The 235850-nt window shown below is 38.4% G+C and overlaps 3 protein-coding genes and 2 long non-coding RNA genes across 24 annotated transcripts; 3 read left to right on the top strand and 2 right to left on the bottom strand.

Annotated features, from left to right (window-relative positions):
• The first annotated feature begins 493 nt into the window (after positions 1-493).
• On the top strand, positions 494-13821 carry AKTIP (AKT interacting protein). 5 transcript variants are annotated; one of them, XM_030512868.1, is made up of 10 exons: positions 494-635; positions 4891-5006; positions 6315-6520; positions 7609-7673; positions 7755-7855; positions 9167-9255; positions 9329-9427; positions 9664-9771; positions 10175-10235; positions 12888-13821. In XM_030512868.1, the coding sequence occupies exons 1-10, from the start codon at positions 494-496 to the stop codon at positions 12993-12995; spliced, it is 1095 nt and encodes a 364-aa protein (XP_030368728.1). In that variant the 3' UTR covers positions 12996-13821. The 5 variants fall into 5 exon arrangements, with proteins under 5 accessions (XP_030368728.1, XP_030368727.1, XP_030368729.1 ...); XM_030512867.1 differs by having other exon boundaries at positions 12885-13821; XM_030512869.1 differs by lacking the exon at positions 494-635 and adding an exon at positions 891-4520 and having other exon boundaries at positions 12885-13821.
• A 6834-nt stretch (positions 13822-20655) lies between these two features.
• On the bottom strand, positions 20656-44857 carry RBL2 (RB transcriptional corepressor like 2). 4 transcript variants are annotated; one of them, XM_030512866.1, is made up of 23 exons: positions 44572-44857; positions 42835-42965; positions 41439-41639; positions 39730-39794; positions 35506-35634; positions 34448-34623; positions 34289-34353; positions 33405-33591; positions 31408-31574; positions 30601-30710; positions 29821-29924; positions 29325-29462; positions 28702-28866; positions 28195-28306; positions 27314-27586; positions 26737-26780; positions 26506-26649; positions 25741-25917; positions 25481-25552; positions 24976-25093; positions 23792-23994; positions 23217-23381; positions 20656-22304 (listed from the first exon to the last, which is right to left on the bottom strand). In XM_030512866.1, the coding sequence occupies exons 1-23, from the start codon at positions 44758-44760 to the stop codon at positions 22134-22136; spliced, it is 3306 nt and encodes a 1101-aa protein (XP_030368726.1). In that variant the 5' UTR covers positions 44761-44857; the 3' UTR covers positions 20656-22133. The 4 variants fall into 4 exon arrangements, with proteins under 4 accessions (XP_030368726.1, XP_030368723.1, XP_030368724.1 ...); XM_030512863.1 differs by having other exon boundaries at positions 26506-26780; XM_030512864.1 differs by having other exon boundaries at positions 26506-26780; positions 34448-34608.
• Positions 44858-44916: 59 nt separating this feature from the next.
• Positions 44917-54578, top strand: LOC115619897. The gene is made up of 3 exons (XR_003995158.1): positions 44917-45066; positions 48583-48771; positions 54372-54578. It is a non-coding gene; the product is annotated as an uncharacterized LOC115619897 (long non-coding RNA).
• On the bottom strand, positions 48658-148510 carry CHD9 (chromodomain helicase DNA binding protein 9). 13 transcript variants are annotated; one of them, XM_030512856.1, is made up of 41 exons: positions 148029-148118; positions 138438-138526; positions 128361-129963; positions 103448-103785; positions 93424-93535; positions 89951-90097; positions 88612-88680; positions 88468-88523; positions 86928-87045; positions 86315-86401; positions 85100-85237; positions 82823-82944; positions 81340-81583; positions 80034-80210; positions 79267-79410; positions 78494-78749; positions 77416-77626; positions 74507-74702; positions 73575-73742; positions 72824-73003; positions 71202-71312; positions 70266-70462; positions 69299-69498; positions 68652-68811; positions 67644-67733; positions 66732-66835; positions 66498-66615; positions 65747-65804; positions 65381-65423; positions 65000-65219; positions 64665-64867; positions 63504-64412; positions 61221-61384; positions 60151-60423; positions 59081-59249; positions 57588-57727; positions 56856-57077; positions 55896-56024; positions 54343-54447; positions 52529-52616; positions 48658-48742 (listed from the first exon to the last, which is right to left on the bottom strand). In XM_030512856.1, the coding sequence occupies exons 3-41, from the start codon at positions 129795-129797 to the stop codon at positions 48723-48725; spliced, it is 7923 nt and encodes a 2640-aa protein (XP_030368716.1). In that variant the 5' UTR covers positions 129798-129963; positions 138438-138526; positions 148029-148118; the 3' UTR covers positions 48658-48722. The 13 variants fall into 13 exon arrangements, with proteins under 13 accessions (XP_030368716.1, XP_030368715.1, XP_030368711.1 ...); XM_030512855.1 differs by lacking the exon at positions 48658-48742 and having other exon boundaries at positions 50230-52616; positions 60151-60239; positions 60372-60423; XM_030512851.1 differs by lacking the exons at positions 48658-48742; positions 148029-148118 and adding an exon at positions 148310-148510 and having other exon boundaries at positions 50230-52616.
• On the top strand, positions 104557-114003 carry LOC115619898. Its single transcript, XR_003995159.1, has 3 exons — positions 104557-104700; positions 105737-105854; positions 113593-114003. It is a non-coding gene; the product is annotated as an uncharacterized LOC115619898 (long non-coding RNA).
• Positions 148511-235850: the final 87340 nt, after the last annotated feature.

The following is a 235850-nucleotide window of genomic DNA, read 5'->3' as shown; positions in this document are numbered from 1 at the left end:
TCTCGGACACTGTCGGACAGACGACCACGACCACGACCACGACTGGACCCCCTCCCCCGCTCTCCCCCTCACGCCTCCCCTCGGCCCGGTTCCGCGCCCCTCCGCACCGCCGCCAGATCATGGCCGCCGGCAGCCGCGGCCTCGGCCCGCCAGCCAATGGCATGCCCCCCCGCTGTCCCCGCCTGCCAATGAGAGGTGTTTGTTTCTCTACGCTCCACCCCAGCGCGTTCTTCCTGCTGAGTGACCGGTGCGTCACCACCGCCCCATTGGCGCTGCCGCCCCCAGACAGAGAGGCGCTCGGGCCAATCCCCGCTCCGGGGGCGGAGCCCTCAGCGCTGCCCCGCCCCACGCAGGGGCAGGAGAGGCGTCAGCCCAGCAGCGCCCCGGAGGGGGCGGGGGCTCTGATTGGCCGGCTGTGCCTATGCCGCCCCGCCCCGCGGAGCCCTCCCGGAAGAGCCGGGCGGCGATTGGCCTAGGGGAAGGCCGGGTCCGGATGTGCGGTGCGGAGGGGGCGGGCTTTAAATGGGGCAGCGGCGGGGGTAGGGGACAGCGGCAGCGGCTGGCGGGGCAGGGCAGGGCCGGGCCAGGCCAGGCCGCGCCGCGCGTGCAGCGGAGCGGCGGGAGCCTTGGCGCGGGTGAGCCTCTGCTCTCACCGCCCTGCGGGTCGGGCCCGACTCGACTGGCCCCGAGAGCAGCTGCCGCCGCCGCCGCGCGGTGCCTTTGCCGGCCCGGCCCGCTCTGTGCCTCAGGGGCAGCCGGCCCGGTCCTGCCGCCCAGCTCGCGGGGCGCCCGCGGCACCTCTCCTCAGGGGACCGCGCGGCCGGGCGGGCGGCGGCGCTCGGGGCGCCCTGCGGGCGGTGCGCGGCCACCGCCGGGGCTGGCGGGGGAGCTCCGCTCGGGGCGCCGCGGAACCGTGGGTTTAGCCCTCCATCTGACAGCCCCTGGAGAGCCAGGTGTCCGGTGGGAGCCGGCAGGGCACCCCTCGCGTGTCCTGCAGTGCTGGCTGTTGTAGAAGAGGCGGCTTCGCTGGCGCAGGTTATGGTTTCCTGTAGAGGTGTGTTAGAGGATTGAAGTCGCAGCGGCAGATGTGGGCCTGGAAGGTGTAATCCAGCTGCAGAGGAGGAAGAGTCGGCAAACAGGCTTGACTGGCCAGCGCTTCTGCCAGCGTGCCTGCCTGCCTTCCGCGGCCCCCGCCTGCCCCTTGCGCCCGGGGTGGGCTGGCGAAGCCCCTGGGCCCGAAGGAGACCAGGGGTGGGTGTGCCGAGGAGAAGTCGGTTCTGGTGCAAACGCGCAGTTGCAGTTGCTGGACGAGTGTGTAGCAGCGTTGTTCTCTGGTGCTCTGACTTGTCAGCTCTGTCTGTGCTCAGGTGTAGGAGTGGTTCCCTTCTCTTTTGGGGAATAAAGTGCATGAAAACGTACGTGGAAGCGTTATATTGTATGTTTGGCTGTACTCTGCTTGTTTTCTTCTTAAGGAATTGTTTATGTTTCCAGAAAATATTTATAAAGTGCTGTGTTCTGGACAGATGAAGTTTTGGCAAATTGATTTAGTGTTGTATTTAATGACTCCCCTGATGACAGGGGAAAAATATGACACATGATATGGAAGTAGGTGTAAACAGAAGCGATCTCTAATGAGAATACCTAGTGGAGAGGAAGAAAGTGTGCAGAAGCACAGTGCTTAAAATGTTTGTTTTCATTAGTGATAATTTTGTTTATTGAAGTATTTCAGAGGGATGATGAGCACTGCATGAGTTTCTGACTGCTGTCTTGTCCTGTGTACCTAGTGCTGGTGAGGGTCAAGATAAGGCTGTTCTTGATGGCAAGTGGCTTTCCTGTTCTGGTGTGGCAGGACCTGAGCAGTGCAGTGCTGGGTACAAGCTCAAAGACCTTCCCAAGGAGCAGTGTTTGAAATCCACAAGTTTGTCTTGTCTTTTTTAATTGCTGTTGTACTAGAAGTAAAACACTAGAGAAAAAGATATCCATAAAAAGCCCATGGGAGGAGGGTTGCTTAGGAGGATTGCTGTTACTTTCTATTCTTGAACTAGCAGGAATTAGTAGAACACATAACTGAGCGGCACACTGTTAAGCCTCCTCTTAGTTGAGGCGGTGTCACCAATGACTGCAAGGAGGCAGGTGGTGATTTTGAATGTATTTACTCCCTTTTCATAAAATGGGGGGAGCATATTGGATTCTGTTGGGAAGCTGGTGGATTCAGTAGTTACAGTACAGTAAGATGCTGTACTGATAGGAACCTCATAGTAGATGTTGTAGCCCTGTGTAAGATTGAATGGCTACACTGCCTGGAAATTTGACTTAACCATATTGGGACTTCTCTCTCCTTGTCCATTGCAGACCTTCACCATTGTGAAAAGTAGGATAAACAATCTAACTTAAATGTGCTGTTACTTGTATATTTTTTTAATATATATCTTTATTTATTCTTGTGATTAATGTGGGGTAGTAAATTGGGAAGTGAAGGCACTAGAGGAAATAATTGGTTGCAGGTAAGTTTCCTGTACTGATGTTATTCTCCACTTCCATGTAGCATAGCTGGAAGGAGTGAGTGTGATTAGAAATAAACAAGCTTTAAAACACCTTGAAAGGCTTTTTAAATTACCTTCCTCTGGGAAGCTGGTACTCTGAGGTTATTAGTTCTCCATCATAAATAGTATTTTAACAGGCAAATGAAACAGGACACAGTTTAACAATAAGTTTAGGATAACACCAAGGGAGGACTTATTACTGGCAAGCGACTGCATAAAAGATCTGTGAGCAGGCGAATCTCTGGAAGTTATTCTGTAGTTGAACTAGAGCTAAATTAATGTTTTATTTGGAGATGTAAACTGCTCTTAATAGCCTGTAAGTACGCATCTCTATAACGAAAAGGTTCTTGACAATGCTGGACGTGCTGAGATGCAGAGCTGCTTTCTGCAAGGTGGAGTCAGTGACTGAATTCCATCTAGCACCAGATATCAAGCTTCTAAATCAGTTCCCTGTTTCACTGCTGTGAGGCTGGGCTTTTTTTTATGTACATACTTCACTCTTTGTCCTGCTCAAACTCCGGTATCTCGTATCTCTGATTCTGGAGTAATACAATTTATATTACTTAGTCTTAAAAAAAAAAAAAAACAAACACAAACCACCAGCCCAGAACAAACAAACAAATCCTACCCAAACCCCATAATCAGTCCAGATTCCAGTTGATTGTCTTCCAACGTGTACCTCAGCTTCCAGCACTTTTCTCTCTTCTCAGAGCCACAGCACTTTGTGCTCTCTTTGTGCGTCAGTTCCTCCACCCTCTGGTTATGCTGGAGTTTCCCAAGGAAGTGTCTTGTACCTTCCTTGCCCAGCGTCTCTGTCTTACTTAGTCTGGCAGGGTTTCATGGAAGAGGAAAGGCCCAGGGCATAGTCCTCTGGCGTGGCTCTGTTTCCCAGACAGGCGATGGGGAAAAGTGAAAACAGCTCCCTGCTGTCACAGGCCATGCCCCATCAGCAGCCATGCTGTGACTGTTTTCAGTGGCTTGGAATGATGTGAGACTGGCTGCTGAACAGGAAAAATATCTGGAGGAATAATGTACTGGAATGTTTGAGATGATTTTGGAGTGGGAAAATGAGTTATTTTTCATCACTTTTCTGAATGGTGCTTTCATTTTTTGGATGCTTGGCTGCTTTATGGTCTAGAAGGATACCTATGATTTCTTTTAAAAAAACTTTACCATTGCTAGGTTTTCTTTGGATAAATTGTCTGTCTTAAATTGCCATCTGTTTCTCTTTTAGGAAGATCTTTGGTTGTAATGTTACCATTTTTTCTAAAACTAATTAAAGCAGTGGGTGAACAGGTGATGTCTTGATTACAATAGAAAACCTTAGAAGCCTGTGCCACTCTCCCCATTTCTCTCATCCTATAAATTGCATTGGTCAGTGTTGTACAACTTCCTATTAAAGAAATTGAGTAAATTGAATTGCCTCAAAACCTTAATGTAGCCAGAAATGGGAGGTTAGAAAGGGGAAGGGAAACCAGGAGAACTGGAGGGGGTGAGGGGGTGAAGAGAGAAAAGAGTGGAGGAAATAGGCTGTGCCAGGCAAGACGTGCTGTAGACAAGAGTTCTTGCACAAACAGTAGCAAGACTTTAAGGGGAAAAAAGAAAGAGAGCAAACTAAGGCCATATACAGTACTCTAAGTACTGCTGGTCCTTGTTATTGAACTACTGAGAGCAGTTCAATAAAAAGCATTAAGCCTTTGTGCTTATAATGAAACCATTAAATAAGCTGCAGAAAAACTTCTGTGTTCCATGGCTTTGTCTATTCCTGATGGTGTTCCAGTGCAGATGAAAACAGAATGACACATACATGATGCAAACTCAATGGGAGGATCATCTCTTTCACTGGGAATGGCAGAGGTGTTCTCAAACTGGAGTGCTTCAGAAGCACGCAAAGTCAGCAGCATGCGTGAGGGACAGCACTTAATCTGCGCAGCAAGAATAAGCCATTGTAGTACTGTCTGGGGCTGGACTCCAATGGTGAAGTGGTAACTTCTTAATATTTGTGTGTGTAGGGGATTTTTACTTGACTGTGCTGAGCCAACAGATGGTCTTTTTTCCAGTTGGCAAGACAAAACATGGGATGCAGAATCTGAGTGTCTTTATAGCAGAAAGAAGGCAGGGATTCATGTGCAAAAATGATTTCATAGACAAGTATATTATTGTTCTGGAGTCTAATATGTAATAGAGCTTTGGCAGTTTTAACTATTGTCAATCTTAAGTGTACAAGAAATCATCTTCTGAAATTACAGAAATATAAAGCTGGCTGCAGAATTAGATCCGAATCCTATGTATATACCAAGTCCTGTTTATCTGTTAGAATGCATATTCATTCTGTGGGTTTTTTTAGGGTATAAACCAAAGGAGCCTGAGGACACTCTGAAGACACTGAAAAGTTGTGGTTCTTTATTTGGAATACACGTTATGAACCCTTTCTGGAGCATGTCTGCAAGTTCTGTGCGCAAGGTATTTAATGAATGGATGGCATGAGGTGTTAACATGCATTGAGGGGTGACAGCAGTTCTGAAAAAGACCATCAGACAATCTGCGAATACAGTTGGAGTGTGTCTTTTATCCCAAGGAGTGTGACCATCTTCGATGAAAGTGTAAGCTAGCTTTGAGCAACATTAACTGGAATGTGCCTGTGGATGGAGTCTGCTTCAGAATTTGTTGACTGTTCTTGTCTGAAGTATCTTGACATAAGAAAGATGAGACAAACTTGTTCAAATGTCCTTGTTTCTTAGGACATTTGCTTACTGTTTTCTATAGAGCTTAGCCAGGTATTGCATGTGCAGTGAGCATTGACAGAACTGTGCCTCCATAATGCTATTGTACCTTAGATTGTAGCAATGGTAAAAGCATGATAGTTCCAGGGTTGATCACATCTCAGGCATTCAGTGCTAGGGCAAATTCTGTGACTTTGATGGTGCTTGTGACATAGGTATTGTTACTAGTCTAAATCTAAAGTGCTTCAAAACACTATAGCTTAAATCATGCCTTTAGTCACCACAGCCAGCCTAATTGTGAGTCTGTAGGCTGCAGGTTTGTCTTAGCAATCTACAGAATGTTTTTGAGGTCTGTACATAGTACAGTGTTGTCTAGCAGTGTAGCACTGACTGAGTAGAAATGTTTTTTGGTTTTTTTTTTTTTTTTTAATAAAAGACAGCATAGACATAAAAAGATTCCTATATTCTAACCTGTATTAGGAAAGTATTTAAACTTCATACTGCTTTCAAATGGTGATTCTCTCTCAGTGGGAATGGGCTGTATGATCATTTCCAGGCGGGATGTTGGGTCTTAAGCACAGGCAAGAAGAAAAATACATGAATTTTTCCTATAGAAAGTTCTTATTTCATCTCAGCATTACTAGCCTACTTTTAAAGACTAGAATGCAAGGAATTGTGTCAGTAGAAATGATTTATCTTGATTCACTGTGTGCTAGAAATAGATTGACTTCTAAGCTGTTATATGCTGTCTGTTTCCAATTTCTAGACAAATGTAAGCCTCCTTAAGCATTTGTCCTAATCTGCAGATTTCCTGCCCAGCATTGATTATTTTTGTACTTGTAGCATAGGTTTGATTGAGTAGTCTATTTAAAACCAAAATGCAAAAAGACACAGCCCCAAGCAATAGAACACTGAAACCCTGGATATGTTTCATTGGCTAAACTTGTAATTAGCCAGGTTGGGTTTAAATTTATATTAAAATATGTTCAAATATTAAATGTTTATTAAATATGGCCTGTAATCTTCTGGTTCTCTTTTAATCTAACAGAGACCTGATGCTGAAGAGAAAACTTTGAGTGGAGAGCTGCGAACCAGTCCTCTGCGAGTCTCTACAAAGAAACAGCTGCCTTCTATTCCAAAGAATGCTGTGCCAATAACCAAGCCTGCTTCACCTGCCATGTCATCCCAATCAACAAATGGAACACACGCTTCTTACGGGCCGTTTTATTTGGAGTATTCACTACTTGCAGAATTGTAGGTTTTCACTTTTTTGTCTCTTTTGGGTCACTGGGCTTACGCTTCAATGGGGGGAAAAAAGCCATGCAGGGATCTAGTTCTTGCATCTTGTCTCTGCCATAGTCCTCGAAGAGGGCAGTAAATCTTAAATTCCACAGAACTGGTCTTCTGGAGCGGCAGCCTCAATCTCTTGAGATAGAAGGTGAGCAGAAAGATGACATTTTAAGGGATGTGTTTAGGTGTCATTCTCTGAATTATTATATTTCTCAATCTTGAAGTAAATACATTCTGGGTTTAGGCATCCTGACCAGTTATCGTGATAGCTTTTTAGTCAGAAATACTGAAATTTTGAAACAAGTATTAGACTAGAAGCAAGCAGCTGTCTAGTGGGAAGATGGTTATGAATATATGGCTAGTGGAGCTGGGATGTGGGAACTTCCTTCAGTTGTTACATGGAACACTTGAATGCTGTCTGATAGGAAGAGTGTATTATTTCTTGTCTTTCAGTGATGCTTAACATCAAATTTATGAGGGATTTAAGTAGCTTTCTTTGGATCAGCTGCGTTTGATCCAATCTAGTGTTTTCTAGACTGCTGTGAGAGCATACAAATCTATTTGTCTGCAAAACTTTCTAGTTCTGTAAAGTTACATAAACTGTTCTGCGCTACAAGGCTAAAGGGACTTCCTCTGTAATAGACACACTGGATTCTCAACTATGTAGTGCCTTTTGGAATGAAATCCCTGGAGTCCTTATGCAACACTTAAGTCTCATTTCTTGCATTTAACCATTACATTGAAAGTGAGAACTCTCCAAACACTAATCTCTTTTTTTTCAGGGAACTGACCCTGACTTCTTAATTCAAGAAAGATGTTTTCCTTCTGCATTGAAGGGGTAGGAAAAGTGAGAGGGGAAGAACATGGTTTTAGTAGTTTTCTGCCAGCTCCTCCTGTGAGCAGTCTCCCCTTGGAAACTAAGTGTACATTTCTGGACGAAGTCCCCTGCGTTAAGCTGTTGGTAGTACTCTCTGGGTTTACTGTTGTGTTTACTGCTTGCTGTGGATTTAGTGTAGTTGTGGAACTGTTCTAAATACTGATTCTAATTGCAGTACCTTGGTTGTAAAGCAGAAATTGCCAGGTGTCTACGTGCAGCCATCTTACCGATCAGCATTAAGTAAGTTTAAACTTGAGTTTTAAAAATTCATTTATATATATATTAAAATTCTTTCACTCAAGCAAACTTTCTCACTTGCAGTGTGGTTTGGTGTAATATTCATAAGACATGGGCTCTACCAGGATGGTGTGTTTAAATTCACTGTCTATATTCCTGATAATTACCCAGATGGAGACTGCCCGGTAAGTGGTTGTGTGTGTCTTGAGTTTTTCTTGTTTCCTTGTGTTTTAAGTATGACTTTTGTTAAAGCTAATAGACCAGTTAGCTTCTCATTTCCTTGAACTAGTTTTTTTTTTTTCAGTTGGATGTGCTCATTTGCAACATCTTGTACATATTTCCTAACATCTGTAGAGGGATCATGTTTCTCTGATTACTGAGGCTGGTGCAGAGTGGACTTCCTGAGGTTACATGCAATTGGAGTATTAAGTAATCAACCTGTTTTTTACCTCAGCTCTTGATCTGCTGCTTCTTCAGCAAGGCACTTAACATTGAAACACTGAAAGAAGTATCCAAATTCTGAGTAGCAACACAATGGAACATAAAATCCAGGCACCTGTGCTGTGCTTGCTGTAGTACTGCAGAATTTCTTGCATGTCTCACTTCTAAATTACATTAAAACAAAGAACTAAAAGAACTTGAGGAGAACATTGGGGAAACGAAGAGAGGAGAAGATGAATAGTGTGGTGTTATCTTCTTCTCTGGTTTCTCTTTTTCCCTTGAGGAAAAGGTATCCAAATTACTACATCAGTTAAAAAATTTTGTGGCAATCTGACTCTCCAGAGCAGAGCAGCACGCCCTTTTGGCTGAATTTCTTTAAGAGGAACATTGGGTGTGTGTAGCTGCTGTAGCTGAGAACAAGTTGCTATGTCAGGAAGTTGTGTGTTTGGTGTCAAGTTCTTTGTAAAGCTATCATTAAAAGGACATAAGAAGTAGGAAACAGTTTCTTTCAAAGATTAGACTTCAGTGTGTCTCATGCAGCCATCATTCTTTTGCTGGCATTGGGCTTCCAAACCTTCCTGCTGAAACTAAGTTTTCTTTTGGAGGAATGCATAAACACTGGAGGAAACTAGCTGTACAGAACTGAAGGTACTGTGGTGTCACTGCACAGCTTACTTAAAAATGTGTAGGATAGAAAAAGAATTGATTGTAGCTCAAGTATGTGAAAAGCTTTCAGTCACAAATAGCTAAACCAGAGAAACTCCTTTAATCTGATCATCTGCTATTATTACCTGTGTTGGCACTAGTGCCTGTGCAGTTAGCTGGATTAGTTTCCTGATTTGGTGATAAGCATATGAGAGAGGACAAGACCCTGCATGTAATGTGGGTGTGTTAGATTACAGTTTCACAGCTGATGAAAATCACTTCAAGTTGTTTTCTTTTAGAACAGTAACAATTAATTAGTATATGGAAGCAATATCTAACTGACCTTCACCCAGTGGTTTTAGCATTAGGATTGAAGTTGTCATAATGAATTTCTTTTTTTTCCAATGCAGCGCTTGGTTTTTGATCTGCCTGTCTTCCATCCGCTAGTAGATCCTCTGTCTGGTGAACTGGATGTGAAAAGAGCATTTGCAAAATGGAGGTGAGTGGTAACATATTGATGTACTATTTGAAAGTAGCCTGTTCCTTTCTTCATTGTGTTTTGTTCTTTCCAGGCGAAATCATAATCACATATGGCAAGTATTAATGTATGCTCGCAGAGTCTTCTACAAGATTGATACAACTACTCCTCTGAATCCTGAGGCTGCAGTGCTGTAAGTATCTTCCATGCATATAGACATGGTCTCTTAAGAGGTTTTTTTCTGTAGACTTGCAGAAGCAAGAGGTTTGTGTTTGGTTTCATTTCTGGAAATTATCAGTTCACAGTGTTTACCTCCAGAGCTGGTTGCACAAAGAACTAAAGTTGAGGCTGTACCAAGTGTTCTATAGCTTCTAGAGCAAACATGTGCTGCCCTGCAACTACTTAACCTTATTTACTGCCCTCTTGCAGGTATGAAAAAGATATTCAGCTGTTCAAAAGTAAAGTGGTGGACAGTGTCAAACTGTGCAGCAGTCATTTATTTGATCAGCCCAAAATAGAGGATCCCTATGCAATCATGTAAGTACCGTAAGCAAATTCACAGTGTCCTAATGTTTCAAGAATAAGTTTTGATATGGGTGTTGGTTTGAAGCCTTTCTCTGCCAGGTTGATTGACCTGGGAGAGGTCAGTACTTATGACTGTATGGATGATGGGGCAGTCAGTTCCAAGGTGAATATGAGTAGTATTTGATGTAGTACCTGCTGAATTGCTAGTTCTCATTGCAAACAAAATGAAAGCCTAAATACTTCTTGTTGAAAAGATCCATGATAATGTGAATTTAGTTCTTAACTGTATGTTTTAACACTGAAAACTCAGACTTGTAATTTACTTGAAAGTGAACAAACTAAATCAAGGAAAATGGCTCTGTCAATTCTGTAGTTTGCAAAAATGCAAAGTAAGAGATAACTGTTCTTTCTCCAGTTTTTCTCCATGGAATCCAGCTATACACGATGAAGCTAGAGAGAAGATGTTGTCTCAGAAGGTATGCGCACAAAGTCCAAATTCTCACAACAGGAAGAGTTTATTGCCTGATAAGGGAAGACAGGTTGTTTTTCTCTATGCTGAACATGTACTAGTCAGACCTTATTCCACCCCTCTTTTGGATCAGTAGGCATGCTGGAACTGATTTGGTCTCCTAACTAAGTAGTTATGTCACTGTTCTAACTTCAGTGTGTTAAGCAATTAATCATTTAGCCAGCTAGAAAGCTTTGTTAGTACAATTGTTGGCACACTTGGCAGATACTATTTTTTTGTTTTGTTTAGGGATAAAAGGGAGGGAAGAATGGGAAAGAATAGATTTGCTGACTGCCTGTTAGCTTGTCCTGCACTTTTTGCGGCCGTTACTACTTCTGCATAACCTGACAGTCCCCAATTTTTTTGTTCTCTTCTGTTGAGAGATCTTTCATTACTGAAGCAAAGCTTTGAGGCTTTCTTCTCATTCCAGACTTTCTGAAGCAGAGTACCTTGCTCACATCTCTAACACTACTGATTTCTAAAAAGATAACATGAGGGAATCGAAGGGTGCTTAGAGTGACTTCTGTCACAAAACACTTATACTGATATGGCAAGAATGTGTTGGTTCAAATAGCTCTCATCTGAGTAACACCTTTGCTTTGGGAGGAGGGGAGTGTTTGGTGGTTTAGGTTTTTTTTGTTGTGCTTGACAAAAGCTGGCATACCGCAATCATCTGAGTGGCATGACAAGTCAATCCACTTGCAGAGCCTAGGGACTCTGAAATGGTGGCTGGTATCTTCGCTGGACTGGCAAGGAAATGCACACTTAATGTTTTAGTTTCTGACTTGGGCATTAGAACTGTGTGGTTGTTTGCTGCATTTTTTGTATTTAAATAAAATTTTTTTTCATTAGTCCAAGCTCAGCCTTCCTCACTGCTTTAACTCAAGTACTTGCATGTTTCCTGGCATGAATGAGATGTTTTACATTGATCTTAATACAAAACACTGCCAGTGAGCTCAGCGTAGCCATGTTCCCAACTGCAAGAGTCACATCAGGGCTTGAAGTGAGGTGGCCTTTCTCCAGCCTTAGAACACACAGGAAAATATTTTGATCGGATTCTGACTTTTTGGTGTTCTTAAAAAGAAACTTAAGAAGTACTTTTGACTTCCCCTTTCTCCTTCATTCTCTACCTCCTTCATTCTTGCCCTTTGAATCAAAAACCTACAGATAAGGAACAGGTTGAGGTGCTTGAAATGGAAGGGATATGATATTGTCTGAGACTGATAGCAAATGATGACTTTTGTCCTTTTTCTTTAGACATGCATGTTAATTCCTTTTAAAGTGAAAATAAACATCTTCAGCTATTGCATGTGTGGTACAAGTAGTTTGCTGATAGCAGGAATGGCCCAACTTCTGTGGCTTAGGAGTTTTGTTCCAAAATGTCAGTGTAGCTGAGAACTAGAACTTTAGCCCAGGGCAGGCTGTGATGTCCCAGATCCCTGCTGAGCACAGGGCTTTTGCTAGATGATGTCCTTTGTGCAGCATGTGATAGGCAGGTGCTACTCTGCCAGGCTCAAGTTTAACTGATCCCTCTCACTTGCTGCCGTCTGACGTATTATGGCAATTCTGTCATGCATTGTCACCTTTTACAGAAGACACTGGGAGGGACAGAAGTGCAGGATCAGTTTTCTTTCTGTCTTGATTTACTTTGTCAGGCTTTCCATACTATGACAAAGTGTACTCGCAGAATTACTGCTTTCTAGAACTCGATGCATCATTCCAGGTTTGATGTAGTTGGCATACAGATGATCTGATGAGCCTCTAGCAGTGTGGAGGCAGGGCTGGTTCCTGATATACAAAAAAACCAGCAAGCTATTCTGTTTCTCTCACTTGCTAGATAAGGTATCTAATTTACTCATCTTCTTCAAACATCTGTAGATTTGAAGTAGTTAAAGTTGCATTTTTCTCCCTCAACTTGAAGCCTTTTCTTTTTCTTTCTTTTTTTTTTTTCTTCTGAATTGCAGCAAATCAATGCAGTAAATGTTCAGTGCATTGTGTTGGGTAGAAATAGTTACTGTTCAAGCATTTAACCATGATCTGTGCTCAGGGAAGGGAAGGACCATCTTCAGAAATCATTCAGAAACTCCATGGTATATAGCAAAGGTGTCTGTTGCCCCTTTGCCATGTGAATTCGTGTTTAGAAGCCTTCAATGGGGTGGAGTACTGCACAGCGTGCCAGCACACTGGGCATACCCAGCATAGCAAGGTAGTACGCTGCGGTTATATTGTCAGGTTAATGATAGAAATACTTTAATTTGAATTGACACTCCTTTCTGTAGAACCAAGAAACTTGGCAAACAGCAGTGCAGTGGCACTGGGTCATGATGTTCAAGCAGAGGGCACTATCCAAAGCATGTCTTTTAGTCTTTATGGTGTGATAGGGTAGCAGTACATGAACTAAGTCACTGAAACTCTCCTGTAATGTCAGTGTGGTTCTACAGATGCCACACACATTCCCAGAAATGAAACCGATAGCTATTTTACTGTCCCTCTTTGAGGAGAAGAAACAATGTTAGCCTCTGCTATGGTTGTATTTGACAAAGGATGGGGAGGGACTTACAAGGGATCTTACTTATTAGGTATCTGATAATTCTGACTTGAACTTTCTTCTGCCTAGAAGAAGCCAGAAGATCAGCACTGCAAAAGCATGCATGTTTCTGGCCTCTCCTGGGTAAAGCCTGGCACAGTTCAGCCTTTCAGCAAAGAGGAGAAGACGATGCCTACTTAGCTCTTCTGGACGATGGTGCACAAAACACTTTCTGTGGGTGGAGGGAATGTAACGGAAGGAGAAACGGCAAAGCAGCAGTTTCCTTCTTAACTACGGATTAGTAAAAACTGAATGGTAGCAGTGACTCCAGTAAACCTCTTCATTGGATTACTGACTCTTAAGGTTTTACATATGCATTAGGTTTTAAAGGCTTGCCTGGAGTTTGGAAGTCTCTCTTGAACACTGACTGCAGTGCTTCTACTTGAAGACTGTCTATGGTGGGTAGTTCCTCAGGGCTCTGAAATGCCTGGAGGCTTTGGGTTGGTTTTTATGCTTTTATTTTTTTTTTTTCCCTCCAGGAATAGCAGTTTTTTAAAAAATCTTAAATTACTGGCAGAAATATTAGTATTGGAAATATGATGCCAGAGGTGAGCTGTGTTCATGTAAACTAATATAGCAGAGTTAAACACTATATTTAATGGTTTTAAATACTTTTGGTTTCTATTGTAAATATATTAGGATTTGAAATTGTAAATAGACGGTTCATTGACTTCATTTAGCACTTTCCAGAGATAAAGCTGGGGATGATGTATGATGTATTATTGATATGTAAATGGATACTGTCACTAAAGCGCACATTAGTTTGATAGGGTGAAAGCAGAATGTTAGGCTTGTTGCTTTTATTACATAAACACTAAATCAAAGCTTGTAATGGTGGTCTCTTAAGCTAATAAAATCATAGAGGATTTTAGATTCCCTAGCTGTCTAGGGGAAGGGGATTACTTAGGATATATTGACTAATGTGTGTTAATAGTGACATCTTAAAATAAAAAGAACTTGTGATCTAGCTTTTGTCCCTTTCTTTGTCTATATTGTAGACTTTTAGCAAAGATGAACTGGAATGGAGGCACTTGGCTACATATGCACTGACCTGCATATGTGTTTAGGATGTTATTGGAATAATGGGATGTTACGTACAAAAGAGATTGGATAATAGTTTTGATCCACATACAGGGAAACCTTTCTAAAGCATGTGTGAGCTCAGGACAGAATCTTTCACTTTTCACAAGAGTCTTCCTAATGCCATAGCCTAGCATAATGCCTCATTCTTGCCTAATGGGATATTCCTATCAAAACCTGTAATGTTATCCCTTTGCAGCTGGGCTGCCTTTCTGTGGCTCCTCATAGCTGTGCTGATGGTGTTAATGCAAACCCTGCTGTCTAGTAACAACTAGCAGTGACTTCATGTATAAACATGATGAGGTGTTTGGGGAATGTGGGGGGTGGTGTGCTGTGTGTTTTGGGGGGTGGTGGGTGTTGTCTTTTGTTTTTAACTGACAAGCTAAATCCACTTGTTCTAAAGGGAAAAATTTAGCTCTTAAGGAAATACGGATGTCACAAGTAATTTGCTGTCATACATCAAATGAGTAATTTCATGTACTGTTAAGGATGACTTGAGTAATTTCTATGTCACACTTAACACTGTATAAATGAACTACTTACTCTGTTTTAGGTAGTGTTAAAATTTATTGCATGATGTTGCGCTAAACCTTTTAGAGCTTCTGCCTTTGAGGTGCATTGGTTTCCTGGGGCTGCCTGGAGAGTGTCTCCTACTGCTGGAATTCCTCTTGAGACACAAGAATTCAGAGGGTGTGTGGAGAGCAAGGATCCTCTTTAAGGCGGAGAAGGAAGTGCATCCAGAGGTGCGTCTCTTGTGGTTACTCTTTCCTCTTTATAAGATGAGGGGAGTTAAAGTGTCTGTTACAGGAACAAGGTTCTTGACTGAATGCTAAAATGTTCTTTCCAAACCTTCATACAGGTTCAGGCCATGTGGATTAGTACATCAGATTTAAACATAATTTAAATGCACTGGGGTATTTATTGTAAGCTGTACTGATGGTGGTAGTTGAGTGCGGATTTTCCAAAAGGCCATTTTTGCCTAGTTTGAATCAAATGGCTCGATGTCCAGTTGGAAACCTGTAACGAGTGGTGTCCCTCAGGGATCGGTGTTGGGACCGGTCCTGTTCAACATCTTTGTCGGCGCCATGGATAGTGGGATTGAGTGTGCGCCCTCAGCAAGTTTGCTGATGACACTAAGCCATGTGGTTCGGTTGATACGCTGGAGGGAAGGGATGCCATCCAGAGGGACCTGGACGCACTTGAGAGGTGAGCTGATGCCAACCTCATGAAGTTTAACCAAGCCAAGTGTAAGGTCCTGCACCTGGGTCGGGGCAATCCCAGGCACTGCTACAGGTTGGGCAGAGAAGAGATTCAGAGCAGCCCTGCAGAGAAGGACTTGGGGGTGTTGGTTGACGAGAAGCTTAACATGAGCCGGCAGTGTGCGCTTGCAGCCCAGAAAGCCAACCGTATCCTGGGCTGCATCAAAAGAAGCGTGACCAGCAGGTCAAAGGAGGTGATCCTGCCCCTCTACTCTGCTCTTGTGAGACCTCACCTGGAGTACTGCGTACAGTTCTGGTGTCCTCAATGTCAAAAGGACATGGAGCTGTTGGAGCAAGTCCAGAGGAGGGCCATGAGGGTGATAAGAGGGCTGGAGCACCTCCCGTATGAAGACAGGCTGAGAGAGTTGGGGCTGTTCAGCCTGGAGAAGAGAAGCCGCGTGGAGACCTCATAGCAGCCTTCCAGTATCTGAAGGGGGTCTATAAGGATGCTGGGGAGGGACTCTTCCTTAGGGACTGTAGTGGTAGGACAAGGGGTAATGGGTTCAAACTTAAACAGGGAAAGTTTAGATTAGATATAAGGAAGAAGTTCTTTACAGTGAGGGTGGTGAAGCACTGGAATGGGTTGCCCAGGGAGGTTGTGGATGCTCCATCCCTGGCGGTGTTCAAGGCCAGGTTGGACAGAGCCTTGGGCCACATGGTTTAGTGTGAGGTGTCCCTGCCCATGGCAGGGGGGTTGGAACTAGATGATCTTAAGGTCCTTTGCAACCCAAACCATTCTATGATTCTAAACCCTGGGTAAGATGTCTGTGACTTGGCATGGTTTTGTAGGGGAATTAACTGAGAGTAAGCTCAGTTTCTACTATCTTCAACACAAATCTGTCTCCTCTAGCTTGGAGCTTAATCCAACTTTGTTATGAGGCTGAGAAGATGTGTTAAGGCAGTGGCATTTCAAAATGGGTACAGCAAAGCCAGCAGACTTGGTGTAGAATGGTGTGCTGTTTGAGTCTTGAAACAGTGGCTGCTGTTAGGAGGAGCACTGTGATTTGTTTGTACAGCAGTGCTAGAAACCAGCGCCAGCTAGATAACATCGAACTAAATGTTCCTTTCTTGCTGGTGGGGATGACTTGTTGGAACACAATGTTCAACTCCAAACCTTGAAATAAGCCAGTGGAAATCATGGATTTGAGATTTTTCCCAGTGGTTTCTTTCTTCTCTCATTCCTACCCCTTTGGAAGGAAGGAGTGGGAGAAGGCTTCGGACTTGCAAGAACTTCGCTCTGACGTGGTTTTTTGAGGGGTAAGGGGGAGGGACCCCACACCAAAATAAAACAAAAAAACACACACAAAAACCAAACAAATGAACAACAGAAAAACCAAAACAAAAAAACAAACCCACAACATAAATAAGCGTTTGAATCCTCTTTCAGATCTAAGCTTTGAGGAGAGTGCAGAATTCTGAACTGGTGCTTTGGTTTGTGTTCTCTTTCCTGCAGTGGGAAATTTCTACCCCTATATTTAAAGATGTTTTTTTCTAACAGTGTTTTTGTGTTCTTTATCTTGCATGCTCAAGGTAGTTATTTTGTGAGAACAGGCTGGGATGGCAGCTGTAACTCTTTCCCAGTTGCTTACATGTATCTGAACACAAAAGGAAAACCCTGTGGATCTGGGAAGGAGGCAAGTGATCCTTTGCTGTTCTTGTTGATAGTTCTGTGGTGACATGTGCAGAAGGACTTTCTGTCCTTCCATCTCTTCCTTGCCCACTGTGGGAAAGCAAAAGGAAGCACAGAACTTCTGGAGCAGTTGCTCAGTGCCACAGGTGTATCTTGAAAAGCTGGTAACAGTGCTGGGAGTGTGTGCGCTCACACAAATGGCTTTCCTCCTTGCCTGAGCGAGGGGACGCATAGCTGATTGCAGCACGTCCCTGGTGCAGTGGTCTCTGGGAACTGGGGCAGTGTAGAATAGAGCTTTGAAACCTAGTTTTTCAATCGCCTGTCACAAACAATGTCACTTGTGCTGTGTTGCCCCCACCAGCAGCTGCCTGGCCCAGCCGTGGCCACAGGGCTGAGTGCCTGCTCTCAGGCACGTGTTTGCTGCCTGAGGTGCTGGTGTGCTGGTAGCACCTGTGGCATCTCCTGTGCAGCATGGTCCTGGGCAGCACTGCAGAGAGTTCCTGCACAGATCGGGTCGCTTGTCCCTGGGACCTTTGCTGAAGAGATGGAAGATCATGTCCAGCCCTCCTGGAAAGGGTGAGCTCGCTCGCTGCTACCTGCTTCTTTGGGATGGAGGGAGAGCGGGAGGCGGTGCGCAAAGAGCTGGTGTCTTGCTTGGACTCCCTCCTGTTCCGGAAGAAAAGCTCAAGGGTGGTGCAGGACCAGGCTGTAACTGTGGCTGCCCCACGGGACCTCAGCTCTTTCCTGCCTCGAGTGCTTGGTGGAAGCAAAGGCTTTGAGTGTGTGTGGGGCAGGGCTGGAGACAGGAACTGTCCAAAGACTCCTCTGTTCCTGGGACAGTGCTGCAGCTCCTTGTGCACTGCTGGCTTTGCCACTGGCAGTTCTGCAGCCCTGAGCACAGCGCACATGGGAACGCACAGCTCAGGCGGGAGTTCACCTCTTCCTTCTCTCTGGTTTTGGTCCCTCCCATGCTTTTAGATACCTTTCTTGCTATCTCTTGTTTGACATGGTGCCTTAGGAAGGGTATGTGTGGGAAGTGGCCCCCATCCAGCTTGCATCTTCACCAGCACTTCATGCCACGGGAAGGGGGTAGATAGTGGCACAACACATACAGGAACATTTGCAGCAGCCGATGTCTCATGCTTAAATAAAACTATTTGTGGGAGCACAGGGTGGCTGACAACCTCTTAACAACTAGCTTAGTATTTGGAAAATGTTTCTTTTACTTTTGTCTTCATTCTTGTGCAGCTGATTTGCTACTTAAAATCCTTTGTAGTGTTTCTAGCTTTGGTTATTTGCATTCTGGAGAACAGATTTCTGATAATCCTAAATACATTTGTTCAGTTTCAGTCCATCCATGTTGTGTGCCACTAGTTGTGAACCTTTCAAACAAAGCAGTTTGCTTCCAGTAGTGCTTTCTGCTGGGGAGGTCTCTAGACCGGGGCACAGCACAGCTGAGATGGGATTAAACACTGTGTTGGATTTGTGAAACTTGGCATAGCAGCAGCCAGCTTCCCTGCAGCCCCATGCAGAGGGAACATGCTGGCTCAGTTGCTGGCCTGCGGCAGCTTTCTCTCACGTGCAGCATTGAGGGCCCATTAGCCGGTGTGTTTCGGAAACCTGCCAGGATATGAGGAATTGCAGGTGCCTGGAATTGTCAAGTGGGCAATAGAAAAGAGAAATGGAGGAGCTGGTCTGAACGCTGAGCTTGTGTTGCCTGGGACGTGGTGCCATGGGTTTTCAAGGAAAACATAAGGGATAAGTTTTTTGAGGACTTGTGTACGGGCCCAAGTGTGGCCACTAAACCGCTGTGAACATTAATTCTGCTGCTGCTGTCATTCCTCTTACACTTTTCTCGGGAAGGTTGAAATTGGAATTCAAATGTATTGGATTGAGCGTTGGAAAAGTTTAGTTAAAGGCCTGTTCGTGTGAAGCAGCAAATGTGGCTGGTGCAGTGACTGAGCAGGATGCACCGGCTGGGCAGGGAGGCAGAGCTGGAGTGGGGCAGCTCCTCCTGATTTATTTGTATGATTATTCAGAAGCCTTTGTAATAAATCACTGACTTGCAAATCTCTAAGCCACTTAGCAAAGGGCTCACGTAGAAGTTTAGTCCCTTCTGGTCTTGGGCTGCTCTTTCACTCAGCTGCAGCAGGGCAGACACAGGGCGGACCCCACTGCCCCCAGTGCAGTAGCAAGACAGTGCCCCCACACCCCCGGGGGAGCCCCAGGTACAGAGGAGCCCTGGGGAGCGTTACCTTGGGGCTGCTCAGAGATGTGTCTGGGGCTTAGAGAACAGCACAGTAAGAACAGTGACAAAGAGTGATGGAATGACGCAATGGAAGTGATGGTTATCTGAGTGGGGTTTGTTTATCTTTGAGCTTTTTGGTCCCTCTGTAGGGCTGGAGAATAGGCTGGGTTCCTATAAGCTACATCCATACTGGGAGCAGTTTGCTGAAGAGAAAATAATTTTATTTATTTAAAGAATGGGGAATGTTGTTTAGTTTGGAATGAATAATCTGATTTTTGTTGTTGTTACTAGATTGAGAAAGGGGAGAGAACACGGACTGTGTCTTCCTGTGTGTTAAAAGCAGCTATTCCAAGAACAAGGTGGGCAAGTGAGAACAGATACCGTTGAAATCAAATCCTTCTCTCAGAGGGTAGCGCTTATCTTTCCTGGTACAGGTAAATCACTAAATTAAAAACTAAATCCAAGTCCTTGCCAACACTGAGATGAGGGGGTGTCTTTGAGTTTCAGCTTTCCAGCTCTAAGCACTGTAGAGCAGGAGAACTGCAGGTGACCTGGGCAGCCTTCAACAGTTAATCTGCAGCTGGATTGGATGGTGGCTGTAGAATCACAGGCTCGTTCAGGTTGGAAAGGACCTTAAAGCTCATCCAGTTCCACCCCCCTGCCATGGGCAGGGACACCTTCCACTGGACCAGGTTGCTCTAAGCCCTGTCCAGCCTGGCCTTGAACACTGCTGGGGATGGGGCATCCCTGGTTGTAGCCTCCTTTTAACCGAGCTATTCTGTCCTAAGTTTTTAAAGAATATTTTAAAGCTATCGCAGACTTCTGGAGTTTTGGTATTTTTCCCCTTTGGAGCACCTCTGTGACAGGAGCTCTTTTAGCATTTGTTTAAAGCACAAGTACAGGCTGTACCTCTGTTACTGCCTACAGCTGTGGGTGACTATGCACTTTGGGTTCAGAAAGACATGGAAACAACAGCAGCTGCTGAAACAGTGCCAGGGCCACCAAGGCAGGAACAGCAGCATGTGCTCGGCTGTGGGAATACAGCACCTGCTGCCAGCAGCCAAACCGGTTCTTAGCACCTGAATTAAGAATTCCTGGAACTTTCCCCGAGTTAGCTCAAATGTGAGCACGGAGGTAGCCAGTGAACAGGCAAAGGGGTCTGCTGGCACAGAGTTAAAGCACAAGACGCCCAGCAGTGGCAGTCCAGGACCTGTCCCTCCCTCGGCACTGAGTTCCAAAACAGCAATGCGAGGAAGCATGTTCAGAAGAAACAGGATGACTGAACAGGGGCAGAGAAAATCCCCCGTTGTGGGACTGAAGTGTATTTTATTAATATTTATTTTATTCATTTATTTTAGAGTTTGGTGTTTTTTTTTAATTGCTGCTATTTCATTTAGTTTAGTTTTAACCCATCGGTTCAAGTGTTTGACTGGAGTTCCTGCAAGCTCCAGTGTATCACATGCGTTACGGAGCCCAGATACAGGGTTGTTTTGGTACTTAGGTTTTGCACTAACTGGTGCTTGAGAGCCACAGCCTGTTTCTAGCTGTGTATGTATGCTGCTTTTTCACACAAGAACATAGAAGTGGGAGTTTATAAATTCTTTATTGAAAAATAACTTGCAATATTTTCATACAAAGTAATGTAAATGGTAACAAGAATTGTCTGACCACTTCATAAATATTTTTACAGAAACATCTACACAATTTCTTAACTTCAGCCTTTTTATTATGCAGGCAAGAACGAAATATGCTTTTATTTAACTGAATTTACAGTGGAATTAAGTCCTAAATTTTCCCATAATTCAGAGGAGCAGGAATGACTGATAACTCGGAGCTTTTAATTTCTGCTTCGTTACAAAACCTGGTAGGCTCTGGGGGGGGTTGCATGGTGCACTTAACAGCACCCCTGTGCCTCGTACACCAATGGTAAGGAGTCAGTGGGTGAATGGTGCTGGTTGCTGGTGTGTTCAATGCATCTTGGACCTATTAAATGAAACTGACCAGGAGGTCCAGTAGATGCACTGCTTCCTTATCCTGCTGGAGCAGAGATATTTCTCCCTGTCAGCCTGATTTAGCAATTTAAAAACCCAACCCCACCCCCCCAAGCCCTGCCCTTTAGAAACAAGCAAACAGCCCAGTGGAGGTTTCCAGAGTGGGACACCACTGCCCTCCTGCCACACAAGCACAGGGGCAGCTCCCGACTCCCTGGGGAAACAATCTATCTTGGAATAACATTGCAAACATATAAAATTCCTTGACAAAAGCCAGCGGACTGAGTGTGCTGCAGTGATTCTCAGCGCCCTTCTCTGCCACAGGAGCTGCAGGCTGCCCATTGGAAATAAATACAACAGTCAGCTCGCCTCTCTGCAGAGAGCGCTGCGGTCAGCCTCGGAACAACTATTGATATGGAGGAGAAAGTGCCATTGCCAATGTACAGCCAAACAGATCTGCCTCAAGTGTGACACTGATGCTTGCAGCCCTGCCCCGAGTGCTGCCTGCTGCACACAGCTCACTCCAGAGCATCGTCTGGCCCAGCCAGCGCCTGACACAGCAACAGCAGGGTGGCTTTCAGAGGCACACAGAACATCCTAACTATGGAAACAATCCACTTGGAGCTTCCTTTGGGGCTCCAAAAGGCTATTCCCCATCTTTCTTCTCCAAGCTGAACTGGACTTTCCTATGGAATATCACTTGTAAGTCATTGGTTTTGTGGAGGTCTTTATTTAGAAACCAAGCCACTGCTGAGCGTGGTGATCTGGGTGCACTGCTCCTGGGTCCGACACATGGTAACTTCCCAGCCCAACGGTGAAGTGCTGGTGAAAACAGCGTGAGGGGACAGGTTAGAGCAAATGGAGGTAAATACCTGCCCCAGGGTAAAGAGCAGAATTAGGGCTGTGTTCTCCAAGCAAGAAAAAGCTCTTCACTGCTTTCTGCAGTCAAGGCCTGGTGCTGGGCCGCTTGCCTGGCTGAGGACACGTGCCATGGCCTGGTGACCCCATGTGTTGGGTGACAGCAAGGAAGGAAGGAATGAAGGAATGAATACCTGTGCTGGAACACTGGGCTCAGTGAGAGCCTCGGTCATTTGCTACATCTTGTAGCCGCCTTAGCAGAGCAGTGTGATTCTCTTGGCAGATGCGCTTAGCTGGTGCTTCAGTTCCATCTTCCAAGAGAATGCCTCTTTTCTTTGTTGGAGTTTCTCCAGTTCTAACCATGCTGTTAATTTCCTTTAGCCTCTGGAGGGGAGGAGGGGGGAAAAAATTAGAATTAATCTCTCATTATTGTGACTACCTGAATATAAGGTGAACTTGTTAACTGCATTATAGTGGGGTCACATATGCTTTGTTTCTGGAGATCTACACTGCTTCCTGTGACAGACCAACCTTAATCACTGTGCTGCTCTCTCCATTAACAGAGTATGCTGCTGTCTTACTCAAATTCAAGCAAGTTTGTTGTTTCAACACATAGAATCATAGAATGGTTTGGGCTGGAAAGGACCTTAAGATCATCTAGTTCCAACCCCCTGCCATGGGCAGGGATGCCTCCCTCTAGACCATGTCATCCAAGGCTCTGTCCAACCTGGCCTTGAACACTGCCACGGATGGAGTGCTGACAGGCCTTCCACCCATAGTTATGACTGTTATCTTATACCATAAGTACATGATTTCTATGAAGACTTAACATGCTTCCCAGGGAAGATTTCTGCTTTGCTTTTGGTGTCCAGGGATAATGGGATGCTTATTACACACTCCTCTGGGAAGTCCTCTCATGGTAAGAGCTGGGGGACCTTTTCCCCACTAGGCAGGTAAGAGCATGGGACTGTACTTGGTGTTCTCTTTGGACAGTCTCCACACCAAGGAACCCATCTGTCACCTGAAAGCAAAGGCTACCGTCGCTGGCCTCCTGAGTCTTTCTTGTGCTGCAGTACGAAGAGTGACATTAAAAACTACACAGTACTCTTGGGCACCTGATTGCTTTACAACTTCTTAGATACCTGAACAGGCATTTGGAAGAGGGTCAGGTGAGAAAGCATGTGTTAGACCATGTGAACAGAACGGTGTGTGGCACAACCTTCTCCAGTTTCACTACCACAAAGAAAAGTTCAAATTGAGGATTTACAGAAGCAAACTAAGACCCTTCCGTCTCACCTTAGATGGGCTGCTGCTGAAGTAATAGAAGATTTTCTCTCGAGGAGAGAGCGCAGACTCGTTTTTGTGTGGTGAGATGTACACGGGGTGTTTGTGGGACAGCTGCACGCGGCGAGGGGACCCCAACCGCATGAACGGGTAGGGCGAAAGCGGCGGGGAGTCTGTCTGCAGAGAGAAGGAGAATCACACTGCACGGCACAGCTTCTGTGAGCTGCTCACCTCCAACTTGGCTCAGTTTTTCCCACTGCTGTCACACCATGCATGTTTAGAACAGATGTGTCATGTTATTTGGCCAGATTGTTTTTTGGGGTTTTATTTTTCATTTACTTTCCTAATGCTGTCTGAGGCTGGCAGCTGACACTGCTCAGTGTTGTCTATTGCATACAGGAGGAAACAGCCAATAGGGGCTGACAGTCCTTGGTGTGTTAGCAGCAGAGTGTGTCCTTGAGGTGAATTGATGTCATAAAGATATAATCCCTGGAGTTTGTTTGTAGTGGAGTTAACTAAGAGCGCTTCACTGCAGCTACAGTAAAAAAAAGATCTCTTAACAAATGAAAAGCACAGAATTTACTTACTGCATTTGAGGTATACTTCAGGGCAAATTCTTTGATCTGCTCGATATAGATATTGTTATAGAACTGTATGAGGTCCCCTCGTTCCTCCTCCTCGGTGTCGCTGTTGGCCCCGGTCAGTCGAGTTGGGGTTGGGGGGGCACTGCTGGGGTGTGGGACAGGCAGGGTGCTGCTGGATCGCATCACGGGGCTGGAGTCTCTGCTGCCTGCAACAAGGAGCAGCTCCTGAGCTCAGCCACAGCTGCTTCACCCACTCTGGTCGCCTCTGCCCACTGTTCGGCCCTGTACAGCCACTGCCTTCCCCACCCTTAAATCATAGCACAGCAACCCTGAACCCAGTCTTGTCAGCATAAGCAATGCTGATGTGGTTCCCTTAGCAGCTTCCCTTACAGAAAAGCAGTATCAGCCTTGTAACAAACCAGTGTGGTGCTGAGGACATGTACAGAAACACGTTTGATTTCTAACTTCTTACTGCATAAACCACAAGTGGCTCTTCTGTATAAGCTCAGTTTCATCACAATATAAGCAGAGCTAAAACTCCGCTTTTCAGGCATTTGTGATGCACTTTTAATGGTAGCTCTTTCTTGTTGCAAACTGGTACCACTTCACGTTAGGAACGCTAGGCTTTTTTTAGCTCACAGTACCTTGAAAACTGGTGGTAGGAATATACAGCATCACTTAATTTGATTTCTTTTATAAAGGTTAACTCAAGGAAAATGCGTGGGTTTGAATGTCAAGGAAAGCCTCTGCAGAGCTGTCAGATGTCCTGTGGATGCTTGGTTTGTCCTTGTCTCTGGAGACAGCCAGCTGCTGCAAAAGAAACTACTGCAACTCCATGACTGTGGTAAGTAAAGGAGTACCTGTGAGCACAGGCTAGCATGGATTGCGTTCCTTTCTACAAAGAGGTGTTCTCTGTACAGACTGAGCTCCAAGACCTCAGGCCAGCCACCGTGGTAAACTCTGCAGGGAAGGGCATGTGGTGATGGATTCCAAACTGTCAAAGTGGTGTAACACTAACCCTGAGTTACAGCAACTCTTACCTGGTATCAATATATTCTCAATTGTGTCCAAGTTCAGCAAAGAAGGAACTGTTTGGGATGGGGTGACACAAAATCCAACTCTTACTTTATACACACAGTTTTGGAAATGGAATTAAACCCAAACTTCTAGACTTGGGAATCACTCACTTCTTTCCTTATTCCTCTCTTTACTTCTGTCTGTAGGTGAGTTCTGCTGGCTGCTGCTGTCACTGCTGCCAGAGCGGCGTCGGCACCTCCTGCCTTTTATCAGGACACTCCGATACACCTGCAGGGAGACAGAGAAGCACAGCAAAGGGAGGATGGTCAAGCAGGCAGCTAGTACTCAGGGAACAATAGTCTGCATGATACATTAGCTTTTTAGAAACTTCATTGTGGTATCAAATTGCCGCTTACAGGGGAAAAGACAACCTCCTGAGAGGAGTGTATCCAACAGGCACTGCCTCTGCATGTTTTAAGTGAAGCTATTGTCTATTTTAGGTTTAGTCTAGCATTAAAAGCTTTCAGTAGCGCGTGATTTTGTACCAAATGCTGTCTGGTGAGAATGGCTCACAGTCTGCAGTCATTGAATGCTGTTACTTTAGAAAGAGACCCATTCCTAAAATAGACCCAAGGCATTTAATTAACCATGTTGTCAAACATGAACTGTACTTACATGACTCTTGGCTTGTGGTTGTGTCCGATAGCAGCGCATAATGTTCTGAAAAGATCTGTCCTCCTTGGTCACCTAAGAGGAGATGGACAGAAAAGATTAATGGTTTTTCTGTGAGTCTTTTTAGTAGTTTGGGGGTGGTTCTCTGTGGTGTTTGGTTGGTTTAGGGTTTTGGAGGTTTTTTTTGAGGAACTGTAATCTTTGGAACATTAAGTCTTACACAAGTATTCTGCTGGTTTGTTTTTGTTTTATTCACACCTTACCTTAGCCATTACGTAGATGGCACACATCAGCAGCTGATCCAGGTGTCTGTCCATCATGATTTCAGGGCAGCGTACCAAGGAATACTCAAAACATGTCCATATCTTTTTCCTCAGCTCATCAGATACATCGAGTTTGACACAAAGATCTCTCAGGCGAACACTAGCTAAATGGTACACCTGTGGAAAGGGAGACTGCTCAGGGCCCAGCAATACAGCTTTTCTCACCCAGCTCAAGAGCAGCTCAGACCTGCACACACCCTGTAAAACTTGTATGAATGATAAGCCAAGAAAACCCAATTTTTTTTTTTTTTTCCTTATAAGAAACAGATGTTCTCAGTTCTGGAATTGAGTCTAAGAAAATATTTGTTTGAAGCTTAAATTCTGAGTTGTCCTGAGCAGAGGAGGAGCACTGCACAGCCTACAGCAACTGCTGTGTATTGGATAAACCATAATGTCTCAAAGGCAAATTTCTTTCTTTTGCAGAGTCTTAAAGAAAACGGACACCTTCAAGTACCTGCTGGATGAGTACACGATCTACCTTACAACCTGTGGTCTGAGAGTCCCCTCCTTTGCTAGTGAGAAGTTGCCTGTGTAAGAAAGAAAACTACTTTCCAGGTATGTGTATGGATAAACAAAAGGTATACATTACCGTTGAAATGGAATATTCTCTTAGTAGCAGTTGTAGTAATAATTACATGTTTTAAAAATCACTGAAGAGTTGCCAAAATACTTACTAAGTAAAGCATAAATCAGACAGAAAATTACCTTTCTAAAGAAGAGTGAAAGCGAGCCCATCTTCCGTGGCCTGATGGACGTGGTGGTGGCAAAGGGCTGGGTTTGCCTTTGCTCTCCAGGAGAAATCTGCTGCACAGTCACCTGGCCAGGTAACTGCAGTGTAGCCCCTGTCACTTGGGTGTTCAGGGTACCTGTGAGCGCCTGGGCACTGAGGGGCTGAATGGGGCCAGGGACAGCCTGAGCCTGGGTACCCACATTTACCTGGACTGGGAAGAAAGTTATTCCTCCGCTTTCATTGGCGATACCTATAATTTAAGGAAAAGAGTCTGAAATAAGAGCAAGTTGTGGGTGGGTAGGTGTTGCTGGTGGTTGTGGGTTTGTTTGTATTTTGTGGGGTGGGTTTTTTTTATTTGTTTGTTTTGTTTGTTTTTTAAGAATTCAGTATTTTATAAGCAATTAATTTTATTACTTGCTTATAACTATATATTTAGTAAATTATATATGAAATTGTTTCATCAAAATACTTTGGACTTTTCACCATAAGAAGACTAAAAGATCATGAAATTGAACCAAGTTTTTTATACTAATGCAACCTCCATCCTGTGCCAGTTCAGGAAGGCAGGCTGGCTGAAATAACTCAGTTCTATAAGGCGGATGTTGGCAGTCAGAACATCCTTGTATACATGTTCCGTCTCTGAGTTCTGCTCATCTATTCAAACAATTTTTCCCCAACTAGGAATCCTTCTCCACTGGTGTACTGTTTCCCCCTCCTCGTTACTGTGTCCTAATACTCTGATGGAAGCAAGCCCCAGTAATGTTACAGTAGCTTTTCTCTCACCTTGTACTGGTATTGTCACAGTTTGCCCGTTGTTGGCAGTTACAGTAGCAGTTGCCACTGTAACCAGTGTCTGGCCAGGCACTGGGGTTACTGACATCGCTTCAGGATTCATGTTCTGCACAGGCACTGTATTCACCACAGGCTGTTGGGAAACTCTTACTGGAGTGCTGCTGTCAGAGGTATTATCGTTATCAGCAAACAGCCTTCTCCTTGTAGGATTGGCTGTAGGAGAGCTGTATCTGTCATACAGGGTGGCTGAAGGGGATGAAAGGCCTGTGCATTAAGAAACAACACACACACACACACATATATATATTTAACTCTTGTTGTATAATCCCATATTATACAAACACATAAGAGAAATCTAAGGAGTACCAACACATGTCATGCCCAGCAATTCATGTCTACATTTGTACCTTACAGATTGCTTTTAGAGATGACTTCATCTCAAATAATAGTTTCATGTTTTCCTAAGCTAATGCATTATGGGTTTTGCTTTTTTTTTCAGAGAACAAGTTTGAAACTTCACATAACTAAATATGTAAGTGGAGTTTTGATTGTGGTGTAACAGTAAAGCAAAACTGTTCAAGTGCTACTGATAAGAACATAAGTATTATTTAATATATACATATGTATACAGACATACATGCTGTTCATATACATAGCTTCCTGAAAACAGCATTTTGTTCATGCTGAAATTCATGTATGCACCACATATCTGACTTAGCTATGTGAGTTGAAATAGAAATGCTATGTACAATGTGTTTGCAATTAACTGTACCTTGACATTAAAGCAGATTCCTTGCTGTACACCACTTTAGATGAAAAATTAAAGCCACGGTTTAAGAAGTGTAAGTATGCTACACTTTTAAAAGTCTTACCTTTCCCTAGTCCTCCAGTTTCAGCACGGACCTCATTTAGTCGTCTGGGTGTCAAAGGAGAACCCACAACACTATTCCCAGCAGATCTCTCAAAATACTGAGGTGGCATTACCTAATTATTAAGAAGATACAGTAGTGTAACAATCTTTCTGTGACTAAGATTAAAAGTCTGCTTTTTACCACATTTTGTCTTGTTTAGTAACCTTTTCAAGCACAAGCGACTGGTCCAGATCTTCCCTGCTTGGCCATTTTGTTCCCTGTTCTGCTACACTGTGCAAATACAGGGTGATAATCACCTTGGCTGCATGTCTCCAGTTTGGCCGTCTCTGCAGCGCTGTCCATGAACAGACCAAAGCACACTAGAGTTCTGTGTCCTCAGCACTGAGCACCTTGTAGGGTGAAACTAAGATTTGGGCATCTAGAGCCTCCCCTTCAGGGTATAGCATCCCATCTCTACTGTCCTGTCTGATTAGGAAAACTATATAGCACACAGAAAGAAGCGCTCACCTCTTCACAAGTGGGAACCCTGTTTTCGTTATCTCTGATTCTGTCCCACAATATAGATTCTTGTTTCCAGGCCATGCTTTCCAAGATCTGCTCCTCAATATGATTAAGGTGTTTTACTACTTCCCGACAAAGGCCATCCTCTGCTCTGATGAAAACCTCAATTACCTGCAAGGTGGATAATTATTATCAATGTAATATACTTGTTTCATGCATTTCTTCTTGCAGAAATATCTAACTCCTGATTTTCAAGGAAGAGGAGATTGTTTAAGGCTGCATCACTATGACTCAATGACATGCTACCTTGCACTTTTATCAGAAGCCAGGTAGTTGTATCCTTCTAAACAAACACTTCAAGCACTACTGCAGAATAGCTGCAACAGTAGCTTATGATACAATGATAATCCAGCAGTTACTATATGGATACATGGATATTGCTCCTGTGTTAAACTGTTAACACTATGATAATTGTTAAATGTACAGAACTCCAGACTGCCTCTGGAGTGCCAGACACTTGTGTAATATTTTTTCAATATGGGACAGGGCAAAGCTGAGCATCAAGGGTTAGTGTGTACATTAACATGACTTATGACTGGATAAGCATTTCTAGCTATCAAACACTTTACCTTATAAAAATGATAAACTGGAATGTCAAATATTTCAGGGATGAATGGGAAGTTTCCAGGTGGCTTGTACGTGAAGGTAATGATCTCAAGGCAACATGCCAGCAGCGATCTATGAAACACATCCTGCTCCAGTATTGCCTGCAAGAGGGTTGCAAATTTTAATGCTTGATTTACAGTGTAACTATAAAATAATAAAATACTTTCTATTCTTCCTCAACAGTGAGATTATCAAGCTTCTTGAAAGAGATGTTACTTGATAAGAGACAGAACAGACTCCACAATAAGCCATCTTCACTCATTAAAAATCTCACGTATCTTTGTCTTTACACACACAAATGATTGTCTGTACACTTTTTTTCCATTCAGTGTACCTACAGACTCTGTTTCAGAGATTTACCCTCATTTTACAGAGCTGTCTCTTGCACTCTACAGTTGGTTTTCTTTTCTGTAGGTCCAACTTTAGAAATGAGGTACAATTTGATTAGTTTTTCCTTACAGATAAGTCAGCATCTCCCAGTCTCTTCCTCTCTTGCTCAATGATAGACTCCAAGACCTTGTAATACAGCACCTCGGCACGACGAAAATGCTTACTAGCAACATCTGCAGGAATTTTAAATAGAAACAGTATTGAGAAATGCAATAAAAAATTACATTGTATATCTTAAGCTACAGAGATACAACTATTTAGTAGCCTAAAGTGGATTTCTGTGCTGCTGTGGCTACAATACTTTCAGGACTAAACCCGCTAACTTAAAGTTAACTTCGGAATCCCCCTCCTGTACTGGCACTGACTCCTGAATGCAGAATAACTTAGTACTGAACCCAGATTTTGACGATGACACCATCTGTAAGAACAATCCCTAACATTGCTCTAATCTACATATTTCAAGTTAAGAAATATGTTGAAAAGTATACTTAAATGGATCCAGCTTGCTGTAGGGTTTGTAAAGACTACAATTAATTCCTATCATTAAGGTCACAGAAATCCATGCCATCACAATTATTCTTATATTTGATCAAGAAGATGCTCCCCTTAGCAGCACTTTTAATTTCACTTCTGTAGAACTGAAAGTATCACCAAATTCTAGTGATTTAAGCTAAGGAAGGCTGATGATAAATTTGTATGCAGGGATGAAATCTGCCAAGTCTTAAGAATACAGGAAAAGACAAAAATAATAGAGAAGACATTTGTGCTAAAGCATAACCTGTAAGGTAGTTACAAGAGGTTAGTGTATTTACAGGCATTTTAACTCTTATCTGTATAAGTGTTTCCCACCTTTGGAAAAATTACTGAATTCTCCTTCAGCCTGCGTGCTCTGGCAGTATACTTCATGCATTTCTTTTACTCGGTTGGCAATAGATTGAGAAGGATCTCTGGAACATGATCTGAAAATAAAAACATGGTCAACATACTCTTCCTGCTAAGAAAAAAAACCAATAAACACTATCCAACCAACCAACCAACCCCAAACCTGTAACTATTTTTACAATACGATGAAAGTTTGAAACTGTAAATACCTTGCAGAACAATATGAACAGACCCACAGGTGCCCTAACTGCATTTGTACTGTAAAATGGCCACAGCATATTAATATTATTGCATACACTGTGGTAAATATACACATCTTTTCTTGATCAGGGACAAATATTTAAACAACATTTTCCACATGATATCAGAGTTGATTTTAAATATATTGTACCTGAAGCAACAGTTTATCTACATGAAAAATAAATTTTATGTTGCATCTCCTACAGAGGGGAGCTTGCTAGGTGGTGAGATTTGCTAAGTAGGAAGAAGGAAAGTCTTGACATTTTGTATTAGCATTTGTTGTTAGAGATGCTTGGAACTGATGGGTTTTGAATGTGGTATGTTCTTACAGCCATCAGTCCCTTAAGGACAAGTGTATCTAAATAAAGAGAACAATGTCCTTGATATTTAAGTATCTCTCTAGGTCCTATTTTACACCAGAACCTTTCAAGACTGACTCACATTTCAAATCCCACTGTTCAGCATTAACATTTGCTATTAAAACTAAACTATTTTAAAGAGTAGGACTATTTGGTAGCGAAACATCAAACTTACCTGAGAATTTGCTCCAGATTTTCACTGGGGGCATTCTTCAGTCCTGCCAGCATCGTGTGAAGGCGGCTCAAGCTGTATGTTGCCATGGAAACAGGTGTCACATATGGGTTGCTCTCTTTAATATACTTGCGGCCAGTAAGTGGGGTTGTAATCCTGAGTGATTTGGACTAAAAAGACAAAAAATAAGCATGTAACTGTACACTACTATAAAACTGAGACACAAGCCATAACCACAGAAGTGTCAAACTGCAGAATTCTTACCCTGTGTTAGGATATATGCCTGGGAAAAATGGTTGAGACTCAAACAGCCCAAACTAGTGATGTCTCCGAAAACAGCCCCCAGTGACAGATGTGTCTGTATGGAACAGTACTATATAAACATGTGAACAGGGAGGATGTGACCTCACACTGAAATCCAAGTACTGTGAGGGAACTGTGAAACACGCACACCAATCAAAAAACCCCAAACACCCAGCAGTCCCCTCCTACCCTGAGTACCAAAAGTAGGTGTAGCTCATACAAAAAGTGTACTGAGCCAGGGTTTTCTTTCAGCAGGTTTAATGCTTAACATGAAAAAAGTCCTCCTGATTAGCATTTTAATTCATTTGCATCAGATCAAGCCATCACATCAAAACTACCTAACATCAAGGATGTTCCTTCAGTGCAAACCCAATGCATCTTCTAATTATCTAACCACACAACCACTTAACCAAGAGATATTTTCCTTACTTTAATGAATGCACTACATTTTGCAGTCTTTTTACCACAAAGTCTAGCTCCCAATGCTCCTCCTGTTTTTCTTCCACATTCCCAAGTGTGGTTTATTTCTGTGTCCACACCCTGCCAGAAACATGGTTCCCCCAGCCCCACCTTGGACACCTGCAGCACGCAACAGCCCAAGCGCTGCAGCCACAAGCTGCTGTCTCTTATAGGCCACACTGTGTCAGCCAGACAGACACCTACACAAGTTTGGCACTCAGCACAACTTGGCAGTTGATTATTTCTTATAACAGATCAGCAGTGAAGAATTAGGTATTTGCATTAATTTTGCCGATATGGTTACTCTGATCTTTTCTCTCCAGAATATTGAAAGCCATCAACCAGCTCTCTCTCCGGAAAAAGATAACATACCTATTCAATGATCTAAGCTGTTTCACGCTTTTGCTCTCTCTAATTGTGCTATTACAGCTTACACCCTTCTTTATGTGCCTATCTTGTCTCCTTCCTCCTTTAAGAGATTTTTTCCACCTTTCAGAACATTCTGATATTGTTTCCATAGGTATACATGTCTGCATTCTGCACTCAAGGCCAACGCCCGGTTTTCAGAAGCTGCTCTAGTCACATGAAGGCTCTGATAACTTTATAGGTCTTCTTCACTTTACTGTTCCGAAATACATAGTGTTCTTTATCCTCCCAAAGTCCATATTCTGTGCTACTTTATTACTCATATATAAAGATGTATCTGTTATTGTGCTTGTAGGCAAGCGAGCTGAAAACCACTCCCTAATGCTTTATCTCAGGCTGTGAACAGATGTAACAGCAACACCTGAAGGACATTCGTCAAAAGAAAACACGGCTTTGCATGCATTAAACAAGCAGCTCTGCATATAGGATAGAGATGTGAGAGAAGGGGAAGCTGCATGGACAAGTACAGAGAGCTCCAACAGCTGCAGGACAATTCAGTACTGCCAAACAGCTGTGGAGAATTGCCCCTCCTATTGTGCTTTAAAATCTTCACCTAAAGGTCTACCTAAAGATACCGCTTTAGATAATTACCTAAATATTCTCTATAGTGGATTTTACCAAAGCAAGCCCAAATGCATGGAGAAATTCAGTCCAAACCCCCCAAAAGTAAACACTACTTCTAATCAATTACAAAATCTAACTCGCCTTGAACAATAGATGGTAATTTTTAGTAGCTGCTTCTTGTGATGAGACAGAGACTAACTCATCTTATTCTCCATATAAAGCCAGCAGCACAGACATGTGATACTCACCCTGTCAAAGTGCTGCTGCAAATTATGCTTCACTTGTACTCTTTCAGCTGTTTCTGTTCCCGAAGCTGTATTTAAGCACCTTGTGAGAGTTCCAATTTCTTCATCTGCATCCTCCCCAAGAAATATTCGCTCATCGAGATTTCCTACTGACAAAACATACTCCTCGTAGGCCTTGTTGATGGCTTTGCTATAGCAGAAAGGAAAAGACAGATACAAACCCCTTTTTATTTAGACAGCATTTGGCCACCTGCTTACTGATCAAACACAGTTCTGGCCTCTTGAAGTCTCCTTCAGGACTTCTTTTAACCCTGACTTAAGCACTGGAGCTCCTTTAAAGTCTACAATATCTTCAACATGACAGTGACAAAGACATTATTTTCCCATTTGATCTGATGGCTTCCCAGTCAGCACAGCTCCAGGCGGAACATAATAAAATACTGAGAACTTATATTTGTCCCAAAACTCCTCAAAACTTACACAGCATCACATCATCACAAACTATGCTTAGTATTTTCATACCATTTAAAAGAAAGTAAGTCTTACTCACAAGCATCTCTAGGTTTACAAAGAAAAAAATACCACCAAACCCATTTTTTCCCTCCCACTTCCCACTCATTCTCTGTGCCCCCACATCTTTTTCATTGAGTTAGACACAAAAAAATTAAGGAAACATAGAAAATGAAGAACAAAAGAAGATAGCAAGTAAAACCATCCTGAAGAACCATTCCTCTTCCAAACAGGCCTGCAATGATGTATAAATATTCATACATATGCAAGTCAAGTAGTAGTTACTACTACTGTTGAGACACAGATCATCCTGCAAGTGCAATGTGCTATTGCAGAGGGAAACTGATGCAAGCCAAACCACAAATCCAAGGACTCACAAGCTATCTCCGAAGTTCCCAGGATCAAGAAATCCAGTCAGATTTTCATCTTTTCCTTTCAAAAGCTGTAAGACAATAAAGAAAAGGATGGACATTTCAGTTCCTAAAAATGTTTTGAATAATCTGAAATTTTTCTACATCACAAATTTATTGCCCAACCTTTTTGTCAAAAAGTTTCCGAATATATGGCTTCCAAAAATGTTCCTTTATGCCTTTTGCTTCTAAAACTAATCCATAATGTAATGAACACAGTTTTTCAATGATGCAGGGAGGATCAGATGATACTTTATAATCCTTACTGTGAAAGTCTTCAGGTAGACCTACAATTAAGAATACTATATTATTTAATTCTGCAGATCCATAGCCTGTTTCCTTATTAAACTTAAATTCTACACTGTGTAGTCTAGATAGTGTGAAATTAAAATTATAAGCTAATTCATTCCCTTGAAAGAATTATTATTGTATAACGCCCATTCAATTTGCTAATGTTGTCAAAAATCAATTTTGAGTCAGAGATTTAAAAAAATTAGATACTGATAAAAATTAAACATGTCAGTTCTAATAGACTGTTGATCGAACACCTGTGAACTGTAATATTTAGTCAAATAAATCTGAGATAATGGTCCCAGTTCACATTCAAACCACTACAAAGTAAATGCAAATACTGTACAGCACTGAAACTGAACTCTGCGTCTGGAAAGGATTACGTCAGAAATTCAGTAGGAACTTCTCATCAGTTATTTGCAGTCACGATTATCAAGCCAACCTACATTTCCTTTCTCTTCAGAACAAGAACAGCAGCAATCCAGAAATGAGAAACAGTCACACTGTCACTCTCATCTTTGAGCACTGGGTCTTCCCCAACTGCTGCCTCACAGGAACTCTCCGGTCTGACTGTCCCCAGCAATGCTGTGCCATTACGCGCTCTTTCACTGACACCAAAATGTCATTAACCGGCATTTTTTACTATGGAACTCCCTTCAATGGTATTGCCATAATAAATTAAATTCTTGACTTACTGTATTATTGACAGAATTCAGCAGTCTGTTATGCTACAGGAATAGAAATCTGTATAGCCAGATGCAGAAAAATCTTAATTCCCACATATTTCAAATCAATATTGTTCAACTTCCTCTCTACCACATAGATTCATACTCATCTCAGTAGCCTTCAAAGTTGTTGCAGACTTTGGATAAAGACTGTTTTTTTCAGCATACCTTTAAAATTAGGATTCAGAAGTTCTTTACGGTTTGGACACTGGAGAGCATTTCCATATACTAGATCCAAAGCACATAATAAGAGGTGGTAGGAATTGACCAAGTCGTCACTGATCATAGGAAAATTACCTTCAATATTAGAAAGACATAAACCATTAATTAAAATTAGCATAGATTCTTTTCGCATAAAATTCTTTTAACCAAGAAGTTGTTGATATTTGTATTATAATCAATAATAAGAGTATTGGAAACACAGACTTTAGTGACTGTAAATATCTGGATAGAAACGCAGGCAGTAAAGCAGACACACACTTAATAAAATACAGCAAATACAATAGGGAAATACTTTTGTTTTCAGGAACAGCAGCATTGTGTAAGAACTCAAATACGTTGTTTTGAAAACAAACCTCCCCAAAATGTTAATAAATGTGATATTGCAGACTCCCTCGTTCACAGTAATCTGACTAATCAGTGCATAAATAACTTGAAGCAGCATGAATTGTATCGTGCAACTGCCTCAAGGAAAAAAAAGTTCTTACCCCAACAAGCCCAACAGTCTGGCAGTGCTACGTCCTTCAGCAGATTCTTACTCCATCTGCCTAAAGCAGAATCTTGCTCTAAAGGTATATGAAGGGGAAGAATGGGCTACGACTGAGACCTGCCTTCTCCCCAACTTTTCACTGCTGTAAAGTGCTGCAAAGAACTTCAGCTTCTGGCAAGCTAGACCCTCATGTCCAGATATGCTAGAAAAAGCAAATGCTGCCCCTCCTTCAATTCCTCCCATTCGCCAGCATGAATCTCTATTTGACTCAAAGTCAGGGGATTATTTTTCTTTACCAACCTGTTTTCTTTGTAGAAATTTTGTTGGGGGCATGCTCATCATAAACAGTAATAAATTTAACTTTATTTCTCTTGTGCTTTACGAAAGTTAAAATGTATATCTCTGATCTGGTTTACAATGTAGCTTCATTTCATATACCTCTAAAGTGTTTTTTATTTATTATCTTCCTGTAGAAAAGAATCCTGTAACGTCCTCACTCTCTTACCACCTTTCAGAAAGATGATTATATTCAGATTAATTACTCTCTACTGAACTCATTTAGGTTTATAATATTCCTTTAGAGCAATGGCCATAGCTAAAAACAGTACTGTAAAACAAACTGTACCATTAACTAATATCATAAATCACAATCCCATGAACTTATATGCACAGCATGATTTTTTATCACTCTTTTAATACTATTAACTCTTCTATTCTTTCTGCCCTCCATCCAGGTATGCTCCAAACCACTTATCTGAGCCCACTATGAACAGGTTTAAATCCTTGAAGAAATCTATCATATAGTAATAAACTCATTTAGAACACATTAAAATGTATGTATGATTAAAGAATTTTTCTAAATTACAGTTACTTTTCTACCAGTAACATAGCAGTTTGTTCAAATTTATATTCAATTTTCCAATTCTATGCTTGTTAAAAAAAATAAAATAGTAATTTCAATGCAGATAATTGGGACTATTTAAAATAATGAAGTCTACATGAAATTTGAATCAACTGTACACATTTATCAGTTATTTCCAAGTCATGAAAAGTTCAAAACAAAACAATGAAAGTCCTAAATACAATAGCAAAATTTAATCAATAAAAATCTTAACGTAATTCCCATAACACAGGTTCATTTTCATAACCATTAAGTCTAGCATAGCAACCATCACTGTCAGTACAAAATCTAATTTTACAGTACCAATAGTCTCATATAAATGATTTGTCAATGACATTTCAAACAATAGCTTACTACTACTCCCCTCCACAACCTAGTACCAAATAATAAAACAGTTACCTCAAAGTACTGCTAACCAAAGCCACTATCTTACTTTGCAGTGTACACCAGAGGTACGAACGAGACCTGCACTTTCTGCATCTGAGAAAGAAAGCGCAATGATCTTCAGGCTTGCAGCAATATCACAGAGACAAGCCTGAACTTGCCACTGATGTGCGGTTGCCATGATAAGGATTACTGCCAACCATCAAAACACAGTAAACAAAACAGGAATACTTAATGCTTTAAATGGTTGACATTTGGTTTCAATTTTTGTGCTGCCACATTTTAATAAATTTATCAGTAGTCACTAATTTTAAAGTCTGTAATTACTATAAGTTTTCCTTCTTCTTGCAAAATTTAGTTGGATATGTTATCAAGATGGCATTCTCTACAAAGTTAATTTGTATGCCTCAAACTGCTCACTAATTAACATGTAGTTAGTTAGTTGGTTATGTAGTTACTCAAACATATCAGCCAATAATTTAGCAACAAGGAGACTCCTGAAGATCCTTTGCACCTTGTCAACTCTCCAATCAACCCACAGAAGTGGGGATTTTATAGAACGAAAAAGCAAAATCTGTGAGTGTTCAGACTGACCTACTTACTCTCTCAGCTGCCTAACTGGGCTGAAGAAGTGAAGTCCTGACTGACTGGAAATAAAGTACAGTACTAACTCTCCTCTGGACTCGGTGGATATGAATGGGTATTTCATACTACTTGAGAGAGCCACTCTGGACTGAAAAGGAAAAAAAAAGAAAAAAAGATGAAAATCATGCTGTGTTTCACGGTTTCAAGCAACACACTTTAGGAAAAATTCCTCTTCCCCAATAAAATAGAACTTGTAGCCTATTGGAAAAAGACATGTTCTATGTAAGATACAGTGTTTAGTACAGCACTCGTGCAATAGCACACCCTTCTTCATCTCTGTACAAAGACGTGATGGTGGGGTCTGGTAGTATTGCCAGTAACTTTTCTACAAGGGAGCTGCTGGCAACCCTCTGTAATGTGGCACAGCATAGAAAGAAAAGTTAATCTGTGTTGAACAAATAATATTATTTGCAGATAACTCAATATTGTGGCAGCCTGCTCTGTCCTATCCTCAAAATCAGCCAATTAAGGAAATCACAGCACACTGCAGGAATCTTAACACTGATTCCCTTTTAAACTGGAAAAAAGCAACACCACCACACACCTCAAACCCAAACTCAAATTCCTTTTATCCTTTTCCTTGTAGAAATTAAGCTATCAGTTTTCTTCTACTAGTTGTCTTATAAAAAAATACAAAAAGTATCTGGAAATTTATCAATGGACCTGAATCTACAAAGACTTTCTTTCAGTGAGGAATACAGATCTTGTCTTTGTTTCCCTCAAAACACTATCTATCTTACACAGAATTGCCAGTGAACACTCATCCATGGAGTATGTGAATAAAGCCCCACGAATGCAGAAACTCTTTTTAAGATGCATGTTCGATGAGGAAAGACTTCATACTATATGTGATATGACTAAACAACTTAAGCCTAAAATAGAATTTAATCCTGTTTCTTCCCGAGGCTTTTTCTCCCACCAGTCATTACCGAGGAAAAACTGCTAAAATCCTCTACTATTCTTATTAGCTTTAAGACTGCTTTTACAATAAAGGTTATATATACATTGCAATATATTGCTTGTTCATCACATTATTTCTACAAAATATCTAGAAGCACACTAACAGAGGATTCCCTTATGTGTCCCAAAGGAATCTGAGTCCTCAAGACAGTCAGCCATTTATATGTATACTGCTATGTCCAAAATGCAAGAGAAAACCACCCTTGCCAGACAGGCATATGCAGACCTATTTAGTAATGCATATGCTTATTTGATACAGTTGCTGCATGCTCATTTTTTAAAAAGGCAGGGGGACAACAAGGCTATTAAAAGAATTAGAATGCTCTCTGTGATCCTAGCATGAAGTATTCACACCTAGAATTGTATGATAAATTTTTACTAAGTAAGTTGTAGGAAAAAAAAGAATTAAGTATGTTCAGTGTCCCAGCAAACATAAATATACACCTTATGTTAATTACAACACCACTCACATATGAATTAACTAAAATTCTAAGTTAACTTTTTCCCTTGGAATTATAGCATAAATCTCCACTGGAACACTAGAAACTTTGTAAAATACTCTGCATAAAAGCTACCAAACTATTTGGACATACAGCTCATTTGTAGTGTGGTAAAATACACAGCCGGGGAAATTAAGACAGACTATATTCTGTCTTCAGGCTGTTCTATGAAGGCCCTTTCTCCCTTTCTGAATTCAGAAATGGTAGCATCTAATTCAGTGTTTGAGGACTGATACAAGGCAACAACTAACAAAACCAGGTTTGGTGTATTTAATCCCTTTCAAATCTCTTACCTTTTGCATGAACAAACAGCACCCAACAAAACTGGAAAACTTCTGTCACGGTACATGGTTGTCGTCTTTTAGGGAAAAATACAGCAAGAAGACACTCAATAAACTCAACAAATTAAGGCAGATAAAACATCACACAACATTCAATCATTCTAAAAGAAAATTAAGCTTTACTACAGTGTGGCCAAAATCTTACACCCTTCCCACAAAAACTTGACTAAAGGTAATAAAGTAAGCTGCACATTGGTTTAGTACAGACACAAGTGGAACCCCAGTCTCAGTCTGCATGTAATGACCCAAATGTCACTACAACAGACCAACACAGCAGATTCCACTAAAACCAGGCTGAGACCTGAGCAGAAAATCATTATAAATTTAATGTTACACATGGCTGGCCTAAATGTTTTCTTTCAAGGCAAAATTGTGATCTTATTTCCAAAGAACAGACAAATATCCTAATTTAAAAACAACAGAAAATGTTTTTTTCTGCTTTTCCACATAACAAATGGTACATAGAGTCAACTGAAATATTCTGAGAGTCAGAGCTGAAATTCTTTCTTCAGAAGCATTCTGAACAATATAAGCAAGTATACATTCTTGGAGGAACACATTACACAGCGTGTTGATGTTAACACACTCAGTACAAGCAAAACTTTCAGAACTGTGTGTTTACAAGAGTGTCATCTCTGTACTAACATAAAGCATTTTGTAAAGGGTTTTATATAATATTCAGAATTTTGAAATATATTAAATTACTATCAGATTATCAAGTTCCCCTGCTGGTCTTTGTTTAAGATGCTTTCAAATAAAATATAACTAATTCATAAGACTCCTTCATAAATCAAGTTTTGCAGCTCTTGAAGATTTGTTATTTCTTAATACTGCCACATACACTATACTAGACCTCCTATTTCACATTTATGGCTAGCAAGTTTGCTTTGTGTTCCTGGTAACATAAAAAACTTGACAAAGTAATCAACTCATCCAAATTTTTTTATTCCACACCCCCCACCCCAATTGGAAACTATGCTCAAGTATTTACTATGTGGATTTAAAATCAAACAAAAACCCCTCCCCTAGCACCGATTTTTATAACTCCACAGCATTCCTCGTTTCCATATAACAGATCACTGAAAGTGCTATTTCATATACTGCAGCTCATCCCAAGGACAGCAGAGCAGCAAAGGTGGCATTAGAGACATGTTGTGTCTAATATTATCATATTGCTTTTAAAAGGTAGTTGTCTAATGTAGATTGTGAAACAGGCATGTGAGCCTCAAAACCAAGTAGTCTTTATCATGTTTTCTCTGTAAGACTGTATTTACTATTAAATTATTTCTTTCAGGCAAAATCAATTCATGGTGAGGCTATATTCTTTTCAATTTCTCCAGTGGTTTGTTCAGCCTTAATCTTTTATTTTTCTTATTTAGTTACTCCATCAGGTTATGTAAAGAATGGTTTAAATGTCAAAATTAACATACAGTTCACCCAAAAATTAGTAAGCACCATCTTCCAACTTAATTTTCAAAATTACTTCATGCCTTACCATCCAAGCTAGCCATTAGAGGGGTTTACTCTTCCAATTACAGAACAGTATAAGCACTATATTTTAATGAAAATGCACTCAAAATACAACTAAAAACCCCAGGCAACTTCATCACATTTTTGCTCTATTCTGCTCTAAAATCAGCCTGTAAATAACAGGAACATACCTCTGTTTTCTCCCTCTCTGTTGACGAGGTTGATCTTCTTGAGGATATCTGAAAATGTCCTGAAAAATGGGCTCATATTTCTTAAAAATGACAGCAGAAACAGTGAAGTTTCTCTCTAATCTCTCGGTTCGTTCTCTGAATTGAGCAGGGAGATTTGCCATGTCTTCCCACTTTTTCATCTTGTTAAAAAACTCGATCAAGCTGAAAATACCAAACAGATTAAATCTGAAAGTTTTGGGGGTATTTTTTCAGAAATATACTATACGTTTTCTAACAAAACTGCAATTTCTACTTCCTAAACTGCTTTTAAAATGGCAGTACTGCAATCATGATAACATACTCAGAGCCAGTCCTTCACCCATAAACATGGGTGAGCTCAGACAGCTCGCAAAATATTTTTAGATCCTCGGCTGATGACTATGTTAAGTATGTTTCACAGTTCTGGCTTTTCCTCACAAAGACACAATCAGCTCCAATAGTCAGATTATTCTAAAAGCAGATTTCCCTCATTTTTCTGAATAATTTATTAACTTAAATAGAAAAAACTCTGAGTTCTACAATGCTGAGAAGATTCTATAAAGTATGAAACCCCTTGAGCTTCAGTACCTTTCAATTCATAAATTTGGCTTTAATTTTCACTCTTTTATCTATCCCACTTTTTCAGAGTTATTAATCTTTGATAGCCCTCATCATAGAAATAATTTATCCACATTAAATTCCTGAATTTCTGTTTTTTTTCTGAAAAAAATTTACACTTTTGTATTTGTAAAACAATAGCAAAACTCCAACATTAAAGGAGATGGGGAGCAAGACTGCATAAGAAGATTCTTTTTTAATTTTTTCCAATCTGCTAAATTGTTACAAGAGAATGAGACTGCTAATAAATAAAGTAAATTGTTTCAGGAACATTTTATTCAGTGCTTTATGGACACAGACATTTGATACAAATTTTGTTTATCAGATTCTGACATCACTTTGGCTTCATTAAGCAAGAACATGTAAAAAGTGAAGTCTTCTTCCAAGAAAAAAAAAAAAAAAAAAAAAAAGAGTATTTTCACAGCCAATTACAGATGGTTTCTCATGTGAGAAGTTCACACTTTGCACACTCTTCCAAAACAGACTATTCTTCAAAGAAAGGTTTATTTCTCATTTAAGAAAGGGAAGTCAATCTCTGATTTTGAAAATCAGTGTTTTTACAACATAGTAATGACCAAATGGAACTGTTCTACTTCCATGGCAATGATCTTATAACACAAAGATTCCAGCGATACAAATTCTATCTTTAAAAGCAGGAAACAAGACAGATGTTTAGCATTTGTTCTCAGTGTCTAGATTTCACAAACTGATAAGCAGTCTTTGAGATCTTGTAAGTGTTTAAAAATGAGCAAAAAGTTACCTTTGTTCTGAACAGCGCAAAATTCTGGTTAAAGATACGTAATTGCCCTCAGCTGTCCCCTTGCTCACAGTGGGAACTGCTTTTCTGCAAGCCACGTACAAGGCACACGCCAGCCAGTGCAGATCATTTCCCTGTGAATTAAAACATCAAGCATCTAAAGGACTTCATTGAAAAGAAAAACATCCTCTTCAGCTATGCACCCAACATTAGCAAAAAGGACAGGACCGTGTCCTAAATGAATGAAGTTCAAGCAGTGACAACGTTGATCTGCTGTTTTAAAGTTCTCTTGAGCTACTCTATGATTTCAACTACGACAAAACCAGGCGCTAAACTGATACTTAACATTGAACTGTGTCAAACCTAAAACGGCAGTTACTAGTTACCTGTATAAATGTCACTCTTGATCCAAAGTTAACAAAATCTTTTTACTGTTGCTCTTCTCCTATCATAACATTTTGTACTGCCTTGGTGTTAAAAAATATATATACAAAAGCTACAGTTCCTTACAATCAGAACATTCTGCCCTGAACAGACAGTGGGAACAGAAAAACATAGTTTCCATTTTTTTTTCTGTATTGCACAATAGAACTGTTACTCAATCTGTACTTCGAGACAGAAATTAATTCCAGCGAAAACCGTTTAAATCTTATGCTCTCTCTTCGATTAAAAACCAATGTTTTAACGAGAGAAGGTCAGTGAAAAGAGGGGGTGGGGGCACAGAACACTGAATTCGATGCTGTGGGTTTCCTGGACTACGTGGTATCCCGGGGCCAGATGAGCACACACTTTAGAGATAAACACAAATGCTCTTTCTGAGCTTCCCAGCCCGTTTCCGATGGTTGCAGGCCGCGTGTGACAGAGGCTCTTCCAGACTGCAACACTTCACTTCCTTCTTCCACAGAGCTCCAGGTACCGCGGGCTCACCACCCACCCTCCGCCCGCGCGGAGCCTCCTTCAGCTGTGCGCAGACAGCTGCCTGCGCACGGGAAGGAAAGCCCTAAAGCACTCCAGATGACTCCAGAATTTTATCGTAAGAGCCGCCTTGATTTTTAAAAAGCCACCCGGTAAAAGGCATCTCCCGATCACGGCGGCTGCGCCACTTTGTGTTACCGTCTTAAGGAAGGATGTTACAAAACCTGCACGGGGCTCTGTCACGTTCACAGAACCAAATTTACTGTAACAGCGCCGAAAGCATCTACGTGGGCAACTAAACAGCAACTAAGCGTTCACCGAGACAACCAAAGTGCGCTTGTCAGCGGAGCAGCCGCAAGCAGGACCCCAGCGATACGATCTTTTATGTTAACACCTTTCCACTGCTGTGACTCGGGATCACGGCACCTTCCCACTTGCGGAGCTGGAGATCGCCGCCTCGCGGCCCCCCCGCGACTCCTGGCAGCGGCCGCCCCTGCGCGTCACGGCGGAGGCCGGGACCGGGGGCAGCTCCGCTCCCCGGCGGGCCCGCACCGCGATTGCGGGACGGGACGTCCATCAGCGACGCCTCCGGCGGCTGAGGCGCGACCCCCTGCGGCCCCCGGGCTCGGGGCCGGGCCGAAGCCGCGCTGCCGGGCAGGGGGGCGGAACGCAGCCGACCTCGGCTGCGAGCAAATGCCCGGGCGGCGCCTCACCGCGGGCGGTGTGACGGAGAGGCCACCGCGCCTCGAGGGCCGTCCCCTTCCCTTCCCCCCGCTTAACCCCGTCCCTCCCGCCGGGCTGCCCTCCCGCCCCGTCGCGCCTCACCTCCAGGGTGTAGTTGCGCTTCATGCTCTGGTAGCTGAGCCAGGCCTCGGAGCGGGCGCGCTCGTCCATATTGAGGCTGCTGCACAGCTCATCGTAGCGCTGCCGGGTGTCCCCCTCCACGGCCGGCGGGGAGGGGGCTGCGACCCCCGCGACCCCCGGCTCGCCATCCTCCTCCTCCTCGCCCGGCATGCCGCGCCCCGGCGCTAGGGGGCAGCGCTGCCCCGCCGCACACTGCGCCTGCGCCGCCGCCCCTCGGGGTCGCGACGCGCATTCGAATCCAAACACCCCGGCTCCGGGCCCCGCCCCCGCCCTCTAACGCGGCCGCTCATTGGGCGGCGGGAGAGCGCGCGGCCCGTCACCGCCCTAGCTGTGCGCACGCGCACGGCCACAGTTCCCCCCCCCCCCCCGGGCAGCGCTCCCAGGGTGGTGGTGGGGGGAGCACGGCGTGCCGCTGACGTCACCGCGCACACGTCGCGGAGCGAGGCCGGGCCGCGCGTAAGTAGCGCTGAGGCGGAGGCGGGAGAGGCGGTGGGCACGACACGCACGGTGCGGGTTAACCGCCCCATGGGAACCGAGCACAAGGCGTGCAAGCGCTGCTGAAGGCTGATGCATCGAGCCTTCCTTCACACAGCCAAGCGTACACAGCGACAAACACAGGGGAAGAGTTACAGACAGGAAAGAAAAAAGCCAACTTTAAAACAAAGGCACAACATAATAAAGAGTCACTTGTGATATGAATCACTTGTGTCCAAGTCAAAGCTTTCAAAGGGCTGTGCCCGTAACGAAGACAACCGGTTACCAGCGGGTGAACAGCAGCACATGGGGGAGATGCAGAGAGAGCTCCTGTGGTGAAGGCACATTTAAACAGAGAGGATGCCCGAGCATAAGCCTTAAGGAGGGATTGTCATAGAGCTGGGTACACGGGAGTTAAGAGACCAGTAACACACTGTACTTTTAAAGAGATTTATTGACTGTTTCCTTTTGTTCTACATTTCGAAGGCATCAACCATGAAAAGCTGCAGGAGAAAAAAGACACGTCGCAAAAGCTGATTTGGCTAACCTGAGGTGTTCCCCAGGTCACCAGTGTGCATGTTTACGGAGCAGTGAGAGCCCCAGATGGCGTAGGGCCTGCAGTGGAGGCTGGCAGCGGGCCCCCTGGCCTGCCAGGAGAACCTGGGGGTCTGGCCCATTCCACTGCAACATTCAATACTGATGGCTAGGCTGTATGTAATGTCTTACACCTCTTTTTTTAACACGGAGGAGCTGTGAACTTTGCAGCGAGGCAGCAGCTGCTCTGAGGCATACAGCACGCCGATGGGATGCCCTGTGCCACACTGAAGTCTGTCTGTAAAGCTGCAGGGCTTTCCTGTAAAGCTGCATTTACAGTATTTGTTAAAGCAGAAAAAGGCAGTACCGTGTACTATGGTATTTTACTTAATATTGACAAACATTAATCTACTCTTTCAAAAATCCTTTGGATATTAAAAAAAAAAAAGTGTAACTAACCCTCACAGTATTAGAAGATAAACAAAGCCTAGGCTAAAAGTGAAGTTATTATGCTTGATTACACCTGCATTCATCCCTGTTTTTATGCATCCAGACTTTGTAAATAAATGGTTTGACAGCTCTTGTGCAGAAGACAAACTAAAAAAAGTTATTTTTTTCTTTTAAAAAATGCTGCAGAAAACTTTCACAAGGAACATTTCAGACAGACACATTAAACTCTTTCATCCCTGAGGACTTCACTTGTTCCTCCACTTGATCTCTCCCCCTTTTTTCCACCCCCCTTACAAAGCAGCTAGGATTTTATTCAACACCATAGCAATGCTCAGCATCAGTACTGAAATAATGAGATATCCTCATTTGGCATGCTGATTGCTTGAATTATTTCCACTACTGGATTCCGTAATTATATCTGCCAACACTTTAAGTTAACAGCCATTAATGTTACCACTAATACCACTAATAACTCCTAACGGGAATACCACAGATATCCTCAGTCTGGTCCTTGACTGCTGCTAGCCTATCGTACAATGAAATATATTTTTTACCATTTTGAAGTTTCAGAAACTTGCTTATGAACATGCTATGGACTTCTGTATGAACTGAAACATCCAAGGGCTTCAGGGCTACATATGTCTTTGCTTTGTGCTGCCTCCAGCCAGGTAATGTCACACTGGGGAAGGCAGCCATGGCAAGCTGAGCAATTCAGACAGGCAGCACTCCAGAGACACAGGTGCTGTTTACAGCTCAGAACAACTAGTGAACCGTTTCAAAGTAGGGCTGCACAAAAATAAGGCAAATTGCCTCAAATTCTATCCTTCTGACTTTGATAATAAACTGTAGTTTCCTTGCAAAATACAAGAAACAGGTAGCAAATCTTGAGGCCAAATAAATGCTGCGCAGTAATAGCACAAGCCCTGACTTCACTGCCTTCAGTGAAGATGGACTGTGACAAGAAATTTTTGAAATGGTGGCTAATATTGTCTATGTGCAGGGAGATGAAGTGGCCTTTTTTTTTTTTAAAGAAGTCAATGTTAGCTAGCTAAAGTATGAAATATTCTAAATTCATGCTAAAATATTTAAGTCAGTATTTTGGGATTGTAACTATTCTGAATAGAGATACTTACCTATATGTACTTCATTTCAAGATTTCAGTCCACCCTATTTCGTAGAAATTCTTTGTATTTATTTCCAGTGTTCCTGAAATGCTGCATTAAAAATGAAATAGAACAATCAGAATATTTTTATAATTTCCGGCAGGCTGGAACTTTAGGTAGTAATGATATAATTTACTTACACCACTAGAGGTATAATGCATTTCAACATCCTTCCTCTGTGTATATTGTCAATATTTTCAAAGACTTATCTCACATGTACTTAATTACTACAAGCTAGAAAAAAATTTCTCCAAAAAGAATAGTTTTTCTCAGGGAAATGTTAACTGAAACTTACCTTTGTCACCAGAGACTCTTAACCATCAGAAGTCCTTGCTGTATTTTTTTTTTTTTAATAGAAAAATGTCATTTTACAAATGAGTGATTATAAAATACAGTGATTGAGATTTTCTCACTGTTTAGTTCTGGAAATATAGTATTTTTCTTTCCTTTTCCTCTGACTGTTGACAAAGGAATGGTACCGCCTGCCTGTAGAACATGAGGGACATTTAGATGAGGCAGGAGAGTCATTTTGTAAATTCCCATAGCTACACTGGTATAATGAGTCTCCTCCACAGTATGTCCCAGAAATGTAGATGTAAAATTTGAAGTGCCCGTCAACTACAGCAGTGTAAATCCCCTATTACATTGATACAGCTTTCTTATGTTGAAGATAATTACAGGTGTAACAGAACTAGATCAGAAACTGTTTATACAACTATTAGTAACTTCCACATCACAAGTAGTTTAACACTATGCTGCAGATTCCTTTCTATTAACCAGGTACAGCAGTCACAGTTCATCTCACTACAGCTTGAATGCAGGCATTAAGAAGTACACATTCATTCTGATGGTGTAACAGCACTGTTAGACAGACCAAAAAACCAGAAATATATTACCAATCATGTCAGAAATAATTTTCTCGTAGACAAGATACAACAAACAACAGGAATTTACCTGGGACACCTTGTTAGTAATCTCATCTAATCATCCAGATACTGTTTCCAAAAAAATTCAAAGGAGTGCAAGAAATTGAACACTAATACTGTGCCTAGATTATCTGTTCCTTGGAAAGAGTTTCACTGAAAAATAGATCTGGTTATATTTGCATTTACAGACTAAGACGATTTGATTGTAAGAATAAAAGACATGATTTTCCTTGGTTTTTATATATTATTTTTAATTATTACTATTTTTTAATCTATGAATTTTTATGACTTTTCTAACAAACCTGCTAAAAATACATGTAAAAAGTACTATTAGGGCACCTGTGGGACTTCCAAGGAAAAAAGAAACAGGAGAATGTGAGAACAATGCTCATATGTGTATGTGCATTTATATCACCTGTGTACAGATTTGAGAAAGCAGCAGCTCAGACAGGATGATCATGATCTGAAGACAAAATTCAGACTGGAGTAAGAAGGATACCACTGAATCATGGAAGTGCAACGACAGGCTAGAATAAGGCGGCACCTGACAGCCAGGAGACAACTGTCAGGAGAAATGTCCAGGCCCTGTATAAAACAGATGAAAAATAACAATGGTAAGTGCTGTGTACATAATTAAAATATTTAGTAATGCAGAATTTTAAAAGAAAGATTCAAACATCTCACATTGAAACATCAGGTGCATCATAATTTCACATTAAGTCAACTTTTAGACCAGAACCTAGACCCATATACTCCTTTCTGACTCTTAACTACTGGAAGACTGGAACAACTGCTTACATTGCTTGTATGACAACAGGAAATTGATTCCCAGAGAAACATCCTTGGTTTGATTTTTTTAAAGTCTTAATATTCCATTTTAGAGCTTAACACTAAAACTTAGCTTTTGTTGCTGAAAGCCACAGGTTTAATCCTTACACAGACAGCATTATTTTCACATATTGAGGCCGACATCGTGGGTAGTCAAAGAATATGTTTAATAAAAAATAATTAAACTTCCATTTGCTCTATAGAACATCATAGAAAGTAATTCAATAAATTACAAATGACTTTTTAAGACGCTTGTTCAACTACAGAAAGCAAATTCAGACTACACAGAACACAACTGGCAAATATTGCAAATGTCCAAAAAAAAAAAAAAACCTGGACTAAGACTTGGATCATGAAGCCTGAAACAAGAGATAGAAATACAAGGCAATAACAGCTAAGGTTCTTTTAGTAACTACCAACACACACTTTATCATCACCTTGGATATTCTTTTAACTTCAGTATTAGTGTAATTCTACTGAGGTTTCCTTATAACCCTTAACTTTATACAACCATATTTGCATATAGTTTAGCTGATAGTGGGACATATTTTCCCCTTCTGGTTCAAACCAACTAAAAATAAATCCAATATATTATGTTCAAGTCTACACCAGCCTTCATTACTTGAAACTGTAATTGCCTTACTACATAGAAAGAATCACTAGAATGGTAACCAAACTCACTTGACCATAATTAGGAAAATACTTTCTTTCATAAATCTGATATAAATTAGGTTTTAGCCACAAGATTTAAGATTTGTTTTGAGGGGGAAGGGTGGGAAGTGATGGCATTGTTGACATACTCCATCAGCAAACTAAGTTCATAACTGTTTTAAAACTTTGGCTATTTCATAGATGCATCCTAGTTAATTAAAAGTGCTATATTACAAAGGGCAAAATATTAAGTAGTATTTTCTTTTTTTTTTTTTTTTCCCATGATGAAGAATTGCTGCCCCCTTCTCTTGGCAGTTTTTAATTTTCACTATTGCTAAGACACTGCGTGAAGGGCCAAATGTCAGAATACTATTCGGGAAAATACGTAACCAGCACAATCCAAATGGTACTTGTATAGTTGTGTAATTACATGTAATACTGCTTCTAATCATGGGGCTAGTTATTTTGCACATAAACTTATATTTCATTGGTAAAGTTCTTGATAAAAAACAACACAGTTGTTTTACTGTACAAGCAAGCAACAGAACTATATCAAAATATACAGTTTTTGTGTTTTGTGTGTTTTTTTTTTTTGTTTTTTTTTTTTTTTTAAATTTATCCCTTTGTAAAGCTTTTTCAATGAACTTCTACTAGTACCTGTATCTATTTTCTGTTAACACTTGCCTATTCTTGAACCACGAATGATGTAACCAAGGTCAACTGAAGTTTCAGTCAGTTCAGAACTTCCGTAAATGTGAATCTGGGCCTCGACTGTGTCAGAGTAATAGCAGCTTAAGAAGGAGGAGGAATCAATATCACACATCAAATCTTAGACAGATTTTATATAGTAAAGGGTTCTAAGGATTTGGACTTAGACAGATGCCTTATGCCCTGTTACTGTGGTTTCTAAGAATAATTTGTCTTCCTTACTATTCAAAGTGCTTTTTCTTCAGTGGGTAACTCAGCATAACATAGGAAGTGATATCCCAAAAATGATTTTGGGTAATATTTAATAGTCAGATTTAAATCTGCAGAGAAGTTTAAACTCAAAAGGAGTTCAAAACTATCTGTACTTTATTTACCATTATTAAAACTGGTAACTCCAGGAAGTTTTATGACATAAAACACAAATAGAAATCTACACAAACAAAGCAAACAAACAATTTTTACATGAAGTATGCAGTGTTGAAAGGTCTTTTCAGTGGCACTTTATGACAGTTTGCCTCTTCTGAGTCTTGGGGAAACTACTCCTCATTCTGGGACTTTAAATTCTGCAGAGGGAGCCCAAAACTTTGCAAGGTGTAAACTAAATAGATCTACATGGTGCCAAGTTGCATGAGATAAGACAGTTTTTGCTTTAATTTCCCCCTACTGCTGTCAAAAAAGAACAGTTGTAATAAGGGGAAAAAAACCAAACCCAACACTCTTATCTCAAATAACTCAGATTTTAACATGATATACAGGATGTCTTTAGAAAACAAAACAAAACCTGAAAACAAGTAATAGAAACCAATGTAAACTTCCTAAACTAACTCAGCTGAGGTAACAGGTAGCCAGTTTAATTGGCTGATTGGGAAAAATTTATCTTCTTTTAAACACACTTGTACCTGAATTGGAAACAGCAGTGCATCACAACACTAGAGCATTTTCATGTAATTAAAGCAATGGATGGTGATGTAGATTCTACAGCTTTCATGACATTCATTAGCTGCCCAAATTATTGCTGAGTTTTGATCTGTAAATTATAAGTGTCAAGGAGGCTGTAAAACTATATTCAAATTAAATCAATAATATGCATAAAGTATTCTGTGTTCACTGCAAATATATTAAATATACAGCTCTTACTTGAGCATTATTTTCATAAAATTAACCCCCCAACAAAATTATAATGCCTTTTGTTGTAATTTTACACCATTGTGTATTTGATAGTACATACAAGTTCAGAAACTTATGAACTTCAAGAAATATTACATGCAAAACGTCTCTGAAAGCAGTTTGCACTTCTAAACAAATACTGAAATGTTCGGTCAGCAAATCATTGATGCACTCAACACTGGGTTATTTACAATGAAATAAAGAACAAAATCAGTTTATAATTTAAGTGCAGAGTCTAGGGTCAGTCTTCATCGCTAGAATCTGAATCCTCAGATGAAGATGATGTACTATCAGATCCAGATGAAGCATCTGCTTTTTCTGAACCCTCATCTGTGCTGTTTTCATTGTGAGAGCTTGGCTCTGTTCCCCCTTTGTCTTCCTGATCTCTAACCCTAGAATTTTCCTCCTTTTTTTCTGTGGGCTTCGCTGAGCCTGTGTCATTGCTTTCACTGTTCTGTACATCAAAAATACTAGACTGAGACAAAGCTGGGATATGAAGATTAAGGCCTGGAGTGAGAAGCATCCCTGGGTAAAGTATGTTGGACAAAAGTAAAGGGTTAAGAGAGAGAGGATTGGCAGCTGCAGCAGCAGAGGATGTTGAGGGAGAACTTGAAACAGAGTTTTCACCACCAGTATCTGTATTTTGGTCTTCTGTCCTTTCTTTCTTAGTATCGGCCTCCTTTGAATCGCTTCCCTTTTTTTCCTCTGAAATAGATTCTGTAGACTTTGTGAGAAGTCCTCCCATGCCTAGCAAGTTTGGTAATCCAGCCATCCCTGATAGCAGCATGGGGAACATGGCAGCCATGTTCTTAGCTTCTCCTCCAGCAGTTAAACCAGCCGGCATTCCCATTAATCCTGCTGTCACTTGCAGCGACTGCAGATTTTGCAGGTTTTGCTGTAAGGCCTGAAGACTGGGCAGATCCACTCCGGGAAGCAATCCATTAGCTAGCAGAGGGTTAACCGATACGCCTGCGGCGGTGGCAGCTGCTGCAGCTGCTGTAGCCTTAGCAATCTCACTTTTGGGGCGCCTTCCTCGCCGGCTCACTTCTTCCCGCACAACAGGTCCAGTGAGAATACGGTCAAACATACCTTCTGGAAGAAACCCCTGCAAGAGATGCATTGGGTGTTGTTAGGATTTTGAGAGCTTAAAGATGGAAAAGCAAACAAAAAACCCAAGCATACAGTAGCATGGTCAAAGATGATGCTGGTATGTTAGCACAGCAGCTTGATCTTCAGACAGCTCACTGGAATTTGTGGTGACTTTGTGCTGTCACATCTCAAATATCTGAACACCCGTTTCCACAGTGAGGTCTACACAGGTATCTTCTCAGACTCTCTGCTAACTTATCCCTAGAGGTTTATTTGCAGATCAAGCCAAATACAGCTAGTTATAAGAGCAATCTCAATTCAACATCTAAACCAGCACTGCTCTGCAGTATTACCACACTGAAATAATTTGTCAGTTTAATTAAAAAAATTACTCAATTTAAAGTTAAATATAAATGTGTGATTGCACACAGACCAACAATCTCCGAGCCCTTTTTATTATTGCTAGTGTCTGTTTAACATCCTCGTATTTCACCTTGTCCATAAACTTAAGAACGAACACTGGAGTTCAATTAAAATAAAATTTACAGCACTTCTTTTTAGGGCTTGCACAGTATTACTTCACCTCTGTAAGCCCTCCTACCTAACAACAAAGAAAGATTTGTAATGGACACTAATATTCTCTTCGAAATGCACTGTCTTAAAAATTTGTCTTGTAAATGGCAATTGCAAGATCAACTATTACTCACATCCATACCACAATAAAGCCTTTTTTTTGCCCCAGCAAGTATCTCTAATTTAAGCTAGCCTAATGAAACTAGAGGAATTCAGAGCTCATGCTCTGTTCTTCTGTTCTGTGGATAACTACTAAATTCTCAAAGTAATTCTGCTGTTATTTATACCTCTATTCACTGCAGTCTAATCCTGTTCCTAGTTACCTATTTTTCTACCAGAAGGTCCCACAAGGGTACTGGAAAGACTGGCATTTAGAACTTCACACAAAGATTACAGGTGCTGTTGACAGTGAACTAGAAAAAAGATTTAACTTGGTAATTTCTTTGCCAGAGGCTGAAGGTGTGGCATAAATATATTTTATCGCATAAATTACTATGCTAATAGACATGTTACAGTAAGTAGGTGAGGAAACAGACTTCAGAAGAATACTGACAAAAGTATCATCACTTCTGTTAGACACATGGAATGGAAGATTAACTGGGTTACCAGAAACCATTCTTTATTATACAACACAACTTCTTAAAATTATGTTCTTATCTTCAAAACAAACGGGGAACGAACTCAGAACCATACACCATATTTGAGCCAATGACACTTAAAATGAAAGAGATACCAGCTATGTAATAGTAGTAGAAAATAGCTGTATTAATACTTTATTTAAATTTTTATTGAGGATAGTAATTTCTTAAAGGTACACAATGAAAGTTAATTAATTAAAAAGTAAAATAAATATTTAAAATTATATTAATGTTCCCAAACCTTCAAAGCTACATTTAAGAGATGAGAAAGCCACAGTATGATAGTGCTTTCACCCAAATCTCTAATTTGGGGTTGCCAGCCACTGTCCCTCCCTTCCTCCTACTCACAGCTGTGCCAACAACCCAGTTTAGGGAATTGAGCTGGCGGAAAAAAGCTAACATTGACTCACATTCCACATTTAATATAATACCAGAAAGGAAAAGCACGCCTTTTGGCATGCCTTTTTTCCTGTTTGCCATGTTTTTAAGATATATTTCATGCCATGGTTATCTTGTTCTGCAAATACTCACAGACTGTTTTACAACTTCTCCCCATTCAGGAGCCACTCCATACTCTGGATTTTCTTTCAAGAACCTGCACAAATCCTTCAGAGGGGGAGCAAAGGCACCCCCAACCTGGGAAGCAGAAGACAGAAGTCAGGAAACACTTCTTATTCGTAAGAAGAAAAGGCAACATTCACACCTGACACTGTTTCATTTTTTGCCTTTTATACAGAACAATACAAATAAAGTCTCACTTGAAATTATCAATGAGTATAGCATAGCTTTTCAGCAATGCCTCATGGTATATGTGAGATACTCTGGATTTGTTCTAAGCCTACTAAACGCAAACTCATCTATTAAACTTACACTTTGCAACTTCAATATTTCACATTCTGACTAATGTTTAGTGTCAGAGATGATTCAGACATGCAATAAACGGAAGAACAACCACATAAATAGAGAACAACAGTGGCCAAGTCTTAGCAAGAAGGTTATAACTACAGTCCGGTTAAATCTTTCCTTTATCCATGTAACAGCCATATTCTATCCTCTCAGTCAACTTCTAAAAATACTTTTCTTAACAGGCTCTGCTTCTCGTGTGAAATTATTTCTTGTATTTTTTCCATGCAAAAAAGGCCAAGTTAAGATTGCTAACAGCATGTCCTAATGAAATCACAACAGGAAAGTCATCTTTCAAATTAATCAGACTTATCATTCATATCCAGAAAGAAAGAAGAAGTGGTAAAAAAAAGAAAGGAAAAAGAATTCCAGCTTCTACTCAGCTCTCTCTATAAACTGCAATTTAAACTCACATTTTCTAGGCTACTTTTGGTCCCCTCACCACCTGCTACTAGATGTAGAACTGAACTTAAAAAAGAAAGTAAGTCAAATTGAGTTTGGTGATTCAGAGAAGTGCAGGACAGCTTATAAATGGGAAAACTGAGATTAATAAATTAACAGGAGTCTCAACTATGGTACGGAGATTTATTAGAGAAAAAAAGCCATCATGAAAACACAGACTTTTAGAGCAAGCAGGGATCAAATCTCTCACTCATTGATCATCAACTTTGAAAAGATTCCTCAGGGTATGGCCTACTGTAGAGCAGCCCAGGGGCTGTTTTTTAGGAGACTAGCACCACATAAGTTCCTCTCTAGAGCTGCTGTTGAGACAGCACTGAAGAAATGAGAGACTCTCAAAATTCTGCCTGACCCTCCTCTAGAGATGCACAAAGCTCCTGACCCTAATATAAGAGCATATAAACATTTCCCACTTTCCTCAGAACAACGTGTATTTCAATGGCCATGTCTCTGCATTAGTCAAGGGCACAAATATTGCAATATATTGTGTTCAGTTCTATCTGAACATAAACTACAGGGTAAATTTCTAGCCATATCTTACATATTTGCATAGTCTCAAAACATTTACTAGAAGATTGTGAGTGACTTTCTTGCTCTGTACCAAAACTTTAAAACAAAACCCTTTCCTTTATACACAGTATTTTAGCAAGTGTAGTATACAGAGTTCTTCATTTTAGGTAACTTTTCATTTGGGGAACATCAGAATGGAAACAGTTAAATACCTTTCTTGCGTTTCTTCTATTTATGAGCTGAACACGTTCTTCACCAGTCAAACTATTAACATCCAGTTTATTAGGGTTTCGACAACGGTGCCTTTTTTGTTTGGGCCTGCCATCATGCAGCTGCATCCTCTGTTGTAAAGGAATCAAAAAGCCCAATATCTTTCTGGTATAACTTTTAAAAATGTTAAGATACCTGTGCAATCTCTTGAGTCAGGCATTCATTTGAAGTCATCATCGATTTCAGAAATATTCTAGTAACAATACTAATCTACTAATCACAATCATGTAATATGCAGCTCAGTAAACATCACTAAACCCTCTCACTGATGCCTGTACCCATTGCTTTATTTTACTAATTTTCAGTTTTCAACAGTGCTTTAATTGTCAGAAAGATTGCTACTGTTTTGTATTTTAACATGTTTATGGAGAAATAAGGTTATTATTCCAGACGCTGTATATACTATTTCCTTACATTCTGTTCAACATTACCAAATCTCAAATTCAGAGGTTGCATGATGAGAATGTCATACCCATAGAAACATCACTACCACTGCACTACAACGTAGGTATGAGATACATCCCACAGTAAAGTCTTTAATCCCCTGGCACATCACTAAATATGCTGTTACACATTTTCAGCTCCCATCATTAGCATCAGGGTAACATGAGTTTTCTTATCTAGATTTTTTTTTTTTTTTTTTTTTTTAAATCTTGGGTGAAATTAGGCAAAGATCAAATGTCTTTGTTTAGTATTGCTTTTTTGGGCAATTACATACTTGAAGGAGAAGGAAGGCTTTTGGAGCTTAAACTATGTAAAAAGAAATGGACATTCTCCTTTTCCTCAACAAAATAGAAGAACAAAGAAGGAGTAATTTCACGTAGCATGGAACATAAACCCAAATACAACTTGTGAGAAATGTTTTACTATTTAGCTGAAGCAGAGCTGAAAGGAATACTCACAGGAATACAAGCCCCTGAATCTTCAACATATCCAGGATGTTCTTTAAGCCACCTTTCCAAATCTTTTCTTTTGGGGGCATCATCACCTGCAAGCCTTGTTCCATCTTTTAGGTTAATAACAGGAACTGGACTCTCTGCATCAAGCATGCCTTGGGACTGTGTGTGAGTGAGTGCTGGGTTTATTCCTGCAGTAACTTGACTGGAGTTAATACCTGGATTAACCTGGAGAAATTCAAGACATTTGACAAAGTTCTCCACAGAAAACAAACCATCACAATTATTTCATGTATGATACAATGAAGGTCACAGTCCTGCAGATCATTATGCACACACTGAAGGACTAAGAGAGACTACTCATACCATAAATAGTTCCCTTTAAGTCACTGTACAATCAGGTCCTGTGGCAGATGTTACAGGAAAGGATGTCAGAAGGTGTTGCTAGGTCGAATATCGAGTTTTTAATAACACTTTAATTACAGTTCATCAAAACTAGAATTAAATTTACTTTTTAAAAATAGTTACAAGTATTGTACATATCTAATATTTAGTAGAACTCTACCACTTCTCATTTGTGTAGTCATGAACTGTCAGTGAACAATGTCAGGAAAAAACCCAAACCCAACAGTTTTGAATAATAAAGTTTTTGTTGCATGTTGACAGCTGGTTATGCTCAGTTAAGGGATTAACAATAATTTGGACCTTATTTTTGGATACAAAATCAGGTTTACTTACGTGATTCAGCTGTTTATTTCGGTTTATAAAGAGGACATCAACTCCTTCCACATTCTTCCTTCTTCCTCTTCTCTTTTTGACTGGAGGCTGACTGTCAGCTATGACTCCATTGGCACTGGCTGTTAAGTGACTCGAAGTACCTAGTTAATAATGCAACAAAATAAGTTCTCACATGCTTGAATTGTTCATAACAAAGAAAGTGGCTGAATAACAAAAGGAAATAAAATTACCTGAAGTAGTGCAAGTGCATATAATTTCTACATGTAATATCTAACAGAAATTGCCTATTGTTTTATGACTGTTTAAAACACTATTAGTATCAGGCTCTGAAAAGCCATTTTACCACCTAAGTTTCCTATTACTGTCCTCCTACCCCCTCCAAATAAATCTGTACAGGGAGGAGAGCTGATAAAACGTGCTGATATCAGACACGCACAAAGGCAGACATACCTAAATACATGTTTATAACAAGTTGGGGCCTCCAAGGATGCTGGGGAGAGACTCTTCATTAGGGACTGTAGTGATAGGACAAGGGGTAATGGGTTCAAACCTAAACAGGGGAAGTTCAGGTTAGAGATAAGGAAGAAGTTCTTTACTGTGAGGGTGGTGAGGCACTGGAATGGGTTGCCTAAGGAAGTTGCGAATGCTCCATCCCTGGCAGTGTTCAAGGCCAGGTTGGATGGAGTCTTGGGTGACATGGTTTAGTGTGTGCTGTCCCTGCCCGTGGCAGGGGGTTGGAACTAGATGATCTTAAGGTCCTTTCCAACCCTAACTATTCTACGATTCTGTGTTGCAACAAACCAAGGAAGTATAAAATGCAAGTGAAGGGTAGTATGTTTGTTTAAATGAAATCTCATCCATGTATGTACACAACCTCAATGAATTGCAGTCCTTTAATCAGAAGCTGGCCTAAATCAAGCACCCAGCTCCAGTAATTCTGAGTATTTTAATCTAAATTTTAGCTGCCTACTTTAGGTTCATTTTCACTTGTCAGTGTATATCTACTAATATTTTTAAGGAAAGTAAGATATAAGCTTTGGCTATAAGCCGAAAACTGACTCCAGACTATCGTCCCCCACTGTTTCTTTGCACAAGACACATGAAAGAATATGAAGAGTGCAAACTGACATGAGCATAAACTTGGAATTCTTCATCTTTACTTAGAAGCAAGCCATAGTGAGTTCAGAGTTAAATTGGTAACTGTAAGCGTACAGTGATGCACTTCATTAATCAAATCTTCTTATGGGAGTGATTATAATATACAAATGCATCATTCTAAAAAATGAATGTTACAGTAACTGACACTGTGAGAGAGCACTCATGTGGTCCAATCTCATGCCTCAACTCAGGTGACTAGTTTCCCTAACAGAATGGAGAGGATTCTCCCAGGCTGTGGTTTAGACCAAACAACACTGCAAACACCTCTCTTCCAGAGAAGAACCCAGGAGATAAGAGTTGATACTAACCCTTATTCCCTTTGACATTTTACATACCTGATTTGGGGAGTGATTTAGGGAAGTTGACAAGGCTGGTTTCTGAGGCATTCTGGAGTTCACGTAGTCGAGCCAGGTATTGCTGCTGCCCCAATGCACCTTCCTCACTTTCAAATGGCCTTTTCTGAGACAGTCCCTGCTTCTGAAAAGTCAATTTCAAACCACCTTCCTGTTAAATAAATGCCAGGGTTAGAAGAGTCTCTTCTGAAACAGAAATGACTACTTCGTAATCAGGATTCTCACATACAAACAGTTACTCCAGAAGAACTGAGGAAGAATGAACCTTAAAACAAGCCCGGCTTCTCCTCCATGTAAAAAACAAATCTGAACAGAAATTCCATGGAATTGCTTCTGTGAATATAAATTTTAAATTATCTACTATTGTAACTGAAAAATCCAGACACTGAACAGCTGTCTACCTCAATAATCCAGTCTTAAAAGAAATGCCAAACCCAATTACAAGAGGAAATTTTCATACATTTTTATGTGCTACGAACAGGTCTCAAACTATAGATAAGAATAATGTTTGAAGCTTCTAGCCTGCATTTAGACTGGGAAACTTACATATAACCCTCTAAAAGGCCATGAAATAATAAAGTGCTTGCTGGATAGGACATGCTGAAATGTCTTAAAAAAAGCCGAACAACAGAAATAGCTTTTATTACTAACCAGACTTCTTAGAAACAGCATAAAACAGGCTCTCTGAGGAAGCACCAGAATGGCAAAATCTCAATTCAGAGAGAGATATAATGATTCCTTCCAGTGGCTCATGCAAATAAAAAAATAATAAAGCAAAAAAAACCCAACAAAAACAAACAAACAAACAAAAAAAAAAAACCCAAAAAAACCCCACAAAAAAACACCAAACCAAAAAACCACCTCCACCCACCAAAAAAAACCCCCAAAACAAACCCAAAACCCAAACACTCAATGCCCAGAAGCAGCAGACCCAAATACCCACAAACAAGTGTGTGAAGGAAGTGAGAGTGAGAGCAGGCAGCCACTTGCAGGTAAAGCATGCCGCACACCGCAATCGCAATCAGGTCCTAGGGCAATAAAAATAAACATACGTCATTGATTTTCACTGTAAACTCCTTTTCTCGTACATGCTTCTTCACCTTTGACATCTGTGGTGATTGATCATATTCTTCTTTAACACCTGCAAGAGGGGGTGTTGGTGCACTGGGCTCAATGTAATCTGCAGCAGCACCTGGGCTATCCAGAAGCTTGGTTGTGTAGAAAGAGGCCACCGTATTACTGTCATAGCTCCTTCTTGCTGAAGGCCATTTACCTTTCAACACTGTTTGACAAATACTGTCAAGTCGATTAATCATAACTCGATCCTATAAATCAGAGAAAATATTTTTTATGAGTAATGCTTACCAACACTGTACATATTACATTTATGTATTATCTTTAATTCTAAAAAGAAATGAAATTACAACATTCTTAATCACTAGACTCGGACTTGAAAGATTTCTGTTTTCAAAGTTCCTGTATTTGTACCAATCCCCTGTAAAAGTTTGTGAAAGTCACCTCTGTACTTAAATTTCACCACCTGTCAACAAGTATGCCATTGCTCTCATCACTTAGCCACTTAATGTTATGACCTTTTCAAAGTATACCTTAGAATTTCAATAATTTCACAAATTCCCACATGGAATCATATAGTTAAGTTTTAACACAGAAGTTGTTTTACACCAGTGCTTCAGCCAGCCTATACTTTAACATGACTTAGGATCTTGCAATGTAGCTGAAGGAGTCCCACTACTATTCAAGATTTTTTTTTTTTTTTTTAATATTTAGCTTAACTGATTTCTTGCTATTTCATTTTTACATTCTTTTGGGTTACACTAAACAATTCCTCTCACAGACTTAAGATCATGCATCTTAAATATGCTTCCTTTCCAGTTTTGTTTCCTATATGCACATTCTCTCTTTTACAGATACAGCTGTACAACTGATGAACAAAATGCTTTGTGAAAATTTTACTATAATTTACCATGAATGAAATTCTGGGTTTTTTTCCAAGATCTTCCTACACCTCAGTGGTATGGTTTTAACATACATAATGGGATACTAATGTCATATCTCACCTTCACCTACAACTTTGGTTTTCAAAATAGCATTATAAACTTGCCTTTGGCCAATAGGAGGCAGCCAACATGTATCCACCTTGTAGGAGATAACTGGAATTTGGTGTCCCATTGTTCATCTGGAAACTGTCTTGCGTCTCATCTTGTGTTGTACTCAGAGAGGCTACACTCTCTTCATCATATGCTTTTATATGCGGGGTTCCTTCTGCTAAATAAAAATGCTAACATCATTTGATGTCGTAAGGAAGTTAAACATTCATTGTAAGAAGTTCAGGTGAACGAAACACACACAATGTTCAGAGAAAGTCCAAACACCAGTTAAACTGAAGAACTAATCTGTTAGGTTTTTCAGCATGACTGCTGATCCTTTGCTAGGCATTTAAATTCCACTCATACTCCTATTTTTCAAGAGCTCAACATGTTGAACATTTAGCTATCTGAAAACAGACATGCTTCACAGGAATCTTATCGACAGTCCTTACTTATTTTAACATACTTCCTTTGTAAGCCAACATGCACTAAAATATAGAGTTAAATTGAAAGGAAAGATGTCTATCACCAGGACATGGCAAATCCATTGGGATGCAACTTCAAAAAAATTTTCAGGATGGAATGCTGGATGTTCCATGTCTTGGGACACATCTGTCTGTACTATTTCATTTTTTAAATTTTAGTGACAGAGGATTTCTTCTTAGTATCTTTCCAGTGTGTCCTCTGACTTTGTTATACTTCTCATTGCTATTTTACTTTTGCCTCCACCCAGACAACAATGCAAGTTTCACTATGACACAGGAAAATAGTCAGGTGCTGCCTGAATATGTAAATACTACATCAGCAGATTAAGAGTACTAGTACTGAGGGACATCTGTATAGAACTCAAATTTGTCCTTAACAGTAGCTATGTATTGAGTCATCTGATAGAATTTAGCTCTCCTAAAAAGATGTTTCAAATGTGAGAAGTATGCCAAGGGTCCATGATCACTGTACAAGATATGAAAGAGAACCTGGTCTTGAAATTAAAATGCAGATGATGTTAAGAGAGTTTTCCAGCGTTTACTAATCTTGTCAACACCAACTTACAGCAAAATAGCCACAAGAAGAAAGGCTGACTGATTTATGAGACACTGCAATCTGAGGATGGCACAATTACTTGGCTGAACAGACTGAGCTGGCAGAAAGCAAGCCTAATATTTGGACTTGTAGCACATGTTATAGTATCCACCACGTAGATCTAAATATTTATGTTGTATAAGCATCCTTTTTCTCTCTCTGTTTTAATGTTTGCATACAACTGTTTCCTCTGAAAAGGTTCTTCCACTGCTACAAGCAGCAGCATCTTAATTATTTTGTTTCAGTGGCATTTTACTTGCCCAGTAATCATTTTCCCAGTAAATTAACCCTATAGTTTCCATTTGTCATTTCCACAGATGAGAGGATCCATGTGATTAACACAATGCCTTTTCCCTGAGATGGCAGGGGGTTGGGGGGAGGTGAGGAGAGAAAGATTATTCACTTATGTGTAATACCACTGCCTAACTTTCATCCTTCTTTTTCTATTCCCATTTGTTAGCACAGTAGAGAGATCTTTCTACATTCTAAGTTTCAAGGGGCAAGAGTAGAGGAGACTTTGTAGTATCAAAATAAGGAATGTATTAAATGATTGGCCGGTTTACTAAAAATTTTACATCACTTCACTGATCAGAGGTTTTTGCTTTTTCTTTGAAGCTTTCACAAATGTTTCTGTGTTTTTTGGTCCTGTGCTCTACAGTCACCTCTGTCTTTTTTAGCCAGGTACACAGTATTTGAAAACATTCAGTGCAAGTACACTGCTTGGCCACCTCCAGTTTACAAGAAAAAGCAGCTTGCATTACTCCATAGCCTGGCCAGAAGGAATCCTGCAGATTACATGAAAGCACAATAAGTAAGCTGCAAAGAGAGGTGAGCAAGTGCAAAAAAATCAAGGAGGGAAAACCAAAAGAATCTCTGCATTTAAGAAGAAAAATAAATGGTAGTAGGGAATGCACATAGAATATATATTTCCAGAAAACATTAGCTGCTCAACTCCCTTCCCAGATGTGAACCACCTGCATGGTAAGCTTGCTTAGAGAATCAGTCAACATATCTCAAGTATCTCATCCAACGCACTGATATGAAGCAAAGAAAATGCTGTATCCCTCGAATTCTTCCAATTCATTTAAAGAATCAAGAAAATATGTTTATTTAAGTTTATTTTGTGGGATTTAATATCCTTTTTTAGACATTTTTCTATTAAGAATAAACTTGTTCAGTTTAAGAGTTATACTGCAGAAGTAAGACTACACACATACCACGTTTTTGTGCCTCCTCTTCATCACTATCACTCTCTTCAGACGATGAAGATGACGACGATGACGATGATGAGGATGACGATGATGAGGATGAAGATGCTGAAGAACAAGATGAAGATGATGAAGAGCTAGAGCCTGATCGAGAGTGTGAACAAGATGATGAAGACGAAGAGGATGAAGAAGATGACCTGGAAGAACAGGATGATCTATCTGAGTCAGAGTCTGAGTCAGAGCTAGAGTCAGATCCCCTTTTGCTGACTCTCTGTTTTTTAGAAGCTGGGTTTGGAGTTAGAGGCTCTGTCCTTGCTGCCACCATGCGCCTGTCTGTTTCAGTCTTCACACTAGGTTTGTGGTCTGTATTTTGCATTGCCGTGCCATTTCTTGGACTCAAAGGTTCAGATTTCATTACTGTTTGTGTCTCTTCTGTAGACATAGATTCCTCTTCAGAAGACTGAGGGTCCTCTTTCAGATTTTCATTTTTAGCTTTTGTGTCCTCAAAAGCATTCACTTTAGCATCTGACAACCTTGACTGAGATGTAAGAGGAGAAGCAGATAATGCCATCTGGTACTGATGGAGAAGTGGAGTAGAAGTCCTTGAGAGTACCACTTTATTTTGATTATAGTTCCTCTGGGCAGACATAAATGAGAGTTCAGGATCACGGAGAATATGATAATCTGTCCTGCTAACTCCATGTTTAGCAGCTCCAATAAGTAAATCCCTGTCATGAGTCCCACATTCCCACCAGACAGGTAAGTCTGGGTTTGGCTGGCATAGTTTTAGTCGTTCAAACAACTGTGGGTGTCTAAGGGCCTGTTCCCGCACTTTCCTTAGGAGTTCAATGCGATACAAAGTCCGAGAAGCACGCTCCTCTGTAATCGGCTGGATAAAGATGTTTGGGTCTATGAGTTCTGTATTAAAACAAACAAAAAAAAAGATAAGAATCTGGGAAAAAACCTGCACCACAAATCAGTTCTAGGAGATAGCTTTAATCGGTTAATACATGTCTCTCCATTATAAGCTTTCAATTTTACACTTGACATGTTTCCTTATTTCCTTCTCCCCCCTTTTTATATTGGAACACATGAAAGAAGAACCTTCTGGAAATCAGCCCTGGCAACAGAAATTAAAGATAAAACTAGAAGTAAAATACATAAACCCACCTTCTTTTGAGGGGAGACGACAGACTCTCCGGCACATTGACATAAATGCATACAAGTACTTCTCTAAGCTCTCATCTGTTTTCTTATGTAGTCTAGCCATTGCTCTAAATTTGGTCCAATCAAATCGCCCCCTTTCTGGATCAAACACGACTCCAAATGTGGAGACAACTCTGTAGAAGTCGGCTTCTTCTCTTCTTGTCCATCTTGATCAGCAAGAAAAAAAATTAAAGTTGCATCATTTTCTTCACTATTTCACACAGCTAACAACTATTATTTATTTGCTATTTTTAATATAAGTATATATTAAAAAATGTGTATTTGCATGCTTTACATACCTTTGCTGTCTTTCAATCTTAGCAGCCATCTTTGGGTTTAAAACAGCTTCCTCATATGGAGGCTGCATCATACTAGGTTGTATTGGGAATGCTGACGGGATCTGCTGGGCCTGCCTGTTTTTACTTGTTCGCTGATAAGCTGTTATCAGGCGGCGAAGACGTGTTGTTAAGGCAGACTGAGTGGGCCAATAGATTTTGTCTCCTTCCATCATTTGTCCATCTATATTAAAACAAAGTCACAGGAAAAATAAACATGTTAAACATTGCTGGTGCCTATGGTTCTACACTAAGCAATCTGAACACATTTTAGCTTAAAGTCAGCAGAATTAAATAATTCAAAATAGATTGAATTAGCTGAGATATGAAGTTTTATGTCTTTACCTCCATCTGCTATTACTAGATCACCTGGGGATGAAACATCATCCTGTAGGAAAACAGAAGTAAAGCAAAATTTAAAAGGTAGCCCTCTCCAGAGGTTTAGATTAAACTTACATCTTATAGCCAATTTATGAATATGACAAAGAGCAAGAGTGACAGATACTTTGGACAAATGGCTAACAATGCAAAGAACAGAATTATACAGCAATTCTCTCCCATGTCCTGCACCCACACAGCTGCAGAAACAGTTGGAATAAGTTTTACAAATTTAGATAAATATAGAAAAATGTAATAATTTGCTCAATGAAAAGGTGGAAGTATTACATTCAAAGAGTGTTAAAAGGAGCTATTAATAGGTGCCTACTGTACCTCTATGTCATCTTTAAACATTGCTGGTGCTGGTTTATATTCTGGATCTTCTACATCCCTGTTAGAATTTCAACACAAAAAAGAATCCATCTTAGTAATATTTTAGAAGTCCTCAAACTCTCTTCAATTAAGCAGAACTCATTTAAATTTAGTTAGATATACTGTACTTCATTTTCTATTTGAAATGAGGAAAATACTTCATGGCAGCTTTGGCTTGAATCTTGCTCCCTCCACTTTCCCCAGTTCACTATCTCATTTGAAGATGTTCTTTATGACCATGGCTGCTAATCTCACTGACGAAGCAGTGAAGAAAAGCAGTTTTCCCCTTCCGTAATTATTAATGATACTCAAATTGATCTACTGGGGTCACTGGTTAGCTACACAAGACTAATACGCCAAGCTGACTGACCTAAAATCAAGTTAAAAAGGTCTGTAGTACTCTGTGCCTACGAAGGCTTTTGCACTTCAGTCTAAGTAATACTTCTCATACAGCAACACAAGGTAGAGTTCTTGTTAACAACTAGTTGCTGCATTTTTCCTTTAACTGTAAAATCCCAAACTTCAGTGGTTCTGTTACAATGTTCTTAACTCTCTCGCACTGTGTGGTAGTAAAATCAAACTAGAATTCTTCACAACTTTGACATCAAACTAGTATAAAACCAGTTAAGAAGAGAAGAATGTTCAACACGCAAATTCAGTCTTGTTTACTTGAAGGCCCTGAAACATTCATGCCCAATTTAAGTGCTCCTACCCATCCATATAATCATTTGCTCTCTGTTCGGCAGCAACTGCTTTCTCATCTGGCTTGCCAACCCTTTCCAAGAAGCACAGTGCTGGGTCTGCTCTGATAGTGTTGTATTTTTCATAACCTATAAAGAAAAAATTGGCATAAGTTCAACTTCCAGAGTAAGCTATAAAAAACTAAATGTTAGGTGTTTATACTGAGGGGTGGGCAAGTACATACGTAGTCATCCATGTTACTCACCATGTTTAAAAACTCCAATTAGAAGGGATTTATCTGCATCTGCATCCCACCACTCAGCAGGAACTTCAGAGTGATCTGGCTCAGGGACCCAAACATCAATTTCACTAAGAAGAATCACGAACAGCACAACAACATCAATAATATTCAGAGGAAGAAATGAAGTTTTATTTTCACTTTGTACATTTCTACTTTATGTGGGATTTTTAAACTTCTCTAAGCATACATATACAGTAAGACCCTAAAAATAGCACTACAAAGCATCCAGACAGCTTGATATTTTCTATTTGACAGAGACCAGTAACAGGGAAAGAATATGAAAGCAGAACCAGCATACAATATTCTTCCTCTCTCAGTAAACTCTGCCAACTCCTGCAGTTTGTGCTTGCAAAACTTTGCAAACCAAGGATTATCTGCTTTTGTGTTTAACAGCACAAGATGGACTGTTCTTCCATGAATGTTTGTAACACCTTTCTGAATCAAATTAAAACTTTCTATCCTCCACAAGCTCCTGCAGCAGAGGTCAAGAATTTCCAAATGGCAATACTTCCATTAAAAAATTTTAAATAAAAAATTCATGGAATATGCAGCACTTAACCAAACGCATGCACAAAGAGGCAGAAAAACCTTGCTAATTAGAATGCGAAGTACAAAATTCTATTTTTCACTCACTTATACAGTCTATTTGACTTAAATAATTTTACTTTATATAACTAGACTCAAATAGGAATTGGGACTTCCTCATGTCTAGTGAATACAAAGTAAACAGAGTAAACAAAAGCATTTTTCTCACAGCCTAAGGATACAAATATTTGGGTTTAACATTTCTTATTTAGGTCCAGAAGGATTTCTGAGTTTTCATTTGATAGTTTACATTTAAAATAAGTAAGAAAAAAAAACCTCTCTATAGTTCACCTGGCATCAATTCCATTAAACACCTTCTGGAATTCATTACCAATGACTTCTTGTTTTAAGTAATACAGCATTCTTACACGAAGTAAGACCCTAAACGAAGAAAAAAGAAATACAAATATTAGCACTCTAAAAGCTTTCAATAGTTGTGGGTGGTTTTGTTTTGTCTGTTATAATATCACAAAGCTTTCAAGTCATTTTCCTAAAACATACGTTCTCCAGTTATAAGAGGACATAACCCTTCAATTCAGGTCACCTAACACCCTTTATTGCAATCATTTTTACAAATTGTTTCATTGCAAATTCTAGGCAAAGACCAGGCCAGCACAACACTCCTCACTTGCTTCTTAAAATACTGCTAAGAACAAACTGCTATTTCCCTTTTCCTACTTAAAAGATATCTTCAGAAAGAACTGAATGGGCTGACAGCATCTTTCACATCACCTTCTCATGCCTTCTCACTTACTATTTGATGCATGACCCTGATGGCTTCTCCATGCTGTATTTCAATTCTTGACTAGTAGTATGAAATTTTCAAGCAGAGTATGAAAAGTTCTGCTGCAGAAAAAAAGATTTATCTAAAACAAGCTCATGGCTATGAATGGGCTTTCAACAAGCTAGTAGCTCAGATTCCCAGAAGGCTAGAAAACATGCCAGGTTAAAACCGCATGTAAGACTGAGGGGCAATGACTTTAGTGCTTTCTGTTTCTTTGCTAAGCGCTCCCAAAACCTTTAGTCCTTCAGCTGCTGCAAGACTCCCCAGACATCCTTGCATCTCTTTCTCTGTACAGACACATGCATACAGAATTATTTTAAATATGAAATATTCAATTAACCTCCTAATATACTGCAACCTATTTATTCTAATCAGGCTAACATTATTAAACTTGTTTCTTTCTTCTTCTTCTTATACTTCTGCAAGTATTTTAAAGTCTAAGACAATAAGCAATTAGAGTAAAAAAGAATCTTCACACAGACATTGAAAGACATCCATGCTTCGCTACTGCTTACTTGTTGCAATGGTGTTTTATGTGCTTTTTGTATCCTTCATCTTGCAACAGATGTTCTGGATTGTATTTTCGAAGCCATTCTGCTTTGTGTATATCAAAAGTGCTAGCCTGGGTCTTCACTTTTTTTCCTTTTCTTCCTCTAGGCACAGGGGCTGATAAGCCTATGTAATTTAAAATACAATACAGCAACAGGTAGGTATAGATCCTGTGATACTTAAAGTTCCTATATCCTATGCCAGTATTGGGACCTGCAGTGCAATAAAAATACTAGTATCACAGTGTCTGGATTTGAGGGTTTTTCCTCTCGTCTCTTAGAGCATCTCTGGAGTACATTTTATCAGCTAAGGACAACGCAGGAGAGGGGGAATGAAAGCAGAGTGTGATCTCACCTACTCTGAAACAGAATACGTTCTCATGAACAGAGATGGAAAGAAAGCTTATACATAGCACACCAACCCATTTGGGTAAGCCATCAAACAAAAAGCAAATCAGAAATGACACTTCTTTTCCCATCAGCTGAATTGCGTATCCGGAATAAATTTCCTTTATTCCAAGTAGGACACAGAAAGATTTCTCAGCTGATTTTATACCAGTACCACAGACATACTATATGAAGGTATTTAACTGCAGAAACACAGAAGACCTTACCAAGGTGATTCTGTAACTCTCGTGTTTGCCCATCCTCTGTTGGGGTAATGAGATCCCATATAAAACTTTTTATTTTCTCATCCCCTCTGTAGTGAACGAGACAATAGGCTAATAGAGCTCGGCAGATTATCTCCACATCCTGTTCGTTCAGCTGTCTCTTGAAGCGGCCATGTGACAGAATTTCTCTCCATCGACCCCACCTAGTACAAAGTGAAACACAGATCAGTACTTTGAACTGAAATGCTTGGATAGCCTATACATTTCCATTCCAAAAGGGAATTTCTCTGTAAAATATCTGGCTTTCCACTTTTTTTCCTTCACCTTAAGCTACTGAGTGGAAATATGAAAGTAACATTTGTGACAAAACTCCATCTATTTAAACACACAGTTTCAACAAAAGTTGCCTGTTTACAAAAATATGGATTATTGTTTTGGGCTTCTAAAACCCCAAACTAATGGGAACTCATACTGATAAGCAAACACAAGGTAGGTGAGAGAAGACTTAGGATTTTATTTCCAAAACAACATGCCCAATTTAAGCATGTTTAAAATAACTGGTTGGAATTTCAGTTCCTATTTGCACCTCATGGGAGTGCAAGATGTTCTACAATTATAAACATCAAGTCACCTACCAAACCTTTATTTCAGATATTTGTTTACAGTTCTGAGCCTCCTTCAGCACTTACTATAATGATTTTTAGAGAGACTACTGTAGTGCCTGTGTTAAATATCATTATCTCCTTTGCAGAAGTTTTCACCTTTCTTCTTTAATGTTTCTTCCATTGCAAATTGTCAGAAAGATTTACACAGGATGCATGATAAATTCACATAAGTTTATATTCTAGATAAATTCTATATATACCAGCTTATTGCCACTATAGCTAAGTTATCCCATAAATACCATTTAGTACATAAAAAGTAGTATTTTTTAAAAACTTCCTAGAATGAAGAAGGATGTATGCAATACCCATAAACCAGCAAGTTTTTTTCCACCCGAAAGCACTCTGTTCTTCCATATCCATTGGAACGGTCACAGGGCCTGCGGAGTTTCGGTTTTTCATCACCCTCGCTCTCCACCTCAGACAACTCGGCCAGCTCATCCTTTGTAGCACTGAAGGGCCGTGTTTGTTTCCTAATTCTTGGGGTATCAATAACCAAGCTGTTCTGCAAAATTTCAAACAAATCTTACCAGAAAAAAACTTACCAACTGTTTCTAAGTAGATGGCTTCAATTCAGAAACAACAATTTCAATCTAATGTCAATAAATATTGACATTATTGTCAATATTTGACAATTGAAAAATTGGCATTAATGTCAGTAAGTATTTTGTAAAGAAATCACATTAAACACCCATAAAGCAAGTAAAACGTTTTGTGGTATTTAAGGCAACAAAAATTGAGTTTCATACCACGATGCCAGTGCATTAGCTATAAACAATACTGAATACCTCATCTGAGCTGAATATTTACACAGACCATGCTGCAGTCTCTGTAAGTAAAAAGGGGCAAAACCTTTTTAGAGCCAACTGCATAGGAATGTCTTCCAGTACAGCACACAACTTCCAGTATTATAAAACTGATAGAATTATTAGTCAGCCATTTTGCAGATTCCAGACTGGAAATTACAGACAGAAAAAGGGCAACCAGAACATTTACACACTTTCAAACCATTTCCAGTCCTTCAACAAAAATCAAAGACCCCTAAATTCTTTTGGGACAGGAGGTAGCTAGGAAATACTAAAGCTATCAGCAAGTTGATTACCCATGCACCAGCTAACCAGCACGAGAAGTCTGATTTGTTGAAACAGTAAACAAAATCACCAGAAATTCTACACCTACTATTTCAGAATTCAGCAGCAAGCACATACTTGAGAAAACATGCATTAAAAAGAGTAAGTACTTACTCTACCACTGATAGCATCTATATCTATCTCTGCTTTTTTGGCCCATTTCTGCCAGAAGTTGGGATCATCTAGTGAAATATCAGTCCTGTTTCCAGATGCAACAAAACTAGCCTGCAATAAATAAAAATAAATCTTACCAACATCATACATCAAAATTTGTCAAAGTTGAATACCTCGGTGCTGTGAAGACTGCATAACCTTATTTCATCAAAAGTCTCCCAAGCAGCTGTTAAGACTTCAGAACCTACTTACAGTGCCAAGAACTCAAAAGTTCTCCTCCCCCTTAATTTTTTAAATCAGATCCATAATATATGAGAAAAATCTAATGAACTCTTATGCACCATCAGGAGAGAAGAACATTAAGAAGCAAGATTCTTCTACTTCTAAGTCTGAATCTAAATTACTTGAATGGAAGAAAATAGAATCTTTTGAAGAGGCTTATCAGCATTTGGGGATTTCATCTCATGCAAAAGTACTCGCTTGAGGGAAATTTCAAAGGAGTGTTTAAACTACCAACAATCAAAGCTTGAGAGCATGGAACAAGCTTAATTTCAGAAGGCGTTTTAAAAACCCTAATTCACTGCTTTGGGAAAAAAAGTAGGAACATGTAAAAATTTCTAACTCTTCCGATAAAAAGATAGTGATGATGATCATCTTTAGAAGTCTGTTTCTTATTTAAGCCACAATAAGCAAGATAAGAGAATCTAAGTTATAAATATTATTTTAAATATAATAAATATACATTACATTCTTACAAGTTTTCCTTTTGCTTTGCCTTTGGGGGGAGAGGGAGAACTGTCACAACTGCATTCATGAAGTACCCACATTCCAAGCTCAGTTATACTTTTTTTATTTTTTTAATTTTCATTTACCTGAATTTGTATTTGTTCAAATTCAGATTTACAGTTACTTTGGAAATTAAGGAGTCCAAATTTACCTTTTGTTCCGTTCATTCAATTTTCCAGCCTAGGTTTTTTGGATGCTATGATATTATTTTTCTCCTCCCCACCAAAAATTATAAAGTGTCAGTCCAATTTTATTCTAGACTATTGCTTGTAAGACCTTACACTCTCAGCCCTCCCCATTCACACGTATATATATATACTCTCTACCCCCTGCTATTTCAGATGCTTTTATATTTTGCTTTTCAAACTCCCACCAGAAAGCTGAAGATTCAAACTATATTCTATGCACAGGCATTTCTAAAGTAAGCCTGACAATTTTTAATCTTACTGTCTTCTATACATTTTCCCCTAGTTAATACACTCGAATACAAACAGATCTATAGACAAAGCTGTTTTAATATTCTTAGTTAATGCAGTCCGTTGTATCTCACACAAATCCTAGCCTTTTCAAAAGCAGCACACCCCTATTACTCATCTTTGCTCAAGCATGCTCTTTGCATCTGGCATTTACACAATCAGCATGCGCAACACTGACTTTGCTATGTGCACATTAGTATAAACACACAGATAGATGTAAAAACGCAAAAAAGGTACCTAACACACGCACATCAAACACATGTAAACATAACTTTTCTTTTTTTTCCAAAGCATAAGATTTACAACACTGGTTACGTTTACAGCTCTATACTGTCAAAGAACAACTTGCTGCTTCCACACCTTGGCAAACGTGGAGCCCCTTCCTTCTGATTCAATCGTGATAGTTTTAGTACGACGCTGCAAAATTTGGTCAATGTCTTCCTCACAGAATTTAGAGCCTTCATCTTCTTCATCCATAATGGCACCATATGCACCTCTTCGAAGCAAGTCTTCTATTTCTTTTTTGGAGAGTTGTTGGATCTGAGCAAATAAAATAGGTTTTAGACAGTCCAGAAAAAAATCCCCACAGTCTTTTCTATTTCCCTTCCCCTTTCCACTGCTTCTGCAACCAAACTGTGCCTTACAATTTACAAACTTAAAATCTAGATTATTAAAAGCTAAGAGAACAATCTGGTTGGCAGCTGAAATAATTTTTTATGTGGTTACAGTTCACATTTTTACAAGTAAGTGTCTTTTTTGTTTTGGCTGTTCCAACACTGTGATGAACACAAATTTAAAAAATTACCTATTAGTACTAGATGTAAATCTCATCTTAAAGTAACACATTATGTTAATATGAGAAGATACAGGGAAACAAAGGGAAACTTTTCTCCTTGTTTTAACTTTGACATTATCTACCTTGGACTTTAAGAAGCAAGGAATAGAGAGACTTACCAGAATAAGTGACTACATTTAAAATTATGTCAATTACACTGTTAGTCTGCATAACTCAGATGCAAATGATGGAGAAATGGTAGCTTCTGTAATTTAAAATAGTTCCCACATGATTACCAAAGCAAAAGGAAAGTTATTTCAAGAAACGTCTACATACACCACCGACACTGTTTTCTCTTCCACTCATACTCTGTAAGACAGCCTTATCCAGTCCCAGTTTCAGACTCGCTCTGTCAAACATTTCTCTTTCATAGGAGTTCCGCGTTATCAATCTGTAGACCTTCACTGCTTTGTTCTGACCAATCCTGTGACAACGGGCTTGAGCCTTTTGAAGGGAGAACAGACCAGCAGCAAGAATTTAGACTTATCTAAGAATAAGACACTATTAAGAAACTGTTTCTGTTGTAACGCAGTCTGATAAACAACAACATGAATTCAAAAGGAAGTCAATTCACATAAGTAAATGGAAGCTACCAGACATTTTCTGCATTGTGAACAGTTTTCTAAAAACAGTGTGATAAGTAAAATGCACATAAATGATCTGTGCTGAATGCTACTGGATGGTATTTCTCTTGAAGTAACACTACATAAAAAGACATGCTAGCTCCTAAGTTATCTGATCTCCAAATATAAATGGTAAAGGGGTTGTGACTTGAGATTGGATTGAATTTCATCAACCAACTCCTAAACTGATTAACTAATTTTCTTAAAACATATTACTCCTATGTTTTAGCTGAACAGCTTTATTTCCATAAACTGTGTTAGTCAGTATATGCAAAATCTAACCCCCGGGTTCAAAATGTCATCAAAGTCTTAAGGGTTTTATCAACTCACTGACTTAGTTTACCTGCGTTGTGCTTTCAAAGAGTAATCAATATGAAAGAAAAGGTTAGAATCCAGCCAAACCCAGAAGATGTCTCCTATCTAAGTAGAAAGTATTCATCAAGAAACATTAAACATGGGTCTTAAAAAATCTGAATGTTCTAAAATGATGCTTGTTCAAAATGGAGACAATATTCCAAGAGACCAATTTTTGTTTCAACCAGTTTTGACTTCTTAGGCTTCACTATTACACTCAAAGGAATTTACCTGCAGATCATTTTGAGGATTCCAATCAGAATCAAAAATTATACACGTATCTGCTGCAGTCAAATTAATGCCCAAACCACCAGCTCTGGTACACAGAAGGAAGACAAAACGGTCGGAATCTGGTTTGCTGAACCGGTCAATGGCAGCTTGTCTGAGATTGCCTCGTACTCGCCCATCAATTCGCTCATACAAGTATCTGAAAATTGCCACAGATACACACACACACACAGAGGGAGGATTAGAACAGATCTCCTGCTTGTGTATTTATTCTTTACAGTGAATAAAAGTGCTATCAACTAACTTTGATTATCAGAGGGTAACATAACCAGGAATCATGACAGAACTTGCACATCTGTAGTACCAATACATATCCGCAAGTCCAAACAATGAGCATTTTAAGAACAGTTCTTCTGAACTTCCTACATTAAAGCAAGTACCCGATTATACATACCAGGAAACATGTATTACCACAGCACTTAGCTGCATTAAAACACACCTGCAGTCCCATGGGGACACTTACAAGTTTTTCACATGCTACTATGCTTAGATCCCTGCCTAGGGTCACATTAGCAGAAAAGTGAACTTTCGTACTATATACCAAGTTCCCCGCACGTGTTAGGGGGAACCAAGTAACCAGCACAAAGCAGTCCCTGGTGAGCTGTCACTGGACAAATTGCATATTGATTCTGTCAAGATTAAGAGAAATGGAACAAAAATGACATGACAGCACCTCTAACAGCCTTTATCAAGGCATCAAGGGATCCAGAGCTTCCTAAACTAAAACCAGCAAACTCAGAAGCCTGAAGTAGAACTGTCATTTTTGTTACCTTTGATAGTTACAAAGACTCCCTTGAAACTTCCGAAATAAAGCAAAACGCTTAAAAAGGGAGCAAATGCTTCTGTAAATTGTATATGGAATAAGATGCTGAATGTGTATCTACTAGTCAAAAAGCCTCAAAACCATTTTTCTTCTAATCAGCTATAAAATGGCACAGCAGCTAATCCACACGACCACAGGCATTTTGGCAATCAGCCACCTCCTACAGTCATGAATTCTGTTAAGCATGAAGCCTAATCATGTGTGCGCTCTAACATTTTTAATCAAACAGTAGTACAGAGCAAGTTTCACCTCCTCTGGATTTCAGAAGATTCTACCTGCAGATATGATGCACTAGTCTAGATGTTACTATATTACAGAATAAGTAATATTTTCCATACTGGACACTACTATAAAATTAGCCTATTAAAATCAAACATACAACCTGTTGAGCTTGCAGTTCAAACAGATTGCTTCATGAAACAAAAAATATAGAAGCATAGAAGTTACATAAATTTGTCACAAAAGGAGATTTTAATATAATTCACTAATGGTTTTCAATATACATTCCAGTATCCACTGCAGGAAGGCTTGACATTTTCACTGATTTTTATTTTTTAATGTGTGAACTCTATACTACTAGGTAGTTTACTGACAAATACACACTTCAAAGCCAAATGTACATTCCAACAACTAGACTATTAAAAACACAGAGCTACGCCTTTTAATATTTTTTTCAGGTTGATATAGCAAAAATTGATTCTAACCAAGCTCAAGGTGAGATTTTTACACTCTAAAGCTTTACACGTATTATTTAGTCATGTGCTTAAATTTAAGCTCTTGGGTTTCCCTAGAGTCAACAGTATAATCAAAGGGTGCTACTGTATGTGACAGCGAAAGCCAAGCTAAGGAGCTGCTTTATGGCTGGCAGTTCAGTTCTGAACCAAAATTCAAAGCAGTAATAATTTAGGAGAGCTGGGAAGCACAATTTTATTTTTACATTAATAAAAAGCAAACCTCCAGTTGCTTACCATTTTGTACTTAAATTCTACTAGGAGTAAGGAGCTGCGTTATCCCTGTAGGGCCAAAGTTCAACAAGATGTAAATGAAAAACACAGGCTCTGCTTTCCAGGGTTCGGATGAGCAACCCTGTGCTTGAACTTACTTGCTTTCCGACAGGCAATGTATAAACAGTACATACATATTAGAACGTTTAATAAAAAAGGCAACAAACTGAAGGTGTCACAGATTATCTTAAGTTTTACTGAATCTTTCTATGTTCTGTGTTCGTGAAATAGTTCTCTATCGGAACATCTTGATTTAAGAAGTTAGCCTTTATGTTAGCACAGGGTGCTCTGTCACTTTAAATCAGACGCTGTGTTGCTTGAAACCCCTGTTCTCTGTGATATGTTAGCCTTAGTTCTTACTCTCTAGAGCATAACCAAAGCACCCAAGGTCTACTGTATACCGGATGAGTTATGTGACAACCTGGCGAGGTAGAAATCTAGCTGGCCAACTTGGCAACGAAACTTACTTTTAAGGTGACCTGAAGTAAACTGCCTTCATTATAATACTAAAAAACACACCCACAGATCGAGAAGACCCTTGCCCAGGTGAAGACCCTTCACCTGTGCAAGCGTAGTAACAGAAGAGAATGACACTGCAGATATAATTGTATGCAAATCACTAACCAATCATTGTAACAGGGAGTGTACTACCTTGTAATTTTTGTGTATAAACTTAACAATGAAATCGGCACTGGGTGTGCCTAATTTGTGGACATTCCACCTAGCACTCAGTGCTGCAATAAAGTAGTGCCTGCTTCTTAATGCTGCATTGGTGTTAAGGAGTTTTATCCTCCCAACTTTTGGTGACAAAGGCACATAGTTTACTCAACAACCTCTTTTTAGTTCTCTCAAGGTTTTAATTTGTTGGTGAATAAATGGTAAGCCACTACAGCAAGTTACAGTGATTAGACAGAAAGAAAAAATTCCCAGCTTTGGTGTGCTGTAATCACTAATCCTGCACTAATACTCAAAGATATGCCCAGACAGAACAACATAATACAGGGATAGAATATGCAGTATCTTACCTTTTATGTATAAGGTAATCCTCCAATATATCAAGGCAGCGTACCATTTGAGAGAAGATAAGGACTTTGTGGCCTCCTGCTTTCATTTTTGGAAGAAGTTTATCAATAAGAACCAATTTACCAGCAGACTGGATCATTGCTTGCAGATGGAAGTCCGGAGCACTTGGGCTGTATGTTTCTTTAAACTCTCCAAGGATCTTCTCTTCAGCACCTATTAAAGAATTTATTTCTGTATCTATAGGTGTATCTACACAAATATCTCCATATACGTAGAAGGCTAAGTTACCTAAATCAGTGTTTGTACTCTAAATCACCCCATTAGTCACTGCTGGAGACAGAACAAAGTTCAGGATGGATCTAAAGTCTAGCAAGAACATCTGTTTCTATGCTCTTTGAAAACTTGTCTTAGTTTTTAAGCAGAGCATCACAGAAAGTACACCTAGAATGAAGTAATCTCAATTGCAAAAATGAAAATACTTGTTCTCGTGTTGTATAAAAAAAAACTAAGAACTTTTGTCTCTGTGATATTTTAAATGGGACATGAGTCTTAAGACAGTATTTTGAAGACTGTTGGATTTGATGACCTTAAAGGTCTTTTCCAATCTCGTTGATTCTATGGTTCTGTGATTTTTCTGAAGTCCCACTATAATTGAAATCACAGCAAAAACTTAAAGAGCTTAAAGTATATTTTCTTGCAAGCAGGAAAACCACCCAAATTAATTGGGAAAAGCAATGAAGACTGACACAGACTGTATCACTTGCAAGAAGCATTTAACGTTAGCTCTAGGAATCCTTCATACTGCTTTTAAAGAGATGTAACATTTTCATGAGATAATTGCTTCGAAATATTCTGTGAAATCCTACAAAACAAGTTCACATTTCAGGCCTCAAATCCGCAACTGCCTCACAACTTTGCCTTACATTTATGAAAAACATGCTTCCACGTAATCCAGTCCTTAGAAAGTATGATGAAAACATTTAAGAACTACAATAAAAGTTCTGATATATTTTAAATAAAAGTACAAAAGTAGTTAAAAATAAAAAAAAAAAAAAAAATCAGCCCTTAGCATGTATTTACCTTTGATGAGGTAAGGGTGATTACAACACTTTCTGAGTTCCATCATGGTGTTAACCAGATTGGGTACATTTGCTTGCCCTGCTCCTTTGGATAAGAAAGCAAAATTCTTCTCCAAAATGGCACGATAATATTTCTTCTGAATATTAGTTAGTTCTACTTCAATTATAGTCTCTTCTTTAGGAGCCAGCTTTTTTTCTACATCTTCCTTTAATCGTCTGAGCATCATAGGTTTCAGGATAGCTTGTAGTTTCTGAACCTAAATGAAATACAACAGTTCGTCAGAACATGAGAAGTAATAGTGTAGTTTAATGAAACATTTTTGAACTCCGTATCATTAATTTTTTTCCCCAGACTTACATAAAATATTTGCCAGATGGCATCTAGCTTTATTTTTAACCCCAAATGACTGAAAAATATTTTTTATGTACTCCAAAACAAACAAAAAAAGAGTATCTTTTTAACACTTGTCTGCAAAGGCTCTGCCTACAAAGCAGGAAACTTCAATTTTTATTATTCTCACTAGTTGCCAAATTCACAAATCTGGCCCAAAAAAGTCGAAGTAATTCTTGAATATAAAATATCATACTTCACTGATTTCTACTGCCTGCACAGTTCAGAGAAATTGCATGACAAAAGCTCTTATAAACGATACATGGGGAGTGAAAGGGAGGGTAGGGAGCAAGAAGCATTACTATCCAAAACAAAACTTTTGCCTTCAGGGAAGTCACTCTTACACACTGAAGCTCAAACTGAACTTATGCAACATGCGATACCTGTTCCTCTGTTTTAAGGTCTCCGAATTCTTGCATGAATGTAGATTCAGCAGGAAACCGCAATGGTTCAAGAAAATGAAGGAGGCTAAATAATTCTTCTACTGTGTTCTGCAGCGGGGTACCTGTTAACAGCACTTTATGCTCCTACAAAAGGAACCAAAAAACTTATATGACCACATGTGCACATATTTGCAAAAACTTTTGTGTTAAGTCTGAGTGCCAAAACCTGAAAATACCAGTTCTGCATGCCACTAAGTATACAGGTAATACAGATAAACAGATTTATCAAGAACAACAATACGTATTTTGTACTAGCTTTTCTTTAAACCCTGTCTTCCTACATCTGTAAGGAAGAAATGACTGAACACTTCAACTTTGCCTGTAATATTCATGTATGTATAATCCTCCCTATTGTGTGGAAAATATACACAGCAAGCATGTATCAGAACAAAAGTAAGACGACTACTGAGAACATTTAGCAACAAGTGTATCAAAGTAATAAAGTCAACTAAACAACGCAAAACCAGTCATTGGGCATCTTGTAGTAATGCAACAAAAGCCTCAAGATTCATGGTAGTATCTGCTTTTTAAAATATTTCACTACGTCAAATAAAACCTTAACTACAGAGCTAGACAATAATTCCCCTTTACACTCTGCTGCTTGCTTTTATTGTTAAAGAACTTGTTTAAAACTTGCACAAAACTTGTGATTTATTATCGTACTGTACTTAACTGGAATCAAACCCCAGAAGTGAAATATTACTCACAAGGTTCATTAATTTTAGTCCTTCCAAGAGTTTGCAGTTTTTGTTCTTCAGCCTGTGAGCTTCATCAATAATAACACATCGCCACTCAATTGCATTTAACTCTGGACACCCACCAAGAATCATTTCAAAAGTTGTGATAATGGCTTGGAATTTGTAGGTACCTCGAATGATACGTCCCTAGAGATTCATCAACACACAGAAGTTGTTACATTACCTCAAATGTATTCAACTTAAAGATTTTTGTTGCTGAAGTTCTACCAAGAGCCAGACATGGGATTTTACATTATAAATGGTTTTGTCATTCCATACACATGTATTTTATCTCTATAACTCTGTAATTAATACTAATGAGTAATTATCCATAGCCACAAATCCAATATTGTCTAACCAACCATAAAATTTTAAGCACTTTTAAATTACAGATACAACCATCCAATAGAACTGTTTCAAAAAGGTTTATGTAAATATCACAATTTTAACCCTGGGAAAATCTGAAAGACTAAATCACAGGAAAACTCTTACATTCAATCAATCAAAATATATGACAGCGATACATTTAGATTCATACAGTAAGTAATGAAAGTATCACCTGACAACTAAATGAACACTTTTTACCCAGCTTACTCTACTTGGTTGGTCTGACAATGAGAATATGAGAGGCCTTCAATAAGGCAGTATGCAATAAGTCACTGAAGAAATAATGTCATTTGAATATTTAGCACGACTTAAAAAAGAAGAGTTTTCAGTCTTATCAATTCTGTAAAAGTACAATGTTTCAATCATGATTTATAAAACATTTATTTATACAGAATGGGCAAAAAGCGCCCCATTTTAGAAGAATCAAATTTCAAGGGGTTTTCCATATCATTTAATGTGAAGTATTTCAGGCAGAAAAGCAAACTGTACACAGACAAAGCTAGGAAAAAGGAAATCAACAGCTACATAAAGGTAATGTAGAGCTTAATCAGCTGTACTTTTGTTCTCACTGCTCATCATATTCAGGACCCAACTGCAACCATCTGTGTACACTTTAATCTCCACACGAGTACCAGCATCACTGCTATTCAATTGCAAAATTACTCAGCGTACTGTAACGACATGTATCTTGCCGCAACCACTTCCACAAAATTTACTCAGTAAGGATATGTTAAAGATTCTGATATGTAAAAAGCTGAAGTAACACATCAAGGGATGTAAAATGACCTTCACTAAGACGTTATGTACGGATAATATAGAATATGCTTTCATTACGACTACCAGAAACAGGTTTTGGGAAAGTTACAGCATGCAAGTGTCATTAGATTACCTGTGAATCCCTGAAGTACATTTCATACTGCTGAATCATCTGCCTGCTGATCATGCTTCCATGATACACTACAACATTAAGGTCAGTCCATGTGCGAAATTCTCTTTCCCAGTTTGCTATGGTGGAAAGTGGAGCTATGATCAGAAAAGGCCCTCTTATACCAGACAGGAGGATTTCATAGAGGAATGTAATTGACTGAATGGTTTTGCCAAGACCCATTTCATCCGCTAAAATGCAATTTCGCCTGAAACCAAAATATATTTGTGATTAGCATCAGAGAAAGTACAGACACTAAAGCTGTTACTCAAATGGGCAATGTATAAAAACAAAGTCAAGGTGTCAGTCAAAATTGGGGCACTGTAAAAGATGCTTGCAAACTTCCCCTGGTTAAGTTGAAAGAATGAACTCAGCACACAAAACCACAAGCTTTCAACCATATTTAGCACTGGCAAAACCCGAGAATGCTCCATGAGGTTCTCCTAGAAAAAGATTCGAAAAGTATTCTTTTGGAGCTGTACCTGCCCTAATTAATGGAATTCAAATCAATGAGATTTCCTACCTTTAACACTAACCTTGACAAAACTGCTAGAAATTAATGAAGATTCCCTGAAAGTCACAGATGGAAAGTATTCCAGCTACACTCACGTAAAAGGAGCACATTATAGCACCATTGCCAAATTTCCCTTCTTGTTTCCAGAACTTAGACAGATGCATATAAGCAAATTACTACATGAAATACCATTAGATGCTCACCCTTAGCCATACATTCCAGCCCTTTAAGCTCTTTGCACACATGCTCACACAGCTATGTAGTGCTTGACTAAGAATTAAAACAAACAGTATGGTGAAATCATATGCTCACTGACATCATCTCTATAGAGGACAGGCAACTGATATTTAGAAATAAAGCTAGCAGGAAGACTCATGAATAGAAATCCAATTTAGATACAAAGAACATACATTGTTCTGAGGAAAAATCTTGAAAGCTATTATATTCCTGTTAATGTATCACAGCATTATTTAACAAAAGTTAACTTTAGCTTACAACATAGAAAACACAATTATTTACTAGCCTTAATTTTGAAGAGACATAACTTTATTTGGGTAATTTTGGAGATAACTTTATCAGAACTAAGTCTAGAAATTATTTTGAAATATGCAAGTGTTTCCTCATTGTTCTAAAAATTCTGAAAGCTTGTACTTCGGTGGCAGTTTTTTTTTGCTTTAAATACCTCATAGGCCTTGAAAATGTATCTTCAATTAGGCTAGTTTTATTCTTTTAAGATTTGCGTTTTGTTATTCTTGTTGATAAAAACATACTTGTACACGCAAAGGAATAGAAATTATTTTTTTCCAGTTACACCCTTTTAGCTATAAGCAGAGAGCTTAACATAAATTTAATTAAAACTGTATTCATCCCCAGTAATATTGATTCACTCCATATGGTTTAAAGTTTACATTAAAAAACATTCCGTGGATATACCTATTGTACCAGTTGAATAAGAGCCAGTTAAGTCCTTCCAGTTGATATTCCCTGAGCTGATTGCCATTTTTATATTCCCTGGAGTGTTCTATCTTCTTCCAGGAGTTTGGAGGTGGTCGGTCCTTTAAGGGAAATATTATACATGTGCAAATTGGTACATACTTTATTTTCCAAAATGTTTTAACGCATTATTTCCAAAGCGTAACAACTTAGATTTAGAATGTAATTATTCAGTCTTAAAACTGAGAAGGTATTAACTTTACTTACTAATTAAATAGCCTGTGGAAACCTGAAATTTGTATTTATTTATCAATATAAGGTAGTACTTTTAAAATTAATACTCTATTATAATAATATCAAACAACTGATTTCTAAAACTAAGAATGCAAATAGCTTGGCACGGGCAATTTGAAACACTAATTCGCTTATACAAGAAACTTAAAGAACATATGAAGTTTCACTCTGGAAGCTCTAGGAACAGCTGTCCTACAACTGAGTATTTGGGACTACCAAAATCCTCAAAGTCTGAGTAACGCTGGTTGCTGACACTATCCTTCTGAAGCAGTTTGGGCAATCTACACTGAGTTACTGTGATTTTGCCCTTTCTTTTTAGCACTTGCCCTGGTCACTGCTGATCACTCAATCTCACAGTTAGCTGATTCAGGAAGTCAACACCAGGAATACAAACAAGCAGACTTCTGAATGGTTTAGTTCCCTGAATTGATTTCACCAAGGGATCAGATGAAAGACATTATAAGCATACGCAAGATCATGATGCAAAGGACAGGATGAAACAGACTGTAACAGTATCAAGGTACATCATCATAATGTCCCTAGCAAGCTAACAGAAAGCTGAGAAGCTATATAGACACACACCCCCTAATTCCCAAGCCTGGAGACTCAACTGGCTGGCCATTAGCTTAGCAGGCAACTTAGCAGAGAAATTTTGAACTTCTTGACTGATACTAAGTAGGATTCTAGCGGAAAACACTCTCTTGGAATAGCTTCTGCTTTGTACCTTGGACAAACCCACACACTCAAGCGAAATATTTTTAGCTATGAGCTTTTATGATCAGCTGCACTCCCCCATTTCTCAGTTTTTATAAAAGCTGGCATTCACTCTAGACTCATGTGGCCTTATCGGCCAGATCTGAATTTCAGAGTTGAATTTTATATCTTTCTTGCCAATGTCAGCACCACCTGACACCCATCTCTGAGCAGTAGCTATCCCTCCCCAGCAGCCGTGGCTTCCTCCTCTCTCCCAAAGCACCCATCTGTCCACTCCCCCACACCAGGAGCAGCCACGCTCCTGCTTGCACGGCTGCTGTCAGCAAACACTTTCTGTAATTGCTGGAGCCTGGAACAGAAAATACTTGTTGCTGATGCTAAGACGACTGTCAGTTGTACAGGTACGCTTTAGTCCTCTAGTCATCTTTTTCTCTCAAAGCCAAACATGGCAACAGAGAGGTATAAAAAGCCCTTCTTCCCACATGCCAAAATGGCAGGATTTAAAATAAATACTAGAAAAATTAACTAAATATAATACGAACACGTTAATCGTGACTACTGTCATTACCCATAGATGGAAAAACTATTAAAATCAAAGCCTACAAATCAGAACACTGCGCATATTCAGTTATGTAAAATAAGTTAGAACAAGTATGGTACTACACCATACAGGACACTTGTCTCACTCTGACAGTGACATACAGGACTTCAAATAGAAGTATTTTGTTTTCTCTGTAAGTTTTTGTTTGCTCTATAAGACAGAAGATTCATAATTTAAAGATAAAACACATTTCCTTATTAGGTGCATTTTTCTTTCTTTCAGCTAGCCATTTATGACAAGAAGAAAAATAAAAGCAGGAAGTAATTACAGAATCTGTTTGACAGATCTCGTTTGCCAATTTCCTTCAGTGTCAAAGCGCAAGACTTAACACTGTTCTTTATGTAAAGGATGTTTATACTTCATTCTGCTTTCTCCTTGTCTTAATACTATTTAAATTCTGTGATAGCCAGTTTCAACATACTGCTCATCACTTGAAGAAAGTTATAGCTATATAGTCATATTTTTTTCCTAAACATTCTTTTTAACAGAGTAACAAATTAGAGTGTTTATCTATGCCTACCTGAAAATATTATTATTCCTAGGTAACAAGGCACAGAAATCCTTTACACAGAATGCCAATAAGCCTTATGTTTTAACACAGAAGCTTAAAGTTGGAAAAACCATATCCAACTTGCCAAGACAGACAAGTAAATTAGGTATAATTTTACCAATCTCCTTGAGTCAGGCCGGGAAGCTTGCAATTGTTCAAATTCTTCTATTTTTGCTTGATCTACATCTTCTTTCAGCTCCCACGTACTGTCTTCATATGGCAACGAACACCATTTTACTAAATAGTAAATAACAGGCTGCAGAAGAAAATTCTGAATGTTATCAGCTTTTAATTTAGTATACAGACTGTTAATATGCCTTAGTATTTGAGTAACTAGCTTGCATGAGAGCTGGGAACAGAAGCACATTTCTGATACTATTTAAAATACTGTGTGTATCTTTCTTGTTATCTGCTTACTTATCCTTGGTTTTTCATACTCTGTCGCTTGTTGTAGACCCCTGGAGTACTTTTTAATTCCACTTACTCACAAGTAAATCTTAGTCTTAGGAAAGATAAATTACTACATTTCCACAAACTACAGTTTACTAGACTAGAGACGTGCTACCCAGAACATTTCCACCACTATCCAGATCAGGCTACCTAAGCCTAAAACAAAGAACTTTCTTAAGTTCCAGAAACAGGGGTCTTTTCAACAAAATAGAAAGCTTTACAGGTCAGCCAGAATTTAGGAAAGTCTCAAAAGATGGAACCAATGCAGATTATCTTATTTAGATTCAGTAAATAAATGTTTAAAAATGAAATAAAATGTGAACTTCCAAGATCTTGGGCAAAGTCTTACGACAACATACATGTTTTCCCAAAAAGTGTAATAACAGCAAATTTGTTGCATACAATGAAAAATAATTTCAACTCTCAACCCTGCTTTAGGAAGATTCACACAGAAATCACTGGATAAAAATCTGTTCATTTTGCTGTCTAGAAGAACTCCAACAGACTTAATCAGCAACTGTCAGTTTTTGTTCTCTGCCTGCTTCAGACTCCAAATTTCAGCAATTATTTGCTTGATTTGCTTTTCTTTTTTCTTTAATTTTCTGATTTTATGTTTGCTCTGTAATAGCTTTCCAGAAGAATTACTTCAAGTACTGTTGTATGACCTATTAATACCAATAAAAATATAAGCCACTGGACCTCTGATTTCTATTGCAAAATACATGACTACCATAGAAAATGAGAAGATTGTCATGTATCATTAAAAATATTACAGAAGCTTAAAATCATTAAGGTGTTACTCCAAAGCCTGCTAAAAAACCCCCAGTATTATCAAAAACTACTTGGACGTGTATCTTCTTGACTTGCTTTAATATGTACTTACCTCACCAGTGTCCTTATCTTCACAAAGAGATACTTCTAATACCCGATCTACTTCAACATAGTCAGGATTAAAAGGTTCTTCTTCCATCTGCAATGCAAGAGTAGTAAGATCAGCAGAGAGACAAAAAAAAGCTGACATACGCCTGAGTCTCATCAGCGCAAAATGAATTTGGCAGTTGGAAACAACCGAGGCTTTTGCAATTGCATTTTTTAAGATATCCCCCTGCCTCATTTCTTTTTTTGGCAATGGGCGCTGAGGAGATATCTGGCATTAGAATAGAAAAATGCAGTCATTTAGGGATTAAGTGCTGTCTTGGGAAAGTCATATAGTAGAGAAAATAGCCCTACTAACAATCTCCCCCCCTTACCACTTTTAAGTAGTTACCCAACAGACCCAATTTTAAACATGCATGTCAGAAGAGTCCAGCAGTTGCAGAAGACTTTTCTCTTAAAATTACTTGAAACAAAAAAAACCCCAACCCACTGCAACCAAAATCCCAACCCCAATGGCTAACTTCTACTGATCAACATCCAGCTGTTCTACTTAACAGCAAGCCCTTACTAACAATTTTATAAGGAAAAAAAGCTTATTTAGTTATCTCTTTCATACTCACATCTGCAAAAAAGTGAGCTCTTTGTGCTTGCCTTAGTTTGAATCGTTTTATTTTCTGCTGGATTCTTTTATCCTTTAAAAGCTGTTGTTCTGTGGCCCACTCACAGTGGAGATAAGAGCTAAAATTAGAGAGATTAACATCAACGTATTAGTGAAAACACGAGCTTACTATATTTTTAATATACAGTTAAAATAATCTATTTTATAAACCAGAATTTCATTCTAAGAACATTTTATTATTTAAGACAGAATTCACTGTAAACATCAAAGATTTATTCTTCCGAATAATCGTTTAGAGCACCTAGTTAAGGAAGTGGTTCTGGGCTAGGATCCATAGAAATCTATGGATTCACAAATTTATTTCATGCACCCTAAGAAGAGAAACTAGCATATGTAAAGTGAGCTTAAATAAATCAAGTTTCAAATCTGACACCTCTATCAGAATGTAGCCAGAGATATAAAGTATTTAATATATTGGATCTTTTCCATGTACTACGTGTGAACATCTCTTCACAGGTACTGCTGCACTACATAGATGAGCCCATTAAAAGATCAGTGAGGAGCATCATGAGCGCATGGCGAAAAGGAACACGTCATCAGATTGCATTGGGAGAGAAGCACAAAGTAATAGCCAAAGGAAAGAGGGAAGCATGGGCACCAGTACCAACACATCTAACTGCATCCCAAGTGAGCGTTCCTGAAGGCAGACTGGTCTGCCTGAAGTACAGAAATCTCTCCCTCACACCCCCTTTTTAATATGTTTTCACCACTTTTTAAGCTTTCTAAAGGTATGATAGAAATAAAGAAGGGCTATTGCTGGGTATTACTTATTCTCAGATGAAAAGACAGGCTTTACCCTTTCAGAAAACAAGAGCTAAATGGTCTCCAGAAACACGTGAATCCAGTCTCACAGAAATCACATTTATCAGCAAGAATCTAATGAAATTACTCACATATACAGAACTCAAAATGTGCTTGTATTTTGAACATCGAGAACTGAGTAGTGACAGCAAGATATGTATGAAATTTAAAATAGGAAAACATGGGAAATATTCTTTTTCTTTATTCTTTTTTATTTCCTGCTTCTGACGTAAAATCATTTCTATTGCTACAGGGTTTTTTTTCTTTTTTAAAACAGTAAGACCAACTCCTACATCAACCTCTCCTAAATGTATGACACTAAATCTAATCTAGGTTCACAAAATAGCTCTGATTTAAATTCATGAAATTAAAATTAGCCTCAGGCACATAGCCCCTGCTGAATTTAATAAACTTGTCTTCTCTAAAAATTCTCTTCTGGCAGTAATGGCTGACATCTTATTGGTCAGTGTTGGTTCCACAATACTCATAATTTTAAAGTTATTACTAAGACTATAATACAGACTCTTAGCAATTTTAAGATTAAATTTGTAAAGAAAAGTATCAAAAGATGACAAAATCTAGTTATAAATTAATCTTCAACAATACAAAACTTCAGAACATGTATATGGTACTTATCATTTCAGACAATACCTCCAATGAAACAACTTTTTAGTACTTACTAGTTCTTGTATTTTACAAAAAACTCTTCTGTTTCTACTGTCATCCCAGCAGATACCTACGAAAGGAAATTCATGGTAAATGTTAAATGACAGATACAAACCCCTTTTCCAAATAAGCAGTTTTATCCCATGATAATCACTTACTTCTTTCTTTATTACCCTGGAGGATAAGATTTTGTCCACAATTGCTGCATCTTCTTCACTTGGATTTTCCTATAAATGTAGAAAAATAGTAACAGAAATTGTAGCAAATGCCCTCTCTTCAAACTGTTCATTCTTAAAACAGGAAAAAAATGACATTATAAATTGCAGTAAATGTCCTCTCTTCAGGCCGATCACGCTTAAAACCTTTAAACACAAGTGGCTTGTGTTTAAAGAAGATCAACCATAAAAGTAAATTTGACCAGGAGCGTTCTCTTTAACAGTCTGGAAGTAAAATTTAAAAGCCAGGTCTATATGCATGCTAAAGTACAATAAGTCTGGCACTTCCAAAGAGAATCAGATGCAATGGTCACCTGCCAAACATACTTAATGTACCAGCAATGGTGATTGATGGTTTCCAGACACAGACTCACTGTGAATGACCTGCTGAGCTGACCTGATGCAGTGCACATAGCTAGAATTTCATTTTACAGATATGAAAAAACAAGAACTTTGGCAGACAAAAAAAAAAAAAAAAAAAAAAAAAAAAATATTAAGCCAAAACCTGCATGTGTCAAACTCAACTTAATAGGCTTAGTCTGAGTATAGACAACAAACATGCTGCTGAATCAGGCAGACAAGGTCATGCCTGGGAATTCCACCATGGCTTACATGTGACACAGATAGGGGTTACTTGGCTCTGCCAAGACTGAACCTGGGGTTCCAGAGATAATGAGCTGATCTTTAAAGGTTGCTTCCAGTCAAGAGTCACCTTCCCTCTTGCCTGATTTCTTCCCAACCATGCTATCTTTCTCCTTCCTTACAACATTGGCACTCCTCCTAACATCTCCTGAACACTTTTTCCCGTTTCTTTCCCGCCACTTTATTCACCTACAATGGCTCAACAGTAAGTTTGATTATCGTAGGTGGAACAAGCTAGACAGTGAAGTGCAAACCCAAAGGGGGCAAAAAAGGGAGGAGTTTCCTTTTTAAAAATCTCAGTAAGCAGAGATCCCCATAGGCTCAATTAATTTGATACTTCTGAAAGTCATGACAATACTGGCATACAGCGTTTTCATACACCCACACAGCCTAACACATTGAGATACACCTAGTCTTAATCTTATCCTTAACTTCGGCTAGGTCAACAAATGCTTATAATAGAAAATTAAAAAATAGTAATAAGCAATTTCTTCCAATTTTCAAGATCTTAGCAAGATGCCACATTAAATAAACCATTGCTTAGCAGTAACATTTTCCTTCCAAGTTATGACCTTTATTCACTGAACTACTGGAGACAAATGGAAAGTTCCCACTACAGACCAAGCCAGTTTTTACTTACAACAAATAACTGTAAAGGCTGTTCAGCAGGTAAAGGGGCAGAATTCTTTTTGATTTTCACAGAAACTTTAGCTTCTTCTTCTGATTGTTTTCCTTCTCCTTCTTCAGCATATTTTTTCCTTTTAACTTGACGATTTGATCTTCTCTTCTGCATGCAGCAGGAAAAAAAAAAAAAGAGGTTTTACCAAAAACCTCCTCTAACATGAATTGCAAGTTTGGGGACATTCTAAGCAATACTTTAGATGTATCTAACACCAAACGCCAACATTTGGTAGAAAACATGAAGCATGTGAATCATAGAGGGACAGAAGTAGCCATATACTATTCGTGATAAATTAATCCCCCCCCACTCCATATAAACATTTGATGCTTATATTTTTAGAGTTCAAAAGCAAACATGGAACAATATTTTCAGAGTATGGAAACAAAGCTGATATATAACAGATCTCCCATAGCATCAGTATTTCAACAGCAATTTCATAATGCAGTGTAACAGCAGTGTGTTAACATCCAATTCAATTATTCCAGTGAATGACAAAACATGCTGAAGTGTCTCTACTAAACACCAGTGCTATTAAAAAAATCATTAACATTTTCATTAGATCATATTGATCAGATTGCTGATTTGATGGCTAATGAAGTTCGTTGCTTGTTAATGTATTTGTTTTCTCCTCCACCTTAATCAAGCTTGTTTAACAACAGTATTTGGCTTACTTTGCGGTTTCTCTCTCTAATCTTCCACTCTTATTTCTGCAAGAATCTGAGGACACCAAGTTCCAGCTGGAGAAATAATGTTCAGTCTAAGAAAGCAATTCCTCCTGACTCACTGTTTCAGTTTCAAAAACTTAGATTATTAGGATACTGCATATCCTTTCCACTCCTCAGTATCAATATATTTAACCGTAAGATTAATTTGTAAGTCTATTGAGTAAGTAATGATAGCAGAATCAAACTAGTCAGCTAACATTTAAAAACACTGCAATCTGCTTTAGAGAATTATCATTGCAAAAATAAAATCAGCAAAATAAAGCAGTCTATAAAATAAATTAATTCTATTGTGTTACACGGCAAACTGTATTTTTGTTAAAAAGCCATTGCTGGTTGCAATACACTGTAGTAATCAGCTGGGAGCAAATCAAGCTGTGAACAGAACAAAAACCAAAATACTGTGGTCATACTGGCTTCTGCAGAGCAGATATTAAGTAAGAGAAAGATTGCAGCAGAGGAACTTTCTTCCTGACTCTTAAATTCTGCCATTGGCCTGGCTATGTTTTAACAACTACATGTAGGTAGTTGTTAAAACAGTTACAGTTGTTAAAAGAGGTAGAGCAGTAACAGTACATACACAGTAAAAATCAAAACCAGGCATCACCATTCTTCTGTAGAAGCTGAGTATGTGAAACTCCCAGCTTTCCACAATAATGTAGCCAGACTAGCTGTTCTTCAATAAAAAGTGATTGTGTGTTACATTATAGTTAAATCAACAACAGTTTGCTGAGAGTAGATTTTATTTTTTTTAAATGCTAGCTAACAGGAGCAATGCAAAACAATTTATGAATTACAAAAAGAAGGATTAAGAATCAGGTTCAAGTTTTATTCATTATTTATTGAATTTTTCAAAACCTAATGAGGCATTAACAGTCATTTTCAATCCTTTTCACTGTCTTTTCTTGAAGTATGAAGTGATTAACAAATCATCAATAGATGAATGTTCTCTGACATAGTAATACAAAACCTCAGTTGTTTGAAAAAAAAAAACCCTTTGTATTTCCCTAAGCTAAGACGCGTGGTCATAAAAAAAATGCTCTAAAGCACACAAGAAATAAATCAATGTATTTAAGGAAGACACTTACTGTGAAACTAAACATATGAAATGAATTACAGGGAAAAAAAAAAAGACCTAAAATTGCCCCTCAGAGCTTAGAAGTAGACAGCTATTTGCAATAGGAAAAGAAAATAATGAAAATGTTATAAAACTAGAAGGAATGAATCGGTGAAACACAGCAACTTACAACTTTCCTGTTATGCTTCTCCCAAACTCCTTCAAAGATAGACAAGGCAGTGGTGTGATATTCTGCAGTATAATTTTTGCTATCCCATGCCACCCCTTATTATCTCTACCTGCTGTTCCCTTCACACCAGGATCACGCGATTTGATGATGTTCCCTGTCTAACCAAACTAAGAATTAAGAATTACCCTTGTCATGCTAAAAATCAAATATCCAAAATACCAAAAGCAATGAGAAAAAAAAAAAAATTATCTTCAGTCTTTTCTATTTGTTAGCCTACAGATTTATACCTCGTTACAGAGTACTACTTATAAGTTAGAGCACTTCAGAACAACCAAACCTGCTTTCAGCTCCTTCACTCTACTGAACAAACTTTCTACACCAAGACAAACTCCCTGAGAAATACATAAATTCAAGAACCGTTTCAGGTAACCTTTACCTTAGAGAAAATATCACTTAAGTTAATATAAAATCATTCTGGAAAATGGCTTCTGATCCTATTTCCTGCCAGCATTATCATCTGTGACATACTAAAGGTCAACTCAGTATCTTGTAATTATTTTCTGACATTATCATCAAATAATGCAAATAATTTTTACTCAACCTTGTTTTGAAAATTGATTTAATCTCTGTGGATGTCACAGGATAAAAAACTGTGCACTTCCAAATATAACCTTACTTTTAATGGATTTTGCCCTAAAGGAAGAAAGTTATAATTCTGTTACCAACATACACATAAATAGGAAATAATCTCTTACGAATAATTCATAGTTTTTTGCGCATTGTTTCTGTAAATATTTAGCTATGCTACTATTAACCAGAGCAATGTATAAAATAAATGCAGGAAAAAAGTTACAAGGGAGATATTCCTTAAGGGAATGACTCCACCACTTTGATTCTTCATCTGGCACTTCTTTAGAAGTATTCCACTAGCAACTAGAGCCTATCGGTATATTGATCATTGCTCCCTTCAGATCCAACACCGCAAGAAACCAATTCTTTACGTTTGTACAGAAGCAGAGCACATAAAAAATGGTAAAGTCCGAAACCAGACTTTTAAATGTTCTCCAGAGCCAGTTTCAACTGAAATATGTTCCTTCTATTAGGCAATCTCTGTATTCTCCCCCATAAAGTCAACCAAAGCAAAGATCAGGTCTAATTGCCAGCTCAACAGGTGAGTATTTACCGTTTCAAATCTATGGACTTCTGTACTGAAATGAAACAGATACAAGCAGGGCACTGATGTCCCATTATAGACAGGGGACTCTAAACTGTAGGATTTTCTGATTTTCAGGTGGGAGAAGTAGCTTATAATGTAAAGTTCTATCTGTGATAAAGAGACAGCAGTGAGAGACGAACTGTCACCGTGTCAAAAGGAGCATTAACTTTCGGGAGGGGAGCAGAGGAAAAGACCTGTAGAAGTAACAATATAGAAATTTAGAACGGAAAAATTCTGACTACTTACCTGTGAGTCTTCATCCTTCAGTGCCCGCTGTGGAGTCTGCTTAGCATCAGACAATTCATCTGAAGATTCGTTTTTTCTTTTCTGCTTCTTACCCAGTGTGATGATTAGCTTTCTGTTAGGAAAAAAGCCCGAACATCTAAGTGAATGCCACATACTAGTCTACTTGGCTTCACGATTAAAAAGTAATACCACATCCACTAGCAATTCCTTTATTCTTCTTAATATAAAACTCAGGAAGCACTACTGTCTGAAAAATGAAAAACGTCTCTCAAGAAAAAGCTACAACTTTACAGAAGGCAGTATTTTCTACTACTGTTACTGAGTTTCTCTAAAGGCAAGCAGGTAGCACTGAAAATTCTTCTATGTCATATACATTTTAAATCCATAAATGTGCAAGAGATGCCAAATCCAGCATTTAAACTAACTGACAATGGTAAATTATACAAAGTTAGCATAAACACCATCTGCAGATGATAACAGTACATCATTTATCATAAACCATTTGCCAATTGCAAAACACACCTTCTCTTACTCAAAACAATTAGCTACGGACAACAAGCTAACATTATTCAAAGCTTTCTGACATGCAGAACTTGCATATTTAAGTAAGCTATTCAATGGTAAAAACGAGGGAATTGCATGAATCTTTTAAGCCCTTAGAAAAACAAAAGTAAAAAAGAAGCTATTTTCAAAACCCTGCAGTTTTAGCTCCAAGATATGTTAGAACCTCTCAGAATAAATTAAGAAGCAACAATGTGCTGAACAGTTACATTCTAATGAAAAAGCACCAATTACCTCTTTGTTCAGATTTAAAGGTTACACTGTAAATCACAATACCAATGATTTGTTTTTAACTAAAGGGTATCAAAATATTTATTTTTTCATTTCATATGTGCCAAATACTCCTCTTGAAATATGTTTTCAGTGGCCTAATTGAAGAATGATGACAAACTATCCAATAAATTCACAGATAAAGTGCTGTCCTTAAATACATATTTTACACAGTATCTAATCATCAGATCTGTGTAACAGAAAACGTTGTAGCAAACAAACCTCTTCTGCCATTTTACGTAACAAATTGAAGTCTTTAGACTTTCTACAGACGATATAAGCTCTTTTACACCAAAGTAGCATCAAATATATTGATCACCTAAAAAATCATTGATGAGAAAGTAGTGGTTGAAACATTTGCATCCCATTTGCTTCTCTTTCCACATGTCCAAATAGAACTGTCACATGTTTACTACATCCAAGCAAACAGTTCACACAGAAAAGGAAAATCTTACATTACAGAAAACCTATGGGTACTTTAAGCAACATGGCCTACAGAAGATTATAGGCGTATTTTCAGAAGCAATTAACATTTTCACTGGTTTTTAATATTTAACCGCTAGGTACGTCCAGTGGAAAGGCTTAAAAAGAGAAAACTTTTTCCACTCCCCTATTTTTTACTTCTAGTACAAAGTGAATGGCATTGGCAAACACATGCTGAAATGAAGCTGCAGTAAGCATAATCACAGATCTGCTAGTTTACAGAGCTGCTTGTTCAGAAGTAAATTCTGATCCTCAAGTCCTTATTAGGTGTTCTCAGCTTAATTATTCCTTAGAAAATATGTTTCATAATTGCAGGAAATACAATTAACACATTGCTTTCCCTACTGTCTTCAAGAGTAGTTTGTTGTCTGCCTCCCCACCCCCCATTTTTCAATGTCTGATTAGTTTTGGATTTTTGTTTGTTTGTTTTTTTGTTGTGGGTTTTGGGGGTTTGGTGGGGTTTTTTAACTAGCTTTTTATTTTTTTGACTATTGGATTCTCAGGTGTTTGTCCAATATGACTCCGGTGATGGACTTAGATAAACCACTTTTTCAATTTTTATCTCACTTTGTTTCACGGAATTTACGTGTTACATTAGCACTTGTCACCTAACCTATTCCAAAGTGATGCAGACAAGGCACGCTATGACTGAACTTCTGAGCTTGTTAAATGGAATTGTGGATGCTAAAATTTAACATGGATTTAAAGGCAAACCTGATAAACTTGTGAGTGAGAGTTTCTTGGAAGACTGTTCATGAAATGGTACCTATCCCACAAAGTTCCTGGTTTGCATCTTTGGAATTTGGGAAAATATTAAGAAGTATCATGTATGTTTTCCCTGCCTTGAATTCTTTCCATTGCAGCTGCTTCTGGCCATTGCTGGAGAGAAGACACGGAGCCAGATAAAACTCTGGTCTCAGCTGGGTAGGCACTCCTCTAAGCCTTGTCCACATGCTAAGTGCAACAAGCTGTGCTTATCTGTACCTGTCCCTTGTTGATCTTTTAATTTAAATAACTGGGCATAGAGCATACTCAATCCACTGAAGTCACATAATTTAGTTTTTAAATTATTATTTTTTGACCAATAAATAAGGCTCCAAGTCTTCGTTTTGATTTGGAGCAAACGCATTAAAGGCCTGATGCATGTACGGCATGTGAAGATGACTGTCAATGTAATACACATTTTGATTTTTAAATGAACAACAAGACTACTAACAACATAGAAAAAGGATACCTTCATCAAATAGGTGTTGAGATGTAAGTCAAGCTGTAAGGGATCTCTGAAGGACATCTAGTCTCTACTCAAATCCATCTTCAGAATTCTTTTATGTTGTTGAATTCAGTCCAGCTCTGCTGTGTCCAAGGCTGACACCTCCCTATGCAACCTATTCCAGATTTTGATCCTCTTTTGTGTAACGGTATATTAAAATGCTTCATAAATGCATGGTGCTATGTTAAGCATTTGTATCTGTGCAACCACAGTTCATCTTCATTTCGTGCACTTCTGCCTAATACGTTAGACTCAGGTTCCTTTTGGATTCAAGAAGTACAGTATTAAGGAAGGCCATGACTATTTTTCTATGGATTGTAGTGGCATCCACTGAATAGCAGAGGATTTTAAGGACCTTCTGTTTTAAAACAGATTGTGATTAGACTGCTCTAGCTACATCTTTCTTTGCACATTTTTTCCTCTCCTTCTTTGTAGGTGTAATCCCCTCTTGTTCTGTTGTAATTCACCTCTTGCTCTGCCCCTGAAGTCTTATACATAATATTCCACTTCCCTGTCAGCTTTTGTGCCCTATCTTCATCTTGTATTCACTACCCTCCCATACTTCTCTTCACAGGCATGTCCCTGAAATTTCCTTAACATCTCTAGATGATGCAGATCAGAATGTTTCCTCCTCTATACGGATATGGTGCCAGCGAGAGGAATAAATGCAGTTTCACTTCTTTCTGATCCAGTGCCCAGAACCACAATGCTCCTTGCTATCAAAAGTTGCTGAAAAGCAGTATGGTGCTAAAGTCACGCATTTGTATTAGTAAAAATGCAATCTGCTCGTATTTTGGCCAAAAAACTCTCAAAATCTGCTATGTGAAAACAATAATTTTCAGAAGCTTGTAAACTGGATCAATTCCGTGAATTTTTTTTCCACTGAGAGAGCAAGTTCTCTTGCCAGTTTATAAATTTCTATACGAAAGCATAAAGATCTTGGCTAAAATCCCTTTTTCCTCTCTGAAACAAACTGTTCTGAACAGAAACTATCTATTCTGTTTCTATGAAAAGGAAACAGTATGCTGTAGACACAGAATAAATAGTAACACTAGACTCCATTCCAATTTCACTTTCTCTTGCCTTTTAAAATTTAAAATGCACCTTATCCCAAATTATCTAGAAATACTTTAACAATTAGACAGTGTAGATTTCTTCAACATATATTTCCTTTTTCTGTAACAACAAACTAAAAATGTTGAGAGGTTCATATCAACAGAAAAGGCTCTAAAGTCACCTCATGAGCCATTAGTGCTTTTGATCCTTAGCATAACCTTCCTAACATGGTTTAGATCACAACTGAAAGACTTAAAAGTATCAGCAAGACCACCAGGAATTGCTATGTGAAGAGCACTGCAACTGCTCTCTTTTAAATTGAGAATCAGTAATAGCAGATAGCAGAGAATGTGATGTAAGAATTGTCAGCACTTTGAACACCTTGAGAATTATAAAGAAAAATTTTCAAAGCTTTCCAAGTTAGTGAACATGAGGATGGATTAAAAAGGGATAGGGGGGGGAACCCAGCAAATATGAAATATGCATCATGCATGCAAGAAATAGAAAGTATTGCTGGCCTTCAATGCATGCCTTTAATACATCATTTTACTCCAATTTTCCCAAAACAGAGGACACCAATTAACTCTTTATTAGTGTCCAAAGCCACCTCTCAGATAGTTTAATTTGTAGTCAAAGCATTTTGTATATTACCAGCAATAAAACTCCTACGTCATCAACAGTGTAAGTATTTCTTTATCACTAAAAAGTTAGCTAAAAATCTTATCTATTAGCAAAATACAAAAGCAGGTACGCCCTTGACAAGACTGCATATCTTCTTGGAATGAGAGTTGAACTGGTGGTATAAAACCAGTTGCTCTTATCCTTTTAGCATATGTTTAATAAATAATACTAACACACTAATATTAGCCACTGTCTCCTTCTCCAGTTATATTTCAAATTAATAACTGTTGGATTGCGCACAGATTTTTAAAACACTCCTTGAGTCAAGAGCCACTTCATACTCATACAACATTGGAATAATAATGCAAGAGAACAAACAAGTGTTTGGTTCAGTAAGACCACACTATTTTGCATTCATATATTTTGCAGTAGGAACTTAAAATTATGTCACTCAAGACCTAACTTATGCATCAAAACTATAATCTGGGAGCAGAGAAAACATCACCAGGGAGTCACAGGTCAGGGCACGCAAAGATATCATAGAATGGTTTGGGCTGGAAGAGACCTTAAAACCCGTCTAGTTCCACCCCCCTGCCACAGGCAGGGGACACCTTTCACTAAACAAGGTTGCTTCAAGCCCCGTCCAACCTGGCCTTGAACACTGCCAGGGATGGGGCAGCCACAGCTTCTCTGGGCACCCTGTGCCAGTGTCTCACTGCCCTCATAGTAAAGAGCTTCTTCTCAGAAGAATAGTAAAATTTGGAATTTGTGTGCCATTTCTAATCATGACAGAAGCTGTTTATGATCTAACAGATCAAAAAGATTCAGCGAGCATCTCTCCCCTTCTAGCACAGATGTATTAGCCAACACTTGCCTAACTTACACAAAACACAAAAGACAACACACGGTGTCTTGCCTTCTATGAAATTCACTTCAAGTTCTAGTCATTTAAACTTAAATGATACAGGAGCAGCAGAATCACTTCCTTCCCCCATTCCGTCAGGGTCTTGAACCCTAAAAATGCTCTTGTAAACAGAACATGTGAGACCTAATCCAAGTCAATGAGGACAGTTACTCATTTGAATAGTAAACAGGATCATACATGACTGGCTGTATTCATTACTACATAATTTAAGGGTTAATAAAAAAAACTCAAACCCCACCATTGTTGTTCTAGCACATGAAACAATACAGCCATTTCTGACAACAGGAAATGGTTTTCAACTTCAGGACTACCACCCGGAATTGAACTGAAAATCAAATTCATAGGATTTGGGGGATTTATTTATTTAAACTATGTGGTGATAAAAAATCCCCAAAACCTAAATCTAATCTTCCGATATTGTTCTTTACATCACCAGTGCAGAGCTGCTGCTTTTCATCAGGGCCATGATATTTAATTTTATGTTTGAGTAGGTGGAAATACATTGAGAGCTATAAAACCTAAATGCCAATCTACTTTTTTGAACAACAGAACGTTCACAAATTCGTAATTCTTCTATCCGTCACATCAAGTGGCAAGAAGTAGACTTTTTAGCTTAAATATGCATCACCTTAAATGGAAGAAGTAGAATTACAATCAGCTAGAAAAAGCTTATAAATGGAAACAAGTTCTATGCAAAAACAGGGTTTAAATAGATTCCTGAACATCAATGCACCTTGGTAAATAGCCAGGATATGAAAAGTAGTTCTGCAGTCCTCAAAATAATCAATGCATAAAGCAAACTGGTTAGTTTGGTAACGCTAAATATAATATACATGCACTCTTCTAATAACTTCTGTCATATGCTTACAATGCTTTTGCTAGTAAAAGGATTTAGTCATTGATATTCACCAATGTGTATGTCACAGAAACTCTCTTGATTACTGAATCCAGTTCTAAACCATCTGACTGAAATTAACAGGCATTAATTCTTTGAGTTCAACAGGTCAGAGGATTAAAAACCTCAATGACCACCTTTAGAAAGAAAGTACAGCCTGCCTAGAAAGCAAGTGCTAGTAATTTATAACAAGCAATGATAAGCTGGAAAGAATCACGCTATAATTTTTTTCTGTACATACAGATCTCAGAAGAATCACTAAGGAAAATGTAAACAGTTAATAACAGGAAGCCCCCAAACACATACCGATCATATGCAGTGAGCAAGGAAAACAAACAAACAGCACTGTTTAAAAAGCATTCTGCCCCCCAATTTGAGATACAGTAATGAAAACTCATCTTTATGCTAGATGAGGGCTACTCAATTTCAGTAAAAGCTGTATGGTATAACATTTAAAAGCTTTCTTTTTTTTTTTTTTTTTTCCCCGTTTTAGCTGATTGCTACCAGGCAATCTCATCAAGGTCTGTTCAGCAACTAGTGTTTCAGGTCCATCAGAGCAGTGAGGCAGAGCAGATCATTTTCACAGATGGGCAACTGTGTAGCTCTGCAAATCCTCCTCAAGAGCAATACAGGACGTGCTACACAGACAGAACCCTTGTAAAATCCCAGCAAAGCTTATGATCACGATCTAGGTAAGAGTTTACTGTTTGAGTGCTGGACTACGAAAGTACAATTGTGCTAACACTGGGTAGCCTAGGTTTGATGCTAACAGAAATGCGAAAGATCAGATTAAAACCATTCTCCAAAAACTTCTCAGAAAAGTATTTGTTCATAGTTTTTGATCTTGCAGCTCCATGGTAGCCTGCAACTCACACAGGAGTCACCTGAAACATGCATCTGAGCTCAGACCTTCCAAAACACACCACCTCCTGCACTGGGCTGGCTCTTGGAATCCAAACTGAACCAGCATAATTAACAGTTACTGCAAGTTAAATGTGCTTGCTATAGAAAGCACTAAATGAAAATAATCATCTGGGATGGATATACTATAGTGAAACTCCTTCTACAAAGGGAAAGCAGATGCACCCAAACCCAATTATCCACCATTGTTAAAAACACTGTTAAAAAAGCTTACGCTTTTTTACTGTAGACCTTTCTTGCCTGTAAAGTTTCACTCATGATTTTATTGCTTGTAGAAGAACTACAGTTGATAACAGTTAAGAACAATTAGAAATTGTTCATAGATCTTTTAAATCATGAGGGGGAACTTTTCACTGACTTCAGGTTTTCCTTCCTGCTTAAATACAAGCAATGTCATATATACAACTTTGCCTTTTCTTTTTTTTTTTCCCAAGTTTTTATTTTTATTTAGTAAAAAAGAAAAATAAATAGTACTTTTTCCTCTTCCAATTTTAAACAGATCTTAAACCCCCTTATTTCCAAGATAAACCAAAACTTTTCATAGAATTGAGGTCCTCCTTTCCCCTTCTTCCCCAGTACAAGCGCTTAAAGGTATTATTTTAGCATGGTAAATTTTTTTCTCCAAGATTTTTTTTCTCAGATTCAGAGTTTGTTTTAAGATAAACGAGAAAACCAATGCAGCAATCCATGCATTTAAAACCAATCCTATTCTGACATCATAATTTCCAGGATATGCTAAGATGTGTTACGAAATATTTTCTCAGGAATGTAAAGAAGAAAAAAACCTTTACGAGAATTGTTTAGCTTTCTAAGCCCCCTATTAGTTACTGGGTTTCATTCTGTCCTTCTCTAAATAAAAGAGATTTTATTAATCGCATGATTTTTCTTAAACCACCTTTGAAAAGACAAGTACAGCCATTCTCTAGTAAACATTCTTCTCCTGTAAGATCAATAGTTACATCTGCACAAAAAAGAGTCTGCTAAGATTATTCTTTTTCAAAAAATCAAAGCCTTCTTTCAATTACTGCTCTTCAAAACCACTGTAGCATATTCTTTGCTAGATAGATAGTATTCAATGTATTTATATAAATAATATAAAATAGCACTAACACAACATAACAACAACATGAAGCTGTTTGGATAAAAAAAACGAAGTATGTGGATGCCTCAAAGCACTTGATTTAGTGCTGTGCATCAAAACACCAAGAAATTCTGTGCAATCTGTAATATGTGGCCCTAGAAGACTCCCTCCACTGCTTTTTAACAGGATCTGAGTGCCAAATCTTTGGATATGTGTCCCACGTAGTTAAAGCAAGACCTGGCAGCACGATTCAGTTAACAAAAGTGCTACTGGGGCATTAGCTGATTAAACCAGTAAATAAAGGGGAGGTGAACCTTCACAGCTCAACGCAACATTATGACAAGTTGACCATAATTAAAAGGGAGTCTCCTTACCAGCTTCAGCGTACTTGGGATCAAGCACAAATATTATGGTTTAAAACGCAGTTTGAGAAAAATATCTTTCTCAACTGATGCTGTGTCATGAAAGCTCGAAAACTGATCCTAACTCATGTGCACAGCCAAGCATTTCATGAAGACAAAAAAAGTGCTTAAGTAGAAATCAAAGGTAACAGTTAATTTCACTTTTCTCATTAAAACCAGTAAAAATACGATGGGAACTATGTCTTATATCACAAGGATATTATTTTGGCTGGTTTTGTAAATTATCTGAAAGAACGCATAGGAAACACACTAATGGCAATTCACATAAAGCTTCAGGAAACTGACACTAGCTGAACAACAGTGTAAGTTTTCTGCTTAGACAGACCCACAAAGTATCTGTTCTAGAATGTAAGTAAATTCAAACACATGAAAGTGAAATCAACCATGGAAGTACACATCCAATATCCCACTTTAAACAAGATGAAGAAAAAAAAAGAAAAAGGAAGCAGTATTCAGTGCACTAAGGAGTATCATGAGCAGCATTCATATGCCAACCCATAGTCAGAAGAGAAAGAAATTAAGGCATGAAAGTTCATGTTAAGTATCAAGTTTAGATCCTTTACACTACAGGACAACTTCTCAACGAAGTTGTTTACTTCATGTATGTAAGGAAAGCACTGACGTTTAGGAAAAAAAATGAAAATGCAGAGAAATGGGCTCATTAAAAGAGCATTCATTTCTGTTCCACATACTTGAGAATATACATATGTATATGAGACATTTAAATTTGGAGAGCTATGCCAGTTAATATTTCTGTTACTGCAAAAAGAGCATGGATTTAAGAAAATAAAAAGTCAGACTGTAGGTAAGATTTTTATTTCGAGTTCTGACTGACATACTTAACAGTGGAAATTAGACACTTCCCTTTAAAAGTATACAAGAGAACTAGGTTAGCTCTGGAGTCAGAAAATGTGCCACCTACTGAATCCCTTGGAGCATTCTAGCGCCTAATGCCTTTCAAAATCTCCTTACCCCACAATATCCACCCAGCTTGACCCAGCTGAGTCTGCAAAATTTTTAAGAGGGCAGATTAAATTGCTATGACTGAAGACAACAAAATGCTTATAACAGAAATCTTTCAATATGCACTTTACTAACAAGTTCATTTAGCTTCCAGTTCCTCCCTATGCAGCTTATCATTTCACACTTTATTGAAGATAGATGCCAAAATTGATGAAGACAGGATATATAGTATAGATAAAGATAATTTGAGGTCAGAACTGATAACAACATTACATGAAAAATACTTTGGTCTTATCTATGCTTCAAAGTAAGTATAGAATATTTTAGGATATGAATTTAAAATAATTCCATTCAGAAGGACCGTCCTAAAATTATTTTATCTGAACAGAAAACAGAGGATTCTTGTTCCTGAATGAGAGAGTCCACACATGGACTTAATCAGGAAGAATTTTGTGTAGGCAGTGGAGGAGAACAGTTTATTATCAGTAAGCATTTTTCATTGTAATCAAGGACTTACAGTGTGAAAAGAAATAAGAAGACATTTTAACCTACTTACCCAATTTTTGTTTTCTCTTTAATTTTGGATGAGGTACCAGTTTTCGGTTTTTTGCTCTCCTTCTCCTTTGGTTTGGATTTAACTTTTCTACCCTTCTTTTCCTCTTTTCCTTCAGCTGAAACACTGGGGAAATTTTCAGGACTCATTACTCGTGGGATGTTTCTCTCTCCTCTCTCTTTTGCTTTCGCAATCGCTTCAGATATTATGCGATTTGCCTTCTCTTGTTTACTTTCCATGTCTGCTTTTTTCTTCTGCTTCTTTTCTGACATTGCCTTCACCTGGGTATTCTGCAATTTAGTATATGATCCCGAACCATCAGTCTTCTTGGAGGAAGGAGGCTGTAGCAAAAGACAAAAGGAAATAAAATTACTTTATTTTAAGAATATAAACATTTCCTGAAAGTGCAAATGTTTTCGGTCTGGATATGCGTTTAAAAAAACCACATTAAACTGGCAGGGACTCACGCAGACACAAAAAAAAGAAGGAATTCTGTTGATCCCACAGAATGGCGTGGGTTTCAGAATAACTGCATCAATTGTGGGTTTTCAGCAACCAAGCCACAAACTGAAAATCAGTAAAAAATATTGTTCTAAAATTCTCTCAGCCTTCTTTCTGTAGTTAGAGAAATCGATTCTTAACCTTCCCGGCATTCCCATACATTTGACACACACCTCCAATAAATGTTGTTCTCATAAAATCTGAAAAAGCAAAGAACTCCCGAAGGTAACAGCATCAGTATTTCACCTTTCGTTAGATACCAGGACTGCAAGTACCTTAAAGCAGACGGCACATCTACAAGACTAACTCAGTGATGAACAGATGCTCGAACAGAATCAAGATTAAAAACCAAACAACAGATAAAACCAAAACTAAACTCTATACTTGTAAGAAATCAGAAAGCACTATTTCTTTCATTTAGATCAACGTACAGTCAGTGCCTTAGTTAGAAAACGTAACTTGCCTCGATTTTTGGGTTTTCAATCACCATTTCATCGACACAGTGTTGTTTACACCACGAATGCAACGTTCAGATTATCAGTCTCTCTCTAACCCCGCTAGGAGACATGTTTTTGCTTCCCTCCCCTCCCCCTTCCCCTTTGAGGAATGGGAAGAATTTCCTACTCAGACAAAACCCAGCAGATAACGGTCATGTTACGTTCTCACCCGTACACGCGCCTCTGCCTACAGCACGAAGAAGAGCCACCGGGGATTTCCAAAGCCATTTTGTGCCCAAGTCCGGAGCCCCTCGGCAGGTGAGTCTCCTGCGGGTGCTGCGGCGGGGCCTGGCGGTGGGCGCGGGTCCCCACGGGTGGACAGCAGCGCACGGCCTGCGGGTGCTGCCACCGCCGGACCCGCAGCACAGCAGCCAGCTCAAGATGGCGATGCGGCGCGGCTCCCGCAGCAGCAGCCAGTAATAAGGAAGGTTATTCAATCCCATTAGCCTTTTAGCCCAAAGAACCCCTCCTCCTCCCACTCATTCAGGCTTCCACTTACCCTTCCTCTTGGCCTCTTCACTGAAGACATGTTTGGCATCAGACAAAGGCTTGCCCTCTGCTTTTTCAGCACCCCAGGCAGTGCTCAAGAGAAAAGCATTGAGAGAAGATTGCTAAATGGCCTATTTAGTGAGCCGCAGCCAAGAGATGTACAACCCTCCACAAACACGCATTGTGATTTACCAACATATTCCTCCCTGGGTGAGCACAGGTCCACGGGTGCCAGCCGGCTGCCTCAGGTGGGGAGGGCTGCCTTCTGCCACAGCGGGGCTCGGCACCCGCCGTAACCACAGAGCCAGGTTCCAACAAAGCACGGGAAGAAATGAATGCACAAAGCATCAAAATGCATCAGCATGAATATTAGAGATGTCGTTAAAAATACTGACTCCTTCTGCGGAAGTAGGCCAGCAGATGGTGCTACCCGTTATTATTCCATTAGGCTCTGCAATTTAACCCCCAACGGGCCACTCTCTCTTACATGCGGTGTGGGCTTTAACTCCTGCTCCTCCGTCAGTGCTGCCGCCGATGCCTGCTCACTGGGATGGAAAACCCTGGGGGCTCAGTGTCCGTCTGGCTTGACTTCACTGCAACTCTGCTGCTTCACTTCCCACAGTAGAGTGAGGCTAGAGATGCCACAGGGGACACGCACCAAAATAGGAGCCTGTGGGCTCAAACCCATCTTGCTCTCTGACACTATTCTTTCCATATATATGTTTTTTTTTTTTTTTTTTAATCTCATTGCTATAAACTAGCAGTAGTGACCATACAAACTCACAGACCTGCCTGCTTCCTACAGAAAATGGTAGAACTCCTGAACTTAGCTTTACCCCTCTGCACAAAGCCCATGGACACTTTTGGTGAAGACCTGGGGACACATCTCGATGGTAAAATCCTTTCCATCGTAATGCTATTAGGTAGGTTCAAAGTGCTATTTTCAAAGATCAGTCAAGTTTTTAAATATGTATTGTCAACATATCAAATAAAACCAAAAAGCAGATATGATCAGGTTCTTGAAAGGTTATTAAAAACAAGAAGCTTTTGACAGCATCACTCCATCTAGCAACACTCTTAAGTCACAGAAGCCCATTAAAGAAAAATGAAGAAAGATCAGGATTTGATTTCTGTTTTGCTTAATATACATTTATACTTTTGTGATAAATGTGTTTTTCTATAGTAATTTTTAATTCTTGCAAGAATGTTAAGATTAGGCCTTACATGTAATCTGAATTTCACTTCCATTTAAGTTTAATTTCAAAATGAAGCTCATTGTCCATTGAAAACATTAGTGGTACCAATACATCATTTTCTTAACACCACCGCTTAAACTCAAAGATCTTTCTGTAAATGCTCCACTTCATAACAAGGACAATTATTAAATTTTAGTTTTACTTTTGAGAACTCTAGCCAAGATGCTGCTAAATCATAGTTACAGTACCTGTAACAAATTGCAGTGATTTACCTTTTAGGGTTATTATTTTGTAACTTAGTAAAACTGCTAAATCACATACTATTTTGCATCTTGAGATCAGCTAAAAAAAAAAAAAAAAAAAAAAAATTCATAACGTACTCTTCGTGCAATGTCAGCGCTAAGCAAAATGCTACTAAAGCCAGTACAGTTTCTTAAAAGAAACTGGTACATCCTTGAACATTCCTGGGCCAGAAACTAACAAACAAAACTCACCTAATAATTAAATGGTCAATACAGAAATGGTGGCTTTTTCCTAATTCTTTTTTTCAATAATCTGCCTAGTTATTTTATTCCTTCAAAGCAAACTTTCCTACGCTGCAGACCATAAAGCTGCCTCCCAAGTTGTTCCTCAACAACTTTTATTACTTTCTTACTGTGAAACTGTGAGTATGCTGGACAAGACTAATCTATGTTTTAATTTCAGGCTGAACCTCTGCTTCTTGCTTTGCACTATTGCTTCTGTTTGTAAGTGGTGTCTCCTGCATTGCACAAACAGTAAGCTATTTGTTAGGAAACCAAGAACTTTTTTTGTTGTTGTTGTTTAATTTTGCTATCACTCTTCTAACCATATGGAAATGACATTCATCAAGGCACAGGAAGGCACCAGCCAGTCATTTTAATCTAAATAAAGCTGCAATGAAACCTTCATCAAGGAAGTCACCATCGTCACAAAAAACAAAACTGGAAAGCAACACAAGTGCTTTGAGATTAAAAGAACTAGTACAGAGGACAGTATCTGCATGTACTTAGAAACCAAAGCAACACAGATCATGTAATTCAGCACAAGTCTTTCATTCTGATAATCATACTTCCAAAAAACGCATGGCTATAAAATAAAGTTAGTTATAAATCATCATGCACACCAAAAAGAATTTCAAAAGCTACACAGCATCTACAGCAAAAAGGACAAAACCTTTTGCCAAGCCAAAAATACCCCTCCCCCCTACTGAGCAGGAATCAAACATCCTAAAGGAACATATTCTTCACCAACTGCTTACAAACCTATTCCATCTACCAGCAGTAGGAAAGCAATTCTTAACTGACAAACGCATAGGAGAAAGTGGGAAGAAAACCGTGAGGCAGCCATGTATTTAAAAACTAAAGATTTGGAAAAATGTGTTTTCACTTTCCAAGGTTGCAAGGATAATCATCCAAATATAACTGAACATAAACCAATGCAATGTCTTGAATCTGCACAGAGAGAGCTCCAGGGTATTTGCTGCTGCTAATAGCTTTGCCAAGCAGCAGCCGAGTGCACTGAACAAGCCTCCCGTCAGTTTCCCGCTGCTCCCCACAACCCTGTGAGTAGCAGGAAAATTGGTAGGAATCACATCAAATTCGTGCTGCTGCTGCTGCCTGCAAAAGCCATTAACAGCAGCAGGTATCGACCGTACTGTTGTTCACATGGAAGAGCTAGCCCTAAAAAATACTAAAGGTGGAACAGATAACAGCTGTAGGCTTCCTCACATATGTCCTGATTCATGGCAGCCAGGGGAGCATCTTGTCAGCAGCATTCAAAAGAATTTGACATGCTGTCTTGCAGGAGGCAAAGGTGCACTACACATGTCTGAATGACATCTTAATTAATGTAAAAGCAATCAAGTTAACAGACAATATCAAGAGACAGAATCATGACAGCAGTGTTCCCAACAGCTCCAGTACTCTGCTGAGTAGGCTTTTCATAGAGAGGCATTTCTCCAACATTCTGTTGTGGGTTGCATAGGACATGCCTTTGAAGACCTTCACAGTACCTCCCACAGCAAAGACAAATCACTGTCCTCAATGCTTGCAGCCACTAGTTATTTTCCCTTGAAGGCCTAAACGCATTTTAATTTGCTCCACAACAACTAACAGTTTCTTCACGTCCTCTGCATATCACTATAAAGGAAGCCCAAGAAATGAAGCTCAGCACAGAAAAAGCTTCTACCTCCAAGAAAACCTTCCCAAATCCTTCCTTATCTGTTCCATAAGTAAGACATTGCTTCTACCGTAAGAATGCCTTTCTTAGAGTTGATATGGCCATTCTTGACAGAGAAGTATTACTATCAATTCTGTGTGCACACAAAATCTTTAAGACTATCTCTCCCAAGTTGCATCCATTCTTAAATATACTCTAATATAAATATACTTAAATATACTCATCCATTCTTAATATACCCTAAGGACTGGTAATGCCTTTCCCTGGAATTTTAATGAGTCACATATTTGTGATTTAATTATATAAAGCAATTTTTAAAAATACCGATGTTCACTTGTGGATCTACTCACCCAAACACTAGCTACTACTAAGAACATATTCTGACCCTTATTAGCCTAGCAACAGAAAGCTAAGGTTTACGTCTGCAATGCCTTGAATGATTCTTTACTTCTGCTGGTGGCAGCACACCTCTGCAGGAAGATGCACATACTAAGCACCATATGCCTTGGGAGCGTAACAAGTTCTTGCTTGCCTACAAGGTCCTTAGGAAAAATCAAGATGACCTTGACATCAACTGCATTGAAAGCAGCTAAAATTAGCTACCTGGAAACCTGATCTTCATGCAATACCACATCATCTTTGTCCATGTTAATTACTAAACAAGAAATACCTTCGTGCAAGTCAAATCACCAAAACAGTATATCACAACTATAATACAAATAAATGAATCACATAACTAATGATAATCAATACTTTGGGGGTTTTGTCCAAATTAGCTTCTAATTTTTTAGCATTATAATCGCATCAGAATTTGAAAACTGCAGTTGCTTTAAGCTGCTACAGTGAGAAATGTTAAAGGAATTCATTGTCTGAGTTATAAAATTGTATTTAGGAATGCAACTTTGAAAAAACAATGATGAACCCAGTGGCTTTTGAATTCTATTCTAGTACTCTGAACTTTTTTCCTGTAGAATACTCTGCATAAATAACTTTCCCAGCGATCTTTTAATGGCAGTTTTATAATGAAAAAGTGTACCTATTAAAAACAAAAAGGTGAGCTCACACCCTTGACAACGTCAACCTGTAGAAGATTCCTTACAGTATGTGTCTTGCCCCATGCAGACAGAAAGGAGACTCCTTTGCTGAATGGCAATCCCAGCAAAATAAGTGGTTTTATTTGGATTATATACTGAAAGAAGACTTCCATGGTTAACCAAGCTGTTTCTGCACAACTGATGGGATGTCACCTAAACATGCAACATTCTTTTCTCCAGAAAAGTGCCTTTTTCCCCCCCTCCTTCGGAGTTCCTTCTGAATTGCTTTTTACTTTTTTGTTCAACAGTTACCCCACACCATCTATGGGAGTTACTCTAAAAAGAGCACTGGAAAATGAAGATCCAGCAGGTTCAATCATTTCTCCATTCTCTTTGATGCATATTTGGAACTATTAAAAGAGCCAATGGAGCATTCCAAATTACAGTTCTTTCAATATGCTCATAATACTCTTCCTTCTTTGCTTATTATCAATGCTAATGAATGTTTCTGTGTTCAAGAGATAGAAAATCTCAAGACATACATATGTGAGACTTAACCCAAATTAAAACAGACATGCTACAGATAGATTAAAAAAGGAAAAAGATACGGGGGAGTGGGGTGGAATATCTGTCTTTTCCATCTTCCATATTTCTTACCTGTAATGTTGGTAAATGAATGGCTAACAACTACAGCAGCATGGACAAGCAAGAGTTTTGATCTGTGTAACAGTAACTTCAGAATGTAGATTTGGTTACTGTGATTTGTACCCACAAGGTATTTAACACCAAGCTTATGACCAAATTTCAAATTTATGTGGAAATAGAAACATTAATGTAAAGGTCAGCAACCTTAAACTAGTCATGTTTCAAAGATGAAACATGCACCTGGCTTTGCACGTCACACACTCTCTACGTAGGGTTTTGTTTCTCATCTAAATGCTACAGAACCCAGTAATATCACCACTAAGCAAGTTTCGCCACTTCTATAGCTAAGATATCATAACTGTGATTAGTAGCAGCTTCTCACCCAGTAAGCCTCTGACTAACCAGACCATTCCCTGGGAGAAGGTCAAGCCATTGTCCAGTGTAAGCAGATGCCGCTAACCTGGGCATGCTGGAAAGGCAGCACTGGATGTTACAGAACGAGTTGACAGTGCACATAGGCTTTGGTTTGGAAGATTTTTGTAGACAGCTTTTTAGGGCTCAGTGCCAAGTATAGTTCGGTTGTTTTTCTGAATATTTAGTAGTGGTATAAAAACTGTGTGCAACTAATTCTTAATGAGGCGCTATGTAACAGAGCATATTAAATTGCCAGGAAGTGAAAAAAAAATGAGAACTTCATCCTGCTTGCTCTGCCAATTTCCTGCATTGCCTGCTGGTCAGTTTTCAGTGGCCTGGTGTTCTGTGCCCATCATACTCTTATTTCCTGCTGGTTCTAAGTCTGTAATGGTGAACACAGCTATTCGGAAAGTGGCATACAATACCAACAGAACCCACTGCCTAAGCAACATTTCTCAGGTCCTGTTTTTCACACACAGAACTAGTAACACTGAGTACTTGTATTGATCTAAGCCTGATACAGTGCATACCTTTCTTCTACCCATGGGGTGGGGTCCCCACTGTAAGTACCACTATACTTGACAGGAGAAAGCTGTGAGCTCTGATACATGAAAAAAAAAAAAACCAACCCAGTAACAATCATATTCAAGTGAACTGGCACTGTGGATGCACTACGGATCTGAATTACTAGGCTCAGATCAACTTCAGTCACGCTACACGCCCCTACCTCTACTTCCTAAGTCCTTTAATCCCTATCCTAAGGGTCAAAATGTTTAAGCAAAAAGTTCCACTGCTCTGTTTCTTTCTTTCACTCTTGACCGACCTGACCTTACAATTTTCACAATTACCTGACTCCTTAAAAAACAGAGGTGACTTAACTCAATACTCTATAAAAGGAAAGGCAGGTTTCAGTTCACGGTTTGAAATAAGTCCTGTGTGAGCATCTGGAAATATATCTGTAAGATACTTCGTCCAGTACTTCTGGGCAAGAAAATCACACAGATCCTTCTGATTTAAAAAGACTAGTTGTTAGAGTTCAAAACTCCCAGATAAAGCCCTACTAATATACTGATCCACTGAAATCTCACATTATCAAAGACAGTCTTAGAAGGTACAGGTGACAGTTAGCCTCTTCTGGAACACTACCCTGGTTTTGCAATAGGAAGACTTATATTTAACAGGTAAAACCAGATACCCTCTATCACCGTGGGGAGTGGAATGCTGCAAAGCAGCAAAAGAGAACAGCTCTCCCCAACTTCTTTTTAATGATCATTTATACTCCAGAAAAATGTAACATCAACCGAAACTGCACTAATTTCTAGTCTTTCATGACTGAAAAAATGTCTGTCAGAGTAATCTCTCACCCCAGTATGTGGTGCTTCAGGAACCTGCTGAGTAACAATATCGGAGAAAATCAGAATAAGCTGTTAAACTTTGTCTTTTTCTGTAGGAAACCATGATTCCCTCACAAGATTAAATTCTGTTTATTTTTTGCGTTGTATTTTAAATCCAAAGTAGGGGAGCTCCCTGAACATGATATTAAATGTAAATAAAAAGGGCAGTGAGGGATGCTAAAAGTGTTTTTTACTGTACTTAAAGATCTGAACCTTTCTTTAGATCAAACTACTGAAACGTCTTTTTTATAATGCCTCTCTGATCTCAAAAAGGAAACAAACTTTTATTAAACTTGCCTTCTCCCTGAAAAAAAAACCCAAACAAAACAAAAAAACCCCTCCTCAAACAGTAAGAAGATACCTTTTGTCCTACCCTTAAGATTGATAAAGGGAAAACAAAACCACATCACAAAATAGAAGCAAACAACAGGAAATCCCTAAATTACGTCTGGATGGAGTAAGTTTGGGTTTTGTTCTCCCTCTCCCCAAGGTGAGTAATATTTTCAGACATTTTTCTGGGATTATATTCTGAGGCTTTGGCGAGGGGTTTTAGAAAAAAAAAAAAAGGGCAAGAGAAACAATAAACAAATATGTATTATTAAACTGCAAGAACAAGCACTGCCAAAAGAATTCACACACACAAAAAATTAATTATCTTAAAACAGAATAATTCAGTATTCCATCTTCCCAGTTTGTAAGCATCAGGTATCTTGAAAATACACAGCAACACCACGTACTAAGTATAAGCTTACTGTAGGCAAGGTTTTCTAGTCATCATACTCCTATCTGCTGAATTTTTATATGGCAGATGTAGCAGTGATACGAATAAAGTATATACGAATGCCAGTATCAGTATTGTGAACCATGTCACTGCTTTTCAGCTGTCTGCTATAGTAGCAAAAAGTTCCACCGGCACCAGAGGACTTCTTCCTAATGCTCCTCAACCTAAGCATACCTACACCAACTAAAACCTATGCCAGTCTACAAAATGCCACACATTTTGAAATTTAAAACAGCAGTGCAAAGTAGCAGCCCATTTCCCCTGCCAGCTGGATGCTTCATCACTGGACACGTAAGACATCTTACGTGCAGTTATCCTATTCAAGCTTAACCTAAGTATAACATGACATGGAGGTAAGTTTGTTCACTACAACTTCAAACCTCACTGGCTGTTCCAGGGAAACATATTATTAACAACTTCACCTGACTGGTCTTTTTCCCAAGTTATCTGATCTAAAACAAAACAGTAAGATACACTAAACCCCTTCCCTCAGCCCCTCCAGGTGACAGCACAGTTGCCCTCATAGAGCAGGGAACACTTCTGTCCCTTATTACAAAGCCAGTCTTTGATAATCATACATTCTTTGACTAAAGACTTGGAAGAAAGATTTAGCTTTAAAATATTCAGCTAACTTGTTTTTCAGCTCTCAGGTTACAGTTATCCATGTACATTAAACTGCAAGTGACAGATGTTCAATTTTTATGCAGCTTGCTTTAAAAAAAATACAAACAAGGCTATACAACCATGCCATACAAGTTGGTGCATACATGCTTCCAAGCTCCTACTGATTTCTAGGTCAAAGATAGTTAAAATAGAAGAACAGAAATCTATGAGAAGTTCCTATCTCACAGAGTGAAATGAAACATGAGCTCAATCCTTCTTGGACCTCTGCAAATCCACAACAGACGTTACCACTACAGTAACCACAAGCTGCAAAATCCAACCCTTTGACACCACATGATCTACTAATTCTTTCCTTTCTCCCTACTTACATAAAGATTTTCATCTGACAAAAGAAAACCCAAACAGAAGTTCTGCTGAAGCGATGTTTGACAGACCTTCCTGTTCCCTACCTCCTCCCTTCCCTGAAGGAATTCAAATGCCTCAAAACCAAAGACCTGTGGAAATGCTGCAGGGACCCGTATTTCTTCAGAAGAAATGATTTCTTTTCATTAAGTGGCCAAAATATCAGTTTCTTACACCTCTTGTTTTATTATTCTTGTTTTAAATTCATGCTTAGTATAGTATCTTGCCTTCTAACTGCTATTTTTTCCTTCCTACGTGTGCATCTACGTGTGCATCTCTTAAATGTGCACCTACTGACAGGACTCCTGTGGCAAACTATTACATTATATAGATTAAGAAATGGCTGAATAAATATTTCTTAAAAAGGCAAATGCTGTGGAGTGTACTTGTCCATTTATGACAATACTGAAACTGTTGTTCCTCTACTGAAGTATTGATCTGTCTACACATAATATTGCTCTCTAGTGTTAAATTATGATTGAAAAATAACTTTTCAATGCATAAATTAAAATGTATTTATTTTGGAATACACAATCTGAGAAAATGGTTTATTCCCAGAAATGCAGGATTTATCACTCTTCCCTCTTCCAAAATGTTTAATATAGGAAATTTAAATTTTAGAGTAATATATCCTGAAAAGATTCCACTTACTGGGTATCCATGCTGATTGCTCAAGCCTGTTTTCAATACTCTATGCATAATAAAAACAAAAAAGAGAAGACTGCTGTAATAGCGTATACTTCTAACCATCAATTCCAGAAACTACTGCTTACTTTACATGCTTTTATTTCTTCTGATATTTTAAAGCTCCTGTCCTGAAAGACAGACAAATTCACAAGTGTCCTGGGTTCAGCCATAGCAGTGATTTTTCTCCTTCTTAGTAGCTGGTGCAGTGCTGTGTTTTTTAACTTTCAGCCTGGGAACAACGCTGATAACACCGATGTTTTTAGTTGTTGCTAAGTAATGTTTATTCCAACCAAGGACTTTCTCAGTCTCATGCTTTGCCAGGGAGGAGGGGAAGCCGGGAGGAAACACAGACAGGACACCTGACCCAAACTGGCCAAAGGGGTATTCCATACCATGGCACGTCATGCCCAGTATATAAACCGAGGGGAGTTACGTGGAAGGCCCAGATCACTGCTCGGGTCGGGCTGGGTATCGATCGGCAGGTGGTGAGCAATTGTATCCTCTCCCCTTGTTATTTCACTAATCATTATTATTATTGGTGGTAGCAGCAGTGGTTTTGTATTATACCTTAGTTGCGGGACTGTTCTTATCTCAACCCGGGGGAGTTACATTCTTCCCATTCTCCTCCCCACCCCTCCGGGAGCAGGGGGAGGAAGAAGCAGGGGGAGTGAGTGAGCGGCTGCAGGGTTCCGAGTTACTGGCTGTGCTCAAACCACGACAGTTCTTTTTGGCGCCCAACATGGGGCATGAAAGGTTGAGATAACGACAGATCTGACCAGTGTCTAATCATATTTGTGATAAGCATTCATTGTTACTACTCATCACAATGGTGATTATTTGGCTCTCAGACTTGTTGCGCTTGATCTCAGAGTTTCAGCATGTTGTACCTTACTTACAGCCACTATTTGCTGTTTTAGTGTTTATCGGCTGGGGGGCCTGGGCTAAGGTTCTTGTTTCACTGTACTTCATGGTAATGACTTGTAATGCAATAGACTCATTGATCATGAAACTGGTCTGGTTTGTGCTTCCAGCGTAGCCATCACCTCTATACATTGGGAGGTATATAATGAAATATTTCAGCAATTGCATATCTTTTTTTTTCTCCTCGGGGGGTCAACTTACGAAGGAGGCATTCTCTTTCACCCCCCGTTCCCCCACCAGCCTATTTGCAACAGCAATTGAGAGTTCTGAAGGTTTTAGATGGCCTTTGAATACCCTTGAAACCTGCCTGCTGATTGTGCTGGGGACCAGCATGTTGGCAAACATACGGAGTGTGTTTTACCCATGGCCATCCCGCCCTGGGAACATCCTAATTCGTTTAATCTCAAAAGTTAAGCAGTATCGGGTTCAAGTCTGGTCTAGGGTTAGACGACGATATAAGAGGACCACCAAGAGATTTTCCCTGAGGCTGGACAGTCATGAGTGGCAGGGTGTGTGGGATAGTATGGCCAAGTATCTAGGCCAGTGGGCCCCTCCAGTGCTTTGGAACTTCACCACTGAACAAGTGCAACATCTGGAAAAACTAGTAAAACACTTAAACGAGGTGTGCTGTCGTCCTGGTTATACCAGAGAGGGACAAATCATGGCAACGTGCTGGGGCTTGGCCTACGCCTACAGAGCCCTGCTCAACACTATCCAGCACCTTCAAAGGGAAAAAAATGTCTCTGGATCTGATGGCAAAGCAACAGACAACGCAGCTATGCCAACTACAAGCACAGCAGCTACTCAAACCCTGACCACAACAGACAACGCAGCTACTCCAAGTACAGCAGCTACATCAACCCCAGTGACAAGCACAACAGCTACTCAAACTCTGACTACAACAGACAACGCAACTACTCCAACTTCAAATACAGCAGCTACACCAACTCCAGTGACAAGCACAGCAGCTACTCAAACCCTGACAGCAATAAACAATGGAGCTGTTGGTGTTACTCAACTCCCAAGCACAACAGCTACACCAACCCCAGCAACAGACACTGCAGCCACTCCAACCCTAGTGGCAGACACTGCAGCCACTCCAACCACAGTGACAAAACTGCAGCTAAACCAAATGGCCAGTTTGTGACAATGTCTGTTGCCCCTGTAAGTAAAAGCAAATGAGAGGCACAAAGAGCAACCCGTGAAGCGAAGAAAGATGAAGACCCAATGCCATTACTACATGGAACAGCATCTGAACAAGAGTTACTACTACGTGGATCAGAGGAAGAGGAAGAAGCAGGAGAGGTGACTTCTCGACCCCGGACCTCAACCGAGCTGCGGAATATGCAAAAAGATTTCACCCGTCTTCCAGGGGAGCACATTGTCACCTGGTTGCTCCGATGCTGGGATAGTGGGGCCGACGGTCACGAACTAGAAGGTAGGGAAGCCAAGCAGCTGGGATCACTTGCTAGGGAAGGAGGAATTGACAAAGCAGTTGCAAGAGAGAAGCAAGCCCTCAGTCTTTGGAGGCGGCTCCTGGCAGCTGTGAAGGAAAGGTTTCCCTACAAAGACGATATTACAAATCGCTCAGCCAACTGGACCACGGTAGAGAAAGGCATCCAGTCCCTGATGGAATCAGCCATTATAGAGATGATCTATCATAGGCCGGATGCCAGGAACACATCCGTAGATCCAGATGAAGTCGAATGTACATGACCCATGTGGCGGAAACTTACACGGAGTGAGCCATCATCATATGCCCACACATTGGCATCAATGACCTGGAATGACGGAATATCACCAATAAAGGTTTTACTTCAGAAGCTGCATAGAGCTTTATATTGGAAATGGCAGCTAAAATCTGAGTTTATTTTTAAGGAAAAAGGAACATTTAAGTCATGTATACATGCCACACAAACTAGAGGGCATGAAGTTAAATATGTTGAGATAGCTTTTAACCAACCTCTTCACTACACACCCAAATTTAAGTAACATATGCCTATTCAGGCGTACAGTCTTCAGTAAATTTCCATATTACTCTAAAAGCATTCAAGTTTTAGCTACTCTTTTCAAGGAGTCTTAAATTAAGTGATTTCATTTACCTTTAGACAGAAATCATGAGTTATACAAGATGACAAAATCCTTAGAAATATTGATTTTAATGTAAAACAACAACAAATTGGCTGCAAAGGTGTGCAGAAAAAAAAAAAAAAAAAACCCACAAAAAAATCCTCCTTAAAAAAGAGCTTTCCTCTTTCTGTTTCCCAAGTTGCTACCTGCCTACCACATCCTAGATGGCCACTACTTCTGTGTGCCATCAAGAGAGTGATTTTCTCATGGTTTTTATTACCAGAGAAGAATACCCAAAGCACACTCAAAACTCCACTAAAAAGAATACCACAGCAAGGCACTTTTTATTCACCTTAATCCAAACACCCGAGACCAGCTTCAGTGTGCCCTATCCCAAGCCTGCTAAAACCAGCAAGGTACATATCTCTGAGCAAGGAAAAGCACCGGGACCTTAGCGGTAGCTGGTTCTTGTCAAAACTTAATTTCAGTTCAAGTGTTCCTTCTACACCTCTCATAGGAGTGGCCTTGTAAGAAAACATTTGTATAATTAAAAATAAAAACCCTATCATCCTCATGAAGTTCACTACTGTCACTACTTCCTTACACTCTCCCCCTGGAAACCTCTGGTTTTTGTCCCAGAGTCAGATGACATTGGAGTTATGAAGAGTTGCAAACTGCAATCATGGTCTACTTTTTGTACACTTCTGCTGCTTAAAGGAGTCACTTAACCTACTGAAGTGATGAAAATGAGGGGCGAGTAGGCAAGAACTATGCAGAACTAGCAGGAACCTGCCCACCTTTTGCCTCAAGACCTTGCTTTTGCAATTACCTACAGAAAGGAGAGCAGGGCTAGGTCAGAGAAACAACCAGAGATTAAACAAAACAAAGAGACAGATTCTCTTCCACACCATGTCTTAACAGCATAATTTAACAAATTCTACTCAAATTCTGTAGTACACTGAGTGCAATCGTAACATAAAATTTACTTATTCAGAGTATGAAGGCTCCTGGAACAACATGCTGCAACCATTCACTGTCATTCTATGCCAGGACCTCCAAAACAAGGGTACTTTAGCATATATGCAAGCCTAATGAAACCACTCTTGCTGAATATAGTTTTCTCAACTAAATATTCCTGAACAAAATCCTCCTCGCAATTGAGGAGGAAAACCAGACACCTAAAACAAAAAAAACCAAAACCAACCAAACAAAAAAATTATCAAAAAATGGTGATGGTTTGAAAATAAAGGTCACAAGTCAGTGGATAGCTACTACTGGGGACCAACACAATTCAATTCCAGGCAAAGGAAAAAAAAAAAAAACCCAAAACCAAAAAACCCAAACTGCTTTTTCCCAGAAGTCTCCTAAAAAATTTCTACAGAAAGAACACGGCATCCAACAGCTTCACTGGGATAACCTTAAAAGAAAACCGAACACAAAACAGCAGGGAGCATGACCTTTTGGTAGGGATCAAACAGAAGAAGTTGCAAGACAGGTCTCTAGAAACAAAAGCATAGCAGTAATATTTTATCTCAACTATGTCTGGCTACTAGCAGCAAAGGCAGGACCCAATGTAAAGTTCAAGACAAGAGAAATTCGAATAATCTGTAATGGAGTTCAGGTCAACAGAGCCTGCTGTCAACGTACAGCAGAAGTCAGGTTACAGACCGCAGCGTGTTGCCAAGGACGCCCTCGGGCACAGCCAGAAGCAGAGCACCTTCATACCTCTGCCCCCACCATGCAGGGCTGGGTCACCATTTTCTGAACATCTCCTGAAATAGCTAAAGTCTGTAAACATTTGCAATTGAACTTACATTAAGCCAGAAAGCAAACTCCTGTGTATTATCTGGAGTTGATGAGATTTCATAATACCATGTGATTGCAGGTCAAAGAATCCTCCAGAGGATTATATAAATAGGAGCTACAACACAGACACATCAAAATAAATTTGCCTGATCTTTCGAAAAATTGTTCTTACTGAACTCAAACCCACTAATTTAGTCATAAAAACACTGATTTAGTCACTCACATGTTCCTTTAATTACTTTACCTGCCTTCCCCATGACAACCTGTGTTCTGCAACAGCTGGTGACTGCTTTTAAGACTTGCAAGAACCAAAGTTCCTGCTATAACAAAATTTACACAGCAAGCTAAGCCATATCTGGGCCTCATGAGCAGTTGCTACAAAGATTTAGCAAAGAAGAAAAACAATGCAAATGTACTGATCTTCTAGCACTCTTTCTTCTCCTGATGTATAACAAGTATAAAAACAGGTACTGTAAGCTATAGTGTGCTACAAGTCATGAAAAGCGCAATAGCTGTGTTTTTCTAGCAAATTTCTCTAAAATACTATTAAAGAACTCTCCTCCTAAATGTATAGTACTCAGTAAAAAAGAAGGTACAGTGAAAGAATTTGTTCTAGAATTACTCTTAAGATTATTCTAAAAACCTATTTATCAGAGCTCTTTCTAAAGCAACGTTTCAGACTGTAAGAAAACCAAAATGCTCAGAATCAAACCATTTGCAATGTCTTCTTGCAACTTTTCTTTCCAACATATGAACTAAAACTAAATCTTAATGTCATGAGTATCTCTTTAAAGAGGTCTTCTTATCAATGTATGAAACTAGTTCTGGTTTACAATTCAATATGCTATTGAACAGCATTATGTGCACAAATACCTAATGCTACTAACGTTAAAATTGCTTTCAAACACAGACTAACGCCTCAACAGGCAGTATGTAAAATATGGGAACAATTTCATAAGATATAAATTAAAATGCTAGCCTTCACAGTAAGACATCAAGGGAGCACAGGACAAATAACACACACAAAGGAAAACTTGCCACATTTATGAAAGAAAAATCAATCTCTACTACAAATCACACAGCTCTCAAAAACGTATGACCTGTCAACCACTTCTAGCCTAAAGCTACATTCCTAGCTTCATTTATCAAACATATTCAAATCAACGTAACAATTCTCAGTCACATCATCCTAGAAATCCACATGCTTGTATTCATCAGTTTTAAGCATTCCCAGATTCAACCCACTCAACACCTGAAGATAAACACCGCCTTAGAAATCCATGTAAGCAGGAACTTGTTCAAATGTTTCAACCTGATAATGAACAAAGAAAACAATACCACTCCACATGTAGGAGGCTATTAGGTGGACAAAGTGCTGGAAATTATGTTGACCTTTCTATATATTTAGAATTAACATTACAACTAAAAGAAATTGTAAAACCTGAGTGCACAAAGCACACAGACATCTGGACAAAAGCCACATGAATTCCAAATGTACTTTAGATTCTTTGGCTTCAAAACCATACTACTGGTTAACATCTTTCCAAGTTATGCTTCTCTTTTCAGTAACAACACTTCACTAACACTTTTTAAGTGTTGATTTTCTACAAAACATCTCAAGATGAAGCGCTGTTCTGGAAGTTTTAGAGGCAATGCTATGTTCAAAGCCACTCAAAAATTCAGACTTTAGCTAACAGTGTTAGACAAAGCAGATGAGTGGTTACTGGTGCCAAAGGCCAGCCCTGCAACAAGCCCACTTGCACTCTCTTTGCATTTGAGGCTGTGGTTCCATATACAATGATTTTGCCTCTACTGCAGTAAATGATGCTTCCCACTCCTTCCTCTCTCCCCAGTGCAGTTTCTACAGTACACAATTGTGTGCAACTAAGAGGAGAATTAAATCAGGAACTTGTATTCCTGAAAAACGCTCTCAACAAAAAACTAGAAAGCTTCTCTCACCTGAGCTTCCCAGTTCAGTTCATCGCACAAATGGCTGCATTAGCATAATACAGTGAATAAGGGCTTTTTTCCATAAACTTTTTTCCCCCTTAAACTAATTACAGCTTAGGCATAAAATGAACTACAAATCTAACAGTATGGGTTGCTGTCTTTAGAAGACAGTTTAAGATGAGGTTTGTCTTCTGTTTTCTCTGTAATTAGGTACCACTCCTTCCCACCACTAAGCTTGCAAAATTGTATCAGTACTCTCACATTACTGAATTGCTTTATAGTTCTTCAGTGTTAACAAGACATCTGCTTGCAAATAATTATTTAGATTATTCAATCACACTTGTTCTGCAATATCATTAAAAAACAATATCTATTTTACTTGTTTTTATTAACTAGTCTCACTTTGATATCCATAGAATTACTGCTGTAAGTTGACCTAGCCAGAAGCTTCCTTTCTATGCTTGCCATGTTAACTACTTTTTACAAAAACGCTGCTCTTTTGGCACATTTTAAAGACAATTATTGCAGTCATTTAATGAGTGTGCAATTATCTTAGGAAAAATTATATTCTTAAATTATAACAACCATTACAACAGCAAGTACTTCATTTTAAAGAGGAAGCATACACAAAGAATAGGACAGCCCAATTATTTGACAAATGACAAACGCTGAGAGAGACTTAAGAAAAGCATTAGTGATAGCAAAAAAGATTCAAAGAAAGAAGAATGATGAAACAATTTAACTGTATCCAGAGATGGTAACTACTTACAAATTCATAAATGCTTTAAAACAATAAAGCAGATAATCTGCTGCATTTTCCCTGTTCTTAGAAGTCCAGCAGTTTTTGTCTTTCCCTTACTATACAGATATATTTTGAAAGGAAAAACAGGCAAATAAAAAATAGTAGAGATTATAAATTGTAATAAATACTCATCAGTATTAGTGTTACATACTAATTTCACAAACATGTACTTCCCTTCCTCAATCTTCATCACTTTAAAAAGAGACAAAACGTATAAAATGCTTATATGAAACTCAGATGAAAATATAAACAAAAGGAAATTTAACTATAAATAAAACTATCAAAATATTGCTATCTTCAGTGATGAATGCATCATTGGCAAAAAGCCATAGATTAGTCATGAGAACATTATACACAGCTCTAGTTTAAAAGACTTAGTTCATTACAGGAGCTGCACTACTCGAGCTCAGAGACCGCCTCCTCCTCCTATTAACTCTGTGCATTTGACACAGCTTCACCACTTGGACTCCCCTTATCTGTGCAGGCCTTTCTGAAAATCACAGAACCATAATAGAAAGACAGCAAAAAAAGCTGCAAAATATGGCACAAAGAAAGTCAGTGGAGAGCCTACTTTCCTTACTTGTACACGCATGATAAACCTCTTAGGTGCTGGGCGATGACAACTGAATTCTGCTGCCTCACTGTGGTAGAGAATTTATTAAGCTCCTAGAAGGAAGGTGGAAACTGTTCCTCAAGCATAGATAACTAAATCCATACAAATCCTAGAAATGTTTAAAAGGAAAGCTCAAAGATTTACATTTGCTAATATGATGATGTCATCCATAAAATTAACCGCAATTAAAGGAACAATATCAATACAGTGGATATGCTTAATGGGGGCTATACCAGCACTATTAAGCATTTTAGGAACAAGAACAAAGTTTTAGCTGCTCTTTTAGTTTGGGAGTTAGATTTTTTGGGGGTATGTTTTTGTTACATTTCAAGATTTCAAGATAGGACTTTTAATGCTTCCCCCTTGCTTACTGGAACAGATGTCTAGATTTCAGTTTTCAGATGATGCAAAGTAGGGCAAATTGAGACGCACATCTTACTATGCTCAGTCGCACTAAAAACTGTCATCCATTGCTTCACAAGCAATATATAACAGCATCGTCATTTTTACAATCTTGTATTGTAACAATACTTAGGAGCCATAACCTGTAAACTTACTTTGCAAAATAGCCTGCCACTCTTACAAAGAATTTGTATGTAGTGTGATCAGTTTACTACTTCAAAATATTTCTCATTACAGGCTCACTTAAAATTAAACTATATAGAATGTAAGAAATACACTCTAACAAACACTATATCCTTGACTTTTATACATCCTCCATAACCACCTAGATCAACTAATTTGCTTGTTGTACCTCCCATAACTAGCCTAGAAAACACATCACTGCATAGCGTGTATTTCTCTCATAAAAACTTTACAGTTCAATATTTCCTCTACAAATAGAACAGCAAGCAATGGCAGAGTAAGAGGTTTAAGAGAAGAATAATCGAAGGGATACTTGTCTACAATGAATTTAGAGTTGATAAAAAGAGGCATCTGCTAAGACAGTCAGATTTGAAAGACCTGTGTCAATTCAGGGCATGCATCTCAGCTGCGCAGATGCCTGGACTTTGATGAGGTGAAACTTGGTTCCATCTCTGATGATACACTTATATATGAGATTATGCCATTCTGATCTATATAGATGTCCCAGGGTACACCACCACCAAGCAACCATCTACAATGTTCAGACTTTCTTTGCTAAGCTTTCAACAAGGGCAAGACAAATTCTCTCCAAAAATAGTCTCATCTGTTGCTATAAAACAAGTGGTGGGAAAGCTCATGCTTGCAAGTATAAAAGCACTCGTAGGTTTCAAGCCAGTTTTTACAAAACAAGCCAGATATGAGATACTGGAATTCACTGATATCCTTAAGTATCAACTTAGGTGCCAAACATGTAGTCGCAAAAGGGAAAAGAAGATTTGCCAAATTTAAGAACTAAGACTGCCATCTTGTCCTACAGCACTTACAATTATTAATGGAATATTACTTTCCAGTTTCATCTCAGTTATTCTGCTTTCATGTATGTAGCCAGAAGAGATCAAAACATTTATTACAAAATAACATACACAGTCAGAGGGTTGTAAACTTCTCTTAGGACAGTTTATACTTCACATTATCTTCCCAACTTTTTTTTTTTTTTTTTTTAAACATGCAGAACTAAATGTTGAAGCTTTTATTTTTGTCACCTTTTTTCAGTTTTATAAAAAGTGAATATATTTAGCTTTAGCAAACTTAAAGCAGTTTTAAGTGGAGTTAAAGGTCAGAAGTGTTATATTAGTCAAAGCTGAGGCTACATGAATCTTCAGTGCGCTTCTCCACTTTAGTCTCTGTTCTCAAACTAATGAAAAACGCATGACACAAAATTAAGAGACAATTTATTTACAACTATAATTACAGCAAGCATAGAAAGTGTAACAGCAGTAAAAGATATTCTAGATTGATTTTATTTCTGCAGCATTATTACACTGAACAGAATATATTCATTTTAAAATTAATTTCTATCAAAAGAGTAGCTGTATAAGTAAAAATATTTCCTTGTTTGAAAGCAAGCATAGTCATCAGAAGAGTTTGATATTCGTCCTTAATTTCAAATAACCTCAGCGTAACTGCAGTTGAAGATATTTGGTTGTCTAATGTTGGGTCTATTCACATAGTTCATTAACTATTTACTAAAATAAAAAGGTTTCCTGTCTGAAAAAAATTTTAATTGTGATCAAACTAAAACTGATGAAAATAATTTAATCCACTATTTCCACAGTGTGTACAAAAGCTGGTGTGAAACACTGCCTTGTTAAACAATTAAGATTTCACCCTAACTATTCCAAATGAAACTTATCAAAACCCCTTCCCACCTAACTCAGACAAAAGACAGATCTGAAGCGCTTCTTAACTTCAGTAATTGCCATACGTTTCTGTTACTATTCATATTAGGGGGCCTATAAGGATGCTGGGGAGGGACTCTTCCTTAGGGACTGTAGTGGTAGGACGAGGGGTAACGGGTTCAAACTTAAACAGGGGAAGTTTAGATTAGATATAAGGAAGAAGCTCTTAACTGTGAGGGTGGTGAGGCACGGGAATGGTTTGCCCAAGGAAGATGTGGATGCTCCATCCCTGGCGGTGTTCAAGGCCAGGTTGGACAGAGCCTTGGGCAACACGGTTTAGTGTGAGGTGCCCCTGCCCATGTCAGGGGGGTTGGAATTAGATGATCTTAATGTCCTTTCCAACCCAAACTATTCTATGATTCTATATTACATACACCATTGACTTGAAGAAGCCTCTACATCATCTGCTTCTGCACTCCCTCATCAATACGTTGCTCACAACAGTTTGATAGCTACCACTTCACAACCAGTTTCTGAAGAAAACATAAAACATCTGTCTGATTAGACAAACTTGAGGTCAGAATCCAATTTATTGCATGTCCCCGAAATAATAAAAAACAAACCAAGTAGTTTTTAACCATCCATTTTCTGTCTGTTTCATTTCAAAGTGCCAGGGGAAAAAATGTAAAAAAAGTTTAAATACTGTAAAGTTGCTTTGTTTTCACACCACAACAAAAACCAAACCAAACCCCAAGAACCTTAAACACTCTCCACAGGCCTCAGAACTTTCCCTCTGCTCCTAGTTACAGAACAAACTGATGTCAGCAAAATGGAAGTAAGACTTAAATAGTTCTTATTAACACAACAGAAACGTCACAGCACCAGAGAATTTTATTAGATCTACTTTTTGCCGCCTGGCTTGTATCCCAATGCTCCTCGCAACCCTGGATCCCAACCCCTGGATTTCTTGCCATCCCCACTTTTCCCGGAATATACTTCCTCTTCACCCTTCACCCAAGTATTCTCATGGGAGACCAACAGCCTCAATGCTACTGTTCACGGCTCGTGGTTCTGCTGCTCCACTTCCTGGCAGGGAACTCAGGTGCTGCTCCCTCTGCACTACTGTACACACAGTAATAAACAGCATCACATTTCACTAGCAGCTACTATAGCATGTGCCTTTAGGTTACAGAGATAACGGACAAGTAGCTACTTGGGCTGTGCCCTCTTCTTCTGCCTCCCCAGCCTAAAAAATAAGAAATGTTTATCGAAACCAGAGTGCATCTACTGCATCATTCAGTTCATCACGCTGATGTCGAATACACAGCTGTATACATCTTCCATTAACATCACACCACAGTTTTACAGGAAAAGTTTCACTGGTAGAAACCTACAATCACACACTCCATAACCATACACAGAAATAGAAATGGAGAAGCAATCTACTGAACCAAGACCAAAGATTAAATGTATTAAACCCTTATCTCTACACTAATGACATAAAATTAAAGGAGTGAAAAAGCGTTAACATTGCCTCCTTCACAGGCTTGTGTCCTGCAAACTAAGTGTCATGGTTTCAGCCCAGCTGGTAACTCAGAACCATGCAGCTGCTTGCTTGCTCTAACCTTCTTTCCCCTTTGGCCCTCCACACCTACCCTTCTGGCTCCAGGCAGGATGGGGAGAATGTAAACCCCACAGGTTGACATAAGAGCCGTCCAATAACTAAACTATAATACAAAACTACTACTATTGCTAATAATGATAAGGTAAGTAACAAGGGGAGAGAATATAAAGCTAAAAAGGAAAGAGAAAAGAACCAATAAACAGCAGTGATGCACAATACAATTGCTCATCACCCACCAACCAATATCCAGCCCGACCTGAGCAGTGATCTGGCTTTCTGGGTAACTCCCCCAGTTTACATACTGGGCATGACGTGCTGTGGTATGGAATACCCCTTTGGCTAGCTGAGGTCAGGGGTTCCATCTCTGTTCCCTCCTGGCTTCTCATGCCTCTCCTCACTGGCAGAGCAAGACAGATTGGAAAATCCTTCATCAGAGTAAGAGCTACTGAGCAAGAACTAAAACATCAGTGTGTATCAGCACTGTTCTCAGACTAAGGCCAGCACACAGCACTGCACCAGCTACGAGGAAGGAGAAAAACACCTGTTACAGCTGAACCAAGGACACTAGGTAGAAGCAAGAGCAGAAGCAATTTCTCAGTAATTTTTTTTCCCAACAAGACAACATTCTGTATTCTCAGGTAGAAAGAATACTGTCTGCAAGAGTATAGAGAAGTAATACACAGTAGTTGCAACCTTTTTAAAGCTGTCTGTAAGTTTATATTTGATGTCAGAGTTGCCTCTATTTTGAAATACACAGATTGAAAATTAGAAAACATTTCTATTCCATCTCATTTCTCAAATACAAGCTAAATTTCTACTAGAAAAAACACTAGTTTAAAATAAAGATTCCTACTTTCACTGTTCACATGTACATGGATTTCAACAGTCTCACAATTTTGGAAACCCCAGATCACGAGCAATGACAGCTGAACATGAGCATTTATGCTACAGCTATAGCTCCTTCTGCCAAACCATCTAACTGAAGAAGTTTCACTCATTCCTGTCAAATCAAATATGGGTTGGAAGCTACCAACAGAGACAAAACTATGATAAGATTAAGGTAATGCAGTCGCTGACACCACTTCTTAAGCATTAACAAAGGCAGCCACTAAACCAGTCTCCAAAACCACAGCAATAGCTTTAAAGATTGGTAAATTTTAAGAGCTGAAAGAGTAATTATTTGTGCATTTGATTAAGTCTTTTCTATGCTCAAGAAATGTTTTCTTTTGATTTAGGAACATTTTGAGCTGAAAAACCTGCAAGAATCTCACATATGCTGAGGTTTCTAGCCACTGTAATAAAAACATGATTTTTGCTGGTTACAATGTTGTGGAAAAGAAACAAATTGACTTGCCCCATTTTGTTCAGTTTTGAAAAGCTTAGCTAGTCTTGTAACAGACCAAAGCAACCCACAAGTGCCAGCCTGTATTTCAATTCATTGATGTTCACATGCTTTCTATAAAAGATGATGATACAGATGAAGGTGAAGGTCAGGAATTAAAAAAAAAAAAAAAAAAAAAAGGACTAATATTGAGTGGTCAATTAAAACTATTTGAAAATTCACTTACATTATATGTTATGAGAAAGCACTCGTAAGAAACAGGCTGAAAGATTAAAGGATTGTCTTTCAAACTCTTCAATGCTCACACCATTGTTTTTTCTCCCAGATAATCTGAAAAGTCATAAAACAACCAATTTTCTCTGCTGTACTTAGGATATACAAGCAGTGGAAGGACTGGCACCATTTTCTCTAAATAAGTATTTCAGGTCATGTACATCTTATTTTCTGCAACAGTAAGAAAACAACAGGAGACAGAAAGGTCTGCATCTACGGGTTGGTTTTTCCCCCCCTAAAGCAGCCATTACTTAAGACTTCTTCAGGGTCAAGAACAGCTCAGAGCCTTCACTAATCATGCTTTGGCACAAGCACCAGTCACTATTATTCATTTCACCAGATCAACCAAATCCAAGAGCTCAGCCTCCACCCCCAGATCCCTACATACCTGTCCTTGTAAGGTTACACGACTTCTGTCTTGCAGATGCTGATTAGGAACTGAAGAATGCCAGGGGTCGATCTGACTGTGAGACTGTGCCCGAACAAGGTCAGATGACTGTGTTACTTGCTGGGGGGTTATATGGTGTTCTAGGTCATGCTCTAAAACATGGCTTGTGCTATCCTGAACAAATGCAGAATCATCGAACTGTGGCAGAAGGTCTTCCTGAAGAAGGTCATCTGGATCAAGTCCTGTAAATGGTTCATTATGAGTGTCGACTTGATGAAGTAAGTTCTCATCTAAAGATGTAAAACCGTTGCTTTCAATTGGGTCAGTGAAATGGCTTATCTGAGATGCAGAACCAGTAGAAGCTGAAAAACTAATATTTACAGGAGAGAGTTTTGAACTACTAAAGTTGCCCTGAGGATGCGCAGAATGCAACATTTGAAAAGTATTTGAATTCAGAGGTGTATTAGGATTCAACATGTGATCGGTTGTCTCTTGCTTGGTCCCTGTTTGAGATGTAAAGGCATCGCTTCCAGTGAAGTCAGAGATAGAGTGTGTCTGCTGGCTAGTAGAAAGAGCTGTTGTAGACTGAAGAAGGCTTGTAGGGGAAATGTGGTTATTAGAGTAAGAAAAAGGAGATGAAAATTGTTGGCTATTATTGACAGAACATGGAGTTATAGTTGGAGACTGTCCACCAAAATTTCCTTCTTGATTCCCACAAAAATGTAATGAAGCACTTGCAGTTTGAGAAAACTGTTGAACAGAGAGAGGCTGCTGTGAAGTAGATGGATTAGAAATTGGAGATGGGTGGCTGACACTGACTCTGAGAGAAGTAGACACATTAACTTCCATGAAGTCTTTTGGCTGACTCAGAGCATCTTGCCCCGTGTTATTTCTGCTTTGTTGTGACCGTAGCGAGGGACACTGATGCTGTGGTTCGTTAGCCTGAAATAAGGCAAAGTCATGGTGTGCTACAAAGCTTTTGTTTTGCTGCATAGACTGAGAATGTCCTTGGTGAAAGGGGGACCCATTCTGATTTGAAACAGTTGTGGAAGTTTGATGACCCCACATAGGACTACCATCAGCCACATCTGGAAACATCCCATTAGACTGGTTCTGCGGATGAACTGGTGAACAATTGAACTGAGAGTGTGGTGACAAGACATTGTCAGCTGGGCTATTAAAAGACTGATTTACTGAGTGAAGTTTCAGTGAATCAAACTGATTCAGCTGATCAAACTCACTCATCTTTTGTTGATTTTGAGCATCTTGCACATGGTTTAATGAGTCTATGTGCAAAGGTTCAAATTCTGCACCCAAATTCAATTCATCAACAAGTGAAACAGGTCCAGGCTGAACAAAGGCATCATCTGACAAACCTTCTAACGTCTCACTAAAAAGATTGGCATCATCAAAAAAATCCATCATAGGATCAGTCATCTTGATAGGTCTGTACTGCTTTTTCTCTCAACTCCAAATGGAGTCAATTTTGGCGCTCTGCAGTGAACAGAAATGAATGATATCCAGCAGTCACCACCTTATCCAAGGCATGCCAACGTCCACTAGGGCTTCTGATGAAACGTTCTTCTCAAAGTGTTAAAGGATCCTATGGGAGAGAAAAAAAAAAGAGAAAGAAAAAAAAAAAGAGAAAAATTAGTTTCATGGCTTTCCTCATTGCTCCTTCCCCTTCGCAATACTTCTCCAGATGAGTGACATTTTTTTCTTAACATTACAGCTTAGTTAAACCACAAATCAATTAAGTTACTTTTGCTTCGACTTGATGCCTGTGTAGCATTTATCCTTTTTGTGCCTTACACAATTAAAGTAATATCTGATATTTTAAATGTAATGGTTTCATTTTTTTCATTCAGTTTGCCCTATTACCCAAGTTTTAGATTTTTTTCTTTGCCATTTTCATTAAAACTACTGAATTAGAACAGAATTGTGGTTTTAGCAGTCCAGAATTAAAGTGTTTGTAGGATAAGAAACCAGACATAGCACATACATTGTATACATAAAATGTACACATTTCTGTATGTTTAAACAAGAAACTTAACAAGATTCTAAACTACATTTAAAAACAAAACCACCTTGACTTCAGTAGGAAATGCTGAGATACTCCATTTCTTGTATTTATGTTGAATTAACGAAGTTTCTGAAAAACTGTATTTTACCTCAGAGACATAACAGAACTAAAGGCACGTCCATGGAATAATCATTTCTTTGTCCTGTCAATACATATATCCAATTACTATTTGAAAAAAAAAAAAAAGGGCAGGAAATAAAACAGTCACAGCTTTAAATTCCTGACCCTATACTAAAGCTCACCTTCATGCCTTCCTTCTTCATTTCAATTGCAACTCTTCATTAATGAATTCTCCTAAGATTAAAATGAGTATGGGATCCTTCCAGAAATGGATACCCAGAATGGAAATCTGAAAAATTCGCTGACAATGGACAAGGTTCATGTTGAACCTATTAAGTACAAAGTAGTCTTTGACAAGCTGATGAAAACCTGTTCTGCTCATACTCCTAATCTACTGATGGTGTTGGGACCATAGTCAGAATAAAGCCTAACCTAAACTAATAAACCTGATTGAATGTTTGGGCATATAACTTCTGGTCTACACAGAAAAAGGACAGATGGATCCTGTACCACACTCAAAGCCACTAGTTGGTGATATCTAGCAAGTATGGATTGGTGTAAGTGTTAATTACCATGAGCATAGAGCACAAGCATGCCATAAAAAAGGCACAGAAGCTTAGGAAGGTGACAGCTTAGCATAGCAAAACAGCCACGGTTTCCAGGTGATACATGTACAACTTATTGCTTAAAGTTAGGACTTCCTGAAGACCCAAGTTAAAGGAAGAACTAACATAAATTGGGCCCCATTATCTTCTAGCACTGATTAAGTTGTCCGCTTACGATTAAAAGCAACAGAATGACTTTCCCAGTATTGAACACCTTCCAACAGACAATCAACCGACATCAGGATCCAGGAAGATGATGTGGCATGGTTTTAGATTTTTGTAGCATTTCCAATATCATCATCTCCCATCTTAGAATATTTCCACTCAAAACATAAGTCAGGGAAGAGCTATTACAGCTAAGAGGAGACAATTAAGTCAGGGTAAATACAAAGATATAATATTGCTGACACAGAACAAATTATCTAATTAAAGAAACCCCCACAGAGGGAAAGATTAGATGGAAAGGATGGTGGCCATGTGTAAAATGTCATGTTCCAAGCTACCAAGGACTCTACTGGTAAAAACTGAAATTTGAAGCCTGTATCAATACAAGTTTGCATCGAGACTGAGTATAATTAGCTCAGCAGACTACATACAGGTCCTTGGTTACACCCAAGGATAAACTGTTATTTCACTGTGATTTGTAAGGAAGGCTACTGAATTTGTGCTACCTTGAAAAAGTAGAAAAAGCAGAGCGATTTCTTCCATCTTTAGTGATATAGATACAATAGGATGTACAATTTTTTTATTTTTTTTTTTTTTTTAACATAGAGTGACATATGGCCAGCTACTCTATGGAAATTAACCAATACACATGCTCTCTATTTTAACTACCTAGTAGTCCAGAACTATGGAATGGGGCTACAACAGTCCTGTAATGAAAAACACATACTAGACAACCTCTTCATATTTGACTGACTGTGTACCTCTACAGTAAAAAATGGGAAAAACCCCACATATAACAGCTGTTATCACTGCAGTCATGGCACTGTAACTCTGACCCTCATAGGAATTTGCTGCTTTGCTCAAAATCCAAGGAACACTTTTTGCCTTTGTTTTTCCTACTTATTTTCAGCATAAGAAAAAAAAAAGGAGGAAATAAGAGACAAATGATATAAGCCCTCTTATTAAAATGCAAAGGCTTTATAAAAACAAATAAATCTTAGTAGGTATAAAAGAGAAATAGAACCTGAAGATCTCAGCTTCACTTCAATGATCCTAGCAAGATGGATAGCATAGATGAACTTGTAAACTGAGAAATCTGAAGGCTAGACACATAAGAAACCTCCTAAGTATACCAATATGAATTTGTTAAGAAAAAAGCTTAAACAACCCAAGCCTCTTTTGGAAAGGATACCACTATAGATAGCCTGAGCACAACTGTTGCAAAGACACCTTGTTTTTTTGTCCAGAGAAGTACTTTTACCCCTAGTCTTTTACCCTAGTGTCTACAAAATCCATGACGTTTTTCAGCCCAAAGAAAAGCATAACTTGGAAATACAAGGATATTTGATTTGGAGAAACTAGCCTTTCACACAGTCATTTTCCAAATTCATTGAGCAATTATACTTTTTTCTTTCTCTCTGCTATTCTTGAATATGAAAACATTAGATGCTCAGCTTGCAAATTGTGAAGGCATACGAAGGCAAATTGTGATGCATTTCTGAACTTAATTGGCACACATGTACTATTTTCTGTCCCTTCCTTCAATAAAACACCAACACAAGAAAACCAAAAAAACCCAAACCGCAAAAAAAAAAACCCCACCACCACCCCCTCAAAAAACCAAACACAAAACCTAGAACTACCTCGTCACATCCAACTTAGTTAAGCAAAATAGTTCTGATAACAAAACTTTTTACGTGCCTTCCGTAAGTGACTCTCTTTTCCATGTCCTTACTCCTACTTATACAGAAAACAATGGCAGCTACAACCATATTTTAACACACTTTTATCCAGCCTTCTCCTTCCCCAAACAGATCTGTGGTACCAATTCAAACTTTGGACATGCTTTTACCTTCAGATGGCAGAAAAGCATTCAAGCAAATAAACATTTGGAACACTTTCATCTATTTGACTTGACAGCTACAAGTTTAACAATGCAATGGCAGCCAGTGTTTTATAGCACTAGTTCCAAAATACTTCTGATGGAAGATAAGCTCCCACTGAAGTGGCATTTTAATCAGAATGGGGAAACTGGTTTTGAATTCCTACTCAATAAAGCAAGCCACAGTAAATGAAGCACAAGGTGTTAAAAAAAAATCTAAAATTCTATTTCCCATGGTAAATACAACTTGACATTTGTGCATTCCTGCATTGAGAATCTGTGATAAAGCTAGACTTCTTGTAAAAACTAAACTAATTCTAATACTTTGCATGTCTAAATTCTCTACCATTATTATATACTGATTTAATATTAGTCTTTATCCAGCTTGAAGTTAGTGAGATCCTTCTACAGTATCAACGTCTAAAAACTGCTTGGACTGAGTCTAGGCCATAAAATGAGCACCGCAACAGAGGCACAACCTGACGAAGCAATAGGGAGACTGTGGTGGTTGTACTGGAATTTAAGGAGGTAGTGCTCCCTATCCACTAGAATTGCTTCAACAATATTCAATTACTCTAGGACATTTGGTAAATTTAGAATTTTCTGCAGTGGGTTTTGTTTTAGTTTTTACATATAACAGGACCTAGAGGCATTCAGCAATGTTTCTTACTAGTATTTAGTTTCTCTCTTTGTATTTTAAACTCTGAACTTCGTAACAGTCAAGCTGATTTTATGTGGGAAACTAAGCAACAGGAACTACTACAGGGTAACTACTGTGTAACAACTATGTAAAAATCATACATTAGACTCACTATCGTGGGGAAAAAACTCAAAATAAGACAAGAAAAACCATCATTTTTTTAAATAACATGGTTTTCTAAAATTAATTACCAGCAAACATCAACAGTATTCTCCAAATTAACCTGAAACATTTCAAGGTTTGCCATCTTCAGACACGCCAAAGCAGCAGAATTTAAAGAGCAAGTTTTTTCAGATTGCCAACTGTATCATTTGATATCTCACACAAAACAGCATTTTCTACAAGTATTAAGTTACTCTGCAAACATACTTGAATGAGAACAGAAACACCTCCCAGCTCTCAGATTTTCTTCCTCTGGTCACTCTTCATTAAACTGAACACCTGCCGTGGTTTCAGCCCAGCCGGTAACTCAGAACAGCGCAGTTGCCTGCTTATACCCCCCCCGCCCCGCTCCTGGCGGGATGGGGAGGAGACCCGAAAGAGTGTAAACCCCACGGGTTGAGATGAGAACAGTCCAGTAACTAAGGTATAATACAAAACTACTCTTACTACTACTAACAATAAGGGAAGTCACAAGGGGAGAGAATATAAAGCTAAAAAGGAAAGGGGAAAAAAAAGAACCAATAAACAGCAGTGATGCACAATACAATTGCTCACCACCCGCCGACCGATACCCAGCCTGACCTGAGCAGCGATCTGGCTTTCTGGGTAACTCCCCCCATTTATGTACTGGGCATGACGTGCTGTGGTATGGAATACCCCTTTGGCTAGTTTGGGTCAGGTGTTCCGTCTCTGTTCCCTCCTGGCTTCTCATGCCCCTCCTCACTGGCAGAGGAGGAGAGACTGAAAAGTCCTTGATCAGAGTAAGCGCTACTGAGCAACAACTAGAACATCGACGTGTTATCAGCACTGTTCTCAGACTAAAGTCAAAAACACAGCACTGCACCAGCCACTAAGAAGGAGAAAAGTAACTGTTACAGCCAAACCCAGGACAACACCTTTCTTGAATCTACTAGCTCTTAAGACATCTATTTTAAATTAAAGATTTAAAGCAAAGTGTTAGAACAGGAGAAATGACATTAAAATAAATGAGCCCAAGTGAACGAAAGAAAACCCCACCCAACCTAATTTCTGCTCAACCCACGTTTTTCATTTAAAAACAACAGAAACGTAGACTTTCTATGCTCTAAAACTGTATTTTCAACTACAAACAGAATACAAATCAATGCATTAAGATCTTTTTGAAATTTTGCTTATTCGAAACCAGTCAGACAAGATGAAACTGGCTACACTCATCCCAGTTTGACTCTTCTCCTTAAGCGTGTGTGCAACAAGAATGAACCAACACCAGAGGTAGGTTAGGAAACTGAGCTTTCAAGTTAATGCAACTCCTTGCAAAGGGGAACAAAAAAAAAAAAAAAGAAAGGGCAAGAAAAAAGGAAACTTTCTTCATTTTGGTTGTCCATCAAAGTTTAATAACAACCCTTTATTCTTGTCAAAAGGAAATACCAAGGAGAAATAGTCTGAAAGTCTCAAGAGAGATGATCTCCCTTTTATACTACATTAGCATGTGGTAGATTCTGAGTTGTAAGAAGACAAGCTGTAGCTACAGACACAAGCAAGAGCAGAAATGAAGAGAATGGCACAACATTTAAAGACCAGAGAAAAGAAAAGATTTATTTTACATAATACATCAAAAAAGAATGAACACAAGAAAATAAAATGCAACAAAATCAGCAAATTTTGCTTTCAAAAATTAAGTGGGAATAGCAGTAAAATACAAGATAATAAAAACTACTGATGTGTTTTATTTCACTAACTGCATTGTTGATTACATTTGATGAAGCGACAACAGAAAACAAGCTACTTCAGTTATAAGCAAGTAAATCGGGTAAGGTTTCAGCACATTACCATGATATCCACGGTTTTGATAGACTGAGTATCACTGCTTCACATGACTGATGTGTGTAAGGATGAGCGGAAGTCAGTGACCTTGGTGGCCATTTTGCACAAAATAAGTTGAAACAATGGCCAACTATACAAACACTAGAAACTACCTCAGAAAGAAGCCGGGGTAAGTTAGTAGACACAAGCAATTAAAACTGCAGTCATAACAGCACGACATAACAGAAATCCAGACTAAGGGTAAAGGACACAGAAGGGGTAAACACAAATACTCATAACTAAGGAAGAGTCTGCATTATATGCGAAGTGTTTGGGTTTTCTCATGTTTTATTTTTTGTTTTGTCAGGAAATCAATGCAACCATGTAACAGACTTGCTTCCAAGCAAGAGATCTCCCAAACAGACTGAAAAAATCATTATATTTGCTAAGTTCTGTGTAGCATACAACAGTATGATAGGTTTGTGGCTTTGTATGATTTGCCCATCTACTAGCAGACAGAATACTCAAGCGGTAACACTCAATACAGTGTGTTGTTAAACAGATACTCAAAAAACTGATCACTTCTGCATCATATTCGAAAATTATAGAGACATTCCTTCCCCAGCATTAAAAATGAAAGACAATTATGCTATCATTATTTGCCAGATTTAATTATAACTAAAGCTTTGGCAGAGTTCAAAAAGCTGCAGTAAATTAAATAATAGAGTTACTTCCCACTGATGTGCCAATATAAATGATATTCTATTATAAAGATCAATGTACATGTTAAATATAAAATGCACAGAGGGACAGCACAATTTCCTCAAAATCTAAGAAACATAGAAGATTGAAAAAAAGAACATCATGACATTCAGAAGAGATTAACTCTTTTATTCCCTAACAGAAAGGAGTAAGTCTATGTTCAAGAGTCCCATGGTACATATAACTAAATATGGGTTGAAAAGATGTGCTTGTTCTTGTTAGTGTCACTAACCTTAGGAGAAAACTTGTTTGGATAATCTGTTTCATTAAACAAAAAATACATATCCATTAAATACGCACTGTTATTTTAAAATTGCTTTTCACTAGTATGCACTTATAATTATTTTTGAATAATGAGCCATCCTTTTAGTAAAACCATACCTTTCACATACCATTTTTGTTTAGAATTTTATTCTGCTAGAGAGTTCACAGACATCATGCTAAACATGCAAAACTCAAGTACCTTGTATTTTGATATGAGGATTAGCAAGAGAAATATTTGAAACTGATGGTCTTAAATTCTCGGGACTAGGTTCCACTCCATGGCTACAGTTCCAGCTCTGAGTAAGAGCATAAAAACTGGAGCAAACTGGCTTGTAGGTGCTTGTCATAGTAATTCAGAGTAGTATCTTCTCATACACACCTACATTGGTTTTGCTCGCACCAAACAGCTACTCTACTCAAGTAACTGTTTCTCCCTCTATTCCCCAGATACGCACGAACTCCCTTCTACCACCTCTCCTCCTTTCTCGCGGGTACACTCTGGGAAATATATATTAAATATTTATAGAAGAGAAAAGAAAATTCTTTAAAAATCAGTAATTACCAATTGTTATGGTCATTCACAGAAGTTCAAGTCAACCAACACGACAAATGACATTGCACTTGGAAAGAAAATACATCTTCCAGTCCAACTAAAGGCTAATTTCTACCTTTCCCAAAGATATTAGGCTTCACTCTGAATGGGACAGCTTCTTTACTGAGAACAGTTTTGCTTAAGGCTGAACAGAGCAAAACCACACCAAAGAGAAAGTCTATCACAGAACTCTCTGTATAAAACAGCATGGTACCAGGAAGTCCCAGAGGATATGTTTGGGCCATTTACTATACTTCTTTCAAGAGATCTATTTTAACATTCGTTTTTAACTCAAGGTAAATTCACAAAGTCTCAAAATAATATTTCAGAAACAGTGCTTAACATATGGAAAGAACACATTACAATAAATTCCGTAATGTATGAAGTTATCTTAGCTGATTTATTTAGAGACCTACAAAAATTAAAAACACAAGTAGCATTTAGAAAAATCCCTATTTTCTAGTGAGATTTTTGTGGTTGTTTTGATTCTACTGTTTTGAAGTGGGAGTATGTAGTACCACAAAGTTGCTTCAGATGAAATGTAGTTTATATTCTTAAAAAAAAAGTGTTTAACTGCACAAAATTCACATCCTGCCCTTTTGTTGCTTTCCACAACAGAGTTTCTTCCCAAAACTCCTTGTCCAAAAGATACATGCTGAGATGCACAATTAAGCCTGGGGAACTGTTTTATGTATCAGAAAAGGAAACTCAAACCACAGACCAATTTTTAAATGATTTACCTATGTGTACAACCATGCTGAACCATGCCATTTCTTCATCTGTAATACTAAAAGCCAGACTGATTTAGTTACAGCATTGATACTTAAGATATATGAATTCCAAAGTTTAATAATAAGCTTGTGTCAAAATTAAGAGTTAGCACAAGCATCTAAAGAACCCTATACTATGAAGGTACCTGAATTAACCTACAAAACATATGTTGCTGAAATCTTCTAAGTTAAAACTGTATCACAAGATATTTAAGAAAGGGTCCAAGATATGTAAAAAAAAATATCTTACCCATGAATATAGAACACATCTCTTTAATGAAGAATTAAGAAGCTCAGAGATGTGCTTTAAATCCAGATGGATACCTCATCATCAGAGACCTGAAAAAGAAACATGGTAAACAAGTCATACAATAACCAACTTCAGGAGTATACACGCAATGCTTTAAACTCAAAAATTTGATATCATAAACAACAAGAACACCAGAATTAATACACAATCACTAGCAGTCATGACTTCATAAATGTGTGATAAATAGCCAAGTGAAGTGCTGATTTTGTAGGACCACTGAAAAACAACCCAACCTTACAAACCTCTAAGGTTGAAAGGTAGTCTGTGCCAGCATGCTAAACGTTTTAGGGCATCTTTAAGACACAATATAAAGACCAAAACCAAAGGTTTTGAGGTTTAGTTTTAAACCTGTCAATCCAAAAAGCTCTGTATATATTACCTTTTAACAGCAGTATGCTATTACATACTGACAGCTGTACTTGCCAATAGGAACTGACTGCCCTTCTAGGGAGCATACTTGCATGACGGTTTTGTCCTACTCCTTGCCTTGAGAGTAGTTAGAGGAGAAAGGCTTCAAAGCAGTATACAGTTTAAGGGAAAATGTGCATGAGGCAAAACTAAAGGCTTCTTAGGGCCTGTGTGCAAAAGCCTCAAAGCAAACAAAACCTCCCTCTAACACCAAAAGACACACATTCTATACCAGTGTGTTGTTCCAAACTGCTGCTACCCTTTCAAAAATACCATCCTTCTCTGCAAGGCACAGAGCATCCTTCAACGCCAATAAATACAGACTTCCCTCTCCCTAAATACAGTTTATTGGCGGTAAACTCTTAAACATCTTTCCAAGACTATTAATACAATTCAACCTTTAATCTTTATTAAAATATGAGATATACCCCACTGCATTAAGCAGCAGATTTTAACACAAAGGTTATTTCTTCTCCTCACATCTTTGAGACAATATTGTAACATCTGTCAAAGATATAAATTGGTTATAATAGCTATCGAAAATCTGCAATGTTCCAGTAAAAAAAATTATTTGGTACTAATTTGGTACATAAATTATTACATTTATTCTTATTTTACCATTCAAATAACTTCTAAGACTTATACCAAGATTGCTAAACCAAAATGCCTCTGCTCTGCATTAACACGGACACTGAAATAATACGCAGAGATTTCTCTCTAAAATCATAAACAATAAGCGTGTACCCAAACACATACTTAGGTGAAAATTGCTAAAATACTTCCATCTTTGTTTGCCACCTCTGTGAAGTGATATGGATTTTGTATCGGAACAGCCAGAAAACCTCCCCTACTTTTTCTTTGTCTGTACTGAACTCCTATCATGCAAATAGAGCTCCCATCATGCGAAAGTCCTCTTCACACCCAGAAACTAGAATCAACTTTGAAATTATTTAACTGTCAGGTTTTATGCAGCATTTCAATATTTTTAATTCCTAAACTTCTGTTTATTTAAAAGTTCCTTGCTGACTAAACAAAATTATAGTATACAGGTTTTTTATAATATGTATGTTTACTCAATAGAGGCATTCCAAAATTGATCCTTATTTGGGAAAAAACAAACCAAAACCAAAACTAAACTAAACAATATCTGAAAACCTGCAATCAAGTAACTTATCCTAGCTCTAAGTGTTCAACAATAAAAAAGAAACCTAGTTCATCTGTACCTACCATACAATAGAAACATTATCTGAAGTTCCTGGCTACCCAAAACACAGCTATCTTGGATCCTTCCTCAACTGTATTCTTTGTGAATCCTCAAAATAAAGAGGAAAAATGAGTTTCTTACTCTTTAAGACAGCGTACACTTGCTTCCAATATGGAGACAATTGTGGAGTACTTATAAGTTTGCAAATACCTGTTGTAAAGAAGAAAAGAAACCACCCATATATAACTATACATTCAGCAGATCAACAATGCATTATTCTAAACGTAAAATACACAAAGTACTTCAGACAGTAGAAGAATCACTGATGATTACATTAAGTGCCAAAGAGAAATCCACACAAAAGGAACTTGAAGCTTTCTTATGAAGCTAAATGGGATCTATCTCCACAGGTTCTCAAATAAGCTATATTGCATGTCATCTTTTAACTACATATACATAAAGATACATGTGTGTTTATCTGTTAAATGCAATATGTTCGAAAAATGTTCTGTAAAGTGTTCTTTTTTGGAAGAGAGTCTTAATGCTTGCTTTTAAACCTTGAATTGGTAAAGCTCACTGATACACAACAAAGCTTATACTTTATTAAATAGAACCAGAACTAAATTAGTTAGAAGCATGCCTGGACACATAATAAGCTTAGAAAAGTTTTTAAAAATTATCTTCCACAGCTCAACTAACGTAGTATCTTCTTAAAACACTTACAGAAAAATACACATTTCCCTAAATGCACATGGATTTCCTTATGTTCTTGATGGATTCTAAAGAACTTCTATCACTAATAAAAAATTCTGAACAATAGCAATCTTTCTCATTTTGGACACTAAAATGAAAACTTTTGTACTTTATAGGGTAGGTTTATATTTTTTAGTGTTAGCAGGAAACAAACTTAATTTCAATTTATTTAGAATAGCCACTTTATCCCAACTTCTATTTTTAAAAACATCATGTGATTAAAAAAGAAAAAAAAAAGTTCTGTACAAAATCCTTGTGTGCTTTTATGTCCTCAGTGTTTGCAAGTACCCTTAGAAAATTTAACAGCATCAGTTTAAGAAGTTATTATTTTCAACTATCTTCTTCACCTCTCTGCCAAAGGTTATTGCCCTCAAAGCACAGTCTGCAGAACAAGACATGTAATGTGCATTCTCAATTAAATTTTAACCCTTCCTCTTGTTTCATCAAACCAACCCATTAGCCTGTGCATTAAAATTGATGAGGTGTGTACATACATATTTTGTGAGCATTAATTACAATGAAAAGAAAATAATAATACAGAGAATGACGACATCTTAATTTGCTACAATTGATTGTGAGCTACAAAGATTACAAAGGTTTGGAAAACCTTTTTGAAAAGAACGAAGTTTATCCCCAGGTCAGTTCATTTTAGTGAAAGTAACTGTCAAGAAGTTCAGGGAGTTGGTCACAAGACTACTGAAGGAAGCTATACTTTCAAGTAGAAGTTTGTTCTGCTTTTTCAAAATTATTGCTATTTTGCTTCTCCAAAGTGTACCTCTAAAGACTTTCACAAATTTCAGGACTTCAGTCAGTTCCTGCTTATTTTTCTAATACAGGTACCAAAATTTCCCAATGTTCCTTTCCTTAGGTTTGTATACCTCTAAAACCAACTGTACAGAATACGAATGCCTCTTTTTACCCTCTTTAGTTGTCAAGAGTTATAATAACATATTCAGTGCATTTGTATTTGTAAGTTACAGTTTACTTCTGGTCACTAGAAAGACAGGTACAAAAGCTTCCTTATCATTTTAAAAAGAAAATCTTCTAAGTGCTGTTTAGATTTCTGATGTAAGCATTATAGGGTTTCCATAGTTTTGTCATAAATTTCAGTATTACACCTTAAGTTAGACTTACCAAGTATGTTTCTGAATTCTGGTATCTTCCCTGAGGAACTACACTGCCATTTTGAGATGCAGAGAAACATCTGCATTGAAAACTAGAAAAAAACCACCCCATTTTCACATGTAGCCTAAACCAAGATTTCTTTACAAAACAACTGAGACAAAAGACTTTCAATTCACAATCTGATAATACACGAACTTCCAATAATTCTCACGTTCTAGTCTGATAAGCATCTTTGTGAACTACTGCAAGTTTATAATCTGGAAGTACCAACTAGAGCAATGCAAAGGCTCATGCCTGTTTTACAGACGCCTAGGGACTATGATATAGGAGTTGAGACTAACAGTTGTGAAGACTTGACACCGAGAGATAGAAGTCGTCTCTGTGAAAAAAGGAGCACAACTTCAAGTCTCGACACAATCAGATTAGGATACCAGGATGGTACTCTACTGAACAGAGCAGGTTCAGACTTCCTACTCCATACTAGATTAGGTGGCACAAGGTATTTAATCTACAATAGAAGTCTACACCTTTCAAAGAAAGGTGCATACAATTTTTCTCTTTAAAAAAAAAAACAAACTTATTTCTGTTCTAAGGAGATTTGATACCAAAAGTTTCTCCAAAACTTTCCTACCAAGCACACGATAAGCAAGACACTCTGAGTTTGCGATTTGTTCAATACACTCTTCATAAATCAAGAAATCAAACAAAGCGGACTTTTAAAAAACTTGCCCAGCCAAACAAACAATACTCATGCCCCTCAAGGGCTATCTATGAATTAGGTATCTTGAAAACTTACCTAAAAATCTGGCTCTGAAGCTAAATTTTAGTTTAGCTTCTGAAAACAAGCAAAACCAATCAAACAGCAGAAACACACTCAAAAACTACATGCTAAAACCAGCAACGTATCATATAGCATCAGGCCCCTTGTCTTACCTAACACTGTTCTCAATGTTGGTGGAAGCCTCTAATTACAATGGCTTTACTACAGCGTAACTGAAAACAAAAATATATCCTATTTAATTCCCAGATTTCTTCTAACATACGGAATATCAGATGGGTAGATTTTCTTGCCATTATACATATGTAGTCTTTCTGAAGCTTAAAAATTTCTCCATTAGGTAGAAGTTAAATAAAATCATTTACTCTTCAAAAGCCATTTGCACAATAAATTTTCAAGGAATTTCTGAATTTTAGTGACCAACACAAAGGAGTGAACCAACCTTTTAATACTGCTCATGCAACACAAGGAAAAGCACCCAAAAATGCACTGCGGAAGGAAATAATTGAGCAACAGAGTTACATTTTCTAATACGACTCAGATAAAGAACAAAGTAAAAATTACTATTCGTCTTCAGAAAATAATGGGAATGTTTTTCCTGTGAATTTTAACTGTTGATTTATGTAATGGATGGGAACCTAGATGAGAGTTGATTCCCTCTCATGACTGAGACACATAAAGGATATTTTTTGTCAAAGTGTATTCGGTAGAGTATGCATGTTTATGTTCATCGTGACTGTTGGAGAGAGGCAGGAAAACACAGGTGTGCAGCTGTTCTATGACCTTCATACTTGGCTGCACTGGGACGCCATGCTCTCGGCATGGACAATAGCGAGATCATGAGAAACTGCAAGGCCTCATGAGTAAACAATTACAGAGCTGGCATAAAGCCGGCTGTTTTTTTAAGAATATAAAAGCAGGACCCTCTTGTGGCCAGATCCAAAGCCTCACCTATGGGTGGATACACCATGTAGGAATTTTCCTAATTACCTGAGACTCCTGGCATCGGCTGCAACTGGGCCTCCTAGCTTGAAGTGTGAGCCTGGATGATGATTCTGTGGTATGTGGTGATGTGTTTCCTCTTAATCTCTGTTCTCTCTAATGCAGTAATGATTTGATGCATTGCTAACTTTCCTTTGTACTTTACTCTCTCTACATATAGATGTCTGATTTGTTTCATCGTACTTATTTACTGTATATATAGAGATATATACCTGACTCATGCTAGTGTGCTTGTTTGCTTTGGTGTGCTTATTCGCTTTAGTGTGCTTGTTTAATAAACTATACACATTATACAGCTAGTACGTGGTCATTTTGTGGCATACCCTGCCTGTCAGCAGAACAATTTCAGATTAGAACAAACGCATGTATCTTCAGAAAGATGCATGTACACTGGTGGCCTAAAGACATCGATATTTGGTATCTCTTTGGTAAATTGTACGAATGAGGTTGAAGATCTCAACATATCTGCACGCTGACAGACGTCATATCATACCGATACATTTCTGCTGAATTCTGAGTTAAAAAAAAATAAAGCTTCCTGCCTTGTAACTTGTTTGTTGCAGCTTAGTAAGTGAACATAATGTAAAGGCAGCACTGAAAGAGGAACTCGGTTAGAAGGTGCTGCCAAAAGCAGGCTTTTATTTGATCACTAAAGCTCATTCTAAGAGGTAGCTGTGTATCCACCTGAATACTACTATATTTTGAAAATACTACTAAGATGCTAATGCTTCTAAAGTCAAGACAGCTTCACCAACCACATTGTTGAAGTGTTTGATTTAGAGTTGGTCTTCCGCAAGTTTACAACACTGCAGTTGCTCAAAAACATGGTCATTGCAAACCACATTATACTTTTTTCGTATAATACTTTAGAAAAAAAACCCCGCTGCTTAAAAAAAAAAAAAAGATCTCCTCCCTGCACTGTTGTAAATAAGAAAGTCGCATGTTCAGCCTGTTTGACTTTTGGCCAGCATGCTCTTTCATTTATGAATTGGCCAGACACATCAAATATGAGAATCCCACTCCTCCTTCAGCCAGAGGAAGAGCTGCAAACTCTTTCTGGTGGTTGTTCTATGAGCAAAAGAACTACTCAGTGTCATAGTTTCTTTTGCTGAAGGGGAAAGAGAATACTTCAGTAATATTCTAAAATATTTCCAATACTAATTATTAGTCCTTGAATGTTTGACTAAATGAACAGACGGTTTCTACATCACCCCTTTATGTGTATGTAGATACCTGGAATTCCTGAAGCACCTTTTCTATATACAGGAAGAGCACCAGAATATAGGATAAAAGTATAATATGTGAGCCTAAGTAAATATGAGATTTCTAAAGTGTTCATTAAGCTCGCAACTCCGCTGTTTGATGGAACCAAGACCATTAAAAGGACAAATATAGACAGGCCAGTGGAACAAATTAAACGCCTGGTTTAAGGCCTCTATAGTTTCTTCGTGGTTCATGTCATATATCTTTTAGATAACATCACTAAAAATACTTTTTAAAACACACACTGTGCTTTCATCAACATTTCTCCATGACTGAATTCTTGGACTAATCTTCAGGAGCATTTAACACCAACAGCTCATACGAAATGAGTAGGTGCTGAGATTCCTCAAACTTCTTGAAAAATTGCAAGACTTAAAATTCCACTTCTTTTTACAGTAAAAATGACAGCTTTACTCAGATTAAGATAAGCTAATACATCTTCATCATGAAGAGCAGCATAAATTCTTAGAAATAGCACTATTTGGTTAAACAGAAACAGGTAAGTTACCACAACAAAAAACAGCACAGAGGCTTTGTAACTACTTATGTGCTTGCCCTTATCATCTTATAAATGCTTACTCACCAATAGAGGAATAAAAAGAGAAAGCTACTTCATATTTACCTTAAGGTTAAAGAGTTCACAATGGGCAGTAACCACAGAGTTGTTGATACCTGAAGTTCACATCCTACCTCACTACCCACCAACTTCTCTGTGTGGCGTTGATTTATATATAAGGCCTGGCACATGGATCCCTGAATTGGTAACCTTCAGGAACATGTACACTAATTTTTGCTTTCCAGTTTACAACAACTGGGCACTGAAGTCCATGGCGCTTTGGAAGCCTCATCTGCCTCATCAAAAGCAGAAAAAATGAAAAAGTCATTATCGGTTGGTCGTGTGCGGAGTTGGGTGTGTGTAAAAACTTTATGAGTATGTAAAACCAAAAGATACTATCCTTTCTGTAACAGCTAACAAAGTGTAAGATGGGAATAATTATGAATTTTTAAATTAATTCATCAGCTGATATTCCACCTTGTGAAATAAACTAGCAAAAAGCTGATCGACGTACCAACTAAAACTTGGAGCCAGGCTAAAAATACAGATATTGCTCAAAGATGACCAAATGTTGATATTCTGTTTTGAAAACTATTCATATTTATAACTGCATATTTTGCACGTAAAACAAGGTGAAATAATTATTTTAGGTCACACCTGTCAACTGGGAACTTGATGGTGTCAAATGACACAGGTTTAAAAACACATGCAGATTGCTCTAAGGACTGATGGGCCTAGTTTTCCTGAAAGAGGAGGATCACTTTTTAGGGCTGCTTCTTACAAAGTCTCAAAAGACACACAAGAGAACAGCTAGGAATCTTATCCCTTTACACAGATTATTACTTTGTCCTGCACAAGCATGTACTATAACAGTTACGGGTTCAGATATCTTCTACATAAGGGACAGAGACTGAGCCGTGTTTTCTCACACTGATGAACTTAAACAACTTTCATGAACTGAAGGAAGTTTACAGTTGCTAAATATTCAAGGCACTTATGTTACAAAGTCAGTGAGCAGAGCAAACTATCTCATACGAACTGAAAGTGTGTGCATCAACCTTGAAGTCAAATGAGAGAATTCCAAACTCTCTTAGCCTGTTTTTTATCCCTGTTCACAAACATTTGGATGTGAAGAGGGAATGAAGCGGTTTTACCATTTCACTGCTTTAAGCCTCAGCAGGAAACAGCTAATTTCTCCACTTCGCTAAAATAAAGACGCATGTCACCTATCCACCCAGTGTTATACACATACAGTACCAAGCTAGTCTCAAAATCATCTCCTTGTCATCCCCAAAGAATGTCATCTTGCAGCCCCTACCTGGAAAATGCCAGTCCATAAATTCCCACCTTGCACTTTCACAGCCAAGTCCCTGTTTAAGCCTCCACCCATGCAGCAGCAATCTGCAGCCATGTGCCACCAGCTCTCCTCACCCCAAAAATCTTCCAGCCCAGAAGGACAGCAGACTGCATGCCCATCCATCTCCATCTCTCTTGGACACACCTCACCCAGTGTCAATCCTCCCCTTCTATATTCCTTTCCCGGGCTCCCACGTTTTCTGCTGTCATGGATCCATGCCAATGGGCTGCCAAACTCAGCTCCTCTTCTTCCTTCTGCTTCGCTTGCCCTGGCAAATTATTTTAATTCCTCTCTCTGCCCACTTCTACTATCTTCTGTAGCGAGAAACCAGGTCTAACATTCCCACTTTCCTGCCTGGGAGGGTGCCACCTCCCCTCCCTGCCACGCAGCCCCCTTCCTAAAAGGACACAAGGTGGCTGGGCATATTCTTGGCTCTATCTTCCTCCACCCTACCCTTTCCTCCCACTGCCACCTCCTCGCTGGGGGACAGAGAGACATGCAACCTCTTCCTCGGACTTCCCCGAGGAGACCAGCCCTCTTCTCCCTGCCATCTTACCTGAAGGAGGCCGGGGCACGACATCCAGCCTCTCCTCCTCCCCACTACCTGGGGAAGGCCCAATTCCCCTCCTCCAAACTTTGCCCCACCCGCCCCTCCGCCTGCGGGCCCCGCACCGCCACCTCAGACCCGCTGCGGAGCCGGGGGGCCGGGGACCGCATCGCCGGGAGCCCCCGCCTGATCCCATCTTGCCCCGCTGCACCCCCGCCTCCCCAGAGAAGCTCGCCTCGCCGCCGCCTCCCGCCCTCGCCCTTCCTCCTCCCACCTCCGCCGGAGAGGTGCGAGGGGCCGGCGAGCAGCCCCGCGCCCGCCGGCTCCACCGCCGGTGTCGGCGAGGGGCGGAAGCAGGTCGAGGCGCGGCGGCGGGGAGAGCCCGTGCGGCGAGCAGGCCGCGCCGCGCCGTGCCCCGGCGGGAGGAGGGGCGGCGGGTGGCTGACGGGGCGCAGAGGCCAGCCGGTGTCTTCAGCACCTGGAGCGCGGCCTGCTCCGGGGGTGGCGGGGAACAGTCCGTCCCTCCGCACGTACTCACCGCCGGGTTCGCCATTACGCGGCAGCGGCAGCAGTAGCACCGCCTGGAGCCGCCGCCGCTGCCCGGCAGGAGGCACACGCGCGGGGTGGGGGGGCGGAGGGGAGGAGGAGGAGATGCCCCGCGCCTGACAGCTCCCCGCCGGGGCGGCCCCGGGCAGCCGCGGCGGCTCTGAGGCGGCGGCGGCAGCTTCCCCTCCCCCTCCAGGGGATTCCCCCCTGCTGCTTCCCACCCCCCCCCCCCGCCCCGCGCCGGGGGAGCCGCTGGCCGAAGGCGGCACTTACCGGGTGGCAAGGCGGCTGGCGCAGGCCGGGAGAGGCGGGCGGCGGCGTCGCGAGCGAGGGCGGCGCGGCGTGCCGGGTTCTCCTCCCCGCCGCCCACTGCGCAGCGGGGCAGGGCGGGCCGCGCCGGGCGGGAGGGGCGGCTGGGCCCCGGGCGAAGTTTCACTCGCGCCGCACCGCGACCCCGGCGGCCTCAGCGCACCCGCGGGCACGGGCTGGGGGGCGCATTTGCATATCTGTCACCCCCGCGCTGATTGGCCGCCGCCGCGCGCTGACACGGCGCCTCGGGCAGCGAGGGAACGGCGGCGGGCGGGGGGCGGCGGCGGCTGAGCAAGGAAGGGGAGGGCGGGGTGAGGACGCGAGCAGGGGAAGGGGCGTGCGCGGGGAGGAGTGTGCGCGCCAGGGGGCAGGGGAAGCGGGAGCGTGCGAGTTTCCTTCCCGAGACACCTTCGCCTCGCGCCGCAGCCCCCGCGGGAGGGGGCAGCCCTGAGCGGAGCCGCTGAAGTGGGGGGGGTGTGTGTGCGCGCGCGGCGGGGCCAGCCGAGCCGATCCAATATGGCCCCCTGCGCCGGCAGAAGCCAATCCCGGCCGCGTTTACTCTGGAGGCTCCGGCGGACGCCAGGCCCGGGATGCTGGGCAGGCCGCTGCGGCGCTGGCTGGAGCGGCCGGGGGAGCCGGGGTTCTCTCGAGCTCCGGCACATTTCCGCGAGGCGCTGGCGCAGTAGCCGTCGGCGGTTTCAGGAGCGGCGCGGCGGGCGGCCCGGCGCCGCGGGGCTCGGCAGGGCAGGGCAGAACCCGCCTCGCCGCCGGGGCCGCGGTTCGTGCCGCGGCGCTACCTCACGGTAGAAAGAGAAGAAGAGCTGCCGTCGCGGCAGTTCCCTTTATTGCAGTAAAACTTCTGGGGTTCATGCAAGACCTCCAACTGAGACACGGCTTGTGAGCGAAGCCTCCCTCCCGGGAGAGCCCCTGGGGTCAGGATCTCAATTATTGGGTTGACCTGTGGGTGGCATCGCCAGATGTTGCATTGAAGCGCAAGTGCTAGCAGGGAGAGCGAAGAGAAAGCCCGCCTTTCAGGGATAAACAGAGGTGGACACCAGACAGGGCGAGCACAGCCTCGGGCGCACCGTATGAAGCCGTTTTCAAGTGGATCGCTTGAATATTTTTACAGGGAACATGGATTCCTACAAAGTTAAGAAGTCTTTCCTGTTGCTTTTACATGTTTTTTTTTTTGTTTTTGTTTTCCTCAATCGTATAAAGCAAAGTGTGTTAAATGCCAAGTATTGATTTTTAAAGATCAAAATTTAGAAGTAGCAGTTCACAAAAATTCACATTCCTATTCTCCGAGTTAACTTTTGTTAAAACTACTGAGCTACAAAGTTCCCTCTATCAGGAGACCACAGCAGAAAGCTGGAGGAAGCAGTTTCTAGCGTGGTTGCAAGGAGCATCACTGAAGAGGCTTGCGTGCAGTTTTATCTGTAATGACATATAAATAGAAAAAGTTCTTCAGGTGAGAAGTTACATAGCTCTTGCTGGGTTGACCTAAGGACTAAATCAGAATTCCAGGAATATAAGAGGATTCCCACCCAGAGTTCCCTACACTTGGATATTGTGCCTGGGAGCACTGTATGCACAGTGGCAATGAGAGATCTCATCCTATGGCTTCCTGCTGTAGTTTGCTAGCAGGGAACTAAGGATATACTTCTAGTTCTCTCTAACCTGTTGCTTCCATCTTTAGGATATTATTTAACATAAGAGTTTGTCATTTTAATCAATACTAAACTTCTTGGGTGTCTTATTTGCCTAATTATATATTGTAATACATTAGTTGATTTCAGGATTTCTAAATAGCTCAACTGAGCTATTGTGGGTGCAAGCACAAGGTAGATTCTTACTCCACCTTAGTTCTGAAGGCAAGCCTTTAAGCAGGCTAGTTGAATATTTTAGATTTATAGCACCTTTGTCTTTCTCCTTACCTCTTAACTCCTTCATGGCTAAAAGTTGTTCAAAATGTCTACTGTTAACAGTTATGGTGAAGTTCCTGTACTAATGTCTTCTTTTAGCCAGCCCTATGGGTTTTCTTTCTTTTGTATTTTCACGATCTTTCACTAATAACTGAGAGCAACTTCAGATTTTTTTTCCCATTCTAGAGGTTTTTAAATGAAAACACATATACCTCTGTACCTTCAACCTCCACAGAGAAAGTAGTAATTACTTTTATGGGAAAAAAGGCTGCCTTCACTCTTTTATTAGAATTAGCCAGCCAATTGTAGTACTTCCCTAATAAAGCTATCAACACTGTTGCACCATTGTGAAGGGCTCTCAGCTGTAGATAGTATGAATGGCAATGTCATAAGTTGAGAGCACAAGCTTAGAATGATGTATCACATGAATGACTGACAATAGGATCATGTGACTGGTTATTCTGTTGCTCAGAAGGACATTGAATCTCATGAACACTTAATGTCTGGATGGATCCTCTTAGACTTTAGAATACAAACAGGTTGCTTAAATGTATAGAATTGTTTTTTGGTTTGGGCTTCATTTTTTAAACGTGTCAATATTGCATCAGTTTCGGTGATTGCTTTTGCAGTGTTGAATTTTCTTTCCATCAAAACTTCTGCCACTGACCCCAGAATCCTACTATTGTTTCAAACAATCGTAATTGTAGCAGTTTTTAGACATTTTATGAGGCCTTTGTTTTCTCATCACTGCTACCTCCCAATGTAATTATATTGCTTTCATCCATCATGGCATACACACGACTTTTCTAAAATGCTGGGTTTGGTAAGAGTGGCAGAATACTTTGTCCGTCCCCTCCTTTACTTTCCATAAATATCTTTCTTCAGATGTCCCATGTACAACACAGTTATAACACATGCATTTTTATGTTCTTCACTCCCACAGCACTATAGCAATTTATTCTGCCTTGGGATTTACAATATGTGTGCCTTGTAACACACTGTAGTCTATAGACGAAGAAGTTCTGTGTACTCAAAACTAAGAGCACTCATCCAGTACCCTGTGAGTGTGGGGCAGAGTTTTCCAAGAAAAGACAACAGAGGAAATCAGTTGCTTCACTTGCCTTGTTTGCTATGCTTTGATTATCCATGGAAGTTGCCGCAGGGGTATTGAGGTCAGGGCTGGAATGACTTATAGAATCGTTAAGCTTGAAAAACAACCTTGAGAAAGGTCTTGAAAAAGACCTTTAAGATCATCGAGTACAACCGTTACCCCAGGCTACCAAGTCTACCACTAAAGCACACCACTAAGGACTGCATCTACGCATCTTTTAAGTAACTCCAGGAGTGTTGACTCCACCCTTTCCTTGGGCAGCACTTGTTCCAGTGCTTGACAAACCTCTTGGTGGAGAAATTTTTCCTAATGTCCAGTCTAAATCTCCCCTGCTGAAACTTAAGGCCATTTCCTCTTGTCCCAACACTTGTTACTTGGGAGAAGAGGCTGACCCCCACCTCTTTTCGGGTAGTTGTGGAGAGCAATAAAGTTCACGTGCAACTGAATCAGCTGCTGAGATTCCACTGTTGCCAGAGTGACTGCTTTGATCCTTCTCAGTAGCCGCTCTGTGGGGCTTGGGAAAGCAAAGAGCAGCTGTCTGCACAGATTGCTGCTATTAGAGCAACTCTTTGTCTGTCTTTGTAGATACATTCTAAAAGCCTGGTAGGAATCTGTGGTGCAGGTGAAGACTTGTAGCGCCATGCTAAACTGAGCCCTTTGCTGAGGTGTTTCAGTGCTTGGTGCATTGCCTCTGCAATATGCAGCATGGATAGGGAACAAAACACTTTTACTGGATGTCTTTGGGAGGCATTAACAAATCTGCAAGGTGAGGGTAAGTTCATGTGGTTTAGCTCTGAATATATTCAAAGTCATAGATTCCCGTACAGTTCAAATTGGGGAGCTCTGATTGTTTTGTGGTCATCTGTTGGCTGGCGATTTGTAGGCTGGTTTGATCTGGAACATATACTGGAACTCCTGCAAAGAGCAGCTATGCTGTACACCTGCAGATGTGAAACACTGCAGATGCAAAGTAAGTACACGGAAGCAGCTGGTTTCCCTCATGGCCTAGCAGAGGCATGTGTAAACCAGGGTATGGTTATAAATCCTTTTAGATTAGAGACCCTGGAATTCTGAATAGAAACCTTTTATATTGTGATAAACAACTACAAATAAAAATCTGAGTGCTAATTAAATGTGTGAGTAATCTACTTGCTCAGATGGAAGTCTCTTGGCAGGTGGAATGTTTTACTCTCAGGGTGAGATGTCCTTAAAGTTTCCCTGGCAGCTGGATACTATTGATGTAAACTGAGTAAACCTGCAGTTAGGGCATGCTGATTTCTAGAACTGCTTCTACTGGTGTTTCCTCAAGCAGCTACACCTGTAGTTTGATTGCCTGCTTGCCACAATGTCTGCCACAAGTACATTATTAACTGATAAAACTATGTTGATAGCACTAAAATGAAGTCTGTCATGAAATAAGCAGTGTGAAAGGAGAACATGTAAAATCTGAGAGAACTGAAAAAGTTTTGTTTTTTTTTTTTTACTAAATTGTGTTTTCATTAACAAATTTTGAAAGTGTATTTTTTAGGGGATTGCTGGCATTAACCAATTTTAGGTGTTGGTGAAAGTTTGTTGCATTGTCTTTTGAGAGAACAGAAGTTCATGTCAGGATAGGCTTAGGCCAGTTTGTGAATCTGGGTGCTGAGATTTAAGAGATCTGTGAGTGGGACTTTGGAGTGTAGTCTGTAAAGATGAGGTTTCAAAGAACAAAGGTGATACAGAACCTCTGTAAGCACTTGCGTTAAAGAAAGTAGCCCTTAAAGACCAATGTTGGAGGTGTTGATGACCAGATGGAGCGCAGGACTGAAGGTCACCTGACTCTTACTGGGCTACGTAAGGCAACACTGAAGCCTTGCCATAGTTTTCTGCGGAGTAGTTAAATGTGGAGGAGTTTTCACAAAAGGAGGAAAACAATAATAGTTGTAGAAATAGGAGGTAAGGGGTTTTATTAAAGCAAAAATATATTGGAGGTGTCATGCTGCTTCTGAAGCATGAAGGAAGCCTAGAAGTAGCTTAAGTGATCTGATAATAGGGTGAGTGTTTTGAGCTGTGCTTGTAAGTAGGGTGCTGAAAGTGAACGTGCTAGTCAGAGCTTTTGAAAGTGTATCTCTTTTTAATTATTTTCTGTTTGTTTCTAGCTACAGAAATTGAACGGATATGCTATTACTTCATTTTTTTGTTAATGTAGAGCTTGATGGGAGTATGCTCTTTGAAGTTTTGTGCTGCTAAATGCTTTTTAAGATTTATTTACTGTAGGACTGCTTATCTGTGTTTATTGTTCCTGGGCTGGCTTTAAAGGTAGCTGGAGTTGGGAACTGCTTCTTGATTTTGGGATAATGTCTAGGACAGTTGTAAGTAAGGACTGAGTAGCTTTTATGAAGAAGAGAAAGAAAAAGGTTAATATATGAGGAGTTTGAAGTAGAGGAGTACTTCTTGGGTTTTTGTTGAACAGCTTTTCTGGACGTGCCTGGCTCCTGACTGTGAGACAGTAGTGGGTCTCCTGCTAAAACTGAGTTCTGTTCTTTGCTGTTGTTTGCCTTTTCTTTTTTCTTTGATGGCAGAGCATGCGAAGAGCTGTGTTTGGGTGTTATTGAGATAAGATTGTCTACTGGAAGGGATACTTGAGTAGCTACAGCCACAGGGTTTTCTTTGTGAAAATGGATAGAGGATTAGTAGCAACTCCTATTCTCTCTTGAAGGTTTTTGATGCCGTTACTCATGTGAAAGTGGTAAGCCCATGATACGGGAAAATTTTATATATTGTCATATATAAGATTCAAAGTCTCTGGTAGAAGTTTGGTAGGGAGTAGGAAGGAAGGGTAGCATTAGTGTGCTGCTTTACTTAATTCCAAATACTAGATAGGGAAATGCTTGAGACAGATTAAAAAGGAGGTTTAGAAACTCTTCATGTAGTTTGAATCTACAAAATAAAATGTAAGAGTAAGTTACTAGTTTGCCAAGTGCTGTATTCTAGGACTATAGTGGGGAAGGATCCCTCCTGAAGGAAAAAATTATAGTCAAGAGCAGTTGCACTATAAATGGGGTTGCTACTCATAATTAAGAGATTGTGGGTCTTGCCCCTGTTCCTCTGTTAAACTTCTTCGGATGCTTGCTTCAGGACTATTTTCAGTCCACAACTAGCTATGAAAACAGGTAGTATTGTGGTCCCTTCAGTTTGTCAGAAAACATAATAACCCATGAGTATGATTAATGTACTGGGTTTTCTTAGGTGCCTCTGAAAATTCATTTTCAGATACTGGTATATGTAAGGTGGGTATTGATCTTAGTATGTGTAGCGCCATCAACTGTGAGCAGCATATGTAGGAAATCCCTAAAATGTTAAGTTTTAATGTAGTGCTTTAGTGTAAAATGCTGTTTGTTTCCTGGCTTTATATGGTATGTGCTGCCAGAAGACGGTTAACAAACTGTTAACATTATACTCTGCTTTACTCTTAATTCCCTTTTACTCTTTATGTGATACTAAGCTAGTGAAATAAACCCTGGAAAGTCACTTCCTTCTTACAGTGCAGCATGCATGTATTGCCTAATGAAGAGCCCTATCGTTGCGGATAGGTGCTTAAAGGGTTGGGGTTTGATAGCTTAGTGTTGTATGAGGCACTCATTTATCTGATGTGTCTTGATAGAGCATGACTGAGCAGTATGAAAGGGTGGTCAAAACCAGTCATGAAAGTCTGAACTTTTTTCTACCAAGTGTAGAAAGCTTCTGCTGCCCTCTTCTGGTCTTTCTAGGTATATTTTTCCTCTGAAGCTGTTAGAACATTAATTTTCCTTTAAAGGTGAATTTTTAGCTGCCAAAGCTAATGTTACAGCATATGGAGTGGTTTTCTATGATAAAACTACTAGCTTTGTGGATGACAGGAAAACAGTGCATGTCAGTTATCTCAATTATTGCAAAGCTTTTCACATCTTCTCCTGGAGTATTTATATGTCCAAGTTTGCTCTGAAGGGGTAGAGAGTCAGATGAGTGGGAAATTGAATGATCGGGTGTGGAGTGTGTTTAATAGTCTGTACAAATGCTGGTAATGGATAGGATACCACAGGGATCTGTACTGAGGCTAGGTCTGTTTAATATCTTTATCAATTGCTTAGATGAGTTTGCAGGTGACGTGAGAATGGGAGAGGACCTGATGACATGCTTAATGACAAGACTGCCATTCAGAGATCTGAACAAGCTGGAGGACTGGTAGGAACTTGCTTTCCTGGAGCTTGCTTTTTAATACCAGATTCCTAAAATATCTTCAGAAATCTCCTGTGTTGTCTTGAACATATTCAGAGATTTGTTTTGTAAATCTACATAAGGTAACATGCCAAATAAACAAGTCAGCTTCTTGTCTGATGAGAAATGTGGATTATCATTGATTGCTTTACAAAACTTAAAGCTATGAAGCAGTGATTCAGTCTCTTGTCTGTGTTGGCTTCAATAAATAAACTTTAAATTTGCATTGAAGTAATAGCCAAGTAATCATGAACCTGAAAACACGGTTGTGTTCTTTATAATTCTGTATTATTAATTTGGACTAAAACTAATTTAACAAGGTTAATTTTTTTGGCTAGTCATGCATTGTATTTTTAAAGTGAACTATCTTCCTTTTGCTTTTAACTTGATATATGTAGAAGCAAGATTTGCAATTCATGATCTGCGTAAAATAAATTTGGAACTGTGTGAACATTAGTACCATGTAGCTTGTGCAAATTGTTGTCGTGTGAGTTCTCAAGGTATCTTAGAGTAACTGCTAATATTACTGAGGTCTGTAGACTGTGTAGTTGAGCACTCAATATATGCACTGCAGTAATCAGCTTGGAACATCTGCGCTAGACCAGAGATGTTGCTGGTCTGTACGGTACACCTCTGGAGTGGCTTGGTGTGACTGCGCCTGCCATGCAGTTTTCAGTAGGGTTTTGATTATCAAACTGCTAAACCAAAGCAGTTTGGTATCTGTGTGCCCGAAAGTATCTTCTGCTGAGGACAGATTCAAGGTAAACTATGTGGGGTTCGGCAGTCCTTTGGCTCAGATGATTTAGGCAATTGCAAGTAAAGCCGGAGTTCTGCAAGAGCCACACTGAGCAGGCTGCAGCCGTTCTGCTTTTCTGCAGTACCAAAACCTTCCAAGAGGGAGCTGAAGGCAGAACAGGTGCGGCTGGCTGCCGGTGGCTTTAAGAAGTCACAGGGGAGAGGTTTTGTTTCATTGGGGTTTGCAGCAATTTGGACCAGTGTGCCTAAATTCAGTTGAAATAATTCTTTGAATCTGGGCCTGAACAAATGAAATTCCTTTGGACCCTGGCTCTCTGGGCTGAAGTCAAATATTTAACATCTGCTTACAAGTGATTATTTCATGTTGTAAGATGAACTTTTAAAGACTTGGAATGTTCTGGCTTACATTTCTTGTGTTAAGCTTAATTTTTGTATAAGTTTTTTACCAGTCACGAAGTGCAAGGAATATGGTGAAATTAAAGGCCTTTTAAATGTTACCTGGGGAAACCTACCGAAACAGCCATGTGCAGCTTAGCCTACTGGTGATTGTCTTTGTTCAGTGGTTGGCTATTACTGCATACAGTAAACCCAGAGAGAAATGACAAATTTGTGTCTTCTAGCAAAATATTTATTGGCAGGTAACACACTGTCACTTCTCAGAGTTAATTCTAACATATCCTTCCTAGGCAACAGAATCAGTTGTATAGTACTGTTTCTGATTCTTTTGTGTCATGTGTTTATTTTTTTATTGGTGCCATAAAACCCTAGTAAATTTCCGGGTATTTGTAACTGATCTTGTATTTTCTAATGCTGCAGGATATGAAAATTAACCTTGGGATGGCTGACAATTAAACTGCTGACTTGAAGCTAACCTCTAACTGTAGTTCACTAAAAATGTAATTGTAAATATTTGTTCTATCCAACTAGCCATGACTTGCCTGTACAGACTTCTAGTTTTTCCCCGTGGAGATGTAGGAATTAGGATTGCATTTTGGCTATACTGTTTGATTGTTCGCCTGCTTTATTGGTTTCACTCTCCCTACTATGGTCAGTTTTTCTTCCTTTTTTTAAACTTCCACCAGTAGCAACTGTTCCCTTTGCTCCTTCTCAGTCTAGTTATTTAATTGTAGGAAGGTTTCTTGAGTGTGTGTGTGCATGTATGTAGTTCAGTGTATGGTTTGGTTATTTTAGTAGCACTTAATAAAAGAAGATAGTGATTCATGATAATGGCTCCAAGAAGCTGGTTTGTGGTTTCTCTTATTTGGAAGTTAGGAAAAAAGAAATTAGTCTATTTCCCTTTTGACAAATTTAAGTGGAATGTAATCTTTCATCAATTTTAGAAATAAGGTGGAGGAGGTGTGCGTATGTGTGCATATATATGCGTAATTTTTTTATCAGGTGCCACACTTCAACTTAAGAAAAAGCAGTTAACAGCACAAATGCTGCTCAACCCTCACATCAATCCTAAAACTACTACAAAAATGAGATTTGACACTGCTCACAAGAGGGCACTGCAGCTTTATTTTGTGTATGTTATTGTGTGCTATGAAATCTAGCAACAGAAAGCCAAATAATATTGTCACTCTCCAGTGTAATTAATTTCAAAACCAAGCTCTTATGAGTAAGGATTTCCAGCTCTTTTTTTGTTTCAAATTGAATTATTGAAACTAATACAGAAATAGAGTAGAGAGCTTTGAAATGGAATGTCCTTTTGTCAGCTTCAAGTCAAAGTATTGTAGCTGGTCATAACTAAGGCAAACCACATGAAGAAACCTGTGATCTCCATTAAAAAAAAAAAAAACAAACCAAGACTGGCTACAATGAACTAATTTATTTACATAGCAAATCCTTAAGTGTCATCAGACAGCTCAGTAGGCAAGTCATGGTAAGAGGAGTGTTCACTTAGTAAAGATTAATTATAGCCTCCAGCATATCAAGTTTATTATGTCCAATAAGTATGGCAAACAGCTGAAGGAGCATGTTTGTCTTTACACTTGATAGCATTCTCTTGCCTCAGGGTCTGGCTCCTGAAAGAATAATTAGTTGTTGTGGGCGAATTGTTCCTAATTCTGCAAACTGCTTTTTTTCTTTTTTTTTTCCTTTTCTTTTTTTTTTCCTTTTTTTTTTTTTTTTTTTTTTTGGTGTGTGTGTGTTTAATTCTGTGCTATAAGTAAAACAAAATAAAGTTATTTGGTCTGATACTGAAGTTGTCAATACATAACTTTCTAACTAGTGTCTAAACTCTACAGCAGAGTGTGTGTGGTTCGGTGGGGTTTTTTGTATTGATTACTTTTAATCCATGCATTTAATTTAAATTTTGGTCTAGAATGGTTTTCTCAGTGAAAATATGAAAGACAGGTAACCTACAAATGGTTGGACTTTTAGGGTCTGCCTGCTGAAGAAGTTATCATATGCTGGTTTTGCAATTTTCCATAATGTCTGTCTCTGTTCTAACATTACTTCCCATTGAATAAAATAGAAACTCAAGAACTTCAAAGTTATATAAAAGCATATATTAAGGCAGGTTTGGAAGCAAACCCTGTGAATAGCTAAAAAGAACAGGTATCTGGCTCAGCAGCTTACCTGTTTTCTCCATTTTCAGTAACTTCACTTGTTTTCCCTTTTGAGTTGTGTATTTACCTCTGTTTTGGGAGCATCTCTCCACATCTTAAAAAAAGATGCAAAATGAATTGTGAAGTGTATTCTGCTCGGCCCAAAGAGCAAATATCCATGAACAGACTGTCTGCCAAAATTGTGTTCCAGTGTCTCATGTTCTTTAGAGAAAAAGATGAAGGGCTTAACCAGAAGGTGTTTCATTGAGAGCTGCACACTGGGACTTAAATCTTCCAGTTTTTGTTGACAGAATTAAGTAACTGGACTCTATCTCACAAAGAAATAGGTACATTTGAGTGTAACTGATGGGGTTGGTTTTTTTAAATCTAGGATTTTTGCAGAGTTAGGGTCTGGTTCTGCACAGCTGAAAAGATTGATTCGCCGCATCAACAGTCTACTATAAAATCTATTGGTCACATTATGTAAGAACTTGCTATGACATGTAAAATTACTAGTAAAGAAGCTAATTCTCTACTGCCTATGTCCTCTCTGGTTAAAAGAAAACTCCCTACAACTTTCTGGTAGTACTTGAAATCACTATTTCTGACGTTTATATTTCTGAAATTGATAGGTCAACTGGATCTTTCTTCCCCCAAATACTTGTTAAAGTACGATTATCTCTGAAGTAATTATCCAAGTGGTGATAGAGCTTTATTTTATCGTTGAAAAGTCAAAGAGTTACTGTGGCCATAATGGTTTTGAACTACGAGTTGAAATGCCTCGTTTGACTAATTTTTAAGAATTAGTCATGCTTCAAGAGTAACTAAAGACCCTTCCATCCTGGAATTCACTGTTTATCACAGCCATGGCCTGTCACAGTGATAAAGGGCTTGGCAGGAGTGGCACTCTACTGTTCTGTGTGTTTATCTGACACCTGAAGCATGTCACTGTAGCATAGATTTCTCGTTAACTTGTCAGTCTCAGACTGAAAGCTCTTCTTATGTGACCTTTGCAATCCAAATTGCAGACTTCTTTCAGTACTTTTATTTGCAAAATTGTTATAGGTTGTCTATGGCTAGAATATGTCTATGTTGTAAATCCCCCAGAAGGAACAAGATAGAATGACAGGACGGGTTTTCTTTGAAACTTAGAGATATGATTAGGGACTATTATAAGAATAAAACTTCAGAACGTGGTAAACGTGCACTGGCTTGTGGTCAGGCTTTCTACAGTTTTGCTGTGCTGTTTCTGAATCCAGAGGGTCAGGCTGTCATTGCTGTCTGTCGTACCTTGCAGGCAGGTGCTTGCTGGCAGGTGCAGAACTTTTCTTCTCTGATGTCAGAATGGGGTTCTTGCAAGATTCAGAACATACATTCAGCAGAATTTTTATTTTTTATCTTCAACTGACCATGTGAATATAGCAACCAATAATACCAATTAAGTAATATCAAACTCTGATTTAGTTGCATAAAGTTGAACACTCTTAAATATGAAGACACAGAAGCATTTGCTGCTTTTTGTTCTTGTTCTTTGAAGTTACTTTCTGTTCAATTTTGTAATAGTTTTAAGTATGTAAACTTGTTTTGTAGCTACTCTAAATCTTTGCATCTAACTCTCACAGAATCTAATTTGTATAATAGCACTATATATCCAATTGTCTTGTAAGGATTTGTGATAAATAGGTATAATTCTTACGGGCAGTTGAAACTTCTGCGTGTGAAAGACCAAAAGGTAGAATGTGTTATGAAAATAGCTACCGAAGACAAAGCACAGTGGAATGTTCTGTGAGGAAAAAATAGCAGTGGACCAAAAAATATGGTTGGATAACTTAATCTGAGTTTTCAGTCTTGCCTTTGTGTTGTTTATGAAGAGGTAAAAGAAAATAATCCTTTGTTCAGAAGGGTGTTGTTGGCTAGGTTGACTTTAATTTGTTTTTTTAACCTACATTGATAGCACTTCTCTAAAAGCCTAATGTATATCCAACCTATGTGTATTTTTCTTTTTTACCAGTCTCATTGTCAGGTTTGAATCTGCTTATTTATTTCCAGTTATATGAGTTGACCCCTTTAATTCAGAAGCTGCTCCTCTTAGAGTAAATTGGATTGAATACCACCCTGTTCTAGCTTTGCTATAAAAAACCCCCCAGAAAACCAAAAAAACCCCAAACCAACAAAACTTCAGAAAAAAAGAATGTTAAGGTATTGGTCTTGGAATTGATTTGTGCATGTTTATCATCTTGATAATAATTTTTAAGGTACCTCATCTTGAAGTGAGGGCAAGGGTACTGATCACTCTGTGTGTTTCTAGCTCCTAAATATGCCCAAATTTGACTTCGCAGTTTTGCTTTTGAAGTGTAATTAAATCACAGCCCTGCGAGTTCATGGCCAGTCTTCTGATCTCAGCTAGGTTAGTTAAAATTTCTACTGTGTAGAAATCTTAGGTGAATGAACACATGACTCTGTATCTCAACTAAGGCTCAGAATACAAATGATGCCCTTGATAGGAGGAATTCATGGATGCATTGGTATTTAAATAATGGATTGCAGTGGCTTAAAATAACGAACTCCGAAAAAGCTGATGAAAATGGAGAGTCCATATAGCTGATGAGATGTAATGTCTGGAGTGGCTGATGTAGAATAGCTTATGTTCTGATTTTAAGTTAATGAGGAAGAATTATTTTCAAATTACAAAGGGTATTTAAGTTAGATGCAGAGCAGCAAAGCTGTCAAAATACTTCTTAAAACCTTGGCTCACAGTTTTCCGGTAGCTTTGTTGTTTCAAATTTTGTGGCCTCAAGTTGTTCATAGAATAGTGTTGTACTTTTTTTTTTTTTTTCGCTATTACTACTTAAAGTTTTTCATCAGCTGATGGGCATCTGGCTGTGTGTAGGAATGCTGCTTCCAAACTGTAAGTAGTATGTTTGATATAGCTGTATATATTAATGACTAAAGCTCAATCTCTGTAATAACTTGAAGTAATTAAGCAGCTAGAGCCACAAATAAGCCTTGCTAGATAAGGTACTAAGAAAAAAAAAATACATTGAGACAAAATTTTAAAAGCTCTGAATAGACTAAACTTATGGAATTGATCAGTTGCTTGTCCTAATGGTTATGAAGTTGTTACATTAGTTCTGCAGACTGTTAACCATGTAGACCTGCCAGATGTTGCTTTGTAGCACTTTGTTAAAAAAAGTGGGGTTTGTGGATGAAAAGACATCTAAGACATTCTACATGTAATGTAACTACAGGAAAACTGACATATGAAGAAAAACTGAGAAGTTGCTAGAGAGAATTGTGTGCTTTTATTGGAACACAGAATGGGAATCCTTGGGTTATGAATATGTGGTCGAAGATTGTGCTATGAGCTTTTGGAACTTAAAATAGTTGGGTTTTGGTGCTTCTCAACTGGAATTGGTTAAGCTGCCCAGCTGTTGCATGAGCCATAGAAAAAGATGCTTTTCTGCCTTGTTATCAGTAAATGCTTTAGCTTGACTTTTCCACTCTGAGCTCTGCCTTCTTTCTCTTTTTCATTATTTATTCTGTCCAAAACTAGCTGGTACTCAAGGACACAGAAGAATCCTTGTACTAGTAAGTCTAGAAGGAAGCTGTATGTGATCTGGCTGATAGAGAATACTTGTCAGATGGTTAATGGAAATAATTTTTGGTTTGCGGTTCAGGCTAGGTAACAAGACTTCCAACAGAACAGAAAACAAGTTATGGTAGATGATAATTTCATGTAAGTAATTTCTAGTGTGTGTGGTGGGTTTTTTTGTTCTGTGGTTTTGGGTGTCTTTTTGTGCAGAGGTAACCTTGTCTTTTGGTAAAATAGACATAAACTTAGAATCTCAGGTCCTTAACTCTTCACATATCATACTGTAGGCTTGCTGTTTCTCTGGGTCTTTCTCCCTCACCTAGCAGGTAGCAGAAATTTTGCATTTATCCTTTTGGTGAGATACATTTCTTAGTGATGTTAAAAGAGCATGCACACAAAGCTTAGTGATGTAGCTCACTGAAGAATTCGAAAAGCTTGGTTCTTAAACTTAGTTCATTAAATTGTGAAGTACTAAAACATATTTACTAGTTTGACAGACTTTTTTTTTTTTTTTTTTTAGCCAGCCAAACACAGCTTGTGTTTCTAAAGAGAACAGATTGTCGTGGTTCCTTTTCCTTATTGTACAGAAACATGGGCATATTTGACAGTAACTGAAGAGCACGTTAGGATTGAGACACAAAGATAGGAATATATGGTTGAATTTTCTGTTGAGCTATTTACCACCTTAGTTTTTTAGGTTAATAAGTAGCAAGTAGACATTCTTTTGAGAGTATATTACTAAATTAATCCCGCAAATCTACGAGTTAAAAACCACTAGGAATTAGTCCCTTGTCCCTTGTCATATTGCTATTTGAAGCTTAAACAGGAGTGACTTGACATATATTTCATAGCAAAAATCTATTAAGGTTACTTATCTGAGGTAGGCAGACCAATTTTCAAAGAACGGAATTACTGTTACCAGTTACGAATCTAGTTTAGCCATTCAAACAGAAGTCTTTAAAGTTTGTTTCTTTAGTCTTGTCAAAACTATGATCAATTAAAACAAATCCCACTGAGAAAAGCACATGTAAAAGCAATCCTTATTCTCTAGAGGCGCTGTGGCCAGGGTCATATAGGTCACTGCAGGGTCTTTAAGAAGTGGAATCTATCTAGAGCTGTTAAGACTTGCAGAAGAGATGTACTAGGTGAATCATAGAATCCTAGACTGGTTTGGTTTGGAAGGGACCTTAAAACTCATCTAGTTCCAACCTCCTGCCATGGGCAGGGACAGCTTCCAATAGGCCAGGTTGCTCCAAGCCCTGTCCAACCTGGCCTTGAATACTGCCAGGGATGCTCTTCTGCTGCTTTCAGGGTGCTTCTACAAAAGTAGTTGGCAAGTAGTAGTTTGTCTAATAAGTAGACTGAAGAAATAAGTTGTCTTTTGGTTCATTTATAGGAAGTGTGTTGGTTCATTTATTCAAAAATTGTGGTCTACCTCCTGGTTAAGTACATTTAGAGTACATTCTCATTTGTCTGGCTATTACATGCTTCAAGTTTTGAAAAAGGAAATATAGGATAAAAAACCAAGTATTGTTGCTATGGGAACAATAATTTGCTGCAATTGAAGAGAAGGCAATTGTTGCTGTTTCAGTTTAGGCAGCAGCTAATGAACTGATGTGCTACAGATATTAAACCAAAGTGCGGCCAGGCGGTAGTAGAGGGTGGTCAGAAACTTTCAGAATGGGTGTAAGTATAATCAATAACATCTTAAGCCTTATTAAAATATGTAAAGTGCTTCTGCATATATTGTCCAGTTGTAATATATGACACATGCTGTCTGAGTTGCACTGAATCTTGGACTACTAATACAAGCAGGGGAATTAGTACTGTAGCTGAATGATTTTTTTTTTTTTTTTTTTTTTTTTTTCATTTTGACGAAACCTGTTTCGGAATTTTTCAGTATTTTCAGGGATGAATGAAAAGCCTCACAAGAAAAGCATTCAACAGAGGAAGGAAGTAAATGTGTTAAATGAAGGGACACAAAAAAAAGACCCTGACTGTAAAAGCTGACAAAGGTATTTGCTCACTATCGCGGACAAAACTGGACTAAGTGAATGCAGTGAGACCATAATAGTCTTAAGTAGTCTTGTCTAGGTACCTCTAATTTTTAAAAACTTATACATGATCAGAAACGACACTATTTACTTTTATAAAAGATACTGCGATTAATCCTGTAAAACTAATTATCAGGTGCAGTGCTTGTGGCTAGCATAGACTGTATAATACTGCACGATCAACATGGTATTCAGCTGCCATCTAGTGGGGAATTTGAGATAGTGTTCTGAAAATGCAGACCAGTGCAGTTTCATTAGCGCTTATACAGGGAAACCTTGTACTTTAGGGAACTGCTGAGAGTTTTGTTTATCGTACAAAAATGGTCCTTACAAGTAAGACCATTCTGCCTCTTAAGGCCTACATGAATTCGAAGGAGGGAACTTACTAAAGTGGATAAAGCATACAAACTGGTGAAATGCAGAAGCATAGAATTGTATTCCTGGGTTTTCCTTGTAAAACCAAAAACTACCTATGTCCCTTCAGACTCTGAATGCCTCTATCTTCCTCTGTTATATTTTTATAACGTGCATGCTGGGTTAAGGCAGTCTGACAGATCCAAATTTCAGAGTTCAGTGACGAGGTGACAGTTGCTTTGGCATCTAGATTATACATACCGTTAAATGCAAGAGTAAAGCAGTATGAAATAAATTTCCAAAACAGACATGTTGCATAAACCTGTATGTTCTGCAGGTATGTTTTTAATGGAGTATGGGTTTTTTTCCCTTGCTTTAGTTACTTAGCAATGCTCATAGAGGTAAGTGATTGAGTGGGTGTTCCTAATGTTAGTTGAATAAAATGGAGGGTAGCAATGATGTTAACAAAATAACTCTTTGTTAACTGCAGCTATGTTTTAGTAGAGAGCAAACAATGTGAGCCTCAAAGCAGAAAGTGATGTTGCCTCAGGTTTTAACTGGGCAGAGGCAGTAATCCAAGAAGCATTAGGAGTTACAGAGTCAAACTCAGTGTGGTCCTGTTCTGACTTACTTCAGATGTGCAAATTGGTGATCTTCATTAATTTGGGGCAAAGAGTGCCTCCTTCACAGAATCTTGAACATCATGCAGTAAATTCAGTAGTCTCTGCCTCAGAAGAATTGAGTGTGTTTCCCTCTTTATTTCCATTGGACATCTGAGGCACCTGTTAACTATGTTCTTCCACATGAACATCAATCTGTCTTTCACACTAAACTCACCCTACTGTACCCTTATAAAAGTTTTAAAGTGTATGTAGGGAAAAATGTCCAGTTTAGCATCTAGTGATGAAGTTGACTGATGCAGCTTTCACTATACCTAGACAAGGGCCTTCTTAGTCCCAGACAGACAAGCTGAGTGACTAATCATTAAAGAAGCAGTGCATGTGTATGGCTACAAACTACATGTAACTTTACACTAAGCTAACTCCCAAAAGTCCCTTACATTGGATCTTCCATTATTGCCAGTAATAGCCAAGATTGCTAAACTGAGGTGAAACATCCTGGCTTACATGGTTTGGCTGAAATGCACTGATTTTGCACTGGGAAGAGAAAATGTGGTCCTGGTCTGTGTTTAAAAACAGTGAGGGACTAATTGTAAAATGTTCCACCACAGCTACAGTTCTCCTCTGCTTCTACCCCACACTTCCATTCATCTCTTCTTTTTATTTTTTTTCTTTCTCAAGCTGCTGGGTGCTGCATGCTGTTGATTGGCTGATGTTAAACTAGCTCTAGCCTTAGAATGGAAATTATTCCGGAGCTTCCCTCCTAAATTCTTTCTCTTCTGCCCTGGATGGATTCCAAACAATTATCGAAGTTCTTCAGAGGTTCTCCTCTCTTGATCCCCGAGTATATTATGGAGAGTTGCTGCTAAACTCAAGTGCATTGCTGACTGAATGCTGTGTGGGAGGGAGGATGTTCCTGTAGCCAAATATGTATTCGTGGAAGCCCATGGGATACATGTACGGCTATAAAATCTGGTACTGCTGAGCACTTGTCCACTGTGTAGTTCTGTGAAATACTGGCATATTTTTATCTGGCTAAATATCTCTGCAGTTAATGGTTTATAAAATTGAGAGGGCAGTTTTTTCCTGGGGAAACAAACAATTGAGGCCTATCTGTATTTGAGGGTACTACTGGCTTGTAGTTAGTTTGTAGTGGATAGGTGATAGTATGAGCCAGTCACAGTAAACTCATCATACATCATTTAGAAAACTGTCTGCTGGATTAGAATATAAGGTGGTTTGTTGGTCTAGATTCTGGTATTTGACATACTTAAGTTCGGAGTGTATGCATTGTCTTGCTTTTCAGCTGAAAACTTCAAGCTGCTGCAGTGTTGAGAGATTTTGGGGGGATTTGTTGTATTTCTGAAGTCTAAGTTTCAAGCAGATACTTGAAGAGGGTTTGGGCATATGGACTTCTCTCACTTCTGAGTGTCTCTTGAACAAGGTGTCTCCCTATTCTTAGGGCTTTTTCTTGTGGCTGGTAGTAACAACATTGTATAAGCTTGAAAACATGAAAAGTTGTTGCACAGTGCTAAAACAAGCTCTATAAAATCCCCTTAATGGTGGGTTTAGTAATCCTTCCGCTACTGTTGTTACACAGCTGTGTTGAAATGGAAGCTTAATATTTCAACAGGAAGGACATGCTGATAGTCTAGTTTTTTGCTACATAACTCATGTTCAACATGAAATGATAATTCCATGACTTAAATGAGGAAACTGGATTGTATGAATTGAGCTAACTATTTATCCCTCAAGAATGGATCAAGGAGTTCTAGTAAAACTAGCATTGGAACTTGAAAGTTGCAGACTCAAAGCCATTAAAGCAACAGGAGCAAAATTATGGAGGTTTTACTGTTTATTTAAACTACTTGGTAGATACAGTAGTACAGATTATGATTCTGAAGATTGCACGGTTTTGCTACTTTGACAGCATAGATTTTCCCTGTTTCCTACTACTGAGCTTTAAGATTGTTGAAAGTTAAAATAAAGCAGACTTCTTGGCCAAGGCACGAGTGAGTTATTCTGTTAGAAAATAAAATATTAATGAAGAACAGTTTCCTAGTCTGAAAGTTTGCCTTCTGCTGCCTGCAGTAAACCGTAGCTCTTTATTAGCCACTGCTTGTTTGGCAGGATCAGTGGGTCATCACAGAAGCCAAGCATACTTGCTCTTAACAATACAATAGGGAAGGCTGTTTAGCTTGGAGTTCCTTTCCTTGTTCTTCATTCCTGCAGTGCAGGGAGCCTTCTGTAGACATCTACAGAAAAAGGAGAAAAATCCTTTCATTGACTGTTTAAAACCAAAATGGGCTGCAAAACCAGCAAGAGCACGACAGTTCTGGAATCTGTCCTTAAGCCTGAAGGACAGCCTGAGGAAGAAGGAAAATATAAAGACCCTGGCAGAGAAACAACTACTGATGCTATCCTGAATTTAGCTATAAAAGACAGTGCATGTGACAGAAAAAGCTGAAATTGGATGTCGATGTGTTCCAAATACAGATTGTAACTATGAAGTAAGCTACTTAATTATTGGCATTTGTGTTTGAAAGGATTGATCTTTGTGTTATTGACACTGTGGACCTAAAAGCAAGTTTCATATTGGATCTAAAGGAAATCTGCATTTACAAACACGGGTGTGAGAATGCTGTCTAAGCTTATGAATTCCCTGTGTGAATACTGAAGGAAAATGTCTGTTGCATGAGAGGCCTTGCTATCAACATAGCCCCCTGGAAATTTGTGCTGAATTTGAAGTAATTTCATGGCAGTCAGTGAAGCCCTAACTCTCATACATGAACTGATTTTAAAACAAAACCCAAAATGTATGTATGTGTGTTATTTCTCTGACTCTGAAATAGTTTCTATTGTAATGACTTTCAAGTATAAATAGCAATTAGATGTGTTGAATAATCTGAAAATGTTATCTAAGAAACAGCACATGGTAGTGTAGTGTTTAAACTGAAGTACGTGTTAAGTTCTGTCTATTTTCAACTGTAAAAGTGGATCCATGGAACTATCTTCATAGTTACGATGTACCTCCAATGTATCTGATCATAATGGACTCTAGTGTAGCAGTTTAAGAATCCTAATTATAATCCATCTTGACTGCTCTTGATGCAAAGACTTGCAGCAATTCCTCTGCAGTTCTGTGCTTAAAGACATAACTAAAGTAAATTACTGCTCTAACAAGGCCTATACCATTTGCATTTTAGGTTGATGGCTAAAATGTACATGTTAGATATTTGGTTCTTCCATTACTAACATTTGCACTACAAGATGTATGTATGCCAGGACTCTCATTGCTAGGTCTATATTTCTTTGTGGACTAAGAAATTATACTTCTAATTGCTGCTTCTATTAAAAAGATGGTTCTTAAAGCTTGTTCATTAAATGCTTGTGAATAATGCTTATGTATATTTGTTTGAGAAGGTGAAATCTGAATAGTATGTTAATTAAAAATGTTGAGTTGTTACTGCAAAAGTCAGTGAGAGAAACTCTCTGAGACTCAATTTGGAGTTTTAGAAGGCAGCACTCTTTATTGCAGTGCTGAGCACACATGTGAATAGTTCCACAAAGGTGAGCACACCCGTTTCTTGCTGGCAGCAGCTATATATTTAGCAGACTCAGGCATGTTTACAGGTTTTCCAGGAAATGATTTACATACTCATGAGATTTCCAGGAACTAATTATAATGTTTGCATCCTAATTACGCATGCGCTTTGTTGCGAAGTGGGGGTCCCTGGTGGTCTTCCTCACTGTGTTTACTGAATGACCTCAGTGCTTGTGCATGCTCGCAAGGTCCTAGTGCTGACTTAGCAGCTGGTATGTCCTTGCTCCTGTTCTGTTCCAGCCTTGCTCCATGTTGGGCGCCACTCTGTTATCTTGAAGGCCAGCATCCTTGGTCTTATTTACTGTCTCCTTAGTTGTTATCAGTCCCATGATGTTCCTTCATGGAACATGTGAGCCGAACATTCCTTTCTCTACGTGTTAGCAATTAAAACATTTTGATGTATTTTACTCTATTAGTTTAAAGCCACACACACTATTGTTAGTTTAAACCTATGATTTAAGCCTACAGAATGGTGTGTATTTCTTTAATGGAGGTATAAAAATCAAGTCTATAACTAGAGCTTTTAACTGATGTTTTTAGAGCTGAATGATTGCTCTGTAATAGCACTGAAATTCTGGGTTTTTCTGATAGCTGTATACACTAACTCAAGGATAAGAAAATATTTCTGAGGACCCTGTTTTTATGAATATAGCTGCTGTTGTTTGGGTAGTATATTATTTATCTGAGTCTGGTGTCTGGTAGATAGCTAGAGTGAGGTAAACCTATCTTAATTGCTTTGAACTAATGTAGGAAACCTGCAGAGGGATTATTAGTGTAGTGGGCTGGAAATGAAACTGTAGCTGTTTCTGAATTCTGAACAAGCTCTAGTTCAATCATGGGACTGTGTGACTTTGGCTACCAAACAAGCATGTACGCAACATGCTTGTCTATCCACTTAACTATCTGAGGATGAGTTATTTCTGAGCGATGGTAATATATTGCCTCAAACTGAGCAGAGGACAAAGCTTGTTCATTAACAGACAGGTTAACTTGGCTGGGGGAGGTTACTAAAGACTAGAGGGTTTTTTTGGGGTGTGCCCCTCTAGTTCTGTCCTTGAATATCTATCAATTTAGAGTAAAAAAATTGATTCATTAGGTGAAGTCAACTAAGAAGTAAAATTCTGTAGATGAAAACACTGCTTTTCTTAAATACTTTTAAATACTTGAGAAGTGTCACTCATTTGTTAGAGTAGTATTTGTCTTGTATTCATGTATCCAGACCTCATGCAATTAACTTATGTTATACATGTAAAGGACAAAATCAACCTTTGGATAGAGAAGGGAGGTTAGAAGATATGTTTCTCCAAAGGGTCTGTTTCTTGCTATGTTGGATAGCTCACTCACGTGGAGTTTTAACTCCAGTAAGCAGTCTCTGTTCAGTAAATGGCACTTTATTTAGTACACCTATTGGAACTACCTCAGTTTGTGCTGAAGAAGGGATGAATAGGAATGAGAGATCAGGTTTGTTTCTACTTGCTGTGACTTTTTTCATTATACCCTTAAAAGCCAGTGAAGAAAGCAGAAGTTAAAGGTGGCTGGCACTTCCGAATGAGTGCTTGTCAGAATTAAGGTATAGTTAGCAGATTTAGAGCCTCTCTTGAGCCAAACACACGTTGGTTGGTGATTTTTGTGTGTCTGCATTAGGGTATCTTTAATATGTTTTAAATGCTGGCGACATTCACTTGGGATATGAAATATAACTGCTATCTCTGTAAACTGTTGCAACCTAGGTGTAATTCTACTGCTAGTGAATAGGCTAACAGATCAGATAGCTACATGTCTGCTTCTGTATACGCAGCAACCTGAAGCTCATAGTAGTTGAATCCAGAATTCTGTAACAGGAATTATTCTGTCATTGAATAGCTGTCAAGCTGTTCATTTTCATGAGGTGGCTGGTATCTTATTTTAGATTAATATTGGACAACTAGTTTGAGATGTTAATCAAGTGCTGCAAGTATTCCTCATCCAGGTAACTGCTGTCACTCCAACTGCTTCGAGTTGCGTGCAGCCTGATTGTCGATTGGAAGTGGCCACTGTTAGCAGAGCTGCCTGTTGCTACTGATGGTGTATGTGGTACACATACATTCTTTCTTTCTCTTCTGAACTGGGTCCAATGTTTTTAGTGGTGGTTTGGGACGTCAGGTATTCAGATCTGCTCATGTCAAAGAAAAAGCTTGGTGTGCTTCTCTTTCACTGGGGACCCAGTGTGGGATTTCCTAGTGTATTGACAGCTCCACCCCTTACGGGAGGAGAAAGCTGCAGTTCCAGGAAAAATTGTACTTACTTGCATTTGACTACCAGTTTAGTTCCAGCACTTTACAGCTGGCAGCTCTAACATGAATTTTTAAAATGGCACTTGATCCTCAAGTACTTAGCTTAGGGCATTGACTGGATAGTTATTTAGCACTTCTTGAAAAAGACTTGAAGTAATGTAATTTAGTAGTAGTTTTTATAGTGTACTTGTAGTAAGAATTGATGTTGTTCTAAGGAAATTATTTTTTTTTCTGCTATTTTTTTCTCTTGGAAGTTAACTAGATGATGGCTTAAGATTTTAAGCTAGTGATACTGAATGACTTGCATCTCTTAGATATTGCACGCAAGTCCCTTTTTTCTACTGTTTTCACTAAGATAATCCTATGAGCTGCTTTTTGGCTTCATTTAACTCAGACTTCTGCAGTCTTCATCAGTCTCTTGCTTTCCCCACAAATAAGGGTTATCTGGTATTCAACCCACTGCATTCTTCATGACATCATCTTCTGCCACAGCTGATATGCGCATGTGTTGGAGGTACTGCTCATTGGACCTAGGGGGTTTGGGTCTAGCTGTTTCAACAGATTACCTCTAGTAAGATAGCGCTACAGAGGGAGATGGAGGTGCAAATCAGTTTGTTCATATCTAAAACAATATTTTAAATATGGCTCTACTGGATTCACATGCAGCAGTGCTGTTGTGGAGCCCTGGACAGGGCTAGTGAGCTGTGTGTTGCTGGATTTCAATGTGTATAGCTCAAAGGCTGTGCACTGTGGCATGGTGCATCACAAACACTGCAGGAATGGAAAATGAGGTGATAGGCACAGGCTGTCTTGGGTCTTACTCTAGCATGAGAGTATTCAACCTCAAACATTGGGGCTTTCATTGTTGTGGGTTTTTTTTGCTTACACTCTTTCCTTCCCTATGCCCCTGTTCGATAGCCCTTTTTCTTTTGTTGTTGTCTCTGTGTATGTGTCTTTAGGGGGAAGAACAGTTGATATGTTTTATTCAAAGAAGGAAAACTGTTGCCTGTGCAAAAGTTGCTACATAACTATTGAGCAACTTGAATATTGCAGAATCCCGGTAGTGCATATTCTATTAAAACAAAACAAAAAAATCAACCAACAAAGCAACACCTTTTGAAACATGGCTTTTAAATCTATCATCCAGACATCCTTAGAGGAATTCCTTAGGGGCCTGGAAAGGATTATGCTGATGACTGAACTGCTGGGAGGTATTCATTTTTGACTTTGTGAGATATGGTGAGACTCGTGTTTGTCACTCTTCTTTTTCTCCCCAAACTTCTTTTGGTAACCACTAACATTTCTTAAGATATTACCTCTATCTTGAATGTTTGAGAAGCTGTGTCTCCATCTGTATGTATAAAATTTATAAATAAACCCCTTACTTTTTAGCGCAAAAGTGCTCTATTCTATAGGAGAATTAAATGCAACACTTCAGATAAGTTGCCAACAAAATTTAATGCATGTGATATGTATCTTATTCTTCACTTCAGCAAAAAAATGGAGTGACAGAAGTAAATCAGTAGTGTGAACTGGAATTTGTAGCAAGATCTGTGTGCTAGGCTTTTTTGGAATGAAAAGTCCTTTCCGTCTGCAATTAAAAATATTTTTATAATTAACTGAAATGCCAAGAAGGTTGGGTTAGATGAAGTGAGACCTTATCTGCATATCCCCTCCTCCTCTCCCAGCTGTAGAACGCTTTTTGCATACAAAAATACTTGGTGAGACCTATTAAATTTTTTTCGGAAGTACTAAATCTCTGAAGCAAAGAAATTGAGCTGCTGTTAAGGAAAATACCTGCAGGCGAAACCCACTAGAGGGCAATGTTGTAAAAGGAATGACGGGACGAGACATGTCTTAAGAAATGTGGGTACCCAATTTTTGCTGCTGACCAGGAGGGAAGAATGCAAGACAGTGATATTGCATAGCTCTCTTAAACTTCCCAATCAGAAAAGCTGTATGTTTTTAACTATCCAGGCTTTTATGTGATTTTTTGCTGTTATGAATTAAATGCTTAATCTTTTACCTAGTGGTTACTTTCTAGATTTTTTTTGTTGCTGCTGTGTAACCAATGCCTGTTGGCTGTGCTTGGGCATCTGCAGCACTAGGTTATGGAGGCTGGTTGTAGGGGCAGACTGGGTTTTTTGTGTGCCTCCACTCTGTCAAGCTCTTGGGTAAAACTTTAAAGCTGGTTTTGTTGTTGTGTCAAATACAACTTCAAAAGGGTACAAATTATTTCTGAGATGAGAATTAAGCCATAGTGAAAGATAAGGTTAGTGGCTCAATGGGAGGATCCTATTCCTATTTGAGGAAATACATGCTGTCTCTAAACTATGGTTACTTCGAAACTTACAATTTTTATTTTTTGTTTTTTCCCCCCTTTCTTAAGTGTCTGGAGAAAAATGCTTTTGCTTTGCTTTACAGAAATATGATGGGAAGAATCTCTAGGGAGAGTTCAGAATAATGCTGGAAATGTAAAATTTTTATAATAGTGAATATCTTGAACTGCTGTGTGTATGCCACTTTTGAATGTGTGAGAGGAAAATATCCTTGAAGTACAGTTAAAAATCATAATCAGTTTAGGCTTGCTGTCACTAGGTGCTGATTCTTAACAAAATGGAAGCAAACAACTTTAGGTCTACCGTTTAAATTTTAAACTTTTTATTTCACTCCCTTACAATGCAGTAAGAAAATGAATTGCTCTTCAATATGCGGAGGTATGGTGTGGCTAGATAAAACCATTTGGAAGCTAAATTCTTCAGATGAAATAATTACATAAGAGGAAAATTGTTTTATTTGAGAATTTATGCATGTAGCTCTAGAAAATTCTGATGAATCCTTGAAGCAGACTTCCTGACTGAAAGTTATTTCCTGTGTCTGTCACACAGTTCTGCTGTAACCTGAAGTGATCTCAATTTAAATATTTTTCAGTCATGTACTAAGTGTGTGAAGCCTGTCATAAAGTACTTTCTTGCACTCTTGATTCTTTCATTTATTTAACTTCTGTAGCTTTGTCATGGCAAAATTGCTGCTTTCAGATAAATTTATTCTAGAGTATCTACCAAAAATGTCTTGGATGAACAGCAAGTATTTATAACATCTGGTTAAATTCCTAAGCCCTGCTGTGATGGGAACTTATTATTCTAAACAGATCCTTCAAGAGAAGCCTATATAAGACTTTGAGTACTGTGTCTCAGCTGCACATTTGGTCTTTGCTAACACTGTGCTTTAGGATCTTAACTCCCAAGTCCTGGCATCATTTTTGTCTCTGTAGCTATTTGCTTCTGGTTCCTGATCCATCCTGGAGTTGGCTTCCTAGACCTGGGCCATTTTATTTAAACTTTCCAGAGCTTGTGCTGACTATCCCTCCTTATGTCAGATTCCATCTTACTGTATGTGTATCAGAATACTGCAGTCTCTTGGCTTGTACTTTTTTCACTTTGGTTTGTTCTGGGATGTTTGCCGTCTGCACTGCTGGCATCAGATTGCATCTGGATAAGCTTAAATCCTCTAGCAAAATAATGTTATAACTGACCATTTTTTGCTTTTTTTATTTGATTGTTTTTACTCAAGCTGGTCATGTGTTATGGAGTGTTTGTTTTGATAACATGACTTTGAGGTGTCACTTGCAGATCAATAGTTTAGGTCTCTTGTGGTGTCTAAAGTGTAAGGATATAGGGTGATTCTTTAAGTGCAGTCCTAAATGCGCTGAAAAGTTTTATGGAGTTTATGGTCACTGCCAGTTTCAATAGTAGTTAGTTACATGGTGAGAATGCTGAAGATTGTCCTCTGTGTTGTCTTCTCTTTCAGCTAAGAAAACATAACTGCTCTTCTGCCTATTTCAGACCACTCTTTATAGTCAACACTACTATGTTCTACAGATAATAAAATACGAAATATTGACTTTATTTTTTCAATAAAGTACCAAAGTTTTCACCACATCATGGGTGCCAGCTTGGTTAAGCACCTGTGCTCAGTAGGGTGCCAGCCATCCGGAGTTCACAGGAGTTGGGGCCAAGCTTCTGTCCCTAGTTTTCTCCAAGTGTATAGGAACATTTATACTTATCTTTGTATTTTAATTCATATCCTATATTTGCGTTCTTCCTCTTTTAGTCTCTTGGTACTGAAGCAAACAATCTGTACCCAATTTTCCTGGTCCCTGCACTACATATGGTATTTGAACACATATTCAGAACACAATATTCTTTTCATTGTTCTTCAATTATTATCACTTGAAAGACTTAATTTTGAAGTGAAATCTAATCTCTCTGTTAGTTCAAACATCTGCTAGAAGATTTCAATAGATAATGGTACTTTGAATTGCTGCAACCTGGATTTTGTTACTGATGGCTGGCAAAAGTCTTTAATAGCTGACTAACAGTCATAGGTAAACAATTTATACAGTTGGAGAAGTCTAAGAGAGACTTGCTTAAAAATTATCCTGACTCTTCTGTGTCTTAAAGAGTTCATTCTGTTGACTAGAAATTTTAAAGTTTAATAGAAGTTGGAATCTTCGGAGGCTTTTTTAATTCTGCAAAGCCATATTAAAGCTAATCATCAGCTGGAGCCAAAATAATATTGGAAACTCATTCTTATACAAATGGAATCTATTATAACTTAAAAAGGTGCCAATGACATAATATTTTTCAGAAGGAGATCAATGAAAAACACTTTATTAGAAAATATATATCACTTCTTAATTTTAGGTGCAGTAAGGAAAAACACTTCTTCATTTTCACTAAAATTGATTGGTATACCTGCTGAGAAAAGCAGCTTTATAATCTCATCAGTCAGTTAATATTCAGGTCTAAATGTGAATACTGTTGCAATTAACTGTAAATGAATGATTTTATCGAAGTCTTAATAGATGAGAAAAAGTAGGCTTCTCCTGTGCTAAATGAGATCAGGTGGAGAAAAAACATGAATGAGTAATTCTGTTAGGGATTTAATTTTTTTTCTCCAGTGTTTTCAGAGCTTTAAATGGACCATTGTTTGAAGCAAACTTCCATTTTGATTATATTAGGTTTCCTTACAAGCAGTAAAACCCCTTATATTGGTAACCCTCCACGCTTGGAATTGCTGATATTTCAAAGTGTAAAAGAATTTTCTTCAAATTGGAAGAATAGATTTGCCTACAAAAATGGGAGCACTATCTAAATGTTTATGAAACTCTTGTATTTGAAATTGACCGTGGACTGTTCGTTCTCCTTGAATACATGCCTTGCTAGCATTTTTCTGGAATAAGTGGGAGGAACTTCTGAAAGGGAAGTAAGTATGGGAATGATAAACTCTTCTTTTACGGTAGGAGTTAACATTCTCCTAAACCACCATAGCTTGCTTCAGTTACTCCTTGAAAGTTGTTAGGGTGTAAAAAGGGAGGAAGAAGTCAGCTGATCACAGCTATAGTTTGGCTATTTCCTTGTAATGCAGTTATTGTCTTGGGATTGGACATGAATTGGGCTTTAAGTTAGTGCTTGCAGTGGGGTTGAAGTGTGATAAAATCTTTTTTCCATCAAAAAAGGGGTGAAGAGCACATATTGTAAGGATTTAAAACTGAATTACTTACATAGGAAAAAACCTACTAGTATCAGTTGAGGTGGAACTTCGTGGTGAATCCAATTCTTATATTGGCTTTTCTTTTATAAACTAGTATAGTGCTTCTAGGATACTAAACACTGTGTATATGTAGGATGGAGTATTACCCTATAGGAGGGCTGGAGCTGCTTTGAATTTCAGTAGCTTTTGGTGTACTTGGAAGTTAACTATAATAAATACGTAGTCAAGGAAGAAAAATTCTGCTTGGGATAGAAAATGGCAGTAACAATCAGCTTGCTTAAGTTGTAGTGTTCCCTGTTCATTAAACTTGTCACTAAAAACAAAAAAGGGGAAGATATTGGCAATGAGCATTTGATTCAAAACAGCTGCTCTGGAGGTTCAGAATGCACATTGTACTCATTGTTCAATAATGCATAGATGATGACATTATTGTTTGGCTAACTTTGCTCAGTAAAAGCTTGCGTAACCAAAAAGGAACTTACTAAAGCATAAGTAGCAAGCTTCTTCATGCACTCCAAGATCTTCCATTAAGTGCCAAGGTATGGGGGGGAAATAGTTATCTGCTTGGTACCACATTTGATGGCAGAAAGAAATTCTCAGACACAAGTGATGAGAATTGGTATAAACTGTTTTTAGGTGTCGCCTCATCAGGGTGACTTGAAAAGTTGAGTGGATACCTGCTTTTGAGTTGTTTCCTTTGTTTTGAAATGATAAGGAATAAATAAAATGGTTCAAAAACTCCCTAAAAATAAAAAAAAAATCCACCAACACCCTTCCCCCAAAAAAACCCTCAAATTTGGGCTGAACAGTGAATTTTCTAGGATTTCATAATAATCAATGCAAAAGCGCTGGAGTGAACAGATGGCTCAAATGATAATTGTAAGTTAACTTGCAGTGGTTTTAAGCAAAAAACTGTTCTGAAGCACCAAATACATTATCTTAATCTAGAAAATGTAGAACTACTTTAAAACTTTATAAAATTCAAAAGTAATGTTCCAAAATATTTTTTGGGAACAAAGAAGTTCTGTTGGAGAATTGCCAGTTATGTCCATATTTTATAGTTTTCTTCTTCACTTCCCTTGTGATTTAAAGCTTTGATAATCAACCTATACTGCTCTCCCTGTCCCCCCAAAAAACCAGACACTCCCCCCAGACTGCTAACAGGATTATTTCAGATGTGTTTCTGTGGGCAGTGTTGTATAGTCGGGAGGAACCTAATTTGAAGATATGTGAATATTAACTTCCTACACCTTTTTTTAGTTCATTACTTTCAAGTGGCTAATGAGCCGGAAAGCCTGCTCAGGTACCACTATTATGAAGCTGTCATCTGGCTTCTTACATTCTGCCCAGAGAACAAAATAACCTGTCCATGTGCTAGAAACCCATGGTCTTACATTTTATGTATAGAAGGAACTCATCCACTGTTTCAGTTAACAAAGAGAATTTACAAGTAAAGACTTTTGTGACCCTGTGAGCAACTTACTGTCTTAAGGGGAATATGGTTTAGTGCATGATGCTCTTGAGTCATTGCAATTTATGTGTGTATGTCAGTATGGCTACCTGTTTGTTTTTTTAGGGTGCTTTTATGTTTGAGAAATATATTTCCTTGTGCTCAAAATATGTTGTACTGTCCATTATTTGAGCAGATACCTGATATCTGCCAAGCAGAGAATGTTGGCGCTAGTTACATTTCAGATATGAAAAATGTTGAAAGTGAAGGGAAGGCAGATTGCTTATTGGTATATAATGATTCACAAACATATAGCTGTATGTATGTGAATGTAAGATGTAAATCAGGTAGAACTGAAATGTATGGAAAGGGAATACGAAGAAGGTTGGTTCAATGTCTGCTTTAATCATTAGCAAGCTTTTCCCCACGATCCTTAATTATCTCATTTATCTAATCTAGTGAGGCATAAGACACTAACTGCTGCAGAAGGACCAAACAATCATTAGTAGCCTACTTCTATGGATAGGATAGGTGGAGTAAGAGTGTAAACTCATAATAGCCCTTTCTTGAGACAACCTCTGGAGTCATCTGCTTAAGGAGACTATTACTGCTGATACTTTCCACAGTTGCTTTATTTTTAAATTGCTCTAGCAAATCCAGTTATTGATTGGAAGTTCCTCACACTCTGTAGCTCTATTGAATGTCCATCAGAGGGAACTAAATCTTCTGCAAAAGATTTGTCATCATGTTTTCTTCATATGAAGCTAAGGCTTCATTGTCTTTGTACTGCATTTGATCAGACTTCTGATACCTGAATTTTTTGCACAAGACTAAAAAAGCATCCTATGCCTGATTAAACCATGCATAGAATGTTTATGCTTTTCTTCTGATTTCCTTTTCCTGCCACATGACTCAGTGTTACAAGGCTAGATTGAGCGACTATGTCTCAGTCTTGTAATAGCTGAATACTGAAGATGAGATAAATATTCCAAATTACTCCACAATTGTGAATAGGATATTCTGTACAAGCATATTTTTCTTTCATGTAAGAACGTGAGATGTTATTTGAAACATTAGTATTAAATGTTGGTATCTGGTCATATTTAGTTTTGAATGTTTGAGTTATAGATCTGTTTCTCTATTATATGCTATCCTTCCGTCAAAAAATCAGTTCTAAATTCCTGTATCTGAAGTATATTTAATAGAGTTTCAGTGTAATTCTGTGGAATCTGGCACAGCAAAAACAAGACCAGGGGCAAGACTACTGTAATTGTTTGCGTACTAATTAAAAGCTATCTTTAATGAGGCAGCAGTGAATGAGATCTTTGATTCCAGAGTTCTTGTTTATCTTTTCATTTAAATGCAAAGGGAAAGTCTCTGTCATTATATTAGTGAGTATGTATTTGCAATTCATATCTAGTAATGTTCCCATAATTTCACAACTGTTACTTGCAGAACTAAACAGTCAAGAGTTTCTCTTGACAGCAGAAACTTGGGGACCTACAAGCACATTTCCCTTTGTCCCCAGCCAATTAAGTGCCTTGACTAAGTAATATAGGCAAAGCCAACTTTTCCTTTTAAAGCATTTCTGGTGTCTATCAGTTGTAAGGGGAAGAGCCCCAAAACACAAACTCATGTTGAAGATAAACCTAATACTGCAGAAACCACAGCACTTTGTCCCTTTTCCTTCTCTTGAAGTGTTCTAGGTTTATTTTTGGTGGTTGGGGTGGCAAAATTCCATTATTACCCTTTTTCAGATATTGAGCAACTTCACTGTACGCACACCTTGCAAATGTGATACTAGTAGCCAAGCTGACAGGTCACTGGATCATCGAATACATCAGTAGAGCATCCATCTAGTTCAGAGTTACCTATGCCTTCTGTTCCGCCCCTTTTGAAATAATGTAAAAGCTAGTCAGCTCCCTGGTACTGTTGTTTAAGTGGTATTGTCAGAAAACCCTTTCATGTAGTGACTCTATGAATTAAAGCTGTGAGTGTGAAACTTGATTAGCTCATCCTCATAAGCCCTCCTTATTCTGAAATGCCTTATTCCTTTCTGTCCTGTTGCATGCTGCCCTGCCCCTTCAATTCTTGCTGGTGTCTTGAGTCAGTCTTTCAGACCATGCTTACAAAAACACCATTTTGGGTGCACTGGTTGACAGTTTGTACTGGGACACATCATGCCAGTGTCTATAAGTTACATCATGCTATGCTGTGTAATGTAAATTTGTCAAAATCAGCACAGTGTGTTGATGTTCTGTCTTTTAAGTTGTGGGTTTGTATTTTTTCCTTAAGAAAGTTAATCAGAGAAAAGATTTCTATGATATCTTCTTTCCTATTTCTAACCAGTTTTAGCAGCAAATCCTAGAGAAAGCCAATGTGCATATTCTCCTTTTTAGCTTTGTATTAAATGGTATACCTGTACAGTATTTCAGAATCAGATTGGGTATAAAAACTACTGCAGAATCAAGCTAAAGTGAATACGACAGCTAGCCTCTGACCCATTGCAACTCAAAAATTTTTGTAGTTTTGACACTTTAGCTAACCTGTCCATGGGTTTTTTTAACTGATACCAAATATCTCTTGCAGTTGGCAGTTAAATCAGCGCATCTGGCACATGGCCAAGGGTAGCGACAAGCATAAGTTGCTACAAAAGTAAGTATAAAGCTGGTGGCAGTTGTGACTTGAACTCATTTTTTCCATCTGATGCAATCTTGAGCTTATTTTAAAAAAAGTGCTAAGTTTCAGACATAAAATCCTGCTTCTAGATATAAAATGTTCAATGTGTAATATGTGGAATGTGTGAATATACACTGTACACACTTATAAATGTGTTTTATACAAGATCCCCTGTCTCTGTCTGGTTTTGGTTGTTTGGGGTTTTTATTTTTTTTTTTTTTTTTTTTTTTTTTTAATTGAAGGAAGAAAAAACCAGAAGCAGCATCTCTTGTTCAAGTTTCCACCAACCCATTCTTTCCTCTAAATGCTATGGTCAGGAATTTTCTTTATTTGCTTCCCCTCAGTTAACATAAATGTTTGATACAGGATAGATACTAGCTATGGAATAGTGATGACAAATGGGCCTGGGTTAAGTCTGGAATCTGTAGATGATCTTCTTGAAGGGAAATCATATAAATTCAATCTAAATTCAATCCTTCTGCCCCCCACCACTCCCCAGTTGTTGAGCATTGTGTGTTGTGTTGATGCTTCAGGTTGGTTGTAACAATTATTGAATTTAAAAGACTTGAGGAGAGGAAACACAGCAACTAGTACTCAATATCCAGAAATTGAAAGACAATTCTGGAGAAAAGCTTGAAAAGATTTTTAACACTTTTAAAATGTTGAAAAATTTTTAAACACTTGAAGTTGTGATGATCAATTTTGGCTTAGCATGATTTCAGGATCTAAGTTGTGTTTACATATTTGCTCTAGGTATTTCCTTTGTGTGGCTAATGCCCTGCTTTGTTCTTTGCCTCCTTTTCTTCCTTCTCCTGAGCTTCTATTTGTTTCTGTTCTCAGCTTATATAAAAATGTGTTCTCACCATCTACATCATGATATTTGGCATTAAGCTACTGTAGATGCAATAAGTAATTGGTACTTGTATTCTTCTGGCTCTCTGTTTCCCAGTATATAGCATCTAGAAACCTGGTTTTCCCCTTCTGCGTAAAAAATACTTTTTCCTTTCTTTTCTTTTCTTTTCTTTTTTTTTTTGTTTTTTTCCCTCTGCTCTAGTGGGGTAGCCTAAGCTCTAGTTTTATTTTTAAGTTGGTCCCCATTTTTTTTCCCCTGTTTCCTAGTGAAATAAATGGACTGTTCTTTTGAGCTCTAATAGGATGCAGAGAATTGATTTCTTAATGACAGCTAGGGTTCTCAATAACCTTTTTCTTAATGATTTTGATATTGCAGATGATGTATGCTTATCCTGTAAATAAGACTAGATTACTAAGGAAATAGATATCTTGATAAATTTACCAGTTTTGTGGTTGTTCACTAAGAGTCTGCTTCAAAGCAACTGAAAACTTGCAGTTTATTCTCCAGTAGCTCCGTGCAGGTGTCTGACAAGACAAGCCCTAGGATTCAGGTTGTTAATGTGAATAGATCAGAAACTAGTTTAGCTAAAAAGTATGAAAATAATGTTCTCTTTATGACAACTTATTGGAGGGTTTTTTTTTTTTTCTCTTTTTTGCTTTAAAATGCTTTTAATTTGTTGCTTTTCAGATTGCGTCTGTGCGGGAATTAAATAAGCAATGCTTTAGTTCAAGGTAAGGAATAAGTACGCAGCGTGATATAGCAAGTCTTCATTATTACTTCCTCATTTTATGTGAACTGTAGTAGAAAATGTGAAGGTTATCTGGTCTATCCTTTACAGTTTTACTGAATGTTTTGGTTCAACACTATCACTGTTTGTATTACTACGGAATGTAAACAAATGCAGCTAACCCAGTGTTCTGATATGTGTGCGTACATTTCTCTGTGTGTGTTTGTGCTGAAATGTAAACCAAATACAATATTTATTTCCTGCTTCAAAAGAACAGCTGGTAAATCTTGGCAACTGCCAGAGAATAAACTGACAAAATAGGTAGTAACTTTCATCCTCTGATTATATGGCAATATTGGTTCCTACGGCAACAAAGCGACCGATCAGCTGTCTGTAGTCACATCTGACACTGGGGTATGTCAGGGATCCTAAATTAGGTTTGTTATATTGATTTTGCTGTTCTTTGTTAGATTAGCAACATGTTTGAACATAAGGAATGTGATACTGCTCCTTTTTATCTGGTGAAATCTAGTAAGACTCATGTTTTTTCAAGGAGTAGGCATATGTTATCAAACCGTATAGAAGCCCAGATGATACTATAGGCACACCAGTTACATAAAAGCAGTTACTGGGACAACTGTGCCACTGCCATTTTTGCAAACTCCCCTGGTTTTTTTCAAAAAAAAAAAGTAAAATTATTACATCTCTTCCTGTTTTTTTCCTGCCTTCTTTTAGCAGAAATTTAGGGTGAAACAGGTAGAAACAGCTCACATGGAAATGATCACTTGGTCATAAGAAAGAATAGTTTGTCAAACATCTAAGAAGTAAGCAAAATATTTCAGAGTACAGAATGTTCGCAAGCATTAGCACAACAGTGATTAAAGAGGATACAGAATATGTTTTTGAACTTCTTGAGGAGTACCCTGATGTATAGGAAGAGAAGTTTGGCAGTTGCATCCATGTTAAGAGACAATTAACCGTCTAAGTATGGTTGTGTGGAGGCTGTTTTGGGATTTTTGGTTGGGGTTTCCCCCTGAATTTGTGATAGGATAACCACCTATGTTTTGTTAGGCTTATACTTTTTATAAGGATAGCTGCTGTGGGCTTTCCCAGTACTTTATTGTTAAGGTGGTCTTTCTGAGGAACTTGATTTAGAAAGTGGACAAGTAGACTAAATGTTTGGTACAAGGTGATGCTGCAGAGCAGGTAACTCTAAAGAAAAATATTCTGGTCAGATGTTCTGTAGTTCTGATAGTCAAGTTGTTGGTTGTTTTGGTTTCTGTTTTTCTGAGAAAATTCCTCTCTTTGTCACCAGGTTAGTTTGTGCAAAATTGTTGTCTAATCTAGGTACTGTAAATCAATTCTGTTTGGACTAAACCTATATTGAACTCTGACCAACGGAAATATGGTTAGGTACTCCTTTGGATCTAGTGATAGTGTAGTTAAAATGGGGATTATGACCTTCTTAATTTTAGGAAGAAGACCAGATATGAGGTGTTTTAAGGGAAATAATTTCCAGTGGCAGTGTTAATCGGGCAACATGAGCATGACTCTAGCGTTTCAAGAGTCTTGGTCATGTTGCCCAAATGTAGATTATAGCAATGTTAAACTGTGGAGTCCTGCTATAGGTTGTTCAAATAAGCAGCAGGGATAAATTTAAAAGAAACAAAACAAAAAAAACCCCAAAAAGCCCCAAACAAAAAAAAAAAAGGCAACAAACCCAACAAACCAAAAAATCAAAACCCAGCCAACCAACAACAAAAAACCCCAAACAAAACCAACAACCAACCAACCAAAAAAACCAACCTCCACAGCCACAAGACCAAAACAACAAAACAGAGTGAGCAAAAAACAGCCAAACAAACCCCCCAAAATGAAACCAAAACTCAACACACACCCCCCTGGAAAAAAAAACCAAAACCCTAACAAAAAACCCAACAAAGCCCTGAACAAACAAGAGGCACCCTTAAGATGTAACAACTCTTAAAGTGAGCAAACAGACCAAAAAATCCCCACCAAACGAACCTCAACTTGTATTAGGAACCTCATGTTTCTGCTGTTCAGGTCAACTACAATAGTAGATGCTAGTTTCCTAGAATCTTCAGGTATTAATTGAAATTTGTACAACCCAATATTTTGCAAATAGCTATGTTCATACAACTCTGTGGGTTTTTTTTTTTTTTTGTTTGTTTTGTTTTTGTTTTTTTTTATTTATTCTTGTGGGGGAATTATATTCATATGAAATTGATGGATGCAAAGTTTATATCTGTAGATTGGGACAGCTTTTGATGTACTGCCACATAATTTCCCTTCTATTTACCTCTCCTTATATTTTTCTATAATATTAGCTGTATTTTCCTGATGGGTTAGAAATCATAGTTGGAAAATAGATCTGGAAGATGCAAACCCACATTGTTCTAAACTAGCAGGAATTTATTTTTCCCAAATCGTGGCAGATGTTAATGTAATGTTTTATCTGTGCGTTGTCTGTCTAAAGGGTTATGTTAAACCGGGACAGGTAGTATTTGAAATTCCTATGAAAACAAGAACTAAAATTGTCCGCTTCCTCTGTGTAATACAGATATCTTTCTCATCACAAGGCACTAAATGTCAGAGCAGACAGCACCTTCAGGTTTTTAAAATTTTATTTAATATTTTTGGAGCATGTGAGATGTAGGGTAAAATAACTTGTATAAAATTATATTTGTCCTACCCACAGGGAAGACATCCATTGTTAAGAAAGCTTAAGTCTTTTTCATCCCCCACCTAATGCTTTAACTGAACCCTTTGGCACTGATCTTTCTTGATCTGAATGAAAGTTGAAGGTGCTCAGAACCTTACAGCATCCAGCTGTTGTAGGGCAAAATGGTTATTGACAGTTTTCAACTTGAGTTTTGTGGCTCTGTATGTGGCTTGTTTTGGTCCAAATTCAAGTTTTAGAAGCAAAAAAATCTTACTTTCCTGGTGGTGGTGCACTGCTCTTTACCGTTGACTCAGGAGAAGTCAGGGATAATTTGTTTTAGTAGCCGAGAGATGAAGCAGGTGTGTAAAAGGCAGGCTGTCTGCAGCGGTGACATTTATATGAAATATACACCTGGGAAATGTCTTTTAAATTTTGTATTCTGCTGAAGTTGATTATTTACTTTAGAGAACTTGATCTGTTAATAGAGCTAATATGTATTTCACAGCAGACTTCAGATTATGTCTCTTCAAGTTTATACATTGAGTTTAGATGTCAGAATGATTCTGCTTCCATCTTATTAAATTTTGATGGTTTCAGAAAATGTTTTTTTTCCTCCTCTCTCTCATACAGCAGATAATCTTGTGGTAGAAATGTTTTTTTTCTGTGCTACGTATAGATTTGCATATATTTCTAGAAGCTCATAATTGTAATGTTTACTTGATTCCTCAAGAGCAAAACATCTCCCTTTTTTCCAAAAACGCTCCCCTAGTTTTTGTCTCCTTGATAAATCTTATTTCACTATTAAGCAAAAAGATAGGATAGGGGTGAGACTTGGGAGAATATGATATTTAAGAGTTGTATGATACATGAATACCAGTGAAAAATGTAGCATGAATGCTTACAGATTGATCAACTGTGAGGCATCCATCTATGAGTTTAATGCCTGAAAGAAAGGTGTTAAAGTGATGGGACTGAAGTATACTTAAACAATAAGACATCTCTAGGTAACTGGCAGAATATTAGACTCTGTTTAAACAATATGAAAACAATGCTATTTGATAGGACTTGCGGTTGTTGTTGTTGTATAGATCTAGTGAATTTGTTCATGCTGAGGAAAGAATCATCAACTTCAATCCTATATGGTTTTATGTGGATCTTAATAGTGTGAATCTTGGCTCTGATCTTTGCTTTTGCAAGTAATATAAAATTAGTCTTAACAGCTGAGTTAATTGGAAAGAAAAATTACATCAAACCCAGAAATAAGCCTAATTGTCCTGGGTTCAGCCATAGCAGTCATTTTTCTCCTTCTTAGTAGCTGGTGCAGTGCTGTGTTTTTTGACTTTCAGCCTGGGAACAACGCTGGTAACACTGATATTTTTAGTTGTTGCTAAGTAATATTTACTCTGACCAAGGATTTTCTCAGTCTCATGCTTTGCGAGGGAGGAGGGGAAGCTGGGAGGAAGCAGAGACAGGACAGCTGACCGAAACTAGCCAAAGGGGTATTCCATACGACAGCACGTCATGCCCAGTATATAAACCGGGGGGAGTTACCCGGAAGGCCCAGATCACTGCTCAGGTCGGGCGGGTGGTGAGCGATTGTATCCTCTCCCCTTGTTATTTTCCTTATCATTATTATTATTGGTGGTAGCAGCAGTAGTTTTGTATGGTACTTTAGTTACTGGATTGCTCTTATCTCAACCCGTGGGAGTTACATTCTTCCGATTCTCCTCCCCATCCCTCCAGGAGTGGGGGGAGGAAGAAGTGGGGGGAGTGAGCGAGCGGCTGCTTGGTTCCGAGTTACCGGCTGGGCTCAAACCACAACACTAATGAAATCCATTGAGTAACTTAATGATTACATAATTATATTTGTTTAAATTCAGGAATTAATCACTCAAAAATTAATTTTTGCTATCTTTGTGCACATTAAGCGCGCTTATTGTTGAAGTGAGGGATCACTTTCATTATATTGGCATTTTGCCTTTTGTTGTTATAAAAAGAATATTATGTTTTGGAGTAAACTTATGTGACCATTATTAATCTTTTAAGGGAAAGTCTGGTCAGCAGGGAGATTACTGCAGTTTAATGGACTTGACAATAGTGACCTGACCAAACCAGAAAACTGAATGAGCCAAAATGTATGGATAAAAGGCCTTAAATGCTTATATTTGAATAATTGAGGCCAGACTTTTGGCTGACCTCCAGCTGTTCTCTAAATGTACAGATTTTTTTCTATATGTGTAATATCAGGCACAAACCTGTGTTTCATACTTTGATTAGCATTCTGTTTCCATTATGTAGTTTTATTATTAATGCCGTTTTTGTATTCCTTTACTAAGTTGACATGGAAAGAGTTTCTTTAAAGTTTCTTTAATTGTAGAGGTTTTGTAATGCTCTAGCTGTAAGATCTGATTAGTGTAAGATCTTTCAGTGTGATAATGACATGGCAGAAGAAATTTTCAAATAGCTACAGCCCATGTTCTCTTATATCCAGCACATGTGGGCCCTGAATGCCATCAACCCCTGGCCTGGGTTTAGCTGCATGTGCTTGAGGCCAGCTCTGATGTGGTGTGGCTCTCTGGCCTCAAATCGGCTGGCTGTGTTAACAAGGATTGTGCGAGGTCTATTGGGGTTTGCTTCCTCAGCCTCAGAATCAGCACTGAAATTCAGGTCTTGGCCCTTCTTTGCCCTGGCTATGTTGCAGGTGTGCTGGTACCTGACTAGCATATCTGACCTGAGGTTGGTTGAAGTGGTCTGAGGCTGACTACCCTGACACCCATTGGACTGTTACCTGACTACAATTACTGTTGCCAGACCTGCTCTGCTCTTCTTTTTGGCTCCTGAGGACTGCAGCCTTTGCTGGTGAGGACACTGTCCTGTGCCTGCCTTGTTGACATGCTTGCCTTCTTTTACGGAACAGCCTGATCCTGCTGCTTGCTGACTCATGCATTCTCAGTGCAAATAAATAATGACAGCTCAAATTGTGCTAGATAAGTAATGGCAAGGGGGGTGGAGGAAACCACCCAGATCTTTGGGAGGTTTCTTTACTGGCCTCAAAAGCCTCGGCTACGCTGAGTGGAAACTCCCAGAATACATGTAGTAGAAACTATGTCACTTTCCCCATCGCACAGGGCTTTTAAATAGTCAGTCAAGCCTCACCTTAGCAGATGAATTCTACAGATCTCAAGAGGAGTGAAGAGAATATGCCTGAGTCAACTAACAAGTTCAGTCAGAGGAGGTGTTAGTAGATACTGGACTAATTTAAATGTCAGGTATTAATCAGCAGAGGTTTCTGACGCTGTCGAAAAAGCGCTGAAGCGTTAATGTAATGTAAAGTGGATTCAAATTGGGTATTATTTCACGATCTTCTTATACTGCTGCTTTTGTACTTTTTGCCAGAGTAGTGTTGACCAGGCAAATGCAGAATATCTTAGTGTTTTAGATTTGCAGTCTGTCTGTTTCTGTCATTGATTAGGCAGCTTTTTGGAGGAAGAGAATTTCCTAGAAGATAATTTCCAAGCAGAGGTATAATTTAGTGCTGTATGTTTAGTCTCCGTGGACATCCAAGCTAGTACTGTTGCAAAATGTTGCAGACTTTGCTTTTTCTTTTTTTTTTTTCTTTACCATGCTAGCATACTGTACTTTCTCAGTATCCTGTTTAGTGCACTGCATATATCCTTAACTTTTAGTATTGAGGCATAGAAAAATGAATCCATCCCAATTTAAGGGAGTCTACACTGCAACTGTGTCAGAATGGTATGTTATGATGCAGAATTATCATGGCAGAGTGGTTTGAAGAGAGAACAGACTAACGTGATTTTGCCTTACCACGCCATTGGTAGTTCATTGTGCTAAAACAATTTCAGCCTACCTGCATGGAATGTGGAACTTCTTGTGTTGCCATTTTGATACAATTGAATTAACAGTTGTAAAATTACTTCAGTATAACTTACTGATCAACTAATGATAATGTCTTTTCAATTATTAGATCTCTTCAGTGACAAGTAGACTTAATTCAAGCATTAATGCCATTGTAATGCAAGTATGTGGAAAGCATGTTGTGGTAATACCACGATTTCTGATTTGGGTAATGACATAAGTCCATAATAGAAAAGTAAAAATAATTTCTAATGTATTAGTGGCCCTGAAGAGTTAGTTTAATATTCAAAATCAGAATGCCAAATAAGGGTACCTGTTGGTGAGATATTTTTTTTTTAATCCTAAACTTGGTTTAGGAATCTGGAACTTAATGGATTCCACTTTGGCTGTAGGAACTTTCAGTATACGTATTGTACCTTTTTGTTTTATCATATGTCAATATACGTATTTTTACAGAGTAGATAATTTGTGTTATAAAACAACAGAAAAGCACTTGCTGAAGTGAGAAGCAGCTAACCAGTTATCTGGGATTTTTCGCCCCTCTTGGGCAGACAGCTAATGTGGAGAACTAACAAGGGACTTTGAGCTGGTCACTTGACAGAAGGTCAGATAACTTCCATGGAAAGAGCTCTCTACTCCAAAGTAGGGGGGAGCAGACCAGGATCAGAAATGAACATTTTCAGGGGGGATTTGTTAATGATCAAAAAGGAAGCATGGCAAAATGGAGATACAAATCTAAACTAAGCAGGGAAGGCTCTGGGCTTCTCTGCTTTGCGCTTTAGGTCACTTTGCATGAAAATTGCTATAAATAGATAAAATTGAGGTGAAAAATTCAAATAGTTCTGTGCATTCTATGCACAGGTTTAAGTTTTTCTCTGGTCAAGGACTTAGTAGTTCTTGTATTTTTTAATTAAAATATTGACTCTTTAATGGAAGACTCTCAAAATCCTGAGACATACAATTTTATAAAACAAAACCAGCACAAGGTTTAGAGAAATTATTTGAAATGACTGGAAGATTCTGTCTGTGGAATATCTGAAAGGAACGATGTAAAGCTGCCTTTCACTTGAGGGACCTTGGCTGCTTCTATCCTTTCACAAACTCTGTTCAGGAAAGTTGTGTATTAGTGTGTATCACCTCTGCTGTTTTTGCTGCCTAAACTTGTAATTTTTAAAGTAGCTGATAAGAATACTGTGTATCAAGGCCTTAAATAATTGCAGAAAACCCAAGCTACTACATGGACGTATGCTAATCACCTCCTGCTTCAGTGCCTCCCTGTACAATATGAAATGAAGCCCACCTGCATGTAAGTGGGAGATACCCAATGTTATCTTAATCTCAGGGAAGAGGAATGCTTTTTTTTCTTTCCCTTGAATTTCAAAGAGCTGTTGAGAGAAACAGCGATGCATTGTGTTGGGGCAGAAAAAGGCTTTCTGCTCAGCCCAAGCCTGTGGAACAGAACTGTAGGAGCTAAAAAGAATCGTAAATCCCACTGTCTCATTTCCGAGTGCAAGGAACACCTTATTTCACTTTTTCACAAACACAAGTGTATGTATCTACAACATAGTAAAGACAGAAAATGCCACCAAAATCTATATCACAAGTGTAGTTTTCTCCTTGAGTAGCAGATGAAACAATCCAACCTATTTCTTCAGGAAATTGTTTGCATCATATTTTGGTATGCATAACTGTTATTTGGTCATGACAAATCAGCATGAGATCATTGTGTATTATGGTATTTAGCTGATAGCTAAACATTGGTGGTAGTGGATGTTTCATTCTGGAATTAATTCCCTGTGCATCTTCTGTACCCCATATGTGGAAAATATTTGTTTTTCATCCAAGCTGTCAGTTGTACTTTTTCTACAAATTCTGCTTCAGATGTTTTGCTTGGAATATTGACAGAAGGTCGAGCTGAAATACTTAAGATTTTGATCTAGGAAGAACTAGCTCAGGGGAAGAATTCAAGGCAAATTGCTACTTTTTTTTTTTTTTTTGTAACATCCCTTCATTCCATCTCTTAGATAATGAGGTTAAAAAATTGAGACTGTCTTTAGCTCTTCAGCTCTAAATATTTCTATTCAAGTGAAGCAAAGTAACAGTTAAAGCAGCTTCTCGGCTATTTAGATGATATAAAATATAATGAAACTGAAATCAACAAAAGCATGTAGTCACTATTCTGAAATCTGCTGTTTTAAAAAATCAGACTCTGTACTTTCCTTAAGCATCCCTAGTAATGAGATTGTTCAGTATTGTGAAGAATTCTAAAATAAAATGCTACATGGCACTCAGCATTGCTCCACCAACAGTGATTAAGCATATACATAGGTACAACTATATTGTATTACACCTATATAAAAAAGGACAATTTAGTTGCAAAGAAGTGTTTAGAGACTCAATGACTACCTCAAAGTGTGATACAGCATTCACTTCTATAGAATTAAAAATGAAACAAAGTTAATAACTCGCAAAAGAATAGTAGCTCCATATTAAGTAAAACTTGCGCACAAGTTTGCCGCTTTAGAAAATTGGTCAGCTGCAAACCAACAAACTGAAGTAAATAGCCTTGACTTTCAGAGAAGAAACAAATGTGGAATGTCAGCATATGTCCTTTTGTGTAGATTGGAACATTGCTGAAATTGGCCTAATGCCAGGATAAAAAGTTGCTAGAAGTTTGGGAGTGCCTGAGCTATTAAATTGGATGTACTCTGGGCATTAATGGGACCTAGAGGATAGAAATAATTAAACATTGACTGAAATACAACTCTTGAGTCATGCCTTGGGTAGCTAGTGCCTTTGAAACTAGTCTGATTTTTGTCAAATTATGCATTTGAATATTTCCATCAAATGTTCTTTCAAATCAGTATAAATTGTATGTAGCTTGTATGCCTTGATCTTTAGCTTCCATGACAAGAAAATACAGATAAATATATTCCCATAACAATTGCAGACAATGTTTAGTATCATTGCTACTTTCTGTTAGCGATGCTTGCTGCAAGAAGAAAATAGCATTGCTTCATATGACTTGAAAAGAGACTTTGTGGTAATCGAAGAAAAATGTGCACAAAGGTGATCATTTGCGAAAAGTTGAATGACAGTAAAAATGGTGCAGAATAGGACAAAGCTATTTTGTAGTGATTTGAAGTTGTTTTTTGGCCAACTTAATTTGTGGTGCTGTTTTGATAGACTTGAAGGAAACTTCGTTTAACTGATATAATACTGAGTTCAGATTGGTGTATATTAAACATCTGAAATGGATGCAAGATAACATCACCTATTAGATTTTTACTTTTTAGAGCTTTAGTGATTTCCAAATTCAAGAGCCACAGCCTTCAGTTTCTCGGATGTTACCTAAGCTGATACTTGCACAGTAATGAGCTGTTCCATCTCCCATTCAAACTGTGGAAAAAATACAAGCACGTTTTAAAAGTTGTGTTTAGGAATACTTATATTTTACACATCTTAAATTGACGCGTGGTTAATATAATGCTGGTATACTGAAATTGGGCATGTTATAAGAGTATGTAATGATCTTTAACTGGATTGTACCTTGTAGGTGACTGCATGCTAATTGAATGCGTCTGAATTAAAGGCCAAGCACTGAGCATTCACTGCTTACACAGGAGGAAGTTGTAAATTGTTACGCAAATTTACAACAATATTCAAAACCAAAGCATCAGATCTAGAATATTGTTGTTCCTCTCTGATATTTAAATTGAAACAGTTCTTTAGAGGTACTAGTAGCAAAGTAGCAAAGGCCGGGGATCCTACATTCTATCCAGTCTTGATTGGCAGATGAAGTGAACTTAGGTCTTTAAATGCAAGTACTCACCAAAACTTTCTGCTTTATGGATAAGATCTGTTATTCTTGCTATGTCTTATAAGCAACCTATACTACTTATTTTCTTAAAGTTTCTCAATAAAACTGTCTAGAAAAGTAGAAATTCTGTAAACAGGCAGTTTTCCTCAGAATAAGAAGTGCTAACTCAAATAATTTTAATAAAAAAGTTTTAACAGGGCTCTACAACTCAAAAGGTATGTTATTTACTCAAGTCTTTCATTGCTGTTCTGCTTTTGTTTACTGTTCTGAAGAGTAGACATTGATGTCAGCTTTGTGGCCAAATATCCAGCAACTTAATATATAAATATTGATCTTGGGTTTCTGAAATGTAACGGGTTATTACTGCTTTGCATAAGAACTCTGTGCAAGTAATTAATTAATTTTCAAATGTTGGAACATCGTATGATTTTGTAAATAATTTGGCCATTTGAGTGAATAAACTGAAAATTTGAGTTTTTCCAACATTTTCTTAGGGGAGAGGTTTTTCTTCACTGAAATGTAATTACAAGACTTCTGAATGTCTGAAAAAGTCTCAGTCCTATTATGTTCAATAGTTTTCTCTTGGTCAATATATTAAGGTCTCAGTCATCTGAAAATGAGCCTTCTATGTTATGACTTCACTAAAAAAGTAACACAACCAACTTTTTTTTTTTTTTTTCTTTAGAAAACTGGTCTGTCACTGCCTTGGATTTGTGTGCTTGTGCTAATGGGAGAAAAAATTATTTTCTCTTACATTTGTATTCTTATAATAAGAGCAAATAATCATTACTATGTAGGAGCTAGTGTTTATGAAGAGTAGCATCTGAGGTTGAAGTATTTCATGTCTTTTAATAGTCATTACTTCCTAAAATGCAATATATTTTTACTTCGACTTGACAGTGCTATTCTTAATTTTAAGTACTAGCATCCGTATCTCAGAATCTTGTGTAACATTGGTGCTTCTTGCACAGAATGTTATTTCAAAGAGTAATATTAAAAAAAATGCATCTCTTCTTGCTCATCTGCTGATTTCCCTTTCTAGGCTCTTTTATAATAACCATGACCCTTTCTGAGAGTCAGATGTACATTTGTAAGTAACTTGAAGGTCCATACAATTTGCTCTGTATTTACCTGTAGCTTATAAATCTTTGGAGGTTTAGAGATGTGTTTCTTTCTCCTACATGCATTTTTTTTTTTTCATCAACGTTGAAAGATGAATAAAAAAATATTATAGACTTGAATTAACTTTCACTCTTGCCTGTTAGACTATTAGGAGGCAATATTTCAGTCCTTTTTCTTCAGCTAACTTTAGGAGCTTTAGTGATGTAAATGTTTGCTTCTAAATTATTTTCTTTGTGATGTAGTAGTGCTCTGTGCTCTGCCCATATGTGTTTGATGCCTCAACAGCTGAAGGGAGAATGGTGTCTACAAACATGCTCATAACTGATAAATATGGCTTGCAGTAGGGGAAAAAAAAAAGGTATTTTAAGTGTGGCCCTAAGTATTCCTTGTAAATATTTGAATGACTGCTTTAAATGGGCTTTACAAGATCAGAATTACTAGTGTCGGTATTAGAGTGTATTTATTCAGTTTTAGATAAGTTTCTGTACTCAATGAAATAATCTCTTTTGTTTCCTACGTGGTTCATGCTTTACACTTTTTACACTTGCAGATAAGTGAGTAGCTCTTTACAAAAGGGAATTAACTACTTTGTTTTAGACAAGTGAGTACAGTGTTCAAATAACAGCTGTGCAAAACAGAGTTAAATTGCTCACAGGATTCTGCGGCAGAAGTGGAGGAAAAATGAAAGAGTCTTGTCATTGAATTCCATATCATGTGGGCATAAGCACTGAAAAAAAGTAATACTAAAAAACTGAATTATCAACAGAAATAATTTAAAAATACATAAAATATTTCAGTCAGCAGCTAAGAAAGAATCAAGTATGTAGTACTACTTTTATGTAAATATAGTCATGTTACAGCATTGAGGAAATCATATTTTAATGGAAAATACTCTGAATTACATGAAGCTACAACACAATGAAGTAAAAGTGGTCTAGAAATATAATAGTTTGACAAGGATGAAAAGCTATGCGTAAGTATTAGTACAGCTTGAGGAGCGGTGCCTTTACTTAATTCAGTAGTAGAAGTATTTGTGCCAGCACTTCATTGCCAGGATTGGGGCCAGAGGTAATCTTATTTTTTGTGTACTGTCAGATTTCCATATGCATGATATTCCTGTGTAATCCCTGCACGTTACTTAATCTATGGTGGAAAAACCCGCTGTGTAAAGAATCTAAACTTCCCTTGATGGAGCAGGATGGTGGACTAGACTTCATAAAAGGGTCCCCAAGTTAGCTGACAACGCCACTTCCTTCCATCTTTATTGTACTTTGTTTCAGGCATGACAATGTAAATATTTTGTGCTGTTTGTTTTAGAGGTCCCGTGTGTGTGTGTGTATATATATGTATGAGAAGCTGTGTATATGTATTCGAATGTGTATGTATTTGTGTGTGAGATATATGAAAAATATATGTGGAATTAAAATTACGTACTCTTCTATATACGTTACTTTGATACCTTGCAAAATCTTCTTTGTATTAAAGTGGATAAGATGACATTTTAAGGTCATGCATGCATGATCAAACATGCTGCTGCTATTTACAATACATCTCCATTTTTGGACTTGTTCTTTTAGTAAGTTAGCATTGGGTTTCTCAATGTTTTAAAAATTTTTGTTGGTTGCTATGATTTGTATAATTTGGGTTTTGAATGTCAGTTGTGTATACCCTGTCTGTATAAATACATAACCAGTTTTTAAAGGATGATGTTTATCACCTCATTTTTTCCTCCCCTACTTGTAATATGAACATTAATATAATATTTGCTGTAAGCTATCCCTTGTACTTTGCACAGAATAACAGTGGCTTTAACCTAGATTAACTGTATTAATTGAAACTGTCACTCTTGTTGTTTACAACTTAACTGGCAAGAATCCTGTAATTTAGATATTCAGAAGTTTTTCTCAAAGCTGTAAATGCTTTCAAAAATTCTGGTGGTTCTTTAAATTATTTTTGAGACTGTTTTCTTTTAGTAGAATTCTAACTGTACCTCGAAAGTACAATTGCCACTCTATGGCATAATCTCTGTCCATACCTCACTAATTGAGACAGGATATTAAATTCCATTTGTGTTGATTTCTCAAAATACTTATTCCAAGCATATAATTTCCCTTAAACGCTTATGTGCTAATTGTAATGTAACAGAAGTGTGTGAATTATGTTTGGCTTTTTTTTAAGACCACTTAATACTTATATTCTGTGTATGAGACCAGAAAAGTTGGCTTTAGTTTTACTTTCAAAACCAAATGTATTTTATGGCAATCTTATAGTAGCCTGCATATTGACAGATTACTGTGTTCTGCCCCAGTTGTACTTAAATATATTTTTTTAAAAATGTGTCCCCCGAATTTAACCATTCTATGTGTTGGTGCTAATAATGGTTTGATTTTTTTGGTCTTTTTCTAATTATAATAAGTGGAAGAGAAATTGTATTAAACTGCAGGGAACAAAGATGAATGAGGTAATGATACTTTTATTTAGATCATAGAAACATACGTTGAGGCACACATTTATCATAGACTGTGATTACTTATCCAAGAAGAAAAAAGAATTAAGAAGGCATTCCCTCTCACTGACTGGGATTAAAGAAACTGTAGTATATCCAGTCTTTCAATATAGACTATATTGTTTAATCAATGTAACTTTGTTTCTAACGTGTTCTACAAGAGTACATGTAACTGAATTAAAAAACATATAAACCATTAAGTGGCAAGACAGTCTGCTAAACAGAAAGGAGGAAGTTAAAGCCTTTCCTCCTTGAACAAAATCAGAATCCTGCTTCCTTACTTATAGAAGGTGGTAACAAAGTAAGCTTCTGTCAGGAATAGGTCATGGACAGAGAGTCCTTCAGGGGGCAATGTCCCAAACCTCTCTTTGCCTGTTGGTGCTGCTGTTGAAAGAAGATACTGCTTTGTGAAGTTGCTTGTTTGTTTTAAATTGATTTTTCCTCATTTAATACACTACTAGCTTATAGCTGAATTAGAATTTTGGTCTGTTTACTCTAAGATGTCTTGCTCTGCAAAACATGAAGTTTGTGTGTAAAAACTATTCGCAAAATTGCTCCTGTAACATAATAATTTATTGACTAGTACCGTTATTACTCTTTTTACTCAAATATTCCCAACTTTCATACCAAGTTTGCCAGCTCAACTCTTCTTTACTACGTGGGGGAAGGAGAGGGAAATTCCAGAACAAGTAATATCCATACTTCCAGGGCATATCCTACACATTGTGTCTTTGAAAAATGTTATATTAGCTATATTCAAGATATTCCTAATATATTGTCCAGTCTGGAGGAAATTATTCATTATCATGCTTTCTGAGCTTGCAAATACAGGTGTGGTACTGTCAGTACCACAGATCAGATCAATAGAATGCCTCAGAGGTCAGTTAGCACTTTGCCTCCACTGCTATACAAATTATTTGAGGCTTTTTTGATCCACTACTGTTCACAGTTAAAAATGTCAGGCAGATTTCTGTTCTTAAGGAGGATTTTTCTGGCTTTCTAGAGTGAACCTTTAAAAGTTAATGTGTGCTTGAGTTTTGGTGAACACTTTCAAGGAATTCCAAAATAACAGGCAAAAGCAACACTTAAAAATACTCTGTGTTCCTCATATGATAACACTTGAGTACACTGTCAGTTTCTGTACTGTACCAGGTGAGTTTCTAATTAGCTTCAGTCATTGCTTTCTTCCTCCACTTTTGGCTCTTAATGTTTTTAAAAGCAGTTTCACAGTATCCTGGAATTTAAAGGGCACAGAGATGCTAAAATAAGATAGAAGTTTTAATCATGCACACTGTAGGATTAGTTCGTCTTGCAGTTACATAGTTGTAATACTTGTAACACTCTTTCCCTTTTCTTAAAACTTACATGGTTGGTGATGACTCAAAGTATCCTGGCAGCAATGGGTGCAGTACTCTTACTGCACATGTACTGGGGGAATTTAGGCTTAAATATTTTACTTAGTGTCTGGTGCCTGGTGTTTGAGTGCTTTTGGTAACAGAGGGAGTCTTCTAAGAGTGAAGATTAGCACAGTCTAGATTTCTTCACCTTCTGATTTCCTTATGGTATCATGTTAAGATTGGCTTTTGATTTTTAAACTTTTCATTGTTCTACCCATGACAAAAGAAGTAGAAGGTAATGTGGAAAGAGGTTAGCTCATTTTCCACTTCAGCCATATGCTTAAATAATCAAGACTCTTGTACTTGCTTATATACATAAGTTTGTGTTCTGAACCAATATCTGGCTCATAATAGTGGAACTTAGGGCACAGATTTCAATTTACTTATTTTTAATTCAGCGATTGTCAGTCTACTGGGCACAATGTAAAGATGGTGAAATAGGGATTTGTAAGAAAAGCAAATGGGAATTGCACCGGTTACAGCACTGAATGTGACTTCTCTTTCACAATTTACACCATGCAGAACTTAGCTGTTTATTTTTGATATGAAATTATTAAACACTCAAGAGGCCACATGTTTCATGTGATTGCTTTTTTCCTTCAGAAACAGACCATGATTCTCAGGAGTTCTCAAGTATCCTATTTTCCAAATATGTTCTGTGAAGCTGTTTCTGTATTTGTAATATGTGCTGTATTACAAGAAATATTAAAGAATCTTGCACTGCATCATGTTTTGTTTCTTGTCAAGAAATGTTTTCATACCATTGCAATAAGACGATGTAGAAATGTCAGGTTTAGCATGATCCCTTTGTTTAGCAACTTATACCAATCGTTAAGCGATGCTTTTAGTGTATTTGAAAAGAAATGATTCTGCAAAATGAAATTAGGGGAACTTACTGAGAAATAAAGACACATTTCTGTTGTATGACCTCCTTGTTTTTCAGTTCAGCTTCAGGTAATATGTATACTTAAGTGTTACAAGTTCAGATGTTACTTGGAAGAAATTGGCATCTCTGGATTTCTATTAGGTTGTTATTCTGGAGCCCATACTGTTTCTACAGTGCTAATTTTGACTGATGGATTTGTGGTATTTCATTCATTGCATCAGTCAAATGGAGCATTATTTCAGGGTTTAACTCCACTTGTTCTCTGTATTAATCCTACATGTGTTCGATGTGTGGGATTTCACCTACATGACTTCTAATATGCAGCCTCCTACCTAAACTTTACATGAACCACTTAGCTTTAAGCATTTGGAAGTTGCCATTAGCTTGTAGATTAACAAATTATGAGAGACTTCTCAAGCAAGTGATTTTTCTATGGACTTAATTTTTTAAAAGTTCGGAATTCTCCTCATGCTCTGTATTTGACCAGAGTAATTCCCCATTACATTTTGAAAGGAGCCATGCATATGTAAGTCAGAAGGGAATATGAGCAAAAAAAAAAAAAAAAAAAGTGATATGAATGTGAGTTCAAGAAGAAGATGTATTTAGCATCTGTCCTCTCTCGCTCTTCCAACTAATTTCTGTGTGTGTTCACTAATAAGAAACTTCTTGTCTCCATGGCAACTCTTCCATTTTGCCCCTTCATTTCCTAATGCGGAAAATGAATTTCCATGTGGAAAATGGGAACAGAAAAACAAAACACACACCTACCCTCATTTCCTCTTTCTGTTCTCTCTGCCTATGTCCTTACATCCAAAATCTGTGTAGAATGGTTTGGCTAGGAAGAGATGTCTTGAAATACCTTCTGTTAGTGGTCCTATGCTCAAATGGCTTTATGCCTTACCTGCTGTAGTTTTTTTTGTATGCTCTCACTTTTAGGTATATCTTACCAAATTGAAGGTTATCTGTTCTGTAAGAGGCTTTGAAGAGTGGAGCCCTGAGAACTTTTTGCTTGACCAGCTTATCCAAAGTAGAAGGTAACAGGATGTCCACTTCCTGCTCCCTGATACCTGAGTAGTTGGATTTGCACAAAACCAGTTTCAGCTAGGGTTAATGCATTTGTAGATAAGAAAGGGTATAGTCTAGTTAAATTACTCAAAATGTATCTAGGAGATTAATGTTAGAGATTAATTTTTTTTTTTATTTTTTTTTTTAAGGCAAGTTCCATCTTCAGTCACTGGAGAGAAGAAATGTCAGGAAAACTTGTTACTTTTTTGTAATTAAACACAAGGAAAATGTTTTCCAATATTCCTGTGACAGAATCGTAGAAAATAGATTCATGTGTTTTGTACTAAGTCATGTATTTTCACCATTTATTTAGACAAAAGCTTTTTGGTCACCCACATACTATAAATTGTTTACATTTAAATGTATATGGGATAAACAAAATGTGATTGTTAGAGCATTTTGAAGATGTTTTGTGCAATAAAATATCCTGAATAAAGTGTTCTTAGGCCAGATCATGAAAATCTTATTTGGGTTTTGCACAGGCCTGAAGACTTTGTACTAGATGAAGTAATGTTACTTATGTTGTATATAAAGACTTAAGTCTGTCTGACTCTCTAATGTATAAGTGTACATAAAGAGCTTGTGTTTAGGCACTTGTCATTTACTTCACCTAGGGTATGCATGTAGTAATCTCATCCTAAAATTTCATAGGGTCATTGACTAGCAGGGGCATTAAAAAAAACCAAACCAAAAAACCAAAACCCCAAAACCAAACTGCAATACACGACAAATGAGAAAACCCCCAAACACTCTAATAAATCAATTCCTCTGCTCCAAACCTAAAGGTGTCATTTTGTGTAACAGTCATCATTTCAGATGAGAGGCAAACAACCAAAGTTATACTAAGAAGTAATACTAAAGTAGATTTTTTTCTATCATATACTCCTGCCAAGGCGTCTAAATATTTTGAGAGAATCAAAGAAACTAGTTGAAGCAGATGTGTTCTGTGGCTATGTCTGTATTGAGACAGATCTAAAACTCTAGAGGAAGATGTTCCCAGACATTGGAAAAGCTCATTTTCTGCTTGTGTAGTGTACCTGCAGTTGGGGTTTTGATAGGATTCAGTATTTGCTACCTGTACACCTACAGGAAACCTTCTAGAAGTCCTGGTCAGTGTTTTCCTGGGCATTCAAAATCAAATGGGGTATCTGTCATGCATCTTACCCAGGTGAATTTTAAGTCTCGGGTGTGAGAAATTGTGGTCAATAAATGAATCCTAATGCTCCACTTGATGCTGTAATGCAGGTACCATAACATCATATTTTTCCAACAGACTGCTGGTGGGTGTTTTTGAGTGGCTCCAGCATCACTTTCCCTGACAGCACAAACAGTTCTTTCTAAGGAGTGGCTAATTTTGACCCAGGTACTTTGTAAACCTCATTTCTACAAAGCTGGATCACCACTTTATGTCGGGCCTTTGAAATACAGTGCATGTATACATGGCTGACTTCTTTTGTGCTGATTTTCTTGAGTTAGCATTTTTACTTGCCATTTATGCATTTTTCTCCTGCTGCAGTTCTCAACTTAATGGCTCCTTATTGACTGAAATGACTGCAGGTTTTGCAAGCATCTGTTATAAGATGATAATCTTGTAATTCTTAGGAAATGCCAGAGTCTGCAGTTAGAGACAGAGTAAAAATGTCATGTAGGACTAGCAGTCCAACACTACACCTCGTAAACCACACCTACTGATAGCAGTTGTGAGGGGAGATAGAAAGTTAGGGATAATCTCTCTAAATGTGGTCCACTAATTTCTGAGTTTTGTAGAATATCTGGATTTAAAATACAAATACTGCTGAATTAAATGTGAAACGACAATGTCGCTAGTGCTTTGCACCCACCTGGATCCCCAAGCATTTCATGGTGATTTACACAACATTTACAGGCAGTTTCATTCTCATTGAAAACCAGCAATTATGCATAGCTGACTTGGTTCTGAATAGGATTAGAGTATAGTGGATTTTATGTTATGTTTGTGGATTATCTTATGTTCTGAGTTTTGCTAAATTGCTTTGGCTTAATTCACACTTGTTTTTTATGTTGTAGTAATAGGAATATCATTCTTAACTCAGACTAGGGAGATAACCTTTTTTTAATGTAGTATACTTCTATAAGTCCAAGTACTTATAAAGTTCATTGGTATAAAAGTGTGATAAGCTAGTATATACTTCATGGGGTTTTTTTTGTTTTTTTTTTCTTCCTGTGCAGGAAAGGTAAACATATGACTTGTTTATTTTTGTTTAAATAAGAGTGAACTCTAGGTTCATTTAGGCTTATACCTAATATGGTCCAAATGTAATTAAAGTAGCATAACTTTAAAGTCTAGATGAGGAAGAACAGCATCCTTCTTTTGTGAGAGCATGGGCTATCTGCTGGAGACCAGATTTTCTTCCTCTAGTGTACCTAAATCCTGCCATTGCTCCAAAAGAAAATGATGATGCTCAACTGAATTCAAGTTCATTTCTTTCCTCTTTGAAATAATTTTTTGATATGGAAGGTCAGTCTTAAGTAAAACCTTTAAAGCTTGAGGTTCCACCCCTGCCATCCCAGTCTGTGTGTATGCAAGTAATATTCTCTTTCTGTAAGTGTTCTTGTTAGGCAGTTTTCATCTCTTTTCCTAATAATCCACACTAATCCCCTGAAGGAACCATACAGTAGATTGAAAGAAGGATTTTGTAAGAATCTTCTTTAAAGAAATTTTCAGACAATTGTTTTTGAGTATTGTCCCATCACAAGTACTTCATCTTGGCAGGTGCCCTGCCTTCTAAGGATGAGAGCTTCTGTCTTTGGAAGATACCATCAAATATCATGGCTAGCTGTATTTCTTTTCCATGAAGCTTTTTTTGCACACTTAGGTGCATATGAACCTTTTTAGCTTCAGATTTATCAGCTAGGAGAAGCCACAGCTAACCTGGTTGAGTAGTCCTGCTTTGAGTGGGAGGCTGAACTCTGTTAGCTGCGGTCATGTCTTCCTACCAGAGCTTCTAAACTGAATCCCCAAGCAGCTCTTCTGTTCATATAGCAATGTACCATTATCCTCGTGTGCCCTACAGGCATTGTTTTCTTTTGGTAAAAACTGTGGTACCTGGAGTTCTGCCTCTGAATGTCCTGGAAGTAAGTGTTCAGAAAGGTGACTTAGGATATTGAAAATGTGATCAGGGACTCAAGGAAGAAACAGCTGGTGACATACTGGGCTTGCAAAACAGATAAGCCTGAGTGCCTACGACAAAGATGACTTGAAGAAGTTGCAAGACACCTCTCCTTTAACAGCCTCCCAGATCAGCCCAGTTCCCAACTGATGATGCTCTGCTTGCATTTCATAATTTTATTTTGCTCTCTCCTTAAAGGGGGGTGTTGGAAGGCGAATTCAATAGATGATTCTTCTGTACAATGTGCTTAGTTGCTGGTTTTTGGAAGCCTCAAGATCGTAGTTTCACCTCTGCCTTCAGAGCCTAACAAAATTGAAATCACAGTTTAGCATGCCACCATTAGTTCTTACTGTGATAATTTTCTGGGAGTGTTCTGCATTTGGTTGTACCACAGTTATGAAAATTATCCAGTACACTGTCGGAGTGGCTTTGTTTCTTGATGGCTATAACCTTGGGTTGTTCCTTAATATCCTGAAAAACGAGGTTTTAGAAATTTGCTTCTCTATCATATATGGCCTGTTTTATGGAGGTAGTTTAATATGTTACTACTCCTTTATTAGTATTTTTGCTTTTCTTGTCACTCTTTACTCTTTTTCTGTTATTTCTGAACAAGCGGTTGCGTCTCTACTAAATTCTGTAGTTACAGGACATGGTTGCTTCAGGCTGTGTGGATTCTGTTACATGTCCTGTTCAAGGGATGTGTGGGTGAAGCTACCTGAGCTGTGCCCAGCAAGCTGAGTGTGAGCACTGGTGTCAGCAGGCTGGATGTCTGTGGCATGGCCTAATCCTAAGGCTGCTAATGCTGACAGCATTTCTGTTGGAACCAGGGCAACTGGTTATTCCCCACCAAACGTCAAAAGACATGTCATGAAAATGGCAAGATTTCTCATAGTTCTTGTTAAAATATTTTCGGACACAGAAGTGTGTTTAACCATACCACTTAAATCCCAGGCATCTCCAGCAGATGGCAGTTTCATCCAACACGTGTTTGTTGGATTCACTAGGACTCTAATTGTATTTGGATAAATAGTTCAACTCTGTTCATCAAATCATGTGCTTACAGTTCTTTAGTGCCATTTCAGTGTACTGAAACTGGTAGTCTAGCTTCCTATAGTGTTTGATTATGTAAAAGCTGCTATTTTGAGTCTTGACTTAAACCTGTAAAACTAGGCTGAAAACTTACCAGTTCTTACAGTATACTTAGGGAGTCTAAAACCCTCTTAAGACTAAATAGCACAGTTTTGTCATGTCTTGTACTCAGTATTTGTGAACTATGTCTTTTCATACAAAAGTCCATCTGTATTTCGGGTAGCTAGGAAACAGTCTGAAAGTGAGTTAATTCCTGCATATATATAGATAGCTGCATGTTTGTACATGTGAAGAAGTACAAAGGATAGTATTAAAGCAGTAACTGCCTCATGCCTATATCTCTGTAGTATAAACTGTGGAGAGAACTCTTGCATCATTTTACTATAGTTGAACAGAGGTGAGTGTGGTATGCACTCTGAAACTTCAAAATACGGAACAATTCAACTGCAACATGTAGTTAAATACTCTACTGGAGCTCTGCACAGATGTGTGGTTATGGCTTTGATTTTTGTTCTTATTATTAATTACTGTTTTTTTCTGTCCATTTTGCACTTTAAAAAACCCTAACAGAAATGCTGCTTCCTCTTGTGATTCTTGTGAGAATATGTGAAAGTGTGTGTGTGTACTTGTAAACCTCACAAAATAATTCTTATTCCATGGTCGCCTAGTAGACAGAGTTCTACAGTGCTCTTTCTGATCCTAATAGTAGTTACTGAGGACATAGAGAAGAAAATTATGTAAAAACTTAGAGGCAGGGAAGCTATGTCACTTCACTGTAATGTTGTGCATAGTAATTATTACAAAAGCAGTACAGGGTAGTAGTCAAACACCATGAAGAGCTGTTTTTTCTGAATGCTTCCTTACCTAAATATAGTTTTAGAATAAATCAAAGTAGTTAACATGCTCACATAAATATTTGGTTTTTACTATGGTAAAACTGTTTCTCTTTCTTAACAACATCAGTTTTCATATGGGAACATTTTAAATTCTGAAAGCTTCTTGTTCCTTTGTAGGTGTCTGTCAAGCTGAATTTACTAAGGCCTTTAGGATGTGGCTTTGTTTGGTCTGTTTTCTTGGGTTCTGTCTTTGTTTCCAACAATAATGTTTAAATATTTTCATTACAATTATTTAAGTATTTATTTAAAACAGTTCAGTTACTTAAGCGTAAGAGGCATGGGGACCCCTGAAACAAACATAGGTTGCACCTCTTCTTCACCTGAAGAGGAAATGTCACACTTTTTAGTAGCTGTGGTATTCACCCACAGTCCTACCTGTGCATAGATGGGAAACATTCAAATACTGCTTTGGCAAGTATTTTTAATAGTTATCGCCAAAGAGGACAGTAACACTGATTGGATGGGGTTCTTATTCTCTGTTTTTGTTACATGTTATTACTGAGGTATGATTACTGTCCAGACCAGAAAGGATTCTTTGCATTCCTGCTGGGTTTTCTAGGACCTGACCAGGAAACCCCAGCCTTACCTCCTAGTCCTCAGTTACGTGGGTGACTTCCTGCTTGATGCTAGGCTGCTAGAATAAAATATATTTGGAGAAAACCACACGGATGTTTTTATTACCTTATTTAATAGTTCCTGGTTAAATGCAAAGAAGAATCAAAGGGGACATCCAATGCTTTTATTTTCTAGCTGGACTTTTTCTACCATAGAAACACTTCCAAATGCTGCTATTTCAATGGTAGTTCTTCAGTTTGTACAGAAAGACTCAAAATCATCTGAAAATGAAGAAGAATACCTGATTTGTATTAACAGACTACTCGACTGAATCCATATTGTCTGCTCTGTTACGGTTTGTAACACTGTTTGGCTCAAGAGATGTTAATACCTATTATGTAAGTCTTACTCTTGCAGTTTGTGCCTTGTGTTTTGTTAGTCCTGCACAGTTTCAGGGGATGGAAGAGAAGGGTTTCATCACTGGAAAACACACAGCAAAATAATATGATCAGGCTCAAGCTTGACACACTGAGTAATCTGTGATATGCTAACATTTCGGTTTCATGTTAGTATTGCATTAGACTAATACGACACTAATACAAAATGACAGGAAAAATGACTAATACAATAAGACTTTCATATATTACTTTAGGGCTGCCATATCTGTCCTTTTTAATTCACCTGAAACCCTGCTTAAATGCAGAATGAGTGCCGCATCTAGAGCACAGCTGGGGAAAAAGCCCATTTTAGGAAGAAGGCCCTTTCGAATATTGTGTAACAACTAAACCAGAAATAATTTTACAACACTTGTGTGTTATATACTAAGGACGATGGCAGTTTTCCCAAAAGGATGCAATGCAGTGATGAACTGTAATAGTTTATTTGAACTGTTGGTGTCTGCAGTGATGATTGACCAAAATTCCTTCTCCATTTTAAATTGGTGATGAAATATCCTTTCAATAGAAAGGACCAGAATGCTATCCTGTGTCTGGAAACTCTGTCATGAAGGGTTGGTTCTTATAATGATGGTGGTTTTATGATTTTTTTTTTTTAATTTTTTTTTTTTAGCCAATCCTTTTCAACTTCCTAAATTCCAAAATAGAAAGGACAAAGAAGCAGCACTGTACTTGAATATGTACCCAACTTCTGATTTTTTTATAGTGCATGCACTTATGGCAAATAAAATAATGCTTTTTCCAAATCTCTATGCTTTGTTAACTATCCTGCAGAACTGCAATTCTGTATGGTTTTATATTTACAATGGATTATCTTAAGCAGCTGCTGATGCATACATGTTACTAACTTTACTACTCTTGCCTGTGTTGTTCTTATTAGAATGCAACAGTGATTATTTTAGAAACTTAAATTATTAAAAAACCTAAATAGCTAGGCTATTAAGTAATAGTCACATTCAGCTAGTTGTGCATGTGTGTGTATGTATGTATATGTCTGAGTAATTACATAATGAACTGAAGTGGAATTAAAAAGGCATTTTAAAAAGGGATGTGTCAAGTCTAAAAATCTGTAGGGGTTTCAGATAAGGTCTTCAGTAACACAAGAACAACTTCAGTGGAGACCACAGAAAGAGGGAGGCATAATGATTTAAAACTGGAACACTATATTTGTTATCGTTCTTTGCGTATTGCTTTTGTGGTCAATAGAGAGGTGAATGAAAAGCTTACAATCTTTCAGGGAACTTTCTTGATGAACTCCAGTCCCTTACTGCTTGCTCAGGACCAAGCACATGGTGCTGGAAGTTGTCCCTGGGGTCTTTTCAAATTAAATGAACCCTGAGCACAACTGGATGGTCAAATGAAACAACAGGACATTCCTCATGTTAGCAAGGCTTCATTTGAGTCTGTTTGAGCAGTCTTGGATACTCATCTTCCTTGCTTCCTGTGACTGACACTTTATATTGTTTACTAGCTCAGAGAGCTTTATCAGTTATCGTGTTGCCGTGACCCTTTGCTCAGAAAGTTTAGGTAAAAGCAGCGTAGTGGTAGAATTTAACTTTAATGGTAATGCAAACCCAAGTAAAATAATGTTTTTCTCTCAAAGACAAAGTAATAAGATGAAAATATTTTAAAGTGTTTAGTGTATCCGTTAAAATAAGCAAGTTCAAGTAATACTTCTATTTTTTTCATATTTAAATGTTGCAACAGACTGTGATATTGGCAATGGAATAAGCCGGTATCCTGTTGTGAAAGGTGCACTGTCAGGACTAACATAAACCATGTGATGGTTGCACTTGTGCCTGAAATGTTCTGTCATTCTCTGGCTCTGCCTTTCCCAGCTTCCCAGGAAAAAAGTTCTCAGTCAGATAACATTACTGATGTCAAAAATGCTGTTGTGGTGTGAGTAGAAAGGGAGAGAATGGGAGGGGGGCAGCAGTTGGGTGTTAGATGGTCTTAAACCATGAGTAAACCAGCACATTGAGATGAATGAGGTTCTTGAATGTGCAAGCAAAGGCAGTGAAAACAAGAATCTAGCTAATATTACTGCCGTAGATGATATTACTGCAACCACAATAGGGATGCTGGTGTCCAGTTCTGATGTTAAAACGTACAGATGATGTTGGTGAATTGGATGAAGTTCAGAAAGTGATAAGAATAGTTGGAAAACAAGTCTTTTGAATGAACTTCTGTCTTACATGTTTCTTACCCAAAAGAAACTCTGTAATTACTTGAAAGAGTAAGAATAGAAACCAAACTTCACCAGGAATTTACTTCCTGCTCTCTCAAATTCCTCTTCTGCTCTATGTGTGTGCCTAAACAGCTGCTGCGATCAGGTATGGAGCATAAAGTAGAAAACAGGTTGTCAGAAGCATAGGTAAATATCTATCTACATGTATATCTATTTTTACAGTTTCCCTAAGTTAACTTAAAGATTAGTCACTTAATTTAGTTTTTTTCTCTTATGCAGTGTGTTTATTTGTTGAATATTCAATATACTGATCAGATCATAACAGCTACAATACTTCTGCCATGCTTAATGTACTGGAGAGTTTAAATATCACCATAAACCAGAGTTTAAAGCTCTAGATTTAGGACTGATGTTTGTCTAAGCTACTGTTCAAGACTTGAAATCATGGAGACTCTGCAGTCTCCCCAGGAAATCTCTTCCAGTCTGTGCTTATAGAAGGGGTTTTTTTGTGTGTTGAAGCTGATGCCTTCTCATTGTTATTTAGTCCTGGTCATAATGGACATGGAGAACAGATTATTTTCTTCTTCTTTGTATAGCAGTAGGTGGTTATGAACATGTCCCTTTTTGTAGAGAAACTTCAGGTGAGAGTTTGAGAGCCCTGCAGTCATATTCTTGTATACTGCTTATGTGAAGCTACAGGGAAGTATCTTGTGCTGTTGTCATCAATATGTAAACTATGATTCCTTTCTCAGCGTGAAGATACTCATGAGGCAGTGGTGAAAATTAATGTGCATTGTCACTGCTGGCATTTTAACAGGGGGCTCCCCATAGTTATTTCTTAGCCTGACAACTCTTCTCAAGGATACGAAGACTGGAAAATGGAGATGAAGTATTTTTCTGATCTTCTCAGTTAAAGAATTTGTCACCAGTGAGTAACACAGCAAAAAAAGTAGTTTGAGCCAGCTGTTCTGATACCTTTGCTGAGACTTGATTCAAAACCAGCAGAAGTAGAAAAATCTTTTTCACAAAGAATACATTGGATGGTGTGATAGCATTGGCTTGCAGCTACTTTGTACAGTATGCAATAGGATAGGGAAAGTTGTAAACCTTGTAAAGGAAGCTGTTTGTTTCCAAAGCAGCAGTTGTAAGTTTTTAACAAGCTGGCAGGGTGTTCTTGAAGTTCTCTAGCAGTCGCTCAGTCATTCTGCAATTACTGCCAAGCTAGAGTATCTTCAGAGATATTGCTATTCTACATATATTCAAAATAGAAAGGGCGCCTAAGTATTTCCTATGAGTGTTATGTCTAGAGTTTCCACACTGCAGACATATCTGTATCCTGTTTTACACTTGAGAACAGACTGGGGCAATTTCCAGAAAAGCCAACAATAGACTCAAGGTCAGAAAAGATTCTTGTCAAATAAGGAGTGACAATCCAGAGGTGGTGATCATTAAGCAGGAGATTGGTATGTGAGTTATGACTGGGGAAAGATCTGGTGTGTTACTAAAGAACAATGTGCAGGTTTTGGTGTTTTAAGGCTGATCGTGCAGGATGTGACCTAAAATGATATTAAATCATTATTAGACCCATGTCATGTGGGGCAGTGGCTCTGATCGGCTTCCCACGGTCAAGCTGCCTTTGCTAAAGTCAGAGGAACAAGATTTGTTCAAGTAGTATATAGAAGAAAGAGAGGTCCAGTGTTTCTTTCCAGAGGTGTCTGCCTCTGATACACAAAGATGGATCTTTTCCAAAGAAAGAATTTGTTGCCTTGCAGAGACTATAGGCACATCTAAATTTTAACCAAATTCTGTTATGTTACTCTAGTAATTTTTTAAAAAAATAGCTTTTATATATAATTATCCAGGTGGTACTTTTTCTTGCATACTTCCTGTCCTACTCAGCTTTCACTTTCAGAAGCAGCAAAGAACAGAACATAAATAAGCTCCAGAGATCACAAGTTCTAAAAATTAAGCAGTGTTTGAAGAAACAAAGCTTCCTGTCTATATATTCAGTGAAAGAGTGAACACTACTGCTGTCATGTAGCACATAGCTGTTGACTAGAACTGAATGGTTAGAAGTTCTTCCAGTGTAAGTGTAAATATTAGCTTATCTGTACCTAAATTCAGAAGGGATGCTATTATGAAATGTGAGAACCAAAAGTTAATACAGGTGAACAGGTCAGAGTTTGGACTGGAATTTTAATATCCGTGTGTATCCTCAAGTAACTAGACTTGAACTGTTTATTGGAGAGAAAAAAGACACAGCATCTAATTTTATATTTGCCATTACAAAATCTAAGAAATACACAACCCAAGTTAAGTTAGTATCACTGAAATTAAACTAATAAGGTATTCAAGGCAAAGTAAATTCATGTCATATTGATTTAAGCAGTCAAATTGATCGAATCACCAGGATAGCAAAGAAACGATCATGGAGCTTAGAGAATGGATCTCTCAGCGTTCTTTTGTAAGTTATAAAATAATTGCGAAGAAAATAGCAACATTATTTAGTTTAATTTACCTAGTGTTTGAATAAAATATCATACTTTTTTAGATCAATGAACCTTTTAGAAGGAAGACTCAACATTTCTTCTTCAGATCTAGTCTTCTGAATAGTGATTAATCATCTTTTGCCAGTATTTTACTTCCAACTTTAATTGTAGTCAACAAAAATATAACACAAACTGGGTACTTGAATTGGGTATGATAATTTCAAATATTCAAGTTTTGATGTGGGAATGTGGGACCTTTTCTTTCATGTGCTTTTGTTGTATAAACCTTTATAATATGTGCACAGTTGCACTTATTGTGCACCTGTTAAACTGCCTGCATCTGCTGAGTCGTCTCCAAGCCAAGTGGTTTTTAGAAGTATATAAGACAACAAGGGAATAAAAACTTTTCTACTGTCTTTTCATCCTTCTAGACTGGGAGCTGCACGTTCCGGTTTGTGTCAGAATTAAACTCTTGAGACAGTTGATTATTTCCCAGCAATCCCAGTTGCTCATCTTCTGTCCATTAATGTAAAAAAACTTTGTTATACTATCTATCTGCTTTGATTCAGAGCTATAAAGTGAACACTTTTCTGGGACATTCGTCTTGGTGGCATTATCAAGATGAAACTACTTTAAGATAATTTAAAAAAAAATAAAATTATGTATTCTTTATATTTAGACTTTTGTCCTCCCAGTTTTCCTATTTACTCTCTGGTTTAGTGCTATCCTGGATTTTATTTGGCCTCAAAATAGAGAGCTTTTGAAGCATCTTTATCACAGAGGAGGGGGAAAGAAGGATCTTAGGACTGGGTTCTATTACATGCCATTAAAAATACTTGCTGTTTACTATGACAGAGTTTTCTTCTACCTGTCATTTCCTTTTGCTTTTGTAATTATATTTTTATTTTGAATTGTCTCACCACTTTTAATCCAAACCTTCTAACTTGTGTCTTTGAAAACTCAATTTGAATTTGATGAAAATATATTACAATTTAAGGTATTTAAATGTTACGGTCACCTTATATTCTATGCCCAGAAGAAAGGGGTTAGAGTTACTGAGTGGCTGTTGGTTGCTGGTACAAAAGAGATGATGTACTTAACTGACAGTAGGTTTCAGTAGCTGCTTCCCCCTCCTATACACCCTAACAATTTGAAATTATTAAAACAAAGCCCGTGTTGGCTGGTGACCATTATCCAGTGTTTGGTGCTGCTTGTTCTGCATATTTTGATTTGCTATATATGTAAAAAGTAGTGTTTTATTTGCAAGAAAAGAAAGGCTTCTAAGGTTCTGATTTATTCTTTTGTGAAGTTGTTTTTGTGATACGTACATTTACATTGATTAGTGTAACACTTATGTTGACAGTTAATGATTGATGATGTGCCTAACCTATTCATTTCAGTGCTTTTAAGTAGACGATTGTTAAAAGATGTGCTAGTTTAGTGTGTTGGAACTCAGCAACCTCAAATGATTTTTGAAATGTGTTTGCTTATAGAACCTCATGCCTGCATGACACATATAAAAAGACATGTAGAAAAAAGAATTAGAGGGAGAGATTAAGGTTTGTGATCTCATATTTTTCATAAGTAAATTGTTTCTTTTCCTATAAGCCAAGTTGATGTTCTTGCCAGTGCATTTGGATGTTTGAAATGATGTTAGACTATCATGCTCAATTATGTGAATTAACTCCTGTAATTCTAACAGAAGCCTCATGCCAGCTCTAATTCTAGTGTGCAGGTCCTAACCAGGAAGCTTCCACTTTATTTTTATGCATATGTCTCTTCAGGCTCTGTTTCACAGAGGAGATCATTGGCTGTATTTTCTGATGGTTCTATATAATATTGTGTGATTGGACAGAAAAGGAATGTTTAATATGTACAGTGAATCTTGCAGTGGTGAGTTGGTGTCTTGTTCTAGCTGTCAGTAGACTTGGAACTACTTGAAAAACTATATTCTGCACTTTTCAGGACATTTAATATTGATTTCAGAGCTTCGTATGTGTAATAATAATTTTCAAATAACTGTTATCTGCTTGCAGTTTAGAAAGGTTGGTATTCTGGGGGGGCAGTCTGCTTGTCACTCTGCTAGTAAGCATCGTTGGAGTCCATGGAACTCATCTGGTTGATTATGCTGTAGAAAAGTAATGTTTTTCTTGTTTCAACTCTAATTGGTATATACATAAAAATGGGGAAAGGCTTGAAAAGAGAAAGAATATTATTAATTAGGCTATTTGGTATGGGTGGCAAAAACAAAACTGCTCCCTGGAATACAGAGATTTTGCTGGGGCCTAGGGAAGGGTTGTTTCCACGAAACTTGTCTATTTTTTCTAGCTGTACTAGTTCATGGAGTAATAGCTATCACTTTTCATTATGAATGAGAGGAAAAAAGAGTGTAATTAGTTCACAGTTCTGTAAGTCTTTAGAGAAAATTGAGGTTACTTTCATGTTTAAAGAGGTGGCTATATTTTTTTCGATATTAAGGCTTCATCATGATGAATAAAAAGGAATTTTGACATCTAAATCATTAGTAGATTAATTTTACTTCATGATTAATAAACAGGCCAGGAAAAATATTGTATTTTGTCTGAAAAATAATAAACCCCTGTAAATTAAAAAATGTTTGCTTTGCTGAGGTACTTAGTGTTTTGTAGTCCAGAAGAATAATGTAGCTGGAAGAATGAATAGCAAGTGATAAGTGCTTAAGTGGTATCATAAATCACATTTTAGAAGACTGACAATATGTTTTACAAAATGGATTTCTATAGACAAATGGAGAAAAATGTAAAATAAAGGAACGCACTGAAAATTGCAGTAAGAGAACAATGCCTTTACAGCAGTACGTGGTGTAACTTAATTTTGAGAACTATAAAATGAAGTTCTGGTGACAGCAGCTCTGTGATAGTACTGCATGTTTGAGAGACATTTTGGTGCAAATGGGCATCTGCCTCAGTGAAACCAAGTGTTTAATCATTATTTACAAATACTGAGTCACAAATTCATAGTAACATTCACAAAATACAGATTATTGCTGGAGCAGGGGCCAACTTTTGAAGCACCACTGGAGGCATATGCTATCTTTAATTTCAGTCTTACAAACTAAACAGATGAAAGTAGTGTTTAATCAGGAGGTAGGTAGGACTCCCATGCTCTACTCCTAGCGTAGTCATTGGTGTGTCATATGGTCTTTGACATATCATTGAGTTTTTATTATTTGGCTTCTTCGTAAGCCACCGGAAAAGGTAATGCCTCATATAGATGTCTGGACAGCATTATCTTTGTAGTAAGTTTCCTCAGGAGAGGTAGTTTAACATTCTGAAGTATGGAATAATCAAACAGTAACTTCAGACCCCTGTGGAAGCTGCATTCTTGTAGATACAAAAGCAAATAATTACCATTAATGGATGTCTAGAACTTTACCTGCTGTGTAATGTCCTTGTGACAACTTCAGTGACAAGAGATGTGTAGCTTTCTTCTTTGAATTTAACTTTTTAGCATTTCTTTTATCTACCTTAAACACAGTTGTTGTGTAAACATAATCAATCTTGATGTTATCAGAGAATTTTTGGCAAGAGCAGTTCGGATTCAAATACCTGGTTTAATTCTTTAAGACTTTTTTCTGTCTGCATTAATTGAAGCTTGTATGGAAAATTTGTGAAAGAGTTGTAGCAAGTGTCTTCATATTTACATCCGTTGCTGAAGTTTCTTAAAAAAAATTAAATATGTGTTGTCTGACTGAGTGGATGTTAATTGGCACACCTTCTGTTTTAAGAGATTAGCTTTCAAAAGTTTCTGCATTCCTTGCCAAGTATCAAGCTGGGTATTTGCTTATGGGTTCGGGTTTTGTTTTAAATCTCTGGACACTTCTGTCCTCCTGTGAGTCATTAATTGAAAGCTGGTTGATTTGTTGAAGCTTGCTATTGATCAGTTGCACAGAGCAGCATGAATAACAAAACTGGGGGAAAATAAGAGTTTTGCCAGAGCTGAACAGTGTCTGGATTTTAGGATTTGGTCTATCTAGTTGTGGGTTGTCACTTCAGAATCAAAACTAAGTTCACTGCTTGGTCCTAGGATTCTGATGTTTTGAAACGCATTAGTATAATGTTAACTTCATAAAGATGTCACCTTCATTTTTCAAATACAGTAAAGTATTTCTTTAAATCCTATCATATCTAGTGATGGAAATGGACACAAAAAGGTACTGTGCCATCAGGACAGACTGTTCTTGAAGGATGAATTAACAAACTCCCAGGTTGATAGAGACACGAGAAATGTGATATTTCCTTGAGAAAATTAGTCTCTCTATTCTGGTTTTAAATGGTTTTAAAATAACCACTTAACCACATATAGAATTAGTTAGAAATGTTTTTAGTTACATCTGATGTTTCTGAAATTTAATTGCCTGTCTGTCCCAGTTTAACTTCAGAGGAGCTCTTGTAAGCAAACAAACATTTTGTTTAAATGTTTCTTGTGAAAGCTAATGTATGTACATCTACACCAGATCAAAGAACATGTGTATACAGTGATATGTAATCCATGTTCTTTGTAGTAATTTCCTCTATAACTGTAACGAATGCCATGGGGAGGAAATAATGAAGACTTTCTGCTTCTCTTAGTTTGCTACCCAAGGAGTTCCCTTCTGATTGATTAAATACTATTAAAGATGATTGGAAGCTATCATTTAATTTTCTGTAGTTACTAGTTTTCCAAACTGTGCAGATTGTTGCAGTCTTGTACAGAAGAGCTATAAAGGTTGCCATGTTTATTAGGAAAGGACACAACCTCCAGCACAGGGTGAAGCTCATGTGAAGACAGCTCTGTGGAAATGATCTTGAGGCTGGTGGTGCAACCCTTCTTACTGGCTCGTGTCCTAGCTTTGGCAGATGGTGTGGCACCCTTGTCCGTGCCCACTGAAGATGTTAGAGTAGGGAGGGAGTTGAGTGCAGATGGGGTATGTAAAAGACGTGTGTGCTAGCAGCAGCTAAGGTCTACAAACAGTTCTCAGAATTGGATGGATGGCCACAGGATTGAGCAAACTTCTGAATTCTTTGGGAGGATTTGGGTATATAGCTCCACTGTTACATTGGATGATATATACTTTTTATGCTGTGTGCATATTCATCTGTCCTGGTACCTTAAGAATTAACCCTTAATGTTTGACCTCACAGTCAGTGAGGTTATCGGAAGCCGAGGATCATGAGTTACACTTTGCATATTGCAGGTTGGGACAATCATACAGCAACTCTGGTCAAAAGTAGGTGTTTTTAAGAGAAGTAAAAATAGTTAGACTTAACACCATTGGGGATTTCCAAAACTGTGATGCAAAAGAATAGTGAAACCGACTTTCTCTATAAATAAAAATGTAACTTTCAAACATGAAGTAATAGAAATGACACAAAAATTAATGTAGTAAATGCAAAGAATTCCTGTATTTAAAAAACCACTAGCACTCCAATTATTACAAGTCACTGATATTAAAGTTACTTGGTCAATCAAAGTCTAGGTGTATATTTAAATCTAGAAACTTAGATTACATATTTTATAATTTATTATCTAAGATGCCTGTACTTTAAAAGATAAATTATTAGTAAATTAGACTTAAATTTAACCCTTATGAACAACTAGATGATCTTAAAGTCCTTTCCAACCCTAACTATTCTAAGAGTCTATGATTGTGTTGTTTGTTTATATTATAGTGTATTTCATGATGATTTGTGTTTCAATGTATTTAGGATATTCTCGTTTATACAAAAGTATGCCGAATGAATCTTCATCTTCATATAGCACTGTCATAAACCTCCTTCACAAAACAAACAAAGCCTCCTTCACAATGACAATGGTATTGGGAGCCCAGAAACTTGTGATTTCTTAGTCACTTAGGATAGTGTTTTCTTGTTATCTTGAATCACTAGCTTCACTCACCTCTTAGTTTTACCACCTGTGAAATGATAAGAATATATGAATTGCTATTGTGATGGAGCTTAGTTATGTAGTCTTTGCATAGTACTTTAAAGTATGTCGTGAACATTAGCTATGTGGTTTATTTTGAATGAATTTTAATTTATAGCTAACACGTTTTCTAAATTCTACGTTTAGTTTAGAGCTGATGAACCTTAAACTTCGGTGGGATTTGTTTTTTCTACAGAAAACCTATTACAGTGAAAGCCTGTGGACTCCAAATATAACAGCTGGCTGGGTGAATTTTATGATATGTTTGAGTGAGATCCTGCAGTGGAGTAGCAACTTATGGCTCTATGTTGTTATATATAAAGCTCTTAAATCAATTTAATCACTTTTATTTTCCAGTATAATGGTGCTACATTAACAAACACACACTACTTTTTCTTTGAAGTCTTTTATGCCACAATAGGAATCAGGAATCCTACAATAAATCATCCTGAAATTCTGCTTGTTGTAATTTTTTGTGGGCGTTTATAGTAACTTGTGTTATTGTGTGTTAATATAGGTTTGTTTTGGGGTTTTTTTTTTGTGCCTTTTTTTTTTTTTTTTTTTGTTGCTTCATTTTGGTTTGTTTTTTTAACATACTAGGATAATGAACAGCTGCAGAATAGGTGTGAATGCAAGTAAGTCCGTCCGTATTGGTGTAAAGTGGAACAAAATTCCCACAAGGGCATAAACTCATGAGTAACATGGTGTTCTAGTGAACAAATAATACAGGTTAGAAATCAGAAATGGTCAAGATCTGCATGGATTCTTGAAGTGCTAATTTTGAAGGGTGGGTGCTGTTCTGTATGGAAATACAGAATGTTTTTGCCAAAAATGCATCAGAAGGCTATTGACTAGTAAATTTTCAGGTTTTCCTCTCTTATCCATTATAGTATTTTCAAGCTGGTTAGAAATAACTGAGTACTGCTAGCTGTTTATTCTGTTTTTATGGTTCAGGGTTTTTTGAGTTCTTTGAAATGAACTTAGATTAAGAACTGTCATTATTTAATATCCTAGTTTTTCCATAGGAAAGAGATAATATGTTAGTCGTGTTTTCATGTTGATGCCACATACCTGAGCTCAGACTTACATACTTACAGCTCAGACATTTTATTCAATGACTGTAAGTCTGAGTCATTGAATAAAAAGAGGGTGTGCAAATTCTGTTATTATCCCTCAGTTTTACTATTTCAGTGTTTTTCACTACTTCAGACTTTTTTGGTGCAGATTCTAATGTGGAAAAAATGGGCAAGGACTCAGGGGCCCTGCCCATGATGCCCGCTGAACTCAGGAGTATGAGAGATGCCTATATTGCCTGGGAACTAAAATCTGCCCCAAAAATGCACAAAAAATGTGCAGATATGATTGGTACAGAGCTTAGGCATATGCAGCAATAAATTAAGAAATGTCTTGTGCATCCTTTTCCTGCATGAGTATTTAAGTCAACAAGTCCACTTAAAGGAGCAACAGAGCCAGTCATCAGTCACTCTGTAGCTATAGACAGATCAAAGGTGGTTATGAATTTCCAGAGGTTTTGCAGTGGGTGAGAATTTCAGTATCCAATTTATTTTAATGTACATTTGCTACTCTTTATAGCCTGTGGGATTTAGACTTACCCCAAGGTTCAGTAAGTGTTTTCCTGATGATTATAGAAATCGTCAGATTTCTAGAGAAATTTTAGTGAATAATTTTACTAATTTATAAACATTAAGAGAAGGCTGTGTGGAGACCTCAGACCAGCCTTCTGGTATCTGAAGGGGATCTACAAGGATGCTGGAGGGGGACTCTTCTTCAAGGACTGTAGTGATAGGACAAGGGGTAACGAGTTCAAACTTAAACAGGGGAAGTTCAGGTTAGATACAAGGAAGGAGTTCTTTACTGTGAGGGTGGTGAGGCACTGGAATGGGTTGCCCAGGATAAATGCTTCATCCCTGGCACTGTTCAAGGCCAGGCTGGAGAGCACCTTTGGTGAAATGGTCTAGTGTAAGGTGTCCCTGCCAATGTCAGGGGGGCTGGAACTAGATGATCTTAAGGTCCTTTTCAACCCTAACTATTCTATGATTCTATGATTATCAAACCAGAACAGTTCCTGACTTTGATCATATAATGAAGAGAATTAATGGGTACAAGTAGTAATTAATATGTCTTGCTTTCATGATAAAACTGGCAAAGACAGGTTCATACTTGTAGGGATTTTAGATATTGCAATTTGTAGAAGAGTGCTTCTTTCATTTAAAGAAACTATTTCATTTCAGCCACTCTGCAAAAAAACCCCTATCTTACTGCTTATTACTTGGCATTTGAATTTGCTCACTACAGAATACTCCACAAAGTTTGCCTGTGGCTTATTTAAATGTGAAAGAACACATGTGGATAGCTGGGAAACACATTTTTGCAACCTATTATCTTCCTCTCCCCAATTCAGTAACTCCAAATACAAGTATGCTTGCCTGCCCCTAGGTAGCATTAATATGTAATTGCCTCTGATGGTTAGTTGTATTTGGCATTGTCATGAAAAACAAATCTATGAATTCTGTATATTAATTATAATATTCTTAGAATAATTTTTCAAGATCAATGTAAAGAAGCTTTGCATGTATGTAATCATCTACATCAGAACCCTTGAGGAATCACAATAACAGTGATTCATTCATAATTCACAATTTCCATTATCTTCTTTCTACATTTCGTATGTGGTAAAATTTATAGCTTCATTTACATTGTGTTCTATGAATAATAGAAGAAATACAGTGAAGACCATGGGAAATGATCTTGTTGCTGCAGATGCACTCTTAAGCAAATCTGCATTACAATACAGCATATTGCCTCCTGCATGACAGTTTCTACAGAGCCTGCAGCTGCAAAGGGGATACTTCAGATGGTCTTCATTAAATGTAAACTCTTTCGTTTTTATCTTCAAAGCAGAGTGATGATGAAACCTTGAATAAATTGCTGTAGGTAAATGATATAGTTGCAGCCTTTGGTTGTCTAACTACAGTATAATATCTTCATTTGAGCACACTCACAGGCAAGTAGAAACAGGAGTACTTAAATAAGTGCCTACAATCCACTGAGGCAATTAAAAAAAAAAACCAAAACCCAGGATAATGTATTATATGTAAAAGTTATTTTTTTCAAATAGTGATGAGATCATAATACTGGATTCAGGATAATAAAGGTGACTAATCTCTTGAAAAAACAAAAGCCCTAATGCCCCAACAAAACAAACCAGCCAAACCAAAATGAAGATGTCAAGAAATGAAAGCAATTTTTATATATATATATTTTTTTTTTTAGGGAACAAGTCTGAGAAAGCTGTTCAGTGTATTGTTTTGAATAAATTGCAGATTTTAATTGGGTTGATTTAATTTGTATCCTCTTTTTTAGTGCCAGCACTCATCTAGGCATACTTTAATGAGAAACGCTCTATGAGAAGAGTATATGCTCTGCTATAAATAACTGACACTGTCATTCAAATAAAAAATATTGACAGTTAAAAGGAGTGGGATATGTTTCAGTTACTGAGAACTCAGTTTTTTCTATGCTAAACAGCATGGCAAGAATCAGTTCTCAGAAATATTATCCAAAGCAGTATTCAGATGTCTAAGATGATGTGAGTATATTTTTTTTTTTTTTTAATAACTGGTTTCCTACCTAAACTGACAGTCTGTGTGGAGTAAAAGCCACCTTTTCTCTTTTTTTGGAAGTCTGACGTAAGGGTTCATAAAGCTGTTTCTTAGGCACTTCAGCATTTTTTTATTGCTTCTTCCCTGAAAGTGTTGAGACTCAAATTATGCTCTTATCTCTGGTATTGTGCAATTCTGCTGGTTATGGTTCCTATAGTACCAGGCTTTATCTAGCTCTGCAGACATGTCGGGTACATCCACAGTTTCTCTTTAACGTGCCAGTAGCCAGGCTACTTTAATTGTTTTTGATAATCTCCACAGTGAAGTTCTTCAAGACAAATGTGACCTAATGTACTATTGGACTCATTGGGTAAAATCCATGCTCTGCATAGGTCAGTAGGAGCTTTTCTACTGATGTCAGTCAAGTGAAAGTATTGACCATTCCTTTCAACATAAAAGGAGCGGCAGACTCAATCCAGAGAGCCATTTTTCCCTACTTTGGCCTTTTGGATATCACTATTGCTCTTCAATGAGGTTTAACTGGTAGATGAAAATGTATGGTTTTTGTATTCGTACATGAAAATGTATGAATGAAGTTCAACATAACAAAGTGCAAGGTCCTACAGCTGGGTCAGGGCAATCCCAGGCACAGCTACAGGTTGGGTGGAGAAGAGATTCAGAGCAGCCCTGCAGAGAAAGACTTGGGTTGTTGGTTGACAAGAAACTGAACATGAGCCGACTCAGTGTGCACTCACAGCCCAGAAACCAACCGTATCCTGTGCTGCATCAAAAGAAGTGTGAACAGCAGGTTGAAGGAGGTGATCCTGCCCCTCTACTCTGCTCTCGTGAGACCCTACTTGGAGCACCGTGTGCAGTTCTCATGTCCTCAACATAAGAAGGACATGGAGCTGTTGGAGCAAGTCCAGAAGAGGGCCACGAGGATGATAACGGGGCTGGAGCACCTCCCATATGAAGACAGGCTGAGAAAGTTGGGACTGTTCAGCCTGGAGAAGAGAAGCTGCATGGAGACTTCAGACCAGCCTTCCAGTATCCAAAGGGGGCCTACAAGGGTGCTGAGGAGGGACTCTTTGTCAGGGACTGTAGTGGTAGGACAAGGGGTAATAGTTTAAAACTTAGACAGGGGAAGTTTAGATTAGGTATAAGGAAGAAGTTCTTTCCTGTGAGGGTGGCGAGGCACTGGAATGGGTTGCCCAAGGAAGTTGTGAATGCTCCATCCCTGTCAGTGTTCAAGGCCAGATTGGATGGAGTCTTGGGTGGCATGGTCTAGTGTGAGGCATGCCTGTCCATGGCAGGGGGGTTGGAACTAGATGATCTGAAGGTCCTTTCCAACCTTAACCACTGCATGATTCTTTATGAGATATTATTATACATTTTATTTCTTGTATGTTTAAAATTATAATTCTACCTGTTCAACATGCTTCCATTTCTGTTGGCCAGACAGGACATACAATTTCTTTTTTCAGAACAGTATCTTTTCAGAAGCTTTACAGGGAGGATGTGACGGATGTACAAATGTGAATGGTGTGTACAATCCAATAGATCGGCTTGAGTCATCCTAGGAAGGGTTGACAAATCAGCACAGAGAAATTGTAGTTGAACCTCATGATTCTTGTTTCCTTTTCTCCATCTGCATCCAGCCTCAAGGTGATTTTGTCAGACAAATTAAAGTATCAACAATATGAACATGAACCATAGTTTGTCTGTCTTTATTATGTATAGGTCACAGGACTTCGACAACACAGCTTCTGGCAGAAGTTCCACTTCAGGCTCGTGATCTCTTATACCACAGCAAAACATGTTACTTCTGTTACTTCATTGGTCTCAGCAAGCCCCACTGTAAAGTTTCTCACCACTGTGCATGGTCCTCTAACAGCCATATGAGCCTAAAAAATACATTTCTTCCCTTGGCCAGGAAATAGGAATACAGCACACAACTGAAGCAGGATGCTTAGGTGATAAAATGATAATTGCTATTCTAACTTGATAGCAGTTTGGCTGGCTCATTGACCAAAGCCTACTCTCTAATGTAGTCTTTTGTTATCCCTTCCCTTACTATAAATGCCTTCATGTTCAGAAGCATGTTTTGCAGATATATGGAATACATGTTGTCTTTAGAGTATTTCATACTTAGCTTTGTGAAGAACTTTTACCAACAATCCTTTTCATTATTGTGTAAAGGCTGGGAGTAGCAATTCTAGTCAAATTATTAAAACCAATATACAGTAAGCTGTATATTTTCTTTCTTTCCTTCTTTAGAATGATAAATAAACAGCAAAAAATTACTTGCTCCATATTTACTAGAATGTTTCCATAACCTACATCTGTCTGCCAATCTATTTGCCAAGAGATAGTCACTATGTTGTAAACATGTAAATGTTGAGTAGCAATAAGTTTCCTATGGTATATATACAAGAAAACATTGAGGGGGAAAAAAAATGGATATAGCAGTAAATTCAGGTACTCTGTAGAAATGTGTATGTAACACTGGTTTATGTGATGCTGAATGTATTCTGTACTAAGCAGAGGTATGCATAGCACACAGGGTGAAGCGCTGTGTCATTTGATAGAGAAAACCTTATGCTACCCCTATTTGGAATTTAACAAAGTGTGAAATTTTTGGAAGAGAATCATTCTAACAGCACTATTAATAATTGGGCTGGAAATAGAGTTAATAATTCTATATTTATAGCCAGAGATGAGTTTCCGTGCTTTAAAACTGAAAACAAAATTAGGATTCTCATATTAGTCTTCCATCCCCAGAACTGGGATGTAGATAGGGTTAAACAATAGAATGAGAACCAGTAAGAATTGAATGAGATGGAGATCCTACAGGAACTGGGAGATAAGAGTGAGTTTGGGGATGGCTGGTAGTAGAAAAATCTACTAAAAGGCTGAGTAGCTTTGCTGGCATCATGCAGCTAGGACTGCCAGAGCAAATCTGAGGTATAATGTTACTCTTGGACTTTGTTTTATGATATTTACAGTAACCTGTCCTTTTGACACTGCTGTATTGTATTTTAGCCATGTCTTCTTAATGTGCTGAGTTATTTGGAAAATTGTGGGATTAATTCAGTTAAAAAAACAAAACAGAACAAACCAAACAAAAAACAGACAAACAAACAAAACCCAACAAAGACCACCTACCAAAAAAAAAACTCCAACCCGAAAAACCCCACAAAACACCAACCCAAAACCAAGAAAAGCTGCATAGTGTTGTTGATGGCATTTTGCTTGCTCAATTTAAGGCTATATTTACTTCTGTATCTTGTATAGAACAGAATTGTAACCGAACCATGTACTGCAATACTGTTATCCAGAAAACTGTTTAGATGTTCTTCAGCTTGAGTGGAATACCTTGAAGTAAATTCTTCTCACAGTTCTCCTCACAGGAGCAAGGTGCCTTGCTCTTTTCTTCAATTAGACCGTAAGTTTGTGCCTTATCATAGTGCTAGAAGATACTGTGTGAAAAGCCACCGGACTTTTCATTAGAGAGCACATCATTTTTGTAAGTGGAAAGATATTTGCACCTTTCATATCTGGAGTATTTCCAGCTCTGCAATGAAGTTCTGTAATTATCTGCAGCAATTTGAAATGAGTAACAGTAATTTTCAATGTCCTGTCATAAAAACTGATGTGTGCTGCTGAATTGCTGCTGCATTCCAGTTCAGCAGTGGTTTCATTTCACTGATGTGTCAAATTACATCAGACCTACCTTTTTTGAGGTCCTAAGAGTACATTTTGAATTTGTGGTGTATAAAATGTTGAGATGTCTTAACATATGAAGCAGTTATTTCATGCTGATTTTTTTGATGATACCTTTCTTTGTTTCTGCTAAATCATACATGGAGGTGATTAAAACCACACTAAATTGGGAAATAAATTTATTATTCTTCCCCTTCTTTTTTACTGAAGATATTCAATTACTTGAGCAAGGAATATTTACTGCCACTTATAATTTTGACCAAACTTAACCCTTTTGACTGCCATTTCAGACTGTACCCCTGTGCCACTGGTAGAAAACAAAGGTTAAAAGATGAATGTTTAAAAAACAGTTGAGTATGAGAGTACTGAAATTATTTGCTGGATCAAGACTAGAACATGCTCTTACCTAAATCAGGTTACTGGTATGTTCTAGAACCTGAGCAGACATTTAGAAAGAGTTATGTTTTCTTTCTGCATTTTATAGCCTTTTTGCTCTTGGAATGAGACTGTTTACTTTCCTCTGAACTCTTCTGCTTCAGCTTTTCAGATATATTTTTGCCAGGTGCAGTTACTTGCTTTATGGTTTGAAAAAATGTATTGGCTTATTCACCTGTTAGACCCATAATAATACTGCCTTTGGAGGCCAGCTTCGTAATAAATCTGACCACTCTGTTCCCCAGAATAAAATAATTAACCCCAAATTTGAATGTGCCAGTCGCTGCTACAAACAAAATGGAATTGTGGGCTATAATCTTGAACATTTGAGTTGGTGTAATGTTGTATATCTTGAGAACAAGAAGGATTTCATAATAAGGCTGTATTTCACAAGGAACTTAAAATATAATTTTCAAAAGCTCTTATTTGGGAGAAGAAGTTGCACCTAGTCCTACTTGATAAGACTTAGTGTGTAATCAAATTATTTTATTGCTCTAATTTTAAGAGGTGAGCTACCTACATGAACTCTATTTGTGGAACTAAGAATGTGCATTTGAATGAGCTATGGGAAAACTACAGGTTTGGGAAAACTACATCTGCTGCTGGCAGTCAGCATATTTACATTTTGTGCTGTCACAATGGCAGTTTAAGTATTTTTGAACAAACATGCTCTAGTTAAACTTTATCTTTTTTCATTATTGGATCTTAAAAAGCAAACATACTGCCCTCTTGACTAAATACGATGAAATACTGCAATGTCCTTATGTTCCACTTTTCACTTTATACTCCTTTTTTAATGGTAATCTGATGCATGTGTGGTACCTCTGATGAAGGATGGGTGTAAAAATCTCTAAAGGTTGTTAATGAAAAAACTACATTTTAACTTGTGAGCTTAATTTTTTTTTATACTGTTTTCCATTAGTTTGCATTATTGCTAAATGCTAAGTTACATGATAGTGCTACTGAAAACAGTTTCTTCTTCAGAGAATACTATGGAAAATAGAAGATATTTATCAAATTCAGTAGGATATTCCCTCTGACTCCCTTGGGATGCTATACTTACTTTGTAATGAGCTGAAATTGTAGAGGGTTTTTTTTTTACCTAACATAATTTACTAGTTTATTCTGTGTTCATGAACCAGTATCACCTTTGGCAGTTGCTTCCTTTATTCCTAGACTACTCTCTTCTGTGACCTTTTTGAGCTATAGTTTACTTTCAGGTAATAAAATGTAAATCCATATATTCATAAAGATATAGCTTATAAAAGGCAATTCTGTTGGTATTTCTTGTAATGTTACAGAATTGTGTTGAAATCTGTTCTTTATGGTGAGATGAGCAACACATGCTTATGTTTCCAGACTTGTGAATAACACAGGAATTGTTGGAGTCTGTCCTTTATCTTTTCATTCTTGAAAGAGTAAAGAAGGTGCACATAGTAGGTGATGCAATGTATTAACCTGTTTAGATTCTAACAGTTGTAGGGAGGGGAAAGTTTGTCTACTAAACTTTGCGTAAGTGGGTGTCATGGGTTTTCCACTGGTCTTGAAAGACTCTCATAAATCTTTACAGAGGTGGTATCACAATTATTGTTAAAGCTGTAGAAGGAGCTAATTCTACTCCAGTACTGCTGATATTTGGCAAATTCTCTGTTTCTTCTTCTGGAAAGAGAATGACTTTGTTTTTGTTAAATATGTACCTATTTTCAGTAACCTGGCAGTACTGGAAACAAAATCTGGTTTTCATAAGCAATCCACAGGCTATTCAGGTGTCTTGTGGGCTGTGTGGGTTCTCTGGAAGAAAATGTCGTATCACGTAATCATGATCATGTAGGCATATAATTAATGTTGTATTAAAAAAGGCACAGTTTGGAGAATAGAGAAAAGGACAAATTCTGGAGTGACACGATTGCAGGCTTTTGTCAGAACTGTCTCTACCGTTCCATTAGCGCTCTCTTTTGTTCCCGGTCGAAAGAGGAGAAAAAACTATCAAACCCTGCAATTTAGTCTTTGTCAAGACCTACACTTCTAATAATAATAAAGAAGCTTCCGTGAAGGAATAGTATTTAAATTTACAAACAGTTCCTGTGGTCATGTAATTCCTTTATTAATTCCTTGATTAAATAAAAAACAATAAGCTGGCTTAATGTGAACTGTGACTAGAATTTCAATAGGGCTTATCCATATGGGACTCTTTTTATACGTGCATCTAGTAGTGCTAAACATGTATTTAAAATCTCAGTCTTTTGGGACTACTTTTTTCCTCACTTTCTTCCAGCAGAATGTGTACAAAATAACATTGCTTGAAACTCTGCGACAATGCAGCATTGTATGTACTTTGCACAAATTCCAAGCTAGTTAAAAACATACATTGGTACCTAGGAAGATAATCCACAGAGTAAAGCTGCTTCTGCAGTGGCAGTTAAGTGACTTTATGAAGGCCATATGATAATACTGGCAGAGCTAGGATTACAGTTGTGGTGGTCTGTATTTTTGTGCCAGATACTGTCTCATCTTTACATCTCTTTTAATACCTGTTTAATATCCTTTTTCCATCAACTTCTGAGAACCTCTTTCCACCTTGAGTCACACATTGTAAAATTTTGTTTCCATAGGTCCTGCAATTTCTATTTATTTACCAAAAACAGGGCAAAAAATTTTTTAAGTCTTCATTTGAGAAATGTGTATATTTCTAAGTCTTCCCTGGTTTAGTTTTCAGTACCCTTCCAAGCTCTTTTCAGGCCATGTTAGCACGATTTCTTATCACAATACTGTACGTACCATGGAGCAAGAAAATCTCTTGCTTCCAAATGTAGGCCTGTATCTGCTTGCCAGTGTGAGGCAATGAGAGGAGCACTGTGGTGTTTGCATGGTCACTGACACTGCCTTCCCTGAGTTTAATGTAATTTTGAAGGCATAACACCTGGAAGATAGGACAATGTGATAGTAAAGCACCTGAAAAGTTAATTATCAGACACTCTAAAATCATTCTGGGAAAAAATTGGTTTCCAGAGGGGATATGTCAGAATAACTCGGAGTACATAGTGCGTGTTCATCCAAGAGACTGTAGGTGAGTGTAAGGAAGGGCTGTAAGTACAGTGAAATGGTTTTTTTCCCTGCCATCTGATATTTAATGTCAGTGCAGTTCTGCTAGGGTGGGAGACTTACATCTTTCAAGGCCTTATAACTGATCAAACAAGAGATTCATTGAACTAAGCAGTTCAATCACTGAAGAGGGGCAACTGCTAGCCTACAGAAGCATGTATGATCACATCACAGAAGAGTAAGCGCAGGATGAGCATCATGGCCACAAACCGTATTTATTGCAAGCTTGGAATGTATTTTGCAAAGTTATGCAGGGTTACGTTTCATTCTACTATACTGGGAATGGTGATAATGTCTAATTTTAATACAATACAAATATAGAATGTTTAAATAGCCAATAGAGTAAATCAGTTTTCAATAGGATAAAGCTAAAACACATATGCCATTGATCTATTTTCTTTTATGCTTTGAAATTATACTGGATTGGCTTCTGGTAAAAAGCAGACAGAACCTTTTCTTCAACAAGTTGCATAGGTCTAGGCACTCATTTCTAAACCTCAGAGGGAAACAAGTGTTCCAAGGGTATTGCTGTTGCAAACAAACTATGTTAGATCTCTGCAAAAAGTTCAAGGGAATTTGCAGTGTCGGAGGCAAAAGAACCCTATTTTGCAGCAGTTGTCAGTCAAATCTGCATCAGACATTCTGGCTGCGGGGTAACTAGAAAGAGTTGGGGATGCTGCCTTTATCAGCCAGTCTGCAACAAGTGAAATCTAGAGATCAACGCAGAGATGATGGATGAGGGAGAAATCAATCAATTCATCACAGGATTATATTCTGAAATATGACTGAATTTCACTTCTTAATTGAGTGCTTTTGGTGTTTTATGGAATTTGCATGATGAGATGTTTATGCAAAAGAAGGAATCTTATTTATGGGCTTAAACTGGATGGTGTTTCTTTTAACCCAAGTCAAAATATTATTTTTCTTGCTCGCTATCACTCCTAAATGGTTTTGTTTTTTTTTTTTTAACAGGAGATTGGTATCATGAACAATACTGGGTATCACCACTGGAAATTGCTGCTTGCTTTGCTGTTAAAGTTTTCAATTCTGATATTAAGTATCTCCAAGATTCTGAGGTCTATGGAGAAGTTTTCTTTAAGACGCCATAATTTACAATAGGGACACAATTGCAGGAAGCTTAGATCTTTTAGAATTTACTGCTAAATAATGCCATGAGAGCAGATTTTGAATGCTTAGCATTTGAGAATATAGTTTTTTTACTGGTAGGTTTATTGTTATATCTGTAAAATTGTTCCATCCATTCTTAAATCTTGTTCATGGAACATTGAGATAAGTAGGTTAAAATGAAATCTCTTCACTTTTGTGAATTGAACTGACACATTTTCTTCCAGCCCAATTTGCTATTGAAATATCTCTTTCTGAGATGCCCTTTGCCTTATAAGAATTGTAGATTATGCACTTCATACCTCTACTGTATTCTAATGAAGGCAAAGCACATATCAAATGAAATACCTGTGGAAAAATATGGGCACATACAATATCTAAACTACAATTTTCATGAAACAAGTAAGTGGGACAATATTTGAAGCTGGATTGATAAATAGGTACAGATTATTTCACTGTAATTTGAAATTGCACTGTCTTTCTTATAATTGCTATGAGTAATTGTGGCACTTAGGAAATAAAATGTGTTTAAAGCAAATAATGTGCTTGTATTTCTAGTGAGATGTATATATTTTAGCTATTAGATCAATACCACTTTCTTTGCACAGGTTTCGCATGAAAGAAACAGCTGAAATTACAGCTATTTCAACAGTGGTGATATATGTGAAAGCCATTTTCAACCTTTGTAGCCAGTTCTGTTAAACGCTTTTCCCTAAACCCCCTCAAATGTTCCTGATTTTCAAGTACTCCCCCAATTGTTCATTCAAAATTATTTCTGTCCCCTTTTCATCTGTGGTGTCTCATTAAAAACTGAGACTTGAGCCGCATATGAAAGCCTCAAACACATTTAAAAGTACTTAAGTATACCACTTTCTGAGTCTTTATTCTTTCATTTCAAAAGGTATCCCTAATTGTGGCCTTTTTTCTATGATTTTTTTCTCACCTTTTTCATTACAGTTATTCCTTCTACACACTAAACCCCTGAGTAATGCTCTCATATTGCTATTACAGGTTCTCTCATGCTGGCATTATTTATGGTCCCATACTGCAATATCATATATATAATGATCAATCATGAAATGATTTTTTTTGTTATTAAAATAACCTTTTGGAAGTTACCTTTGTCCTTCTTTCACACATGAGACTAGTATTAACGGCAAGCTAGACCTAAAATAATTGCTGCCATTTCTTTTATAGGAATAGAAAAGGTACAATTTTAAATACTGTTTTTAATATGAGCTCAAAAAAGGTATAAAATCATAATAAATATTTTTTAGAGATGCATTATTCAGGTTCCAAGTCCAAATCAGGCACTTGCGAATAAGTATTGGGAACCCTTTAAAACAAATGAAACTGGAAAGATGACAGTCATAAATATGGGGATGACAGGATAGGTTACAGGCCTGGGTAGTGAAGATGTTCTAATCTTTCAGCTAGTGTTCTTTCTGAGGTTAAATGTATTCAAATGTCATCTAAACTTGAGTTTTTACCATTTCAAGAACATTTTTGTCAAGTGATCAGTAGGTCTATATACTTGCAAAATCTTGGACAAGCTTGTAAGGAGATGCCATTTGATTCTGTAAAGAAAGCAAAGCTTTCCAAAGAAGGTATGACAGGGTAGTTTGGATTTCTTCTAGCTGTGTGAGCTTGCTGAACACCAGTGCTTCTGGAGATTCTGTGGGGATAGAGAGCCTGCATTGTCACCCCCATAAGGCAATGCTGTCATAAAGGTAGAATTCAACTTAAGTAAATAAATACAGATGTTCATTGTTGCTGTACTTGTTATCCATCCCCTTAGGAAATTACCGTCAAAAACATTTTACCTGTGTATTTTCCAATTAACATTAACTTTCTCTGTATTGAAGCAATAGCAGAAGATAATACTGAGCCTATGTAAAACTAATCACATTTATTCGCTCAACTCCACTCCTGTGCTTTCCTTTGTCCTAAGTGGGCTTACCGCAATGTATCGCTGTATTGTGGGATTCTAAAATGTTGCCTGTGAGATGACTGAACACGGTAACTGTTCTGTGTTTAGATGTAAGCAATAGGGAACAGGTAATACCAACTGCAGGCTATCAATTGTATTCCAGTTTTGTTGATATACCTAGTAAGCAGAGGTTTTATTCTCATTTTGCTAACTTTCAGTGAAACTTACATCGCTACAGATAGTACAGTAAAAGAAAAAGCTTCCAAAAATAGGACTATTGTGAGGTATTCATGTGGATTTGAACCTGTATTAACTGATGCATGGTAATAGACACAAATATGGTAGAGTGGAATTGTAGAAACAGTGCGTGTCTCACCATGTAGGGTAATGGAGAAATACCCTTCAATTACACAGAAGCTCACTTAAGATAGCTACCTGTGCTATTTTACATAACTATTAAAGACTATAAGAAGGGTACGTGTTCAGAAATTTAACTGGTGCAAATCAACATCTGTGATTAGATTTGCTTAGAAAATAATGATGAACAAGAAATTACTGTATTACATACAAATTGTCTTTGAACAGAACAACTTAAGGAAGGGATGGGGAGAAAAACAAACAATGAGTAAACTGTTTCCTGAATGAAAAATAAATCTATATGCCTGTGGTGTTTTCATAGGGCTCCAGGGGGTGCTTTTTGGAAGACCTAATTATGGTTTTGAAATGCTGGTCTTTCATTTTGATATTGTTGTGTTACAAAAGAAAAATGTCCTTTTTTGTTTTTCTCTTTAGTGTGTATGTGTAAGGCAATACTTGAATAAATCCCTTCATGTGCCCAAAGGCATTTTTATTTGAAGTTTGGATCCTACCAACGTATAGGTCTTGATATAATTTTTAGTTAAGCTACTTCTTGTTTGCCTACTTTTAATGAGGTGTTAATGATACCTAAGCACAACTGCAGATCTCTGCCCTCCTCAAATTCCCTTAGGTTTCCAGTGTATCTCCAACCACAGGTGTTCCACAGGACACAAACATCAGCCTTATAGCTCTGTATAGAGAACAGTTCAGCTGCTGGTTATGCAGACAGTTCCGTGGTGCTCAGTGTAGCTGCATTTTTAGAGCTGTGAGATCTGGTGGTAACACCAAAGTTGTGAGCAAATGACTGGGTGCTTCTGAGAGGGCAAGTGGCTCCTTCCCCAGCTCCCACACAGAGAGTGGGGGTTTTGAAGGTAAGCTTTGAAGAGGTGGTTTCAATTTAAGAGGAAAGACAGAGGAAAAAGCTGCCCTGATAAGGTGAACAGGTTGTAGGAGATGGGAAGGACAGTCGTTATGATGGAAGCATAGTGTGTGGATGTGTGGTGTTCATATACATAGAGAGACAAAAAATTATATACATAGACAGTGTGCGTATATATAAAAATCCAGTGATGAGGAAAGACTGAGGCACGCCTGGTGGTGGAATGTGTGTGTTTGACAAGGCAGAAGCTGACAGACCCTGATATGTTGCTTGTCGGGTGGGTGAGCTGTGAGTATGTGGTACCTGGCTGGAAGAACTGCGGTTTCAGCAGTGTCTGACACTGCTGTTGTCACACCTACATCTGTGTTTATGTTGTGCTGAGACTCCATTCAAAGTTGCATATTTGCAGTGTGGTAAGTTGTATGTTGACTGAGTAAAACTATCTGTAGAACTGAGTGGTTGCAGATGCTTTAATTTTTCTTCACTGTTCCACAGTCCCACATTTTCATGCCTTATTTTCAAACTGGCTGGATCCTTAATCGGGAAAGTATGCTGTTGAGTGATGTCTGTGTATGTGCACAGTCCATAGTGTCCCCATTAGGAAGGGTGAGATGACTTTTTCTATGTCTGCAAACTAGAAAACCTTGACACTTCGCTGTTTCTGAATGCAACTGGTCTTAACTTGAACATACGTTTGTACTTGTTCTAGGACAGCTCTGATCTTGTTGTGTATATGCAAAATTAAGTACACAGAGCAGCTGAACGCCCTGTGTTTGTCCTCTGGCTACTGTTCTGAGTCTGTTTCTTACTGTCCTGTTGTGTAAAGTGCAGAAGACCTATAGTCACTATCTTAAATCTTTAGCCCTACTACCTACAATTTGTAGTGACTTCCCCCGCAATTTCTCATCTCACCTCTGCCTTAGCAGAAAGGAGAAGGCTTAGTTGTTGATGTTTTCCTCGAGGAGGGGAACAAGGAGAACGTCTTAATGCTTCTAAACATCAAAGACAGAGACAGTCAAGGGTTGTTATTTTTCCTTCAAGTTCAAAAGTAATAGACAGAGTAATCTAAAAAAACGATTGAGTGGGAGAAAAAAATATATGCCAGGAGTGATTTACGTAAGGGCTTGGTGTGTTGTTACAGGAAAACTGGAGATATATATGTCTCTTGAGGAAATCCATAATAACAGTTGAACTGAATCAATGGACAATTAATGTAAACAAAAGCAAGGGAAAATCTCAGTGACTACCGAAAGTAAATGAGGACCCAGGTAGCCTCCCAAGGCAAAAGAAAATAGTCAACAGATGACAAAACTCACTTGCCAAGAATGTTATTGTTGCATCATCATTAAAAGACTAATTTCAGAGCCAAGAAATGCAGTTCTCATCTCATGGGACTAGAGGAAAAGTATTTATGCCTCATCAACCTAAGATGGACATAAGTAGGATAACATCCTACTGCTTCCCTACCAAAAGCAGCTGCTTTTTGGTATGTCCTTGAAGAAGCTCTGGACTCATGAAGGCTGGTGTTTGCTACTAATTTGAATAAAGTGAAATTTACAGTAACAGACTTATTCCACTTTTTGAGTAGCAGAAGGTTCAGATTCTTAGGAACGTTCCCTCTGCCCAGCTGCCTCTATTTAAAAAAAACCATTCAAGTCTGGCTCTAGAGAATGAATGTTGCAGAGAAATGTGGGCAAAGACTGGCTCCCAGTCAGGACTGCTAAAAAATACTTGGAAGCCACTTGTCTTTGTTGAAGTTCCTGTCTCTCTGTACTTGTAATGAGAACATGTTGCTCAGTGCTGTTTTTTGCACTGGTTGCTCACCTTTATTTACGATAGCTACAAGGCCTTGTAATGCTTGCAACAGCCTTACAACTTGCATAAAGTTAAACTTTGACAGGAAAAGTCTCTAGCGTAAGTACTGTAACCACTGCATATAGACACTGATTTCCTGATCCATTGAACATCTCCTATTTGGGTACATAAGCTTTCTGCATGGTTAATCAAATCTTTCATTGTTACTATTGCAAGTTGCGTTTAAGTTGTGCAGAGTGTCAGTTTTCTTTATTTCTAGGAAATTGGACCATTGCTGATCATATAATAAAAAGTGGAGGTTTTAATTGTAAGTTTAAAGGCAAATAATGTCTGCTTCTTGAGTAAAGTCATGTGGCCTAGTGTCTTGCCACTTATTTCTGTAGTGTGTTTATAGAGCTGTGAAGTTTATATTTTCATTTTCACTTTGTTTGTTTCCTTGTAATGTCTGCACAGGTGATGTCTGCTTGGCATTGTCATTTTTGTGGCTTGTGAGTTATTTACTGTTTATTAAAGGATTCATCTTTCACAGAAAGGTTTGTAAAAAATGCCAGCTCCTGTTACAACATTCCTGTTAACCTAAATTAATGAAAGAGATCGATTTGGAGTTTTTCTTAGTGGCGAAGGAGTTTTAAGAATGCTAAAGATTTTAATCAACTTAGCAGCATGTTGCAAGCTTGATTCTGTGTTGTGTTATACGCAGTATAACACATGGTCCTATGGATGCTTCACTCAAGATGGATGAACTCTTGTATACATCGTACTTATTACATAGTATTGTGAAATCTAATCTTTCAGTTGTGCCTGGCAGTTTTGTTCTTTAGTTTAGCAAGTATTTAACAAGATTTGAAGATGGGAAACCAAGAGGAGTTGAATTCAAACCAGAAATATATATATTTTGGACAATAAAGGCTATGACTCCCTTGTCAAAGGACTCTTCCATCTTTCAAAGTGTTGACTTGTTAGGTTGCTCCCTCATGTCTGTTATGAAGATTAATAGACAGCTTTAATCACTGTGCCTTCCGAAAGTCATGTGTTACATCATGATCCTTTTCGTGCAGAACCAGTTTGAAAAATCTTTCTTCCCTTGGTTATGAGGGAATGAGGTGATGGGTTAACTCTTGCTGTGCGAGCACTCGGGGGCATTCAGTCATGCTTGCAGCGGACACTCAAAAATGGTGCAATTCATGTTCTTGTGCACGCTGCCCAAAAATTATTCTGCACTGAATGCTTCTCCTACTAGTCACAACTAAGCAATGGAGGATGTGATGAGGTCTGTAGTGCTGTCCTCTTTTTGGGATCTCCTGAAGAATCTCCTGAATCTTCCACTCAAATAGTGTGAATGCTGAGATGGGTTTTATGGAGGTTGAGGAGTGGCTTCAGCCTGTATAAATATGTATTATAAAAACACGTCGATGCAGGCATAGCCTTTGTGTAAGGGGTTATGCTGTGTTGTAAAAAGTAAGTAGAAATGCAGTGAATTTCTGAATGGTCTTAAAGTAAAACCAGTTTCGTAAAAGGACCAAAGAGAAGATGAATATCTGCAGAGTAACATGTCAGGGAGAAAACTAACTTGGTCAATTTTCACATACTACTTAGTCAACTTTTATCATTCGTGCTAGATAAACATTTTTAAAATGTAAACATTTCTTTTCTGTACTCCACTAGAGCGTTAACCATAGCAATCTTCTATCCCATTCCTTTTCTGGACTTTGGTCACTCTGCACAAGGAATAAATTGAAGCTGTGATGAATGAAAATCAGGAAGTGATCAGAGACTGACAGGAGGTAGTAAACTGAGCAGCAGCAATTGTGTCTATCAGAAAATCCTGGCTCTATAATTTAAAGATGAAATTGAAGACATGATGATAAACATAAGATGAAAGCTAACAGTGGTACAATGAAAACCATACAATTTTTTTTTTTTTTTTTTTTTTTGGTAGAAGTGTGCTCCAGTGCTCAGACTGAATAAAAGGAGTTTGTTCTGGACATTCATTAATCTGAAAACACTTCTAGATTATCTGGATATAGGATAAGAAAATGTTTATAAACAGAAAGCTG

The sequence above is a fragment of the Strigops habroptila genome, chromosome Z (assembly GCF_004027225.2).
Source record: "Strigops habroptila isolate Jane chromosome Z, bStrHab1.2.pri, whole genome shotgun sequence".
Classification (NCBI taxonomy): Eukaryota; Metazoa; Chordata; class Aves; order Psittaciformes; family Psittacidae; genus Strigops; species Strigops habroptila.
The sequence above is the reverse complement of the archived record's forward strand: the minus strand, read 5'-3'. Positions and strand labels throughout refer to the sequence as shown.

Bases quoted from the DNA above. Each gene is read 5' to 3' on its own strand.
- RBL2 (XM_030512863.1), bottom strand. From the start codon at position 44,760: ATGCCGGGCGAGGAGGAGGAGGATGGCGAGCCGGGGGTCGCGGGGGTC. The intron at 42,966-44,571 runs GTGAGGCGCGAC...TTTAATTCACAG, and splicing joins AGCGCAACTACACCCTGGAG to GGAAATGATCTGCACTGGCT. The intron at 33,592-34,288 runs GTGAGTCCTTGG...TTTCTGCTATAG, and splicing joins GGGAACTTCGGAGATAGCTT to CAAAGCCATCAACAAGGCCT.
- AKTIP (XM_030512867.1), top strand. From the start codon at position 494: ATGTGCGGTGCGGAGGGGGCGGGCTTTAAATGGGGCAGCGGCGGGGGT. The intron at 7,674-7,754 runs GTAAGTTTAAAC...TCTCACTTGCAG, and splicing joins ATCTTACCGATCAGCATTAA to TGTGGTTTGGTGTAATATTC. The intron at 9,772-10,174 runs GTAAGTACCGTA...TTCTTTCTCCAG, and splicing joins GAGGATCCCTATGCAATCAT to TTTTTCTCCATGGAATCCAG.
- CHD9 (XM_030512851.1), bottom strand. From the start codon at position 129,797: ATGACTGATCCTATGATGGATTTTTTTGATGATGCCAATCTTTTTAGT. The intron at 69,499-70,265 runs GTATTGCATACA...ACTTTGTACTAG, and splicing joins AAAAACTTGCTGGTTTATGG to GTGGGGTCGATGGAGAGAAA. The intron at 57,728-59,080 runs GTATGTAAAATG...ATTATTAACTAG, and splicing joins TAAATCACTCCCCAAATCAG to GTACTTCGAGTCACTTAACA.